Source organism: Oncorhynchus gorbuscha, linkage group LG04 (genome assembly GCF_021184085.1).
Source record: "Oncorhynchus gorbuscha isolate QuinsamMale2020 ecotype Even-year linkage group LG04, OgorEven_v1.0, whole genome shotgun sequence".
NCBI lineage: Eukaryota > Metazoa > Chordata > Actinopteri > Salmoniformes > Salmonidae > Oncorhynchus > Oncorhynchus gorbuscha.
The window spans coordinates 59,408,023-59,647,976 of NC_060176.1; the positions used below are offsets into that span (position 1 = coordinate 59,408,023).

A 239,954-nucleotide genomic window follows, 5' to 3' on the forward strand; every position below is an offset into this window, starting at 1 on the left:
TTAATGGAAGCCTCTCAAACATAATCCAGTTAGAATCAGAAATTCCCCAGGGTAGCTGTTTAGGCACCTTGCTTTTTACTAACGACATGACACTGACTTTGAGTAAATAATCTCTATGTATGCGGATGACTCAACATTATACACGTTAGCTACTACAGCGACTGAAATGACTGTAAAACTCAACAAAGAGCTGCAGTTAGTTTCAGAGTCGGTGGCAAGGAAGAAGTTAGCCCTAAATATTTATAAAACTAAAAGCATTGTATTTGGAACAAAAAACTCACTAAACCCTGAACCTCAACTAAATCTTGCAATAAATAATATGGAAATTGAGCAAGTTGAGATGACTAAACTGCTTGGAGTAACCCTAGACATGTAAACTGTCATGATCAAAACATATAGATGCAGTAGTAGCTGGGGAGAAGTCTGTCTATAATAAATCGATGCTCTGCCTTAACAACACTATCAACAAGGCAGGTCCAACAGGCCCTAGTTTTGTCGCACCTTGACTACTGTTCAGTCGTGTGGTCAAGTGCCACAAAAAAGGACTGAAGAAAATTGCAATTGGCTCAGAACAAGGCAGCATGGCTGGCCCCTGGATGTACACGGAAAGCTAATATTAATAATATGCATGTCAATCTCTCTTGGCTGAAAGTGGAGGAGAGATTGACTTAATTATGAGAGGTTGACATGTTGAATGCACCGAGCTGTCTGTCTAAACTACTGGCACACAGCTCGGACACCCATGCATACCCAACAAGACCATGCCACAAGAGGTCTCGTCACAGTCCCCAAGTCCAGAACAGACTATGGGAGGAACACAGTACTACATAGAGCCATGACTACATGGAACTCTATTTCACGTCAAGTAACTGACGCAAGCAGTAAAATTAGACTTCAAAAACAGATTTAAAAAACACCTTATGGAACAGTGGGGACTGTGACGCAGCACAAACATTGGCACAGACACATGCATACACACACAAACACACATACACACACACACACACACAATAACATACACACTATACATACACATGGATTTAGTGCTGTAGACGTTTGGTAGTGGTGGAGTAGGGGCCTGAGGGCACACAGTGTGTTGTGATATCTGTGAATCTATTGTAATGTTTTTAAAATGGAATAAACTGCCCTAATTTTGCTGGACCCCAGGATGAGTAGCTGCTGCTTTGGCAGCAGCTAACGGGGATCCATAATAAATACAAAATACAAATGCAAACTCACACTATTAAATTAATCAAAACAGGAACATTTTACATTTGGCTAGAAATTCAAAAGGAAATGATCTCAACAGAGAAAAATGTCCTGCTGTGTGCCACCTATATCCCCCACTAGAATCCCCATACTTTAATGAATACAGCTTCTTCATCCAGGAAGGGGAAATCAATCATTTCAAGGACCAGGGACATGTAGTAGCCTGTGGCAACATAAATAGTAGTAGCCTGTGGCGACAGACCACTCGTAACAACACCTGCACAGATTCAGTACATCCAAACATCACACCTGCGGGACAGGTACAGGATGGCAACAACAACTGCCTGAGTTACACCAGGAACGCACAATCCCTCCATCAATGCTCAGACTGTCCGCAATAGGCTGAGAGAGGCTGGACTGAGGGCTTGTAGGCTTGTTGTAAGGCAGGTCCTTACCAAACAACATCGGCAACAACGTCGCCTATGGGAACAAACGCACCATCGCTGGACCAGACAGGACTGGCAAAAAGTACTCTTCACTGACGGTTTTGTCTCTCCAGGGGTGATGTTTGTATTCACGTTTATCATCAAAGGAATGAGCGTTACACCGAGGCCTGTACTCTGGAGTGGGATCTATTTGGAGGTGGAGGGTCAGTCACAGTCTGGGACGGTGTGTCACAGCATCACCGGACTGAGCTTGTTGTCATTTCAGGCAATCTCAATGCTGTGCGTTACAGGGAAGACATCCTCCTCCCTCATGTGGTACCCTTCCTGCAGGCTCATCCTGACATGACCCTCCAGCATGAAAATGCCACCAGCCATACTGCTTGTTCTGTGCGTGATTTCCTGCAAGACAGGAATGTCAGTGTTCTGCCATGGCCAGCGAAGAGCCCGGATCTCAATCCCATTGAGCACGTCTGGGACCTGTTGGATCGGAGGGTGAGGGCTAGGGCCATTTCCGCCAGAAATGTCCGGGAACTTGCAGGTGCCTTGGTGGAAGAGTGGAGTAACATCTCACAGCAAAAACGGGCAAATCTGGTGCAGTCCAAGAGGAGGAGATGCACTGCAGTACTTAATGCAGCTGGTGGCCACACCAGATACTGACTGTTACTTTTGATTTAACCCCCCCCCCCCTTTGTTCAAGGACACATTATTCAATTTCTGTTAGTCACATGTCTGTGGAACTTGTTCAGTTTATGTCTCAGTTGTGAAACCTTGTTATAGTCATACAAATATTTACACATGTTATGTTTGCTGAAAATAAACGCAGTTGACAGTGAGAGGACGTTTCCTTTTTGACTGAGTTTACATAGTCAACGGTAAGCTTCGAGGGCACTCCTACTGTAGACTACTTTAGCACTGACCTCAACTGAGTCTCTTAGAGCATTCACAGTCAGCCCACTGACATCCCTATCAGATCACAGCAAAACCAGTCTACTTGAATACTCAAAGCCAAAGGATCTGAATAGTATTAAGAAATGCTATAGATGGAAGGAAAATAGTGTTGGAAACCTACCAAAAAAACAATTATGCAGCAAGAAATTAAACCCCTTTTAGAAAACTTCCTGGACAAAATTATTAACTTTTTTTAGTGAAGGTGTAAACTTGGCAGTAGAAAACCTAAACAGTATATTTGACCTCTCAGCTTTCCTATGAAATGTAAACATTTCAAGCAGAAAACCTAAGAAAATCAATAACGATGACAAATGATTTGATGAAGAATGCAAAAAATCTATCCAAGAAATGGAGAATCCTATCCAAACAAAAACATAGAGACGCATAAAACCTGAGCCTACACTTTTACTATAGTGAATCACTAACACAATAAAGAAATACACTACGGAAAAAGAAGGAACAGCACATCAGAAATACGCTCAATGTGATTGAAGAATCCATAGACTCTTACCATTTCTGGGAAAATTGGAAAACACTAAACAAACAACAACATGAAGAGTTATCTATCCAAAACTGAGATTTATGGATTAACCACTTCTCCAATCTTTTTGTCCATATATCAGAGAAGAAACAGAATAAACATATACATGATCAAATACAAATCTTAGAATCAAGTATTAAAGACTACGAGATCACACTGGATTCTCTGATTACTTTGAATGAACTACAGGACAAAATACAAACCCTCCAACCCAAAAAAAGCCTGTGGTGTTGATGGTATCCTACATGACATAAAATATACAGGCCACAAATTTCAATAGGCTACAGATAAACTCTTTAATATCATCCTTAGCTCTTGAATCTTCCACAATATTTGGAACCAAGGACTGATTTCCCCAATCCACAAAAGTGGAGACAAAATTGACCCCAATAACTACCTTAGGATACCGTCAACAGTAACCTTGGGGAAATGATCTTCATTAACAGCAGACTCGTACATTTCCTCAGTGAAAACAATGTACTGAACAAATGTCACATGACCTTTTTACCAAATTACCGTACAACAGACCACGTATTCAGCCTGCACACCTTAATTGACACAACAAACTAACAAACCAAAACAAAGTATTCTAATGCTTTGTTGATGCTTTGTTGATTTAAAAAAAATGTTTGACTCATTTTGGCATGAGGGTCTGCTTGTCACGCGGGACTAGGTGTGTGCAGGAATCAGACGCAGAGAGAGAATAACGGAGTAAAGTGCTTTACTATTGCACACCAAACTGATAAGCCCAATACAATACACTATACCAGACAACCCAAAACCACATGTTGTCCAGTATAGAAAATTAAATACACTACGCCTTAATAATATGAACACACGTAACAAAAGACAATCCCGCACAAAACAAGGGCGGGTCAAACTACTACATATAGGGAAGCTAATTAAACCAAAATACACACAGGTGAAACTAATAAGACAAAACCAACAGACAAATGAAAAAGGGATCGGTAGCGGCTAGTAGGACAGTGACCGCTGAGCACCGCCCGAACAGGCAGGGGAGCCAACTTTGGCGGAAGTCGTGACACTGCTATACAAATGAATGTAAAGTGATGTTGGGGAAAGAACATACGACATTATAAAATCTATTTACACAAACAAAAAGTGTGCGGTTAAAATTGGCAAAAAACACCACGTTTCTTTCCACAGTCCAGGGGGGTGAGATAGGGATGCAGCTAAAGCCCCACCCTCTTCAACATATTTATCAATGAATTGGCTGCACTACCTGGCCTCACCCTACTAGAATCTTAAGTCAAATGTCTACTGTTTGCTGATGATCTGGTGCTTCTGTCCCCAACCAAGGAGCACATACATCAGCACCTATATCTTCTGCACAGATTCTGTCAGACCTGGGCCCTGACAGTAAATCTCAGTTTTAAAAAATATGATATTCCAAAAAAGGTCCAGTTGCCAGGACCACAAATACAAATTCCATCTAGACACTATTGCCCTAGAGCACACAAACAACTATACATACCTCAGCCTAAACATCAACACCACAGGTAACTTCCACAAAGCTGTGAACGATCTGAGAGACAAGGCAAGATGGGCCTTCTATGCCATCAAAAGGAACATAAAATTTGACATACCAATTAGGATCTGGCAAAAAATACTTGAATCAGTTATAGAAACCATTGCCCTTTATGGTTATGAGGTCTGGGGTCCATGTAACAGTGTTGCTTCCGTCCCTCTCCTCACCCCAACCTGGGCTCGAGCCAGGGATCCTCTGAACACATCAACAACTGCCTCCCATGATGCATCGTTACCTATCGCTCCACAAAATCCACGGCCCTACTTCAAGGTCTCAGAGCGAGTGATGTCACCGATTGAAAAGGTATTAGTGCACACTGCTAACTAACTAGTAATTTCACACGGGTTACATCCGCTCACCCCCCTTTTGACCGATACCCGCTAATGATCAAAATTAAGAAAAGAGCCGTTAAGCTGGTCCTGGGGCTCTGTTCACAAACAGACCTCACATAGCCCCAGGACAGCAACACAATTAGACCCAACCAAATCATGAAAAAATATATATATAATTACTTGAGTCATTGGAGAGAATTAACAAAAAAACAGAGCAAACTATAATTCTATTTGGCCTTAAACAGAGAGTACATAGTGGCAGAATACCTGACCACTGTGACTGACACAAACCCGAAGGAAAATTTTGACTATCTACAGACTCAGTGAGCATAGCCTTGCTATTGAGAAAGGCCGCCTTAGGCAGAGCTGGCTCTCAAGAAAAGACAGGCAATGTGCACACTGCCCATAAAATGAAGTTAAAACTGAGCTGCACTTCTTAACCTCCTGCAAAATGTTTGACCATATTAGAGACACATATTTCACTCAGATTACACAGGCCCACAAAGAATTAGAAAACAAACCACATTTTGATGAACTCCCATATCTATTGGGTTAAATACCACAGTGTGTCATCACCGCAGCAAGATTTGTGATCTGTTGCCACAGAAAAGGGCAACAAGTGAAGAACAAACACCATTGTAAATACAAATCATATGTATGTTAATTTATTTTCCCTTTTGTACTTTAACTATTTGCACATAATATGACAATTGAAATGTCTTTATTCTTTTGGAACCTTTGTGAGTGTAATGTTTAGGCTACACGTTTTAATTCTTTATTTCACTTTTGTTTATCTATTTCACTTGATTATGCAATGTAAAAAATGTTTCCCATGTCAAAAAAGCCCCTTAAATTGAAATTGTGTGTGAGAGAGAGAGAGAGAGAGAGAGAGAGAGAGAGAGAGAGAGAGAGAGAGAGAGAGAGAGAGAGAGAGAGAGAGAGAGAGAGAGAGAGAGAGAGAGAAAAGAGAGACACAGGGGGAGAGGGGTTGTTTGCCCAGACACAGAGCAGAGGGACATGGTGAAAACATGCCCTGTCCTTTGTAGTGGAGGGTAGGGGACCACAGTGTCACTCGTCAGTTTGGAGGGGAGCAGCCAACAAAGCCGTGTCATCTCGCAGAGGAAACAAGGCTAGTGTTGTCATTCACTCCTCACTTCTGCCAGCCTGCTTGAACTGCAGTGGTCCACCCGTTGTCCCCTTGTGTAGAAGGCTAACAGTCTGCTCAAGCCATTCATATCCATTCATACCTGGACCATCAACAGCACTTGACACTGTTCAAAGGAGACAACAGAAGTTGTGTTTACTCCTTTTGGTCTTTCTCCATCCCCGGAAATAGAAAGCATAGATGTATTCAACATCTGTAGCAGAGATGAAACAGAAAAATAATTGGACGCAATCATGTGAAAGTCTGCAGTCCTTCTTGTGAGGCACATTCACACCTGAATGCAATTGTAGTTTGAAATAAAAACAAGATAAAGAATAAATAAAAGGCCAAATCAAATCAAAAACTGGTCACATACACATAGTTAGCAGATGTTATTGTAGGTGTAGCAAAATACTTGTGTCTCTAACTCCAACAGTTCAGTAGTATCTAACAATTCACAATAATACACACACGTCTAAAAGTCAAAGAATGAAATTAAGAAATATATAAATATTAGGACAAGCAATGTCTGAGTGGGATTGACTAAAATACAGTATATACATATGAAATGAGTAAAATAGTATGTAAACATTATTTAAGTGACTAGTGTTCCATTTAAAGTGACCAGTGATTCCATGTCTAGCCTCTAATGTGCAGCATTGAGAAACCGGGTGGTATCCGGCTAGTGATGGCTATTTAACAGTCTGATGGCCTGGAGATAGAAGCTGTTTTTCAGTCTCTCGGTCCCAGCTTTGATGCACCTGTACTGACCTCGCCTTCTGGATGATAGCGGGGTGAACAGGCAGTGGCTCGGGTGGTTGTTGTCCTTGATGATCTTTTTGACCTTCCTGTGACATCGGGTGCTGTAGGAGTCCTGGAGGGCAGACAGTGTGCCTCCGATGACATGTTGGACAGACCGCACCACCCTCTGGAGAGCCCTGAGGTTGTGGAATGTGCAGTTGCCGTACCAGGCGGTGATACAGCCCGACAGGATGCTCTCAATTTTATTGATATTTATTGAACCTTTATTTAACCAGGAAGCGCTCATTGAGATTTAAAGTACATTTTTCAAGAGCATCCTGGCCAAGACAGGCAGCACCAAACCATTACAAGAATTACAGACAAACAACATGAAAAACGACAAGAACTGTAGTAAAAACCATAGAATTCACAAGTGTATAACAAAAATCAAAAACAGCCAATTTAAATAAGATCATTCATCAGTAATTTAAAAATACCAATCAGGACAAGTTCTTCCAGTTTAAAAGTATTTTGTAAGGCGTTCCAAAACGATGGCGCAGACTACATAAAAGCCATTTTACGAAATTCAGGTAGCAGGATAAAGTCCAGCGAACGAAGAGAGTACCCACCACATTTCTGAACAATATAAAATGCCCAAATAAAAAGGTAGTAAGTCTAAAATGGCTTTGTAAACCAGTGCCTGAGCCTACGAGTGACTAGAGAAGGCCAGAAAAAAGAACATAGACAACCCACCCCACTCACGCCCTGACCATACCAAAACAAAGACACAATAAAAGAACTAAGGTCAGAACGTGACAGCGGAAGCATTCATATATAAAATATCCCCATAGTCTAGTAAAGGCCTAAATGTAGCTGATACTAGTTTCCTTCTGGCTTTAAAAGAAAATCAGGCCTTATTCCTAAAATAAAATCCCAATTTCAGCTTCCATTTTTTTGTAAGTTGTTGAATTTAAAAGATAGGCCGTCATCAATTAAAATTCCAAGATATTTATATGAGGTTACAACCTCAATCTCCTTGCTCTGACAGGTAGTAACAGGTGAAAGGTTCAGAGGTCTATTTCTTGCTTTAGAAAACACCATTAGTTTAGTTTTGTCAGTATTGAGGATAAGCTTCAATTGACACAATGTCACGCCTTGGTCATTGTATTTTGTGTTTTTGTTATATGTTTGGGTAGGCCAGGGTGTGACATGGGTTTATATGTTGTGTTTCTTATTGGGGTTTGTAGTATTTGGGATCGCGGCTAATTAGGGGTGTTGTATAGACTTGGCTGCCTGAGGCGATTCTCAATTGGAGTCAGGTGCTTATCGTTGTCTCTGATTGGGAACCGTATTTAGGCAGCCTGAGTTCGCTTTGTATTTCGTGGGTGTTTGTTCCTGTCTCTGTGTTGTAGTCACCAGATAGGCTGTAATTAGTTTCACATTCCGTTCTGTTGTTTTTGTATTTCAGTTATTTCATGTACCGCTATTCTGTTCATTAAAGTCATGAGTAACCTACACGCTGCATTTCGGTCAGACTTTCTTCATTCAACAGACGAACGACGTTACACACAAGGTATGTTGAACACTATAAAAAGCAGTTTGTAAGTTCTGGAAAGCTTTTGTAAGAGACGAAGCACAACAGTAAATAACAGTATCATCAGCATAAAAATGAAGTTGCGCATTTTGGACATTTTTGTCTAAATCATTTATATAAATAGTGAATAAGAGAGGACCAAGTACAGAGCCTTGGGGCACACCATTAAAGACAGACAATTTAACAGACATAAGCCCATCAAATTGAGTGTGCTGAGTTCTATCAGACAAATAGTTAGGAAACCATGCAACTGCATGCTCCGAAAGACCTACACTCGACAATCTCTGCCTCAGTATAACATGATCAACTGTATCAAAAGCGTTAGAGAGATCAATAAAAAGTGAGACACCGTGCTGTTTTTTTTGTCAAGGGCTTCAGTGATATAATTTAAAACCTTCATGGCTGCTGTAATTGTGCTATGCTTCTTCCTGAAGCCCGATTGGTACATTGATAAAATAGAGTTAGCAAATAAAAACTCTTTTAGCTGTTCACTCACAAGGGTTTCAAGTATTTTCACCAGGGGTGAGAGGTTTGAGATTGGCCTATAATTATTTAAAAGCGTTGATCTCCCCCTTTTAAAAGTGGTAGGACAAATGCTGATTTCCAGATGTCATTACATTCCAGGGTTAGATTGAACAGATATGTAAGTGGTTCAGCTATGAAATCAGCTGCCAGATTTAAAAAGCAGGGATCCAAATGATCAGGACCGGCAGGCTTTCTCTGATCTAAGGATTTCAGGGCTTTATGTACCACCTGCACTGAGAATGGAAAAAATCTAAAAGTTTGACCAGCTCTCACTGGTTCATCCACACCGGGTTGTACAGAGACAACGGACACTGAATCGAACAGCCTACCAGATGATACAAAGTGCTCATTGAAAAAATTCAGCATTTCAGTTTTGTCATATACAACAACAGAGTCCTTCAAAACACATGACAGTCATTCATTAACATTACTGTTACCAGACATAGACTTAATAATAGCCTTCCAAAACTTTCTAGGGTCATTCAGGTTATCAGTGGTAACAGACATAAAATATTCAGAATTGGCCTTCCTGAGAAGAAAATAACACTTGTTTTGTAACTGCCTAAAAATAAGCCAATCAGCATCAGAACATTATTTCCTTGCTTTAGCCCAGGCTAGATTACGGTCGTGAATAATACAAGACAGCTCAGAAGAAAGCCATGGATTATCCCGCCCTTTAACCCTGAACCTGCGGAATGGGGCATGTTTGTTTACTATTTGGAAAAAAACATAATGAAAGAATTTCCAGGCAGTTTCCACATCAGGGATAAACTCAATCTTACTCCAGTCAAAATAAAACAAATCATGAAAGAAAGCCTGCTCATTAAAACACTTCAAATTTCTCTTACGAATAAACATGGGTTTGTCCTAGGAACCTTAGTATTTCTAACAGCAACAACAGCACAATGGTCATTTAAATCAGTACAAAAAACACCAACCGCAGAATATTTATGTGGAACATTTGTCAAGAGGGGGGTCTATAACAGCCAATCACAGTTATAAAGAGACCCTTTGAAACCTCAATATTCAAAGCAAGAAATTCCAACTGTTTACAAATAGTTTCAGATTTTGCCACAATTACAGGGAATTTAGTTTCTACATTTGTACATCAATTGTACATCTGTAAAAGTTTGTGAGGGTCTCAGGGGCCCTCGCCTCCTCCCTGTAGGCTGTCTCGTCATTGTTGGTAATCAGGCCTACTACTGTTGTGTCGTCTGCAAAGTTGATGATTGAGTTGGAGGCGTGCGTGTGCACGCAGTCATGGGTGAACAGGGAGTACAGGGGGGGGGGGGGGGCTGAGTACTCACCTTTGTGGGCCCTTGTGTTGAGGATCAGCGTAGTGGAGGGTTCAGGGTTCAGACCCAGGTCCACGAGCTTGATGATGAGTTTGGAGGGTAAGCTGTAGTCAATAAACAGTGTTCTTACATAGGTATTCCTCTTGTCCAGATGGGATAGGGCAGTGTGCAGTGCAATGGCGATTGCATTTAAATGCCTTTGTTTAAATGCCTTTGTGTCTTGAGGTAGTATTGTTGCAGGGGGGGTATTTTCTCCCCTCAATAATGGACCACAAGCTCCATCACGCACTAAGTATGTTCTGGGAAGGAGAGCAACAGGTTAGTTATTTAACTCTGTTTTGATATTTGAGCTTGAGGAAATCCTAAAAGATACAGTAATCCTTCTGTGTAAGGAGGAAGCTTCATAGACGAGGTAAGACTGCTCACAGCTATGAAACAATAAGTGAAACAAATTGAAAGGAATTTTCCTCTGCTTGATTCTCACTGGGCAATTCAATGTCTATTCCAAGTTGGTTCAATGTTATTTCACTGAAATGCCTTGGAAACAACGTTGATTCGACCAGTGTGTGCCCAGCGGTTTTATACTCCTTTCAGCTTTCCCAGGTGCAATATCTTAAATGAGAAAGGGTGAGAGGTCAAGAGAGGGTGTGTGTGTGTGTGTGTGTGTGTGTGTGTGTGTGTGTGTGTGTGTGTGTGTGTGTGTGTGTGTGTGTGTGTGTGTGTGTGTGTGTGTGTGTGTGTGTGTGTGTGTGTGTGTGTGTGTGTGTGTGTGTGTGTGTGTGTGTGTGTGTGTGTGTGTGTGTGTGTGTGTGTGTGTGTGTGTGTGTGTGTGTGTGTGTGTGTGTGTGTGTGTGTGTGTGTGTGTGTGTGTGTGTGTGTGTGTGTGTGTGTGTGTGTGTGTGTGTGTGTGTGTGTGTGTGTGTGTGTTGTTGTGTATTCCTTCACACCGATTTGCTACAGGCTATGGTTAGCCTGCTGTTAACATGCTTCCCACATTTCCACCAATAAGAACGGTCCTTTCAGCTCTGTAAAGTTTTTTTTTTACTTTTCAAACATCAAGACATCCAATCAGTGTCTGTGGAAGGGCACAGCTTGAGGAAGGAGGATTCTGACAGAAACAGAGAGTTTGAGATGTTCTATGCTGATGATGATTAGAGTCCAGAAGCTGATTATTCTGGCTTGTATTTATACCTGTTCAGGTTTCACTGGAAGGCTTGTCAACCCCCCCCTAGACTTGACTTCAAACAAAGCCCAGATTACTTCACCTGCGCCATCACTCATCCCTTCCTCTAAACCTCGTCGGCAAGCTGCAGTGCGAAGCAACGCATAAAATTACCCAGAGTCACATTGAGTCGATCCTCACACATAACAAGGCGTTTTTGCTTGGTGTTGTGTTATTATTGGATCATCAAGTTCAAGTTAACTTCATTTTATTTAATTAAAAAGAGATATCTGCTACAGCACACCATTGGGAGGGTTTCATTCAAGCTGGGGTTTTTGTACCAAGGCACAGTTTAAGCAAATAACTACTGCCATGTAAAATGTCTGGGAAAAGTGCACTTCAATGTCCTCATAAATCTAAACAAACTTCAGAAAGAGAGGCTCTACATGTGCTTCCTTAAAATAGAGCACCATGCCTTGGGTGGAAAGAAAACATGAGAAAACAACTTTGTTCCCTTATTTCTTTACTTAACAAAGTCACAAATAATAACAGCAAAAAACAACATTATCCCAATGCTTTTTCTTGCCAGCTCATGTAGTGCCTTCAGAAAGTATTCATACCCCTTGACTTATTCCACATTTTGTTGTATTACAGCCTGAATTCAAAATGGATTAAATATAAAATAAACATCAGCAAACAATACCCCATAATGACAAAGTGAAAACATGTTTTTAGAAAATGAAGAAATATCTCATTTGCATAAGTAGTCATACCCCTGAGTCAATACTTTGTTGAAGCACCTTCAGCTTTGGCAGCGATTACAGCCGTAAGTCTTTCTGGGTAAGTCTCTAAAAGCTTTCCACACCTGGATTGTGCAACATTTTCCCATTATTCTACCAGTAGATGCCCTTCTTTGCGACACATTGGAAAACCTACTTGGTATTTGTGATTGAATCTGTGTTTGAAATTCACTGCTTGAATGAGGGATTGTATGTGTGGGCTATAGAGATGAGGTAGTCATTCAAAAATCATGTTAAACACTATTATTGCACATAATAGTGAGTCCATGTAATGTATTAGCATGTGACTTGTTAAGCACATTTTACTACGTAACAAAGGAATTGAATACTGACTCAAGACATTTCATCTTTTCATTTGTCATTAATTTGTCATGTCAAAAAACATAATTCCAATAGGACATTATGGGGTATTGTGTCTAGGCCAGTACTCAAAAATCTCAATATGATCCGTTTTAAATTCAGGCTGCAAGAACACAACAACATTTGGAAAAGTTCAACGTGTGTGAATACTTTCTGAAGACACTGTATAAACAGTTTACTTAAGTTATTCAAATCTCAACAGAAAACAATGAATCATCAACACGAAATATACAGTGAATCAGCAAACATGCACTGTCAACTGTGGGACCTTATATAGACAGGTGTGTGCCTTTCCAAATCATGTCCAATTGAATTTACCACAGGTCTACTCCAATCGATCATGTTGTAGAACATGCCAAGGAATCAATAGAAACAGGATGCACCTGAGCTCAATTTCGAGTCTTATAGAAAAGGGTCTGAATGAATATTTCTGTTTTTTTAATACATTTGCAAACGTTTCTAAAAAATCAGTTTTTGCGTTGACATTATGGGTTATTGTGTGTAGATTAATGAGGATTTAAAAAAAAAAACATTTTAGAAAAAGCTGTAACGTAACAAAATGTGGAAAAAGCAAAGGGGTCTGAATACTTTCTGAATGCACTGTACTGTATGTCCCTATGGTCAGTGATACCGCTGTGCCAAAGATCCAGGTATTCATTGATGTCAAAATGTTTTTCTTCTTCACTGCAGCTAAATGTAATCATATTAAGTAAGAAGCAGTAGTCTGAAAATGGCAATGTACAGTCAATTTGGTGTATAGACTGGTGTCAGAGCAAAAATCAAGCCATGATGTTGAAGGAATTGTTCAAAGAGCTCAAAGACAGGATTGTGTGTCGAGGTACAGATCTGGGGAAGGGTACCAAACATTTCTGCAGCATTGAAGGTCCCCAAGAACACATTGGCCTCCATTATTCTAAGAACTGTCTGCCCGGCCAAACTGAACGATCGGGGGAGAAGGGCCTCGGTCAGGGAGGTCAACCCGATGGTCAGCCTGACAGAGCTCTAGAATTCCTCTGTGGAGATGGTAGAAACCGTCCAGAAGGACAACCATCTTTGCAGCACTCCACTAATCAGGCCTTTATGATAGTGTGGCCAGACAGAAGCCACTCCTCAATAAAAGGCACATGACAGTCGCATGGAGTTTGCCAAAAGACACCTAAAGGATTCTCAGACCATGAGGAGCAAGATTCTCTGGTCTGAGAAAACAAGATTGAATTGTATGGCCTGAATGCCAAACGTCACGTATGGAGGAAACCGGGCACTATCCCTACAGCGAAGCATGGTGGTGACAGCATCATGCTGTGGGGATGTCTTTCAGCGACAGGGACTGGGAGACTAGTCAGGATCGAGGGAAAGATGAACAGAGCAAAGTACAGAAAGATCCTTGATGAAAACCTGCTCCAGAGCCCTCAGGATCTCAGACTGGGGCAAAGGTTCACCTTCCAACAGGACAACAACCCTAAGCACACAGCCAAGACAACGCATGTGTGGCTTCGGGACAAGTTTCTGAATGTCCTTCAGTGGCCTAGCCAGAGCCCAGACTTGAGCCCAATCAAACATATTTGGAGAGACCTGAAAATAGCTGTACAGCGATGCTCCGCATCCAACCTGACAGAGCTTGAGAGGTTCTGCAGAGAAGAATGGGAGAAACTCCCCAAATACAGGTCTGCCAAGCTTGTAACGTCATATCCAAGAAGACTCGAGGCTGTAATCGCTGCCAAAGGTGCTTCAACAAAGTACTTTGTTGAGTATTCAGACCCTTTACGAAGTACTTACGAAGTACTTAGTAAAGGGCCTGAATACTTATGTAAATTTGATATTTCATTTTTTTGAAAAAACCTGTTTTTGCTTTGGCATTATGGGGTATTGTGTGTAGATTGATGAAGGGAAAAAGCTATTTAATCCATTTTAGAACAAGGCACAGGTATCTCTATCACTCTGAGCATGATATATCTAGTCCTCATCATTATGGCTCTTTGTCTTTATCGATACACATTTCCTCTCTCTCTGCACCAGGCAGCACAGGAGCCTCCTAGCCCTGCACACAGCTAGCCCAGTCCGATGGAGTCCAGGCAAAGTAGGAAATCAGTAGCGAACATATTGCTACATGCTCACACATTTTTATCTGTTTTGAATGAGTCAGATTTAATTTAGCTTTGCTCTCCATTTGCTGCCTTCATGAGGCTTTTCCGATAAAATCATCTCTAAAACCCAAAAGTATATGTGTAACAGTATAATTTTAAACCGTCCCCTCACCCCATACCCGGGCGCGAACCAGGGACCTTCTGCACACATCAACAACAGTCACCCATGAAGCATCGTTACCCATCGCTCCACAAAAGCCACGGCCCTTGTAGAGCAGGGGGAACTACTACTTCAAGGTCTCAGAGCAAGTGACGTAACCGATTGAAATGCTATTTAGCGCACACCGCTAACTAAGCTAGCCGTTTCACATCCGTTACATATGTGACTTGTGCGAGTGTCCCAAACTGATGAACTAGAAAACAAACACATCACAGGCCGGGGGTGTATAAGCATTTCAGTGCACCTTTGATAATATCTGCAAATTTGCGTACACTACCAATAAACTTGGATTTAGTTTAATTATAGAGGTCCAGCAATCGCAAACAGCCCAGTTAACCGTTGATGATCTATTGTGGGCAGATTTGAAAGAATGAGCTGAAGTCTATTCATGGAAGGATTTAATGTAAGACAATGTGAGTACAGGGCTGGTATAAAGAGATCCTCAATGTTGCTGAAAGAAGGGGGCTTCCTGCTCCTGTGAAGTAACAGGAAGAGGAAGCTGGCCTTCTGTTCTGCTCTGCCAACCAGGCCTCCACCACACTCCCACATGCACATCACTAGAGCAGTGGAATGATTGGGGAGTGATTTTATGAAATCACGAAAGGTCGGTTAAAGATGGCTGCCCATCGTTCACCCATTTCTACACTAGTTTTTTGAGAATTTGTTTCTCTTTTTTGGAGAGAGCTACAAAGGTCTAGGCAGAGAAAAGACAAATGCCTTGATAGGGAGAAAGGGAAGGGTCTAATCTAATTTGGTTAGAGCAGGATGTGTGTGTGTGTGTGTGTGTGTGTGTGTGTGTGTGTGTGTGTGTGTGTGTGTGTGTGTGTGTGTGTGTGTGTGTGTGTGTGTGTGTGTGTGTGTGTGTGTGTGTGTGTGTGTGTGTGTGTGTGTGTGTGTGTGTGTGTGTGTGTGTGTGTGTGTGTGTGTGTGTGTGTGTGTGTGTGTGTGTGTGTGTGTGTGTGTGTGTGTGTGTGTGTGTGTGTGTGTGTGTGTGTGTGTGTGTGTGTGTGTGTGTGTGTGTGTGCTCGGCTGTGTTGCACAGTGTGAGGGGACTGTGGGAATGGTGCAGGAGGACTGTGGCTCTGAATGGAACCTCCAGAGCTAGAAGCAGTGGGGAGTCTCCCCAGGCGCACTGATTCCAGGATGGCCACTCAAAGAAGGATTAGAAAAGAGAAGGCCTTCCTCATTAGCAATTCACACTCAAGTGCCCCCACGAAGACTCTGGCTAATATTTCCATCAATTCTCCTCTCCAATGAGAACCTTTAGTTGTTTACACTTTTTTTTAAATCATCCTCGTTCGTTGCTCCTTCTAAACTGGAATGTTCGTTAAACCCTGTGTGTTCAGAGAAACTTCGTTAAACAGCAAACCAAGTCTTGCACCACAGATTCCCATCGCATCTAAAATTACTTTCCCAGCAAAAATGTGTTTTGCAAGCAGTTAACTGTAACTGTTTTGGTTCAGTGCTCAGTCTGGAGCTGGTGAGTAGACTCAGAGGGGACGCCTTCTCCTCCTCTTAGGGCTGTTAAACGACGACCACTTGAAAGGAGGATGAAGTAAGAACAAACTACTAAACTAATATTGCCCTTTTCAAAGGAGCCTCAGACATTATTGGATCTGATGCATAACAAAAATAATGAATTACAACACTGTGTTTATTGCAGGACTGTCACCATGCGGGTGAGAGTTTCCCCGGTTGTATGGATGCATTCGTCATCATCATCTCCCTACTACTCCACACTATAAACACTAGCAGCCTTTAATCCAGTGGTGTAAAGTACTTCAATCAAAATACTTTAAAGTACCACTTAAGTCATTTTTTAGGGTATCTGTACTTTAATTTGCGATTTGTAGTTTTGACAACTTTACCTTTTACTTCACTACATTCCTAAAGAGAATAATGTACTTTTTACTCCATACATTTTCCTGACACCCAAAAGTATTTTCACATTTGAATGCTTATAGCAGGACAGGAAATTGTCAAATTCACACACTTATCAAGATAACATACCTGGTCATCACTACCTCCTCTGATCTGGTGGACTCACTGAACACAAATGCTTCGTTTGGAAATTATGTCTGAGTTTTGTTGTGTGGCCCTGGCTATCTGTAAATTTTAAAAAACAAGAACATTGTGCCGTCTTGTCTGCTTAATATGAGGAATTTGAAATTATTTATACTTTTACTTGTGATACTTATGTATATTTAAAACCAAATACTTTTAGACTTTTACTCAAGAGTATTTTACTGGGTCACTTTCACTTTTACTTGAGTCATTTTCTATTAAGGTATCTTTACTTTTACTTAAGTATGACAATTGAGTAGTTTTTCCACCACCTCTTTAATCATCCACCAACACAGTGGATACATACCACCATTGGGTTGGTTTTCCACTATGGGCTGTTCGACTTGCTGCATCCACGACACCACTGCACCAGTAGACTATATTATATAAGGATGGCTGCTTGTGACTGAGATAAAGCAGCCTTTCATGGAGCTGAGTGAAGAGGAAGAGTGGAAAAATTTGCCCTCATTAATAAGTAATTTTTATTGAACCATTAAAACCATATGTGCAAAGAATCCTGGGGGCTTTGATGTTTTGCAGGGCTTTTAAATAATTAATTGCCGGATTCATATGCATTTCCTCAAAACGTCTGACCCTTTACTAAAACTGATGCTCTTATTAAAGTGCTTGCACTTCAAATGGGAAAGAAAAAGGTAAATTCTTGCAGACATTTATGGAATATTCTTAGTAAACTGGGCTACGGTTTCTCACTCTCTCACTGACACGAAGTAATAACGGCCATTTACATTACAAACACCTGAGCTTTATTTGTAAAATATCCCCTGTACTATCAAACAACATACAGTGGGGTCTGAATTTATTGACACTGTTGATAAAGATGAGAAACAGTTACTGTATGAAATACATCATTCAAATACTGAGCTTTATTGTATGCTAAAATAAATTGGGAAATTATATTATTTTATACTAATACAATTGTTCAAAGAGTTTTTTAAATAGTAAAAATAATTCTCAAAAAGGTATGAGTCAAAATTATTGACACCCCTGTTTTCAATACTTTTCAATACCTCACTATGCGAGGATAACGGCATTGAGCCTTTTTCTAAAATGTTTTATTAGTTGGAGAACACATTGGGAGGGATCTTAGACCATTCCTCCATACAGAATCCTGACAGATTCTTGATATCCTTCGTCTGTGCTCATGGACTGCAGTCTTCAATTCAAACCATAGGTTTTCAATGGGTTTCAAGTCTGGAGACTGAGATGGCCATTGTAAAATGTTGATTTTGTGGCCAATAAACCATTTCTTTGTGGATTTTGATGTGCGCTTGTGGTTGTTGTCTTGCTGGAAGATCCACTTGTGGCTATGTTTTAGGCTCTTGGCAACCAGGTTTTTGGCTAAAATATCCTAGTACTGGGTAAAGTTCATTATGCCGTTGACCTTAACAACGACTCCAGGGCAAGTGGAAGCAAAATAGCGCCATAACATCAAAGATCCACCACCCTATTTTACAGTAGGTACAGTATGGGGTGATTTTCTGCTACTCAAGTCTCATTTTGAACCCAAACCCTGGTGTGCATGGCCAATGAGCTCTATTTTCATTTCATCCAACAAATGTAAACGCCTGGAGGGTGCTAAACAGCATTGATACTTGGATTGGAAACAGAGCTTTGGCCACGCACATCGCTGGTGGGTTTGGCGTCGAAATGAGAATGCATGAGCAGAAAAGAACCCCAAACCTACTGTAAAATATGGTGGTGAATCTTTGATGAACCTGGTTACCTCTGCCAGGAGGGTGAAAATTGGCCGCAAGTGAATCTTCAAGCAAGACTACAACCCCAAGCACACATAAAATATCCCCTAATAAATGGTTTATTGGCCACAAAATCCACATTTTGCAATGACCATCTCAGTATCAACACTTGAAACGGATTGAAAGCCTGTGGTTTGAATTGAAGAGGGCAGTCCATAAGTACAAACAAAGGATATCAAGGATCTGGAAGGATTCTGTATGGAGGAACGGTCTCAGATCCCTCACAATGTGTCCTCCAACTCATAAAGCATTTTATAAAAATGCCGTTATCCTCGCCATGGTAGGTATTGAAAGGTATTAAAAACAGGGGTGTCAATCATTCTGACCCCTAACTTTTTGAGAAACATATATATGACTTATTAAACAAAATCTCTTTATCTGAGCAATTGTTTTAGTATATATATAATACAATTTCCCCCCAAAATGTGCATACAATATAGCTCAGTATTTTTTATTTTTTTTAATACAGAAATCTTGGCTCATTTATCAGGGTGTCAATAATACCCCACTGTATATAATTGGAGCAGAATGAACTAAAATCGACTGGTAAATAGATACATGTGATTGTGAGGGAGAACAGGAGCCCTGAACAATGCGTAGGGAATCTGGATAAATAGTGTCACCTCCAACAGAGAGGTTTGTTTCTTCTTATTGTGGGCCATGAATAAGGAGAAGAGGACCTTGGTTAAGAAGATTAAACCCCGACCCCACCCGTTCGTTTAATCAACATGCCCTTTCAGCTCTGCCAACAATACAAAACATGTCTAAAACGTCCCCCTCTCGCTCCCATGGCATACCTCTCTTATGTTGTAACAGACTGGGCTACAACTTAACCACAAGTAATTAAGGCAGATATTTTGCTTTGTATGATTTGGTTGGATTTGTGCCGTCGTACCAGACAGTTGTATGGAATTGAATATCAGAAGAATGTTGGTGTCCAATTCAAAAGTATCACTATCATTCTGCCATACTCTATGCTCATCTTCCTATTTGAGACTTCATTAACAAAAAGCATTAACTTAAATCATTTTATAAAATAGCTAATACGTTTTCCATTCATTTAAACTTATCAATATTCCCACAAGGACCCAAGGAGCTTTCTTTTTTCACCCTGTGCTTCTTTCATCCACAGTTAAATATGTAAATAAAATGTCTAAAGTCATTCTTCAAAAGGGAACAAAAGGAAAAAGGGAGCTGAGGGAAAAGACAGCCAGAAAATTCCTCCAATTCTCCATAACATTAGCCAGAGGGGGGCCAGCTTCTAGCCAGAGCCTAGCAGCAGGGGAGCCAGCTCCATAGAATCACACATCTTAAATCCCACACACAAAAAAATAAAATATCTTTTCAGCTCCAGCCATCAAAGGGCCCCTTTCACTTTATTAGTTACAGAATTATCTCACAGTTGCTGATTTCTCAGAGATGGAACTGCAATGCACTGCTTGCTTTATAGAGTTGTTGTGGTTGGAAAGATTGAGATCAAGTTGATTGTGTGTGCATGCGTGCGCGTGCATACTGGGGTGGGGGTGAATCTATGAAAAGGAGAAGGGGGAGGTAGACAGGAAAAAATACAGAAATCACACAGTAGTAGCTAGATAAAGATGATATAGATTGAACACTGATTCCTCCCCTTTGCTTCACATTTTCAAAGACATATCATCATGACCAGCAAAACAATCATGAGAAGAAAGAAGAGAGCAAGAACAAAGATGCCTGAATTACAATAAACCAGTAGACTGTGTATTCTTATTAGGCAAGGTGACAATGTTATCTTGTATGTTTCATTAAACAAGCCCAGATGGATAATAAGAATGGATGTCTGCTTTAAAAATATGTCCTAAACCCAGATGTTCAGTAAATGGAGATCACAATTGCTTTGGCCCTGTGAATACAATGCAATGCAATGCTATCTCTCCACATTAAAGTTCTCATCTTTTTAGACTATTAAGTATTGGTTACACAGTAAAAGTCCTTCTGAATGGGAGCAACTGATCAGGCATATCGGCTGATGTCCTTGAAGGAGTTATTGTGACTGAGGAGGTATAAAATAAAAAGTATTATAGATTCACATGTGTTAAGAAGAGGAGGACGTGTCCAGATCTGAGACACAGGCAAATGTAGTAACCGTAGTTAGACGAGTAGAAACAGCTAACCTGCAGGTGACACATAAGAAAGAGGGTATTGTGTGTCCATAATGAAATGTATTCATAACCTGTATTTATGTTCCTGCTCTGTCCAGACATTGCGCACCAACAGCTGAAATGCCACCAGTGAGATATGCAGTGCTAAACCATTTAGGCACGCTGGTGCCATGTTTCTCATCTCGCCCGAACACATTTTTTTAAAGCACTATTTACTTGTGATCTGGATTTCACCCTAGGTGGAAACCATGGACAGACGAGGGTATAAATCTCCCAACTAAAGACTTTCACAAGGTAATGTGAGTTGAGCTATGAGGGATCTGGTGTCACAGACACTCTGGAGGGGCCCTCCATATCCTTCTCTCTCTGTCATGCCACCCTGCTGCAGAGGCCCTCGCCTCAACCATGGATCCATGCTGCTAGACTACATGTGGTTCACTTTGAGGTCCATATCACCGCAGTAGTAACCACTCTCCCAAACTAGCAGCACTGTCATAGTAGAATAGTCATAATCAGCGAGAGAGACTAAGGAAATCTAAAATGTCTTCAAGGGCATATCCAACGGACATGGTTTCTCTATCATGTACAGTTACATGCCATAGGGGATTGCATGTAGTGATTGTAGTGGGTGTGAGAACAGGTGCTGAGATAATGCTAAGCTAATACTGTTCCATCCAGGCTCATAATAACCCCCCTTTATTACCACAGACAGAGATCAGTAGCCTACATTGACTTCATAATCAGTTAATTTAAAAAAAGAGACATCGGAACTGAACTGAACCCAACGAAATCTCTTCTGAGATAAGTTTAATGGGAGACATCATTAAAGCCTCACCAGACAGACTCTTCCCATCACTACCTGTCTGAAACTAAAACAGGCAAAGAGACAAATAACAGCCACCCTACGCTAATCATTGGCACTATGACACTACTAGAAGATGACTGCTGGGGTTAGGCCTGAACTGTGGTATGCACTGACAGCTCCTAGTGGTAACCCAGGCCTCTCCTCAGTGACAAGATCAGATGCAGATCAAATCAAATGTATTTATAAAGCCCTTCGTACATCAGCTGATATCTCAAAGTGCTGTACAGAAACCCAGCCTAAAACCCCAAACAGCAAGCAATGCAGGTGTTGAAGCACCTTGATGATGAATCAACTCCAACAAGACTGAAATGGCTTTGTATCAGTGTTTCTCCTTCAGGCGCTTTCCTTTCGTCATAATCCACCCATTTACAATTGAGAACTAAGATGTTCTCACAGGTCATTATAGAATGGTTATAACCGATTTTCAGACATCCTCTTTTATTGAAATAATAAACAGTATCATTTTGTGAAATAAATGTGCAAACAATCAGTTTTGTTATGATAGGATTTTCTAACGGAAAGAAGACTGATTTAAAATCAATCATGATGTAAAATCTCTAGGCCTATATATGGGGCAGCATGTAGCCTAGTGGTTAGATAGTTGGACTGGTAAACAAATGGTTGCAAGATTGAATCCATGAGCTGGTAAAAATCTGCCCTGCTGCCCTTGAACAAGGCAGTTAACCCACTGTTCCTAAGCTGTCATTGAAAATAAGAATTTGTTCTTAACTGACTTGCCTAGTTAAATAAAGTTAGGAAATGATGTTGATTATAAACACAGGAGAAAAGCTTGAAACATGCTAGCATTTGTGTAAAGAAAAATAAGTACAGGTCCAACTGTGTGATAATGGGTTTGAAAGTATCTTATAAAATGTTTTATGGTGGATTGTGAAAAGTGTCTGGTAAAATCTGTCTGGCAGGCATATCAGTGTGGATGACGGATCACCACCTCAAGCTGAACTTCGGCAAGACGGAGCTGCTCTTCCTCCCGGGGAAGGACTGCCCGTTCCATGATCTCGCCATCACGGTTGACAACTCCATTGTGTCCTCCTCCCAGAGCGCTAAGAACCTTGGCGTGATCCTGGACAACACCCTGTCGTTCTCAACTAACATCAAGGCGGTGGCCCGTTCCTGTAGGTTCATGCTCTACAACATCCGCAGAGTACGACCCTGCCTCACACAGGAAGCGGCACAGGTCCTAATCCAGGCACTTGTCATCTCCCGTCTGGATTACTGCAACTCGCTGTTGGCTGGGCTCCCTGCCTGTGCCATTAAACCCCTACAACTCATCCAGAACGCCGCAGCCCGTCTGGTGTTCAACCTTCCCAAGTTCTCTTCACCCCGCTCCTCCGCTCTCTCCACTGGCTTCCAGTTGAAGCTCGCATCCGCTACAAGACCATGGTGCTTGCCTACGGAGCTGTGAGGGGAACGGCACCTCAGTACCTCCAGGCTCTGATCAGGCCCTACACCCAAATAAGGGCACTGCGTTCATCCACCTCTGGCCTGCTCGCCTCCCTACCACTGAGGAAGTACAGTTCCCGCTCAGCCCAGTCAAAACTGTTCGCTGCTCTGGCTCCCCAATGGTGGAACAAACTCCCTCACGACGCCAGGACAGCGGAGTCAATCACCACCTTCCGGAGACACCTGAAACCCCACCTCTTTAAGGAATACCTAGGATAGGATAAAGTAATCCTTCTCACCCCCCTTAAAATATGTAGATGCACTATTGTAAAGTGGCTGTTCCACTGGATGTCATAAGGTGAATGCACCAATTTGTAAGTCGCTCTGGATAAGAGCGTCTGCTAAATGACTTAAATGTAATGTAAATGTAAAATGTATAAGAGCTGGAAATGAAGTGTTGTAAATGACTGAATAGTACATTGTGAAAAGGTTCCTACTTGGTTAGTAGGGAACAGGTGTGTTCAATGGAAGGTTGTAAGCAGCTTTTTGACTAGATTGGTCAAGTGGAAATATTACTGCACTTTGTGTGTATGTCTCTTTTAAATGGACATGTGCAGACATTAAAGGCAGCAAAGATCCCTGAGGACTAATGTGAATATTTACTTTACATGTATGCCTGAAGGTGGCTATATGGAGAAATTATAAACAGATGTCTGAGTCACTAAAAGCCTACTTAATGCTAAACATGGAGTTCATTCTAAGTACCTCCTGAGCATAAATCCCTTGTATACTGAATATGGATTTTACTGTAGTTCATTTCCACACAAAACAATGTAACCTATTCCTGAAACAATTATGAATGGGCTATTCGGTGATGAAATGGGGATCTCCATAGCCTACATCAGGTCACAGCCTATAATTATGTTGGAAATAGAAGGAAAACATGATTCACATTGTATAGGCTAGTGGTTGCTTTAGTGGTTTTTAACTTGTTGCTTGTTGTCAACACGTTAACGCACTATCCGACTCACAAAAGAGTTAAGGGGAATTGTGAGAGAAACTCTTCTCAGCCTCATTCTATTTTCCCACAATGCACGGACCGTGAAAATTGTCATTTGTGGCAAAGAAAAGAACACATCTATCTCGAGTGGAAAGATACAGAAAGCCAGTTGGTTTGTCTTTGGGTATGTTTTGTGTCTGCATATACCTGCGCTGGAACGTGTTAAATTCGGACACTTTTCTATCTAAAGTTTTAGTCGGAAATGGGGCAAATGGCCAATGAGTAGTTTGCTGCGAACAAGCTCTAAAATGCTGTGATGGTTGGTCTACTCTACAGGCTGTTCCGCACCATTTCAAAAAAATCACCGTGTCAGTTTCATCTTTCTTATGCAAAGTAGCTGTCTTTGAAGGCGGATCTTTTGGCAGGTTAGCCCAGGACAGTTGCAACGACAAGCTCAAACGAGAAATGCCACCAACCAGTCCAAACTGAATAGGTCTGTCTCTGGAGTGGTTAGTTAGGAATAGACCTCAACTCTGTTTTAGTTAATTAGGTTACTACACCGTTTGCGTGGATTTATCGTACGCACTTAGGCTACTCAAACGCGGTGCAAGAGGAAGAGCAATTTAGTTGAGTTGGTAAATGACAGACTGGTTCCATTCGCGCTGCAGGACCTCATTTTAATGTCTATGTGCAGGACAGAGACAGCAGGATTCCGACCTGACGTTTTTGAAACCGAGGAGTACTGTCCCTTAACGCACTTTTAGAAGCTCTGGAACGTTTGTTTGGATCGGAACACTTTTATCCAATTAGAAAAAGAACCAAGGCAGACAAAAAAATTGTGCAACGAACGAGACACAACTATACAGTAAATGCATTTAATCTCTTAACATGTTGGATTTTTCTGGGACAAATTGATACACTTCAAAGCATGGACATTATGGTAAGCGACCATTATTTTAAAAGAAAACGATGTACAATTTTTTTGTAATTGTCTTTGGAGTTAAATTGTAATCAGAGGAATTAGACGTACACGTAAAAAGGGGAAACAATGTTCTTTTCATAGACAATTGTGAGTTTTCATCCACAGTTTTGCACATTCATTAAAAAAACAAGCTACACAAATATGTTTAGTAGGCCTTTCCTGTATAGACGCAACTTCTGATTTATCGTAAGTGACATTTTATCTTACATTTTTTGCCACTAAAAGGTTCAAAGAGGAGAGACTATGCATTCCACTGCTAAACTGAGCCTTATCAATGTGCTACTGGTCTGTCTGAGTGGTGGCTGCTCAGCCATCAGCTCCATAGACCCAGACCGGCCGGGTGAGGGGAGATGTCAACAGATTGTCATCCCCCTATGTAAGGACATTGGCTACAACATGACAAGGATGCCCAATCTGATGGGCCACGAGGACCAGAATGAGGCAGCTATCAAGCTACATGAGTTTGCCCCTCTCATAGGGTTTGGATGCCACACTCACCTCAAGTTTTTTCTCTGTTCACTATATGCACCTATGTGCACGGAGCAGGTATCCACCCCAATCCCTGCCTGCAGAGTGATGTGTGAGCAGGCCAGGCAAAAGTGCTCCCCTATCATGGAGCAGTTCAACTTCCGCTGGCCTGACTCCCTGGACTGCTCCAGACTACCTACTAAAAATGACCCCAACAACCTCTGCATGGAGGCCCCCAACAACGGCTCAGATGAGCCACCCAAAGGCTCCCACACCCAGCGTCCTGACTTCAGACTTCAGCGGCCCATGAAGGAGACGGAGAGCAAGGAGACCTGCAGTAACCCAGGCAAGTTCCACTATGTGCAGAAGAGTGAGTCCTGCGCCCCCAAGTGCTACCCCAAAGTGGATGTGTACTGGAGTCAGGGAGATAAGCAGTTCTCTCTGGTGTGGATGGCTATCTGGTCCATCCTCTGCTTCATCTCCAGCTCATTCACTGTCCTCACCTTCCTCATCGACCCCCAGCGATTTAAATACCCCGAGAGGCCTATCATCTTCCTCTCCATGTCCTACTGTGTCTACTCTGTGGGCTACCTGGTCCGTCTGTTTGTGGGAGCAGACAGTATCGCCTGTGACCGGGACAGTGGGGTCCAGTACATCATCCAGGAGGGACTGGAAAGCACGGGCTGCACCATCGTCTTCCTCATCCTCTACTACTTCGGCATGGCCAGCTCCCTCTGGTGGGTCATCCTCACACTCACCTGGTTCCTGGCTGCAGGGAAGAAGTGGGGCCACGAGGCCATCGAGGCCAACAGCAGCTATTTCCACCTGGCGGCTTGGGCCATCCCAGCCATCAAGACCATCATGATCCTGGTGATGAGGAAGGTTGCCGGGGATGAGCTAACGGGAGTGTGCTACGTTGGCAGCATGGACGTGAAAGCTCTCACAGGCTTTGTGCTCATCCCACTCTCCTGCTACCTCATCATCGGCACCTCGTTCCTGCTGTCGGGCTTCGTGGCCCTGTTCCACATCCGCAAGATCATGAAGACGGAGGGGGAGAACACGGATAAACTGGAGAAGCTGATGGTACGGATTGGAGTGTTCTCCGTCCTCTACACTGTGCCTGCCACCTGCGTTATCGCCTGCTACTTCTACGAGAGGCTCAACATGGACTACTGGAGGAGCCTGGCCGTGGAGCAGAGGTGTGTTGACAGCAGCAGGAACAATGCCGAGTCTGAAGAGTGTGGTATGAAGAGCTCCATCCCGGCCGTGGAGATCTTCATGGTTAAGATCTTCATGCTGTTAGTGGTGGGCATCACGAGTGGCATGTGGATCTGGACCTCAAAAACACTGCAGTCATGGCAGAATGTGTTTAGCAGGAAGCTGAAGAAGAGGACTAGGAGGAAGGCTGCCAGTGTGTTTACAAGCAGTGGGCCTTACATCAAGCCTCACCCAGCACTGAAAGCGCACAACACAAAGTATGAGCCTACCAGGCCCCCTCCTACATGCGTATGAGCTGGCGCTCTCACAAACAGTCTGCGAAACCAAAATCCTTCTAAAGCCCTTACCTAAAACAGACTTATTTTGTTCATATTTATTTTAAGTATTTTTTTGTTATCTTGATCCATCTCAAGCTACAAGGACAGCCTTTGTTTCAAATATCTGCTACTCCTGGAACCACTTATCCATTTAAGAACATGATAGAGGAAAAACATGTTTTGTTTACAAGACAAAGAAATTGGAATAAACCATTTGGATGTGCAATAGATGTTTTCCTTGGTGGCAAAAAAAAAAACAGTACTGTAGAAACAGATGAAAGACAATGAAAAGACTCTGACAAAAGGGAGTGAATGGTCTGGAAGATGGAGACCCTTTAGTGTTGCGTTGTGTGGCTTTTTAATGGAAATCAAGGCAGTGTCACATGTTTGGACTGAAGTGAGAAAGCAGCTGTTGAAAGGGGCTCAGGATTGCATGGACTGCCTAATGTGACGCAAAATCACGGACTGCCTAATGTGACGCAAAATCAACAAGCACTGGACATCGCAAAAGTGACTATTTGTACAGACAGTTTTCCTGTTGTTGTATCTTTGCTGTTTTATAGCACAAGGGAGCATTTGTATATATTTCTTGAAGTTCATATTTTATTAAAAAAAATCATAATAAAACATTCCAGTTTTAAATGTCCAAAACTGGAACTGTATATTATAACTGTGTGGGTTTTATATGTCATGTGAATGAGTTCACAATGGGTTTTTACAAAAAGCACATTTCTCAATGACATTATTACATTGGACATTTGAAGATAGTCATCACTAACCATTGATGTGAAAGTATGGAATATTTCAATCATCCACTGTTGTGTGTGTGTGTGTGTGTGTGTGTGTGTGTGTGTGTGTGTGTGTGTGTGTGTGTGTGTGTGTGTGTGTGAGCGCATGTAGCATTGCACACACTTGACTTACGGTATCTCTCTTTTGAGAGGCTTATGCTTTTAATTACATAGACAAATTGGTGTTTGATGTTAGCCTTGTGAATACTCTGACTTCTGTTGATACCTGATAGAATGGAGTGCGCTCTCAATGAAGTACATACAGGATGAAGAAACAATGGCATCTGTACACGTCTGTTTTAATTGTTGAAAAGGAAAGCATCATGGGTAATCCAGAGCCCGCTCCCTCCATAGCGCATTTATTAGAGAGGACGAAAAAAGTTTGATGACATCAAAGAGATTATGAACAAAGCACTCTTATATTATTGTGGAGTCAACCATTTTTAAAGCAAGGCTTTCATATTCCATTCCTATTCAAATGTTCCTGTTCACGCCCATGTTTCATACATAAGCTATAAGGAAACAAAGGCTTTTAAGTTTGTTTTGTTTTTGGTTCACAGTTTTTCAGTTTGTTTGTAACATATGAAATCAGACAATATTTATCTAGAGCCTTCGATTTAGACTAGATTTAAAAAAGTGCCTGATTTCATGTTAGAAATAAATGGAAAAACTGTGAACCAAAAACAAAACAAACTTAAAAGCCTTTGTAAATAAGGGTCTGGAATGATCAGCTCACAAATAACCTCTCACTCAAAGAACTCACTCAAGTCAGGCTTTGATTATGTTTCTGAGATAATCAGTCCACTGCTTTTAATGTTTTTTCCCGAATTACAGTTCTGCTCTGACTTCTTTAGGCCTATAGATGAACGTCTATGCAGTTAAGTTCAGATAACACAGATAATGATTTTGTTTTTGTGCTTTTTTGTCAGGTCACTGATTTAGTCACGTGTGTTTTCATGCATGTGTGTTTTAGGGATGGGGATTATGCAATAATCCTACAGTCATTCAGGACAGGATTAGGCAGTTTGAAGGGTCTGGCTTTGAGAAGAGGATAACTGCAAACAAAATAAACAATATTACATTTACATATCTGTCATCTACCCTCCTTATCACCCAGGCATAGTGATATTTCTAAAGACACATCTGACCTGGATTTCAGGCTATCGTTTTGACTGAGACTAGTTTTCAATAGCATGGTAGGCTATTGACAAACTAATATATCTGTTAGCGTACTAATTTGGGTGGGGGTTAAATGCGCTCACACTGCAATCAATTATGTAAACAGGCTGTCATTGTAAATAGGAATTTGTTCTTAAATGACTTGCCTGGTTAAATAAAGGTTAAGTCAAATTCAGGCCACATCCCCTTCAAACTACAAGTCCATTTTGGAGCGGAAACCACACTAATATGAGCTCAGCTACCCTCTGGGTTTTGTCTTTAGGATTTAGAGAGGTTACAGCACAAGACCAAGTGTGTAAAATGTCATTCTAATGTGAGGGTACTTTTTAGCCTATTAGACTTGAATACTCAACTACCAGCACTGAATTGCCCATTTTCATTAGGTCATACCATAAGAGACCATTTCAGAAAACACCAAAAAACAAGGATCATTCTGCACCTTCATTTTAACTTTAAGGTTTTGTGGCTTTTAATATGCATGAGAAGATCTCCCAGAACCAGGTATAATAATGTTGCAGGTTGAGTGTAAATATGTGCTCTCCCCTGAGGGCATTCAAGTTCCAGCATCAGCCCAACCCGTTTTAACAGTGAAAAGCACATGACTCATTGGCTGAATCAAATTCAAGCAGTTGATACTCCGTGTTGTGAAAAAGGTGAGTGTTTTCGAGGGCTTCAACAGAGGCCACCTGGATAACAGCCCCCAAGGTGTCTGGGAAAGCTGTAAATATGACAGTTACCAACCTCTTCCTCTGGAGCGTATGCTTCTAAGTTACTTCAGTGTTTCCCTTTGAAAAGAAAATAGTATGTGAGCAAGGGCACAGTAGTGTCAGCCCAAAATGTTTTGGAATAAACTACACATGCTTCTGAATTTCTCTCCGGTAGAGTTCTTGTTTTCATGACACTGTATCACAGATTATTAGACCCGCTATTCCTCATTGCTGGCATTGTTTTCCCCTAACAGTGCAAAGGCTTTATAGGTCTGGAGCTATGATTGAATCAACCAAGTGGCTCATTAGATAGTGTGTGTGTCACATGGCCCCTCTCATAGCCCAGTTGTTGTCCCTAGTGATGGTGTGGTAGACAACATGTTTTGTTTGTCCCAGTGGGGAATCTGGCAGCCTGGGGATAAGGGTCTTTAGATCACCATATCTCAAAGAATCCCCCATAGCCCCTATCACACTCACTCTCTCATTCCCTCCCCCTTCGCTTCCTCGCAACTTTTCCTCTCAACAACTCTCCTGTTAATATGACACTCACATACTGTAGTTCTCTACAGCAGCAGTCTGTTGGGGGAAGTGTACAGTGTTTGACTTTAGAGACCGGAGCTTCTCCTTGTGATCAGCTTACCCACTGGGCACAAACTGTCTGAATCAACTTTGTTTCAACGTCATTTGTAAATTAATTGTGACTTTAAACCTGCGTGGAAAATACATTGGATTTGAAAAAGTAATCAATGTTGTTTTGAGGTTGAATTTTAAACCACAGGATTATGTCATCATGGTAACCAAATTTCAACATACACAAACCTTGTATAAAATCTGTTGAATTTGTACCTTTAAAACAACATCAAATCTTCAACATTATTAAGTTTACATGTACATTATAGTCCTTTAGCGACTTACAATGAGTACATTCATCTTAAGAGGCAACACATCACAATCACATCAAGTATCTTATGATCCAAAATGCAACATCATATGATCCAAAATGCATCATACTGGCTCTATTTCTGTATTTCAATGTCATATGTCTGTAAAAGTTGATTGCTGATATTCAAAACATTTTGGGACTCTGTCAACAATGGACTAATGAAACAAATACCAAAAGACTGCTTTTGGGTAGTTTTCCTTTAAAAATACTCTTCAAAGAGCACCTCTGGAAAATTGCTTTATCTACCCTTTGGTCTCCCATCCAGGGTTTTAATCAAGCCAAGCACTGCGTAGCTATGATATTTGTCACTGACTATTAACAATGTGCTATCATGAGAATGATTGTTGAGGGATCGCCACTTACAGTTGAAGTCGGAAGTTTACATACACCATAGACAAATACAAATCCTAGTAACAATTCCCCATCTTAGGTTCGTTAGGATCACCACTTTATTTTAAGAATGTGAAATGTCAGAATAATAGTAGAGAGAATGATTTATTTCAGCTTTTATTTCTTTCATCATATTCCCAGTGGGTCAGAAGTTTACATACACTCAATTAGTATTTGGTAGCGGTGCCTTTAAATTGTTTAACTTGGGTAAAACTTTTCTGGTAGCCTTCCACAAGCTTCCCACAATATGTTGGGTGAATTTTGGCCCATTCCTCCTGACAGAGCTGGAGTAACTGAGTCAGGTTTGTAGGCCTCCTTGCTTGCACATATGTTTTCAGTTCTGCCCATAAATTTTCTATAGGATTGAGTTCAGGGCTTTGTGATGGCCACTCAAATACCTTGACTTTGTTGCCCTTAAGCCATTTTGCCACAACTTTGGAAGTATGCTTGAGGTCATTGTCCATTTGGAAGACCCATTTGCGACCAAGCTTTAATTTCCTGACTGATGTCTTGAGATGTTGCTTCAATTATATCCACGTAATTTTTTCTTCATGATGCAATCTATTTTGTGAAGTCCACCAGTCCCCAAAGCACCCCAAAAACATGATGCTGACACCCCCGTGCTTCACAGTTGGGATGGTGTTCTTCGGCTTGCAAGCCTCCCCCTTTTCCCTCCAAACATAACAATGGTCAAAACAGTTCTGTTTTTGTTTCATCAGACCAGAGAACATTTCTCCAAAAAGTTTGTCCCCATGTGCAGTTGAAAACCGTAGTCAGACTTTTTTTTATAGAGGTTTTGGAGCAGTGGCTTCTTCCTTGCTGAGCGGCTTTTCAGGTTATGTCAATATAAGACTTGTTTTACTGTGGATATAGATACTTTTGTACCTGCTTCCTCCAGCATCTTCACAAGGTTCTTTGCTGTTGTTCTGGATTTGATTTGCACTTTCACACCAACGTACGTTCAACTCTGGGAGAGTCTTTTCTGAGGTCTTGGCTGATTTCTTTTGATTTTCCCGTGATGTCAAGTGAAGAGGCACTGAGTTTGAAGGTAGGGCCTTGAAATTCATCCACAGGTACACCTCCAAATGACTCAAATGATGTCAATTAGCCTATCAGAATCTTCTAAAGCCATGATATCATTTTCTGGAATTTTCCAAGCTGTTTAAAGGCTCAGTCAACTTAGTGTATGTAAACTTCTGACCCACTGGAATTGTGATACAGTGAATTATATGTGAAATAATCTGTCTGTAAACAATTATTGGAAAAATGACTTGTGTCATGCACAAAGTAGATGTCCTAACTGACTTGCCAAAACTATAGTTTGTTAACAAGAAACTCGTGGAGTTGTTGAATTTATATGACTCCAACTTCCGACTTCAACTGTAACTAAATACTGTTGCTATTGCAGTCATTACAAAGGGTAGGTTTAACAGAGCAAATAAAATATGATCATACCTTAGTCAGTCATCAACAGCTATAGTTTCAATTCAACAAAAATAAACAATACAATAGGCCTAGGGTTTGTTTTCAAATGTAATGATATTTAGATATATTGAATTGTGTTTAATTGCCATTGCAAGCAAATATCAACATTTGAAGAACATCTTCTGCTTGGATAGTTCCATCTGTGCCACTGACTTAGTCTAGCTTTATTTCCAATGTATTTACAAATTAATAATGTATATGTTTGATTCATGTCTCCATCTCCACAAATATCAAAGTTAAAGAATATGACTAAATCAAATCAAATCCATGTAAAATATGATTTAATTTAATCCTGTTCTTTAACTTAGATTTTTAGTTGAGATGGAGGGAGATGTGAATTCAACATATCAATTATACATTTGTTGACAAAATGGAGTTAAAGCCAGACTAAGTCAGTGGCACAGATGGAACTATATAAACTGAGGTAAATCTCCTTCGAATGTAGATTTTTGGTTGAGTTGAAAACCAAACACAATTCAATATCACTTTTGAAATACAATAAATAACTTGTCCGCAATAATAGGCTAACAAATGATGTTGGATTCAAGTATTGAACTCAGCCAAAAATAAAAGTTAAAGCATGGGATTAAACCAGTGGCTCAGATGGAACGATCCTAGCAGTAGATCCAGATCCTATATTTGTTTATATTTGGTTGGTTGTCAACAAACTAATGCAACATTCAACCTTTAAGTGAGTAACAAATCCATGGCCACATTTTGAGGTTACAGTAACTATAAATGTATTCTTATGTAATCATAAAGCATGCATGTTCAAGATAGCGTGCATAGGTCGTCGCAGGTATGTGGAGATCTTCACAATTGCTGTTATAATCCCAAATTTACATTTATTGTCATGAGTCGTGTTCTGGAGGCAGACCTGAGCATATTCCATTTAGATAGGCTAGCTGCAAAGTCATAATTGACTCTATATATAAAAATGAATGAAAACAGCATTTTCATTTAAGGTTGGGATTAGGCATTAGGGTTAGCCGTGTGGTTAAGGGTAGGGTTAGGTTAGGTTTAAAAACATATTTTATGATTTTGTGGCTGTGTCAGCTATTGACCACAGCTGCCTATAGAACAAGAATCATGACGAAAAACGCTAATTCTGCGTTATAATTTGCGCAGAATCTTGAGCGGCATTGATCACTTGCGTAATGTACATTTAATTTACATTTCGCTGCAATCTGGGTCATTTGCTTCTGCTATTGGATGAAGTACAGTGATACATTAATCTGTTTGTACATTAACAAAACATCACATTGTTTTTCCATTTGAACTTTCCTGTTTGTTGTAAAAGGTTGAAAGCACAGCAATAGACATTTGGGTGACAACTAAAACAAAATGAAGACATTGTTTTTTCATTGTAATTTGGTTTTGCTTTTAGATGGTTGAAAGCATAGTGATAACACATTGGAAATTCAACAAACTTTTGGTTTTCTTTTTGAGTGGGTGAAAATACTGTAGGTTGTAATCTCATTGATCAACATCTCAACCAAATATTACTCAACTATTCACATTGAAATGATGTGGTGTGCCCAGTGGGTAGTTGAAAGTATCACATCTTTGATACTAACTTGATTTAATTCAAACTGACTGGTTTTCCACAAGTTGGGATGGCAGATGGCAGTATTTTCACACTGTGTAATTGAGATGATGTTAAGCCTATTTGTGTGGCCGGGTGCTGTAAACATAAAGTTAATGTGACAGAACAGGCCTTCTGGAAGCAAGTCTCTGACAGTCTCTGACTCAAATTCAGGGATGGGAAAACAAGCAGGGTAATGTCATCACTTCAGTTGATCCCTTAATCTTCGGGATCGGTGTCCCGTCCACGGTACAGTTGAGCTAACGTAGGCTAATGTGATTAGCATGAGGTTGGAAGTAACAAAAACACATCCAAGGACATAGGCATATCTGATATTGACAGAACACTTAAATTCTTGTTAATCTAACTGCACTGTCCAATTTATAGTAGCTATTACAGTGAAATAATGCCATGCTATTGTTTGAGAAGAGCGCACAGTTTTGAAAATGGAAAGTTATTAATGAACAAATTAGGCACATTTGGGCAGTCTTGATACAACATTTTGAACAGAAATGCAATGGTTCATTAGCTCAGTCTAAAACGTTGCACATACAAACTCTAAATTGCAGCTGGGCTGGAATTATACATTACGACCTTTCTCTTGAATTTCAAAGAGGATGGTACAAAAAAAGACAAAAGCAAAGTTGTTTTTGATTTGTATTATCTTTTACCAGATCTATTGTGTTATATTCTCTTTCCTTCCTTTCACATTTCCACAAACGTCAAAGTGTTTCCTTTCAAGGGCCTGAGCTACAGGCAGTTAGATTTGGGTATGTCATTTTAGGCGAAAATGGAAAAAAACTCATACACCTATAAAAACGATTACCAAATTCCTATTCCCTTGCCCCAACGCTTATTGTGTAGCTTTCCTCCCATTATATATGAAGGTGTGGTGGAACCAGAATTCAGCCTCTCTACCTGTGCATTGGCTGCTGCTGCTAGCAGTCATAAAGTGCTCTGGCATGGTGACATAAATCAGGCTGTATGGTTGACTGGTTGACTGGCGGCCGAGACAGCTTTTATCAGGCTTTCTGAGGACGCCCCATGTCCTCATCCTCAGTTGCCCAAGCAGCACCTGTTTACCAGTCCAGGCCTGTCTGTTGGAAGTGCAGTACTCGGCTCTTCTCTCTTTCTCTGTCTTAGACCCATTACACACACACACAAAGGAATTTATCTCTAGCTAGGGGGGAGCTCTCCCAGCATGAACTCTCCCAACATGTAAGTTCCTGATGCACTAAAACAAATGTAAAGATTTCTTTGAGGAGTGAACCCTGGCACTTCTTCCACTTACTTAACAACATCAACAAATATACATAATTTGACACTTGTAGAGCTGACCTTCCATTGGCTTTGGAGGGAAAGAAAATGAACAGTGTACAGAATAAAAGTGATCTTGTAAAAACAAATTAGTCTTAATAAAGGTCCAGACATGGCTAGAAGTAGGATAATGATATTTTGCACAATGTCCTATTATCATTTTTCACATCCATAGGAAACACACACACACATACCTCTGTCTGCCTCTCCTACAGCCCAAATGCAATGTTCCCCTGACTATTGAAGGTGAGGGTAATTACATAAGAATATGGCAATAATGTGAGCCTTCCTTGTAAGCTGGGTGAAGTCACCTTTTTAAAATGCATAATGATGTGCCATTCAAGCCCTCTCCTGATCAAACAAGTGTTTGATGGTAGCTTTGTTTAGAAAGCGGTCTGAATATGTTTATTTGCATGTTTAGGAGTGAATGAGGTAGAGATCAGGTAGACACCATTATCCCAGAAACCCTAGAACCACTCCAATTTGCATACCACCCAAACAGATCCACAGATGATGCCATTTCTATTGCACTCCATACTGCTCTTTCCCACCTGGACAAAAGGAACACCTACCTGAGAATGCTGTTCATTGACTACAGCTCAGCGTTCAACACCATAGTACCCTCAAAGCTCATCACTAAGCTAAGGACCCTGGGACTAAACACCTCTCTCTGCAAATGGATCTTGGACTTCCTGACGGGGCGCCCCCAGGTGGTGAGGGTAGATAGCAACACATCTGCCACGCTGATCCTCAACACTGGAGCCCCTCAGGGGTGCGTGCTCAGTCCCCTCCTGTACTCCCTGTTCACCCAGGACTGCGTGGCCAGGCACAACTCCAACATCATCATTAAGTTTGCTGACAACACAACAGTGGTAGGCCTGATCACCGACATTGACGAGACAGCCTATAGGGAGGAGGTCAGAGACCTGGCCTGGTGGTGCCAGAATAACAACCTATCCCTCAACGTAACCAAGATTAAGGAGATGATTGTGGGCTACAGGAAAAGGAGGACCGAGCACGCCCCCATTCTCATCGACGGGGCTGTAGTGGAGCAGGTTGAGAGCTTCAAGTTCATTGGTCTCCACATGACCAACAAACTAGAATGGTCCAAGCACACCAAGACAGTCGTGAAGAGGGCACAACAAAGCCTATTCCCCCTCAGGAAGCTGAAAAGATGTGGCATGGGTCATCAGATCCTCAAAAGGTTCTACAGCTGCAACATCGAGAGCATCCAGACTGGTTGCCTCACTGCCTGGTATGGAAACTGCTAGGCCTCCGACAGCAAGGCATTACAGTGGGTAGTGCGTACGGCCCAGTACATCACTGGGGCTAAGCTGCCTGCCATCCAGGACCTCTACACCAGGCGGTGTCAGAGGAAGACCCTAAAAATTGTCAAAGACCCCAGCCACCCCAGTCATATACTGTCCTTTGTACTACCGCATGGCAAGCGGTTCCGGAGTGCCAAGTCAAGGACAAAAAGGCTTCTCAACAGTTTTTACCCCCAAGCCATAAGACTCCTGAACGGGTAATCAAATGGCTACCCGGACTATTTGCATTGTGGTCTACGCCTGTTGTATTCGGAGCACGTGACAAATAAACTTTGATTTGATTTGATTAGTGTTACCTGAGATGGACCTCTGTTGACAGCCTAGTCCCATAGACTAGACGTAACATAGTAAATGTAAATATGGAACACCCCAATTAAGGGAAAGTGAAAGGGGATACAAATGAGTATAATATGTTATGTTTGGTATGGTTCCATAAGACAGATGGATACTTAACCCTAACCATTTAACCTTACTCCTAAACTTAACCCCAACCTTAACCCCTAAACCTAGCCTAGCTAAATTCATAACATATTGTAAGTTTTGCAAATTCATAACATACAATACGGATTGTAATTCGTAACATATTATACGAAATGGGTACTGAAGATCCACAAAAGAATACGTAATATATCATACTAAATGGAGCATCTCGGATTTACGTACAGAATAATATGACCTTTTTTGAGGCCAGGCTGCTGTTGAAAGCAGACCCTGCAAAGTGCAAACAGACAGTCCTTCAGGGGTTTATTAGCAGTAACCTTCAACAAGGGATGAAAATAACATCATTCAGGGAAAGAGAACCCTTGTTACAAATTGATTTGTTTTCTGTTTTTTTGTTTGGTTTGTTATTAACAGAAGGGGCATGGACCTGAGCAAGAGCAAACTTCAGCAGAAAAAGTGACATCACATTTGTGAACAAGTACAACAGAAAATGATCACTCTACTCTAACACACAAATAGTGACATTTTTCATGCCTTCATATATTTTCCCTCTTGTTTTCATAACGTTATTCTGCAACCTCTGCATCATTTTCAAATTCCATCATATTTGGATTCCTGTCATAACAGACATCAGAACAGGGACTTAACTGTCATATACTGTAATACACAGTGACCGAAGCATATCAACATCCACCAGCCTGAACGGGAAGATCAATCCACATTATTGGGCTAACAGGCCTTGGCATGGCCTCAGCATGGCACCACACATGTTTTATATGATGACAAAGGCACAGGGATATTGAACATTAAACTGAAATATAGCGTCAAAAAATAAGGAAGAAGTATAACTAATACTTGTGGCACCCATAAGCTGAAACGGAGCTGAATCTACAAAGGCGGGTGAGTGGAGATTGTGCATGGGTGAAGGGGAGGAGGGGTGAATAGTCTGGTGTCAGCTGGAAGCAGCGTTTTCGCCATGGTGATTTAGCAGCGCCAGATTGTGACACTCTAATCTGCCACCTTCCTAATCTTCACAGCAAAGTGCTCAGATAATAAAACCCAGCAGAATTCCAGCACCCAGAACCCCATTGTTGCCCGGTGAAGGGGATGGGTTCCCTCTCTCTGAACGCATTCCCTCTCACACACACATACAGTTGAAGTCAAAAGTTTAAATACACTTAGATTGGAGTCATTTGAATTCTTTTTTAAACCACTCCACAAATTTCTTGTTAACAAACTATAGTTTTGGCAAGTCAGTTAGGACATCTACTTTGGCAATGACACAAGTAATCTTTACAACAATTGTTTATAGACAGATTATTTCACTTATAATTCCCTGTATACCAATTCCAGTGGGTCAGAAGTTTACATACACTAACTTGACCATAAAATGATGTCATGGCTTTAGAAGATTCTGATAGGCTAATTGACATCATTTGAGTCATTTGGAGGTGTACCTGTGGATGTATTTCAAGGCCTACCTTTAAACTCAGTGCCTCTTTCCTTGACATAATGGGAAAATCAAAAGAAATCAGCCAAGACCTCAGAAAAGGCTCTCCCAGCGTTGACCGTACTTTGCAAATCAAATCCAGAACAACAGCAAGGACCTTGTGAAGATGCTGGAGGAAGCAGGTACAAAAGTATCTATATCCACAGTAAAACGAGTCCTATATCGACATAACCTGAAAAGCCGCTCAGCAAGGAAGAAGCCACTGCTCCAAAACCTCCATAAAAAAGTCTGACTACGGTTTGCAACTGAACATGGGGACAAACTGCACATGGGGACAAAGTCAGTGCCTCTTTGCTTGACATCATGGGAAAATCCAAATAAACCAGCCAAGACCTCAGTAAAAAGAATTGTAGACCTCCACAAGTATGGTTCATCCTTGGGAGCAATTTCCAAATGCCTGAAGGTACCACGTTCATCTGTACACACAATAGTATGCAGTAGTACATTTGTACTTCCGGCGCCGACAGAGATGGCCGCCTCGCTTCACGTTCCTAGGAAACTTTACAGTATTTTGTTTTTTTACGTGTTATTTCTTACATTGTTACCCCAGGTAATCTTAGGTTTTATTACATACAGTCTGGAGAAACTATTGGATATAAGTGCAACGTCAACTCACCAACATTATGACCAGGAATACGACTTTCCCGAAGCTGATCCTCTGTCTGGACTACCACCCAGGACAATGGATCGGATCCCACCTGCCGACCCAAAACAACGGCGCCGTAGAAGGGGCAGACGGAGCGGTCTTCTGGTCAGGCTCCGTAGACAGGCACATCGCGCACCGCTCCCGAGCATACTACTCGCCGATGTCCAGTCTCTTGACAACAAGGTAGACAGAATCCGAGCAAGGGCAGCATTCCAGAGAGACATTCGAGACTGTAATGTTCTTTGTTACATGGAAACATGGCTCACCCGAGACACGCTATCTGAGTCGGTACAGCCACCTGGTTTCTTCACGCATCGCGCCGACAGAAACAAGCATCTCTCTGGTAAGAAGAAGGGCGGGTGTGTATGCCTTATGATTAACGAGACGTGGTGTGATCATAACAACATACAGGAACTCAAGTCCTTTTGTTCACCTGACTTAGAATTCCTCACAATCAAATGCCGACCGCATTATCTACCAAGAGAATTATCTTCGATCACAATCACATTCGTGTATATTCCCAAGCAGGCGCATCGACGGCCCTGAAAGAACTTCATTGGACTCTATGTAAATTGGAAACCACATATCCTAAGGCTGCATTTATTGTAGCCGGGGATTTTAACAAGGCTAATCTGAAAACAAGACTCCCCAAATTCTATCAGCATATCGATTGTGCTACCAGGGCTGGCAAAACCCTAGACCACTGCTATTCTAACTTCTGTGAAGCATGTAAGGCCCTCCCCCGCCCTCCCTTCGGAAAAGCTGACCACGACTCCATTTTGTTGCTCCTTGCCTATAGACAGAAACTAAAACAGGAAGAACCCGTGCTCAGGTCTGTTCAATGCTGGTCCGACCAATCGAATTCCACGCTTCAAGATTGCTTCGATCACGTGGACTGGGATATGTTCCGCATTGCGTTGACCAACAACATTGACGAATACGCTGATTCAGTGTGCGAGTTTATTAACAAGTGCATCAATGATGTTGTACCCACAGCGTCTATTAAAACATTCCCCAACCAGAAACCGTGGATTGATGACAGCATTCGCGCAAAACTGAACACGCGAACCACTGCTTTTAATCAGAGAAAGGTGACCGAAAACATGACCGAATACAAACAGTGTAGCTATTCCCTCCACAAGGCAATCAAACAAGCTAAGCGTTAGTACAGAGACAAAGTAGAGTCGCAATTCAACAGCTCAGACACGAGAGGTATGTGGCAGGGTCTACAGTCAATCACGGACTACAAAAGAAAAACCAGCCCCGTCGCGGATCACGATGCCTTGCTCCCAGACAGACTAAACAACTTTTTTTGCTCGCTTTGAGGACAATACAGTGCCGCTGACACGGCCCGCTACCAAAACCTGCGGGCTCTCCTTCACTGTAGCAAACGTGAGTAAAACATTTAAACGTGTCAACCCTCGCAAGGCTGCAGCCCCAGACGGCATCCCCAGAGCATGCGCAGACCAGCTGGCTGGTGTGTTTACAGACATATTCCATCAATCCTTATCCCAGTCTGCTGTCCCCACATGCTTCAAGAGGGCCACCATTGTTCCCGTTCCCAAGAAAACTAAGGTAACTTAGCTAAATGACTACTGCCCTGTAGCACTCACTTCCGTCATCATGGTGCTTTGGGAGACTAGTCAAGGACCATATCACCTCCACCCTACCTGACACCCTAGACCCACTCCAATTTCCTTATGGCCCCAATAGGTCCACAGATGACACAATTGTCATCACACTGCACACTGCATTAACCCATCTGGACAAGAGGAATACCTATGTAAGAATGCTGTTCATCGATTACAGCTCAGCATTTAACACCATAGTACCCTCCAAACTCGTCACTAAGCTCGAGACCCTGGGTCTCGAACCCACCCTATGCAACTGGGTCCTGGACTTCCTGACAGGCCGCCCCCAGGTGGTGAGGGTAGGTAACAACATCTCCACCCCGCTGATCCTCAACACTGGGTCCCCACAAGAGTGCGTTCTCAGCCCTCTCCTGTTGTCAGGATTTGGCCAGGGTTGTTCCGGTTTTTGGTCACTAGATGCCCCCATTGTGCTTTTTGACCTTTTGTTTTCCCTTGATCCCCATTATTATTTGCACCTGTGCCTCGTTTCCCATGATTGTATTTAAACCCTTAGTTTTCCTCAGTTATTTGCTCTGTGTTTGTATGTTAGCACCCAGCCCTAGTATTCTCTGTACTCTTGTTGATCCCGGTGGACTCTCTTGTGGAATTCTGTTTTTTGTTCTTGTTTATTTATTTTTGAGTATCTTTTGAGGCTTTTTATGCTATACCTACCACCTTGTGGATTTACCTTTTTGTCTTGGAGGATTACCTTTGTTCTTGTGGAATTCCTTTTGAGGTTGTGGAGTTACATGTTTTCCTGAAGGACTTCACTTTTTTACTTCATTAAATACACTGTCTCAAGTACTGCTGTGTCTGCCTCATCTTCTGGGTTCTGCCGACTATTCGTGGCTCAGTTGGCTAAGTGACTGTTTCTCACTCCGGAGACCCGGGTTCGTAACCGGGTCCTGACAGAAACACAGAGCAAAAATGAACCCAGAGGCAGCCAGTTCCCAGGACCTTGTTGCCATGCTGTCCCACCACCAGGAGACTGTCCAATGCCACGAAGCCGCCCTGGTTCAGCAGGCCTTAATGGCTAGACATTCTCATCTTCTGTCGGAGATGCTGACTTCCATAAAGCAGATATCTGATCGACTTACCCCGGCAACAGTTCCCGTCCCAGTACCTCAGATTCACGTACCCATGGAATTTAACCCCCTGGCTGAACCTCGTCTTCCACCTCCCCAACGGTTCTCAGGTGATCCAAGTGCTTGTAAAGGGTTTCTCACCCAATGTTCTCTCTCCTTCGAGCTGCAACCCTCGTCGTTCCCCACCGACCGATCTAAGATCGCATATATCATCACCCTGCTGTTGGAAAAAGCCCTGGCCTGGGCTACTGCTGTGTGGGATGCCCATAGTTCCTGCTGTTCCAGCTACTCTTCCTTTGCTGAGGAATTCAAACGAGTGTTTCAAGGCCCAAGCAGTGGTCCTGACTCAGCCAAACAGCTCCTGACTCTCCACCAAGGTCGGCGCAGCGTGACGGACTATGCCATCCAGTTCCGCACGGTGGCAGCAGCGAGTGGCTGGAACAATGAGGCGCTCACGGTGTGCTTTCTGAAAGGCCTTTCCGACACTATCCAAGATGAACTGGCCACTCGGGAACCACCGGACAATTTTGAGTCCCTGATCAAGTTGGCCTCACGCATTGACCAGCGTCTGAGAGAGAGAGAACTCAACTGTAGACCTCTAGCCCCTATCAGTCCCAGCTCCGAGTCCCCACCTTTATCCTCACTGGCTCCACCGGAACCCATGCAGATTGGACGCATCTCCCAGGCTGAGAGAGACCGCCGGATGAGGGAGCGACGCTGTCTATATTGCGGCAAACCGGGCCATTTCCATTCCACGTGTCCCGGGCTCCAGGGAACCGCTCTGTCCCGTACAGACTGGGGGGAACTGTAACGGGAAACATAACCTCCTCCCATCCGTCCAACTCCCGTCTGCTCATTCCAGTCACCCTTTCCTGGGATAACCACAAGCTTCACCTTCAAGCCTTGGTAGACTCTGGAGCCGCAGGTAACTTCATGGATGGTGTCTGGGCGAAGGAGAATGGCGTTCCCTCTGAACCTCTAAGTGACCCCATGAGGGTTACTACATTGGATGGAAGCCCTTTGGGATCTGGACTTGTCACTCATGTCACTACCTCCTTGCGACTTTCAGTTTCAGAACACCAGGAATTGATGAACTTTCATTTGATCTCCTGTTCCGAGTTCCCTCTCGTCCTTGGATACCCCTGGCTTCACAGCCATAACCCTCACATCGACTGGTCTGTGGGCACTATCAAGCAGTGGGGTCCTACGTGCCAAGCTACTTGTATTTTCCCGAATTCCCGAGTTCTACTCCCGAGTCTTTAGAATCCATCGACCTGACCCGAGTTCCCGAGTGTTACCATGACCTCAAACTGGTATTTAGCAAACAGAGGGCCACCATGCTACCACCCCATAGACCTTATGATTGCCCCATCGAACTGTTTCCGGGCACTTGCCCCCAGGGGTCGGATCTTTTCCCTATCTCCACCCGAACGAGCTGCTATGGATACCTACATCAAGGACGCTCTGGAAGCAGGCCTCATGCGTCCATCCACCTCCCCGGCGGGAGCAGGGTTTTTCTTTGTGGCCAAGAAAGACGGTGGATTACGTCCTTGCATCGACTACCGGGGACTCAATGCCATAACCGTCCGTAACCGTTACCCGCTACCCCTTATGGCCACAGCCTTCGAGCTTCTCCAGGAAGCAGTTGTTTTCACTAAGCTTGACCTGCGGAACACATACCATCTTGTGCGGATCAGACCTGGTGATGAGTGGAAGACCGCTTTCAACACGCCTACTGGTCACTATGAATACTTGGTGATGCCCTTCGGCCTGACCAACGCCCCAGCGGTGTTCCAAGCGCTCATAAACGATGTGCTTAGGGATATGCTTAACATATTTGTGTTCGTTTACTTGGATGACATCCTCATCTATTCGAGCTCTCTTCAAGAACACACAAAGCATGTCAGACAAGTACTCAAACGCCTCCTAGACAGCCATCTGTACGTTAAGCCGGAAAAATGTGAATTCCATTCATCCCGAGTACAATTCCTGGGATTTGTAGTGGAACCCGGTCGAGTCCAAATGGACCCCAGGAAGGTAGGGGCGGTAGCGGATTGGTCCACCCCCAAATCCGTTAAGGAAGTTCAGCGTTTCCTGGGCTTCACAAACTTTTACCGCAAGTTCATCAAGAACTTCAGCTTGGTGGCAGCCCCTCTCTCAGCTTTAACCAAGGGTGGCAATGCAAGGTTTTTGTGGGGAAGAGAAGCTGAGACGGCCTTCCAAGGACTCAAGCAGCGCGTCCTCTCTGCTCCCATCCTGATACTACCGACTACGGATGAACCGTTTGTGGTGGAGGTAGACTCCTCAGAGGTTGGTGTTGGAGCTGTCCTGTCTCAGAGGGGTGAAGACAAGAAGCTTCATCTGTGCGCTTTCTTCTCACACCTGCTTACCCCGGCTGAGAGGAACTACGATGTGGGGGATCGTGAACTCCTAGCGGTTAAGATGGCATTGAAGGAATGGAGACACTGGCTCGAGGGGGCTTCTCACCCGTTTCAAGTGCTTACGGACCACAAAAATCTGGAGTATATCCAGCAGGCGAAGTTGAACTCTAGACAAGCTAGATGGTCTCTTTTCTTCAATCAATTCCAGTTTATCCTCACCTATCGGCCCGGGTCGAAGAATCTCAAACCGGATGCCCTGTCCCGAGTCTACGCTCCTGCCATTCGAGATGACACGGACATGCCTGCCCTTCCTGCTGCTAAGATCGTGGCTCCGATCTCGTGGCAAGTTGAGGATACCGTGAGACGAGCTCAAGCTATCGATCCCGAAAGGATGTCCTGCCAATCGGTTGTTTGTCCCCAAGGCAGTGAGGACTCAGGTCCTTCTGTGGGGGCACTCCTCTCGCCTCACCTGTCACCCGGGCGTAGGTCGCACCTTGGAGTTCATCCAGCGTAAGTTCTGGTGGCCTACCATAAGAGAAGACGTTGCCACTTTCGTCAATGCCTGCCCCGTGTGCTGCCAGGGCAAATCTTCTCACCTCCGCCCTCAAGGACTCCTTCACCCTTTACCTGTTCCCCACAGACCCTGGTCCCATATCTCGTTGGACTTTATTACTAGCCTTCCTCCATCCCATGGCAATACTACTATCCTAGTCATAATCAACAGGTTTTCAAAGGCGGCCAGGTTCGTCCCTCTGACTAAGTTACCTTCTGCCAAGGAAACGGCTGAGTTGGTAATTAATCATGTGTTCCGAGTCTTCGGCATTCCTCAAGATATGGTTTCTGACAGAGGTCCCCAGTTCGCCTCAAGGTTTTGGAAGGCCTTCTGCCAACTCATGGGGGCTTCTGCCAGTCTATCTTCAGGGTTCCATCCGGAGTCCAACGGCCAAATAGAGAGGATGAATCAAGAGCTGGAAACCACCCTCCGATGTATGACTCGTAACAACCCTTCCACATGGTCGTCCTTCATTGTTTGGGCCGAATACGCGCACAACACCTTGCGCTCCTCCTCCACTGGTATGTCCCCGCACGAGTGTCAGTTTGGCTATGCCCCTCCATTGTTCCCGGACCAGGAGGCAGAAGTCAGAGTGCCTTCAGCCTTGAAGTTCGTCAGACGCTGTCGGCTTATGTGGAGGAAGACTCGTCTTAATCTTATGCGTTCCTCACAGAGGTACCAACAACAAGCCAACAGACGTCGCCGTCCCGGGCCTACCCTGCGCCCCGGCCAGAGAGTCTGACTCTCCACAAGAGACTTACCACTACGGGTGGAGTCTCGCAAGCTGTCCCAAAAATACATCGGTCCCTTTAAGGTTGCCAGGAGAGTTAACCCAGTTTCTTATCGCCTACACTTACCCAGATCCCTTAAGATTAATCCCACGTTTCACATTTCCTTATTAAAACCTGTTGTTTTTTTCTCCCCTTGTCCCGGCAGACAGACCTCCCCCACCGCCTCGTGTCATTGGAGGCCAGCCGGCTTATACCGTCCATCGGATACTGGATTCCCGCCGGGTGCAGCGGTCCTGGCAGTATCTGGTGGACTGGGAAGGCTACGGTCCCGAGGAGCGCTCCTGGGTTCCTGCCAAAGACATACTGGACCCTGACCTCATTCGTCAGTTCAGGGCCCTCCACCCCGAGAGACCTGGTAGGAACGTCAGGAGCCGTTCCTAGGAGGGGGATTCTGTCAGGATTTGGCCAGGGTTGTTCCGGTTTTTGGTCACTAGATGCCCCCATTGTGCTTTTTGACCTTTTGTTTTCCCTTGATCCCCATTATTATTTGCACCTGTGCCTCGTTTCCCCTGATTGTATTTAAACCCTTAGTTTTCCTCAGTTATTTGCTCTGTGTTTGTATGTTAGCACCCAGCCCTAGTATTCTCTGTACTCTTGTTGATCCCGGTGGACTCTCTTGTGGAATTCTGTTTTTTGTTCTTGTTTATTTATTTTTGAGTATCTTTTGAGGCTTTTTATGCTATACCTACCACCTTGTGGATTTACCTTTTTGTCTTGGAGGATTACCTTTGTTCTTGTGGAATTCATTTTGAGGTTGTGGAGTTACATGTTTTCCTGAAGGACTTCACTTTTTACTTCATTAAATACACTGTCTCAAGTACTGCTGTGTCTGCCTCATCTTCTGGGTTCTGCCGACTATTCGTGGCTCAGTTGGTTAAGTGACTGTTTCTCGCTCTGGAGACCCGGGTTCGTAACCGGATCCTGACACCTGTACTCCCTGTTCACCCACGACTGCGTGGCCATGCACGCCTCCAACTCAATCATCAAGTTTGCAGACGACACAGTGATTACCAACAACGACGAGACGGCCTACAGGGAGGAGGTGAGGGGCCTCAGAGTTTGGTGTCAGGAAAATAACCTCACACTCAATGTCAACAAAACAAAGGAGATGATCGTGTACTTCAGGAAACAGCTGAGGGAGTAGCCCCCTATCTACATTGACAGGACAGTATTGGAGAGGGTGGAGAGTTTTAAGTTCCTTGGCGTACACATCATGACAAACTGAAATGGTCCACCCACACAGGCAGTGTGGTGAAGAAGGCGCAGCAGCAACCTCAGGAGGCTGAAGAAATTTGGCTTGTCACCAAAAACACTCAAACTTTTGCACAATCGAGAGCATCCTGTCTGCTAACCATGTGTATGTGACAAATAAATGTGATTTGATTTGAAGTATAAACACCATAGGACCTCGTAGCCGCCATACCGCTCAGGAAAGGGACGCCTTCTGTCTCCTAGAGATGAACGTACTTTGGTGCAAAAAGTGAAAATCAATTCCAGAACAACTGCAAAGGACCTTGTGAAGATGCTGGAGGAAACAGGTACAAAAGTATCTATATCCACAGTAAAATGAGTCCTATATCGACATATCGCCATAAAAATAGCCAGACTACGGTTTGCAACTGCACATGGGAACAAAGATCGTACTTTTTGGAGAAATGTCCTCTGGTCTGATGAAACAAAAATACTACTGTTTGGCCATAATGCCCATCGTTATGTTTGGAGGAAAAAGAGGGAGGCTTGGAAGCCGAAGAACACCATCCCAACCGTGAAGCACGGGGTTGGCAGCATCATGTAGTGGGGTGCTTTGCTGCGGGAGGGACTGGAGCACATTACAAGGTAGATGGCATCATGAGGCAGGAAAATTATGTGGATATATTGAAGCAAGACATCAGTCAGGATGTTAAAGCTTGGTCGCAAATTGGTCATTCCAAATGGACAATGACCCCAAGCATACTTCAAAAGTTATGGCTAAGTTAAGGACAACAATGTCAAGGTATTGGGGTGGCCATCACAAATCCCTGAACTCAATCCTATAGACAATTTGTGGGCGGAACTAAAAAATGTGTGTGAGCAAGGAGGGCTACAAGCCTGACTCAGTTACACCAGCTCTGTCAGGAGGAATGGGCCAAAATTCACCGAACTTATTATGGGAAGCTTGTGGAAGGCTACCCGAAACGTTTGACCCAAGTTCAACAATGTAAAGGCAATGCTGCCAAATACTAATTGAGTGTATGTAAACTTCTGACCCACTGGGAATGTGATTAAATAAATTAAAGCTGAAAGAAATTATTTTCTCTACTATTATTCTGCCATTTCACATTCTTAAAATAAAGTGGTGATCCTAACTGACCAACGACAGGGAATTTTTACAAGGATTAAATGTCAGAAATGGTGAAATACTAGGTTTAAATGTGTTTGGCTAAGGTGTATGTAAACTTCCGACTTCAACTGTACACAAATACACACAAATGCACATAGACACATACAGGCATTTTGTCTTTAGTGCATTGGTGCATTGGAATGTCGTCACTGTATGATGCCTATTGTGATTACTGAACAAATCCTTCCCCATGCAAACAATCAAGGAATGTGTGTGTGTGTGTGTGTGTGTGTGTGTGTGTGTGTGTGTGTGTGTGTGTGTGTGTGTGTGTGTGTGTGTGTGTGTGTGTGTGTGTGTGTGTGTGTGTGTGTGTGTGTGTGTGTGTGTGTGTGTGTGTGTGTGTGTGTGTGTGTGTGTGTGTGTGTGTGTGTGTGTGTGTGTGTGTGTGTGTGTGTGTGTGTGTGTGTGTGTGTGTGTGTGTGTGTGTGCACGTACGTGTGTGTGATGTTGGCAAGGCAGTGAGAGGATTGATGGCAAAAGATGCAGAGGTGGAGAGAGCAAGCACACCAGGAGTCTGTCACTATGTTTGTGTTTGTTTTTGTGTGTACATTTGGGAGTGTTTGTGTGTGTGTGTGTACATTTGGGAGTGTCTGTGTGTGAGAAAGATATAGGGAGAGAATAGAGCGAGAGGGATGATGGTGGATCTGGCAGGGCTCAGGAACACCGCTGAGAGAGAATGCCTGTGGTTCAAAGACACTCTCAACAAACTTAACAAAGAAAGATGGCTCAGAGGGGGAGCATATGAAAGGAAACGACACAATCAACTGTCACATAAACTTGGGGAAAACATCTCGGCCTCACTACCAGAACATATCCAGACATTCTACAACATTTTGCAAACTAGATTCTGTACCAGTTCCAAAACAACATTATGTACAGCATATTACACATATAGGAATAAACGTGTTCTTGTCATTGTATATAACCATAAGTGTGTCAAATCCTGTTTACCGCCATATGAAGGATCTATATTTGTACTCCATGACAACAAATGTATAGTCTACTGTAATTGGTCTCTTCTCATTTTCACCTTCCAGGTCTGGTACATGCAACATATGTGTTTCTGTCCACAGGGATTGTATTAAGTGGTGCAATCAGAACCTGCCTGTATCCCTGGGGTGTTCCTTTTTTTCCGGGGAAAGTAGTTCATTCAAACTGGCATGTACAACACATAACATGTGTTTCCTCTCAGAGGTTCCGTAGTTTAATCTAGGCAGTGACAGGACTGGAAGAAATTTAGGCCAAACAGAACAACGACCAAGGAGTTGACAAATGACTTTCTTGTTTTGTTTCTTACTGTATCTGATACCAGATACATGTGTTCCTTTGAATAATCAAGCTAAAGCCTGGGAAGGGGATCTCAGTTTCCCAAACACCGAGGTTGGCCCAGATTGCATGGTCATGATAGTGGTAATGAGAGTGATGACAAGTGGGTAATCTGCAGAGAGAGGAGGTCAGGACCCACTTATCTGCCCAGAGTGGAAAATCCAGGCCCACTTAAAGTCTGTCTGGACGACAGCTGTCATAAGTGAGAGAGGCCCACAGGGGTACCCACTGCATTCTAGAACCCCCTCCATGAAAGCATGCAGCACACTCAACTTTAATCTCAATGTACACTTGTTTACAATACATACTATTTGCATATTAGTGTTTGTGGGTTGGCAAATACAAGCGACAATGGCCACCATTGAAGTGATGCACTGAACATAGCTCTCAGCATTTGATCGCTATATCAGGGTATGGGCAACATTTTCAAACAAGGCTAGACACAAAACAACATGACAAACAGCCTCTGATTTAGTTCTTCAAAGGATAGAATAGTGTGCAGAGAAACTAAATCAAACTCTCAATTGTTCTTCTGAAGGTGGCGATTGAAATGATGGAAGCAGAGATGGATGAGCTCTCATTAACTGTTGTTTTACTTAAGAATATAGGCCTTGGAGCTGAGTTAACTAAGTGGCTGGAGAAGGTCAGCAAAGGTCAGGGAGGACAGGGAAGGACTCCCGTGAGAGCCGGACACTTTTGAGGACTTCTACAAGGGGCACTGAATCAGTTCATTGATATTCAAGGATTTGACCCGGTGACAACAGGGATGTCACTAAGGTTAAGACAGCCTTGCCTCTCCTTATTGTAACTCTACCAAAAGCAGGGGGGTCTCCAAGCAGAGGGGTAGCCCCCCTTACCCTCCACAAGGTTGCCATGGTGAGCAAAGCAAGCCTGCAGCACTTTGTCACAGTCATGTGGGCACATTCTGCCTTTCTTCCTCTTTTTCTTCCTTCTCCCGCTGTCATTCTTTCCTGCTGCCTCCCCAAGGAGGTTTCTGTCCTCTGACAAATCTTACTGAGTCACAGACATCCATGTATGTACACAGACACACAGGCTGTAGAGTTCCTAGATTACCCTCTCTACCAAAAGAACCCAGTAACACAAAACCATTTCTCTGAAACACCAACTAACACATCATATATATTTCAGGAGAGAGGGACAGGATGTGTGTGGGTGAGATATCTAGGTGGTAGTCTCCAACAACAGCGGTTGCATGAGAAGACAAGTGATAGGGTGCCATGAAGTGCACACATATAGTATACCAGCCAATCAAATTCCTCATATTATTTGAGGAGGGGATATTATATCTGTGCTGATTATGTCCTGTGCCAAACAGACCTCGAGCAAATGTCAGGGAGATTAGGCTGAGGGGAAAATTGCAACAGTGCTATTTAAGCTGAGGAGGAGCAGGTGGGAGCAGCTCCTCTCTCTCAGGTTATGGGGCATGTCTGTGCCTCAACCTGGCTGAATCTGTAGCTGTACCTGACTGCTGCGGCTGCTGCCCTGTAATTACAGGATCAGAGAGGGAGCGAGGCATCGTGGCCCAGGGGGCCCAGAAGGACACCACTGACAGGAGTCAGTCACCATCAGAGAAAGAGACATGGTGCCCTCCTGCACTCACACCAAGCCAGCACTCTCTTCACTTCACAATCTCCCCTGACCATGGGAGCCGTACAGGTGCCTGGCCCGCACCGGTCCAACAAGTTCAGCTCTCTCTCTCACAGCCAGTGCATACCACATGTGCATCCTGCACTCCAACATTCTGAACACTTTAAAGGAGTTATAGCGCCAGCCAACAGGAAACAATGGTGAAATTGCTGATGTGAACCAACATCATTCTTCTCTGTTGGCTCACGGCCCTATGGAGGAAAAGCTCTAAAACACTTGGTATGGCCAACCTGACAGGAGAACCCATCAAATAGAATATAGAGGGGAGCAGCCCCAGCCAAGGACAAATTGGGGGTAAAAACACTATATACATTATACACATTATTCACTATAATCACACACACTATAGACACTATTCACATTAGACAGGATTCACACTATACACTATACACACTATACTATATAAACACTATACACTACACACACTATACAATATACACTATACACAATACACACTCTACATGCTGTACAGTGTAGAGTGTATAGTGTATACACTATACACTATATACACTGTACACTATATCCACACTATATACACTGTACACTATACATACTAAATGTCCTATGTGGCTCAGTTGATAGAGCATGGTGCTTGCAATGCCAAAGTTGCAGGATCGATTCCCATGGGGCACCGGTATGAATATGTATGTATGCATTCACTACTGTAAGTCGTTCTGGTATTAGTGTCTGCTAAATTATGTGAAATATACACACTATACTCTTGGAAGATTAGTCCAAATGAGAACTAAAAGACATCCTAGTTAAATCACACTATATCTGGTCCTGTATGGCTCAGTTGGTAGAGCAAGGCATTTGGAACACCAGGGTGGTGGGTTTGATTCCCAATGGGGACAAGTATGAAGAATGTATGCACTAAGTTGCTCTGGATAAGAATGTTTACTAAAATGTACAATATACTACACAGTATGCATGCTATACACACAAACTCCACGAAGGCAGAGTTTTTCTTTATTCCTTGGGCTAATGCGTAAAAATGGAGCAAACAGAGGGAAGCTAATGACAGTTCAAACAGGACATATGGAATGAATGAACATAACTGTAGCTGCCATAGCAGTTTCCATTTAAATGTCCTATTAAGACTGAAATAAAGTGGCAGTGCTCTCAAGGTCAACATCCCTCACTGTAAAGATGTGTGTGTGTGTGACTAAGACAATCAGCTCTTACGGTTGCATTTTGTCCGATTTCAAATGAGAACTACATAGGCTCCACTGAGCCATAAAATCATTGCAGAAGCTACAGAGGAGCTTTTAACAGGTTCCAAGGACCATGGCTGACTTTTTAAATAAAACATAAACAAGAGAAAATATCAAACCCATTAATCTTTCATTAAGCTAGCCAGATAAAAAAGAATCGCTTAAAGTATCACTGGTTACCATCATTGCGAGTGCAAAAGCCCCCCGCTAACATCAAAGGCTTCTCAAAGAAACAGAGAGGGAGAGAGCAAGTCAGTAAACTGAATTTGGCTGAGAACCAGATTGGGGTTCAATTTTAATTTTGTCTGACTTATACTGGCATCAAAGAGGAAATGCTGGGCTATGCTGTTTTTTAGGAGTGGCATCAAGGCAGCAGGCCTTTCCAAACAAACACAGACATAAGAAATTCACTGCTGCTCTGATGGTTAAGTGGTTATAGACTGGGAGTACTGACCAGGGATGAGTTCTAATACAGTAAGCCATCATTTTCAGCAAGCTTATAGGATCCCTGTGGCCAGAGACTGGCTGAACTGCCCTCTTCTGTCCTCCCTGGCCCTACACACACACAGGCATTCCTCACATGAGAGGAGAGGAGGGGTCGTGATGTTTGGTAGGGGTATGTAACAGGACATTGTAGGAACAAATGGATTTTGCCCTATATGGGTTGTGAGGGAGACATTTCAGTTTTGTGGTACAGCACTATGTTTCAACCACCGTGTGCTACTGGTTAGTTTATCAGAAAAATAAAATACAGTACCAGTCAAAAGTTTGGACACACCTACTCGTTCAGGGGTTTTTCTTTATTTTTACTATTTTCTACATTGTAGAATAAAAGTGAAGAAATCAAAGCTATGAAATAACACATATGGAATCATGTGGTAACCAAAAATATATATATATATATATATATATTTTATACTTGAGATTCTTCAAAGTAGCCACCCTTTGCCTTGATGACAGTTTTGCACACTATTGGCATTCTCTCAATCAGCTTCATGATGTAGTCACCTGGAATGCATTTCAATTAACAGGTGTGCCTTGTTAAAAGTTCATTTGTGGAATTTCTTTCATTCTTAATGCATTTGAGCCAATCAGTTGTGTTGTGACAAGCACTATGATGAAACTGGCTCTCATGAGGACCGCCACAAGAAAGGAAGACACAGAGTTACCTCTGCTGCAGAGGATAAGTTCATTAGAGTTACCAGCCTAAATAAAGGCTTCACAGAGTTCAAGTAACAGACACATTTCAACATCAGAGGAGACTGCGTGAATCAGGCCTTCATGCGCAAATTGCTGCAAAGAAACCACTATGAAAGGACGCCATTAAGAAGAATAGACTTGCATGGGCCAAGGAAAAGCAGCCAACAAGTGCTCAGCATATGTGGGAACTCCTTCAAGACTGTTGGAAAAACATTCCAGGTGAAGCTGGTTGAGAGAATGCCAAGAGTGTGCAAAACTGTCACCAAGGCAAAGGGTGGCTACTTTGAAGAATCTCAAATAAAAAATATATTTTGATTTGTTAAACACTTTTTTGGTTACTACATGATTCCATATGTTGTCTTTCATAGCTTTGATGTCTTCACTATTATTCTACAATGTGGAAAATAGTTCAAATAAAGAAAAGTCCTTGAATGAGTAGGTGTGTTCAAACTTTTGACTTGTACTGTAAATCTAATTGACAGAAGATAACAGCTTGAAGTGATACTGTAGGTTAAGAATGGTGAGGACCTCATCTCATCACACCTGAGTAGGGCAGATATGAAACTCTGCAAGTGTTCTTTTTGTTGCTGTGACATTAATAAGGTGTGCAGATGTAGGTAAATGCAGGCAGGTGGGCAGGCAGGCAAGCAGCATAGCGTCTGTGAAACTGTGGTAGTGCAATGATTCTGTCTGTAGTTTTCTTCTGAAGCTTGCTTTGACCTGGATCTATGTAGAGAAGCAACCACAGTGATGTCTTTTGGCTTAATCTCCTCCCTTTCTTGTCTTTTGAAAGAATTAAAACAGCTTGGCAGTGGTGTCAAGTAGGTTAATAACATGCAGTGGATTAAGGTTTCAGTATGGCTCTTCACACTGCTCAATTGGAGTGGAACTGATTTGCCAAGGGGTAAAATAACAACTAAAACCTATCCCAACACACATACCTCTCATATGGTGACCTGCATCTCAACAGTGGGATACCGAAGTCAGGAAAGTGGCTTCTAATATACTTCGCAGGTTCAGTGTGCTACATGGGTTAGTCATGCCTCTGACTGAATTGAACATGGCAAGATTAGTTTCTTTTTTATCTGCAGCCAAAGTACTAAATCGAATCGTCTATATCTTCTCAGATGGTATAAAATAAGATAATTTTAACATACTCTCTGATGAAAAATCTTGTGGAGTTTTGTGGAGTGAAAATATTTACATGCAACAGAAATACTTATGAAGGCGACTGAGAGCGCCAGAACTGTGCTCCCTACGTTTTCCCATCAAAATCAACACTATATCACAACGTGATATTATACAGCCCAAACTCTCAGAACAGGGATGATGGATATTGAAGTAAGACCATTTGTTTGAAATAAGGTTGGTCTAACAGGAATTGCTTGATCATTTGTTTCTTTGTTCACAACAGGAGTGGGAAGGAGCAGCTACTAGTTCTGATATTGATGATACTTTAATTGACTTAGAGATGTTACAACCAATAATGTGTTTTGGTAGTTTGTACTGTACAACTCCCCTTTGTCAATGTGGAGTAGATGTGATGTTTTGGGACAAACAGGGATGAAAGCCCAGGGTCCTGTGGCTAATGAGATACTGAGGCAGTAAGAATTATGCTTTTAATTACTACCCAGGCATTGTCTAAAGGGGGGATTGCTGAAGAGCATGCTGTGTGTCTTAGGTTGGGAGTTCAGACCCATGCCAGTCATGCTGTGGCTTCCCCCCTTTGATGCTCACTTCCCTGGGATTTTCTTCCCCCCTCCTGCTTATTAGCTTCTTGCAGCACGATGCTTCAGTGCACCTTTGTTCAAGCCCATGCTTTGGACAAAGACAGGCATAACGACTGAAATCTCAACTTCAAACCCCCAGACAGTTTCAGCAGTGCAGATAGCAACTTAATCTTTTGTGGAAATGAAATCAGTGGCTCTCCCATTGTGTGATGGCTCTTGGCCGACTCCCGAGGAGAGGAGATGAGATAAATTGTGTGTGTTTGGGTATAGGAGGAAATTCTCAAATCACTAGTGCTGGGTATTTGAAATGACAAAAATATGATTGCTTCCTAGTAATGTCAGCATGTAACATGCAATTAACAAAAAACAATATCACTAAAAATAACCCCAAAATCCAACTGGTTAGTAAGAACCTAGTGATAAGGTCCTTTATGAACAAAGAACCTAGTGAAGATCGACACCCCTGTTGAGACACCCCTGTAAGAGAGGAATATACTGTACATGCAAAGGCAGGCAGGCAGGCAGGCAGGCAGGCAGGCAGGCAGGCAGGCAGGCAGGCAGGCAGGCAGGCAGGCAGGCAGGCAGGCAGGCAGGCAGGCAGGCAGGCAGGCAGGCAGGCAGGCCATGTGAATCCACCAACCCTCTCCTCTTCCAGAGCCCAGCAGGAGGGTGTTGCTAAGCGTCTGCTCTCTGTTCCCCTGAAGCCCAGCTGTGGCCCAGCACTTTGTTGACTTTTGAAAGATCACATGTCTCTGAGGCTCGCTCCAAGGGGCTCCAAGGGGCACAACCTCTGTAGGACACTGCTCTGGTCAGCATGGGCTGGTCAGCATGTGCCCCCTCCTCCTACTGCCAAGCTGGCTAAAGTTTACACATGTGGAGTTAAGCCAAAAACACAAGGTTCACTACAGCATATAGCTCCTGTTACTATCTGTTGTTTGGTATCTATGAAATGAGTCAGATACTTCCTTGTCTTTGGTGTCTGACTAGTAGCATGACTGGTGGAACAAACTAACTTACAGAAGTGTGTGATGTTTACATTTCACATCTTCGCAGACAGATGACAATTATCTAATGATACAAATGTATTTCCATTCACTGAACTGAGGATCGCACTCTTTCTCCATCAACAAGCAACATTCAAAACATGTTGTTCAATCCTGAAAAGAGTCAAGCCTCTAGGCTGAATGAGATCTTTGTTATCAAACCCAGAGGAAACAACATTTGCCAAATAAGAAGGAATTTGAATTTGAAGGGGAGAGTTTCCTCGGTACTAATCTGGGTTAGGGGAAGTATGGGTAAGGGTCATTATTTCAACAAACAGAAGAGAAGGAATTATCAAGGCCATGGCGGGGGTTTTGTTAAGTGTCTTGCCATATATAATGTAAACACCCAATTTAAGTACTATACTTTCCTACAAATGTCTGTAGACAGTATGCTGCCCTTCCCATTTTAAGAATTACACCTATACCCCGTTTATGAATTACTTGTCCAGGTTAGTCCATTTCCAAGACCAATATGTCTCCAATAGTTGTAATCCCTATAATTTGTGCAATTCAAGTGTTTAACCTACATGCTTAACACACAATGATGTTCTGGAAGGGGAATATCCATTGAAGTCAAGTAGCAGACTCCTTCTCTCTGACCTGGCTCTCACACCAAGCTAGTGCACACATCTTATTAAAGGGTGGAGCTATAGTGTGTGTGCTTGCTGCAACCGGTTAACAACAAAAGACAGAGACACACAATTTCCCAGCCAATTAAACAGTCAAGGTCCATTAACTTCTATTTCCTCATTCCTGAATCATTTCGAAGTTATGGATAATATGAGGATGCATGTGAGCTCCAACCAACCTTTCTACTCAGGGCATAGCCAATCAGCATGTCACCCTGAGTGTGTGCTGAAAGCTGAATTCTGTCATGACAGTTGAGTGTCACCCTAGCCTTCCAACTTGCATGGTAAACACTGGACTCAATATCAACCCCTCATAAACTGCCCTGTTATTAGACATGAGTCTTGCCCTTGTGGCTCTTATGCCATGTTAAGTATGATTAACAGCAGCACCATGTCAAAACAGAAGAAATTGCCCCTATTTCCACATTCATTCAATCACTTCAAAGCCCCTCTTCATCTAGAAAATAGTTAATAGAATTTGACTCTTTGTAAGTGTGTCATCCTGTATTTAATGATTCAATTTAACTCTGGGCATTTCCATGGCCCTCAGTCATAATGATCGCATGCGTCAGAAACTGTATTCGAATTCATCTGTGATCCCTTTGAGTATATATATTGGTGAGAACAACTCAGAGATGTTTATCATCACAAGATGATGGATATGATAAGATTACAGCAAGTGGTAATAGTGGTGCTGCTTTTACTAATCTCTGACTGCTAGGGAAAAGACAGTCTGTTCTTTCCCATTTCTCTTTGACGCCCTCATGCTTGTCCTCTTTGTTTTACAGTTGATATATTTGCCTTTGATATTTTGATTTACTGTTCCATCGTTTGCGATGTGTGGCACGGTTTCTGAATGGGACAACTTCAAACTAAATGTGTTGAGGGGGAAATGTGGAAAGAATGTCCATCACAGTCATCATCCTCTAGGGGATCTCTATCTTACTCTCCATTTGTTTCCACTTACTGGAGTTCAAAGAATGTTCCTACTTTTTGGTCAAGGCTGCATTTAATGGAGATAATGGTATAGTTTAGTAAAATTAAAGATTAAAGGCAGAAACATTTCAATCTATCAGAGAGCAAGAACCCTTTCCATGGATTTAACTCTTTTGGGGGAAGAAACCATCTTTCAGCAGTCTTCTACATGATGACTCAGCTTGACTGTGGCTTTGTAGAAGAACAGAGATAAGGAAGGATGGAGGATTCAAGACATATGTAAAGCCTTATATTGAGCTGGTTATAGTACCTTTTGTGGTGCGGTATACATACTATATGGTGCTATTTGATTAATCCATTTGTTTAGAGGACATGGGTGTGTGGGTAAGGGAAGTGAGGTCAAGTCAGGTAAACAGTGTGTGTGTGTGTGTGTGTGTGTGTGTGTGTGTGTGTGTGTGTGTGTGTGTGTGTGTGTGTGTGTGTGTGTGTGTGTGTGTGTGTGTGTGTGTGTGTGTGTGTGTGTGTGTGTGTGTGTGTGTGTGTGTGTGTGTGTGTGTGTGTGTGTGTGCGTTCGTGCGTGCGTGTGTGCATGCGTATGTGAGTGCGTACCATTTTACCGAGGGATCGCATTGATGCTGAGCAGATTAAGTTCCACAGCAGGCAATAGAGTAATCTAATTTCCTAGCCCGCTTACTGATATCATGCCACTGTATCCTTATTATTCAGAATCCCCTCTTGTTCTACATTTCCAATCAAGTGTAGGAGCTCAATAGGTCCACTGCTATTGTGACCCTGCTTTGTTAGCATATTTTTGTCCAAATGGGGACAGTAAGTCAGGGAGAAATAGTGCTAGCCATGATGTTTGGACAGACACACAACTATTGCATGTTTCGAGTCAGAAACACCCAAAATAACTATCACAATGATGATGATGATCACTATGATCATTCATTTTCAAACAACAAAACCAATTTGGTATGCAGTCCTAATGTACTGTACATTCCGTGTTTCTCTTGGAGGAAGGCTCCTACTCATTTGTGTTGGTCCTGGATAGACTCTCAGTGGTTGATTAGTGTAAGTGTGGGATCCACACTGCTGGACCAGTTTGAAGCCTGAAGCACATTTATCATCGTCCCTGGCAGGGTGTACCTTTCTCTGCCTCGCACTGCTCATTTGCAGCTCGCTCTCTGCCTCGCACTGCTCATCTTGCAGCTCGCTCTCTGCCTCGCACTGCTCATCTTGCAGCTAGCTCTCTGCCTCGCACTGCTCATCTTGCAGCTAGCTCTCTGCCTCGCACTGCTCATCTTGCAGCTCGCTCTCAGCCTCGCACTGCTCATCTTGCAGCTCCCGCTCTGCCTCGCACTGCTCATCTTGCAGCTAGCTCTCTGCCTCGCACTGCTCATCTTGCAGCTCGCTCTCAGCCTCACACTGCTCATCTTGCAGCTCGCTCTCTGCCTCGCACTGCTCATCTTGCAACTCGCTCTCAGCCAGGCACTGCTCATCTTGTTGCTCTCTCTCAGCCAGGTACTGCTCATCTTGCAGCTCTCTCTCAACCAGGCACTGCTCATCTTGCAGCTCGCTCTCTGCCTCGCACTGCTCATCTTGCAGCTCGCTCTCAGCCTCGCACTGCTCATCTTGCAGCTCGCTCTCAGCCTCGCACTGCTCATCTTGCAGCTCGCTCTCTGCCTCGCACTGCTCATCTTGCAGCTCGCTCTCTGCCTCGCACGGCTCATCTTGCAGCTCGCTCTCTGCCTCGCACTGCTCATCTTGCAGCTCGCTCTCTGCCTCGCACTGCTCATCTTGCAGCTCGCTCTCTGCCTCGCACTGCTCATCTTGCAGCTCGCTCTCTGCCTCGCAATGCTCATCTTGCAGCTCGCTCTCAGCCTCGCACTGCTCATCTTGCAGCTCGCTCTCTGCCTCGCACTGCTCATCTTGCAGCTCGCTCTCTGCCTCGCACTGCTCATCTTGCAGCTCGCTCTCTGCCTCGCACTGCTCATCTTGCAGCTCGCTCTCTGCCTCGCACTGCTCATCTTGCAGCTCGCTCTCTGCCTCGCACTGCTCATCTTGCAGCTCGCTCTCTGCCTCGCACTGCTCATCTTGCAGCTCGCTCTCTGCCTCGCAATGCTCATCTTGCAGCTCGCTCTCAGCCTCGCACTGCTCATCTTGCAGCTCGCTCTCTGCATCGCACTGCTCATCTTGCAGCTCGCTCTCTGCCTCGCACGGCTCATCTTGCAGCTCGCTCTCTGCCTCGCACTGCTCATCTTGCAGCTCGCTCTCTGCCTCGCACTGCTCATCTTGCAGCTCGCTCTCTGCCTCGCACGGCTCATCTTGCAGCTCGCTCTCTGCCTCGCACTGCTCATCTTGCAGCTCGCTCTCTGCCTCGCACGGCTCATCTTGCAGCTCGCTCTCTACCTCGCACTGCTCATCTTGCAGCTCGCTCTCTGCCTTGCACTGCTCTCCTTGCTTTTCATTATTTACCTTTAATTTTCGTTTCCTTTTTGGCTTTGGCCTTTGTTGTTGTTGTTGTTGTTTAAGGGAAGGGGTGGTGTTTGAAGGAAACGTTTTCTTCCCAAAGAAGCCCTTAAAAGTATGTGTCTGATGTCTTATCATTGGAGTGAAAGGTGATATGATAGATACAAATATTTTCAGAAGCCACACCACTGTTTATCATTTGGAGCTACTGTTAAAATACATTCCAGCTTCAATTTGAAGTAGTTTTTTCCGTCTCATGGTTGGCCAATCTAGCTACCCCAAATACCAAGTAGAATTTGAGGGAAATGTGTATTTGCTTGTATAGGCTAATGCTCATTGAGAAGAAGGGCATTACTCCCTTCAGATGTAAGATGGGTGTGATTATGATCTTGTAATAATTTACTTTGTTACTCCAAGTGAAGAAGTTCTAAAGACAAAAAAACTGCCGAACTGTTCTATAAAAGAAAAGGGTCTTGTTGCTCAAAGGAGAAGGTAGTTTTATGACACCTTCCCAGAGGGGCCCGCTTTACGTTTCCAGATGTTCAATTAGCACTTTCTATGGAGCATTTACCTCTCATTTGCATTTAACTGGCCCATCATCAACGTTTTACACATTGTCTTTTAAAAGACAAACACTATACAGAGTTATGTTTGTGTGTTGTTTTTCCCTTGTTTGTTGTGTGTGTGTGTGTGTGTGTGTGTGTGTGTGTGTGTGTGTGTGTGTGTGTGTGTGTGTGTGTGTGTGTGTGTGTGTGTGTGTGTGTGTGTGTGTGTGTGTGTGTGTGTGTGTGTGTGTGTGTGTGTGTGTGTGTGTGTGTGTGTCCATTAAGTGGTCCAGTGGCTTTTTAATTTATTTATAATAAGGGATTGACGAAAATAAGTTATGATACTTACGTAGGATAAAGCACTAAATTAATGTTGATGACACTGACACCCCCTCTCCCTCTTCTGTCTATCCTCTCTCTCCATTCTCTCTCATTAGTGCTAGAGGCGTCACAACAGACCCTGGTTCGATCCCGGGCTGTATCACAACCGACCGTGATCGGGAGTACCATAGGGCGGCGCACAATTGGCCTAGTGTCGTCTAAGTTAGGGGAGGGTTTGGTCGGGGTAGGCCGTCATTGTAAATACGAATGAGATTTTAACTGACTTGCCTAGTTAAATAAAGTTTAATTAAAACAAATAAAGTCATCTCTCTCCCTTTTGTCAGGCAGGTAAACAGTGACTGGAGCAATTCCTCTCAGACTGGTCCCTCAGGTCTGAATCAGTTATCACTCTTAGATCTCAGACATGAAAGACTTGCGTACATCTTCCTCAAAATGGCAACTTATTTTCTAATGGATAAAGGGTGAGATGGGAAAGGGGAGGAAGGGTGAGAGAAGAAATGTTGACATTTATTTTAGCCCCCTTGAAAGAACGTGAAAGAGAAATAAAAGTGACTGTCACAGAATCATTAACATATTTTTTATCAATGTCACGAGGCGCTCTGAAAGAAGAAAAGGAATGGTCCATCCCAGTCTTTAGGCCGGTTCTGGCCTCCAGTAACTATGGGTGAGTACTTAGTACATGATGGTCTGTTTTCCCACTAGAGCATGTAAAAACCAATGTAAGAAGGAAGTCATTAAACAAATTATGCACAGTAATGTTTGATAGAAGCAAGAGAGATTGTTCCTATGAAAAGAACAATGGGCATACAGAATTAGGAGGGATGACAGTGGCAAAGTTGAGGTATCACAGCTAGATGATTGGAGGCTGGGCTGCAAGGAAAAAAACTTCAGGCTCTGTTAAAAGTTTCACTATCCATGCTTCCTCATTATTCTTTGCTTACGAAAACAGCTCATCAAAATCTGAGATGATGCAAGCACAACACTAACATCAGCAGCAATTTATCGGGAAATCGCACAACCCCTAGATCACTTTTCCTTTGAACATCCAGAGGAAATTAGATACATGTCCATCCAGAATCCATGTTGAGCAATGTGCTCCCCCCGAAAGAGGCATTTCCCATTGATCTAGTCAACATCAAAACAAATCATGGTGATGAAACAGACCAAAGTGGCACAGTAGGGGGACTTCTACCAAGTATAATCTCTGACAGTATCAAAACACATCTCTGAGTTTAAGGCTAGATTCTGATAAATAAATTAGGGATTAGCTATGGAATAAATTATAATTCCAGATTATTGGACTAAATTGGATACTTAATTCTGAATCGCACAACACATCCAAACACAAGACAATTCTTATGTTATTAATTATAGGGCATGAGTAGTGAGTAGGCCTGATATAATTTAAGATGATATGTGTTCCTTGTGTTTTTGAATGACACCATCATGTGTATTATGATGACAAAAATGTGTTTTATGATGTCAACAAGATAAGAGTTTATTTTCTAGAAATTATAAAATTATGTCTAGATTATAATCAGGTAGTCTACTAGGCCGATGTATAGACATGGGTTTATGTCGGTTTGTGTAGTTGCCAGGCCTGTACTTTATCTCCATCTGGTGGATATTTGTAAGATTGCAGCTGGCAGGTGCAAGAGGTATACTGAAAACGTTCAAGGTCGTGAAGATCACTCCGCTTATTATCTTTCTATTCCAAAAATAGATATCTTTCTCTCCTCCGTTTTGAACATATGTATAGTTAGAATTTTTTGATCCATTTTTTTCTTAAAAACAAACACATTTCATCCAATTAGTAAAATATGTATTAAAATAAGATGTTTCGCGTTGAACTGTTGCTCATTTCAGTCGCAAATTTGACGAGCGTAGTAATACTTTGAAGTGAGAAGACGTAGGTCTACATACTGCGTTCAAGCAAGACAAAAGTTTAATCGCAGCTGCTGATTCGTTCTTTGACTAGGTTGAGTTTGTAAGTAGGTAGAAATATTGATATCGTATTTACATAAATCACAAAATATTCTGATAGACATTAAGTGTATACATTAACTTCATGTGAATAATGGAATCTGTTAATTTACATTAATTGAATTTTGTACGTTAAATGCTGTCAACTTATGTTACTGCGCTTAACGTTCGTTAGCTAGAAAATGTTGGCTGGCTAGCTAAACAACATTCACGCTGGGCTTTTTTAGACATCACGAAAACTCATCGTGTTAGCTTGTTGAAAATAAGTTGTAATGGAACGTGTTTTTTTCCCGCAAGTTAATGTGCAAAGATAGTTAGCTGTCACTCCAATGCTAAGCTAGCTAAACGAGCTTTAAGGGGCCATGTGCCTGCCATGCATTTTTTTACTTCATTGTGGAAGTAGCTAGCCAGCCACTTCCCAGCGCGTGGTTTTAACTTTGTCAACCAATTTGTCTTTTCACTATTTGTGGTTGAAATCATTCTAAAAGTTGGCTACAGGTCCTGTTTTTGTTGGCCTAGCGAGGCTTTGGCAAGTAAAGTACTTGTGTTGCAAGTGACTTTAATGTATGTACTTAAACTTGGTTGACACTATTAGCGACCTAAACCAGCTATCTTACAAGCAACATAGTTAACAAAATATTTTAGTAAATGGGTAAATTCTTTGCAATAACACTGTCTTCTCCAGGTTTTAGAAACTGAAAATGACTGGCCGTGCACGAGCACGATCAAGGGGCCGAGCGCGCGGTCAAGAGACCGCGGCACCTGGCGTGGTTAGTCTGCATGAGCAACTAGTTAATATGCTATCTGTTAACTAGGGCCTGGAGTAGTCCATTTTAACACTTTCGTTTTGACGAAATAATTAAAGTACTTGAATCTTAAGGTGTTTGTTAATCTAATGTAAGAAATTACAGTTGTCTTATCTTATATAAGTCTGATCTTACCTGCAGACACCCTTTCAGGAGACAGCACGAGAAGCTCCCCCCTCTGAGGGTGAGCTTGTGGGTCGAGGAAGACAGAGAACTGCCCCAGGGGCTGTGTCCTCTGAAGGTGCTGTGCGCTTTCCCTCTGGATCATCTAATATGACATTAACTCTCAAAACAATTGACTATGGATAGCTGAATTTAATGAAAATGGAAAAAATGCTGTGCATACATTTGCAATGAACGCTGACTTAAATCATTTGTGTTTTTTTTCACAGCCGTTATTCAGATATCTGCAGGGTTTCAGCAGGTGAAGATCGGAGAGAGAGGTGGACGGCGTCGTGACTTTCATGATGCAGGAATCAACACCAGGCAGGCCATGGAGCATGTGAGAGAGTCCAAGTCTGGTGTGTAAATGGCTTATGACTACATGGTTTCAGGATTTGCCACGATACATCTTTATTTTTATTTTAAACAAAGTGTTACTGAGCTAAATCATTTAGTAAAGATTTAAAAAATCAAATTGCCCTGGCTGCAGTCAGGTTTAACGGTAACCTTTGGTATTTCCTCAGGTTTATCTGGTTCTCCCATTGAGCTGAAAGCCAACTTCTTCAAGATCCTGTCCCGCCCTCAGTGGGTGCTGTACCAGTACCATGTGGACTTCAAGCCCGTCATGGAGTCACGGCGCCTACGTTCTGCCCTCATGTATCAGCATGAGGAAACACTAGGCAAAGCTCGCACTTTTGATGGAGCCCTCCTCTTCCTGCCTCACAAACTGCACAACACGGTACAGTACACTGGAGGGCACTATTCTTCTGGTGGCTTTATATAGTTATGTAATTTAGTACTAACTTCTTATGTAACATGGGATTTACAGTTAAAGGTGCAATATGCAGAAATCGCTCTGCCATTTCCTGATTGCTAAAATTCTAATAGTTTTCTTAATTTCAGTTTGACAAAACAATAATCATTGTATCATCTAAACCACTGAAATATTTTAAAATACCAAAATATTATATTGTACAAAACCGAAACTAAGACTCAAACTTTCTATGTGAATTTGATTGGGGGTGCCCAAAAAGTTACATATTGCAGCTTTAAGTTTCTGTTAAAAAACAAAGGCTGTTTGGCACCTAGGTGCTTTTTAGACTTAAATTAATACATGATTATAAATCTTCTGGGTCTTTAGATACACATTTTTTGTTTATAGGAGACTGTGCTGTACAGTGAGACCAGAATGGGTGAGAAAGTCCAGATCACTGTCACTCTGACCAATGAGCTGCCCCCCACTTCTCCAGTGTGCCTGCAGTTCTACAACATCATCTTCAGAAGGTCAGAACACTCACTGAAGGGTCATTGTTGTGTTCACAGCTTTGCGTTTCAAAACTCTTAAAATAATATTCCATGTCTATAAAATAGGGGACAGTGACCCTAGCTGTGGCTCTACTCCATCATTGCCTAACAGTTGTCTGTTCTTGTTTTCAGAGTACTGAGGATGCTGAACATGCAGCAGATTGGACGCCATTACTACAACCCAACAGACCCACTCAACATCCCACAGCACAGGTCTGTATTTCACTAGCCTCAACAGTGGAATCTATGGAGACTAGAGAACCAGAATTAAGCAATATGATGTGTTTTGTTGTTTTTCACTGTGTGCTGTGCGTGTTCTTCAGGCTGACCATCTGGCCCGGCTTTACTTCCACCATCCTCCAGTACGAGTCCAGCATCATGCTGTGCACAGACGTGAGCCACAAGGTACTGCGCAGTGAGACGGTGCTCAGCTTCATGATGGGCCTCAGGCAGCAGAGTGGAGATCAGCGCTTCCCAGAGGCCTGCACCAAGGAGCTGGTAGGACTCATCGTCCTCACCAAGTAAGACCCATTACTATAGTGCCTTCAATACTTAACTACAGGAGTCTAATTGGATGAAATCCTAAATCTGTGAATCTTGGCATAGGGAACAACTGCTTGAAAAGTGTTATCCCTTTACACTTCTGGGAATTGGCCTATATGGATAGGGCTGAATTGAAAATTTTCTTACAGAATAAATATGGATAACATATGCATAGCCATGGTAGCAATTGAAAGGGAACAGTTTATAGATAATGGGGAAATTATTAGACCGAAGGTGAGTACACAACAGTTCAACTGGCACAAGACTAAATCCAAACATTACACTGTTGATTTGACAATTTCTGTACTTTTCACATTTGTTGATAACAATCTGAAAATCCTCTGGATACATTCAGTAACATAAGACTTCCTGGAAAATGTGGAGTAGGTGTGACATATGACCAACAAATTACAAGGGTTTGAGTGAGAGGACTAACTGGTGTCTCCAAGTAGCCACACACCTTTCCAAAGTGTGTACAGTTTCAATGCACTTTTAGGACTTAAAAGTGAACAGGGAGTACAGGAGGGTGTTGAGCATGTACCCTTGTGGGACCTTTGTGTTAAAGAGCAGGGTAGTGGAGATGTTGCCTACATTCAACAATAATGTACATTTTTGAACTCTCATAACTGTGCCGTTGACGAACTGGAGCATTCACATTTGTAGTTTACTTTGGAACACAACTCTGCATCCCCACCATCACACAGTTACTGTTTACGCAATCCAAAAACAGTGCATTATAAATTGCAATCTAGGTCAGGTGGGCATGATTTGAAAGTTTGTTCTATTGACAACATTACTAGCAAAGTTATAAAATAGGATCTTAGTGTTACTGTTTACGCAATCCAAAAACAGTGCATTATAAATTGCAATCTAGGTCAGGTGGGCATGATTTGAAAGTTTGTTCTATTGACAACATTACTAGCAAAGTTATAAAATAGGATCTTAGTGTTACGCTTTCGCAAGGCAATTCAAAAATAAAATATATTTTTTAATGTAAATTTTGAATCTACACACAATACCCCAACATGACAAAGGAAAACATTTTTTTTTTTTTTGTGCGCAAATGTATTAAGAATTTAACTCACATTTATATAAGTGTTCAGACCCTTTACTCAGTACTTTGTTGAAGCACCTTTGGCAGCGATTACAGCCTTGAGTCTTCTTGGGTAGGACGCTACAAGCTCGACACACCTGTATTTGGGGAGTTTGTTCCAATTCTTCTCTGCAGATCCTCTCACACGCTGTCAGGTTGAATGGGGAGCGTCACTGCACAGCTATTTTCAGGTCTCTCCAGAGATGTTAGATCAGGTTCAAGTCCGGCCTCTAGCTTGGCCATTCAATGACATTCAGAGACTTATTCCGAAGCCACTCCTGCATTGTCTTGGCTATGTGCTTAGTGTCGTTGTCCTGTTGGAAGGTAAACCTTCGCCCCAGTCTGAGGTCCTGAATACCCTGGAACAGGTTTTCATCAAGGGTTTCTCTGTACTTTTCTCCGTTCATCTTTCCCTTGATCTTGATTAGTCTCCTGGTCCCTGCTGCTGGAAAAACATCCCCACAGCATGATGCTGCCACCACCATGCTTCACCGTAAGGATGCTATTGGCTAGGTGATGAGCGGTGGCTGGTTTCTTCCAGACGTGACGCCAAAGAGTTCAATCTTGGTTTCATCAGACCAGAAAATTGTGTTTCTCATGGTCTGAATCCCGTTTAGGTGCCTTTTGGCAAACTCCAAGTGGGCTGTCATGTGCCTTTTACTAGTGCAGCCAGCTCTAGGAATAGTCTTGGTGGTTCCAAACTTATTCCATTTAAGCATTTTTTCAATTTTATTTATTTAACCTTTGTTTAACTAGGCAAGTCAGTTAAGAACATATTTGTATTTACAATGACAACCTAGGAACAGTGGGTTAACTGCCTTGTTCAGGGGCAGAATGACAGATTTTTACCTTGTCAGCTTGGGGATATGATCTCACAACCTTCAGGTTAATGGTGCAACGCTCTAACCACTAGGCTACCCGCCACCCCTGAATGATGGAGACCCTTGTGTTCTTGGGGACCTTCAATGTTGCTGACGTTTTTTGTACCCTTCCTCAGATCTGTCACTCGACACAATCTCAGAGCTCTATGGACAATTCCTTAGACCTCATTAATTAGTTTTTACTCTGACATGCACGGTCAGCTGTGGGACCTTCTATAGACAAGTGTGTGCCTTTCCAAATCATGTCCAATCAATTTAATTTACCACAGAAAGAGTCAAATTAAGTTGGAGAAATATATCAATGATGATCAATGGAAACACGATGCACCGAGCTCAGTTGAGTCTCATAGCAAAGGGTCTAAATACTTATGTACAGTTGAAGTCGTAAGTTCACATACACCTTAGCCAAATACATTTAAACTCAGTTTTTCACAATTCCTGACATTTAATACTAGTAAATATTCCCTGTTTTAGGTCAGTTAGGATCACCACTTTATTTTAAGAATGTGAAATGTGAGAATAATAGTTGAGTGAGTGATTTATTTCAGCTTTTATTTATTTCATCACATTCCCAGTGGGTCAGAAGTTTACATGCACTCAATTAGTATTTGGTTGTATTGCTTTTAAATTGTTGAACTTGGGTCAAGGTTTTCTGGTAGCCTTCCACTAGCTTCCCACAATAAGTTGGGTGAATTTTGGCCCATTCCTCCTGACAGAGCTGGTGTAACTGAGTCAGGTTTGTAGGCCTCCTTGCTCGCACAAGCTTTTTCTGTTCTGCCCACACATTTTCTATGGGATTGAGTTCAGGGCTTTGTGAGGGCCACTCCAATACCTTGACTTTGTTGTCCTTAAGGCATTTTGCCACAACTTAGGAAGTATGCTTTGGGTTTATTGTCCATTTCGAAGACCCATTTGTGACCAAGCTTTAACTTCTTGATTCACCCATCCCTTTAGCGGGATCATTTTCATCAACACCCGCTGAATTGTAGCACTTCAAATTAAATTACTAAAAATATTTAATTTTCATGAAATCACAAGTGCAATATAGCAAAACACAGCTTAGCTTGTTGTTAATCCACCTGGCGTGTCAGATTTCAATACAGCTTTTCGGCGAAAGCATAACAAGCGTTTATGTAAGAACATCTCTCAGTAGACAAAATATTACAAACACTAGCCGCCAAGTAGATTGGCCACGAAAGTCAGAAAATCAATAGATTAAATCGCTTACCTTAGATGATCTTCGGATGTTTGCACTCACGAAACTCCCAGTTACACAATAAATGTTCCTTTTGTTCCATAAAGATTATTTTAATATCCAAAATAGCTCCATTTGTTTGACGCGTTATGTTCAGAAATCCACAGGCTCGAGCGGTCACGACATCGCAGACAAATTCCAAATAGTATCCGTAATGTCCACAGAAACATGTCAAACATTTTTTATAATCAATCCTTAGGTTGTTTTTAAAATATATAATCGATAATATACCAACTGGGACTGTCGCTTTTTCAATAGAAGAGGGAGAGACGATGGCTGCCCCACTCTGTTGTGCAAGCAAAACTCTGCGAACACCCAGCTATCCACTCACGCGATGTTATCTTTCTCTCTCATTTTTCAAAATAAAAGGCTGAAACTATGTCTAAACACTGTTGACACCTTGAGGAAGCCATAGGAAAATGAATACTTTTTTCTATTTTGTGTTTTCTATCCTAATCTGACTATTATATGCATATTCTAGTTTCTGGGCCTGAGAAATAGGCAGTTTCAAATGGGTACGTTTTTTGTTTATGTTGCCAAAAACAAAAATCCTGCCCCCTACACTCAAGAAGTTAACCTCCTGACTGATGTCTTGAGATGTTGCTTCAATATATCAACTTAATTTTCCTACCTCATGGTGCTATCTATTTTGTGATGTGCACAAAAAAAAATTACTTGTGTTATTTATGCACAAAGTAGATGTCCTAACTGACTTGCCAAAACTATAGTTTGTTAACAAATTTTTTTTGGAGTGGTTGAAAAACGAGTTAATGTAAACTTCTGTTTTCGCGTCGTCTTTATGGGGTATTGCATGTAGATTGAGAGAACAATTATTGTATACATTTTAGAATACGGCTGTAACATAACAAAATGTAGATACAGTGCCATGCGAAAGTATTCGGGCCCCCTTGAACTTTGCGACCTTTTGCCACGTTTCAGGCTTCAAACATAAAGATATAAAACTGTATTTTTTTGTGAAGAATCAACAAGAAGTGGGACACAATCATGAAGTGAAACGACATTTATTGGATATTTCAAACTTTTTTAACAAATCAAAAACTGAAATTGGGCGTGCAAAATTATTCAGCCCCTTTACTTTCAGTGCAGCAAACTCTCTCCAGAAGTTCAGTGAGGATCTCTGAATGATCCAATGTTGACCTAAATGACTAATGATGATAAATACAATCCACCTGTGTGTAATGAAGTCTCCGTATAAATGCACCTGCACTGTGATAGTCTCAGAGGTCACAGTGATGTTGAACATTAACACTATATATGCACATTTGTTTGGCTGTGTTTTTATAATCCTCAACGTCTCATTTTTCAAAATACGTAGTCATCAATTTACAGCATTTCCCTCACTCAAACAAGAAAAACATGTTGGTCTGACGTCATGTATAGCATGTTAGTGGCTAACTCTGCCATTTTTCAACCACGAGTACGAGTGTAAAGGGCTATGGTCTTTGCTTCCATGTATTTCACTTTTGATAACATGTTAAGATTCTGCCATGGGTAACAATGACATGAATCAACAATGGAAAATTATCATGCATCATTTCCCTTAGGTACAACAACAAAACCTACAGGATTGATGACATTGCGTGGGACCATACTCCCAACAACACATTCAAGAGGGGAGACTCTGAGATTTCTTTCAAAGACTACTACAAGGCAGTAGGTTTTGTCCCACACACACGCGTATGAGCTGTTGTCACTTAATGGAACCTTGACTGAACTAATGGTGGTTTAATGTCTCTTCAGCAATATGGTCTGGACATCACTGACGGCAACCAGGTGCTTCTGATCAGCCATATGAAGAAGATTGGTCCTTCTGGAGGACCACCCCAAGGGCCAGCCATGCTTGTCCCAGAGTTCTGCTACCTCACAGGTACCACTGACTATAACAAAACACTGCAAATGTTTTTTAAGTGTTAAATGTACTGTCGTGCCAGGTATTACGTGATCAAACCACAACTTTTGGCTTTTGTGTGTCTTATTTAAAAGGCCTGACTGACAAGATGCGTGCTGACTTCAACATCATGAAGGACCTGTCCACCCACACCAGACTGACCCCAGAGCAGAGGGAGGGGCGGCTCAACCGCTTCGTTGGGAACATCCACCAGTAAGTTTAATGTCTGTGGTTTCTATTCCCTTTTTTGATTGATTACAATACTGATCATCTCTTTATTTTGCAGGAACACGGAGGCCCAGACAGAGCTGAATACCTGGGGACTCAACTTTGACAACAAACTCCTGAGCCTCACAGGCAGGGTCCTCCCTGCGGAAAGGATTGTGCAGGGATCCAGAACGGTATATAATCCAACACAAAATCAAAGTTTTAGTGTTGTTTATATCAGAATATGGGGGTGGGGCGTCTTCCTGCACTTTCCTGATTTAACAGGTTAACATTCAATGTTTAAAGTATGGTATTTTCAGCAGATGTAATATAACTGCTATTTCTTGTATTTTCTCCTAGTATGAGTACAACCCCTGGCAAGCAGACTGGTCCAAGGAAATGAGAGGCATCCCACTGATCAGTTGCCGACCACTGGAGAACTGGTTAATGTTCTTCACCCGCAGGAACAATGATGTGGCCCAGGCCCTCCTGCAGACCCTCAACAAGGTCTCCACACCCCTGGGCATCCGCATGCAGAGGGCCATCATGTGAGTACACACACACAGAGAGTAAGATACAGAGAACTGCACTACCCAGTTGTATGGAATACCAAGTGAAGCCTTTCTCACCGGAGAAATGACTTGATGTCCCAGAGTTGACATAACATTGCATTCTTCCAGGGTGGAGTACGAGGACCGTCAGGAGTCTCTGCTCAGGGCCCTGCAGCAGAATGTTAAGAAGGAAACCCAGATGGTCAGTAGTCACTCAGCTAAAGTCTGGCTAAACATGACTGTCATGGTGTTATTACAAACATTTTGCAGCTATATGTCAGGAATCTATGTCAGTTGTGTTGGGTTCCTTCCTAAGGTGGTGGTGGTCCTGCCCAGCAACAGAAAGGACAAGTACGACAGTGTGAAGAAGTATCTGTGTGTGGACTGCCCCACACCCAGCCAGTGTGTGGTGGCCCGCACCCTCGCTAAACAACAGGCCCTCATGACCGTGGCCACCAAGATCGCCCTGCAGATTAACTGCAAGATGGGAGGAGAGCTGTGGAGCGTGGAGATCCCAGTAAGACACACGCACAAATCAAATGCATCCCATGTATTTCAATGGAAGAATGTGCCTATGCTAAGGCGTTACACTTGAAAGACATAACCACCTTACCTCCCTGTTTTACAGCTGAAGCAGCTGATGATTGTGGGAATTGACTGCTACCATGACACGGCTGCTGGCAAGAGATCAATTGGAGCTCTGGTGGCCAGTCTTAACCAGGGCATGTCCAGGTATGTGTCCTTATGGCCAGGAGGCATGCATGGACACTTTCCCAGCAGGTTTTTTTGCCAAGCTAAGAGTGTGATGGCAGAAGCTGATATTATGATGAATGAGTTAACAATTAAACTAACGGGACATACCTCTGATTTCCCAGGTGGTTCTCAAAGTGTGTGCTGCAGAACCGTGGACAGGAGATCATGGACGGACTCAAGGTGGCGCTGCAAGGTATGTTCAGTCAAATCAAACACTTGTTACATAAAAGGAACTATTAAAAGCTCACTTCCAAGTGTTTTTCTATGATTCATTTGAGCCAATTTAGTGTGTCACATTTGTGACAGCTTTTTCAAAGTCTAGGGCTGAAAGGGTTTTTATCCCTATTGAAGTTTGTGACCATGATCCCCAGTATCCTGACAGGAGGCTCTTTTCCAGGTGCCCTGAAGGCGTGGCTGAAGCACAACAACTGCCTGCCGTCACGTATCATTGTGTACAGAGACGGAGTGGGAGACGGGATGCTGCAGAGTGTGGTCAACTACGAGGTGCCACAGATCATGGAGTCCATCAAGACCATGGGACACGACTATGCGTAAGAGACAATCTATTCTAGAAACTCGCCACTGTATTGACTCCATTTCAATCACCAGTCATTCTATTGCTGATATTGTTCTTTCCTGTGTTACCCCCTCCTAGACCCAAACTAACCTTGGTGGTTGTGAAGAAGCGCATCAGTTCCAGGTTCTTTGCCCGCATTGATGGCAAGCTGACCAACCCTCCCCCTGGAACATGCATCGATACTGAGGTCACCCGCCCAGAATGGTACGATCACTGACGATGACTGATTTTTCAACCATGGAAATGTAATCATGTGTGACTACGTATCCTTATTGTCTGTCTTTCCATTTCAGGTACGACTTCTTCATTGTCAGCCAGGCCGTCCGCATGGGCAGTGTCTCCCCAACCCACTACAATGTGGTGTACGACAGCAGTGGACTGAAGCCTGACCACATGCAGCGACTGACCTACAAACTCTGCCACATGTACTACAACTGGCAGGTAGGCTGGATTCTCGTAGCTAGTTGTATTGCAAACATTCCTAGCTGAAGACTACTGCTTTATCATATTGGTTATTGATTGCTATATTGTTGAGTATTGTTTATTTCGGACACGATAGTAAGTAGTATATTGTGGGTATGCATGTCATTGGTTTTCTGTGTGCTTATCTCCAGGGAATCATCCGAGTGCCTGCACCCTGTCAATACGCCCACAAATTGGCCTTCCTGGTGGGCCAGAGCATCCACAGAGAGCCCAACATGAACCTGGATGACTTCCTTTACTACCTGTAAGAGAGTACAAGCTAACTAAAGAGCACACTGTTTGATTTTTGTTCAGGAAATTGACTGAATTTACTTAGGGGGTAAAGTGGTTCGGATATTCCCCCATTTACAGGAGAGTGAAAACATTTTTTTTTTTTTATACTTCAGCAATTTGATTATCTTCTGTTTTATGCTGTTTTATTTGAAAAAATATTTGTAGATGGTCATTGCAAAGTGTTTTATTTGTGTGACATGGTATGAGACTGTTTTGAGAAGTTTGCTACCTCAGCTTTTATTTTGGCTGTACAGTGCATTTGGAAAGTATTCAGACCCCTTGACTTTCTCCACATTGTTACGTTACAGCCATATGCTAAAAATGGATTAAATTGCTGTTTTTCTCAACAATTTACACGCAATACCTAATAATGACCATGCAAAAATATGTAAGTATTCAGACTCTTCACGCAGTACTTTGTGGAAGCACCTTTGGCAGCGAGTACAACCTCAAGACATCTTGGGGTTGACGTTACAAGCTTGGCACACCTGTATTTGGGGAGTTTCTCCCAATCTCTGCAGATCCTCTCAAGCTCTGTCAGGTTGGATGGGGAGCGTTATTGCATAGCTATTTTCAGGTCTCCAGAGATGTTCAACCAGGTTCAAGTCTGGGCTCTGGCTGGGCCACTCAAAGACAGAGGTTCTTGTCCCGAAGCCACATGTGCATTGTCTTGGCTGTGTGCTTAGGGCTGTTGTCCATTTGGAAGATGAACCTTCGCCCTAGTCTGAGGTCCTGAGCACTCTGGAGCAAGTTTTTATTGAGGATCTCTGTGAATCTTTGCCTTGATCCTGACTAGTCTCCCAGGCCCTGCCTTTGAAAAACATCCCCACAGCACGATGCTGCCACCACCACCATGCTTCACCGTAGGGATGGTGCCAGGTTTCCTCCAGACGTGAAGCTTGGCATTCAGGCCAAATAGATAAATCTTGGTATCATCAGACCCGAGAATGTTATTTCTCATGGTCCCAGAGTCCTTTAGGTGTCTTTTGGCAAACTCCAAGCGGCTGCTGCCTTTTACTGAAGAGTGGCTTCCATCTGGCATAAAGACCTAATTGGTGGAGTGCTGCAGAGAGGGTTGTCCTTCTGGAAGGTTCTCCCATCTCCACAGGGGAACTCTGGTCGCTCTGACAGAGCTCCATCAGGTTCTTGGTCACCTCCGTGACCAAGGCCCTTCTCTCCTGATTGCTCAGTTTGGCCGGCCAGCTCTAGGAAGTGTCTTGGTGGTTCAAAACTATAAGGTCCCACACTGTCAACTGTGGGACTTTTTATAGAGACCGGTGTGTGCCTTTCCGAATCATGTCCAATCAATTGAATTTACTACAGGTAGACTCCAATCAAGTTGTAGAAACATCTGAAAAATGATCAATGGAAACAATGCACCTGAGCTCAATTTCGAGTTTCATAGCAAAGGGTCTGAAAACGTATGTAAAGAAGGTATTTCTGTTTTTTTTTTTTTTTATTTATACATTTGCAAAAATGTCTAAACCTGTTTTACTTTTGTCATCATGGGGTATTTTGTGTAGATTGAGAAAATATTTCATCCATTTTTGAATAAGGCTGTAACATAACACAAAATGTGGAAAAACATTTACTTTCCGAACACACCGTACCTCTTTGTTCAATATCACAGTGAACATTAAGGTTATTGCCTGGGTTGAAAAATTATTGTTCCAACTTTGGCACAAAGTTGCACTTAAGACATGTAAAAAAAAAATGCAGTTAAATCAATTGATTAAAATAATTGTGGATCAAGATTTGTGTAATTTGATTACCCTTCAGTAAAAGTTAACTTTGTAGTACTGTTATTGTGTTACTGTCTAGCATGCTCAAACTCAACTCTGGACCTCAAAGCCAGTTTCACTGTGTTCTTTTCATTGTTCCTCTTTAATCAGGGACTGATTTAGACCTGTTACACCAGGTGGGTGCAATTAATTATCAGGTATTACAGAAAACCAGCAGGCTCTGCAACTCGTAGGGCAAGAGTTGAATACCCCTGGTCTAGCAATTAGTATTTGAAGTTGTGATAATTACACTTCCCGTTCCTTTTTCAAGCCTATGCCCTTTTGGAGAAATTCAATTCTGTCAATACTCAGGACTTGATATTAACGTTTATGGCTTGATTTAATCTGTAGTGCTGTAGACCTCCACTACATACAGCTCAATAGAAATTAAGGCAATGTCGCTGAGACCGCATTCACAGTAAAAGACTGTCCGCTCAATCAGAAATTACCTTTACATTTCAAATTGTGGTACAGCGCTGAACTATTTGGATTGAATCGAGTCCTTAATCCTTTGACTGCTGTTGCACCATGGCATTTAGTGAATAAAACACAGTGCAAACAGCATTACAAAATATGAAATTTATTTGATAAAATTTTTGCACATGCACACCCACACAATATTTTGTAACCACCAATATAGGCTGATATTTTTTGTCAAAGCTAGCACACAATTGCAGACTTAAAACATTATGGTTTTGAAGACACCATGGGGAAAGCTTTGCACTGTTTGATTATAAATTTTAATGTACAAAAAAGGCAGTCTGAAAATCAAGTATAAACATTTAAAAACAATTTACAAATGGACAAAGTACAAAAAGAGCAACAGTCAAAACAATATATATAGAAGCAATGACCGACAATTGTACAGAAAGTTGTACAGAATGCTTTTCGTACATTCTTTTTTTGGCAGTCTCAGTTCAAATCTCATGAAAGTAGTGTAGTCCAGAAAAAGCTGTGATATAAAGTGAATGGAAGGATGAAATGATTAACAAAATAGTGTAAGGAGTTAACAGATGGAAGGTTTCATTTCACATACAAACTGGACCAGAGAACGCTGGACATCTGCATACTCCTAATGGATAGTTTTGATAAATAAAATACATTGGCTTTCAATTAATCATACATTCACTACTCTGCTAGTTGGGTGCTGACACAAATACAGTACTTCTACCCTTTGCAAATATATGAAATGGAGAGTTGACTTCTGTGAACCTGTAGTCAAATTAGTTGAACTTATAGGGGTCATTATGGAGGTAGACTTGTCTTGTTTAAATCACAATTTCTATGTAACAACTTGATATATATATATATATTATATATATATATATATAGGGCTTTTATCTGATGGTTATTCAATCAAACCTAGTCTCTGTCATAAGTCAAACATTTTCCTGCTTCCAAGAATTGCAAGTTTGGAGTGTACTTTACAAAACTTAGTTTGAAACAAAAATAATACCAACTGCTGATTGCAACTTATCTTGGAAACAGTTAATTAAACTGGGCTTCAATTGAATTTCTTTCACATCCATTGTCTTGTACACAAATGTGTCAAAATGGGATTGTGAATGCAGTAAATACATTGCATGTATAACATGAAGAACAAAATAAAGTGCCTTATTTTTTTCATTACTCTTTTTGTGCAAAAATAGTGTGAAACATTAAAACGTAAATACACATTTACATTTCCCCCTTACTTTTTTGTATTGAATTTAGTTTGAATGTCATTTTAATGCGCAGGTCCTCCAAAAAACATTCCTACAAGTAATAAACTGCACATCACTAGTCTTGATCAACATAATTTACAAATACATTTCAAAAGTAATGCAATGACTTGAATGCATACAGGACATAACACTCCACTCACTGGACAAGATACTAACCATTGTGCATTTTATAAGGCAAATACATGGGAGGTTGGTTTCAACTAGGCATTTCATGACAATTCAACAACAAAAATATACTGAATCTTGAAACCCTGTCCTATCTAATGTCCTTGTCCAGAGTTATTTCAGTGTACCTGAAGAACTGACACTTGCTGTTAAGAATTGATACTTGCTTATCAAATTCTCTCCTGACAAGTCTTTCTGGAGATTTTTCATATTTTACCACTGCACATATCGTGACTTCAGGTGCTAAGGTGGTGACTAGTCAAATGTGTACCTGGGCTTGAATTGAACTGAATACGAATGTGACAATTAGGTTTGTATTGAATATTCTGTTTTAAGTTAATATTTGTTTTTACTATTCATTTAGCAAATATTGCTCATACACGATATCATAAAAATGCACTGACTAAGCATGCAAATTGAGCCTTGAGTTCTGATAGAAAAGGCCATTAGTTAGCATGTGCTTTCAAAGGTTGGATGGGAATTATTATTCTGGATGTGGTTTAGGTAAAACATGCAAACCTATACAGTTCAAATGACCTCAGCTGCCTGATCCTAAAACGGCTCTTTTCCTTGCATCAATATGGGTACTACAATGTGAAGGTTTGGTTAAGGTGAGCCACCAGCAGTATTATCAAGTATGATGTTGACTGGCCATTCTGAGCCCGATCCTTTGATCTCAGCCCTAAAGAGACTCTGGTATAAACCCCTCTTACTCTGAGGAACTTTGTGGTCTACAGCGTCAAACACACCTACATACCTATTGGCCTTCAAAATTGAGAATAATTCAAATCATCCATCGTGTTGCAGTCTTCTGCTTCAGATAGCAAAACATAAATGACCAGAGGTTGGCTTATGACACTAAATGTCAAACTATGAGGTCCCTGAACCATATTCAAAATACATACTGCAATTTAAATAAGAAAATATGGTTTCTAGAATACAACATTTGTACATTTTGACCACTTTTTTTCTTCTCACAGGACTGAATTTACAGTAATGGAAGTGTTGGAGATGAATTATGTGATTGATAATATACTTCAAGTATTTGAAGGGGTTATTTTACAGCGCCAAGTCTTTTCAATAGTTTCTTCCCTTTGGAGAGCAGTCCCTTTTTCTTTTTGGAGGACAAGTCGCAGGGGCCCCTGATGGGACTGCCAGGCCCCACTGTAGCAGGGCCAGAGCCAGGGATGTGTTGGCGCACTGTGGGGGAGGCGGCTCTTCTGGGTGGACCCGATTTTTCCAATGGAACCTAATGGGAGACCCGTAAGGGACAGTTCAGCGGGGTTAAAAAGCCAACCCTCTTGCACCCCAGTCACTACTCCCTTCCACTTAGTCCTTTCTGTCTCAGCAGGGCCACCATACTCTTGGCTTCATCAGTCTATCTCCCTCATAGCGTAGCCCAGTTCAACATGTAAATGTTAGGATATTGTATCTTGAGTGTACTGAGGTGCTGTATACCCCCCTCCCCCACTGCCATTTAGGTAGTCTTTCATCAAGCTGGTTTAAATAAGACTTCAATGTCAAAGAATGTCCACATACTCTTTACCAATCACATTTCTATGCTGAGATTCTCCAGAATGGCTATCAATGGCATAAGCCATGTCTTTCACACACACAAAACAAGAGATACAATATTGTATTAACACTATGGGACAACATATGACAGCAGATTTTCTTTTTAAATATAAAGGGCATTCATATACAACTGGGTTACAGTAAACATCTAATATCTAAATATTCCTTCATTGTAATCATGAGCTAAAAGGCTTCTTTTCAATTGCACTTAGGAAAGATGTATCCTTAAGATCCTATTAACATGAGACTAGTCTCTAGCACTAGTCTCTACTGTAGATATTGTATAGTCTCTGGCACTAGTCTCTACAGTAGATTTAGTATAGTCTCTGGCACTAGTCTCTACAGTAGATTTAGCATAGTCTCTACAGTAGATATAGTCTAGCATTAGTCTCTACAGTAGATATAGTATAGTCTCTGGCACTAGTCTCTACGGTAGATATAGTATAGTCTCTGGCACTAGTCTCTACAGTAGATATAGTCTAGTCTCTGGCACTAGTCTCTACAGTAGATATAGTCTAGTCTCTGGCACTAGTCTCTACAGTAGATATAGTATAGTCTCTGGCACTAGTCTCTACGGTAGATATAGTATAGTCTCTGGCACTAGTCTCTACGGTAGATATAGTATAGTCTCTGGCACTAGTCTCTACGGTAGATATAGTATAGTCTCTGGCACTAGTCTCTACAGTAGATATAGTATAGTCTCTGGCACTAGTCTCTACGGTAGATATAGTATAGTCTCTGGCACTAGTCTCTACGGTAGATATAGTATAGTCTCTGGCACTAGTCTCTACAGTAGATATAGTATAGTCTCTGGCACTAGTCTCTACGGTAGATATAGTATAGTCTCTGGCACTAGTCTCTACAGTAGATATAGTATAGTCTCTGGCACTAGTCTCTACAGTAGATATAGTATAGTCTCTGGCACTAGTCTCTATGGTAGATATAGTATAGTCTCTGGCACTAGTCTCTACAGTAGATATAGTATAGTCTCTGGCACTAGTCTCTACAGTAGATATAGTATAGTCTCTGGCACTAGTCTCTACAGTAGATATAGTATAGTCTCTGGCACTAGTCTCTACAGTAGATATAGTATAGTCTCTGGCACTAGTCTCTACAGTAGATATAGTATAGTCTCTGGCACTAGTCTCTACAGTAGATATAGTATAGTCTCTGGCACTAGTCTCTACGGTAGATATAGTATAGTCTCTGGCACTAGTCTCTACAGTAGATATAGTATAGTCTCTGGCACTAGTCTCTACAGTAGATATAGTATAGTCTCTGGCACTAGTCTCTACGGTAGATATAGTATAGTCTCTGGCACTAGTCTCTACAGTAGATATAGTATAGTCTCTACAGTAGATAGTCTAGCATTAGATGTAGATATAGTATAGTCTAGCACTAGTCTCTACGGTAGATATAGTATAGTCTCTGGCACTAGTCTCTACGGTAGATATAGTATAGTCTCTGGCACTAGTCTCTACAGTAGATATAGTATAGTCTCTGGCACTAGTCTCTACGGTAGATATAGTAGTCTCTGGCACTAGTCTCTACAGTAGATATAGTATAGTCTCTGGCACTAGTCTCTACGGTAGATATAGTATAGTCTCTGGCACTAGTCTCTACGGTAGATATAGTATAGTCTCTGGCACTAGTCTCTACAGTAGATATAGTATAGTCTCTACAGTAGATATAGTCTAGCATTAGTCTCTACAGTAGATGTAGATATAGTATAGTCTAGCACTAGTCTCTACAGTAGATATAGTATAGTCTCTGGCACTAGTCTCTACAGTAGATATAGTCTAGTCTAGCACTAGTCTCTACAGTAGATATAGTATAGTCTCTGGCACTAGTCTCTACGGTAGATATAGTATAGTCTCGGGCACTAGTCTCTACGGTAGATATAGTATAGTCTCTAGCACTAGTCTCTACAGTAGATATACTATAGTCTCTACAGTAGATGTAGATATTGTATAGTCTAGCACTAGTCTCTACAGTAGATATAGTATAGTCTCTAGCACTAGTCTCTACAGTAGATATAGTATATAGCTACATATAGACACATCCAGATCAATAAGAGTGTCATATTATTCTGCACATTGAACGTTCATAATTTATCATACGTCGAGAGGGGATAAGCGTTTCAATTTACCAGTTTTTGAAGCAATTAATCACTTTTCATCAAGGTAACTTCATCAAGGTTGTTGGAACCAATTTAACCTGCTTTAAAAAAAGTTGTATTTACAAATCTGATCACAAGCAACTTAAATATTTATACAAACTAAATAAAAAAGTGATTTTCCATTTCTCATGTTAATTAAAATAACTTTTAGAAATCGAATTGATGACACTTTCTATGAGGAAAAAATGTTAGTAGCTATTTTTGCCATTTTGCATCATTCCTTATGTGAGAGAAAAAGTGCACCCCACTAACAACTTAAAGGCATGTGGAGCAGACCACTATCTTGGGTATCTATGGGTAAAGTAATGCCAATGAAATGTTTATCTGATTGATTGGAAACCTCAACAAGAGGGAGTTGCCTGTCTGGCAGACAGTTCATTGTTTATAGCGGAGTTATATTCGATTAAGCGTGGCAGGGTGCACTACTTCAAAGAGAGGGGAGGTTCTATCAGAATATTAGCTATAGAGTCTGAATGTTACCACTAGTACTACGGGGAGGCAACCTAGGCGTGCAACAATGGCCTTTTAGCTTACCATGAGTTACAGCAGGAGACTTATCTTGAGAGAAGGACATTGGAATGTACAACACCCAGAGAAACAACTGAAGATACCATGCTTCTTGTCTAATGCATTGGCTAGAGTGGTCGTCCTTAAGTTAACACAACCTGAATGCTTTTACAATAAACTCACGTCAAATAAAAGCATGTACACTGGGATCATCCTGGTGTGTACCACAGTATCCGAGAAATATTTACATCCACTGAAAAGGGAATTAACTGAAATTTAAACTGGCAAAATAATGGTCATATAAACAGAGTGTGTGTTGCGTACTGGAAACTAAGGGGAACCCATGTCATCTGCATTAGACGAGGGCTGCGTTACCTTGGTATCCTCAGTTGCTCACTTACGTGATGGAAACAGCCTTTAAGGTGTGAAATGAACACTCTTCTTCTGTTTGCCAAGCGGGTGAGGAAAAGAAATCAAATAAAAAATGCAGTGATGGCGTTTCAATAGTCTGCACTATGAGAATGACAAATTATAAAACCAACCAAGAAACTTGAGATGAACTCTGCTCATATTCAAACATTAACTTGCAATTATTTGTTAAATACAGAATTATTGTAACATTATTTTACAACTAGTTATAATTATTATGACATTTGAAATTATACTCTCAAAGAGCAACATAAGCTTCTTGGTGCTATTATACAAGTAAGCAATATACAAAAACAAGGTTTTCAGGAGCAAATACAAAAGTTCTACTGTATTAGACTTATTGTTCACTATAAAAAGGTTCAAAGGGAAATCATGCATCTTAAAGAGAGAACATGCAGTGCTACAGTCTAGATATTTCATCTTCCAGTACATAAACTATTTCCTCTATTAGAAACACAGGTAATATTCATAAAGCATTTATTACAATGCTAAATATGCATGTGCAAAAAAAACATTGCATGTTGTTGACTGCTATTTTTCAAGACATTACATGACAATTCTGCTTTTCTTTTATTATTTCAGTCTATTCTCTTTGAGAACGCTTTATGAATATGTCCACATATTTTACAATGCATGTCCCCCCCCACCCCCACCCCCACGGCAGTCAACATTGAAAATAAAAGTTCCTATGTCAAGTATTAATAGTTTTCTTTATATTTCTGAGTCATCAACAACGTTTACAGCATAATGCTCCAAAGTCTGAATTCCCATCACACGTTCAGGAAGGAAACACAAGCACAGACGGGAAACTAAAGGAGTAAGGAGGTTAAGGGAACGGAAAGGAGCGAATGGATGACAGAGGGCTAGTACTGCGAGAGAGCATGTACCCTTTTGGTCTTTATCCGCGCTGCAGCGTCCTGCGGGTATCGAGAATCTCCAGACTGAGTGTCAGTGAGAAAAACCTCAACATCATCAGGCACTTCTTCTAGAAAGTTGGAGGGAACAAGACCTTTGTGTCCATTGAGCTCGCCCTGAGGGATCACAAACACACAGGGTGACTGGCATAGAATGTACATTGGACTCCGCAATATAGGAAACTAGACGAAAGGGATATATAAATGATCATTTTAAATTGTTTATCTTACGGCTACTATTACTATCACTGTCATTTCCACTGTGTTTATTTGCACTAAGCTGGTTGAAGAAATATTTATATCAAGTGTAAGTCACATCTCACATACTTACATAATGAAACCCATCTTCATCAATTTCACCAAATACTGTTATGACGTCACCAGCACAGAATGTCAGTTCAGCCTGTCAAAACAGGTTTGAGTTCAGTTTGACCTGCTTTCTCTACATCAAAGCAGCTTGCATCTGTTGACGATTCTCTATAACCCAACCACGTGGGATACTGTTCGGGTTTAATTTGTGTGAAATGCTGTACATCCTATTCCAATCACTGCGATGCATTGTGAATCTAGAAGTGTCGGTACAATCTTGGCAGACTGCTGCAGCTATCAAATGCATCAAGTGTTGGATATTTGAAGACAGGATTGCAACCAGTGATGTATATAAACCCTGGATGACTGACCGGGGGCGCTGTAATGAAGCCACCATCCAGCCATCTTGGCACTCATCCTCCATTGTAAAAAAAGATTTTGGAGGCAATAGAAATGCATTTATTCACAGTTTTATTATATCACAACCACCTTAATACATACTTTTAAATTATATTATGTGAACTAAACATACATATAAAACATGAAAAAATATATAAACATTTTCCTTTTTTTGTACTAATGTTATTGTCCCTACTACAACAAAAAAATACTTAAATACATGTAATTTTGTCCTTGAAACATTTCATTGAGATACTGTAGAATTCCATTAATTCCTATGGAGGACTGCTCCTTCTGGGGAGTGCCAATATGGCTGACCGGTGGCTTCAAAGCCTCTCAATGGCCAACACATAGCATCAGCAATCCAAGGTTTGTATACATCATTGATTGCAGCACAGACAATAGGCATACCGTACTACTATCTACTATCCACTTTTTCAGGCCTCTCCAAAACACACAAACCAAACGTAGGAGATGGCTCAACACACAGACCAAACTGAGGAAGGATGCCAGTGCAGGCAATGGGTGAGGGGCTGTGTTCATGAGAGGGGTATACTGTAGCCCCCTCTACCATGTGTCCACCTCTGAACACTCCAACAACAGTCAGGGAGAAAAACACACAGAGAGCGGACGCTCCTCTCACTCACCTCATTCAGCCTGTCTCTCCCATACTGTGTCTGGGGCCGTGCCAATAGAAAGGTGAGAGTGAGTGAAACCAGGGGGGAAGGGCCATAAGAACAACAGGAAAAGGTTAAGCTACTAATGGGGACCAGGTAATGGTAAAGATGGGGAGTAAGACTGGCTGGTGTATTGCTGCAATGTTGGCAAGGCAATCAGGTACATCGTTAGTAGTAACAGGGTAGAACTACCTCTACACCTGACTCTAGCAGTACCTCCACATCCACGTTGGGGGAGCTCTCCCTGGGGTCGTAGTCATACAGGGCCACCATTCTACGTGTGGACGAGGGGTGCTGACGCCCACTCCGCCTGTTCCTCTCTGGACAGAGACACAGACAGTCATCAATCAATAAGAATGACAAGTAACACACTAAACGAGATAATCACCGTACTAATCTCAGTTGTAAAATCACACACTAAAGTGACAGTATGCAATGCCTTATGATCTCTCATGAATGACCGTCTATACCAGGCAAAGGCTGAATGAACATGGTACATGAAGGTGAAAGCCATAATGAACACCCCCATGGATTTACTGAAGATGAGCATGTTAGTGACAATTCTGACAGAAAAACAAAATCCCAACTAAACGCATAAGAAAAGTAAAGAAATGGTGGAAGAAGCAAAGCGTGAAGATGAAAACATAGTGCAGAAAGAGTGCATCTAAAGAGAACACAGACCTCGCTTGGATTTTCGGGACCTGCGGTTTATTGAGCGACCATCTTTGAAGCGGTTGCAGATCACTTCACGGGAAAGTAGAGAGAAAAGAAAAAGAACGAGGGAAACGATTGTAGAGACAGAGAAATGAGAGTATCATCAGCATTAGACATCAGGGTGTAATGAAAGCAAGCGAGACAGGAAAAGAGGAAGGGAAGAGAAAATCAGGCCCGAATTAGAGTAAGAAAGAGTAGTGGAGAAAAGACAGAGAGCAAGTTGGAGTCCAGGTGCTGCCCTACCTAATTTCTCTACAGGAGTGTTGAGTGGGAGGAAGCCCTGTTTGAGTAGCTGGTCCATCATCCCATCATCCTCAGTCTGGATCTCTGACACCATGTTACAGGGGATCAGACCCGGGCGGTCACGGATCTCTGCCCTGTAGAACCCATCCGTGTCCTTATTTCCAAACACCTGACCAGCACAGAGAACAATGTTAGCAGGAGGGAGAAAGAGAGACAGCCACCACCACTACAGTTGTTTAATAGCAGCTTCACATACACAACTACATCTAACCCACGAATGCAAGTCAACACGAGGCCCTTTTGTTGTTAGGATGAGGAAAGCAGATTGGACTACAGCACTGTGTGGATCAGGCTCCCACCTTGATGATCTGGCCCTCTTTGAAGGGCAGCTCCTCGTCAGCAGCATCAGGGTTGGGGGACATGGACAGGGGGTCGTAGTCAAACAGGGCCACAAATATACGCGCCAGGTCCTCTGGCTCCGACTCCTCGTAGTACACTGGCGACCGCCGCCCTCGGCCATGTCCGCGGCCTTGCCCACCGTACTCATCTGAAACACAGAAGGCACTGCTGCAACTGCCAGCCTTGCTACTGCCAGCCCCCAGCACAGGATAGGCTGGGGTGCAGAGTGGAGTAGAGGGCAGCGGAACGAGAAGATGTCACTTTGTCAGAGCTGACAGACAGGGGAGATGAAACACATGTGTGAAAAAGAGCCCAAGATTTCAAGGGGGATTTAAAGAGGTTTTAAGATAGAATGGTCAGTCTGTACTATTGTGTCCATCATCCTAGCCACCGTGCTTCTACACCTGCAATGCTTGGGGATTTAGTCTGGGTTTCTGTACAGCACTTTGATACATCAGCTGATGTAAGAAGGGCTATATAAATACATTTGATTTGATCCTCTCAAAGGGCACGCCTCTAAAAATGTCGATAAGACCCTACTGTAATTACATACTGTAGTAACATTTATGATTCACAATTTATTAGAACATGTAAGCAGGATACTGTTTTTAGAGTTTTAAAAAAGTCTAAGCTATCTATAATTGACAGATAGGACAGATTGGATGTTTTTTCACACATCTCTGAATGCTGGTAGGACAGACACCAAAAGGACAAACAGAGTACCTTTATAACACTCATAGATACAGTTAGACAGAGGTCAAGTAGGACAGACAGCAGCACATGTCAAGCCAGACAATGGGATGCAGGTGGAACTACACGACCATGCACATAACAAAGAAAGAATGGAAACAGACTCAGACTGTTCATTGCTGTTTTACTTCACTGTCTCACGGAGCGTAAACAGGCATTCATGCGTTCCACTCTTCAAAATGAGGAAGTATGCTTCAATATCAATACAAGAGGGGTAAAACCATGCTCACATTAGAAATACAGCATTAAGCTAAAAGGGCAAATGAATATTCCTGCAAGAAATGATAACATCAAATGCCATAGCAGAAATCTGACTCATCGGGGGCGTCAGGGACAGTGAGGGAAAAGGAATCCACCTTATATTCATTCACTAGTGGATTTCCTGGAACTCCATGTCCAAACAAACCACGTTTCAATATCACAATTCAGGGAAAATGTCTGTTCAATTATGTTTTAATGAGACAATACTAATGTTCGGTTTAGATGACAGCAGTTTCATCAAGGTGCAATGGAGTGATACCTACAAGACTTGAGTGCACTTACTCATCCAATGATTTTCCTTGTCACTGGACTGTAAACAATCAGTCATGCAAAATCAACAGTCAACAGGGGGACTATATGCCCTGGGAGGAGAAGAGGAAGGGTGAAAAGAAGGGATGGGTGAGAGGGGAAGGAAGGAAGGAAGGAAGGAAGGAAGGAAGGAAGGAAGGAAGGAAGGAAGGAAGGAAGGAAGGAAGGAAGGAAGGAAGGGGGGTCTCCAAGGGAGGCCTGGGATTAAGGCTGCAGAGAGCTATACAGGGAGGGGAGGAGACACTCATTCTTCAGCTACAGAAAAAGTGGCCATCTTGTCTTTCCCGGCAGCCGAGTGTATAATTCACACTTAAGCTTGAGACTACTATTCCTTTCTAATATCAAGTAAGGTTCTTAACACGGTCTTCTATGTACTTTTCATGGTTTATTCATGTTGTTCTAGAGAGAAGCTGGGCCACATACCATCGTCATGCCATATCCTCCGCCGAGCTACACTGCCATGATAGTAAACATCCTCCTTGCCAGGTGAGAGGTTTCCCTCACTTCCCTCACTGTTACTCTCCATCATGGTGATCTCTACAGAAGACACCAATCAGATCACAGCGTTACTGTCAGGGACCCCCCCCCCCCACACTGCTCTACTTCACAGACCAGCCAATGCCTGGCTGGACATGCTGCTGGAGGGGAAGGGGCTGGGGGGATCAGGGGTCATGGGGAACAGGGGGTGGGATAAGGCAACAGGTTGTAATCTGGAGTTCTTCAATGTAAAACAGCAATGCTTTGCACTGTGTGAGACAGAGGGAAGGGTAAGAGCAGGTGAGCCCTTTATGCACACAGTATATAAAGTCGATAGTAAACAGTAGCAGCCCCTCCCCCTTAACTGCTTTGGCACATTTAAAAAGCCAAGTTAGAGACACCGTAAAGAGGTATGAGGTTGGTCAGAACTACAGGTGTAGGAGCACACCACAACTACAGAGAACTACATGGTTGTTTAAGGTCATGTGTCTATGGGAGAGATGTTCAGCTCAGGGGAGGACGGGGCATTCCATCATGTATTGACCACACTAACCAATGGAAGGAACCATCATGGGTCGTCGCTGTGGGGGGTTGCCGCCATGGACAGGCCTCCTTCCTGAATGGTCCAGCCGGTCGCCATGGGAGCATCCATGGGAAGGGGAGTTCCCTATAATCTTTAGAGGGCGAGAAAAACACAGCGCAAGTTAAAACAAGCTGCCTTTTACACTGCCTCTCTCACATAACAAACCAGCCATTCAAAACGATCACAAAACCATAGGAGCAAATGATATCACTTCCATTTGTCCTTAAGGAGGCAAAATAAGGGTAATAAATAAACACATAAAATAAAGACACCAAACAAACCAAAAAACCATCAACAGAACCAAAGTAAATCAACTCCAGACACCACAACAGGATCAGATGTTTAGCTAAAGACCATTTGTTTTTTGTTCTGCTCATGTCAGCTCCTTGATGAGAAGAGTGAGTGAGCGAGTAGAGGAAAGAGAATAGAATGGAGAAAGGCATAGTTAGCTGAGCACAACCATGATGGCTTCAGCCTGGGGCCCAAACCAGAGAGAGAGAAACTGAGGCCCAAAGGCTTCTCATCCGGTTAGTCATACAGGATATATGGGACAGAGATGGGGGAGGGGGATCGAGCAATAAGATGACCACTGCTGTGTGTAGTATAGGAGGAGGAGAGGAGATTCTGTTGAAAAGATTATGGAAGAGCATGAAGTGGGGAGAGCATATTGTCTCCAGAACACTAACATAATGCAGATGGACTGAAGGCTAAATCAGCTATAAGACTATGAGAGACTATCCTCCATGTGGTCCTACTAGAAAAGGCTTTATCTGTCAAGGACTACAGCCTTTACGCGCAATGAGAAGCAGGACATGCTGGAATAGAGGTCCCCCTGTGGAAGGCAGTGTAATCAGGGTAAAGTCAGAGGTGGGATAGGATGGGCAAGACGTCTGTCATAGCTGCATTTCAAACCCATTGGCTGGTAGAGAGAGGGGGAAGGCGGAGCAGAATAGGGATAGCGCATCCCCATGCAAGCTATAATGGTTGAGCTGCCATTTTGTTTAAAAAAGGAATCTTTCTCCTCAGACACATCAGAAACAAAAACTTTCTGAAATGGCCTTTAGATAATCAAAAAAGCTTCACTTAAAAACTCACTGGACGTTCTAAGAACGAGCAAACTACACACATGAAAAACTACAAATAAGAATCACCATGAACATGTACTAATAACTTGCCAGAATATTGGACAAAACAAAAATAAATCAATGTAAAGGTGGAAGACCCATAGAGAGAAAAAACACCAAGAAAAAAGGTATGGTTTTACTGCTTGCTGATGGAATGTACAGCAGGTAAGAGTCTGAGTCACACACACCGGCGGCTGGTCCGAGACCCTGTTGAGCTTGTTCACATAGCTGGCCCTAAGGTCCCTTTGATGAGGCCTGTCCAGCTGGTGGAGCCTGCCCTCGCTCAGGGCTCCATCCCTGGGGTAGCGTCTGGGGCTGTGCCCTGGTTCCCTCTCCCACTCCCGGCCTGGCCCGTAGTGCACCTCCCTGTACCTCAGGTCAGACATGTGGCCCGTCTTAGGGCTGTCACAGTGGTCCTCATCCATGCTGCACTGCCGTGTCAGCTGCCTCTTCCTGCCTGCAGCCAGGGCCCGTCGCTCTACCGGCCCCTCACAGTGGATGTAGTGGACAGGACCCCGCATGGGGCTGCCGTGGGAGTAACCCCGGTACCCCAAAGAGCCCTCCTCCTCACTGCCACAGTCCAGGCCACTGTCAGGGCTCTTGGTGGTCTGGCGGCTGGGCCGGTTCAGGCTGCGCTCCTCGAAATTACAGCCATAGCGGGGAGAGGAATGCTGGCGCTGCAGCAGGCGACGGTGGTTTTTGCTGGGGGAGAGGTGGTTGTGCTGGTGGGGGTCCTGCTGGTAGATACGGGGGCTCCTGCGGTGCATGCAGGGTGTACCAGGCCTGCCTTCGTCGTCAAAGCGCAGGCGCTGATGATGATGACCCATCCCATCCACTCCGTCCGGCTCGTCCTCGGCAACCTCAGGGATGCTGTGGAGGCGTTTACTACGCAGGGACTTCTGTCTCACCACCTCCCTCTGTAGGTCCCAGCAGTCCCTCTCCTCCCCCAGGTCCTGACGCCTGTAATACGCCTGGAAGACCAGGATGGGACAGCCACGGTGCAGAGAGCAGGGTGGATTGGTTTGGCATTTCAATTAAGAGTTTTGTTTAAAATGTAGTTTTTGAAGGTGTTAGAACAGGCAGGAAACAACAACACAGTGTGTGAATAAAAAAATAAATGGGAAAAAGACAAAATAAGAACAGAATTAGTTATTTGTGGCAGAATGGCCAGATGTAAGGCATGCAGTGTCATTCCGTGAGCTGGGGGAAATAGCATGCTCTGAACGGGAATACGTGGGACGAAAGCAAAGGGAGTAATAGACAGTAACACTGAGGATGGGTCTGGGACAGATTAGAAAAGGGTGCAACAAATCTGCCAAGGGAGAAATACTCACAGATAAATGACACAGGTGACAAACTCACCAAACATATAAGTGAATTAACTATGCCAAGAAAAGACTTCAAACACATTGCACCAAGCACAGCCTGGGCAAGTGAATGAGACCTACAGTATACACATTAACCAAGAGGAATGTGGCAGCAAACTAAGCAAAGCACTTGCATAAGCATAATAAGACATTTAAAAAGTGTCTCAGTCTGTTCTAACATTTTCAGACATGACCCGAGGGCTGTTCTTATGACAGATTTAGAGTTTCCATCAATAATGACTATAGACTGAATCTCAGCTGTGTGGCTTCTGATGTTTGACCCTGATTGCACTACTGCATAGGACACTTTCCAGAGCATAGTAAAAAGACACAAATACATACAGAACATGAATGAGACATACTGATTGGTGACATGATGAGGTACTATGGAAAACGTAGGCAAATGCAGCAGATCAATACACCTAAAAAAGACAGTTCTGTTGAGTACCGTACAGTGTGAGGGATCACATCTGGCTGTACTCTTATCACCTTGATAAGTTCAACGTTTCACACGTATTCCCACAGCATTGCATGACTGTAAACATGTTTCTTTGGAAATGACCTGGGGACCTTTCATATAAACACTCCCAGTGAATACAGAAGACCATTTAACTTGTTGTTTATCATCAACACAGTAAATATAACCTATGTTTCACTGCTAATAATAATGTCACTCAGGAGACCTTGTTGCATAATGATTATTGACCACACATCCACATACTCAATGGAGACATCATCAACGTCCAGAAAATAACTCAAACACAAAAAGGTACAGCATGAGACGGACACAACCCAAAGTGAATTATTCCATTTAAGTAGCCTAAACTCACTTAAATGAGATTCCCATATGCATTCGATATGCCATGACCCTTCTAGATGATGATACAGTACATTTTAAAATATCAATGTTTGGTCATTGACATATTCCTTTACAACACATTTTTAACAGATTATTCATGAACAGTAAGTCTACTAATTATCCCGTTTTTACAAAATATGGACAGTCTTAATTAAACTGTATATTAAAATGCATATTGAGACAAAACAACATTCCATGTTTCTATCGATACCAAGCTCATTTTAAACATAATTGTTCACCTCTCCTTTTACAGTCCATGCTGGGTGTGTATAGTACAGCCATTCAGATGGGTTAGTTAAGACTTGGATGATGAAGCTGATATGCAGTGTGTTGTTCAGCTCAGAACAGGATGGAGCGCTCAGCAGGCAAAGCCACAGTGGGCCTGCATGTAGAGCCAGACAGTGAGAGAAGGCAGCCGGGGCCACAGTAGATAGGAGGGCCCTCCCTCCCTCCCCAACCCCCCCTACCCGCCTCCCAACCCCCCTCCCAACCTCCCCTACCCCCCTCCCTACCCGCCTCCCCTGGACCCCCACTAGATGAGGTATATGTGTGCTGTACCTTGAGAGTGTTGTGAGAGTTGATGCTGCGCCGACGGCCCTCCTCCAGCTGCATCTCAGAGTACAGGTCATCCTCGTCCTCCTCCATGATGTCAGACAGGTCTGAGCCGCGACTGCTCTCTGTCTGGTACTCCTCACTGTGGCTGTAGTGGTGCTGGGAGACAGGGGAGAGGACCAGCTTTAACATGGAACCACAGGAACAACAAGCGGCCTCTGACCGCAATGTGCTACAGAGGGTTGTGCGTACGGCCCAGTACATCACTGTGGCCAACCTTCCTGCCATCCACAACACCTATACCAGTTGGTGTCAGAGAAAGGCATTTCATATTGCCAAAGACTCCAACCACCCTAGTCATGTTCTCTCTGCTACCGCATGGCAAGTGGTACCGGAGCGCCAAGTCTAGGTCCAAAAGGCTTCTTATCAGCTTCTACCTCCAAACCATAAGACTGCTGAAAAGCTAAGCAAATTGCTACCCGGACAATTTGCATTGACCCCCCCCCCCCCCTCTCTCTTTTATGCTGCTGCTACTCGCTGTTTATTATCTATGCATAGTCACTTTAACTACCTACATGCACATATTACCTCAATTACCTCGACTAACCTGTTACCCTGCACATTGACTCGGTACCGGTACCCCCTGTATATTACCTCGTTATTGTCATTTTTTAATGTTTTACTTTAGTTTATTTAGTAAATATTTTCTTAAAACTGCATTGTTGGTTAAGGGCTTGTAAGTAAGCATTTCACGGTAAGGTCTACACCTGTTGTATTCGGCACATGTGACAAATAAAATGTGATTTGATTCGATTTAACATGCAGTTACAGGTTACAATCATATCTTTTTCTTCATTTTCCCAGAGCGATGATTGGAACAGAAACAAACTGTATTATTCTGTATTTAAGCTGACAGAGTTGTTGTTTTACCCGTACATGTCTCCCCAGTTCAGAGCCTCTGAGGAATTCGTCCACAGAAGCCCCTCTCCTCCTGGTGTGGGGAGAGACATAACCATCCTCCTCCTCATCAGAGTTCACGCTCCGCTCACTGAAGATGTTCCTCTTCTCCATCTGACACAGGAAAACACAGACAAGCAAACTTTATACATGTATATAGCTGCAGATGCATCACACTATATCACAATGATACATGATATTAGTTCTCTATAGTATTGACTCAATAGTACCCTGAGAGTCTATGAGGCACTTGGTACACAAACCAAACTCTGTTTGTGCTGTACTGTGTGTCGTCATGTCATAGGCAAACCTGAAGTGGCTGCTTACCCGGTTGTTCTCAGCGAACACTCTCTGTGCAGCTTCCCTGGCCATGGCCTTGGCGATGGTGTTGGGGATGGGGGCTCCCTGAGGCTGGGGCAGGATTCTCTGAGGAGAGGGTGAACGACGCCCCTGGACGTGGGGCGGCTCCAAAGTGTGTCCACGCATGGTAGGAGGGAGGGGCGAAGGGGAGCGCTCCCAGGGCGGACCAGGCCGCAGGCCCGCCTCATACTCTTTGGTTTCTGACTCTCTAGCACTTACTAAATTGGGCTTAGACATGGGGTAGGGCTGGTGCTGGGGCTGGGGGTGAGGGGGTGGGTGGCGCAGAGGCTGACCATGAGGCAGGGTGTGGGGCTGGGATCGAGGCAGAGGGTGGACCTGAGGTTGGGGGTGGGATGGGGGGTAGGTCTGGGGGTATGGCGGGTGTGTTTGTGTGTGTGGCTGATGATGCTGGGGTTGAGGCATAGGATGGGGGTGTGCAGGGGAGCGGTGGTGGGGTGAGTGATGGGGAGGCCTCAGGATATTGTGCGGTATGGTGGCCACGGGGGAGTCCTGAGACTCTCCTTGTGCTGATAACGTCCTGACAATGACCTCCCTGGCCTCCAGACACTGGATCCTATTCAGCTCCACTGTCACATAGTCAGCTGTTGGGTACATCACCTCCGCTATCTGGACACACACAGGGACAGGGACAAGACACTTCAATTCACATGTCTTAAGTAACAAACCCAATATATTATTTCTGAATTTCACGCAAAATGGGGCCTGGTAAACCTGTGTTTTCAAACCACTGCATTACATAAGGCCTACAGAAACCATGGACTGAACGTCACCGTTACACCACCACTCTCCAGCAGACGGCAGTAGAGTGTTACACACAAATCACAGCATTGAGGGTTAGCTGTTACACCACACACTCACTTTCACAGCATTAAACATCAGGTTCTGCATAATACATCATTCTAATGCACCTTTTGTCCCTTTGTGCACACGGCATAGCCAATCACGTTGGCTCCGTTGGAGGTTCCAGTGGGGGTGAGGATGGGGGGTTTCCATCGCACCTGCAGAACCCCGGGGTTCTGGCCCAACTGGACCTGCACCTCCTGGGGAGGAAAGGGAGGACCTACGGAGGACAGCAGACACAAAGGGGTGTAAGGATATCAACAAAATACACTACAACATTTAGAAAACTATACACTATCAGCTGAACAGTTTGTATGTTCCTTCATAAGGAAAATAATGTCTTGACCTGATTCCATACAATACCAGAGAGGCACTCAGTTCATGTTGCATTAGATGTTTTTATGCAATCAAAAATGTGTGTAATGAGGTAATAAGAAAACAGTATGATTTGTACTGTATGTATGTCAGTGGAGGCTCCTCAGAGGAGGAAGGGGAGGACCATCCTCCTGAGTGAATTTCATCAAAATAAAAATAGTGAAACATTCAAAAGTTACCCTTTTTAGATAAAACTATACTAAATACAGAGCATTCGGAAAGTACTGAAAGCATAAGCTAGCACCACAGAGCATAAAATGTTGTGAGTAGCTGACAGAGAGAAAGACCATAGTTGAATAGTTTTGAACAAATGAATTACTTCAAAAATGAAGGAGAAGCAAGAGAGAGAAGGAGAGAGACAGCTATATTTTGTTGTATTTTCTTTTCACTTACTTAGCGAGCGAATGCAGCTAGCTAGTTTAGCCTAGTCAAACACCTGGCTCAAACAGAGAGGGATGCTGTGTTATTTAGCTGACTATCCAACACAAACTCTTTTAAGTCGAGGTACTGTAAACGGCGTTCGTCTGTTGGAAGAGAAGCGGACCAAAATGTGGCGTGGTGGTTACTCATGTTCTTTAATGATAATTTGAACGATACATGAAATAACAAAATATATACAAAAACAACAAACGAAACGCGAAAACCTATTACAGCCTATCTTGTGACTACAAACACAGAGACAGGAACAATCACCCACGAAAACACTCACAGAATATGGCTGCCTAAATATGGTTCCCAATCAGAGACAACGATAATCACCTGACTCTGATTGAGAACCGCCTCAGGCAGCCATAGACTACGTAACACCCCACAAAACTCCTAAGACAAAAACACACCACAATAACCCATGTCACACCCTGGCCTGACCAAATAAATAAAGAAAACACAAAATACTAAGACCAAGGTGTGACAGGTACGCTTTTGGTTTAATTTATTTATTGCCACCGGGGCCCGCCGGTGTAACTGCTAAACTGCTTGCTAACTGTACCCTGTACAACATGATTGTAGCGGGTTTACTAATATGTCAGTTCTAGTAGCTATGTTGACTATGACTTTAGCTAATATGGTGACAACAATGTAGACTGTGTATAGCAGTTAGCAGGTATGATATGAAGGTTTTTGCTTGGAAAGGTGTTTTCGCCAGGCCACAGACAGCTGATGTGTTGTACACTGAAGTCCACAAGTGAAGGGAAAAGGTGAGAGGAGGAGAGTGCGTAGATGCAAGGAATTATACAACGATCAAAGGGATCATGCTGTTTGTATGTGGATGCAATGAAAGTTAACCGTGTTTGCGTGGGATCAGGTGTGTATACATTCTGAAGATTCTGTTGAAAAATGTTTCTTTAATGGAAGTAAATGGAACGAAACGGTACTAAACGATATCATAACCGCCGTCGATAAAAGGCTTTCGACTCGGTCAATCACCACATTCTTATCGGCAGACTGAACAGCCTTGGTTTCTCAAATGACTGCCTCGCCTGGTTCACCAACTACCTCTCAGACATAGTTCAGTGTGTCAAATCAGACGGCCTGTTGTCCAGACCTCTGTCAGTCTCTATGGTGATACCACAGGTTTAATTCTCGGCCCGACTCTTTTTTCTGTATATATCAACGGTGTCGCTCTTGCTGCAGGTGATTCCTTGATCCACCTCTACACAGACAACACCATTCTGTAAACTTCTGGCCTTTCACGGTGTTAACTAACCTCCAAACGAGTTCAATACCATACAACACCACAAACTAAATGCATGCTCTTCAACCGATCGCAGGCCACACCCGCCCGCCCGACTAGCATCACTACTCTGGACGGTTCTGACTTAGAATATGTGGACAACTACAAATACCTAGGTGTCTGGCTAGACTGGAAACTCTCCTTCCAGACTCACATTAAACATCTCCGATCCAAAATGAAATCTAGAATTGGCTTCCTATTTTGCAACAAAGCCTCCTTCACTCACGCTGCCAAACATACCCTCGTAAAACTGACTATCCTACCAATCCTCAACTTTGGCGATGTCATTTACAAAATAGCCTCCAACACTCTACTCAGCAAACTGGATGCAGTCTATCACAGTGCCATCTGTTTTGTCACCAAAGCCCCATATACCACCCACCACTGCGGCCTGTATTTTCTCGTCGGCTGGCCCTCGCTACATATTCGCAGCCAGACCCACTGGCTCCATGTCATCTATAAGTCTCTGCTAGGTAAAGCTCCGCCTTATCTCAGCTCACTGGTCACCATAACAACACCCATGCGTAGCAGGCGCTCCAGCAGGTATATCTCACTGGTCATCCTCAAAGCCAACACCTCCTTTGGCCGCCTTTCCTTCCAGCTCTCTACTGCCAATGACTGGAAAGAATTGCAAAAATCACTGACGTTGGAGACTTATATCTCCCTCACTAACTTTAAGCGTCAGCAATCTGTGCAGTTTACCGATCGCTGCAGCTGTACACAGCCCATCTGTAATTAGCCCATCCAACTACCTACCTCATCCCCATATTGTTTTATTTACTTTTTTGCTTTTTGCACACCAGTATTTCTACTTGCACATCATCATCTGCACATCTATCACTCCAGTGTTAACTTGCTAAATTGTAATTACTTCTCTACTCTGGCTTATTTATTGCCTTACCTCCTTATGCCATTTGCACACACTGTATATAGAATTTTCTATTGTGTTATTGACTGTACATTTGTTTATGTGTTGTTGTATTGTGTCACACTGCTTTGCTTTATCTTGGCCAGGTTGCAGTTGTAAATGAGAACTGGCCTACCTGGTTAAATAAAGGTGAAATATATATATATATTTTAAATGCATGTATGTATGTATGTATATAAGTAATGCTTCAGGTGTGGGTACCGTATGTACCATAGCCCGTGGTGTGTATGTTTGTGTACACTACAGCATGTCTACATATGTATGTCTATGGGTGTAACATTATCATGCTGTCAGGATTTCTGTCCAAATATTCCTCAGAACAGCCAGAGACAGTCAGGTTGGTTTTCACAGTCCCTCTACCTCTGCTCTGCTGCATGCTAAATCAACAGGGCCCATCTGTGCTGAGCTGCCAGTGTCCCGCAGAGAGGCACACGCACACGCACACACACTCACACTCACACTCACACTCACACTCACACTCTCACACTCTCACACTCTCACACTCTCACACTCTCACACACTCACACTCTCACACACTCACACTCTCACACTCAGCATTATCTCTGAGCAGAGCAGTAAAGAGTGGAGTAGAGCAGAGTAGAGAACAGAGCAGAGTTGAGCAGAGTAGAGGGCACATCAGAGTAGAGCGGAGCAGAGCAGTAAAGAGCAGTGAAAATCAGAGCAGAGCAGTGTAGAGAAGATCAGAGTAAAGCAGTGAAAGTCAGAGCAGAGCAGTGAAGTGCAGAACAGAGAAGATCAGAGCAGAGCGGTGAAGATCAGAGCAGAGCAGTGAAAGTCAAAGCAGAACAGTGGAGATCAGAGCAGTGAAATTCAAAGCAGAGCAGTGAAGTTCAGAGCAGAGCAGTGAAAGTCAAAGCAGAACAGTGGAGATCAGAGCAGTGAAATTCAAAGCAGAGCAGTGAAGTTCAGAGCAGAGCAGTGGAGATCAGAGCAGAGCAGTGAAAGTCAAAGCAGAACAGTGGAGATCAGAGCAGAGCAGTGGAGATCAGAGCAGTGAAATTCAAAGCAGAGCAGTGAAGTTCAGAGCAGAAGGCACCCAGAGCAGAGCAGTCTGAGAATGTGCATCAATACATCTTAAATCACATTTCACCACGAGATGAGTGTCAGCAGAGATATAGCTACTCCTTTCTGAAGAGGAGGATTCAGCAGTAGACATTCTGAGCACTCAGCTGTTTTAGTAATTCAACTATGAATATTATAAAGCATGAGTGTCAGTGAGGGCTCAAATGTGCATTTAAATCATCTCAGTGAAACCCTTCCATCTATTAAAATTCAATGCAGAGAAAAACCAGTAGGAGTAACCCTTGTATGATACGTCCAGTTATTTCTAACCATCTTTGTTCTCAACATGAGCAAAATATTCCAGTCAACTCTCTCTCTCTCTCTCTCTGTAGAGCTGTATGGGGTCTCAGGGGAGACCAGTCACACAGAGCTACAGAACATACACTATTTACACACATTAGGCATCTAGAGTTTCTCTCTTTCTCCCCTACCGACTCGGTTTTCACTCTCGTCCTCTGATAATATGCAGCCTTCTGCAGCAAACGCTCCCTGGATGTCTATTCATCACACTTCTTTTCCCCCTCCATCTTCAGCGTGCGCCTCTCTTATCAAAGCCAGCACACACATATCCTTGAACGCAATCAAAAAAAAGTGACTGAGAAATATGAAAACGAGCCTTTAGATGTCTGTCAGGTACAAGGTTGTAAATATAATAGGCTCAAAGCTTGTCAGAGTTAAAGTAAATAGATTGCTGTGTTTACGCCAAATTGCCAAAGGCTTTTTAGCCAGAAATGGTTTTGAAAGCAGGAGAACACAGTGAAAGTATACGGCTGTGCAGGCTGGATATACAAGAGGCAGCAGAAGCAGCAGGAACTAACTGCAATTGCACTGCATGCTCAATGCACCCTGAAGAGACAAACAACCAGGCCAGTTATGCTGAGTACACCTCTTTGGGAGACCGGAAAGCATTTACAATTTTGCAAAATGCCACCTGATGACTAAGTGTGTGTTTTAACCAGTGGAGGCTGCTGAGAGGAGTAATAGTAATGGCTGGAACGGCATAAATGGAATGATATCAAACACATCGAACATGTGAGCCGTCCTCCCCTCAGCAGCCTCCAATGGTTTTATTGAAGGGAGAAAGGGAGAGATAGTAGGTGGGCTGACCTGCAGGCTGGGTGCAGAACTCCACAGAGATCTCCCTCTTGTCCCTGTATCTGGTGTGTCCGCGCCACGGCCTTCACCTTGTAAACAGTCATGGGCTTCAGTTGGAAGAACTGGTACTTGTAGGCCCCTGCCTTCACCATGTCATACTCAGCCTCGTTCAGGAAGATGGTGTGGCTGTAGTTGCTGTTGCTAGGCTGCCAGGAGAGCTCAGCAGAGACCTGTGTGATGTTGTCTACCCTCAGATAGTAAGGAGCCACCACCACATCCTTCCCCACTAGTAGAGTGCAGCGCAGCTCATCAGACGGGCCACGCTCTGTGATGCTCTGTACCGAGATGCGGTAGGTATTGGTGGCCAGGTTAAGTTTCTCGATAAGCGACTTTGTCTTGCCCCCAAAGGGCACGCTCATCCTCACCTCCTTGTCCACCAGGACGTTGTAGCCACTGATGGAGCCCCAGCCGGGCGGCACCACCGGAGGGTCCCAGCACACGATCACACTCTTGGCCAGCTGTTTGATCAGATTGATACGGCGAGGGTAAGGCACAATATTTTCACCAATCTCGTCAATGCTGACATCCAGGGTCCCTGTCCCATTGCTGCAGGAACCCATGGAGCCCAGGAAGTCCATGCCCAGACTGCTGCTGCCCAGGCTGGTCAGAGTGCTGCTCAGACTAGAACCCAGTCCAGTGGAACCGTGACTGGAACCGTGAGTGGAACCCAGAGTGGAACCCATGTGGCTGCCCAGAGTGGAACCGTGAGTGGAACCCAGAGTGGAACTGAGGTTGCTCCCCAGGTTTCTCTCAAGATTTCTCTCCAGGTTTCTATCAAGGCTAGGGCCCAGGTCCAGTTTACTGTCAGACAGCAGGCTGCTGATGCTGCTCAGGCCCATGCTGCCCAGCCCTGTGGAGCCCAGGCTGCTGTGGTTACTACTAAGGTAGCCTGACTCTTTGGCCCCGTCCCTGTGCTGAGCAGAGGGCATCTTCTCATCCTTAACAAAGTCCACAAAGTTGGAAGGGACAAGTCCCTGCTGTCCATCCAGCAGCTCTCCTGAGGAACAGAGAGAAAGCAGTAAGTATTACTATTAACAACAACTCTCACAGTGACGAGCAGTAAGTATTACTATTAACAACAACTCTCACAGTGACGAGCAGTAAGTATTACTATTAACAACAACTCTCACAGTGACGAGCAGTAAGTATTACTATTAACAACAACTCTCACAGTGACGAGCAGTAAGTATTACTATTAACAACAACTCTCACAGTGAAAAGCAGCAAGTAGTATAAACAACTCTCACAGTGAAGAGCAGTAAGTAGTATTAACAACTCTCACAGTGACGAGCAGTAAGTAGTATTAACAACTCTCACAGTGACGAGCAGTAAGTAGTATAAACAACTCTCACAGTGACGAGCAGTAAGTAGTATAAACAACTCTCACAGTGAAGAGCAGTAAGTAGTATTAACAACTCTCACAGTGACGAGCAGTAAGTAGTATAAACAACTCTCACAGTGACGAGCAGTAAGTAGTATAAACAACTCTCACAGTGAAGAGCAGTAAGTAGTATTAACAACTCTCACAGTGACGAGCAGTAAGTATTACTATTAACAACTCTCACAGTGAAAAGCAGCAAGTAGTATAAACAACTCTCACAGTGACGAGCAGTAAGTATTACTATTAACAACTCTCACAGTGAAAAGCAGCAAGTAGTATAAACAACTCACAGTGACGAGCAGTAAGTATTACTATTAACAACTCTCACAGTGAAAAGCAGCAAGTAGTATAAACAACTCTCACAGTGACGAGCAGTAAGTATTACTATTAACAACTCTCACAGTGAAAAGCAGCAAGTAGTATAAACAACTCTCACAGTGACGAGCAGTAAGTATTACTATTAACAACTCTCACAGTGAAAAGCAGCAAGTAGTATAAACAACTCTCACAGTGACGAGCAGTAAGTATTACTATTAACAACTCTCACAGTGAAAAGCAGCAAGTAGTATAAACAACTCTCACAGTGACGAGCAGTAAGTATTACTATTAACAACTCTCACAGTGAAAAGCAGCAAGTAGTATAAACAACTCTCACAGTGACGAGCAGTAAGTAGTATTAACAACTCTCACAGTGACGAGCAGTAAGTAGTATTAACAACTCTCACAGTGAAGAGCAGTAAGTAGTATTAACAACTCACAGTGAAGAGCAGTAAGTAGTATAAACAACAACTCTCACAGTGAAGAGCAGTAAGTAGTATAAACAACAACTCTCACAGTGAAGAGCAGTAAGTAGTATAAACAACAACTCTCACAGTGAAGAGCAGTAAGTAGTATTAACAACTCTCACAGTGACGAGCAGTAAGTATTACTATTAACAACTCTCACAGTGAAAAGCAGCAAGTAGTATAAACAACTCTCACAGTGACGAGCAGTAAGTATTACTATTAACAACAACTCTCACAGTGACGAGCAGTAAGTATTACTATTAACAACAACTCTCACAGTGAAAAGCAGCAAGTAGTATAAACAACTCTCACAGTGAAGAGCAGTAAGTAGTATTAACAACTCTCACAGTGACGAGCAGTAAGTAGTATAAACAACTCTCACAGTGACGAGCAGTAAGTAGTATAAACAACTCTCACAGTGAAGAGCAGTAAGTAGTATTAACAACTCTCACAGTGACGAGCAGTAAGTATTACTATTAACAACTCTCACAGTGAAAAGCAGCAAGTAGTATAAACAACTCTCACAGTGACGAGCAGTAAGTATTACTATTAACAACTCTCACAGTGAAAAGCAGCAAGTAGTATAAACAACTCTCACAGTGACGAGCAGTAAGTATTACTATTAACAACTCTCACAGTGAAAAGCAGCAAGTAGTATAAACAACTCTCACAGTGACGAGCAGTAAGTATTACTATTAACAACTCTCACAGTGAAAAGCAGCAAGTAGTATAAACAACTCTCACAGTGACGAGCAGTAAGTATTACTATTAACAACTCTCACAGTGAAAAGCAGCAAGTAGTATAAACAACTCTCACAGTGACGAGCAGTAAGTATTACTATTAACAACTCTCACAGTGAAAAGCAGCAAGTAGTATAAACAACTCTCACAGTGACGAGCAGTAAGTATTACTATTAACAACTCTCACAGTGAAAAGCAGCAAGTAGTATAAACAACTCTCACAGTGACGAGCAGTAAGTAGTATTAACAACTCTCACAGTGACGAGCACAGTAGTATTAACAACTCTCACAGTGAAGAGCAGTAAGTAGTATTAACAACTCACAGTGAAGAGCAGTAAGTAGTATTAACAACTCTCACAGTGAAGAGCAGTAAGTAGTATAAACAACAACTCTCACAGTGAAGAGCAGTAAGTAGTATAAACAACAACTCTCACAGTGAAGAGCAGTAAGTAGTATAATTAACAACTCTCACAGTGAAGAGCAGTAAGTAGTATTAACAACTCTCACAGTGACGAGCAGTAAGTATTACTATTAACAACTCTCACAGTGAAAAGCAGCAAGTAGTATAAACAACTCTCACAGTGACGAGCAGTAAGTATTAGTATTAACAACTCTCACAGTGACGAGCAGTAAGTAGTATTAACAACTCTCACAGTGAAGAGCAGTAAGTAGTATTAACAACTCACAGTGAAGAGCAGTAAGTAGTATAAACAACAACTCTCACAGTGAAGAGCAGTAAGTAGTATAATTAACAACTCTCACAGTGAAGAGCAGTAAGTAGTATAAACAACAACTCTCACAGTGAAGAGCAGTAAGTAGTATAAACAACAACTCTCACAGTGAAGAGCAGTAAGTAGTATTAACAACAACTCTCACAGTGACGAGCAGTAAGTAGTATTAACATCTCTCACAGTGACGAGCAGTAAGTAGTATTAACAACTCTCACAGTGACGAGCAGTAAGTAGTATTAACAACTCTCACAGTGAAGAACAGTAAGTAGTATTAACAACAACTCTCACAGTGACGAGCAGTAAGTATTACTAACAACAACTCTCACAGTGACGAGCAGTAAGTAGTATTAACAACACTCACAGTGAAGAGTAGTAAGAAGTATAAACAACAACTCTCACAGTGAAAAGGTAAGTAGTATTAACAACTCTCATAGTGACGAGCAGTAAGTAGTATTAACAACTCTCACAGTGACGAGCAGTAAGTAGTATTAACAACTCTCACAGTGACGAGCAGTAAGTAGTATTAACAACTCTCACAGTGAAAAACAGTAAGTAGTATTAACAACAACTCACAGTGACGAGCAGTAAGTAGTATTAACAACAACTCTCACAGTGACGAGCAGTAAGTAGTATTAACAACAACTCTCACAGTGACGAGCAGTAAGTAGTATTAACAACTCTCACAGTGAAGAGCAGTAAGTAGTATAAACAACAACTCTCACAGTGACGAGCAGTAAGTAGTATAAACAACAACTCTCACAGTGACGAGCAGTAAGTAGTATTAACAACTCTCACAGTGAAGAGCAGTAAGTAGTATTAACAACTCTCACAGTGACGAGCAGTAAGTAGTATTAACAACTCTCACAGTGAAGAGCAGTAAGTAGTATTAACAACTCTCACAGTGAAGAGCAGCAAGTAGTATTAACAACTCTCACAGTGATGAGCAGTAAGTAATATTAACAACTCTCACAGTGAAAAGCAGCAAGTAGTATAAACAACTCTCACAGTGACGAGCAGCAAGTAGTATAAACAGCTCGCACAGTGACGAGCAGTAAGTAGTATTAACAACTCTCACAGTGAAGAGCAGTAAGTAGTATTAACAACTCACAGTGAAGAGCAGTAAGTAGTATAAACAACAACTCTCACAGTGAAGAGCAGTAAGTAGTATAAACAACAACTCTCACAGTGAAGAGCAGTAAGTAGTATAAACAACAACTCTCACAGTGAAGAGCAGTAAGTAGTATAAACAACAACTCTCACAGTGAAGAGCAGTAAGTAGTATTAACAACAACTCTCACAGTGACGAGCAGTAAGTAGTATTAACATCTCTCACAGTGACGAGCAGTAAGTAGTATTAACAACTCTCACAGTGACGAGCAGTAAGTAGTATTAACAACTCTCACAGTGAAGAACAGTAAGTAGTATTAACAACAACTCTCACAGTGACGAGCAGTAAGTAGTATTAACAACAACTCTCACAGTGACGAGCAGTAAGTAGTATTAACAACACTCACAGTGAAGAGTAGTAAGAAGTATAAACAACAACTCTCACAGTGACGAGCGGTAAGTAGTATTAACAACTCTCATAGTGACGAGCAGTAAGTAGTATTAACAACTCTCACAGTGACGAGCAGTAAGTAGTATTAACAACTCTCACAGTGACGAGCAGTAAGTAGTATTAACAACTCTCACAGTGAAAAACAGTAAGTAGTATTAACAACAACTCACAGTGACGAGCAGTAAGTAGTATTAACAACAACTCTCACAGTGACGAGCAGTAAGTAGTATTAACAACAACTCTCACAGTGACGAGCAGTAAGTAGTATTAACAACTCTCACAGTGAAGAGCAGTAAGTAGTATAAACAACAACTCTCACAGTGACGAGCAGTAAGTAGTATAAACAACAACTCTCACAGTGACGAGCAGTAAGTAGTATTAACAACTCTCACAGTGAAGAGCAGTAAGTAGTATTAACAACTCTCACAGTGACGAGCAGTAAGTAGTATTAACAACTCTCACAGTGAAGAGCAGTAAGTAGTATTAACAACTCTCACAGTGAAGAGCAGCAAGTAGTATAAACAACTCTCACAGTGAAGAGCAGTAAGTAATATTAACAACTCTCACAGTGAAAAGCAGCAAGTAGTATAAACAACTCTCACAGTGACGAGCAGCAAGTAGTATAAACAGCTCGCACAGTGACGAGCAGTAAGTAGTATTAACAACTCTCACAGTGACAAGCAGTAAGTAGTATTAACAACTCTCACAGTGAAGAGCAGAAAGTAGTATTAACAACTCTCACAGTGAAGAGCAGAAAGTAGTATTAACAACTCACAGTGACGAGCAGTAAGTAGTATAAACAACAACTCTCACAGTGACGAGCAGTAAGTAGTATTAACAACTCTCACAGTGAAGAGCAGTAAGTAGTATTAACAACTCTCACAGTGAAGAGCAGTAAGTAGTATTAACAACTCTCACAGTGAAGAGCAGTAAGTAGTATTAACAACTCTCACAGTGAAGAGCAGTAAGTAGTATTAACAACTCTCACAGTGAAAAGCAGCAAGTAGTATTAACAACTCTCACAGTGACGAGCAGTAAGTAGTATTAACAACAACTCACAGTGACGAGCAGTAAGTAGTATTAACAACTCTCACAGTGACGAGCAGTAAGTAGTATTAACAACTCTCACAGTGACGAGCAGTAAGTAGTATTAACAACTCTCACAGTGAAGAGCAGTAAGTAGTATTAACAACTCTCACAGTGACGAGCAGTAAGTAGTATTAACAACTCTCACAGTGACGAGCAGTAAGTAGTATTAACAACTCTCACAGTGAAGAGCAGTAAGTAGTATTAACAACTCTCACAGTGAAGAGCAGTAAGTAGTATTAACAACTCTCACAGTGAAAAGCAGCAAGTAGTATTAACAACTCTCACAGTGACGAGCAGTAAGTAGTATTAACAACAACTCACAGTGACGAGCAGTAAGTAGTATTAACAACTCTCACAGTGACGAGCAGTAAGTAGTATTAACAACTCTCACAGTGACGAGCAGTAAGTAGTATTAACAACTCTCACAGTGAAGAGCAGTAAGTAGTATTAACAACTCTCACAGTGACGAGCAGTAAGTAGTATTAACAACTCTCACAGTGACGAGCAGTAAGTAGTATTAACAACAACTCACAGTGACGAGCAGTAAGTAGTATTAACAACTCTCACAGTGAAGAGCAGTAAGTAGTATTAACAACTCTCACAGTGACGAGCAGTAAGTAGTATTAACAACAACTCACAGTGACGAGCAGTAAGTAGTATTAACAACTCTCACAGTGAAGAGCAGTAAGTAGTACAAACAACAACTTTCACAGTGATGAGCAGTAAGTAGTATTAACAACTCTTACAGTGACGAGCTGTAAGTAGTATTAACAACTCTCACAGTGAAGAGCAGTAAGTAGTATTAACAACTCTCACAGTGACGAGCAGTAAGTAGTATTAACAACTCTCACACTGAAGAGCAGTAAGTAGTATTAACAACTCTCACACTGAAGAGCAGTAAGTAGTATTAACAACTCTCACAGTGACGAGCAGTAAGTGGTAATAACAACTCTCACAGTGACGAGCAGTAAGTAGTATTAACAACTCTCACACTGAAGAGCAGTAAGTAGTGTTAACAACTCACACTGAAGAGAAGTAAGTAGTATTAACAACTCTCACAGTGACGAGCAGTAAGTGGTAATAACAACTCTCACAGTGACGAGCAGTAAGTAGTATTAACAACTCTCACAGTGAAAAACAGTAAGTAGTATTAACAACAACTCACAGTGACGAGCAGTAAGTAGTATAAACAACAACTCTCACAGTGACGAGCAGTAAGTAGTATTAACAACAACTCACAGTGACGAGCAGTAAGTAGTATAAACAACAACTCTCACAGTGACGAGCAGTAAGTAGTATAAACAACAACTCTCACAGTGACGAGCAGTAAGTAGTATTAACAACTCTCCCAGTGACGAGCAGTAAGTAGTATTAACAACTCTCCCAGTGACGAGCAGTAAGTAGTATTAACAACTCTCCCAGTGACGAGCAGTAAGTAGTATTAACAACTCTCACAGTGAAGAGCAGTAAGTAGTATAAACAACTCTCACAGTGACGAGCAGTAAGTAGTATAAACAACTCTCACAGTGAAGAGCAGTAAGTAGTATAAACAACTCTCACAGTGACGAGCAGTAAGTATTACTATTAACAACAACTCTCACAGTGACGAGCAGTAAGTATTACTATTAACAACAACTCTCACAGTGAAAAGCAGTAAGTAGTATAAACAACTCTCACAGTGACGAGCAGTAAGTAGTATAAACAACTCTCACAGTGAAGAGCAGTAAGTAGTATTAACAACTCTCACAGTGACGAGCAGTAAGTATTACTATTAACAACTCTCACAGTGAAAAGCAGCAAGTAGTATAAACAACTCTCACAGTGACGAGCAGTAAGTAGTATAAACAACTCTCACAGTGAAGAGCAGTAAGTAGTATTAACAACTCTCACAGTGACGAGCAGTAAGTATTACTATTAACAACTCTCACAGTGAAAAGCAGCAAGTAGTATAAACAACTCTCACAGTGACGAGCAGTAAGTATTACTATTAACAACTCTCACAGTGAAAAGCAGCAAGTAGTATAAACAACTCTCACAGTGACGAGCAGTAAGTATTACTATTAACAACTCTCACAGTGAAAAGCAGCAAGTAGTATAAACAACTCTCACAGTGACGAGCAGTAAGTATTACTATTAACAACTCTCACAGTGAAAAGCAGCAAGTAGTATAAACAACTCTCACAGTGACGAGCAGTAAGTATTACTATTAACAACTCTCACAGTGAAAAGCAGCAAGTAGTATAAACAACTCTCACAGTGACGAGCAGTAAGTATTACTATTAACAACTCTCACAGTGAAAAGCAGCAAGTAGTATAAACAACTCTCACAGTGACGAGCAGTAAGTATTACTATTAACAACTCTCACAGTGAAAAGCAGCAAGTAGTATAAACAACTCTCACAGTGACGAGCAGTAAGTATTACTATTAACAACTCTCACAGTGAAAAGCAGCAAGTAGTATAAACAACTCTCACAGTGACGAGCAGTAAGTAGTATTAACAACTCTCACAGTGACGAGCAGTAAGTAGTATTAACAACTCACAGTGAAGAGCAGTAAGTAGTATTAACAACTCACAGTGAAGAGCAGTAAATAGTATAAACAACAACTCTCACAGTGAAGAGCAGTAAGTAGTATAAACAACAACTCTCACAGTGAAGAGCAGTAAGTAGTATAAACAACAACTCTCACAGTGAAGAGCAGTAAGTAGTATTAACAACTCTCACAGTGACGAGCAGTAAGTATTACTATTAACAACTCTCACAGTGAAAAGCAGCAAGTAGTATAAACAACTCTCACAGTGACGAGCAGTAAGTATTACTATTAACAACAACTCTCACAGTGAAAAGCAGCAAGTAGTATAAACAACTCTCACAGTGAAGAGCAGTAAGTAGTATTAACAACTCTCACAGTGACGAGCAGTAAGTAGTATAAACAACTCTCACAGTGACGAGCAGTAAGTAGTATAAACAACTCTCACAGTGAAGAGCAGTAAGTAGTATTAACAACTCTCACAGTGACGAGCAGTAAGTATTACTATTAACAACTCTCACAGTGAAAAGCAGCAAGTAGTATAAACAACTCTCACAGTGACGAGCAGTAAGTATTACTATTAACAACTCTCACAGTGAAAAGCAGCAAGTAGTATAAACAACTCTCACAGTGACGAGCAGTAAGTATTACTATTAACAACTCTCACAGTGAAAAGCAGCAAGTAGTATAAACAACTCTCACAGTGACGAGCAGTAAGTATTACTATTAACAACTCTCACAGTGAAAAGCAGCAAGTAGTATAAACAACTCTCACAGTGACGAGCAGTAAGTATTACTATTAACAACTCTCACAGTGAAAAGCAGCAAGTAGTATAAACAACTCTCACAGTGACGAGCAGTAAGTATTACTATTAACAACTCTCACAGTGAAAAGCAGCAAGTAGTATAAACAACTCTCACAGTGACGAGCAGTAAGTATTACTATTAACAACTCTCACAGTGAAAAGCAGCAAGTAGTATAAACAACTCTCACAGTGACGAGCAGTAAGTAGTATTAACAACTCTCACAGTGACGAGCAGTAAGTAGTATTAACAACTCTCACAGTGAAGAGCAGTAAGTAGTATTAACAACTCACAGTGAAGAGCAGTAAGTAGTATAAACAACAACTCTCACAGTGAAGAGCAGTAAGTAGTATAAACAACAACTCTCACAGTGAAGAGCAGTAAGTAGTATAAACAACAACTCTCACAGTGAAGAGCAGTAAGTAGTATTAACAACTCTCACAGTGACGAGCAGTAAGTATTACTATTAACAACTCTCACAGTGAAAAGCAGCAAGTAGTATAAACAACTCTCACAGTGACGAGCAGTAAGTAGTATTAACAACTCTCACAGTGACGAGCAGTAAGTAGTATTAACAACTCTCACAGTGAAGAGCAGTAAGTAGTATAAACAACAACTCTCACAGTGAAGAGCAGTAAGTAGTATAAACAACAACTCTCACAGTGAAGAGCAGTAAGTAGTATTAACAACAACTCTCACAGTGACGAGCAGTAAGTAGTATTAACATCTCTCACAGTGACGAGCAGTAAGTAGTATTAACAACTCTCACAGTGACGAGCAGTAAGTAGTATTAACAACTCTCACAGTGAAGAACAGTAAGTAGTATTAACAACAACTCTCACAGTGACGAGCAGTAAGTAGTATTAACAACAACTCTCACAGTGACGAGCAGTAAGTAGTATTAACAACACTCACAGTGAAGAGTAGTAAGAAGTATAAACAACAACTCTCACAGTGACGAGCGGTAAGTAGTATTAACAACTCTCATAGTGACGAGCAGTAAGTAGTATTAACAACTCTCACAGTGACGAGCAGTAAGTAGTATTAACAACTCTCACAGTGACGAGCAGTAAGTAGTATTAACAACTCTCACAGTGAAAAACAGTAAGTAGTATTAACAACAACTCACAGTGACGAGCAGTAAGTAGTATTAACAACAACTCTCACAGTGACGAGCAGTAAGTAGTATTAACAACAACTCTCACAGTGACGAGCAGTAAGTAGTATTAACAACTCTCACAGTGAAGAGCAGTAAGTAGTATAAACAACAACTCTCACAGTGACGAGCAGTAAGTAGTATAAACAACAACTCTCACAGTGACGAGCAGTAAGTAGTATTAACAACTCTCACAGTGAAGAGCAGTAAGTAGTATTAACAACTCTCACAGTGACGAGCAGTAAGTAGTATTAACAACTCTCACAGTGAAGAGCAGTAAGTAGTATTAACAACTCTCACAGTGAAGAGCAGCAAGTAGTATTAACAACTCTCACAGTGATGAGCAGTAAGTAATATTAACAACTCTCACAGTGAAAAGCAGCAAGTAGTATAAACAACTCTCACAGTGACGAGCAGCAAGTAGTATAAACAGCTCGCACAGTGACGAGCAGTAAGTAGTATTAACAACTCTCACAGTGACAAGCAGTAAGTAGTATTAACAACTCTCACAGTGAAGAGCAGAAAGTAGTATTAACAACTCTCACAGTGAAGAGCAGAAAGTAGTATTAACAACTCACAGTGACGAGCAGTAAGTAGTATAAACAACAACTCTCACAGTGACGAGCAGTAAGTAGTATTAACAACTCTCACAGTGAAGAGCAGTAAGTAGTATTAACAACTCTCACAGTGAAGAGCAGTAAGTAGTATTAACAACTCTCACAGTGAAGAGCAGTAAGTAGTATTAACAACTCTCACAGTGAAGAGCAGTAAGTAGTATTAACAACTCTCACAGTGAAAAGCAGCAAGTAGTATTAACAACTCTCACAGTGACGAGCAGTAAGTAATATTAACAACTCTCACAGTGAAGAGCAGTAAGTAGTATTAACAACTCTCACAGTGAAGAGCAGTAAGTGGTATTAACAACTCTCACAGTGACGAGCAGTAAGTAGTATTAACAACTCTCACAGTGAAGAGCAGTAAGTAGTATTAACAACTCTCACAGTGAAGAGCAGTAAGTATTATTAACAACTCTCACAGTGAAGAGCAGTAAGTAGTATTAACAACTCTCACAGTGACGAGCAGTAAGTAGTATTAACAACTCTCACAGTGAAGAGCAGTAAGTAGTATTAACAACTCTCACAGTGACGAGCAGTAAGTAGTATTAACAACTCTCACAGTGACGAGCAGTAAGTAGTATTAACAACAACTCACAGTGACGAGCAGTAAGTAGTATTAACAACTCTCACAGTGAAGAGCAGTAAGTAGTATTAACAACTCTCACAGTGACGAGCAGTAAGTAGTATTAACAACAACTCACAGTGACGAGCAGTAAGTAGTATTAACAACTCTCACAGTGAAGAGCAGTAAGTAGTACAAACAACAACTTTCACAGTGATGAGCAGTAAGTAGTATTAACAACTCTTACAGTGACGAGCTGTAAGTAGTATTAACAACTCTCACAGTGAAGAGCAGTAAGTAGTATTAACAACTCTCACAGTGACGAGCAGTAAGTAGTATTAACAACTCTCACACTGAAGAGCAGTAAGTAGTATTAACAACTCTCACACTGAAGAGCAGTAAGTAGTATTAACAACTCTCACAGTGACGAGCAGTAAGTGGTAATAACAACTCTCACAGTGACGAGCAGTAAGTAGTATTAACAACTCTCACACTGAAGAGCAGTAAGTAGTGTTAACAACTCACACTGAAGAGAAGTAAGTAGTATTAACAACTCTCACAGTGACGAGCAGTAAGTGGTAATAACAACTCTCACAGTGACGAGCAGTAAGTAGTATTAACAACTCTCACAGTGAAAAACAGTAAGTAGTATTAACAACAACTCACAGTGACGAGCAGTAAGTAGTATAAACAACAACTCTCACAGTGACGAGCAGTAAGTAGTATTAACAACAACTCACAGTGACGAGCAGTAAGTAGTATAAACAACAACTCTCACAGTGACGAGCAGTAAGTAGTATAAACAACAACTCTCACAGTGACGAGCAGTAAGTAGTATTAACAACTCTCCCAGTGACGAGCAGTAAGTAGTATTAACAACTCTCCCAGTGACGAGCAGTAAGTAGTATTAACAACTCTCCCAGTGACGAGCAGTAAGTAGTATTAACAACTCTCACAGTGAAGAGCAGTAAGTAGTATTAACAACTCTCACAGTGAAGAGCAGCAAGTAGTATTAACAACGCTCACAGTGACGAGCAGTAAGTAATATTAACAACTCTCACAGTGATGAGCAGTAAGTAATATTAACAACTCTCACAGTGAAAAGCAGCAAGTAGTATAAACAACTCTCACAGTGACAAGCAGCAAGTAGTATAAACAGCTCTCACAGTGACGAGCAGTAAGTAGTATTAACAACTCTCACAGTGACGAGCAGTAAGTAGTATTAACAACTCTCACAGTGAAGAGCAGTAAGTGGTACTAACAACTCTCACAGTGACGAGCAGTAAGTGGTATTAACAACTCTCACAGTGACGAGCAGTAAGTAGTATTAACAACTCTCACAGTGACGAGCAGTAAGTAGTATTAACAACTCTCACAGTGAAGAGCAGTAAGTAGTATTAACAACTCTCACAGTGACGAGCAGTAAGTAGTATTAACAACTCTCACAGTGACGAGCAGTAAGTGGTATTAACAACTCTCACAGTGACGAGCAGTAAGTAGTATTAACAACTCTCACAGTGAAGAGCAGTAAGTAGTATTAACAACTCTCACAGTGACGAGCAGTAAGTAGTATTAACAACAACTCTCACAGTGACGAGCAGTAAGTGGTATTAACAACTCTCACAGTGACGAGCAGTAAGTAGTATTAACAACTCTCACAGTGAAGAGCAGTAAGTATTATTAACAACTCTCACAGTGAAGAGCAGTAAGTAGTATTAACAACTCTCACAGTGACGAGCAGTAAGTGGTAATAACAACTCTCACAGTGACGAGCAGTAAGTAGTATTAACAACAACTCTCACAGTGACAAGCAGTAGGTAGTATTAACAACTCTCACAGTGAAGAGCAGTAAGTGGTATTAACAACAACTCTCACAGTGACGAGCAGTAAGTATAATTAACAACTCTCACAGTGAAGGGTAGTAAGTAGTATTAACAACTCTCAAAGTGATGAGCAGTAAGTAGTATTAACAACAACTCTCACAGTGACGAGCAGTAAGTAGTATTAACAACTCTTACAGTGACGAGCTGTAAGTAGTATTAACAACTCTCACAGTGACGAGCAGTAAGTAGTATTAACAACTCTCACAGTGACGAGCAGTAAGTAGTATTAACACCTCTCACAGTGAAGAGCAGTAAGTAGTATTAACAACTCTCACACTGAAGAGCAGTAAGTAATAATAATAATATATGCCATTTAGCAGACGCTTTTATCCAAAGCGACTTACAGTCATGTGTGCATACATTCTACGTATGGGTGGTCCCGGGGATCGAACCCACTACCCTGGCGTTACAAGCGCCATGCTCTACCAACTGAGTAGTATTAACAACTCTCACACTGAAGAGCAGTAAGTAGTATTAACAACTCTCACAGTGACGAGCAGTAAGTGGTAATAACAACTCTCACAGTGACGAGCAGTAAGTAGTATTAACAACTCTCACAGTGAAGAGCAGTAAGTAGTATTAACAACTCTCACACTGAAGAGCAGTAAGTAGTATAAACAACAACTCTCACAGTGACGAGCAGTAAGTAGTATTAACAACTCTCACAGTGAAGAACAGTAAGTAGTATTAACAACAACTCTCACATTGGCGAGCAGTAAGTAGTATGAACAACTCTCACAGTGACGAGCAGTAAGTAGTATTAACAACTCTCACAGTGACGAGCAGTAAGTAGTATTAACAACAACTCACAGTGACGAGCAGTAAGTAGTATAAACAACAACTCTCACAGTGACGAGCAGTAAGTAGTATAAACAACAACTCTCACAGTGACGAGCAGTAAGTAGTATTAACAACTCTCCCAGTGACGAGCAGTAAGTAGTATTAACAACTCTCCCAGTGACGAGCAGTAAGTAGTATTAACAACTCTCCCAGTGACGAGCAGTAAGTAGTATTAACAACTCTCACAGTGAAGAGCAGTAAGTAGTATTAACAACTCTCACAGTGAAGAGCAGCAAGTAGTATTAACAACGCTCACAGTGACGAGCAGTAAGTAATATTAACAACTCTCACAGTGATGAGCAGTAAGTAATATTAACAACTCTCACAGTGAAAAGCAGCAAGTAGTATAAACAACTCTCACAGTGACAAGCAGCAAGTAGTATAAACAGCTCTCACAGTGACGAGCAGTAAGTAGTATTAACAACTCTCACAGTGACGAGCAGTAAGTAGTATTAACAACTCTCACAGTGAAGAGCAGAAAGTAGTATTAACAACTCTCACAGTGAAGAGCAGAAAGTAGTATTAACAACTCTCACAGTGAAGAGCAGTAAGTAGTATTAACAACTCTCACAGTGAAGAGCAGTAAGTAGTATTAACAACTCTCACAGTGAAGAGCAGTAAGTGGTACTAACAACTCTCACAGTGACGAGCAGTAAGTGGTATTAACAACTCTCACAGTGACGAGCAGTAAGTAGTATTAACAACTCTCACAGTGACGAGCAGTAAGTAGTATTAACAACTCTCACAGTGAAGAGCAGTAAGTAGTATTAACAACTCTCACAGTGACGAGCAGTAAGTAGTATTAACAACTCTCACAGTGACGAGCAGTAAGTGGTATTAACAACTCTCACAGTGACGAGCAGTAAGTAGTATTAACAACTCTCACAGTGAAGAGCAGTAAGTAGTATTAACAACTCTCACAGTGACGAGCAGTAAGTAGTATTAACAACAACTCTCACAGTGACGAGCAGTAAGTGGTATTAACAACTCTCACAGTGACGAGCAGTAAGTAGTATTAACAACTCTCACAGTGAAGAGCAGTAAGTATTATTAACAACTCTCACAGTGAAGAGCAGTAAGTAGTATTAACAACTCTCACAGTGACGAGCAGTAAGTGGTAATAACAACTCTCACAGTGACGAGCAGTAAGTAGTATTAACAACAACTCTCACAGTGACAAGCAGTAGGTAGTATTAACAACTCTCACAGTGAAGAGCAGTAAGTGGTATTAACAACAACTCTCACAGTGACGAGCAGTAAGTATAATTAACAACTCTCACAGTGAAGGGTAGTAAGTAGTATTAACAACTCTCAAAGTGATGAGCAGTAAGTAGTATTAACAACAACTCTCACAGTGACGAGCAGTAAGTAGTATTAACAACTCTTACAGTGACGAGCTGTAAGTAGTATTAACAACTCTCACAGTGACGAGCAGTAAGTAGTATTAACAACTCTCACAGTGACGAGCAGTAAGTAGTATTAACACCTCTCACAGTGAAGAGCAGTAAGTAGTATTAACAACTCTCACACTGAAGAGCAGTAAGTAATAATAATAATATATGCCATTTAGCAGACGCTTTTATCCAAAGCGACTTACAGTCGTGTGCATACATTCTACGTATGGGTGGTCCCGGGGATCGAACCCACTACCCTGGCGTTACAAGCGCCATGCTCTACCAACTGAGTAGTATTAACAACTCTCACACTGAAGAGCAGTAAGTAGTATTAACAACTCTCACAGTGACGAGCAGTAAGTGGTAATAACAACTCTCACAGTGACGAGCAGTAAGTAGTATTAACAACTCTCACAGTGAAGAACAGTAAGTAGTATTAACAACAACTCTCACATTGACGAGCAGTAAGTAGTATGAACAACTCTCACAGTGACGAGCAGTAAGTAGTATTAACAACTCTCACAGTGACGAGCAGTAAGTAGTATTAACAACTCTCACAGTGAAGAGCAGTAAGTAGTATTAACAACTCTCACACTGAAGAGCAGTAAGTAGTATTAACAACTCTCACAGTGACGAGCAGTAAGTGGTAATAACAACTCTCAGTGACGAGCAGTAAGTAATATTAACAACTCACAGTGAAGAGCAGTAAGTAGTATTAACAACTCTCACAGTGAAGAGCAGTAAGTAGTATTAACAACTCTCACAGTGAAGAGCAGTAAGTAGTATTAACAACTCTCACAGTGAAGAGCAGTAAGTGGTATTAACAACTCTCACAGTGACGAGCAGTAAGTGGTATTAACAACTCTCACAGTGACGAGCAGTAAGTAGTATTAACAACTCTCACAGTGACGAGCAGTAAGTAGTATTAACAACTCTCACAGTGAAGAGCAGTAAGTAGTATTAACAACTCTCACAGTGACGAGCAGTAAGTAGTATTAACAACTCTCACAGTGACGAGCAGTAAGTGGTATTAACAACTCTCACAGTGACGAGCAGTAAGTAGTATTAACAACTCTCACAGTGAAGAGCAGTAAGTATTATTAACAACTCTCACAGTGAAGAGCAGTAAGTAGTATTAACAACTCTCACAGTGACGAGCAGTAAGTAGTATTAACAACAACTCTCACAGTGACGAGCAGTAAGTAGTATTAACAACTCTCACAGTGAAGCGCAGTAAGTAGTATAAACAACAACTCTCACAGTGACGAGCAGTAAGTAGTATTAACAAGTCTCACAGTGACGAGCAGTAAGTGGTATTAACAACTCTCACAGTGACGAGCAGTAAGTAGTATTAACAACTCTCACAGTGAAGAACAGTAAGTAGTATTAACAACTCTCACAGTGACGAGCAGTAAGTAGTATTAACAACAACTCTCACAGTGACAAGCAGTAGGTAGTATTAACAACTCTCACAGTGAAGAGCAGTAAGTGGTATTAACAACAACTCACAGTGACGAGCAGTAAGTATAATTAACAACTCTCACAGTGAAGGGTAGTAAGTAGTATTAACAACTCTCAAAGTGATGAGCAGTAAGTAGTATTAACAACAACTCTCACAGTGACGAGCAGTAAGTAGTATTAACAACTCTTACAGTGATGAGCTGTAAGTAGTATTAACAACTCTCACAGTGACGAGCAGTAAGTAGTATTAACAACTCTCACAGTGACGAGCAGTAAGTAGTATTAACACCTCTCACAGTGAAGAGCAGTAAGTAGTATTAACAACTCTCACACTGAAGAGCAGTAAGTAATAATAATAATATATGCCATTTAGCAGACGCTTTTATCCAAAGCGACTTACAGTCATGTGTGCATACATTCTACGTATGGGTGGTCCCGGGGATCGAACCCACTACCCTGGCGTTACAAGCGCCATGCTCTACCAACTGAGTAGTATTAACAACTCTCACACTGAAGAGCAGTAAGTAGTATTAACAACTCTCACAGTGACGAGCAGTAAGTGGTAATAACAACTCTCACAGTGACGAGCAGTAAGTAGTATTAACAACTCTCACAGTGAAGAGCAGTAAGTAGTATTAACAACTCTCACAGTGACGAGCAGTAAGTAGTATTAACAACTCTCACAGTGACGAGCAGTAAGTAGTATTAACAACTCTCACAGTGAAGAGCAGTAAGTAGTATTAACAACTCTCACAGTGACGAGCAGTAAGTAGTATTAACAACTCTCACAGTGACGAGCAGTAAGTAGTATTAACAACTCTCACAGTGACGAGCAGTAAGTGGTAATAACAACTCTCACAGTGACGAGCAGTAAGTAGTATTAACAACTCTCACAGTGAAGAGCAGTAAGTAGTATTAACAACTCTCACAGTGACGAGCAGTAAGTAGTATTAACAACTCTCACAGTGAAGAGCAGTAAGTAGTATTAACAACTCTCACAGTGAAGAGCAGTAAGTAGTATTAACAACTCTCACAGTGATGAGCAGTATGTAGTATTAACAACTCTCACAGTGACGAGCAGTAAGTAGTATTAACAACTCTCACAGTGAAGAGCAGTAAGTAGTATAAACAACAACTCTCACAGTGACGAGTAGTAAGTAGTATTAACAACTCTCAAAGTGACGAGTAGTAAGTAGTATAAACAACAACTCTCACAGTGACGAGTAGTAAGTAGTATTAACAACTCTCAAAGTGACGAGCAGTAAGTAGTATTAACAACTCTCACAGTGACGAGTAGTAAGTAGTATTAACAACTCTCAAAGTGACGAGCAGTAAGTAGTATTAACAACAACTCTCACAGTGACGAGCAGTAAGTAGTATTAACAACTCTCACAGTGACGAGCAGTAAGTAGTATTAACAACAACTCTCACAGTGACGAGCAGTAAGTAGTATTAACAACTCTCACAGTGACGAGCAGTAAGTAGTATTAACAACTCTCACAGTGACGAGCAGTAAGTGGTAATAACAACTCTCACAGTGACGAGCAGTAAGTAGTATTAACAACTCTCACAGTGAAGAGCAGTAAGTAGTATTAACAACTCTCACAGTGACGAGCAGTAAGTAGTATTAACAACTCTCACAGTGAAGAGCAGTAAGTAGTATTAACAACTCTCACAGTGAAGAGCAGTAAGTAGTATTAACAACTCTCACAGTGACGAGCAGTAAGTAGTATTAACAACTCTCACAGTGAAGAGCAGTAAGTAGTATTAACAACTCTCACAGTGAAGAACAGTAAGTAGTATTAACAACAACTCTCACATTGACGAGCAGTAAGTAGTATGAACAACTCTCACAGTGACGAGCAGTAAGTAGTATTAACAACTCTCACAGTGACGAGCAGTAAGTAGTATTAACAACTCTCACAGTGAAGAGCAGTAAGTAGTATTAACAACTCTCACACTGAAGAGCAATAAGTAGTATTAACAACTCTCACAGTGACGAGCAGTAAGTAGTATTAACAACTCTCACAGTGACGAGCAGTAAGTAGTATTAACAACTCTCACAGTGACGAGCAGTAAGTAGTATTAACACCTCTCACAGTGAAGAGCAGTAAGTAGTATAAACAACAACTCTCACACTGAAGAGCAGTAAGTAATAATAATAATATAATATATGCCATTTAGCAGACGCTTTTATCCAAAGCGACTTACAGTCATGTGTGCATACATTCTATGTATGGGTGGTCCCGGGGATCGAACCCACTACCCTGGCGTTACAAGCGCCATGCTCTACCAACTGAGTAGTATTAACAACTCTCACACTGAAGAGCAGTAAGTAGTATTAACAACTCTCACAGTGACGAGCAGTAAGTGGTAATAACAACTCTCACAGTGACGAGCAGTAAGTAGTATTAACAACTCTCACAGTGAAGAGCAGTAAGTAGTATTAACAACTCTCACACTGAAGAGCAGTAAGTAGTATAAACAACAACTCTCACAGTGACGAGCAGTAAGTAGTATTAACAACTCTCACAGTGAAGAACAGTAAGTAGTATTAACAACAACTCTCACATTGGCGAGCAGTAAGTAGTATGAACAACTCTCACAGTGACGAGCAGTAAGTAGTATTAACAACTCTCACAGTGACGAGCAGTAAGTAGTATGAACAACTCTCACAGTGACGAGCAGTAAGTAGTATTAACAACTCTCACAGTGACGAGCAGTAAGTAGTATTAACAACTCTCACAGTGAAGAGCAGTAAGTAGTATTAACAACTCTCACACTGAAGAGCAATAAGTAGTATTAACAACTCTCACACTGAAGAGCAGTAAGTAGTATTAACAACTCTCACAGTGACGAGCAGTAAGTGGTAATAACAACTCTCACAGTGACGAGCAGTAAGTAATATTAACAACTCACAGTGAAGAGCAGTAAGTAGTATTAACAACTCTCACAGTGAAGAACAGTAAGTAGTATTAACAACAACTCTCACAGTGACGAGCAGTAAGTAGTATTAACAACTCTCACAGTGAAGAGCAGTAAGTAGTATTAACAACAACTCTCACAGTGACAAGCAGTAGGTAGTATTAACAACTCTCACAGTGAAGAGCAGTAAGTAGTATAAACAACAACTCTGACAGTGACGAGCAGTAAGTAGTATAAACAACAACTCACAGTGACGAGCAGTAAGTAGTATAAACAACAACTCACAGTGACGAGCAGTAAGTAGTATAAACAACAACTCTCACAGTGACGAGCAGTAAGTAGCATAAACAACAACTCTCACAGTGACGAGCAGTAAGTAGTACAAACAACAACTCTCACAGTGACGAGCAGTAAGTAGTACAAACAACAACTTTCACAGTGACGAGCAGTAAGTAGTATAAACAACAACTTTCACAGTGACGAGCAGTAAGTAGTATAAACAACAACTCTCACAGTGACGAGCAGTAAGTAGTATAAACAACAACTCTCACAGTGACGAGCAGTAAGTAGTATAAACAACAACTCTCACAGTGACGAGTAGTAAGTAGTATAAACAACAACTCTCACAGTGACGAGTAGTAAGTAGTATAAACAACAACTCTCACAGTGATGAGTAGTAAGTAGTATAAACAACAACTCTCACAGTGACGAGTAGTAAGTAGTATAAACAACAACTCTCACAGTGACGAGCAGTAAGTAGTATATACAACAACTCACAGTGACGAGCAGTAAGTAGTATAAACAACAACTCACAGTGACGAGCAGTAAGTAGTATAAACAACAACTCACAGTGACGAGCAGTAGGTAGTATAAACAACAACTCACAGTGACGAGCTGTAAGTAGTATAAACAACAACTCACAGTGACGAGCAGTAAGTAGTATAAACAACAACTCACAGTGACGAGCAGTAGGTAGTATAAACAACAACTCACAGTGACGAGCTGTAAGTAGTATAAACAACAACTCACAGTGACGAGCAATAAGTAGTATAAACAACAACTCACAGTGACGAGCAGTAAGTAGTATAAACAACAACTCTCACAGTGACGAGTAGTTAGTAGCATAAACAACAACTCTCACGGTGACGAGCAGTAAGTAGTATAAACAACAACTCTCACAGTGACGAGCAGTAAGTAGTATTAACACCTCTCACAGTGAAGAGCAGTAAGTAGTATTAACAACTCTCACAGTGACGAGCAGTAAGTGGTAATAACAACTCTCACAGTGACGAGCAGTAAGTAATATTAACAACTCACAGTGAAGAGCAGTAAGTAGTATTAACAACTCTCACAGTGAAGAACAGTAAGTAGTATTAACAACTCTCACAGTGACGAGCAGTAAGTAGTATTAACAACTCTCACAGTGAAGAGCAGTAAGTAGTATTAACAACAACTCTCACAGTGACAAGCAGTAGGTAGTATTAACAACTCTCACAGTGAAGAGCAGTAAGTAGTATAAACAACAACTCTGACAGTGACGAGCAGTAAGTAGTATAAACAACAACTCACAGTGACGAGCAGTAAGTAGTATAAACAACAACTTTCACAGTGACGAGCAGTAAGTAGTATAAACAACAACTCTCACAGTGACGAGCAGTAAGTAGTATAAACAACAACTCTCACAGTGACGAGCAGTAAGTAGTATAAACAACAACTCTCACAGTGACGAGCAGTAAGTAGTATAAACAACAACTCTCACAGTGACGAGTAGTAAGTAGTATAAACAACAACTCTCACAGTGACGAGTAGTAAGTAGTATAAACAACAACTCTCACAGTGACGAGTAGTAAGTAGTATAAACAACAACTCTCACAGTGACGAGCAGTAAGTAGTATAAACAACAACTCACAGTGACGAGCAGTAAGTAGTATAAACAACAACTCACAGTGACGAGCAGTAAGTAGTATAAACAACAACTCACAGTGACGAGCAGTAGGTAGTATAAACAACAACTCACAGTGACGAGCTGTAAGTAGTATAAACAACAACTCTCACAGTGACGAGCAATAAGTAGTATAAACAACAACTCTCACAGTGACGAGTAGTTAGTAGCATAAACAACAACTCTCACGGTGACGAGCAGTAAGTAGTATAAACAACAACTCTCACAGTGACGAGCAGTAAGTAGTATTAACACCTCTCACAGTGAAGAGCAGTAAGTAGTATTAACAACTCTCACAGTGACGAGCAGTAAGTGGTAATAACAACTCTCACAGTGACGAGCAGTAAGTAGTATTAACAACAACTCTCACAGTGACGAGCAGTAAGTAGTATAAACAACAACTCTCACAGTGACGAGCAGTAAGTAGTATAAACAACAACTCTCACAGTGACGAGCAGTAAGTAGTATAAACAACAACTCTCACAGTGACGAGCAGTAAGTAGTATAAACAACAACTCTCACAGTGACGAGCAGTAAGTAGCATAAACAACAACTCTCACAGTGACGAGCAGTAAGTAGCATAAACAACAACTCTCACAGTGACGAGCAGTAAGTAGTATAAACAACAACTCTCACAGTGACGAGCAGTAAGTAGTATAAACAACAACTCTCACAGTGACGAGCAGTAAGTAGTATAAACAACAACTCTCACAGTGACGAGCAGTAAGTAGTATAAACAACAACTCTCACAGTGACGAGCAGTAGGTAGTATAAACAACAACTCACAGTGACGAGCTGTAAGTAGTATAAACAACAACTCTCACAGTGACGAGCAGTAAGTAGTATAAACAACAACTCTCACAGTGACGAGTAGTTAGTAGCATAAACAACAACTCTCACGGTGACGAGCAGTAAGTAGTATAAACAACAACTCTCACAGTGATGAGTAGTAAGTAGTATAAACAACAACTCTCACAGTGATGAGTAGTAAGTAGTATAAACAACAACTCTCACAGTGATGAGTAGTAAGTAGTATAAACAATAACTCTCACAGTGACGAGCAGTAGGTAGTATAAACAACAACTCTCACAGTGACGAGCAGTAGGTAGTATAAACAACAACTCACAGTGACGAGCTGTAAGTAGTATAAACAACAACTCACAGTGACGAGCTGTAAGTAGTATAAACAACAACTCTCACAGTGACGAGCAGTAAGTAGTATAAACAACAACTCTCACAGTGACGAGTAGTTAGTAGCATAAACAACAACTCTCACGGTGACGAGCAGTAAGTAGTATAAACAACAACTCTCACAGTGATGAGTAGTAAGTAGTATAAACAACAACTCTCACAGTGATGAGTAGTAAGTAGTATAAACAATAACTCTCACAGTGACGAGCAGTAAGTAGTATTAACAACAACTCTCACAGTGACGAGTAGTAAGTAGTATAAACAACAACTCTCCAAGTACAGTGAAGACTAGAGAGGACAATCGTAAAAGCCACATTAGCACTGATTGATCCACAACTGCCTAATCCTCGTCTCATCGAATGCCCATATAGTAAATACATCCCATAATCCATGCTGTCTCTTAGCAGCAACAATCATTCTGCTCTGAAATAATTATTTTTAAATCATGTGAATTGGTTTTTAAGAGGGAGAGGGTAAAACAGTGAGATATCAGACCTTCATAGAAGCCGTCATCATCCATGGTCCCATACACGTAGAGGTACTTCCCTGCCACCAGGGGGAGCTCTGCCTCAGGATGCTCATTGGGCCCATTACAGGGGTTATAACTGGGGGAAAGAAAGAGTAGAGTACAATAGCATCAAGCTGATGAACTTGCTGCGTTGCTCCTCTGAACGAAACACAAGTGGATATGTGTCCAATTATCTCAGGCTAGATGATGAATTCAGGTTCAAAAAGGTTCCAAACCTAGGATCAAAATGAGACAATTATTAAACACAATATTAGGAACTGTGTATGGACAATTAGCTTCTGTCAAAACTTGATGACATTGTGATGGAAAAGCACAGTAGCCTAACTAAATAGTATCTGAGCAATTCCAAACAAATCCAAGCACAGTTACATTTTTGCCACAAACACTGCAGTAGCAGTACCCTTGTGTAACTCTGTGATAGGGGAATTGCTGAGTGCTGCAATAAAAAACTCATATAAAATATAACATTTTCCAACAGACTAAATTTTCCAACAGGCTAAATGAGACAGTGGGGGTGGACAGCACTGGGTTCCATTCATGTATTTGCCGTTGTTCTAGGGGATTCCAATGATTTCAGCTGACAGTTCATTTTATTTGGTGAGAGCATAGCACTGCATCATTATTAAGAGGTGAGTTCAAACCTCAGTGGGACAATGTGGGTGGAAAACACTGTGCTGTGCAGGGATGCATTTTTAATATAACACTGTAGTGTAAGGCATCTCAAAGCTGCTCACTCCTCTCACCTGTACCGGGCGACGCACAGACGGACCTTGCCTGTGAACCTCTTCTTGGTCCTAGTCGTTGAGCTTAGTTCTTTGTCCATCTGATAAGAGAGAACCAACCTTGAGAGATGCAACAGCCAAATTACATGTATTTTTGTTTTCATGGTGGACATTTCTATGGTGGAAATCAGTGGGATGATAGCAGAGCCTATTAACATATCCTATACACACTTGGTGAACCTGCCAAACCTCCCAGCAGAGGAGAGTAGAAGGAAACAGATAGGATGGGGTGTGAAAAGGCCTTTCTGCATCACTGTGTTTCCTCAGTCCTACATCTCTACCTGAGTGGGACTTCAGCTTAGACTTTCAAAACAGGAAGCAATTTTGCAATCATGTAATAAATGCTGTAATTATGTAACAGTGTAATTAATGCTTTACCATCTTCTGAGGAGTTTTTTGAAAGGGCAATCGAGCTATTTAGGTCCATCTTCATTAGGCTTATATAATCAGGGCTAGAGGGGAGGGAGGGAGGAACCTTGTAGGACTCACCTCAGTGAGGAGGGCCCGTTGAGAGCTGCCAGTCCGGCTGCTGCTGCGGGTGAGGAATGTTGGCTTTACAGACACGAGCTCCGGCTTGTCCCCACAGATCTGGAGCGGTCGGATGAACTCAGAGATCACAGATCTGCTCAGCGGACTCTCATTGCCTGCGGGCAAAACAAAGGAAGAGCTAAGATCTGAAATATGACTGCGCCTGCTGAAATCATATTTATATCTGTGCGTAGCACTAATGTCCAAAATGGAGTGCAATATATCACATACAATTATTTATCCATTTCATCATGTGATCGTCATTCATCGTTATTATCACTATTCATCATCATCATCATCTTCATCATCCTCCATACCTCATTTGATTAGATACCATTAAAAGTAATAGATAACATTGTAAGAACCAACAGCACAAACAACAGATGGATACAACCCATTAACAATTAGGAAAATAATCATCCTAATTGCATTAGTGTTAAAAACATACAGATCCTCATGTAATCAGAGGGAGAGTTAGATTCCAGGCACAGGCCCAATGTAAACATCAGTATTATTGTTTAAGTCAACAACAACAATGTGCCAAGCAGTGGTAAAGGCTATGTCATCCAGTACCCTGATTGATTATTCCATTAGGCTACTTGCTCTATGTTGAGCCACGTACGTCACAAGCACTGCCTCCCAGACCTCCAATTTCAGGAGCAGCTGCACGTTTGTCTTTCCATCCTCATAATACTGAATTGTTTGTTTAAAATGTATTTTGGCGTCATTTCGCGAGACTAAAGCTTTCCACCGCTTCCACTGTCTAACAGTTCAAACGTCCACATACAGCTCACAGATGACTGAAATCACATTATTATGAATATTCTTGTCTGAGCTGTGGTCTATGGCGTACATAATGTACACAGACAAGCTAAAACAAAGCTCTCCTGCGATTCCTCTCACCTTTCCCTGTGGGGGCGGCCAGCCCGTTGAAGAGCTGGGAGAGGGATTTGTTTGGCGATCCAGGGGATTCACACACAGTTAAGGGATCGGTTCCACTGCCAAGGGTATCAAACTTTCCAGTCTGTAGCCGGAACTTCTCCAGCTCTTTGGACAGGAGGTTGAACTGCTCACTTTGTGTCCGACATTTCTCCTCCAGCTCTCGGACTTTGGCCTGGCGACAGATAGCGAGTGAGAGAGAAAGACAGAGAGGGGGAGAAAAGAGAGGGGAGAAGTAGAGAGACAAAAGAGAAGAAAGTAACAGAAGGAAATAAAGTGAAAGAAAGAGAAAATCTGAAACCCAAAACTGTATATTTGTATAAATACACACACAGAATTAGGTAGGATGAGATATTGGACTTTAAATTACAGAGAAAAGGGAGTTGACACCTTAAATTTCCTATCAGGTAAAATACAGTCCAGTCATAAACACCTAAACTAGTCACAGTACGCAGATCACATGCAGGACTACAGTTAATGCACATTATTCTATAGAGCAGCCTCTTGTCAAGAGGAAGTATGCATACCAAAAACTGCACTGTGTTCAAAGCGCGGGGAATGCTCCTCAACTTCATTGCACAGAGATAGTAAAATAAAGGCAAGAGTCATCATCATGAGTTACGAAGCCGACAAAAGAGGGGCAACAGCAATTAAAACATCATAGAACCATGCAATCCAATTCTTGGCTTTCTACAGTGAAATACTGTCTGTTCTCCACACTGGCCCGGAGACTACGGTACAGTGGGAGAATAGGCAGGCCTAGCAGAAACCCCAGGGGTATCCAGCTCAAGATCTTCCCTTGGGCAGGAGTAAGTGTTGAGTGGTAAGCATCAAATGGAGACAGACAAACCCCTCTTCACATAAACCCAAATCAGCCCCTTCATCAGACCACCCTGAGAGCATTGCTGAAGCTACCATGTCATTTGCTGCACACTTTCCCCAAAGCAGTGATGCCTAATGTCTGTGGCGTTTTATTCAGCTGAATGACTTTCATGCAGACACGTTATAGTTTGTCAGCACGTGAACATGCCGTTAGAGGAGGATTAGCATTCACAATCACTGCATATGATTCAATGGGTTGATGCATTAACACAGAGGGTGGTTAGCCTTTCACCATCTTAAAGCCCTCCCCTGGGTGTAAGACCAGTCCTGTAGTATCCTTGTGAAACATGCTGCCCTGCATGCAACTCCAACCAGAATGAACGGTTACAATGTCCTCATAACATCAATTGTTTCCATTATGCCAGCATCGAAACACAATTCCTCAGACATTAGAATGATGCCATAACTAAAATGGAGGCATAACTCAAATTAGTGATGATGAGAGCGATTGTCTGATGGCCTCTCCTATGTCCCAGTCAGGCCTTCTGTCTTGTTGTGTCCTGTGACAACCCCTTCCCCAGTGAAGCAGAGCAGGCTCTGAGCCTAGTGGAGTGTGGTCGGGTGCCTACACATGCATTGATGACAAGCTGAATGGAGGATGCGAGTGTGAACCATCATTGTGTGGATAGGACAGCCTTGCTTTTGGAAAGCAAACATTCAACAACTGAAACATGTTTCTGTCTGCACAGATACAACAATACAACAATGCATCTTTTTGTAAATAATCATTTGTTCTTAATTGACTTGACGGGTTAAATAAACGTAAAAAAATAAAATCATGAACAGCAGCTAGCTACAACAACAAAATCTTAGCTATGAATTAATGAGTAGCCATTGTTTCACCTCAGTATATGACATTGTTCAGCTCTTGAATCTTGTTTAAAAATTTAAATACAGGGCATTTGAAAAGTAATCAGACCAGGTCATAATTTCCAAATGTTGTTATGTCACAACCTTATTCTAAAATGGATTAAATCGTTTTCCCCCTCATCAATCTACACACATACCCCAGAACGACGAAGCAAAAACAGGCTTTTAGAAATGTTTGCAAGTTTATTTAAAAAAATATTACATTTACATAAGTATTCACACCTCTTCTTGGGTATGACGCTACAAGCTTGGCACACATGTATTTGGGGAGTTTCTCCCATTCTTCTCTGCAGATCCTCTCAAGCTCTGTCAGGTTGGATGGGGAGCATTACTGCACATCTATTTTCAGGTCTCTTCAGGGATGTTCGGGCCACTCAAGGACATTCAGAGACTTGTCCCGAAGCCACTCCTGGGTTGTCTTGGCTGTGTGCTTTGGGTCGTTGTCCTGTTGGAAGGTGAACCTTCGCCCCAGTCTGAGGTCCTGAGCGCTCTGGAGCAGGTTTTCATCAATTATCTCTCTGTACTTTGCTCCGTTCATCTGTCCCTCGATCCTGACTAGTATCCCAGTCCCTGCCGCTGAAAAACATCCCCACAGCATGATTCTGCCACCACCATGCTTCACCGTAGGGATGGTGCAAGGTTTCCTCCAGATGTGACGCTTGGCATTCAGGCCAAAGAGTTCAATCTGGGTTTCATCAGACCAGAGAATCTTTTTCTCATGTTCTGAGAGTCCTTTAGGTGCCTTTTGGCAAAATCCAAGTGGGCTGTCATGTGCCTTTTACTGAGGAGTGGCTAGCGTCTGGCCACTCTACCATAAAGGCCTGATTGGTGGAGTGCTGCAGAGATGGTTGTCCTACTGGAAGGTTCTCCCATCTCCACATTGGAACTCTGGAGCTCTGTCAGACTGACCATCGGGTTCTTGGTTACCTCCCTGACCAAGGCTCTTCTCCCCCGATTGCGCAGTCTGGCCGGGCGGCCAGATCTAGGAAGAGTCTTGGTGGTTCCAAACTTCTTCCATTTAAGAATGATGGAGTGTGTGTTCTTGGGGACCTTCAATGCTGCTGACATTTTTAGGTACCCTTCCCCAGATCTGTGCCTCGACACAATCCTGCCTCTGAGCTCTACGGACAATTCCTTCAACCTCATAGCTTGGTCAACTGTAGGACCTTATACAGACAGGTGTGTGACTTTCCAAATCATGTCCAATCAATTGAATTTACCACAGGTGGACTCCAATCAAGTTGAAGAAACATCTCAAGGATGATCAATGGAAACAGACGCACCTGAGCTCAATTTCGAGTCTCATAGCAAAGGGACTGAATACTTGTAAATAAGCTCTTTATGTATTTTATTTTTTACAAATTTGCTAAAATTGTGTAGATTCATGAGGAAGTTTTTAATTTAATACATTTCAGAATAAGGCTGTAATCTAACAAAATGTGGAAAAAGTCAAGGGGTCTGAATACTTTCCGAATGCACCGTAAATCTAACGCAATATCTCCCGCCAAAATCTGATTATGAAAATGACCTCTTGATGGACTGCCACTTTGGTGTGGTGTATGCTTAAAATGTGACGATCAATTGAATCCCCAAAACATTGCCCTTCCAATTCTGAAATGTCATTCCATCATGATTTACTTTGAAAGAGCCAAAAACTAGGGGGATATATGCCTGATGTATATTGTATTGTACAGGCAGAGATGGAAATATCAAGTAAACAAAAACAATTCTGAAATACCTGCATGCTGTCCAAGTGGTTCTGTATATGCATAAAACACACACCAATAACACAGTGAAAAAAAGACATAGGAAAGAAATTAAGCACAATTACACATATGAACACTCATACACACCTTCAAATCAAAACAGAAGATTTTCTGTGGCACTCATGCAAAATGACTTGTTAATAATTATAATAATAAACAACCACACATTTTAAATAATATAATGATCAATAGCGATGTATGTCGATATAATACTGTTTGTATATACTGAATACACATTTACAAAAACACAATAGCTAATGTGTCATATCAAAAGCACTCTTCCATTCTTATTTCTGCACTGCTAGTTACAGTTTAGACTTTAAAAATCATCAAAATCAAGTCATCATGGGCAAGAATCTATTATTCCATTTGTCCTTAGTCTTTATGCCACATTCACAACCTTCAACAGAGTGTACAGGGTCTCACAGACAGATCCAGTAGAAAATGACCCTGGGCTCACACATGTCCGACTGGCAGGCTGAGCTGTACACAAACACACACTCCAAAAGCAGACACACACGCAGACACACACAAGCAAACACACACACACACAACATGGCAGGCCAACCTCCTGTCACCCCCCCAGTGCCCAGACACTCACCTCTAACAGATGGACAGCTCCCTCATGCTCCTTCTTAGCCTCAACCTGAGCCTGTAAAACATAACATCTGTGTTACATTCAAAACACATACAACCCAACCCCTCAACAACTGGAGCGTTGGGAACTGGCTGGACAGCATGCAAAAAAACACTCAACAAAATGCTGTTTGGGCTGTTATGAAGGCCATCTATGAAAACAATGGAGACCTTCTCCCTTACCTCACCTCGCTCATCAACTTATCCCTGACCGCTGGCTACGTCCCTTCCGTCTTCAAGAGAGCGAGAGTTGCACCCCTTCTGAAAAAACCTACACTCGATCCCTCCGATGTTAACAACTACAGACCAGTATCCCTTCTTTCTTTTCTCTCCAAAACTCTTGAACGTGCCGTCCTTGGTCAGCTCTCCCGCTATCTCTCTCAGAATGACCTGCTTGATCCAAATCAGTCAGGTTTCAAGACTAGTCATTCAACTGAGACTGCTCTTCTCTGTATCACGGAGGCGCTCCGCACCGCTAAAGCTAACTCTCTCTCCTCTGCTCTCATCCTTCTAGACCTATCGGCTGCCTTCGATACTGTGAACCATCAGATCCTCCTCTCCACCCTCTCCGAGTTGGGCATCTCTGGCGCGGCCCACGCTTGGATTGCGTCCTACCTGACAGGTCGCTCCTACCAGGTGGCGTGGCGAGAATCTGTCTCCTCACCACGCGCTCTCACCACTGGTGTCCCCCAGGGCTCTGTTCTAGGCCCTCTCCTATTCTCGCTATACACCAAGTCACTTGGCTCTGTCATAACCTCACATGGTCTCTCCTATCATTGCTATGCAGACGACACACAATTAATCTTCTCCTTTCCCCTTCTGATGACCAGGTGGCGAATCGCATCTCTGCATGTCTGGCAGACATATCAGTGTGGATGACGGATCACCACCTCAAGCTGAACTTCGGCAAGACGGAGCTGCTCTTCCTCCCGGGGAAGGACTGCCCGTTCCATGATCTCGCCATCACGGTTGACAACTCCATTGTGTCCTCCTCCCAGAGCGCTAAGAACCTTGGTGTGATCCTGGACAACACCCTGTCGTTCTCAACTAACATCAAGACGGTGGCACGTTCCTGTAGGTTCATGCTCTACAACATCCGCAGAGTACGACCCTGCCTCACACAGGAAGCGGCGCAGGTCCTAATCCAGGCACTTGTCATCTCCCGTCTGGATTACTGCAACTCGCTGTTGGCTGGGCTCCCTGCCTGTGCCATTAAACCCCTACAACTCATCCAGAACGCCGCAGCCCGTCTAGTGTTCAACCTTCCCAAGTTCTCTCACGTCACCCCGCTCCTCCGCTCTCTCCACTGGCTTCCAGTTGAAGCTCGCATCCGCTACAAGACCATGGTGCTTGCCTACGGAGCTGTGAGGGGAACGGCACCTCAGTACCTCCAGGCTCTGATCAGGCCCTACACCCAAATAAGGGCACTGCGTTCATCCACCTCTGGCCTGCTCGTCTCCCTACCACTGAGGAAGTACAGTTCCCGCTCAGCCCAGTCAAAACTGTTCGCTGCTCTGGCTCCCCAATGGTGGAACAAACTCCCTCACGACGCCAGGACAGCGGAGTCAATCACCACCTTCCGGAGACACCTGAAACCCCACCTCTTTAAGGAATACTTAGGATAGGATAAAGTAATCCTTCTCACCCCCCCCCCTTAAAATATTTAGATGCACTATTGTAAAGTGGCTGTTCCACTGGATGTCATAAGGTGAATGCACCAATTTGTAAGTCGCTCTGGATAAGAGCGTCTGCTAAATGACTTAAATGTAAATGTAAATGTAAACAAACAATTAATAATGTATCTTCATATACTTCTGTAGTGCTCTCTTGAAACTAGAATAAGGGTCTCTTCTAGAAGATTCATCTTTGTTTGATATAAACCCACTGTAGTGTATAATAAACATAAAATAATGCATGCTAGTTTACTTCATGTGACTGGGAACATCTGTTGAGAAAACTAACGTTCCACATGAATAGGAAAACATCTGCAGACTTTCCAATTTCATGAATCCACTTCGGAGGCAATTAATTGTAGAGAACGCAGAAAGCAGCCAGGGTCTCTATAGAACGATAACGCTGTAATGAGCTCCTTTTGCTAATGAGAGAAAACAGAGCGTATTTATGGCCAACTCTAAAAGAAGTAGCACAGGCAATGAGAGAGAGTTAAACAGAGAGAGACAGAGAGAAAGAGAGAGTGTGAGAGAGAGAGAGTGTGAGAGAGCGAGAGAGAGCGAGAGAGAGAGAGAGAGAGAGAGAGAGTGAGAGTGTGAGAGAGAGAGAGAGCGCGAGAGCAAGAGAGAGAGAGAGCAAGAGAGAGTGTGTGAGAGAGAGAGTGTGAGAGAGAGAGCAAGAGAGCACGAGAGAGAGAGCAAGAGAGCACGAGAGAGAGCGAGAAAGCGCAAGAGAGAGAGAGAGCGCAAGAGAGAGAGCGAGAGAGAGAGAGAGAGAGAGAGAGAGAGAGAGAGAGAGAGAGAGAGAGAGAGAGAGAGAGAGAGAGAGAGAGAGTGTGTGTGAGCGAGAGAGCGCGAGGGAGAGAGAGAGCGCAACGGAGAGAGCGAGAGCGACAGAGACAGAGAGAAAGAGCGAGAGAGAGAGAGAGAGAGAGAGAGAGAGAGAGAGAGAGAGAGAGAGAGAGAGAGACAGAGAGAGAGAGACAGAGAGACAGAGAGAGAGACAGAGAGACAGAGAGAGAGACAGAGCGAGAGAGTGTGTGAGCGAGAGAGCGCGAGAGAGAGAGCGCGAGAGAGCGCGAGAGAGAGAGCGACAGAGAGACAGAGAGACAGAGAGACAGAGAGACAGAGAGACAGAGCGAGAGAGAGACAGAGAGACAGAGAGACAGAGAGAGAGAGAGACAGAGAGAGAGAGAGAGAGAGACAGAGAGACAGAGAGACAGAGAGACAGAGAGACAGAGAGACAGAGAGAGAGAGAGAGAGAGAGAGAAAGAGAGAGAGAGAGAGAGAGAGAGAGAGGCTGATGATTCCAGATGAGGTGTTGCTTGACATCAGCTTCTCTCCTCAGAGGAGGCAGGGACTATGTCAAATCATCCGGACCAGCCTTTTAGCAAGCCAACAAAAACATCAAGTCTGATCCAACTTTAAAGTTTTTTTTGTGCTAAACTGCTCCCTGTAGCAGGGTAAGAGCTTGTTACTGAGTTACTGAGTTACTTGGTTCCAGCACTCTCTCTCTCGCCCCACAGCCTGGGGGGCTGGCAGACAGACAGACAGACAGACAGCTGAAGGATTTAAGAGGATACGGCGAAGCTGTAGCAGTGCTCAACACAAAGCTCTTTGACCTCTGACCCAGCACTGGTCTGGGCTAACAAGAGTGGCAGCCCTCCCTGTGCAGCTAGCGCTGACATGGTGACCTTACCTGCTGCAGAAGGTCAATCTCCTGCTGCTTTGCATTGAGTACAGCCAAGGCTTGTTCATGCTCCAACTCTAGCTGCTGCCTCCGCTCTGCAGCCTCACGCATATGCTGTCCTCAGAGGGCGGGGGGAGGTGGGAGACAGAAGGAAGGTGGTTTGGGGCATAGAGAGGGCTGCTGTTAGTAGAAGTAAAAACTCATGACATCAGGCTACCACAAGTCTCCAGTCATCTGTCCTCAACAAACTCCTGGCTTATATGTTACAAATACTGAGCTTGATCACAGTTATTGGACCGCCAAGTCTTCCAAACTTTAGGCAGAAGTTATGTCAAAACACCCATGTGACCAATGTCAACGACCAATGTCAATTTACAGTTTGTATCAGATGATCTAAATGAGAGAGATCCCCCCCCCCCCCAAAGCCTGGATCTTAACGTCAGAATCCATACTAGAAGGAATGTTTAAACATGTTTGGATGAGAGCTGGAGAAGCTTTGCTGTGCATGATCAACCAATCATCAATCAACTGTTCTCAGTTTGCTGCACCCTTTGGGAAACAATACCTGTGCGTGATGTCACTACAGAAGAGCTGTCCTAAGCAATGATGTATTTGCATGATCAATACAGGGTTTTAAGTTACATGAAAAGGGTGCGCAAACTCCAAGGCGTGCTCACTTGTCCGTGGTCATCATTAACAAAAGAAGCCATACTAAATAAAGGCTAAATGCACGGCCTTCCTCAACCATTATGTCAAAGTGCCATCTAGTCATCTTATTGCTTTCGTTTAAATGGTAACAATCAGAAAACATATTCATTACATTTTCATGCCGTCCAATACACATCTATCCCCTGGGTTATTTCATGTCATCAAGCCTGTGTGTGATATTGTCATCATGAACAGTGATCCCCAGCTCTCCCCTCTCCCACCCCTTCCACATATTCACTGAACTCATAGACGCCTCATCATGCACAATCACATTCCACAGCGTGCTGGATTGGTCCAAGCCAGGTGCCCATTCGTACAGGATGGTCCATGCCAGGTGCCCATTCCTCCTGGACTGATCCAAGCCAGGTGCCCATTCCTCCTGGACTGGTCTTAGCCAGGTGCCCATTCGTACAGGATGGTCCTAGCCAGGTGCTCATTCGTACAGGATGGTCCTAGCCAGGTGCCCATTCGTACAGGATGGTCCTAGCCAGGTGCCCATTCGTACTGGACTGGTCCTAGCCAGGTGCCCACTCCTCCTGGACTAGTACTAGCCAGGTGCCCATTCGTACAGGATGGTCCTAGCCAGGTGTCCATTCGTACAGGATGGTCCAAGCCAGGTGACCATTCGTACAGGATGGTCCTAGCCAGGTGCCCATTCGTACAGGATGGTCCAAGCCAGGTGCCCATTCGTACTGGACTGGTCCTAGCCAGGTACCCATTCGTACAGGATGGTCCTAGCCAGGTGCCCATTCGTACAGGATGGTCCTAGCCAGGTGTCCATTCGTACTGGACTGGTCTTAGCCAGGTGCCCATTCGTACTGGACTGGTCCTAGCCAGGTACCCATTCGTACAGGATGGTCCTAGCCAGGTGTCCATTCGTACTGGACTGGTCTTAGACAGGTGCCCATTCGTACAGGATGGTCCTAGACAGGTGTCCATTCGTACTGGACTGGTCTTAGACAGGTGCCCATTCGTACAGGATGGTCCTAGCCAGGTGTCCATTCGTACTGGACTGGTCTTAGCCAGGTGCCCATTCGTACTGGACTGGTCTTAGCCAGGTGCCCATTCGTACAGGATGGTCCTAGCCAGATGCCCATTCGTACTGGACTGGTCTTAGCCAGGTGCCCATTCGTACAGGATGGTCCTAGCCAGGTGTCCATTCGTACTGGACTGGTCTTAGCCAGGTGCCCATTCGTACTGGACTGGTCTTAGCCAGCTGTCCATTCGTACTGGACTGGTCTTAGCCAGGTGCCCATTCGTACAGGATGGTCCTAGCCAGATGCCCATTCGTACTGGACTGGTCTTAGCCAGGTGCCCATTCGTACAGGATGGTCCTAGCCAGGTGTCCATTTGTACTGGACTGGTCTTAGCCAGGTGCCCATTCGTACTGGACTGGTCTTAGCCAGGTGCCCATTCGTACAGGATGGTCCTAGCCAGGTGTCCATTTGTACTGGACTGGTCTTAGCCAGGTGCCCATTCGTACTGGACTGGTCTTAGCCAGGTGTCCATTCGTACTGGACTGGTCTTAGCCAGGTGCCCATTCGTACAGGATGGTCCTAGCCAGGTGTCCATTCATACTGGACTGGTCTTAGCCATGTGCCCATTCGTACTGGGCTGGTTCGAGCCAGGTGCCCATTCGTACTGGGCTGGTCCGAGCCAGGTGCCCATTCATACTGGACTGGTTCGAGCCAGGTGCCCATTCATACTGGACTGGTCTTAGCCAGGTGGCCATTCATACTGGACTGGTCCTAGCCAGGTGCCCATTCATACTGGACTGGTTCGAGCCAGGTGCTCATTCATACTGGACTGGTCCTAGCCAGGTGGCCTTTCGTGTCATAGGAAAGCAGCCCAGACAAATAGGGAGAGCTAGCATGGCCAGTGGGGTGAAGAAAAGCATTCAAAATGGGGCTAGAGTGGCCTGCTCCCCATACAAAGGCACATAGCAGTGATACCTAATCAATCTAGCGGGAGAGGGGGGGTGGAGGGGAAGGAGATGGAGTGGTAGGGAATTGATGGGTAGGTGGTAGGGGTGAGGGGATGGAGGGGTAGGGGATGGAGGGGTAGGTGGTAGGATGGGGAAGGGGATGGAGGGGTAGGGGATAGAGGGGTAGGGGTGAGGGGTAGGGGGTGAGGGGTGAGGGGTAGGGGATGGAGGGGTAGGTGGTAGGATGGGGAAGGGGATGGAGGGGTAGGGGATGGAGGGGTAGGTGGTAGGGGTGAGGGGTAGGGGATAGAGGGGTAGGTGGTAGGATGGGGAAGGGGATGGAGGGGTAGGGGATGGAGGGGTAGGTGGTAGGGGTGAGGGGTAGGGGATGGAGGGGTAGGTGGTAGGGGTGGGGAAGGGGATGGAGGGGTAGGGGATAGAGGGGTAGGGGATGGAGGGGTAGGTGGTAGGGGTGAGGGGTAGGGGATGGAGGGGTAGGTGGTAGGATGGGGAAGGGGATGGAGGGGTAGGGGATGGAGGGGTAGGTGGTAGGGGTGAGGGGTAGGGGATGGAGGGGAAGGGGATAGAGGGGTAGGGGATGGAGGGGTAGGTGGTAGGGGTGAGGGGTAGGGGATGGAGGGGTAGGGGATAGAGGGGTAGGGGATGGAGGGGTAGGTGGTAGGGGTGAGGGGTAGGGGATGGAGGGGTAGGTGGTGGGGGTGAGGGGTAGGGGATGGAGGGATAGGTGGTAGGGGTGAGGGGTAGGTGGTTGGGGTGAGGGGTAGGGGATGGAGGGGTAGGTGGTAGGGGATGGAGGGATGGAGGGATAGGTGGTAGGGGTGAGGGGTAGGTGGTAGGGGTGAGGGGTAGGGGATGGAGGGGTAGGTGGTAGGGGTGAGGGGTAGGTGGTAGGGCTGAGGGGTAGCGGATGGAGGTATAGGTGGTAGGGGTGAGTGGTAGGTGTTAGGGGTGAGGGGTAGGTGGTAGGGGTGAGGGGTAGGTGGTAGGGGTGAGGGGTAGGTGGTAGGGGTGAGGGGTAGGTGGTAGGGGTGAGGGGTAGGTGGTAGGGGATGGAGGGATAGGTGGTAGGGGTGAGTGGTAGGTATTAGGGGTGAGGGGTAGGTGGTAGGGGATGGAGGGGTAGGTGGTAGGGGATGGAGGGGTAGGGGATGGAGGGGTAAGCGTGGGGAGGACAGACTGCTCCAAGCTTCCTAGTCTTTCACAGCTTCTGGTCAAGCTTCTCCCCACATCGGCACTGGAAGGCAACAGACAGGTCAGGGATATTATATATGAGAGAGAGAGAGGAGAGGGAGAGAGAGAAAGATAGAGAAGGGGTGAGGGAAGGGTAGAGGCTGGCATAGGGTCAGGCTGTGTTAAACAACCTGAGCTAGGGCTATGATTCTTATTAATCACAGACATACAGTAGAGATGCAGTAGAGATGCAGTAGAGATGCAGTAGAGATGCAGTAGAGATACAGTAGAGATACAGTAGAGATAAAATAAGGTTATCTACAGTGTGTCTCCAGACTCTCACCTTTAGCACCTGCTCTAGGTTCTCCAGTTTGCCTTGGAGCTGGGTCTTCTCCCGCAGGGCTGAATCTCTCTCCTGAGTCACAGCACCGAGGGTCTCTTTGAGCTGCTCATACTCTGACTTCACCTGCACACACAGAGCACAACACAACACAGGTGTTTAACAAAAACGACTGATTTCAGCACTCAAAGAATAGCCCGCAATTACACAGAACATTTTTCTGAATGGCTGGCTGGCTGACTGACTGGCTGACTGACTGGATAATGACAGCTACAGTATAATAATGGTGGAGTAATGGAACTGGGTCTGGGATCAACTACTGTATACATTTGTAATTTTTCGTTCTTATTCAAAAAGGAAACCTGAACAGAGTTAAGTGAATGAAGTTGTATTTTGTAATGCACTACTATAGCTACTGCTACTGTAAAATACAATTAGAAATAGGATGGCTGCCATGTAATCACATCATTTATACTATGAATCACACAGAGAGGAAGGAGGCTGTAACACCAACAACAACACACAGAACTACTTCAGAGTCATTGGTCCATCTCCACACAGTGGTGGGGGATGGGGGTTGTGTCTGTAGAAGGATGAAAGGCATTGTTGTGTCTCAGCTAAGTTGGCCAGATAGGACTGAACCGTATAGTGGGATAGCAGATCGGAGGTGCCATTATATTACCATGCTCCGCCCCTTCTCAGTAGAGATGATGATAAGGAACACAAAGGTGCAGGTGAGGCGATGGAAGGTCTAATATCCGCCCATGCACCCTGCAGAGTGCTCCCCTCATATCCGCCTCAGTGATAACTCTGACGGATGGCTGTCTTGTCAGGACAGCCTAGTGTCCTGATAAGACATTAATAACCAGCATCTCCCTCCACAACTCCCTCCGCACCCAACAGCTACCCGACAATCAACTCCTCCAGGAAATTGCCTTAGTGTCGATACAGAGGACTTACGATGATTGATACAGAGGACCCCTGTCTTGGTGTTATCAGCTGGGCAGGAAGGAAGGTCTGAGGTGTGAGGAGCTCACAGGAAGTGCTCTAATACTATCAGAGGCTCAGGGTTCTAGCCATGTTACAGATAAGACTGGAGACACTAGCAGCTTCAACATCAGCACTACGCTTATGGAAAATAAACACATTCATTTATAAACAGGAGAGCGAGAGAGGCCAGGGCAGTTCTGGCAGCATGCCACTGTGATGCAAACAGCCCTCTGATAAGACAGGAAGTGTAAAGACAGAGCCCAAGCCCACCGCCTTTTATTATGAAAACCCCTGATCATTTAGTCCAGGGATCATCAACTTTGTCTAGAGCGGATGGTCATGGGACCAGAACATACAGTGAGGAGAACAAGTATTTGATACACTGCCGATTTTGCAGGTTTTCCTACTTAAAGCATGTAGAGGTCTGTCATTTTTATCATAGGTACACTTCAACTGTGAGAGACGGAATCTAAAACAAAAATCAAAAAAAAAAATCACATTGTATGATTTTTAAGTAATTAATTTGCATTTTATTGCATGACATAAGTATTTGATACATCAGAAAAGCAGAACTTTATATTTGGTACAGAAACCTTTGTTTGCAATTACAGAGGTCATACGTTTCCTGTAGTTCTTGACCAGGTTTGCACACACTGCAGCAGGGACTTTGGCCCACTCCTCCACACAGACCTTCTCCAGATCCTTCAGGTTTCGGGGCTGTCGCTGGTCAATACGGACATTCAGCTACCTCCAAAGATGTTCTATTGGGTTCAAGTCTGGAGACTGGCTAGGCCACTCCAGGACCTTGAGATGCTTCTTACAGAGCCACTCCTTAGTTGTCCTGGCTGTGTGTTTCAGGTCGTTGTCATGCTGGAAGACCCAGCCACGACCCATCTTCAATGCTCTTACTGAGGGAAGGAGGTTGTTGGCCAGGATCTCGCGATACATGGCCCAATCCATCCTCCCCTCAATACGGTGCAGTCGTCCTGTCCCCTTTGCAGAAAAGCCTTCCTAAAGAATGATATTTTCACCTCCATGCTTCACGGTTGGGATGGTGTTCTTGGGGTTGTACTTATCCTTCTTCTTCCTTCAAACACGGCAAGTGGAGTTTAGACCAAAAAGCTCTATTTTTGTCTCATCAGATCACATGACCTTCTCCCATTCCTCCTCTGGATCATTCAGATGGTTAATGGCAAAAATACATTTAAACTCAGGTTTTCACAATTCCTGACATTTAATCCTAGTAAAAATTCCCTGTTTTAGGTCAGTTAGTATCACCACTTTATTTTAAGAATGTGAAATGTCAGAATAATCGTAGAGAGAATGATTTATTTCAGTTTTATTTCTTTCATCACATTCCCAGTGGGTCAAAAGTTTACATACACTCAATTAGTACTTGGTAGCATTGCCTTTAAATTGTTTAACTTGGGTCAAACGTTTCGGATAGCCTTCCACAAGCTTCCCACAATAGGTTGGGTGGATTTCGGCCCATTGGTTGGGTGGATTTCGGCCCATTACTCCTTACAGAGCTGGTGTAACTGAGTCAGGTTTGTAGGCCTCCTTGCTCGCACACGCTTTTTCAGTTCTACCCACACATTTTCTATAGAATTGAGGTCAGGGCTTTGTGATGGCCACCCCAATACCTTGACTTTGTTGTCATTAAACCATTTTGCCACAACTTTGGAAGTATGCTTGGGGTCATTGCCCATTTGGAAGACATTGAGATGACGTTGAGATGTTGCTTCAATATATCCACATAATTTTCCTCCCTCAAGAAACCATCTATTTTGTGAAGTGCACCAGTGCCTCCTGCAGCAAAGCACCCCCACAACATGATGCTGCCACCCCCATGCTTCATGGTTGGGATGGTGTTCTTTGCCTTGCAGGCCACCCCCTTTTTCCTCCAAACATAACGATGGTCATTATGGCCAAACAGTTCTATTTTTGTTTCATCAGACCAGAGGACATTTCTTCAAAAAGTATGATCTTTGTCCCCATGTTTAGTTTTAAACCGTAGTCTGTTTTTTTATGGCAATTTTGGAGCAGTGGCTTCTTCCTTGCTGAGCGGCCTTTCAGGTTATGTCGATATAGGACTCGTTTTACTGATGATATAGATACTTTTGTACCTGTTTCCTCCAGCATCTTTACAAGGTCATTTGCTATTGTTCTGGGATTGAGTTGCACTTTTCGCAGTACATTCATCTCTAGGAGACAGAAAGCATCTCCTTCCTGAGTGGTATGATGGCTGCGTGGTCCCATGGTGTTTATACTTGTGTACTATTGTTTGTACAGATGAACGTGGTACCTTCAGGTGTTTGGAAATTGCTCCCAAGGATGAACCAGACTTGTGGTTGTCTACAATTTATTTTCTGAGGTCATGGCTGATTTCTTTAGATTTTCCTATGATGTCAAGCAGAGGCATGGACTTTGAAGGTAGGGCTTGATATACATCCACAGCTACACCTCCAATTGACCCAAATGATGTCAATTAGCCTATCAGAAGCTTCTAAAGCCATGACATCATTTTCTGTGATTTTCCAATCTGTTTAAAGGCTCAGTCAACTTAGTGTATGTAAACTTCTCACCCACTATAATTGTGATACAGTGAACTATAAGTTAAATAATCTGTCTGTAAACAATTGTTGGAAAAATTACTTGTGTCATGCACCAAGTAAATGTACTAACCGACTTGCCAAAACTATAGTTTGTTAAGAAGAAATTTGTGGAGTGGTTGAAAAACAAGTTTTAATGACTCCAACCTAAGTGTATGTAAACTTCCAACTTCAACTGTATATATGATCACGTCATGTCTCTCTACTTGTGAATAGATTTCTTAAATTAAAAGGACTTGGAGCTGATTTCCTGGTCTTTCCATTAATGAAAGAAAAGAACAGACAAATAAATAAATGGGGGGGGCTACAGAAAACTTGGGGGCCAAATAAAAGCACCCGCGGGGGTCGCCAGCTGGGGAACCCTGATTTAGTCCCAGTCCCAGAGAGTGGAATGGAGTGAACCACTGAGACGGTGTGCGGAGGTTTCATTGTGTAGTCATAAATCATAGCAGCACATTGTAGTCACAGATAGAACAAAGAGACAGATATTTCACTGAATGTATAAATCTAAAGCATCCGGTTGGCATTTCCCCTCACTACCAAATATGGTGATGAGAGGAAGACGAGTGGCCGGCAGTGAAAGAAGATTCAACATTTGACCTCAATATAGTTTTCTGTTCCCAAAACTAGAATGTTAAGAACAGAGTGGACTAAGTTTTGTAGACTTTACCCTTCGCTAAAGTAAAAAAAATGGTGTTGTTTGGAAGGAGTGCAAGGGCGGATTGAGTTATTGCACATGCGCAAGTCACAGAGTAAGTGTTCCCTAATGGAAATATACAAATATATGCAGAACACAGTAAATATGATCTCACTAGCTCATGCTGTGCTCTGCCCACTAGGATTAATTTGCTCCATTGGAAACGACAGGCTGTGGTTTATATTGGGTTAGTTATTGTCTTTTTATTATTAGTTAGACTGTCTTGTACACATTCACAGCTAAAAGCAGAATTGCAGTAAACAGACAAAAAGAAAAAAGGTGAAAAAAGTGTAGATTGAAGTCTAGTCTTGACAGGTTCAGATGGTGCCTGCTCTTGGTGAGGTCTCTACTCTTGACAGGTTCAGATGGTGCCTGCTCTTGGTGAGGTCTCTACTCTTGACAGGTTCAGATGGTGCCTGCTCTTGGTGAGGTCTCTACTCTTGACAGGTTCAGATGGTGCCTGCTCTTGGTGATATCTCTACTCTTGACAGGTTCAGGTGATGCCTGCTCTTGGTGATGTCTCTACTCTTGACAGGTTCAGGTGATGCCTGCTCTTGGTGATGTCTCTACTCTTGACAGGTGCAGGTGATGCCTGCTCTTGGTGATGTCTCTACTCTTGACAGTTTCAAATGGTGCCTGCTCTTGGTGATGTCTCTAGTCTTGACAGGTTCAGATGGTGCCTGCTCTTGGTTAAGGTCTTTCTGCTGGCAGCCCAGTTGGATGGTACAAAGGAAGGACAGGTTTGATGATGATGGTGGTGCTTGAGTTAAGCTTGCTGGTCCTGATGTTGTTTGCAGTCCTCAGCGCTCTGTAGCAACTGTACGACTCCTCTACTAGCAATGTGTAGCACCAACTTGGGTGATGATTCTTCTTCTGATGCTGATGCTAATGCGCTGGACCCCGCCTTGTGCAACTGGGTACGGGACTTCCTGACGGGCCGCCCCCAGGTGGTGAGGGTAGGCAACAACATTTCCACCCCGCTGATCCTCAACACTGGGGCCCCACAAGGGTGCGTTCTGAGCCCTCCCCTGTACTCCCTGTTCACCCACGACTGTGTGGCCATGCACGCCTCCAACTCAATCATCAAGTTTGCGGACGACACAACAGTGGTAGGCTTGATTACCAACATCGACGAGATGGCCTACAGGGAGGAGGTGAGGGCCCTCGGAGTGTGGTGTCAGGAAAAATAACCTCACACTCAACGTCAACAAAACTAAGGAGATGATTGTGGACTTCAGGAAACAGCAGAGGGAACACCCCCCTATCCACATTGATGGGACAGTAGTGGAGAGGGTAGTAAGTTTTACGTTCCTCGGCGTACACATCACAGACAAACTGAATTGGTCCACCCACACAGACAGCATCGTGAAGAAGGCGCAGCAGCGCCTCTTCAACCTCAGGAGGCTGAAGAAATTCGGCTTGTCACCAAAAGCACTCACAAACTTCTACAGATGCACAATCGAGAGCATCCTGTCGGGCTGTATCACCGCCTGGTACGGCAACTGCTCCGCCCACAACCGTAAGGCTCTCCAGATGGTAGTGAGGTCTGCACAACGCATCACCGGAGGCAAACTACCTGCCCTCCAGGACACCTACACCACCCGATGTCACAGGAAGGCCATAAAGATCATCAAGGACAACAACCACCCGAGCCACTGCCTGTTCACCCCGCTATCATCCAGAAGGTGAGGTCAGTACAGGTGCATCAAAGCTGGGACCGAGAGACTGAAAAACAGCTTCTATCTCAAGGCCATCAGACTGTTAAACAGCCACCACTAACATTGAGTGGGAGCTTCCAACACACTGACTCAACTCCAGCCACTTTAATAATGGGAATTGATGGGAAATGTAAAATATATCACTAGCCACTTTAAACAATGCTACCTAATATAATGTTTACATACCCTACATTATTCATCTCATATGTATATGTATATACTGTACTCTATATCATCTACTGCAACTTTATGTAATACATGTATCACTAGCCACTTTAACTATGCCACTTTGTTTACATACTCATCTCATATGTATATACTGCACTCAATACCATCTACTGTATTTTGCCTATGCCGCTCTGTACCATCACTCACTCATATATCTTTATGTACATATTCTTATCCCCTTACACTTGTGTCTATAAGGTAGTAGTTTTGGAATTGTTAGCTAGATTACTTGTTGGTTATTACTGCATTGTCGGAACTAGAAGCACAAGCATTTCGCTACACTCACATTAACATCTGCTAACCATGTGTATGTGACAAATAAAATTAGATTTGATTTGATTAAAAGCTCACCAAACATCAGTCCAGTATATAAATGCACCCTCATACTATGAGGTGGTGCTGTGCATCACTTGAATGCAGTGGACAGTTAGCTATAGAGCTAGTTTAGCAAACCAAACAAATCCATCTGCCATAAATTCTGCTACTCTGTTGGTCAAGGCAACTAAATATATTAAATCAAAATTCAATGAGTTATCAAACAAATAATTAAATAAATCATTTCAAAACACTTAAATCAGCTAAATATGTACAATGTTTACAGGAGCTCTCAAACTACGCTGCCATTACAGCACCATGGCAACCATCTGTGGTGTGGCTTTCTCTCCTACAGTACCTACCTGCTCATTCTGGACTGCTTTTTTGCTATTGTTGAACAAGTGGTGACTCAAGTGCTTTTTCTCCTTGAGAACATCTTGAAGCTCATGCTCCTGGACAGAGAGGGAAGAGAGAGCAGATAGAGAACAGTGTTTAGACCTCAGAGGAAAGGAGCTCCTGATTATGCCAGTAGAGTAAGCTGCTGCTGTACTCAACAGAGCAGACGTGTTTCAGCCATAGGTTCTGCATTATTCATCCACTGGTGGTTTGCTCATCTGTCCTAGGAAGCATCCCACTGGGCACGCACTGGTTGAATCAACGTTGCGTCCACATTATTGAAATGAAATGACGTAGAACCAATGTGGAATAGACATTGATCTGATGCCTGTGCCCAGTGGGATGACTAAAGGAACAACATGCCAACATAAACCAACATTTCCATGGCAGTTTACATAAAAACACAAATGCCAGATCTTACTGCAATGCATTAGATGTAGTTGGTGGGAAGAGAAACAGATGGAAAAAATAGCATATTTAACCAAGTAATGTTTCCACTGACACCGAATGCAAATAAGATTAGCATTTGTATTCCCACTCTAGACACTCATGGCATCCCCCCCGCCCTTCTTCCCACTAAGTGTGTCAGGGGGAGATTAAAAACATTCATTCATTGCAGAGGAGGAAAACGTAATTAGATTCAATCAACAGCCATGAGGGTGCCGCAGATGCAATTTGGAGTGTCAACTGAAGAACTTCTCTCTTTTGTGATGTGCAGTTCACTTTAACTGCAGCGGCAGGCAAAGCAAAGGCAGTGTTGTTTTGCAAGGATCTAAGAATCCTTCGCCGCTCATGCACGACAGATGAACTTTAAGTACAGTGTGTCTTTAAATGGCTATTGACAGTGCACGGTGTTGTCCTGGAATCTTCTGGTGTTTTACTTATGAAGGTCAGACATGTTGGTATAGAGGACACATGTGAACTGTAAAGACACTCACATACCAGCACAGAGGCACAAACGCGTACACACACACACACAAACAGAGAGATATCACACCCTAGAGCTCTCAAACTAAACTCTGGACCTCGAAGCCAGTTCCGCAATGTTTTTTAATTCTACCCCTCTAACCAGGGACTGATTTAGACCTGGGACACCAGGTGGGTGCAATTCATTATCAAGTAGAACAGAAAACCAGCAGGCTTCGGACCTCGTAAGGTAAGAATTGAATACCCCTGCCCTAGATCATAACACATAAGACAGGAGAAATGGCCATCTGAGTGCAGAGAGGGCACACTTTAAAGAGACATGTGACACCACTGTGTTCTGCAGAAGTCCGGTTGTACTTCCATTCATTTCAATTCTCTCTCATCAAAAAACATTGGTGTTTCAAACTGCATCAATTCAATCAAGTCAATTCCAATCTTTCCTGTACAAGCACGTTTGCATTGGTATTTCAATACACGTATATCGATCCCTTCAACTCAGAGCTGGTGTAGGTTGGCTTTCTGAAGGACACAGGTCCAAGTGTACATGTATATGAAGTGAGACCAACTGAAAACCAAACAGAGGTGCTGCTGCATCGTTAATGCTGAGTGATAATCATAACAATAAGAGACACTGTATGCTCTGAATGCACAACATCCACTAGCTCCATCTCTGCCAAGCTGAGGCTAGCAACACCAGAGAGATTGGCAGAGTGAGATGTTCTAGCTACACCCAATACTCTGATTATTCATTTCACTGAATGATTTGTAATGCTTGTAGATTGTCTGAAAAACACCATAGTGAACAGGCAAACCAGACAATAGCTGGAATTCCCAGTCTTCTCACAATGTTTGGATGTAATTTGCAATGGGCAGGCCGACTAGTTATCAATCTTCCATAAACTTTGGCTTGACTAATAACTATATAAAATGACAAAGAGCAAATGAAGACAATGACGCCGGGTATATCTGTGCCACAAAATAAATTGTGTATTTGAAGCTTTGCAAATGGGGAGGTCATAAAAATGTATTATATTAATTCTTCAGGGTGGATTCAAGGAAGCCTTGTGAATAATGTATTTAGACTAAGGCTCAGAGGGTAATTAGGCACATGTGCGGAATAACTGAATCTGCCCTACTGTTAAAAGACTATCAGAGAGGAGCCAGCCATCCAGCCGACCATTTGTGTAACCAGACAAAGACAGTGGCTGGATCTGGGCTGAGGCTGGATCGAGGCTGGGTGGACACTGTTCTGGGTGGCTAATTAGACCAGGGCTGAGGAATGGATTCTCTTTCTCTGTCTCTCCACCAAGCAGCAAACACTGACCTTTCAAAGAGGGGCACCGTCCTGCTCCTGTGTTCTTAGTCAGATGACTGTTCATGGGAAATTCCATGGTAACGGAATTAGCTGCGACCAACTTTCCCTCTAAACTGCAGGCGGAGGCGCAGATTACCGCGCAGCTCCCCAAACAGCCGCACAGAAGACATAACAGCCCACATAAATAATCACAAGTTTGAACATCAGTCAATCGCGATCAACTGGTCGATCTCCAAGGCATTTCTCGTCGATCGACAAACATTTCAGTTTAAAAAAAACATAAATAAAACCTTAGGTGCACCCGATTAAGCTGCCCTGTCCACCAGGGCAGGCAAACTGTTGCCATTTCTAACTATTTCATGTGTCTGAAGGTAAACTCTACCTTCCCGGCAGGCGCAGAGAGCATATCAAGTGCACTTTAGGCCTACTGCTGGCCAATCGGATGGCTCAGATTACGGTGTCGGCAGTAATGTATCAGGCATAAAAGAAAGCAAAGAGCTGCTGTTTTTATGAGTAAACTCATGTTTAACTTCTTACTCAGCACTGTCAACACTTTGTATTCAACACTTTTATAAGCCATAAAATTCCTGTTCTTCCTATTTTCTGTCAGCACTGCAGCAGTGAAAGGCGCTGCCTGGTCACTCTGACGTCTGCCTTTATCCGTGCAGCATATATGATGATACGGCCTCTGCAGACGTCAGGGCATTCATACTTCTAGCACTTCACCGAGCAGCGCAGAGCTGTTGTCAAGGAAGTGAGTTTATACAGGACTTCCCGCCCTCACCTACCGTCAACCAATCATGACAACGCGGAGCTACAGTGGGAAGAAAACATATGTGAACCCCTTCGAATTACCTGAAGTTCTGCATAAATTGGTCATAAAACTTTATCTGATCTTCATCTAAGTGACAACAATAGACAAACAGTCTGCTTAAAGTAATAACACACAATTATAAAGGTTCATGTATTTAATGAACACACTGTGTAAACAGTGCAGGATGGGAAAAATATTTATTAACAGGTTGACCCTCCTTTGGCAGCAATAACCTCAACCAAACGTTTTCTGTAGTTGCGGATCAGACCTGCACAACGGTCAGGAGGAATTTTGGACCATTCCTCTTTATAAAACCGTTTCAGTTACACAATATTCTTGGGATGTCTGGTGTGAACCACTCTCTTGAGGTCCTGCCACAGCATCTCAATCGTGTTGAGGTCAGGACTGACTGGGCCACTCCAGAAGGCGTATTTTCTTCTCTTCAAGCCATTCTGATGATTTACTTCTGTCATTTGGGTCGTTGTCCTGTTGCATCACCTAACTTCTGTTGAGCTTCAATTGGCTAACAAATAGCCTTACATTCTTCTGCAAAATGTCTTGATAATCTTGGGAATTAATTTTCCCACCGATGATAGCAAGCTGTCCAGGCCCCGAGGCAGCAAAGCAGTACCAAACCATGACGCTCCCTCCACCATACTTTACAGTTGGGATGAGGTTTTGATGTTGGTGTGCTGTGCCTTTTTTCTCCTCACATAGTGTTGTGTGTTCCTTCCAAACAACACAACTTTAGTTTAATCTGTCCACGTAATATTTTGCCAGTAGCGCTGTGGAACATCCAGGTGCTCTTTTGCAAACTTCAGATGTGCAGCAATGTTTTTTTGGACAGCAGTGGCTTCTTCCATGTTGTCCTCCAATGATCACCATTCTTGTTTAGTGTTTTACGTATCGTAGACTCGTCAGCAGAGATATTAGCATCTTCCAGAGATTTCTGTAAGTCTTTAGCTGACACTCTAGGATTCATCTTAAACTCATTGAGCATTCTGCACTGTGCTCTTGCAGTCATCTTTGCAGGACGGATACTCCTAGGGAGAGTAGCAACAGTGCTGAAATTTGACAATTTATAGACAATTTGTCTTACCGTGGACTGACTTTAAGAGATATTTTTGTAACCCTTTCTAGCTTTATGCAAGGCAGCAATTAATCGTATGTCTTCTGAGATCTATTTTGTTTGAGGCATGGTTCAGATCAGACAATGCTTCTTGTGAATAGCAAACTCATATTTTGTGAGTGTTTTTTAAGGGGCAGTGCAGCTGTAACCAAAAACTCCAATCTCGTCTCATTGATTCGACTCCAGGTTAGTTGACTGCTGACTTCAATTAGCTTTTGAAGAAGTCATTAGCCCAGGGGTTCACATGCCTTTTCCAACCACACTGTGAATGTTTAAATGATGCATTCAATATAGACAAGAAAAATACAATTATTTGTGTTATTAGTTTAAGCAAACTATGTTTGTCTATTGTTGTGACTTAGATAAAGATCAGATCAAATTCTATGTCACACTTATGCAGAAATCCAGGTAATTCCAAAGGGTTCACATACTTGTTCTTGCCCCTGTATATGGAGCACTCTGCATTGTTACAACAACTGAGAGCCGCACAGCGACACGGTACAGAGCTCAAATTGTTCTCTGCGTGCCTCCGGAGGCTATTGCGTCACACCATCCATACGGCGCCTCCGAACACAGTCGGATCAAGCATACAGGTAATTGGCTGTTATGAATGAACAGGAAAGTGTATCTATTGGCTTGCGTTGTTGTTATTATTAGTGGCTTGGGTGTTTTTAACATCGAGGAATATTTCACTTTCTCTGTTCATAGGAGTAACCAAATTAATGTGTTTATGAGACAGAAATAATGCAGTGCGACGTGAGTTTTGTCATCAGGTGGAAGACCGTGTCCCTTTTTGGTCAGTGTCAGTGGAGGAAAGGGAGAACGGAGGGATGTTGAGAGGCGGACCCTCAGTCTGCTGCTCTCTCCCTCCGCTGAGACTGACCATCAGATGCAGGCTCCATCAGCCCAGTAAAATACAAATAAAAAGCAGATTATTTAAATGTATGCTCACTCAGCTGTGCCTCACAAGTAAAACAACAATGGATGTATTACCAGTGTGATCATATAGCCTACCTCAAATTGTGAAAAAAAAAAAATTTATGGCCCAAACAGCAATGCATTGACAGGGCAATTGTTCTTCTGCACAAACATTGTTCTTTGTGTTTGTAAACAATTCCTGAATAGTGAAGTGTTCAGATGTAAAATAGCCTTCATGACCACAGAAACATGCTGCATTTCACATGTCAAAATATCAGTTCATCTGTGAGAGAGAAATACACACATCAACATATCAGCTCATCTGTGAGGGAGAAATACACACATCAACATATCAGCTCATCTGTGAGGGAGAAATACACACATCAAAATATCAGCTCATCTGTGAGGGAGAAATACACACATCAACATATCAGCTCATCTGTGAAGGAGAAATACACACATCGACATATCAGCTCATCTGTGAGAGAGAAATACACACATCAACATATCAGCTCACCTGTGAGAGAGAAATACACACATCAACATATCAGCTCATCTGTGAGGGAGAAATACACACATCAAAATATCAGCTCATCTGTGAGGGAGAAATACACACATCAACATATCAGCTCATCTGTGAGAGAGAAATACACACATCAACATATCAGCTCATCTGTGAGGGAGAAATACACACATCAAAATATCAGCTCATCTGTGAGGGAGAAATACACACATCAACATATCAGCTCATCTGTGAGGGAGAAATACACACATCAAAATATCAGCTCATCTGTGAGAGAGAAATACACACATCAAAATATCAGCTCATCTGTGAGGGAGAAATACACACATCAAAATATCAGCTCATCTGTGAGGGAGAAATACACACATCAACATATCAGCTCATCTGTGAGGGAGAAATACACACATCAACATATCAGCTCATCTGTGAGAGAGAAATACACACATCAACATATCAGCTCATCTGTGAGAGAGAAATACACACATCAACATATCAGCTCATCTGTGAGAGAGAAATACACACATCAACATATCAGCTCATCTGTGAGGGAGAAATACACACATCAACATATCAGCTCATCTGTGAGAGAGAAATACACACATCAACATATCAGCTCATCTGTGAGAGAGAAATACACACATCAACATATCAGCTCATCTGTGAGAGAGAAATACACACATCAACATATCAGCTCATCTGTGAGAGAGAAATACACACATCAACATATCAGCTCATCTGTGAGGGAGAAATACACACATCAACATATCAGCTCATCTGTGAGAGAGAAATACACACATCAACATATCAGCTCATCTGTGAGAGAGAAATACACACATCAACATATCAGCTCATCTGTGAGAGAGAAATACACACATCAACATATCAGCTCATCTGTGAGAGAGAAATACACACATCAACATATCAGTTCATTTGTGAGAGAGAAATACGCACATCAAAATATCAGTTCATCTGTGAGAGAGAAATACACACATCAACATATCAGTTCATCTGTGAGAGAGAAATACACATCAAAATATCAGCTCATCTGTGAGAGAGAAATACACACATCAAAATTTCAGCTCATCTGTGAGAGAGAAATACACACATCAACATATCAGCTCATCTGTGAAAGACAAATACACACACCAACATATCAGTTTATCTGTGAGAGAGAAATAAACACACACCCGTGGGAGAAACCATATCAACAACCATGCTGCTAACAAATTCCTCTGTTTCCCATCTGTATGCTGTATGCCAAACCATGGTGACATTACAAACCCTTACCAAGAAGATTACTATGAGGCCAATAGCTAGATTAAGTCAAATGATCAACTTGTATTAGTCACATACACATGGTTAGCGGATGTTATTGCGAGTGTAGCGAAATGCTTGTGCTTCTAATTCTGATAGTGCAGCAATATCTAACAAGTACTTTAACAATTACACAACAAATACATAATACACACACATCTAAGTAAAGGAATGGAATAAGAATATATACATATAAATATATTAATGAGCAATGACTGTGAGACAGGCAAGATGGAATAGATGGTATAAAATACAGTATATACATAAGAGATGAGTAATGCAAGATATGTAAACATTAAAGTGATATTATTCAAGTGGTATTATTAAATCAAATCAAATTGTATTGGTCACATACACGTGTTTAGTAGATTTTATTATAGTTGATAAGACAAGCTGCCTCAGATCATGTTGTTTTAACAGCCTTCTGTACTGTGTGTGCAGAGATTAATATTTACATTTACATTTAAGTCATTTAGCAGACGCTCTTATCCAGAGCGACGTACAAATTGGTGCATTCACCTTATGACATCCAGTGGAACAGTCACTTTACAATAGTGCATCTAAATCTTAAAGGGGGGGGGGGGGGGTGAGAGGGATTACTTATCCTATCCTAGGTATTCCTTAAAGAGGGGTGGTGTTAGTATGGCTAATGACCATTACCAAGGTGACTGTCCTTATTGGCTGTGACATGCTTTATTCCACATCAGTGAACAGGGCAGCAGTAAAATACTCTGTCCCTGGGTACTACTGGGTAGGATGAGGTGCCAGATGGCCCTGCCACTAAACACTGTTACTCACAATACTACACATTCTAATACACACTCCAACATCGAGTGGTTAATTTTTACTCAAATGTGTGTTATGTTAATAGCAAAATATAGTTTAGGCAGTCTTTAATTTCATACTGGGATATGCTACCATCCCAGTAAAAAACCACCAGAGAGATACAGTATCTTATCAAACTGATACTCAGCAATACAAAAAAACATTTCTCAGATCCCAGATAAAGCGAAGCGAGGCTGGCATGGTCTGACGAGTGCACTGAAGAACACAGAGAGGTTGGCCAGCATAGACCAAACAGACTGACACTAATGCCTGCTCCTCTATCTCCTCTACTCTCACATGGACTGCTTGCCTCTGGTCGTGTCTCTGTGTCTGCCCAGCTGCCTGGCTGTGTTTCTGTTAAACTTAGTCTATGAGGAGATAAGAGCAGCTCTGAAGTCTCTGAAAAGGCTAGCCTGCCTTCCATTTATGTACGTCATTTGGGGACAGTTTCTCCACTGGGTAATTCCCGGGGACTGAGGAGGTTGACATTGGGGGCAGACAGGACAGGAAAGGGGAGCAGTGTGGTGGAGTAGAGTGCTGCTGTGCTGTGGGGATGGAACATACTGTAAGTAGGAGCACGCAGAGCACACAGCCTTAATGGAGTGTTTATTTGGGGCAGAGCACCACACACAAAGTCAGGCCCACTAAAGAGGAGGGCCTTGGGGCAGCGAGCAGTGAATTCTAATGGTCCAGCTGCAAACAGGCAGCACCATTTAGCTTACTGATGGAACTTTACCCTGCAGCACTCTGCAGACCTCCACGCGAAAATAATGCACACAAAGTGTTGCTTAAATCAGTCCATCTACATTATTCTGGGCTTACCTTCTAAACAGGTTGGCATGAATAATACATCCGGCAATGACAAAAACTATAGAATAATATGAATAACAAACACAACGACAGTACAAATGTCATGCTTAAACCAGTCTCCTGTGACAGACTTAACAGAAATGTAAACAAATGTCATCATTTACATTTACATTTAAGTCATTTAGCAGACGCTCTTATCCAGAGCGACTTACAAATTGGTGCATTCACCTTATGACATCCAGTGGGACAGTCACTTAACAATAGTGCATCTAAAACTTAGGGGGGGTGGGGTGAGAGGGATTACTTAACCTATCCTAGGTATTCCTTAAAGAGGTGGGGTTTCAGGTGTCTCCGGAAGGTGGTGATTGACTCCGCTGTCCTGGCGTCGTGAGGGAGTTTGTTCCACCATTGGGGGGGCCAGGACAGCGAACAGTTTTGACTGGGCTGAGCGGGAGCTGTACTTCCTCAGTGGTAGGGAGGCGAGCAGGCCAGAGGTGGATGAACGCAGTGCCCTTGTTTGGGTGTAGGGCCTGATCAGAGCCTGGAGGTACTGAGGTGCCGTTCCCCTCACAGCTCCGTAGGCAAGCACCATGGTCTTGTAGCGGATGCGAGCTTCAACTGGAAGCCAGTGGAGAGAACGGAGGAGCGGGGTGACGTGAGAGAACTTGGGAAGGTTGAACACCAGACGGGCTGCGGCGTTCTGGATGAGTTGAAGGGGTTTAATGGCACAGGCAGGGAGCCCAGCCAACAGCGAGTTGCAGTAATCCAGACGGGAGATGACAAGTGCCTGGATTAGGACCTGCGCCGCTTCCTGTGTGAGGCAGGGTCGTACTCTGCGGATGTTGTAGAGCATGAACCTACAGGAACGGGCCACCGCCTTGATGTTAGTTGAGAACGACAGGGTGTTGTCCAGGATCACGCCAAGGTTCTTGGCGCTCTGGGAGGAGGACACAATGGAGTTGTCGACCGTGATGGCGAGATCATGGAACGGGCAGTCCTTCCCCGGGAGGAAGAGCAGCTCCGTCTTGCCGAGGTTCAGCTTGAGGTGGTGATCCGTCATCCACACTGATATGTCTGCCAGACATGCAGAGATGCGATTCGCCACCTGGTCATCAGAAGGGGGAAAGGAGAAGATTAATTGTGTGTCGTCTGCATAGCAATGATAAGAGAGACCATGTGAGGTTATGACAGAGCCAAGTGACTTGGTGTATAGCGAGAATAGGAGAGGGCCAAGAACAGAGCCCTGGGGGACACCAGTGGTGAGAGCGCGTGGTGAGGAGACAGATTCTCGCCACGCCACCTGGTAGGAGCGACCTGTCAGGTAGGACGCCAGCGTGGGCCGCGCCGGAGATGCCCAACTCGGAGAGGGTGGAGAGGAGGATCTGATGGTTCACAGTATCGAAGGCAGCCGATAGATCTAGAAGGATGAGAGCAGAGGAGAGAGAGTTAGCTTTAGCAGTGCGGAGCGCCTCCGTGATACAGAGGAGAGCAGTCTCAGTTGAATGACTAGTCTTGAAACCTGACTGATTTGGATCAAGAAGGTCATTCAGAGAGAGATAGCGGGGAGAGCTGGCCAAGGACGGCACGTTCAAGAGTTTTGGAGAGAAAAGAAAGAAGGGATACTGGTCTGTAATTGTTGACATCGGAGGGATCGAGTGTAGGTTTTTTCAGAAGGGGTGCAACTCTCGCTCTCTTGAAGACGGAAGGGACGTAGCCAACGGTCAGGGATGAGTTGATGAGCGAGGTGAGGTAAGGGAGAAGGTCTCCGGAAATGGTCTGGAGAAGAGAGGAGGGGATAGGGTCAAGCGGGCAGGTTGTTGGGCGGCCGGCCGTCACAAGAAGATTTCATCTGGAGAGAGAGGGGAGAAAGAGGTCAGAGCACAGGGTGGGGCAGTGTGAGCAGAACCAGCGGTGTCGTTTGACTTAGCAAACGAGGATCGGATGTCGTCGACCTTCTTTTCAAAATGGTTGACGAAGTCATCTGCAGAGAGGGAGGAGGGGGGAGGGGCGGAGGATTCAGGAGGGAGGAGAAGGTGGCAAAGAGCTTCCTAGGGTTAGAGGCAGATGCTTGGAATTTAGCGTGGTAGAAAGTGGCTTTAGCAGCAGAGACAGAGGAGGAAGATGTAGAGAGGAGGGAGTGAAAGGATGCCAGGTCCGCAGGGAGGCGAGTTTTCCTCCATTTCCGCTCGGCTGCCCGGAGCCCTGTTCTGTGAGCTCGCAATGAGTCATCGAGCCACGGAGCGGGAGGGGAGGACCGAGCCGGCCTGGAGGATAGGGGACATAGAGAGTCAAGGGATGCAGAGAGGGAGGAGAGGAGGGTTGAGGAGGCAGAATCAGGAGATAGGTGGGAGAAGGTTTGAGCGGAGGGAAGAGATGATAGGATGGAAGAGGAGAGAGTAGCGGGGGGAGAGAGAGCGAAGGTTGGGACGGCGCGATACCATCCGAGTAGGGGCAGTGTGGGAGGTGTTGGATGAGAGCGAGAGGGAAAAGGATACAAGGCAGTGGTCGGAGACTTGGAGGGGAGTTGCAGTGAGGTTAGTGGAAGAACAGCATCTAGTAAAGATGAGGTCGAGCGTAAGTAGGGGGGAAGGTGAGAGGGTGAGGTCAAAAGAGGAGAGGAGTGGAAAGAAGGAGGCAGAGAGGAAAGAGTCAAAGGTAGACGTGGGGAGGTTAAAGTCGCCCAGAACTGTGAGAGGTGAGCCGTCCTCAGGAAAGGAGCTTATCAAGGCATCAAGCTCATTGATGAACTCTCCGAGGGAACCTGGAGGGCGATAAATGATAAGGATGTTAAGCTTGAAAGGGCTAGTAACTGTGACAGCATGGAATTCAAAGGAGGCGATAGACAGATGGGTAAGGGGAGAAAGAGAGAATGACCACTTGGGAGAGATGAGGATCCCGGTGCCACCACCCCGCTGACCAGACGCTCATCAAATGGAATAGCTTGCTAGCGCACACAACAGTTGGTTCTGGGTTAAGAAATGATGCTTAAACCAATATGATGAGACATGAGCTGTAGTCAGACATGCACCCAGTTGCACCTGACAACAGCTGAAATAAGTATTTCTATATACAGTATGTTCTCTATTGAAAGAGAATATTCAACACTCAAGCTTCCCTCCTCGTAACAGGCCATTTAAAACTGGCAGATTGCTAATTTCAATTCCACTATGTTGGATATTGGGGCTGAAAGGGGACTCGGCTCAGTTGGAGTGATTACCTACTGTAGATCCATCTAGGCTCCCCTGTAGTTCTGATGGGGAAACCCCACCACCACACACATACCAATAGCTGTGCTGTGACGCACTGTTCTCCTGCAGTGAAGGGCAGAATGGGTCGGGGACATACTGACTGCTCCTCATGGCTTCCTTCATATCTGAGATATGTGTTAGACTCAAGCAATTTCAAACAATACAACAAAGACACATAGATACATCTCTAGAAAATGTTAATGCACTATATCTAGGTTTCACAGCTTATTCTAAAGCACAAAAACCTACTATGTTATTACGTGTGAAATATGCAGAAGGAACTGTTCCATGAATTATATGAGAGAGCGAGAGAAAGAAAAAGAGAGAAAGAGAAATAAAGAGAGAGAGAGAGAGCGAAAGTGAGAAAGAAAGAGAAAGATAAATAAAGAGAGAGAGAGAGCGAAAGTGAGAAAGAAAGAGAGAAAGATAAATAAAAGAGAGAGAGAGCAAGAGAGAAAGAGAAATAAAGAGAGAGAGCAAAAGAGACAGAGAAAGAAAAATAAAGAGAGAGAAATAAAAGAGAGAGAGCGAAAGAAAAATAAAGAGAGAGAGAGAGAGCAGCAAAAGAGAGAGAAAGAAAGGAAGAGAGAGAAACCGTTTTAAATAGCCCCAGCAAAAGACCCCACTATCCATCCTGATGAAATACTGTATATGTTTTAAAATGTCAAGGGTAGGGAGAAAGGCTCCTCTTTAAATGCCTTCCAGAGTAGTCAGAGTGGATTACTCTCTCAGCACTGGCTGCTTTCTGCCTTGTCCTTTCTTCCCTCCCTGACCCTTTGTATAGAGTCAAGGCCAGCCCAGAAGGCACACTGACATTTCTGCTACTTTCTGAGAAACGTTCCTGGGGGTGCAGGGCAGCAGAGAGGCAGCAGAGAGGCAGCAGAGAGGCAGCAGAGGAGAAAGGCAGAGAGCAGCACATAGGAGCAGAGGGCTTGTGTAACACACCACTGACCTCCTCCTGTGAACAACCATGACATCTACACAGCATGAACTATACTGTATACATCCGTGCCAACATATCCAGGGCCCATCTTACTAGCTAAGTGTACAGTATATCTCTATAATGTATTATAGTTAGTACAATATATAAACAGTGTGGAAATTGTCATCTGTGCAAAGAGCAGAATAAACACGAATGCATAGCGTACATCCTCGCATAGTCAGAACAGTGTTCATTTTTTTATGCTACACATGCAAATCCCATTAATGTGAGCCTATTTTTTCATTTCTATAATCACCGCTAGAATGCCAGCAGTGTGACACACACCACAGTACAGCACAGCTCATCTTCTCTGGGGAGCTCTGTGTGTACGTGATGACATGGGGCAAAGCTGTCTCGCGCTCCCTCTCTCAGGTACAAATCAATTGGACTGAGACTCTTGGCATTTCAGCGAGTGAGAGCCAGAGGTATTTTTAGAGCACTTACCAAAGCCTGACATGTTTGATTCTGTTTCTTCACCCCCTCAGAGCTTCACACTCCTCCCTTTTCCTGCTGATCTCAGTCTCCCGAGAAGAATAAAATACTTGCTGTGTGTGGCTTCTCTGTTTTGTCAGGGACAATGACTTTAATTTAGTCATGCCACGGTATGACAACAGTGTCCTGAGAGAAAACCGACTGACAGTGAGACTAGTCAGTGGAGGACAGAGCCTTTCATTTATTCAGTGCCGTCTCAGAGTGTGTGTGTGCATGTGAGAGGGGGGGTAAGAGAGATAGAGGGAGGAAGAGTCCATTCAACTCCTTTCTTCTTCATCCACATGCCATCATAAAGGTGTCAACCACCTGCCTCTCAAGTCTTGTGAGACTCAACCTTTACACCGAATGTCCAACATAAGCAAGGAAAGACATGAATTAGCTTGGCCCTTCAGAGAGGTCTGGGTTATAATACCATGCTCTCTGCAGAGTCCCTTCATTGAAACACAGTGAGATACAAGCTCAGACAAAGCCTCCATTTCCAGCAGCCCCTCTTCCACCAGGCCAGGCAGCATCCACCTGATAGCTGCTGATACTCCTTCCCCACATGAGGTGTGTTTCCCAGTCAAGCCCCTGAGGTGTTTCAAAGCTGGTTTTCACACCACCCATATATCGATTAGCTGTATAATTGAGTTGTCAATTGAATGACAGCACGTAGTTACAGAAAACAACAACACATAGTTACAGAGAACAACAATACGTAGTTACAGAGAACAAAACACGTAGTTACAGAGAACAACAATACGTAGTTACAGAGAACAACAACACGTAGTTACAGAAAACAACAACACGTAGTTACAGAGAACAACAACACGTAGTTACAGAGAACAACAACACGTAGTTACAGAGAACAACAATACGTAGTTACAGAGAACAACAATACGTAGTTACAGAGAACAACAATACGTAGTTACAGAAAACAACAATACGTAGTTACAGAAAACAACAATACGTAGTTACAGAGAACAAAAATACGTAGTTACAGAGAACAACAATACGTAGTTACAGAGAACAAAAACACGTAGTTACAGAAAACAACAATACGTAGTTACAGAGAACAACAATACGTAGTTACAGAGAACAACAATACGTAGTTACAGAAAACAACAATACGTAGTTACAGAAAACAACAATCCGTAGTTACAGAGAACAACAATCCGTAGTTACAGAGAACAACAATCCGTAGTTACAGAAAACAACAATACGTAGTTACAGAAAACAACAATACGTAGTTACAGAGAACAACAATCCGTAGTTACAGAGAACAACAATCCGTAGTTACAGAGAACAAAAACACGTAGTTACAGAAAACAACAACACGTAGTTACAGAGAACAACAACACGTAGTTACAGAGAACAACAATACGTAGTTACAGAAAACAACAATACGTAGTTACAGAGAACAACAATACGTAGTTACAGAGAACAACAATACGTAGTTACAGAGAACAACAATACGTAGTTACAGAGAACAACAATACGTAGTTACAGAGAACAACAATACGTAGTTACAGAGAACAACAATACGTAGTTACAGAGAACAACAACACGTAGTTACAGAGAACAACAATACGTAGTTACAGAGAACAACAACACGTAGTTACAGAGAACAACAATAAGTAGTTACAGAGAACAACAATCCGTAGTTACAGAGAACAATACGTAGTTACAGAGAACAACAATACGTAGTTACAGAGAACAACAATATGTAGTTACAGAAAACAACAACGCGTAGTTACAGAGAACAACAATATGTAGTTACAGAGAACAACAACACATAGTTACAGAGAACAACAACACTTAGTTACAGAGAACAACAATATGTAGTTACAGAAAACGGGTGGCGTGAAAGCCAGCCTCCCATAAGTGGTCCCATGATTCACAGTGTGAAAATATGCTGCAATGTTGCATACAGTTCATTCTGAAAGTATTCAGACCCATTGACCTTTTCCACATTTTGTTACGTTACAGCGTTCCCTCATCAATCTACACGCAAACCCCATAATGACAAAGCGAAAATAGTTTTTTTGGACTAAAAAATAAATAAAACAGAAATATCTTATTTACATAAGTATTCAGACCCTTTGTTATGAGACTCGAAATTGAGCTCAGGTGCATCCTGTTTTCATTTATCATCCTTGAGATGTTTCTACATCTTGATTGGAATCCACCTGTGGTAAATTCAATTGATTGGAAATTATTTGGAAATGCACACACCTGTCTATATAAGGTCCCACAGTTGACAGTGCATGTCAGAGCAAAAACCAAGCCGTGAGGTCTAAGGAATTGTCCGTAGAGCTCAGAGGCAGGATTGTGTCGAGGCACAGATCTGGGGAAGGGTACTAAAACATTCTGCAGCATTGAAGGTCCCCAAGAACACAGTGGCCTCCATCATTCTTAAATGGAAGAAGTTTAGAACCACCAAGACTCTTTCTAGAGCTGGCCGGCCAAACTGAGCAATCGGGAGAGAAGGGCCTTGGTCAGGGAGATGACCAAGAACCTGATGGTCACTCTGACAGAGCTCCAGAGTCCTCTGCGGAGATGGGAGAACCTTCCAGAAGGACAACCATGTCTGCAGCACTCCATCAATCAGGCCTTTATGGTAGAGTGGCCAGAAAAAGCCACTCCTCAGTAAAAGGCAAATGACAGGCTGCTAGGAGTTTGCCAAAAGGCATGTAAAGGACTCTCAGACCATGAGAAACAAGATTCTCTGGTCTGTTGAAACGAAGATTGAACTCTTTGGCCTGAATGCCAAGCGTCACATCTGGACAAAACCTGGCACCATCTTTACGGTGATGCATGGTGGTGGTGGCATCATAATGGGGGAATGTTTTTCAGCGGCAGGGACTGGGAGACTGGTCAGGATCAAGGGATGAACGGAGCAAAGTACAGAGAGACCTTCTTCAGAGCGCTCAAGACCTCAGACTGGGGTGAAGGTTCATCTTCCAACAGGACAATGACACTAAGTACACAGCCAAGACAATGCAGGAGTGGCTTCGGGACAAGTCTCTGAATGTCATTGAGTGGCCAAGCCAGAGGCCGGACATGAATCCAATTGTATATCTCTAGAGAGATGTGAAAATAGCTGTGCAGCGACGCTCCCCATCCAATCTGACAGAACTTGAGAGGATCTGCAGAGAAAAATGGGAGAAACTCCCCAAATACAGGTGTGCCAAGCTTGTAGCGTCATACCTACAAGACTCGAGGCTGTAATCGCTGCTAAAGGTGCTTCAACAAAGTACTGAGTAAAGGGTCTAAATACTTATGTAAATGTGATATTTCAGTTATGTTTTTTTTATACATTTGCAAAAATGTATAAAAAACTATTTTTGCTTTGTCATTATGGGGTATTGTGTGTAGATGGATGGGGGGACGATGACATTTTCTTCCATTTTAGAATAAGGCTGTAACGTAACAAAATGTGGTAAAAGTCAAGGGGTCTGAATACTTTCCCAATGCACTGTACATACGTGTGCCATTCAGAAGGTGAATGGGCAAGACAAAATATTGAAGTGAGAATGAATCCATTGCTTCTCCCTGGCACCTTCTAGGGTATGGTGGTAGGTGCCAGGCAGAAGCAACGGATTCATTCTCAGGTGGACTGCCTGGTACAATATAACGTCTTTATATCAGCATTGACCTTTTACTAGGTCCAGGTGTCACCTTAAAATAAGTCCCCATCAAACAAATAAGGGCAAATTGAAAGCCCTAGTGTTGTTATTTCTGGGGGCAACGTTAACACAATTCAGAGCTTCCTTTTCAATGTGTCGACACATTTGACAGGCTTGAACACATCAAAACTCATGTCCTAACTGTGAACAGCTGATGGCCTACATCAATACTGTTTCCTTCTGGTCTTCAGTAGATTGAGCTCCAGCTAACTGATTGCTGTGAAGTGTTAATGAGGAATGTGCTTGTTACTGTAGGCATGCTGGGATTGAGAGGGTGCAGAGGAAGTGCAGCTGGATATTCTAAGATTAGAGTGTAGAACTAAAATGGATTTGAACTGTGTCAATGTGTTCCACTACTGTACACTCCCTGGTGGAATGGAGCGAGATCCCTAGACAGGACTACAATAAACATGAGTATAGCCCCCAGAAGATCACAGCACATGAAGCATATGAAAACCCATTCATTTGCACATCATTCATTTCAACCTGAGATTTCCCTATATTTCAGAAAAATGCATATACTGTCACTTTGTAATAGAAAGTTACTTGTTTAATCTACCTGGTTTGTATGAATGGTTATCTAAAATGGTTGTTGTTGGTTGTGCTTCTGAGTTTGTCCAGAGCTTCTGTAGCAACATGTCTGAGGCAGAGAGGAAGGGTTCCAAAAAGGAGTGACTATAATATTTGTCTCAAACACCGATTTTTCAGTGGCAGTTGATGAGCCTATAATTGACTAAATACACCCAGAATTTTTTTACATTTATTTTTCATTTCATTTTACTTAAATGAGACGAGACACAATCTGACTACTAAATGGACTGGAAAATAGTTTTGGGAGAGATTGAGAGTTTTTCAGTGATAAACCCATTAATATTTGCAGCGCCGTTCTGTGTAGCAGTGGAAAGGTGGCACCAGACCCGGCACTCATCAGCTGCGTGGGAGCAAGTGATGTGTGGGCAGACAGGTGTCCTGCTTCGCCTCCCATTATACACATCGTGCGGGCAACTCTCATGCTTCTCCGTAGCTAACCAGTCACCCCCAGCCTTCTAGTTAGCTACCCGTTGCCTGGTTAAGAAACACAAGCTGGTCGATTAAATTAAAAACAATAGCTGCATTGAGTTTAATAGTAAAGCAGAACAGTAGCCCGTCTTTGAATTTGTAGTCTCACTCAACCCTCCCACTTTCCCCACTGCAATTCATAGCCAGGTTCTGTATCCAATTCTCCATCTTTTCCTCTGAGAAAATGGCTTGAGAGATTACTGTTCAAAAGATATGACCCATAGAGCATGGCGCTTGTAACGCCAGGGTAGTGGGTTCGATTCCCGGGACCACCCATACGTAGAATGTATGCACACATACAGTCGCTTTGGATAAAAGCGTCTGCTAAATGGCATATATTATTATATTATTATTATATTATAATTTATTTCTATTGCGCATTGCCGGGAGGCATTTTTCATTCATCAAGCATATCGCGGGCCGTTCTAAAACTAGGATACTAGCTAACAACCAAGGGCACGTTCGGCAGGACGCAACATTTTTTAACTTTCAGATAGAAATATGCTATATAGAACAAAAATGCCTCTGACATGTTCAATTAAGCATAAGGCATAAGGGGGTGTGGTATATGGCCAATATACCATGGTTCTTATGCACAACGCATCGGCGGAGTGCCTGGACACAGCCCATTAGTCGTGGTATATTGGCCATATACCACAAACCCACGAGCTGCCTTATTGCTATTATAAACTGGTTACGTAATTAGAGCAGTAAAAATAAACGTTTAGTCATACCCTTGATATATAGAGTCTGATATACCACGGCTGTCAACCAATCAACATTCAGGGCTCAAACCACCCAGTTTATAATATGGAATAACATTGTCTCTATTCATGGAATTTTCTATCTGCAACATTCAAGAACGTTTTGCAACTGAACGTGGCCCTGGTAACATTACCAGTAGCATACAGCCAAAGAAACGCTGGAATTGCTTCAGAACAAGAATGTGAAAGTCCTTGAGTGGCCCAGACTTGAATCCCATTGAAAATCTGTGGAAAGACTTGAAGATTGCTGTTCACCACTGCTCCCCATTTAACTTAACAGAGCTTGGGAAAATCTGCAAGGAAGAATGGGTGAAATGCCGACTCAAAGCTGTAACCACCACCAAAGGTGCTTCTACAAAGTATTGACTCAGGGGTGTGAATACTTATGTAAATGAGATATTTCTGTTCATTTTTAATACATTTGCAAAAATGTGTAAAAACATGCTTTCACTTTGTCATTATGGGGTAATTAAATTTGAATTCACGCTGTAACACAACCAAATGTAGAATAAGGCAAGGGGTATGAATACTTTCTGAAGGCACTGCAGCTTAATGAGGCAATACAAATGTGATGTGACTAAAATTAAAGGGCATTTAGTTGACTAAAGTGGCCCGCTCTTTTTGTCATTTTGACAATAATTTGACTAAATCATTAAATCATCACTAAATCATTAATCATTAAAAGGACAAAAATGTGACTAAGACTTAATGATATTTTAGTCTAGACCAAAACATTTTTATAGAGTGCCACTGCTTTGACCCATACATGCTCTTTAACCTTGTGTTGCTTACCCCAGGCAACTGAGAGTTGCTATGACTGCATCCTTAACCACCCCTATCCGGCACAACCAGTCTACCAAGTTTAATTATGCATGTGTGCATGCATGCATGAGTGTGTATGTGTGTACGTAAGTGTGTGTCTGTGTGTGTATGTGTATGTGTGTGCATACTGTGTGTGGTTATGAGTAGAGAGGGTTGCATTCTTTAATTTCTGTCATTTCCATCTACATTATTAACTATGAGTGAATCACACACGCCCACCACAATCAGCTCTGTCTCTGTGTCCCTGGACTGCCACTATAATGTGTGCAGTTTTTATAACCAGACGGGCTAAGCGCTAGGAATATTTCACACACACACACGCAGCTCAGGCCCATTTGTTTGGAACACACCAGCCAATGTTCAATTAAACATCCCTCCAATAAAAGACTCAAATGGCTGCCGTTCTGAGTAATGAGCTCCAAGATAAAGTGTATAGGCGTTTACTGCACATTAAATGAAGACAGATGAGGGAGACGGACCCCCTTAAGCTGGATCTATTGTTGAGGCCACAATGACATTAATATAAATACATACACAACAGAGGATAAACAGTATAGTGAAATGTTTCCTCCGTGTCCGCCCACATGTACTATGTGTTTTCCAGACTGTGTGACCGTGTGTGACCGTTTGTTAGTGTGTGACTGTGTGTGTAGGTTACTATGTGAGCCAGGGAAAAAATAGACATGGATGGGTTCCCGGTATGTGAGTCTCCTGTTGTAATCAGGCACCATATGTCTTAATTGTGCAAGATATGGTAGTACTCCAGCACTGAGTGACAAGGGGGAGGAGAGAGAGGCACTGTGATCTCTATATAAACACAATACAGTACAGGCAAGCAAAATAACAACAGCACTAGTAGACTGGTTTTAGCAGGGGTCAACTTGAATCATATTGTATAGGACGTTCCTACACAGTATGAAGAGCATTGTGGCAAGTAGGGTTGTATCAGAGCAGAGCACTCATAACACCAGTGCATGATGCCACAACAGTGACCTGTCGTAACGATCTGTAGTTCAGCACACATGGAGAGCACTCATGTTGACAGATCAGAGATAGTCACTGAATTGACAAAACATTAAGAACACCTTCCTAATATTGAGCTGCCCATTCACCCTCTGAATGGCATAAATACACAATACATGTCTCAACTGTCTCAAGGCTGTCTCTTCCCCCATTCACATCAATAAGGGATCATAAGGGATAATAGCTTTCACCTGAGGGATCATACGGGATCAAAGCTTTCACCTGATTATTGCATTGTTGGGTTTTGAGTTTGCAAGAAAGCCATTTCATTTTACTTCTGCATGTGACATAGAAACTTTAAATTTGACACTTGATTCACCTGATCGATGTCATGGAAAGAGCAGGTGTTCATAATGTTTTGTACACAGTGTAGAGATTTGCCATCTATCCAGTGGTGGTTTCCTCAGGCTCTCCTCTGGTTGGGCTGCTGTGGCCTCAAAGCATCTTACAGAGGATGTCCCTCCTGGGTGGCTGGGACCTCTCACCCCTGTGCCCTTGTCCTCTACCAGTCCTCTTAGCATAATCAACGGCACAGTTCAGACACTGATTTAGTGAATCTCTTCCCTTCCATTCTCAGCCCTTTTATCTGCTGCTATCTTGCCATGTAAATGAGAAAAGCCTATGTTTATTTTCTGTGTGAGAGTGCAGGGGTACGTTTCCTTTCTATCTCACCCTCACAATCTCTCTATGCATCATGCATAATAATGGCTCCTAATCCTGAGAGAGAGAAGAGAGCGAGAGCGAGCGCAAGAGAGAGAGCGTTATCTGTTTTCTCAGCCTTGTCTCGAGGAGTACTGTGGCACATTTAGGGATGAAAGATGCTTGGATAATATTAGTCTGATCCATTAAACATTATTCATTTTGTCTCCTGTGCTCAATGTGATATGGGCATGGTTAACCTTGTCTCTAATTATGCCATTGAATTTTAATCACATAAACAAATATGCTGTCAAAATACTGGAACCATTCAGCGGTAGTCATTCAAATGTACTGAGGCAGGTAGTCACACACAGTGCCAGAACATTTGACCTTTACTGAAGGAGTAACACACAGAATCACACGGTACTTCATCTATGACAGGAGAGAACAGATTTTCAGCTAATTTGTTGCCTCTCAAAATGCCAATGCTACAGCCGAAGATAAATTGTACACACACAACGGAAGTGGCTAGGAGACACACTCTCCTTGTTGTTCTTTGTATCCCTGCCTTCACTCTGCAGCTGGTAGAGGAGGGTTCGGGAAGCTCTGTATGTGCTAACTTCACAGCGAAGATGGAAGACACAGTTGGCTCTGATGGGAGGCAGTAGCTTGCAACTGCGCTGCACTGCGCTCTAAACCACTTCAAAGAGGATCCCCCTGTTACCTAACACCACAGCCCAGGCAGCTCCACTCAGGATCCACACAGCAGCACTGACTACAGGTTTCATACCCCCAGCCCAAACAGACAGTAATCCAGCACAGCCCAGCGAGCAGTAATGATCAGAAATCATTTGAAATGGCAGAGTAAGTTACATAACTGCACAGCTTAAGTCTGCGTGCGTGGGCGCAGATGCCTGCTCTGTTAATACTCTGACTGGTGTGTGTTGTGTATGTGTCCCTCAACCCCTCCCTGCTTCTATCTGCTCCCCTGTGAGTCCTGTAGGAACCTCAGCTGCACAAAGACACACACACACTGTGATACTCACACAGACTGGAGCATCGAGAGAGAAAGAAAGAAAAAGAAGAAGAAAAAAAGGGGAAAAAAACGTTATTGAAAAATCAACATCCCAATTAGAATTTGGACCAAAATATTTGACAGTGTAATCCTACCAATAGCTCTTTGCGGAAGTGGACCTTAAAATGTGGGACAAACATCCAATTGAAGACCTACATGCAGAATTATGTTGGAAAAGTCTACATATCCAAAGAAATGCATCCCCTAATGCATGTAGGGCCGCTTTCCATCGGTAATGAAAATACAAAATATATCGTAACAATTTTGGCCACACCTAAATTCAAGTCCAAATTCAAGTCTCCAATTTAAAGAACAAACCCAAGAGCCGAGCCCAGAAACGAGCCCTCTCAGTCAACTGGTGTTGGACCTAACCAACCAAGCTGATACCAGCACTGCTTCAAAAGAAAGAATTCAAACAAACAAAATCTCAAAGCCGACTAAATTGCTATCTGGCCCTATACAGGGAATATGATTGGCTGATTATCTCTACTCTGTCAGAGATGCGAAGCAGCAGTGGCGACCAGTCATTCAGGGCAAAAGCGCCAACTGTTTTGAGCGCCACATTTTTAGGAACAAGAAAACCATTTGTTTGGTATGTTATTTTGGCATTAATACGAGTCACTTATCAGTTTGCCAACAAATGTAAAAAAATATATATAGTTGAGTTAATAAAGCCGCATACAAACCATGAGCTGTGTTCGAATACTCATACTAACCGCAATAACCATACTATTTGTACTGTAAATTGAGTATGTATTATGCTTACTGTTCATACTATGGATAGCGTTAGTATGCCAAAAGTTTCCGGATGTTTTACTACATTCGCCAAAATACAAAATATACAAGCAGTGGACACTATTTCTGTGCTTTTATGGCCCATAATGCAATTCTTCCAAAATGGGTGTGGTTTCACAACGTTTTCAGATTTTTTTTTTTAACCAGGCAAGTCAGAAGAGTTGGTCACATGACCAGTTGTGGGCTAATGGCTGTGCTTTATAGTCATTTTTATTTTACCTTTATTTAACTAGGCAAGTCAGTTAAGAACAAATTCTTATTTAAAATGACGGCTTAGGAACAGTGGGTTAACTGCCATGTTCAGGGACAGAACGACAGACATTTACCTTGTCAGCTCGGGGATTCGATCTAACAACCTTTCAATTACTGGGCTAACGCTCACTAACCACTAGGCTACCTGCCGCCCCGATTTGAAGAAAATGGCGGAAAATATGCAGCCGAAGTCTGACGAAAGCCGATACAAATTCATTGCTTTAACTAATTATGACAACTGTTAAGAAAAAGTTGATCAATGTAATAAAGTAATGACTTTTCTAATAAGTTACGCTACACGTTATGTTGGCTACGCTATCCTTACAAATCTCATTGCATATCATTACAGCAGTAGGTACCGGTATTTTAGCTAGTTACCTAAAGTGAGCCAGAGCGCAGAATAACTGATGAAATTACGAATATGGCCGATGTCAGTAAACGTCGGCAAAAAAACGTAATTAAATTGTTGCTAGCAGCACAGGTACAGTCACCAACACTCTTGATAACATGAAAACAGTCCAACCAGCTCTGCTAGGGCGAGTAAAATGGTCAGTGTGAGGTATTCTCTTAGTTGTGTCTGGAAGTAGCTAGCCAGTCAGCTTGTGTGCTTCACTGCCGTTATGGTTGGCAGAACGCTCGGATCAACCCCTAGTCCTCGGCCAGAACATCCAGTGTGCTCTCTGAACGCTCCTAGATGGAAACGCTCTGAATTTACAAAAAGGACAATCTGGCAACGCTCTGAATTTACAAAAGCGCACTCTGGCACTCCATGTTGAATTTAAGAACACACTCGAAGTGTCTTGCAAGTAATTTGTTATGCTAGCAAGAGATTGCATAGCAACAGCATGAACATCTGGTAGACAGGCATACTATGCTGAAAGGATACCGTTCGTTTACAGTGTACTAAAATAAACTAATAGTATGTAGTATATATGTAGTATACCGTATGTTAGTATGGGTACTCGAACACAGCTATGGTCTCTTTTTTGTTTTCTTGAGTAAGGCAGCTCCAAAATGCAGGCGTTTCAGCCTAGCTCAAATGCTTCCTGTAGTGGTGGGGCAAGCCAGCAGAAAATAGGAGCGTTGTGCAGTGATTGGCTCAGTGATCTGTCACCACCAAGTCTAAGTCCTTAGTAGGGGTAGACATCGAAAATTCAAGGCCTTTGGGCCCTAACAGAGTTAGTAGTGCCCTTCCAAGAAGGCTCAAGGTCACTGGCCACGGATAAAATGACATCAAATCTATTTATATGCACATTAGCTTTGATTGATGTCAACATCTTACTTTCAAAATCTTAGCTAGCAGTCATCATCATGAATCAAGTCAACAATCTACTGACAAATCATTTTTAATCCTTGTTATATGAAGAGAAATTATAGGTAAAACGTGTCGGTGCTCATCGGCCATTGGGCATAAACATTGCACAACAAGTTGGAAATTGCAAATTCAGCAATGAGTGGTTGGAAGGAATAGGTGACAGTGGCTAACTGCAAGCATTGCAAATGTGAAGTCTGGAATAAATGAGCTCACACTGGGAAAATGCATTTGGATTGATTTTCTTCCAATTCAGAATTGTAAATCCGGCCTCTCTCTCTTTGTTAACAAAATTTGCCCACAAAGGACAGCCGTGCCACCTTCCTGTTCAAGTGGGTGAGTCTAAAAATGTGTTATATGCTGCTGCATAAATTATGTTATATACCAGGGAGATATGTACACTGTAGCTAAGAAAGAAATACTAAGTGTATGTTGTGTAGGAAGCTGTTAGTAGCCCACCCTTATAATTCTATTTTCACCTCTTAATTTCGCCTAAAGTTACGGTTCTGACTCAGTGTAGCCTATAACCTGTTTTTGAGAAATGTAATCATCGAATATTGTAAGAGCTTTCCTTGTCTGCTTATATGCCCCCTTTATTTATCCTACAATTCTGACTTGGTATACAGGGAGAACACTGTAATAACGGCCCATGTTCTGAATTCTGTCCCTGAACATTTTAAAAGTGCTGAACAAATAGTTATATTGGCTATGTCCGTCCTAGCTCGCTCATTAATGTCTTAAATCAAAATTACGGATTGCCTCATACGCTTATCGTCCCCTTATGCCATAGTTTGTACATCTCAATTGTCATTAAAAACCACCTTTGTTTAAGCAAGTCAGCCATATCAGCTATGTTTTTTTAAAGGCAGTAAATTAGTCTGAATGAACTGTTTCGCTGCCAGACAAGGTTCCACTGATAGTGGTAAGGTGTTGGGACTGCTGATGGGACTCTGCTGTTGGGACAGCATTAAGTAGGCCCAAACAGTTTGTGGGCACCATTTGTTACCGTTATAGTACAATTAATGTATTGTTTAGTATTGTGTTGTGTAGTGCATTTTTTTTGCCCCACCAATATTTACATGATAAATTCGCCATTGCGAAGCAGAGACAGATGCTTACCAAGTACAGGCTGAGTGACCACCAATTGAAAATATAAACTGGCAGACATAAAAATACATTTTGAGACTGAGATGGACTTTCAGCTTTACTGTGAGAAATATTCCTCACCAAGAGAGTCATTATTCGCAGAAATTACTACGTTATCTTATTAAACCCTGAGGAAAAACAAAAAATACTAATGGATGAAGGAGCAACGGTCTTGCAACCAAATACTGTGTGTATTTGTCTGCCATAGCCTGAGGGACACTGAATCATAATAACAATAGTAGCATGCCTATTTTCCATGTTTAGCCTTTTATTGTCCATATTATTTATTATATATTTCTACTATTGACCGTTACCATTTTGTTGTTATTTCTATTATTTCTATTTTAATTATTATTTACTACCATTTATATTATTATTATTCATTATTTTATTACAATGTACAGTATATTGTATACATTGTTGCTTTGGCAATATTGATGCAATGTTTTTCTTACCATTAAAGTAGCCATTGAATTTGAGAGAGAGATGGACAGAGAGAGAGATGGACTGAGATAGTGAAAGAGGGACAGAAAGTGTGTGTGTGTGTGTGTGTGTGTGTGTGTGTGTGTGTGTGTGTGTGTGTGTGTGTGTGTGTGTGTGTGTGTGTGTGTGTGTGTGTGTGTGTGTGTGTGTGTGTGTGTGTGTGTGTGTGTGTGTGTGTGTGTGTGTGTGTGTGTGTGTGTGTGTGTGTGTGTGTAAGAAAGGACGAGAGAGTGAGAGAAAGATAGCAAACAGGGTAAAGCATAAAAGGGAGAGAAAGAGAGATGGGAGACATAGACACATGGAAGGAGGCACGATTTACAGTATAAGCCCTTCAACTCTGCAGCATTTTAGCCTGGGTATCAGTATGGCTTTAGCTCTTATCGAGGACGTACAGTATTAAGCGTTATGTAGTAGCAGTAGTAGTAGTAGCAGTAGCAGCAGCAGTAGTAGTAGTGGTAGCAGCAATAGTAGTAGTAGCAGTAGTAGCAGTAGCAGCAGTAGTAGCAGCAGTAGTAGCAGTAGCAGCAGCAGCAGTAGTAGTAGCAGTAGTAGTAGCACCAGTAGTAGCAGCAGCAGTAGCAGCAGTTGTAGAGATAGTAGCAGTAGCAGAGGCAGTAACATTAGTAGCAGCAGTAGCAGCAGTGGTATTAGCAGCAGTAGCAGAAGCATTACTTGTAGTAGCAGTAGTAGTAACAGTAGTAGTAGTGGTAGTAGCATAAGCAGTAGTAACAGTAGTGGTAGTAGCAGAAGCAGTAGTAGTAACAGCAGAAGCAGTAGTAACAGTAGTAGTATTGGTAGTAGTAGCAGAAGCAGTAGTAATATATGCCATTTTAGCAGACGCTTTTATCCAAAGCGACTTACAGTCATGTGTGCATACATTCTACGTATGGGTGGTCCCGGGGATCGAACCCACTACCCTGGCGTTACAAGCGCCATGCTCTACCAACTGAGCTACAGAAGGACCAGTAGTAGTAACAGTAGTAGTAGTAGTAGTAGCAGAAGCAGTAGTGGTAGTAGTAGTGGTAGTAGTAGCAGAAGCAGTAGTAGTAACAGTAGTAGTAGCAGAAGCAGTAGTAGTAGCAGAAGCAGTAGTGGTAGTAGTAGTAGCAGAAGCAGTAGTGGTAACAGTAGTAGTAGCATAAGTAGTAGTAGCAGCAGAAGTGGTAACAGTAGTAGTAGTGGTAGTAGCATAAGCAGTAGTGGTAGTAGTAGTAGCAGAAGCAGTAGTGGTAACAGTAGTAGTAGCATAAGCAGTAGTAGTAGCAGCAGAAGTTGTAACAGTAGTAGTAGTGGTAGTAGCATAAGCAGTAGTAACAGTAGTGGTAGTAGCAGAGGCAGTAGTAGTAACAGTAGTAGTAGCAGAAGCAGTAGTGGTAGTAGTAGTAGCAGAAGCAGTAGTGGTAACAGTAGCAGAAGCAGTAGTAGTAGCAGCAGAAGTGGTAACAGTAGTAGTAGTGGTAGTAGCATAAGCAGTAGTATCAGTAGTGGTAGTAGCAGAGGCAGTAGTAGTAACAGTAGTAGTAGCAGAAGCAGTAGTGGTGGTAGTAGTAGTAGCAGAAGCAGTAGTGGTAGTAGCAGAAGCAGTAGTAGTAACAGTATTAGTAGCAGAAGCGGTAGTAGTAGCAGAAGAAGTGGTAACAGTAGTAGTAGCATAAGCAGTAGTAACAGTAGTGGTAGTAGCATAAGCAGTAGTAGTAACAGTAGTAGTAGCAGAAGCAGTAGTAACAGTAGTAGTAGTGGTAGTAGCATAAGCAGTAGTAGTAACAGTAGTAGTAGCATAAGCAGTAGTAACAGTAGTGGTAGTAGCAGAAGCAGTAGTAGTAACAGTAGTAGTAGCATAAGCAGTAGTAACAGTAGTGGTAGTAGCAGAAGCAGTAGTAGTAACAGTAGTAGTAGCAGAAGCAGTAGTAACAGTAGTGGTAGTAGCAGAAGCAGTAGTAGTAACAGTAGTAGTAGCAGAAGCAGTAGTAACAGTAGTAGTAGTGGTAGTAGCATAAGCAGTAGTAACACGTAGTGGTAGTAGCAGAAGCAGTAGTAGTAACAGTAGTAGTAGCAGAAGCAGTAGTAGTAGCAGCAGAAGTGGTAACAGTAGTAGTAGCATAAGCAGTAGTAACAGTAGTGGTAGTAGCAGAAGCAGTAATAGTAGCAGAAGCAGTAGTAGTAGCAGCAGAAGCAGTAGTAACAGTAGTAGTAGTGGTAGTAGCATAAGCAGTAGTAACAGTAGTAGTAGCAGTAACAGTAGTAGTAGCAGAAGCAGTAGTGGTAGTAGTAGTAGCAGCAGTAGAAGTGGTAGTAGTAGTGGTAGTAGTAGTGGTAGTAGCAGTAGTAGTAACACTAGTAGTAGCAGAAGCAGTAGTGGTAGTAGTAGTAGCAGCAGCAGAAGTGGTAACAGTAGTTGTAGTGGTAGCAGAAGCAGTAGTGGTAGTGGTAGTAGTAGTGGTAGTAGTAGCAGAAGCAGTAGTGGTAGTAGTAGTAGCAGCAGCAGAAGTGGTAACAGTAGTTGTAGTGGTAGCAGAAGCAGTAGTGGTAGTAGTAGTGGTAGTAGTAGCAGAAGCAGTAGTGGTAGTAGTAGTGGTAGTAGCAGTAGTAGTAACAGTAGTAGTAGCAGAAGCAGTAGTGGTAGTAGTAGTGGTAGTAGCAGTAGTAGTAACAGTGCACACATGACTGTAAGTCGCTTTGGATAAAAGCGTCTGCTAAATGGCATATATTATTATTATTATTAGTAGTAGTAGCAGAAGCAGTAGTGGTAGTAGTAGTAGCAGCAGCAGAAGTGGTAACAGTAGTTGTAGTGGTAGCAGAAGCAGTAGTGGTAGTAGTAGTGGTAGCAGAAGCAGTAGTGGTAGTAGTAGTGATAGTAGTAGTGGTAGTAGCAGTAGTAATAACAGTAGTAGTAGCAGAAGCAGTAGTGGTAGTAGTAGTAGCAGCAGCAGAAGTGGTAACAGTAGTTGTAGTGGTAGCAGAAGCAGTAGTGGTAGTAGTAGTGGTAGTAGTAGCAGAAGCAGTAGTGGTAGTAGTAGTGGTAGTGGTAGTAGTAGTGGTAGTAGCAGTAGTAGTGGTAGTAGCAGTAGTAGTAACAGTAGTAGTAGCAGAAGTGGTAACAGTAGTTGTAGTGGTAGCAGAAGCAGTAGTGGTAGTAGTAGTGGTAGTAGTAGCAGAAGCAGTAGTGGTAGTAGTAGTGGTAGTAGTAGCAGAAGCAGTAGTGGTAGTAGTAGTGGTAGTAGTAGCAGAAGCAGTAGTAGTAGTAGTAGCATAAGCAGTAGTGGTAGTAGTAGTGGTAGTAGTAGTAGCAGAAGCAGTAGTGGTAGTAGTAGTGGTAGTAGTAGCAGAAGCAGTAGTGGTAGTAGTAGTGGTAGTAGTAGCAGAAGCAGCAGCATTAGCAGAAGTAGCAGCAGTACCATTAGCAGTAAGTAGCAGAAGCAGTAGTAGCAGTAGCAGTACCATTAGCAGAAGCATTAGCAGCAGTAGCAGTAGCAGCAGTTTTACAGCAACACTAGAAACCAACAGTCCCAGCATACTGCAGTCAGAATCCAAATGAAGCCACTTTTACCACTTTTATCTCTCCTCTCCAAGCCACTGAGTGAACACTACCTGCCTGCAGATGGGTTCACAGACACCACAGCAAGAGAGGAGAGAGGAAAATAACACACTGTAAGTGAAGGGAGGAGCAATGACGAGCAACTGGGTGGGGAGAAAGGTGAGAAAATGATCTGGGGACAGATATAAACAGACACAGTATTGGAAAAGAGGAGAGAAGGGGAGATGAGTAGGGCATTAGAGGAGAACAGAAAGGAAATAATACAATATAAATTGCTAGGAGGGAGTATAAGACCAATAGCCAAAGCTCAATGGTGTAAAACACTTAATAATACTTTTTGGGTTATATGTACTTTACCATTTATATAACTTTTACTTCACTATTTTCCTGAAGAAAATCATGTACTTTTTACTCAATACAATTTTCCTGACACCCAAAAGTACTCGTTACATTTTGAATGCTTAGCAGGACAGGAAAATGGTCCAGTTCACACACTTCTCAAGAGAACACCCCTGGTCATCCCTACTGCCTGGCTGACTGCCTCTGATCTGGCAGACTCACTAAACACACATGCTTCGTTTGTAAATTATGTCTGATTGTTGGAGTGTGCCCCTGACTATCCGGAAAAATTCAAATAGAAAATGATGCCATCTGTTTTGCTTAATATGAGGATATTGAATTGATTTATACTTTTACTTTTGATACTTAAGTATATTTAAAATCAAAAACATTCAGACTTTTACTCTAGTAGTATATTACTGGGTGAATTTTACTTATGGCATTTTCTATTGAAGGTATCTTTAGTTTTACTCAAGTATGACAGTTGGGTACTTTTTCCACCACTGCCAAAGCTATAGTAGGGCTGGTCGGCTGGCTGGGAGGAATAGGAGGTCAATTATGGTGACAGAGGACTGAACGCCATTTACCTGTGGCTGCCTCTGGGGAGAACGCTCAAATTCAGATAATCCCAGGACATGACCACTAAGCATTCAGATGAGACTTTGACCTTATATTGGAAAGCAAACAATGAGTCACAAAGCCACCAGAGACTACTGAAGAGCAGACAGGCAGAGGGAGAATGTACAACTACAACATGTACAGTTCGCTGTTCATCACAACTGAGGTCAAATGACTAGGATATGCTGCTACAAGACAAAACAGCTCTTTAAGAGAGCAAGATGTGATTAGGTTCAGGTTGGTAGCATGGTCAACTGAGAATGTGTGAGTGTTTTTACATGGGAACATGTTTTGTCGATTAAGGCTCACACAGAGAACATCTGATGACTAGCTTCATTATAGCCTTGTTCCCACTCCCTCCCAACACTACAACCTACTCAGACACTCAGAGGCTTACTCACCATCACACCATGATAATTCAAACCTCTGCAGACGCACAGTCTGTTCACAAGGTAAACACACACGTTCAACAACAGCTCATCATTTCTCTGTGCACAGTAACATCTCCGGTAATCACATAACCAATCCACAGCACTGATCTATCTCCATTCTCCAGTGTTCACAGCTCCCCAGCTGAGGCTGACTCAGTTATTGTGCCAGTGGGGCAGTGCATTAGAGTGGGCAGTAGCGAGCCAGCCAGGTAGATGAGTTAGCTGCTGAGGGGAGGTTGGTAGGTATTGACTCACTGTTCTCTCGCTGAGTAGGAAGGACACTGTGTTCATCACATCAGCCCAGCCCCAGGAGAGGAGAGGAGAGGAGAGGAGAGGAGAGGAGAGGAGAGGAGAGGAGAGGAGAGGAGAGGAGAGGAGAGGAGAGGAGAGGAGAGGAGAGGAGAGGAGGAATAGTTTTTTTTTAATATTTAAAAAAAAATAAGAGTACATAAAGTAAGTGGCAGTAGAATATAATACATTTTTAGCATCAGTATAATACAGGAAGGAACTATTTATAGTCCAACATTTACACGTGTATTGGGGGAAGGGGGGAATGGGGGGGTAAATGCATAAATTGAGAAGTTGGTAGCAGCCGTTGTGATGTGTGCTAAGGTGTGGATATTCAGAGCAGGTGGTCAGTCCAAGTGTTCAGCAGTCTGATGGCTTGTAGATAGAAACTGTTTCTGAGCCTGTTGGTATTAGACTCACTGCTCTGATACTGTCTGCCTGGCGGTAAGGGAGAGAACAGCTCATAGCTGGGGTGTGTGGGGTCAGCGATGATGCTGCAGGCCTTTCTAAAGCACCGTCTTCACAATCCGCTGGAGGGCCTTGTGGACGGAGTAATTACTGTACCAGGACTTGATGCCACCGGTCAGGACCCTCTCGATGGCTCAGCGGTAGTATTTGGAGCCACTTTAGGAAGTAGAGACACTGTTGCGCCCTCCTGACAAGAGTGGTGGTGGTGTTGGTCCATGACAAGTCCTCTGTGATGTGGACGCCGAGGGACTTTAAACTGCTGACTCTCTCTACTACAGTCCTCCTCTGCTTCCTGAAGTAGACAATCAACTCCTTTGTTTCACTGACGTTGAGGGAGAGGTTGTTGTCATGACACCACAGTGCCAGTTCACTTACCTCCTCCCTATTGGCTGACTTGTCGTTGTTGTTTATCAGGCCGTGGGGTCATCAGCAAACTTGATGATGGAGTTGGTGTCGTGCAAACCCACGCAGTTGTGGGTGAACAGGGAGCACAGCAGAGGAAGACACACCCCTGCGGGGGCCTCTGTGTTAAGAGTCCGTGTGGAGGAGGATTTGTTGCCTGTGGTCTGACTGTCAGGAAGTCCAGGATCCAGTTGCAGAGGGTGGTGTCCAGACCCAGGGCTCTGAGCTTGGTGTTGAACTTGCAGGGAACAATGGTGTTGAATGCTGAACTGTAGTCAATGAACAGCATTCTCACATAGGTGTTCCTCTTGCCCAGATATTTTACAGCTGTTTGAATAGCGATGGAAATGGCATCTTCAGTGAATCTGTTGAAGCGGTAGGCAAATTAGAGTGGGTCCAGTGTACCTGCCATGCTGGCCTTGCTGTGTGCCATGACCAGCCTCTCAAAGCACTTCATGATGACCGAGGTATATAATGCACGTGTGGATGATGTGTGAGTGAGGGGACAGAAGGAGCCTAAGGCTGCATCTCAACACAGAGGAATGCAAGTGACCTAGACAGTGACGTCACTGAATCATTCCCAGGCTGCCACTACATCCAGATAACACATCCACATTCTAAATACATTGAATAAGACCAAATGGCACACTATCACTCACATAACAGTGTCCATGTTCTCCGTTATTGGCAGCCTCCTTCATTCTGTTCTGCAGACAGGGAATGTGTGTGGTCTGTCTCTACATCTGAGTCCCTCTCTCTCATCACAGGCCCGTGGAGAGACTCAGAGAGAGGAAACATTACAAGCCCTGCCACGAACACATTCATTCACATCCAGGCCTGTTGGTCTGGCTAGACACTTGGGCCCTGCCCAGAGAAGCTGATTGTGACACAAAATATTACATGCTGTCCTATTTGTTCTGATCCAGTGTTATCACAATGTCTCTTGTAATGTAAAATCATTGACCCATGAAACTAGGAAGATGAGACAGAGTCTTAATTAACCTCAACTTTATTGCGCTAGCTAACACTAATTCACAATTAATAAAAATTGAACTATTACACTTTTCAACCACCTCACTATGTGATTCGACCTGTGATAGAATATTCTGTAGTATTGAAATTCACACCAGGAGAGTGGCAGCTATAGCCTTTGATGTGGAGTCTGCTCTAACTAGCACGCCTCTCTGCTGGTGCTTCCTCTGCGTCAAATCAAGGTCCGCTCCTCAGGACAAAACACTTAACTGCTAGCAAAAGGCTAATTGACTGCGGTCTCTTCCCAGACAGGCATTGAGAAGGTCCCGGGACTCTTCTAAGCGGAGCGGAGGTACTCTGACTGCATGGCGGAGGTGGAGGAGGCAGGCAGTGAGAAGGTCCCGGGACTCTTCCAAGCGGAGCGGAGGTACTCTGACTGCATGGCGGAGGTGGAGGAGGCAGGCAGTGAGAAGGTCCCGGGGACTCTTCCAAGCGGAGCGGAGGTACTCTGACTGCATGGCGGAGGTGGAGGAGGCAGGCAGTGAGAAGGTCCCGGGACTCTTCCAAGCGGAGCGGAGGTACTCTGACTGCATGGCGGAGGTGGAGGAGGCAGGCAGTGAGAAGGTCCCGGGACTCTTCCAAGCGGAGCGGAGGTACTCTGACTGCATGGCGGAGGTGGAGGAGGCAGGCAGTGAGAAGGTCCCGGGACTCTTCCAAGCGGAGCGGAGGTACTCTGACTGCATGGCGGAGGTGGAGGAGGCAGGCAGTGAGAAGGTCCCGGGACTCTTCCAAGCGGAGCGGAGGTACTCTGACTGCATGGCGGAGGTGGAGGAGGCAGGCAGTGAGACAGACAGACAGACAGACAGACAGACAGACAGACAGACAGACAGACAGACAGACAGACAGACAGACAGACAGACAGACAGACAGACAGACAGACAGACAGACAGACAGACAGACAGACAGACAGACAGACAGTGAGAAGGTCCCGGGACTCTTCCAAGCGGAGCGGAGGTACTCTGACTGCATGGCGGAGGTGGAGGAGGCAGGCAGTGAGACAGAGACAGACAAACAGGCAGTGAGAAGGTCCCGGGACTCTTCCAAGCGGAGCGGAGGTACTCTGACTGCATGGCAGAGGTGGAGGAGGCAGGCAGTGAGAAGGTCCCGGGACTCTTCCAAGCGGAGCGGAGGTACTCTGACTGCATGGCAGAGGTGGAGGAGGCAGGCAGTGAGAAGGTCCCGGGACTCTTCCAAGCGGAGCGGAGGTACTCTGACTGCATGGCAGAGGTGGAGGAGGCAGGCAGTGTCTCCCTTTGATCCTGAGTCAGTTAGATGTACAGTCTGTCTGCTGTTCAACTCTACAGGGAGGAGACAGAGATGTGTAGAATAATATCTTATTTGAATATACCCATTTATACCCAATACACTATTTCTTTATGGCGTATTTGAAAGACACTCTCTGGAGAATGCTGAACAAACATCACATAGGCCTACAGAACAGTACATTAAGCCTTCCGTCTTTAAAACCCATCACCTGTACAGACGTGCAGTGCCAGCTCTCGGTGTTTTCACATGGGAATTGTCATGAATTAGTACAAAAACTACAGTGCCAAAGCTGCAAGTCAAATGGTACATTTTTAGCAGCTTATCAACTTGCAGCTTTGGGCATACTGAATCATATTTTGTGACTCGTCAATTTCCACTAAAGACTGGAGTGAATAGGCAGAGGAAAACCCATTCTCATCCCTGCCTCAACCCTCAACCCAATCTGCAGCTTGCCTGGCCCCACATACTGTCCTCAATTAGTGGACCCATCAACAATGACACACCAGAGAGAGAGATAAAGAGAGAGTGGGAGGGGGGGTGGAGAGTAAGAGATGAAGAGAGTGTGACCTGGTAAAACACCAGGCCCTACCTATAGTAAGTATAATATCAGAGAAGATGGTGCACAGTAAAACTGCAAGAGTTCATTTAGGTCCTATGATGTTAAATGTAAATTTAATTTAACACAATTTTGTGGTTTATATGGTCCCAACCCAATTTTGTGTTAAAACTACTTATGGTATTGATTTCTTTGGAGTTAAAATTACACTAAATGGGTGTAGATATCCAACTCTCAAAGAGTTGCTTAAATTGATCTCCAATTGCCATTTGACACTTTTCTGTGTTGTTTTGAATTAACAATCCACTACAGCAGAGTACATTTGTCTTTCCGTTTACTTCCTTTGAATTATAGGGGTTAAAGCCTTACTTGATTATTTCTTCATGTTTCATATTATGGTGGTTTGTCATTTGATATCCAATATTTGTTGGATTAGTTTAGAAAAATGTATGTTTCTTATATTTGTGTAGACAGATATTGTCGCATGTACATTTACAGTTAAAGTCGGAAGATTACATACACTTAGGTTGGAGTCATTAAAACTAGTTTTTCAACTACTCGACAGATTTCTTGTGAACAAACTATAGTTTTGACAAGTCGGTTAGGACATCTACTTCGTGCACGACACAAGTAATTTTTCCAACAATTGTGTACAGACAGATTATTTAACTTATAATTAACTGTATCACAATTCCAGTAGGTCAGAAGTGTGCATACACTAAGTTGACTGTGTCTTTAAATAGCTTGGAAAATTACAGAAAATTATGTCATGGCTTTAGAAGCTTCTGATAGGCTAATTGACATCATTTGAGTCAATTATTTCAAGGCCGACCTTCAAACTCAGTGCCTCTTTATTTGACATCATGGGAAGATCAAAATAAATCAACCAAGACTTCAGAAAAAAAATTGTAGACCTCCACAAGTCTGGTTCATCCTTGGGAGCAATTTCCAAATGCCTGAAGGTACCACGTTCATATGTACAAACAATAGTACGCAAGTATAAACACCATGGGACCACGTAGCCATCATACCGCCCAGGAAGGAGACGCGTTCTGTCTCCTAGAGATGAACGTACCTTCGTGCGAAAAGTGCAAATCAATCCCAGAACAACAGCAAAGGACCTTGTGAAGATGCTGGAGGAAACCGGTACAAAAGTATCTATATCCACAGTAAAATGAGTCCTATATCGATATAACCTTAAAGGCCGCTCCGCAAGTAAGAAGCCACTGCTACAAAACCATGAATAAAAAAGCCAGACTACGGTTTGCAACTGCACATGGCGACAAAGATGGTACTTTTTGGAGAAATGTCCTCTGGTCTGATGAAACAAAAATAGAACTGTTTGGCCATAATGACCATCGTTGTGTTTGGAGGAAAAAGGCGGAGGCTTGCAAGCCGAAGAACACCATCCCAACTGTGAAGCACGGGGGTGGCAGCATCATGCTGTGGGGGTGCTTTGCTGCAGGAGGAACTGGTGCACTTCACAAAATAGATGGCAAAATAGATGGCATTATGGGGAAGGAATGTTATGTGGATATATTGAAGCAACATCTCAAGACATCAGTCAGGAAGTTAAAGCATGGTCGCAAATGGGTCTTCCAAATGGATAATGACCACAAGCATACTTCCAAAGTTGTGGCAAAATGGCTTAAGGACAACAAAGTCAAGGTATCGGAGTGGCCATCACAAAGCCCTGGCCTCAATCGTATAGGACATTTGTGGGCAGAACTGAAAAAGCGTGTGCGAGCAAGGAGGCCTACAAACTTCACTAATTTACACCAACTTATTGTGGGAAGATTGTGGAAGGCTACCTGAAACATTTGACCCAAGTTAAACACTTTAATGGCAATGCTACCAGATATTAATTGAGTGTATGTAAACGTCTGACCCACTGGGAATGTGATGAAAGAAATAAAAGCTGAAATAAATATTTCTCTCTACTATTATTCTGACATTTCACATTCTTAAAATAAAGTAGTGATCCTAACTGACCTAAGACATGGAATTTTTACTAGGATTAATTGTCAGGAATTGTAAAAAACTGAGTTTAAATGTATTTGGCTAAGGTGTATGTAAACTTCCAACTTCAACTGTATATTGATATTGAAACAAACCATTTTGGAAATCAACCTGCAACAGAGCATGCTGGGAAATATGACAATGGGTCCCTCCTGCATCTGTGGATAACTCCATAGATTGAACTTCCTGTCTCTGATTACTCTTAATGGAGTTAAAGGTAATGAACTCCAGTTATCAACCCTAACTCCAGGGAACGTATCACTCTAAGTTTTAAGATAAACTGACTCTGGTAGTGGTAGTTAACTGATTTCAACTATCCTTTATTTACTGTGTTGCTAGAAGCAGGCTGTTAATGGGCACTGGGTGAGTGGTCTGGGAGGAGAACAGTCCCTGTAGTAGTGACCTGTAATGGGAACCAGGTGGTGTCCAGGAGGAGATAAAGAGCCATGCTTTCACCCCTCTGGAGTCTGGCACAGGCTGGCACAGAAGCAGGAGAAACAGACGCCACCCCCCTTCCCCCTCTGCCCGCCCGCCCATCTGGGTCTGGACAGACTGAGATGCTCCCTAACCCTCCCTCTCTCTCTCCACTCCCTCATTGCCAATTTATAACAGGACACTCCTTTACTGGACAGACATTACACTGCTTCCTCTGAGCCAAACCACATAGACAGACAAACTCAAGAGTTGGCTACTCAGGCAGCAGATACAGACTTAATTACAATTTCAAATACTTCATCTGAGAGAGTCAGTCAGTCTGAGAGGGGACTGTATGCAATAGAACAACTATCACAATCACAATATGCATAATACTGTATGTACATATGGCGTGATTCATCATCAAAAACATTAAGTTAATGGAGCGAAACATACAAAAATGTAAGGGGCAATACACACACACACTGGAACAACTAGGGAGGCGTCCCCGCTGAGGCGTCCCCGCTGAGGCTCAATTGAAAACAAATTACTTTGTTTTCTACAACACAGAGCCCTGTGACTCCAGGGTGGTTGAGGATTGAAATCGGAATCGGTTTTTCTCTCGGCCTGTGTGTTTTCTCTGTAAGCCACAGGGAACCAACATTTGCAATCAAAAGACCTCGACTGGCAACTCAATTTAGCAGGTATTGGAACAAGTCTTCATGATCTCACAACATATAAAAGAGACTATGATTGTCATGAGACATTTTTTTCTGTCCGGCACAGATAGGATCCTGATTTGAGATTTACATAAAGAGGCAATGCTTTGTATGCTAGACCAATAGGAGAGCAAAAGCAGAGTCAGTCACGCAGGCATGTCACATTCCGGAATTAGCATATAAACTACAGGCCTTAGTGGATGGCTGGAGCTGAGGACTCAATTGTCATTTTGCTCACTGGTCCTTATCCAAAGGTCAGAGAGGGGCTGACAGAACTTTGATTTCTGCACACTGGGGCGGGGATAAACAATAGAAAAACATGACCAGCGCCTCGCCTGCCATTCACTCAGCTACGGACTCCATTCACAAACCTATTCACATGTCACATCCAGTTTCAAAAACAGAAGTAGATTTAGAAGAGAGGGCTGAGAGAGAAAATGAGAAGTGAGAAACAGAATGGGAAATAGAGAGGGGGGGGTGGGGGGAGAGGGAGAGAGAGGGGGGAGAGAGAGAGGGAGGAGAGGAGAAGAGAGCAGGGTGCAGATAACTGTGGGCAGCAGGTGAGCGACAGTGTTAACCTTTACTAGATAAGGCTTTGAGCCCTGCCTCGTCGGCCCTCTTAACTTGATTGGATCCAAACAGGCAGCAAAACTAACAATATTGCCATTATGTCCTTGTTTTTTCTTTTCAGGAATGAGGGGAGAAAAAAACAATAACAACAGATCTGAGATAGATTTCCCACTCTGATTTTCGCACACTTTGTGCATTGGTCTTTGTTTTAATGTTGACGGTAACAAGAGGAGACAGCATATGCTTGGAGACCCAACAGATCTGGTTGATAGCAGGGGAGCGTGCCTCATTGTATCATGCAGAGGACATTAGAGGATTACACATCAGCTTGTGTGTGTGTGTGTGTGTGTGTGTGTGTGTGTGTGTGTGTGTGTGTGTGTGTGTGTGTGTGTGTGTGTGTGTGTGTGTGTGTGTGTGTGTGTGTGTGTGTGTGTGTGTGTGTGTGTGTGTGTGTGTGTGTGTGTGTGTGTGTGTGTGTGTGTGTGTGTGTGTGTGTGTGTGTGTGTTTTCAGTCGGTGGGGAGCCAGACCCACACTGACCAATATAGAGCTTCCAACATCATCTTAAGCAATGCTCTCGCACAAGAAAAAGCACAAACTCTGTTAGTACCAATCCTTAGATTGTAAAGGCAGAGTCTCTGTGGGTGAAGTCAGAGTCCAGAGCCACAGGATCTCATTTAGCCTCACAGAGAGGAGTATTCTCAAAGTTGGTCCACAATGTGATGTGACTGTGTGACCGGAACACAACCCTCATCCTTTGATCTGTCTGACTTTCCCAAGAGCAGACACTGTACCAGAGAAGCTGAATGTGCATGGGAGTGTGTATGTCTCCCACTGCCTGTACTCTGAAGCCCTTCACTTGGAATCGTCCTACCTCTGGAAGTATCGATAGTGGAAGAGATATTAAATCCTTTCCCTCTAAAAAGGCTAAATAATCGCGTGCTGAGCTCTGAGGTAGTGTGAGATGTCAAAAGAGGAATCTTCTGCACAATAACGGACTGTCATTGTGAGTAGAATGAACTGAGAGAAGTACCAAACCAAGCCTCCCTCTGCACTGTACCATCCTCTCTCTCACATTCAGGGTCATCAATCCTCCCACTAAAGACCTGAACTAATTGTGAACAGCCACCAAAATAGTGTTAGGCTAGTAAAAACTACTCAATTGGATGCATAAATTGAATTGATATCCAAACCATTTTTGATATCCAAACCATTTTTGATATCCAAACCATTTTTGATATCCAAACCATTTCCTCTAAACCTGATAATCTAACTTGATGTCATTATGATACCCAATAGACAGCACATTATAATTTGTATGATACATGTATTTAGTTTTAACCAAATAATTGCTGGCTGTGCCATGGCAGATGATGGGATTAGCTGAGGAGAGCCCGTTATGGCCGAAATGCAGAGATCTGACTGGAGGTCCATAATGCTGCTAGACACTGGACCTGCCCAGTCCTCACTGGGAGGAGGAAGTACATATAATTTACAGAACAGAGAAATGCATTTCTCAAAACAAACTTTAGTTGCAACATTCGCCGAATACAACAAGTGTAGACTTTACCGTGAAATGCTTACTTACAAGCCCTTAACCAACAGTGCAAATCAAGCAGAATAACATATTTACCAAGTAGGCTAAAATAAAAAGTAATAATAAAAAGTAACACAATAAGAATATCAATAGCGAGGTTAAATACAGGGGGCACCGGTACCGAGTCAGTGTGCAGGGGTACAGGCTAGTTGAGGTAATCTGTACATGTAGGTGGGGAGAAGTGATTTTTATGAATTGTTCAGCAGTCTAATGGCTTGGGGGTAGAAGCTGTTGAGGAGCCTTTTGGTCCTAGACTTGGCGCTCCGGTACCGTTTGCCGTGCAGTATCAGAGTAAACAGTCTATAAAAACAGGTGACTGGAGTCTCTGACAATGTTATAGGCTTTCCTCTGACACCAACTATTATATAGGTCCTGGATGGCAAGAAGCTTGGCCCCAGTGATGTACTGGGCCATTCGCACTATCCTCTGCAGCGCCTTAAGGTCAGATGCCAAGCAGTTGCCATACCAGACGGTGATGCAACCGGTCAGGATGCTCTCGATGGTACAGATGTAGAACCTTTTGAGGATCTGGGGACCCATGCCAAATCTTTTCAGTCTCCTGGGGGGAAAAGGTTTTGTCGTGCCCACTTCACAACTGTTTTGGTATGTTTGGACCATGATAGTTCGTTGGTGATGTGGACACCAAGGAACTTGAAACTCTCGACCCGCTCCACTACAGGCCCGTCGATGTTAATGGGGGCCTGTTCGGCCCGCCTTTTCCTGTAGTCCACGATCAGCTCCTTTGTCTTGCTCACATTGAGGGAGAGGTTGTTGTCCTGGCACCACACTGCCAGTTCTCTAACCTCCTCCCTATAGGCCGTCTCATCGTTGTGGGTGATCAGGCCTACCACTGTTGTGTCATCAGCAAACTTAATGATGGTGTTGGAGTCGTGTTTGGCCACGGAGTCGAGGGTGAACAGGGAATACAGGAGGGGAATAAGTACACACCCCTGAAGGGCCCCAGTGTTAAGGATCAGCGTGGCAGATGTGTTGTTGCCTACTCTTACCACCTGGGGGCGGCCCGTCAGGAAGTCCAGGATCCAGTTGCAGAGGGATGTGATTAGTCCTAGCTTAGTGATGAGCTTCGTAGGCACTATGGTGTTGAACGCTGAGCTGTAGTCGATGAATACCATTCTCACATAGGTGTTCCTTTTGTCCAGGTGAGAAAGGGCGGTGTGGAGTGCGATTGAGATTGCGTCATCTGTGGATCTGTTGGGGCGGTATACGAATTGGAGTGGGTCTAGGGTGTCTGGGAGGATGCTGTTGATGTGAGCCATGACCAGCCTTTCGAAGCACTTCATGGCTACCGATGTGATCATTTAGGCAGGTTACCTTCACTTCCTTGGGCACAGGGACTATGGTGGTCTGCTTGAAACATGTAGGTATTACAGACTCGGTCAGGGAGAGGTTGAAAATGTCAGTGAAGACACTTGACAGTTGGTCCGCACATGAGTACACGTTATGGTAATCCGTCTGTCCCAGCGGCTTTGTGAATGTTGACCTGTTTAATGGATTTGTTCACATCGGCTACCGAGAGCGTTATCACACAGTCATCCAGAACAGAGGGTGCTCTCGTGCATGCTTCAGTGTTGCTTGCCTTGAAGCGAGCATAAAAGGCATGTAGCTCGTTTGGTAGGCTCGCGTCACTGGGCAGCTCGTGTCTGGGTTTCCCTTTGTAGTCCGTAATAGTTTTCAAGCCCTGCCGTATCCGACGTGCGTCAGAGCCAGTGTAGTAGGATTCAATCTTAATCCTGTATTGACGCTTTGCTTGTTTGATGGTTCGTCTGAGGGCAAGCATGATTTCTTATAAGCATCCAGATTAGCCTCCTGCTCCTTGAAAGCGGCCTTTAGCTCAATGCGGATGTTTCCTGTAATCCATGGCTTCTGGTTGAGCTATGTACATATTAGAGGTCGACCGACTTTGATTTTTCAAAGCCGATACCGATTATTGGAGGACCAAAAAAGCAATTTTTTCTGTGTGTTTTTTTGTTGTTGTAATAATGACAATTACAACAATACTGAATGAACACTTATTTTAACTTTATATAATACATCAATAAAATCCATTTAGCCTCAAGTAAATAATTAAGCATGTTCAATTTGGTTTAAATAATGCAAAAACAAAGTGTTGGAGAAGAAAGTAAAAATGCAAAATATGTGCTATGTAAGAAAGCTAACGTTTAAGTTCCTTGCTCAGAACATGAGAACATATGAAAGCTGGTGGTTCCTTTTAACATGAGTCTTAAATATTCCCAGGTAAGAAGTTTTAGGTTGTAGTTATTATAGGACTATTTCCCTCTATACCATTTGTATTTCATTAACCTTTCACTATTGGATGTTCTTATAGGCACTTTAGTATTGCCAGTGTAACAGTATAGCTTCCGTCCCTCGCCTCGCTCCTCCCTGGGCTCGAACCAGCAACACAACAACAACAGCCACCATCAAAGCAGCGTTACCCATGCAGAGCAAGGGAAACAACCACTCCAAGGCTCAGAACGAATGACGTTTGAAACTCTATTAGCGCGCGCTAACTAGCTATCCATTTCACTTCGGTTACACCAGCCTCATCTCGGGAGTTGATAGGCTTGAAGTCATAAACAGCGCAATGCTTGACGCACAATGAAGAGCTGCTGGTAAAACGCACTAAAGTGCTGTTTGAATGAATGTTTATGCGCCTGCTTCTGCCTACCACCGCTCAGTCAGATACTTAGAAACTTGTGTGCTTGTATGCTCAGTCAGACTTTATGCAACGCAGGACACGCTAGATAATATCTAGTAATATCATCAACCATGTGTAGTTAACTAGTGATTATGATTGATTGTTTTTTATAAGTTTAATGCTAGCTAGCAACTTACCTTGGCTTACTGCATTCGCGTAACAGGCAGTCTCCTTGTGGAGTGCAACGAGAGAGAGGCAGGTCGTTATTGCGTTGGACTAGTTAACTGTAAGGTTGCAAGATTGGATCCCCCAAGCTGACATGGTGAAAATCTGTCGTTCTGCCCCTAAACAAGGCAGTTAACCCACCATTCCTAGGCCGTCATTGAAAATAAAAAATGTGTTCTTAACTGACTTGCCTAGTTAAATAAAGGTATAAAAAAAGTTTTTTTAATTACATCGGCGCCCAAAAATACCGATTGCAGATTGTTATGAAAACTTGAAATCGGCCCTAATTAATCGTCCATTTCGATTAATCGGGTGACCTCTAGTACGTACAGTCTCTGTGGGGACGACGTCATCGATGCACTTATTGATGAAGCCGATGACTGAGGTGGTGCATTCCTCAATGCCATTGGATGAATCCCGGAACATATTGCAGTCTGTGCTAGCAAAACAGTCCTGTAGTGTAGCATCCGCGTCATCTGACCACTTCCGTATTGAGCGAATCACTGGTACTTCCTGCTTTAGTTTTTGCTTGTAAGCAGGAATCCCCTTCCATCATGAAAATATTTTTTTTTACATTTTCGTCATTCATCAGACACTCTTATCCAGAGTGACTGACAGTTAGTTAGTGCATTCATCTTAAGGTAGCTAGGTGAGAAACACATATCACTGTCATAGTGAATACATGTTTCCTCAGTAAAGTAGCTATTAGCAAAGTCAGTGCGAGTAAGAAAAGAGACACTTGACTGTCATTATCATCTGCTGGCCCCAATGACCCAGATCTGTACTGGATGTAGTCAGAGTACTGCTGCAGCCACAGAACAGATCCCACAGGAACCCACAACTAAAAGAATCAACATCATGTGGTAAATGCAGGATCGTTCCTTCAGCCCTCTGGTTGAATCACCAGTCCTCGTGCCATTTGTATGGTAGTCAAGTGTGTTTTCCCAATCAACACAATATGGCATTGGAAAAAACAAATACTACGTGATTTATCACCACAATACAATCCAAAAGACTAGCTGCATATACCTAACACCATGCACCCTCAAATGCTGTGAGTCCTCACGTCCCCTAATACCTTGCTGCATTTTTCAAAGCAACACATAAATCAATGTACCATGCTCTCCCTCTATCTCCTGCTAAATCTACATAACTGAGCAGTGTTGGGGGAGGGGAGAGGAGAGGGAGAGAGAGGAGATGGGGATTGAAATGGGAAGAGGAGCAGGGGAGAGGAGAGGGAGAGAGAGGAACTGGGGATTGGAAGGTGGAGGGAACAGAAAGACAAAGAGAATGTGTAAGAGAGTGCTGGAGATATATACACTATGTATACAAAGGTATGTGAACACCTCTTCAAATGAGTGGATTTGGCTATTTCAGCCACAGCCGCTGCTGACAGGTGTATAAAATTGAGCACACAGCCATGCAATCTCCATAGACAAACATTGGCAGTGGAATGGCCTTACCGTCATAGGATGCCACCTTTCCAACAAGTCAGTTCATCAAATGTGTGCCCTGCTAGAGCTGCCATGGTCAACTGTAAGTGCTGTTATTGTGAAGTGGAAACGTTTAGGAGCAACAACAGCTCAGACGAGAAGTGGTAGGCCACACAAGCTCACAGAACGGGACCGCTGAGTGCTGAAGCGCGTAGCGTGTAAAAATTGTCTATCCTCAGTTGCAACACTCACTACCGAGTTCCAACCTGCCTCTGGAAACAATTCAGCACAAACCGTTAGTTGGGAGCTTCATGAAATGGGTTTTCATGGCCGAGCAGCCGCACACAAGCCTAAGATCACCATGCGCAATGCCAAGCATCAGCTGGAGTGGTGTAAAGCTCATTGCCATTGGACTCTAGAGCAGTGGAAACACGTTCTCTGGAATGATGAATCACGCTTCACCAACTGGCAGACCAACGGATGAATCTGGGTTTGGCGGATGCCAGGAGAACGCTACCTGCCTGAATGCATAGTGCCAACTGTAAACTTTGGTGGAAGAGGAATAATGGTCTGGGGCTGTATTTCATGGTTCGGGCTAGGCCCCTTAGTTCCAGTGAAGGGACATCTTAACGCTACAGCATACAATGACATTCTAGACGATTCTGTGCTTCCAACTTCATGGCAACAGTTTGGGGAAGGCCCTTTCCTGTTTCAGCATGACAATGCCCCAGTGCAGAAAGCGAGGTCGATTAACAAATGGTTTATCGAGATCAGTGTGGAAGAACTTGACTGGCCTGCACAGAGCTCTGATCTCAACCCCATCAAACACCTTTGGGATGAATTGGAACGCCGACTGCGAGCCAGGCCTAATCGCCCAAACTCAGTGCCCAACCTCACTAATGCTCTTGTGGCTGAATGGAAGCAAGTCCCTGCAGCAATGTTCCAACATCTAGTGGAAAGCCTTCCCAGAAGAGTGGAGGCTGTTATAGCAGCAAAGGGGGGACCAACTCCATATTAATGCCTGTGATTTTGGAATGAGATGTTCGACGAGCAGCTATCCACATATGGGGGAAAGAAATTAATTGAAGCGGTTCGGAATCAGGATGAGTTAAGGTCGATACTGTATATTATATTTTATGTAATGTAATGTGGAGCCTGTTGGGTCTGACTACGTTGTGTGGTAGGGTAGGGGAAATGGCTGCCTGGCCAGACATGGTGGTGTATTTTCTACTGCACATACATGACCATTAATCGCTCTCAGACACTGCTCTTTTTCTCTTTCCAGAGAGAGAGGCAGTGCAGTGGCAGGAGGGCTGACAATCCACACAGCAGCACTACTCTAGGGCAGTAGAGCACTGACAATCCACACAGCAGCACTACTCTAGGGCAGTAGAGCACTGACAATCCACACAGCAGCACTACTCTAGGGCAGTAGAGCACTGACAATCCACACAGCAGCACTACTCTAGGGCAGTAGAGCACTGACAATCCACACAGCAGCACTACTCTAGGGCGGTAGAGCACTGACAATCCACACAGCAGCACTACTCTAGGGCAGTAGAGCACTGACAATCCACACAGCAGCACTACTCTAGGGCACTAGGGCACGTCAGGACCGTGTGGCTGGCTGTGGCAGCTAGCAGTCACTGTGAATGTCACTGTGTTAGGTTAACTAGCTAGTCCAATGGAGGGTGGGGAGGGGACCCTACGGTCTTTATATATCGCACTGGTCATCCCCAAAGCCAACACTTACTTTGGCCGCCTTTTCTTCCAGTTCTATGCTGCCATTACATTTACATTTACATTTAAGTCATTTAGCAGACGCTCTTATCCAGAGCGACTTACAAATTGGTGCATTCACCATTGACTGGAACAAATTGCAAGAGTCTTATCTCCCTCTCTAACTTTAACCATCAGCTGTCAGAGCAGCTTACAGATCACTGTACCTGTACACAACCGATCGGTAAATAGCACACCCATCCCCATCCCCAATACCTCATCCCCATATTATTACTTACCCTCTTGCTCCTTTGCACCCCAGTATATCTAGTTGCACATCATCATCTGCACATCTATCACTCCAGTGTTAATGCTAGATTGTAATTATTTTGCCTCTATGGCCTATTTATTGCCTTACCTCCCTACTCTTCTACATTTGCACACACTGTACATAGATTTTTCTATTGTTTTATTGACTGTATGTTTGTTTATGTGTAATTATGTGTTGTTGCTTTTGTCGCACTGCTTTGCTTTATCTTGGCCAGGTCGCAGTTGTAAATGAGAAGTTGTTCTCAACTGGCCTACCTGGTTAAATAAAGGTGAAATAAATAAATAAAACAAAATGTGGATGTGGAATGGTTTCAGTGTAATCGCATCCCACTCTCTAAATGTATGTGATGCTGATTAATTCTTTCAAATTACACATCATTTTCTAAGGCAGAGAATTAGCCTCATGCGTTAATTGCTGTTCTGCACTTAACTCTTCCTCCTCATAAGCACCAAATGTACCTGATGAATGTTAATGCCCTTGTAAGGTGCTCCACTGCAGATAAGAGCATCTGCTCCCATGTGTGTGTGTGGTTTGCTATCTAAGGTCTAAGGCGTCACTACAGACCCGGGTTCGATCCCAGGCTGTTTTGCAGCCGGCCGTGACCAGGAGACCCATGAGGCGCCACACAATTGGCCCAGCGTCGTCCGTGTTAGGAGTGGGTTTGGCCGGCCAGGATGTCCATGTCCCATCGCACTCTAGCGACTCCTTGTGGCGGGCCGGGCACATGCATGCTGACCTCGTCGTCGCCAGTTGTACAGTGTTTCCTCCGACACATTGGTGTGGCTAGCTTCCGGGTTAAGCGAGAAGTGTGGCTTGGCAGGGTCGTGTTTCGGAGGATGCATGGCTCTCGTCCTTCGCCTCTCCCGAGTCATTACAGAAGTTGCAGCGATGGGACAAGACTGTAAATACCAGATACCACAAAATTGGGGAGGAAAAGGGGTAAAAAGTACAACAAAAAATGTGTTAGAAGAGCAGCAGAAAACATGTTTCTCTTTCTCCCCTCTTTCTCTGGCGCGCTGGAAGAGAGATTTCTGCAGGGGTGTGTAGAGTGTGAGTCATCAGCAGTGCAGAGGGAGTAGAGGGAGAAAGAGAGAAAAAGAAAGAGAGAAAGAGCAAGAGAGAGAGGGAGATGTATTCTTCCAAGAGGGAGCTCAGAGCAGCAATGCAGCAAGGAAACACCCAAAATCCCAATCTTAAAGACAAAAAAAGGAGCGAAGCCTTCCTTATTAAACGACTGTTGCCAGGTACAGTAATAACGGAGCCCTTCCAGATGAGAATATGTGCAAGCTGAGAGTTATGGAACAGCTCAGGGCCGGCACCAGAGCTGTATGGATTGGGTGATCAGAGCATCATTAGACACCAGGGCAGGGCTGAGCTGAATGAGAACGCGATGTGACTTTCCACTGACGCCCATGCTCAGATGACTGTAATGAAGACAGCCCTGGTAAGAGATTGCGATCTGAGGCAGTCACCACCACCGCACAGGTTCACTGGGTACACACTGTTTAGGGTACAAGTACTGTAATACTAAGTAGCCCTTTAAGTGTTATGATGATTTCCCTGTGAGCACAATTAATTTATAAAGCGATCATAGTACAGTATACAAACAATCACAATGCGTTACTTGCAATATTGTGCAGAATGGATTGGCAACCATTTTGTAATCAAAATGGAATGACTCCTGTGAAAGGGATTGTGAAGTTTAGTTTCAAACTACATTTAAGATCATGACTGCTAGACACCTCCATTCTCCTTCTAACTCTCCTCCATTTACATGATATCCATATCCCTCCTACATCTCCTTATCCAGTACATTGCTACAAATCAGCAGAACTAGACAATCTGGACCCTCTCTTTCTAAAATGACCAGCCAAAATTGTTGCAACCCCTATTACTAGCCTGTTCAACCTCTCTTTCGTATTGTCTGAGATCCCCAAAGATTGGAAAGCTTTTACTAGTCCAACGCAATAACGACCTGCCTCTCTCTGGTTGCACTCCACAAGGAGACTGCCTGTTACGCGAATGCAGTAAGCCAAGGTAAGTTGCTAGCTAGCATTAAACTTATAAAAAACAATCAATCATAATCACTAGTTAACTACACATGGTTGATGATATTACTAGATATTATCTAGCGTGTCCTGCGTTGCATATAATCTGACTGAGCATACAAGCATACAAGTATCTAAGTACCTGACTGAGTGGTGGTAGGCAGAACAGGCGCATAAACATTAATTTAAACAATACTTTGGTGCGTTTTGCCAGCAGCTCTTCATGGTGCGTAAAGCATTGCGCTGTTTATGACTTCAAGCCTATCAACTCCCGAGATGATGCTGGTGTAACCGAAGTGAAATGGCTAGCTAAAAGTGTTTCAAACGTCACTCGCTCTGAGCCTTGGGGTGATTGTTTCCCTTGCTCTGCATGGGTAACGCTGCTTCGATGGTGGCTGTTGTCGTTGTGTTGCTGGTTCGAGCCCAGGGAGGAGCGAGGAGAGGGATGGAAGCTATACTGTTACACTGGCAATACTAAAGTGCCTATAAGAACATCCAATAGTCAAAAGTTAATGAAATACAAATGGTATAGAGGGAAATTGTCATGTTTTGTCTTATTTTGTCTTGTCATTTTGCTTTTCCCTCTGTTCGTTTTCCCCCTGCTGGTCTTTTTAGGTTCGTTCCCCTCTTTCTCTCTTCCTCCCTCTCTCTCTTCTCTCTATCGCTCCGTTCCTGCTCCCAGCTGTTCCTATTCCCCTAATCAATCATTTAGTCTTCCCACACCTGTTCCCTATCTTTCCCCCTGATTAGAGTCCCTATTTCTCCCCTTGTTTTCCGTTTCTGCCCTGTCGGATCCTTGTCTATTGTTCACCGTGCTGTGTCTGTGTATCGCCCTGTCGTGTCGTGTTTCCCTCAGATGCTGCGTGGTGAGCAGGTGTCTGAGTCTGCTACGTTCAAGTGCCTTCCCGAGGCAACCTGCAGTTATGATCGAGTCTCCAGTCGGTTCTCGTCATTACGAGTGGAATTATGCTTTATGATTGTAGATTTACTTTACTGGATTAAAGACTCTGTTTTCGCCAAGTCGCTTTTGGGTCCTCATTCACCTGCATAACAGAAGGATCCGACCAAGAATGGACCCAGCGACTATGGATTCTCTCTACTCTACTCTCGAGTTCCAGGGAGCGATGCTCGGCAGACACGAGCAGGAATTGTCTGCTGCTCGGCATGCCGTTGAGACCCTGGCCGCTCAGGTCTCCGACCTCTCAGGACAGTATCAGAGTCTTCGTCTCGTGTCACCAGCTACTTCCGGTTCTTCCGAGCCTCCGGAACCTAGGGTTAATAACCCACCATGTTATTCTGGGCAGCCCACTGAGTGCCGCTCCTTTCTCACCCAGTGTGATATAGTGTTCTCTCTCCAACCCAACACATACTCAATAGAGAGAGCTCGGATTCGCCTACGTCATATCACTCCTTACTGGTCGGGCTCGGCAGTGGGGCACAGCTATCTGGGAGGCAAGCGCTGAGTGTACTAACAATTATCTGAACTTTAAAGAGGAGATGATAAGGGTTTTTGATCGCTCAGTTTTTGGGAAAGAAGCTTCCTGGTCCCTGTCTTCCCTATGTCAAGGTAATCGATCCATAACGGATTACTCTATAGAGTTTCGCACTCTTGCTGCCTCCAGTAACTGGAACGAGCAGGCGTTGCTCGCTCGTTTTCTGGAGGGACTCCACGCTAAGGTTAAGGATGAGATTCTCTCTCAGGAGGTTCCATCCAGTGTGGATTCTTTGATTGAACTCGCTATTCGCATTGAACGACGGGTAGATCTTCGTCACCGAGCTCATAGAAGAGAGCTCGCGTTAACTGTGTCTCCCCTCTCTCCGACACTACCGTCTTTCCCCACTGACTCAGGTGTTGAGCCCATGCAGCTGGGGGGTATTCGCATCTCGACTAAGGAGAGGGAACGGAGAATCACCAACCGCCTCTGTCTCTATTGCGGTTCCGCTGGTCATTTTGTCATTTCATGTCCAGTTAAAGGCCAGAGCTCATCAGTAAGCGGAGGGCGACTGATAAGCGCTACTAGACGGTCCTCTCCGTCAAGTACCTGTACTACCTTACCGGTCCATCTACGCTGGACCGGATCGGCAGCTTCCTGCAGTGCATTAATAGACTCTGGGGCAGAGGGCTGTTTTATGGACGAAGCCTGGGCGCGGGAACATGACATTCCTCTCAGACAGTTAGGGAGCCCACGGTCATGTTTGCCTTGGATGGTAGTCCTCTCCCCAGTATATTATATGAAACACTACCTTTAACCCTCACTGTATCTGGTAACCATAGTGAGACCATTTCTTTTTTGATTTTTTGTTCACCTTTTACACCTGTTGTTTTGGGTCATCCCTGGCTAGTGTGTCATAATCCTTCTTTTGATTGGTCTAGTAATTCTATCCTTTCCTGGAACGTTTCTTGTCATGTGACGTGTTTAATGTCTGCTATTTCTCCTGTTTGTTCTGTCCCCTCTTCTCAGGAGGAACCTGGTGATTTGACAGGAGTGCCGGAGGAATATCATGGTCTGCGCACGGTCTTCAGTCGGTCCAGAACCAACTCCCTTCCTCCTCACCGGTCGTATGATTGTTGTTCTGATCTCTTCAAGAAGCGTTTTGCATCCGCTCCTATCCTTGTTGCACCTGACGTCACTAAACAGTTTATTGTTGAGGTTGACGCGTCGGGGTGGGCGTGGGAGCCATTCTGTCCCAGCGCTCCGATACTGATGATGGGGTCCACCCTTGTGCGTATTTTTCTCATCGCCTGTCACCGTCGGAACGTAACTATGATGTGGCTAACCGCGAACTGCTCGCCATCCGTTTAGCCCTAGGCAAATGGCGACAGTGGTTGGAGGGGGCGACCGTTCCTTTTGTCGTTTGGACTGACCAAAAGAACCTTGAGTACATCCGTTATGCCAAACGACTGAATGCGCGTCATGCTCGTTGGGCGTTGTTTTTCGCTCGTTTCGAGTTCGTTATTTCTTATCGTCCGGGTACTAAGAACACCAAGCCTCATGCTTTATCCCGTCTCTTTAGTTCTTCTGTGGCTTCTACCGATCCCGAGGGGATCCTTCCTGTTGGGCGTGTTGTCGGGTTGACTGTCTGGGGAATTGAGAGACAGGTTAAGCAAGCACTCACGCACACTGCGTCGCTGCGCGCTTGTCCTAGTAACCTTCTTTTCGTTCCTGTTTCTACTCGTCTGGCTGTTCTTCAGTGGGCTCACTCTGCCAAGTTAGCTGGCCATCCCGGCGTTCGGGGTACGCTTGCTTCTATTCGCCAGCGGTTTTGGTGGCCTACTCAGGAGCGTGACACGCGCCGTTTCGTGGCTGCGTGTTCAGACTGCGCGCAGAAGAAGTCTGGTAATTTTTTTTCTGCTTCTGCTCCTGGTCTTGCTGGGTCTCAGTCTGTTCCCTGCCATCGCATCTCTCCTGTTCTTGTTCCTGCCCTTGCTGTGTCTCAGTCTGTCCCTAGTTGTTACTCTCCTGGCCTGTTTGGTCCTGTTTGCTCTAAAGCTTTCAGTTCTCTACCCGTGTCTCATTTTTTTTTAGAGTAGTACCCTAGTTTCCCTTTTTATCGTTTTTCGTTACGGTCCTGAGGAGAGGAGTTGGGTTCTTTCTCGGGACGTGCTGGACCATTTGTGATCTATGATTTCCTCCGTTGCCGCCAGTGTTCCTCCTCGAGAGCGCCAGGAGGCGCTCGGTGAGTGGGGGGGTACTGTCATGTTTTGTCTTATTTTGTCTTGTCATTTTGCTTTTCCCTCTGTTCGTTTTCCCCCTGCTGGTCTTTTTAGGTTCGTTCCCCTCTTTCTCTCTTCCTCCCTCTCTCTCTTCTCTCTATCGCTCCGTTCCTGCTCCCAGCTGTTCCTATTCCCCTAATCAATCATTTAGTCTTCCCACACCTGTTCCCTATCTTTCCCCCTGATTAGAGTCCCTATTTCTCCCCTTGTTTTCCGTTTCTGCCCTGTCGGATCCTTGTCTATTGTTCACCGTGCTGTGTCTGTGTATCGCCCTGTCGTGTCGTGTTTCCCTCAGATGCTGCGTGGTGAGCAGGTGTCTGAGTCTGCTACGTTCAAGTGCCTTCCCGAGGCAACCTGCAGTTATGATCGAGTCTCCAGTCGGTTCTCGTCATTACGAGTGGAATTATGCTTTATGATTGTAGATTTACTTTACTGGATTAAAGACTCTGTTTTCGCCAAGTCGCTTTTGGGTCCTCATTCACCTGCATAACAGGAAATAGTCCTATAATAACTACAACCTAAAACTTCTTACCTGGGAATATTTAAGACTCATGTTAAAAGGAACCACCAGCTTTCATATGTTCTCATGTTCTGAGCAAGGAACTGAAACATTAGCTTTCTTACATAGCACATATTTGCATTTTTACTTTCTTCTCCAACACTTTGTTTTTGCATTATTTAAACCAAATTGAACATGCTTAATTATTTACTTGAGGCTAAATGGATTTTATTGATGTATTATATTAAGTTAAAATAAGTGTTCATTCAGTATTGTTGTAATTGTCATTATTACAAATAAATAAATAAAAATCGTCCGAATAATCGGTATCAGCTTTTTTGGTCCTCCAATAATCGGTATCAGTATCGGCGTTGAAAAATCATAATCGGTCGACCTTTAATCATAACTTCCATCGATAAGAGGCAATACTATGCAGCTGTATTCATAAACCTGGCCAAGGCTTTCGACTCTGTCAATCACCACATTCTTATTGGCAGACTCAACGGCATTGGTTTCTCAAATGACTGCCTCGCCTGGTTCACCAACTACTTCTCAGACTGTTCAGTGTGTCAAATCGGAGGGCCTGTTGTTCGGACCTTTGGCATTCTCTACGGGGGTGCCACAGAGTTCAATTCCCTCACCAACTCTTTTCTCTGTATACATCAATGATGTCGCTCTTACTGCTGGTGATTCTCTGATTCACCTCTACGCAGACGATACCATTCTGTATACTTCTGGTCCTTCTTTGGACACTGTGTTAACAAACCTCCAGACGAGTTCAATACCATATAACTCTCCTTCCGTGGTCTCCAACTGCTCTTAAATGCAAGTAAAACTAAATGCATGCTCTTCAACCGATCACTACTAGAACCTGCCTGCCCGTGCAGCATCACTACTCTGGACGGTTCTGACTTAGAATATGTGAACAACTACAAATACCGAGGTATCTGGTTAGACTGTAAACTCTCCTTCCAGACTCACATTAAGCATCTGAAATACAAAATTAAATCTAGAATTGGCCTCCTATTTCGCAACAAAGCATCCTTCACTCATACTGCCAAACATACCCTCGTAAAACTGACCATCCTACCAATCCTTGACTTTGGCGATGTCATTTACAAATTAGCCTCCAACACTCTACTCAGCAAACTGGATGCAGTCTATCACAGTGCCATGCGTTTTGACACCAAAGCCCCATATACTACCCACTACTGCGACCTGTATGCTCGTTGGCTGGCCCTCGCTTCATATTCGTCGCCAAACCCACTGGCTCCAGGTCATCTATAAGTCTTTGCTAGGTGAAGCCCTGCCTTATCTCAGCTCACTGGTCACCATAGCAGCACCCACTCGTAGCACGCGCTCCAGCAGGTATATTTCACAGGTCACCCCCAAAGCCAATTCCTCCTTTGGTCGCCTTTCCTTCCAGTTCTCTGCTGCCAATGACTGAAACGAACTGCAAAAATCACTGAAGATGGAAAAACATATCTCCCTCACTAACTTTAAGCACCAGCTGTCAGCGCAGCTCACAGATCACTGCACCTGCACACAGCCCATCTGTAAATAGCCCATCCAACTACCTCATTCCCACACTGTTATTTTTTTTCTTCTCCTTTGCACCCCCGTATCTCTACCTGCACATTCATCTTCTGCACATCTATCACTCCAGTCTCTATCACTCCAGTGTTTAATTGCTAAATTGTCATTATTTCGCCACTATGGCCTATTTATTGCCTTACCTCCCTTACCTCATTTTCACACACATATGCATTTTATCTATTGTGTTATTGACTGTATGTTTTGCTTATTCCATGTGCAACTCTGTGTTGTTGTTTGTGTCGCACTGCTTTGCTTAATCTTGTCCAGGTCGCAGTTGTAAATGAGAACTTGTTCTCAACTAGCCTACCTGGTTAAATAAAGGTGAAATAAAATAAATAAAAACATTCACTCACTGAACACTCTACCTATGTTTTCTTCCAAACGAACCCTTTCCCCTTCCCCTCAGCAGTACATAGACAGTGCAGGACTGGAAGACAAGTTCCCTCATGTCCTACTCAGACAGACATGGCATGCCAGCTAGCTACAGTACAACAGAGCTCAGTCTCCTAAGGGCAGTCTCTCAGTGGCCAGAGCATAGAGAAGTTATAGATGCTACTGCACCCCCCTGTTCATGTCAGCTTGAAACCCCCACGGAGGACTGGAGTTCAGATGAAGTCTGCCAATGCTGCCATCTAAACCCATGGATTAAATTACTGCATGATGCCTGCTGTCCAGACATCCCATAATACGCCAGCACCCCAACGGTGGACATGCATTACCAGACGAAGACTGTATTTGACACAGCTAAGTCTGAGTTGGGAAGTGCACTCTTTCCAAGGGGATGTATTCAAATCTATAAAGTTACTTTCAGAGCGGTACGTACTAATCGAATCAAATCAAATCAAATTTATTTATATAGCCCTTCGTACATCAGCTGATATCTCAAAGTGCTGTACAGAAACCCAGCCTAAAACCCCAAACAGCAAACAATGCAGGTGTAAAAGCACGGTGGCTAGGAAAAACTCCCTAGAAAGGCCAAAACCTAGGAAGAAACCTAGAGAGGAACCGGGCTATGTGGGGTGGCCAGTCCTCTTCTGGCTGTGCCGGGTAGAGATTATAACAGAACATGACCAAGATGTTCAAATGTTCATAAATGACCAGCATGGTCAAATAATAATAAGGCAGAACAGTTGAAACTGGAGCAGCAGCACAGTCAGGTGGACTGGGGACAGCAAGGAGCCATCATGTCAGGTAGTCCTGGGGCACGGTCCTAGGGCTCAGGTCCTCCGAGAGAGAGAAAGAAAGAGAGAATTAGAGAGAGCATATGTGGGGTGGCCAGTCCTCTTCTGGCTGTGCCGGGTGGAGATTATAACAGAACGTGGCCAAGATGTTCAAATGTTCATAAATGACCAGCATGGTTGAATAATAGTAAGGCAGAACAGTTGAAACTGGAGCAGGAGCATGGCCAGGTGGACTGGGGACAGCAAGGAGTCCTCATGTCAGGTAGTCCTGGGACATGGTCCTAGGGCCCAGGCCAGTTGAAACTGGAGCAGCAGCATGGCCAGGTGGACTGGGGACAGCAAGGAGTCATCATGTCAGGTAGTCCTGGGGCATGGTTCTAGGGCTCAGGTCCTCCGAGAGAGAGAAAGAAAGAGAGAAGGAGAGAATTAGAGAACGCACACTTAGATTTACACAGGACACCGAATAGGACAGGAGAAGTACTCCAGATAAACAAACTGACCCTAGCCCCCCGACACATAAACTACTGCAGCATAAATACTGGAGGCTGAGACAGGAGGGGTCAGGAGACACTGTGGCCCCATCCGAGGACACCCCCGGACAGGGCCAAACAGGAAGGATATAACCCCACCCACTTTGCCAAAGCACAGCCCCCACACCACTAGAGGGAAATCTTCAACCACCAACTTACCATCCTGAGACAAGGCCGAGTATAGCCCACAAAGATCTCCGACACGGTACAACCCAAGGGGGGAAACCCAGACAGGCCGACCACAACAGTGAATCAACCCACCCAGGTGACGCACCCCCCCCAGGGACGGCACGAGAGAGCCCCAGCAAGCCAGGCCACAAATAGCTTGCCTCCTCCTCTAATATGAAATGCCTTCAATGATGAGTGCATACATTCGTCCTATTTCATACATGTACAAGAGTGTATTATGCACATGTGTGAATTGGAAATGTCTTTTTGTCTTTGTTGGTGTAATCAATCCCCCCCCCCCCCCTCTCAAAACAAAAATGTTTCTGGTGAATTCCTGGAACTAAAAGACACGTCAGGACTCTGAGTCACCACTCGGTCCTCACTCTCTTCCTCAGCCGTTTCCAAATACCAAAATGCCACAAAAGAAAATGTGCAGAACCCACTGACTTCTAAAGACTACAGAAGGAGCAGCCTCACAGTCACAACTTCAAGAGCTTGGGAAGGAAGAAAATTGGGCCAGCTCTCCACAACCCCTGAAACAACAGGGCTATAAACAACTAGAGCAGTGTGATTGGTAACAGTCATCAAAACGGCTCTGAGTGAATGGCTTGGTGAGTCACACACTGGAACAATAGTCAACTCTGCAACCTTTCACACAGACTGTGAGCAGAGTGTCAGTCAGCACAACAACACCTCTGATACCTGGAGTGACGCTTCTAATAGTCAGATCCTCTCTCTGCCTTGGAGAAACGCTAGCGGCCATCTTCCTCCTTTCCCTCCACCCAGACAGCAATCTAATTAAGGAACGCTCGATTGAACCCATCCCACCTTCTGATGGCGTTAAATTAGATGTTACAAATTTGGAAATGCAATCTAGCTGTGACGTCGTGCTCTGTCTGCTGGCGATAGAGAATTGTGTAGGGTGTCTGGAGTAGGGGAGGGGTGTATGTGTATGTATGACTTGACCTGACAAAGGAGAACATATCAAAGTCATCACTCGCCATCAATCCAGCTTGGGGACCACAATAAAACCCACTGTAACTAGCCGCCACTTAATGTGAATGACCTATTTTGCTGCTACTGCTATAGAAGCACATTTAGGTTACCAACAGGCTTCTCATTTAGTACCAGTAGTTGTTTAGGTGCCTACTGTGGTTACATTATTTTGTGTCTTAAGAAACTGCACACATTGCCTCCCGAATGGTGCAGTGGTCTAAGACACTGCCTCGCAGTGCTAGCTGTGCTAGAGATTCTGGGTTCAAGTCCAGGCTCTGTCACAGCCGGCCGCGACCGGGAGACCCATGGGGCGGCGCACAATTGGCCCAGTGTCGTCCGGGTTAGGGGAGGGTTTGGCCGGCAGGTTTGTGCTTGTCCCATTGCGCACTAGCGACTCCTGTGGTGGGCTGGGTGCAGTGTCGCCAGGTGTTTCCTCCGACACATTTGTGCGGTTGGCTTCTGGGTTAAGTGGGCATTGTGTCAAGAAGCAGTGCGGCTTGGTTGGGTTGTGTTTCGGAGGACGCACGGCTCTCAACATTCACCTCTCCCGGGTCCATACGGGAGTTGTAGTGATGAGACAAGATTGGATACCATAAAATTGGGGGGGGATTATAAATAAAATAACTGCCCACACACACAATCACACACACAATCAGTTACACAGTGTCAGATCTTCTTTGAGAGAGCAAGTATCAATATTTATGTACTGGCTGAGTCCATAAATCTTAGTGACTGGTCCAAAAATCAATGCATGCCTGCTACATATTTTAATCTCATTATGAAGGTCACATTACTCCTGCAGAGGCTGGGACAGAGGCTGGGGATGAGGCTGGGAGGATGAGATGGGAGGATGAAGCTGGGACAGAGGCTGGGACAGAGGCTGGGAGGATGAGGCATGCACTAGGCTAAATCCCCCAGGAGCTTTTCATTCAACCTGCTCCCTTAGTGGCCCAGCACCAGATCCATTCAACCCAGACTGATACTGATGTTCTATCACCATTCCAAACTTGAGCAAAAACATTGTTTACCTAACATGACAGGCCCTCTTGCCATGCTAAGACTTTTCAGAGTTGATCCCTGTGCAACGCGTGTATTATAGATGAGGCAGAGGAGAGGGGGACTGTTCAGTGGAATGCTATCAATTACCACTAGACTTCTCTCTGCATCTCTGTCTCTCTCTCTGTCCTTCTCTCTCTCTCTCTCTCTGCCCCCCTCTCTCTCTCTGTCTCTCTCCCTCTCTCTCTCTCTGTCGTTCTCTCTCTCTCTCTCTGTCCTCGCTCTCTCTTTCTCTCTGCCCTCCTCTCTCTCTCTGTCCTCTCTCTCTCTTTATCTGTCCTCTCTCTCTGTCCTTCTCTCTCTGCCCCCCTCTCTCTCTCTGACTCTCTTTCTCTCTGTCTCTCTCTCTGTCCTTCTCTCTCTCTCTCTGCCCCCCTCTCTCTCTCTGACTCTCTCTCTCTCTCTGTCCTCGCTCTCTCTTTCTCTCTGCCCTCCTCTCTCTCTGTCCTCTCTCTCTTTCTCTGTCCTCTCTCTCTCTGTCCTTCTCTCTCTCTCTCCCTCTCCCTGCCTCTCTCTCTCTCTCTCCCTCTCCCTGCCTCTCTCTCTCTCTCTCCCTCTCCCTGCCTCTCTCTCTCTCTCTCTCTCTCTCTCTCTCTCTCTCTGTCCTCGCTCTCTCTTTCTCTCTGCCCTCCTCTCTCTCTCTGTCCTCTCTCTCTTTCTCTGTCCTCTCTCTCTCTGTCCTTCTCTCTCTCTCTGTCCTTCTCTCTCTCTCTGTCCTCTCTCTCTCTCCCTCTCCCTGCCTCTCTCTCTCTCTCTCTCTCTCTCTCTCTCTTCGCTCTCTCTCTCTCTGCCCTCCTCTCTCTCTCTGTCCTCTCTCTCTCTGCCCTCCTCTCTCTCTCTGTCCTCTCTCTCTCTCTCTCTCTCTCTCTCTCTCTGTCCTCTCTCTCTCTCTCTCTCTGTCCTCTCTCTCTCTCTCTCTCTCTCTCTCTCTCTCTCCCTCTCCCTATCCCTGCCTCTCTCTCTCTCACACTGCAGGCTAAACTTACAGTGCAACTTTCCAACCTCCATAGGGGTTTCACACTGTTCATCATTTCTGTTCTCTGTCGAAGTGTCGTACTGTAGGAGCCACAGATTCCATGGCATGAATTTGTCACTGGGCTAACAGGCTTATGAAAGTTAGATGAACGTTTTACGATCTTGTTAAAACCAGTTACATTATTAAAAGGGCACATTCATTCTGAACGGCGAGAAAGGGAGCCTCCAGCAGATTGGAATTTTAGTAACCTTAAATACAGTGATTGAGAAACTTTGCAGACCTTTAACTGTACCACCCAGTTATATGTGTACAGTGGTGACTGTCTGATCCCTCTACAACACATACACCTCACTACGGATATAAAACCCACAGATATCTACATGAACCTTACACACATCCACTGGCTATACCATAGATTCTGGTGTGTGTTGTATCAGAAGGCTAATGATTAAGGTGTATGGTCATGACGGGCTAAGTGTTGTAGTGTCAGCATGCTGGAAGTAACTGACCCTGGGGGAGATGGGAGAGGACTCTCCCTCTCTCTGATAAGTGTTATCTCATCATCCTCACTGTAATTTGGTAAAGGCTCTCCCACTGACTATGTACTGTGTGTGTGTGTGTGTGTGTGTGTGTGTGTGTGTGTGTGTGTGTGTGTGTGTGTGTGTGTGTGTGTGTGTGTGTGTGTGTGTGTGTGTGTGTGTGTGTGTGTGTGTGTGTGTGTGTGTGTGTGTGTGTGTGTGTGTGTGTGTGTGTGTGTGTGTGTGTGTGTGTGTGCGCTCTTTATCTAGGTCAACACCAACTTCTCCATGTATCTCCCTGTATAGTATAAGTATGGCAGACATGTTAACTCCTGCACTGCACTTAATCTGTAAAATAAATGCAAGAATGTGCCTTGTTCCAACCAAAGTCATACTACGATAGCTATACTGCACAGTGGAGTGTAAAAAGCATTACGTTCCAGTGCTTTCTGAATGCAAAGCAGTCAGGATTGTGAACATTCTAGATTGAGAAGACCCTGGAATGTAAAGATTGGGTTGTGGTGTCAGAGCGGTGAGGGGTACTAAGGAGTGAATGGTGTGTCCATCTTCAGACTCAGAGCAGCACAGTCCTGGGTACCGGGCCGGCTGCTCCAGAGCGGTAATAAGAAGGATAATTGAATTATGGCAGTGGTGGAGGCTTGTAATGTGGGAGCCACACCGCTCTGATTGAATTACTACTCATGTAAACATGGGGAGGCAGCCCCCCAGTACAGCAGCCTGCCCTGCTGCATCACACACACACACACATGTTTGTTTTACTATCCTTGTGGTGATCAAACAATTGATTCCCATTCAAAATCCTATTTTCCCTAACCCCTAAAGGTAAAGCTACCCCTAACCCTTAATCTCACCTTAACTCTAACTCCTAATTCTAACTCCTAACCCTAATTCTAACTCCTAACCCTAATTCTAACTCCTAACCCGAATTCTAACCCTAATTTAAACCCCAACCGTAAGTCTAACCCCCAAGCATAAAATAGCCTTTTTCCTTGTGGGGACCGGTGAAATGTCCCCACTTGTCCGAAATGTCCTTGTTTTATTACCCACCACTGCGACCTTTATGCTCTAGTCGGCTGGCCGCCACTACATATTCGTCGCCAGACCCACTGGCTCCAGGTCATCTATAAGTCCATGCTAGGTAAAAGCTCTGCCTTATCTCAGTTGACTGGTCACGATAACAACAGTAGCACACAATCCAGCAGGTATATCTCACTGATCATCCCCAAAGCCAACACCTCATTTGGCCGTCTTTCCTTCCAGTTCTCTGCTGGCAGTGACTGGAACGAATTGCAAAAATCGCTGAAGCTGGAGACTTATATTTCCCTCACCAACTTTAAACATCCGCTATCTGAGCAGCTAACTGATCACTGCAGCTGTACATAGTCCATCTGTAAATAGCCCACCCAATCTACTTACCTCATCCCCATACTGGTTTTATTGACTTTTCCTACCTCCTCATGCCTTTTGCACACACTGTATATAGACTTTATTTTTTCTACTGTGTCACTGAATTGTTTATTGTGTTATTGACTTGTTTATTGTTTATTCCATGTTATTCCATGTGCAACTCTGTGTTGTTGTCTGTGTCACACTGCTTTGCTTTATCTTGGCCAGGTCGCAGTTGTAAATGAGAACTTGTTCTCCTTGTTCTTGTTCTACCTTGTTAAATAAAGGTGAAATAAAAATAATTAAAAAATCCTTGTGAGGGTTTCTGGTCCCGACAAGGATAGTAAAACAAAAAACTCACACACACACACACACACACACACACACACACACACACACACACACACACACACACACACACACACACACACACACACACACACACACACACACACACACACACACACACACACACACACACACACACACACACACACACACACACACACACACACACACAGGTAGGTGTCTGTTTTTGTGAGGATTGTGCAGAATCATCATCGCCTCACCCCCATCGGAATATGCTTGTTTTCTGCAGGTTTCCTCCTGTGTGTGTTTGTGTAAGTTCTGATGCAGCAATAAAACAAGATCAGAGGGAATAAATGCAGAGCAGCATGGCACAGGAAGAGCAGAAACACACACACACACACACACCTACCTTCAGGCTGTGTCACTGCCTGAGCAGAGCAGTTGTGCCAGCACTTTCACCATCCTCTGTTCCCGTATTCTACAGCTTTGCAACTCTACTGCAAACGACAGAATTCCCTTTAGACAGGAGTCATATATTGTTGTTGCGTTCCTAACTGTTGTTTTATCATGGGGAGTTATTCAGAGGTTGATGATGAACGTGACTGTGAGCAGTAGTGGTGCTATCAGAGTGAGACTGAGAAAGAGACAGTCTTGGGCTATGGATCAGAACGCTGTGGAATAGATGACCGACCAATCCGAGAGGAGGAAGTAACCACAGGGACATAGACACAGAGCCTAGCAGTCGTATCATACAGCCACAGCAGACAAGGGGAACAGTGGGAAGGGGACTCACAACGACCGTCTTTACTGTAAAAAGGAGACCACTGTCAGCAGGCAGAGTTCAGAAACACCAGTGGTTTCAAGAGAAAACGTACTCCTTCCTTATCGAGCTTTCATTTAGCAAGACAGGAATGTTTTGTGGTAAGACAGCCATGTACATGAAGAGTGATCGTGGTACCTTGGCTTACATGACGTCTGCGGCTTTGCTGATTGTAGGCCATCAGAAGATAACAGAGTTTAGGGCTAATGGGGCTTGCTACGGAGGTACCTCAGGCTCTGTCAGTTTTTCATTACCAATTCACTCAGTCTTCCATGGGAGCATCATATATCAGTAATTACCGATGCCAAGACAATCATTTCAGAACCCATAATCTGCGTATTTTTTCCACTTCAGGGGACTAACATCCCTCCCCGTCACCTTCCGTTCCTCCCATCCCATTTCTCTGTTGACTGAGCAATGCAAAACAACAACTTAATGGCATGATAGGACGTAAGTTGACTTTAGAAGCACACATTTCCAAGCAACTGCCAGGTACAGGGGGCAGGGGTTTGTGTGACCAGAGCTCGTCTGACCACATCTCCATGACAGGACATAAGACAACAGCTGGCAGCTAATAGCCTGCTGGTCATTCTTCCCCAATCTAGCAGTAGCCTATATATTGTGGGTAAAGGTTGTGTTTAGCATCACACCTTTTATATAATATTGGCCAAAAATCTACATTGTTAGACCCAGCTAGCATTCTGATAATCATATGTTTCTTAGAGCATGGTTGTCCTATGGTTATTTTGCATACAACCTTCTCACAACATTCTGAGAATGGTGCAGGACACCCAGCTAGCACATAATGTTCTGAGAACCATATGTTTTTTAAGTGGGAGTTTCAGTGCTTCAGCATAAGGTTTCCTACAGGTTTCCTCATGGTTCTATTTAAAGTAATGTTCTCAAATTGTTCTGAGAACATTAAGAAACAACTTTCTTCTGTGGGAATTTCAGTACTTCATCATAAAAGCCATGTTCTCAGAACATGAAGAAACATTTACATCAAAACCACAAGAAAACCATAGTAACGTTCAAAGTACGTTCTAAAAATGTTATTTAAAAACATATACATTCCGTTCCAATGGAACCAATGGGAACCAAAAACGTAAGTTTCCACAACTTCTAAGGAACCAAATGTGTTAGCTGGGGAGGCGCTAGGATGAAAATAAGTTTTCAAGTGAACATACATTATTCTTGGGCCAAGAATGAGTTCAAACTAATTCAGGTTAGGCCTAAGTGATTCAGCAGTGGGACTAGATAGCTGACAGCAGAATGGTGGAAAGGCCTGGCAGACTCTTCATTTGAAAGGCTAAGTATCAGATATAACCCAGTGACGAACTAGCTGAGAGTTACAATAATACATACAATTCACGCCTTCCTGTCTTTGCAAACAAACACTTACAGAAACCTCGACCTCACACCCTTAGCCTGAAGCTTTCCGACTGCAAGCCATGAGGATATCATTCAATGTGTGATACAAACACTATTACATTCACCATCCATGATTGTAAATAACCTTGAAAGCTGCGCAGACCTTTTATCTATTCCCATTCAGGACATCCAAGTGGTGGAATATTACAACCAGAGAAATCCGACTGATAGTACTACGCTTGCAAAGTTACCAGAATATGATCTACTTTTATGTAACTGGAATACTATTGCAATCTATGGTAACTTTGGTAGTTTATACTTTAATAACATGACTTATATAGTATTCATTGTTTATATCTGTGTCCATATTTTCCATCATTTTCTTGTGGTTAGACCATATGGTTCAAGAGACAATTGCCTAATTAATGAAAAAATAATATGGCATTATTTTCAATTAACTCTGCAGCTCTTCCAACTATTGAAACTGCCACCAGTTTGGCACCAAGTCATTTAAAACAAAGACATTTTGACAAGTAAAACATTTTCTCATTTTATGCTGAAAGCCTCATATTAAACGCTAAAGGTCTTCACTATAAGTTGATGGTTTATATTTAGGATGTTTTACAGCTTTGTCATTCTATTTTTTATTTTAAAATCATCTTATTTGATTATTTTATATATTTTACATGTGATAAGGCCGCACAGAGGGCCAGAGATAATTACAGACACCTGTGATAATCTGAATTACCCAAAAGGGCCAATAGATCTCTTGTGATACATAATATAAATTCCTTGAAAGTTACCAAATTTATGGTAGTTTGTTGGTAAACTTAGAAAGTTTCCAGTAATATACCAAACCCCTTTGCAACCCTAGATAGTACAAACATCCAAACATCCTGCTTTGGGAGTAATTTGGTTGATGTTAATAACTGTTGCTGTACTGTTTCTTTGAAATAATCAGGCTGTCGTTCAATCCAGCTGTCGTTCAATATTTCAAAGAAACAGTACAGCAACAGTTGTTAACATCAACCAGATTACTCCCAAAGCAGGCCATGCAGCTTGTTGAGTTCAGCGTGAGGTTACTTTCCATCCTGTCTTCCTCCTGTCTTCCGCTCAGATTCTAGGAGAGACAGCCCCCTACACACATAGCACATCTCATCCCAAACTCCCTACACACACATGTGCACGCACACACACACACACACAAACGGCTCATCCCGATCCACTCAACACAAGCAGCGCCCTGAGAGCTAATCGATGCAGCTCACTCATATTGGACCCCGGGAGGACATCAGGGGAAGCCTGGGGAATTACAAGCAGTCTCCACTGTGAAGACACAGCCTAGGATCAGCTTGATGCCTGGAGGAGACCTAACATGCCTGCCCCCCTTCCCTAACAACCGGTTTAGTCCTCATGGCTCGGCTGCATACCAGGCCAGTAGCATGGCTAGTGTAGTTGGCTACTGCAGCTTCCACTTGAAGAAGAACCTGTGTTTGACTGCTATGGGCCACTTCCTTGCCTTGCCAAGACAGCAGCCTCTTGCCACTCTCAAAATAATGCTCCACCACTGCAGCCTCAGATAGATAGAGATAGAGAGTCAGTGACTCACCAGGAGTTTGTGTTGTAGCCTGTGTTGGCTGAAGGTCCCAGGCTTGAGTTTCAGGGCTCGGTTGTTGTCCTCTAGAAGATGTAGTCTGTCCACACACTGACACTGGGGTGGTACATCTGGGAAGTGGAGGGGCACAACTTCATTTCTGAGCTGTGGAGGAAAACAATAAATAAGTTGAAAACATTGTCATGGTCATCTGAACTATTCCAGCTAGTCAGATCACAGTCATCATGTACCTATTTTAAATGGCCAGAAACGGCTATGATCTGCCTATAAATAGGCATATACTGTATAACCTTGACAAATCCTTACTAATGTTAAAGTTGAGTGTCGCTGACATATAGCTAGAATAGTCTCCACGTTAGTTTCCACGTCAGCCCAGTGGGCTATAGAGTAACCCAGGTCAGGACTATATAGCAGGTGGTCAGGGTTGAAAAACAACCTGTCCTGCTGCTGATGCTAGGCTAATGATGAGCCTGACGCTCCAGTAAGGCTCCAGTTACAGCATCAACAGGATGGCGTATAGACTGGCCCACCTGCACATCTGCTGCGGCTACCTTGTGTAAACATACAGCTCTACAGAGATCTGATTAGACATGCAAATACACACACATGGCGAGAGAGCACAAAGTACAAACACACATGAGCACACAGACACACAAGCAAAAGCAAAGGTTCACTGAAGGAGAAATCAAAACAAAAGTGAGTCAATGAAGACCTACTGTAGGCTAAGTACAAATCTTATTTGTTTATCATGAATAGTCCTAGGTCATGCCTGTACCATGCTTTCTATGTCATGCAGATATTGTCCGTAAAACATGAACTTCAACATACTGTATAATACAGAGTGTATGGGCAGAGATATGAAATTAGGAAAGCGAACTACAAATACACACAGATGGTCCAAGTCATGTTTACATGCAGTTCCCTCCATTCCAACACAAGGCAAAGGAAACGTCCACATACATCTAGGTAACACCGCAACACTCACTCAACCTAATACTTACAAACCCACACAAGTATAAGTTGCCAACGTGGTAAAATAACATCCTCTCTCCATGTTGGACCACTTAGCAGGCGATGCTGTAGCTAAACTGCTTGTTATTGCCAAGCCAGTTGCGCTAGCTCGAAATAATAATGCCCGCTTTAATTATTCATGACTTCAGTCAGGTGGAACCAGATGCTGCTACTGTGTCATAGACTAGAGGAAGAGCTGTAACTCGACTCAGCCAGGGCCAATGATGTATACATAAATCCTGGATTGCTGATGCTATGTATTGGTCAATTAGAGCCTTTGAAGCCACTGGTCGGCCATATTGGTACTCCCCAGGAATAGGAATGAATAGAATTCTAAAGAATTTCAATAAAACATGTAAGGACAAAATAACATGTTTTTTAGTATTTGGTTGAAGTGGGGACAGCGCTACAATACTTCCTTCAGCAGAGAGACTCTACCCTTGCTCCATCCAAAGATTGCATCTTACAACTTACTGAACTGGTATTATCCCATAACTACTTTGTCTTTTAGTCAGACTTTTTCCTTCAAATTCGGGGTGTAGCCATGAGCTCCCCTTTTTCCCCCAACTATGCACACCTGTATGTGGGACAATGTGAAGAAGAATTCCTTTTTAAAACAGAGACACACCCCTTACTTTCTAAAATCCTCCTATGGAAGAGATACATAGAGGATGTCTTTATGCTCTGGGAAGGAAGTCAGCAGGAACTAAATGAATTCCAAACTCTACTAAATGAGAGATCTGAATACCTCAAATTCACCATGCAGACTGATGAGAGAAAAATAAACTACCTGGACTTATGCATTATCAAAGAGAATGATGATGAACACACACACTTATACACAAAGCCCACAGATCTCAATACCTTGCTATGTGCGGATAGTATGCATCCCCTTCCCCTCCAGAATGGTCTACCATATAGCCAGTTATGCAGGGTTAAACGAATCTGTGGCCACCAGTCAGATTTTGACAGCAATGCTAAAAAATGACAGATAAATTCAAAATGAGAGGCTACAAGGACAAAACTCTTGATGCTGCAATTATGAAAATATCTCAAAAACCAAGAGGGGAATTACTAAAAACAACGCAACCGTATTTTGCACTAAGTACACCAAGGGTTCGGAGAAAATGAAAGCAATCCTAAAAAAGCACAGGCATATTCTGCAATCAGACAACAAAAAATTGCACATCTCTTCAAGGAACCCCCACTGGTGGTCTAGAAGCATGGTCGCAATATTGGAGATAGTTTGGTGAGATTTGACCTGCCCCCTGAGCCCACTCAGACACTCTTGGAGATAGTTTGGTGAGATTTGACCTGCCCCCTGAGCCCACTCAGACACTCTTGGAGATAGTTTGGTGAGATTTGACCTGCCCCCTGAGCCCACTCAGACACTCTTGGAGATAGTTTGGTGAGATTTGACCTGCCCCCTGAGCCCACTCAGACACTCTTGGAGATAGTTTGGTGAGATTTGACCTGCCCCCTGAGCCCACTCAGACACTCTTGGAGATAGTTTGGTGAGATCTGACCTGCCCCCTGAGCCCACTCAGACACTCTAGACACCTAACCCAAATGGGAACTACAAATGTGGCTCATGGCACAGTGCAGTAGCACGATAAAAAAAACTTTCTTCAGACACCCACATACAGATTGAAAGATCCCTGTTAGGGGGATCATCTTATTCAAGACCACAGGAGTAATCTATCTCAGCACCTGTTCATGTGGACAAGCCTACGTAGGACAAACGAAAAGACAGTTAAAACAACACATAGCTGAATACCGCAGCGCAATCAGGTGTAAGAACACTGACTATCCAGTATCAGCTCACTTTGTTGAAGCTAACCATCCCATCTCCTCCTTCAAATACACAGGCATTGAGCATGTTGCTCTACCAAGGAGAGGAGGTAACATCAAGATCCTACTACTACAAAGGGAGGTTAACTGGATATCCTGTCTAAAAACATTGACCCCTAGTGGTCTGAATACTGACTTTGATCTCAGGCCCTTCATATGAACAACATTTTCCTCTATGAACAAGTCTTATAAATGTAAAAAATATTTGTACAGCTCATTAGCGTACACCTAATGTGTTCCCTCTGTTGTTGATGCTCATTATATATTAAGATTAAACCAATATTACATGTAACAAAAATTAAATACAAAATTATTATGTGAAATTGAATGAAACAATAATGTATGTTGATGCTAATATGATGTACAATATTCCATTATGCTTCTATATGATAATAGCATAATATATTTAATATGCCATATACTATTTTTTAACAGCTTCACTCATTTTAATGAACTTAATCATTATGACACACCCCTCACCACTGTCATTGGTTACACTAATTGCACTGTGCGTCTACATAACCTGGTTCAAGTATTCATGCCATTACCCTGTGGAAGACACAGTGATGCCGAAACGTTGGTAAAAACCCATTAAATTGCTGGGAGTTTACACATGGAGTGTGCGACTTCCTTTATTTTGATAGTTTATAGTTTATTCGCCGTTAGTCAGCACCTCCATACACAACTAATTTTCTGGGTGTGCGCCAGCTCATGTTTTTTACCTGAAATGGGGACAGTAACATAACATACTCTCTAAAAAAAGTACTTTAAGGAATCACATAATACAGTTCACATAATATAATTTATAAGTATGCATTAAGGTGTCTGTAATAGAATAATCTTGTCAAAAGCAATAAATTAAGTTCATTTATACAGCTTCCAAAATCTTTATAATGAAGGAGGAGGACCAAAATGGCTGCCCAGTGGCTTCAATACAGCCCCCCAGTCAGTCATCCAGGGTGCATACATCACTGGCCAGAGCAGGCCAGCGGGGAAAGGCCATCTATGCATGGGAGAGGGTGACTTGCCAACATTAAGGGAACACAGCCTGGCTTTAGCTAGCTGGGGACAGAAACACAGCACAACCGTGACATGACAACAGCAGCTTTGGTGTTTATATGTGACATTCGCTCCCAGTGTTCAGAGCAGAGGACACGGTGGTTCTGTAGGTTTCAAGGGTCAGGTTTTATTCGTTGTGTGTACAGGATACACATGGTAAATAACACTGTACAACAAAATGCTTACTTGCAGGTTCTTTCTCGACAATGCAATAACAATAAGGAATAAGATAAGGTAAGAATTACGAACTTAAAGTAAATGGCTCAGTAGAATAGAATAAACATTTTACCACACAGTGAGTATAATACAGGAAGGCACAATTTATGGTCCAATATTTACACGTGTTTTGGGGAAGGGGGATTGGGGGCAAGTGGTTAAATTGTGTAATATTTTGCAATAATAATAAGAGTCTGGTAGCAGCAGTTATGATGTGTGTGTAGCATGTGTGTGTGTGTGTGTGTGTGTGTGTGTGTGTGTGTGTGTGTGTGTGTGTGTGTGTGTGTGTGTGTGTGTGTGTGTGTGTGTGTGTGTGTGTGTGTGTGTGTGTGTGTGTGTGTGTGTGTGTGTGTGTGTGTGTGTGTGTGTGTGGAACATTTTGAATTAGAATTGGGTTTACTTTCTGAATTGAGTGGAATTAAAATGGAATTGAGCCCAACCCTGCAGTCCATATGTAATCTCTGTAACACAGGAGTAAAATCTTGCGTAATTTGGTCAGCTACATGCAGAATCTGCCCACGGGAGATTAGTCCATGTGGAGCAGCTCACCCTAAGGTGCTACTGGCAGTTCACCTTCCCCAGTGTTGGTGTCACTCCATCCCCCGCCCTGACGTTTGTAAAAATGGCCGGAAGATGTCCATGTCGGTGCCATCCTCTGGCAGTTCATACTAATTCCATGTTGCTGTGTGCCTGTATGTCTGCCTGCTTGTCTGTCTGCTTGCCTTCTGCTCATGGGAACAGGCAGGGATATTTTTAGCTGCTCGTCCCCAGCTGCACATCTCCAACCCAAAGCCAACGGGCAATTAGTGTTTATTTCTCCTGACAGGAGGCAGCTTGCCTACCTCCGCAACACAAACAGACATCTTCACCCAGGCTTTTCTTACCCTGCCCCTTGCCCCCTGTCCGATAGGCCACACAGGCCTTACTCAACCACCATAGGGACTGGTGCTCAACATCCCCCCTCCCCCTCAGTCTCACGTCTTTACAGTGTGTATCAGTCATGTACAGTTTTAGCCCACGGCTGCTCATTTTCTGGTTTTACCTCTGCAATAGCCTCGGGAATAAATCGTTCTGCTCTATAAATGCTCCATAAATTTGAGCAACGCTGACTTCAATGACTGAGAGTCAAAGTTGGTTCTTCATCATCAGATACGTATGCTTGTCAGTGGCCACATTCACAGTAAACATGAAATGTGGTTTAGAACATTATATGTTCATGAATGATTCATGAGTGCAATTTTGTTGCAAGGTAGAATAGCACTGACTCACTGTAAGTAGCAAGGCATGTAGGCAAAGGATGTGAGAGTATAGTATTTCTGGAACATAAGGACAAATTATTCTATCAACTGTGATTGCCAGGACTGAAGAGTAGGTCTCCCTATATACCTTCATTAGAATGAATAAAGACATAGACTCGCTATATCAAGACCTATTTTATATGAATCTCTGGCTCAGGCAGGCTCCAGTGGAGGACCATTTGTACTCAGTCATCCTGGACTGTGGCCCATGGTTAGTAAATATTTACTTACTGAAATAAGTACACGTCATATTTAGCTCGAGTCCAGCAGTTGTAATGACTCAATTTAGGAGTCGATGTCATGTCTGCCTCTTTAATTCATTTTAGCCAAGGGCAAAGCTAATTCAATCCAGCTTATTGAAGCTTCTTTATGCTATTACCCAGTGCCCCTGCTCATTGTGACTTGTCCATGGACAGTGGAGACTGTAGAGAGGAGAGAAGGATTATACCTAACCCATAGACTTCACCTTACAGACACTGCAGCCGTGAACACAGCCTACCAACCAAAGTGTTAGGATGAACCGCTGAGAAATGAGAACGATTGAAATTCCACTTGATCGGTGCCTGCAAATCAACGAATCCCTCCACACAAACACAAAGCATTTAACACCACATCACATTAGCAGGCAATTATCATAGTCAGAATTAAAAGTGCTGTGGAACCGACCGCGTGTCACAAACAGCAAACTGGCAGAGCGTGTGTCTGCTCCTCTCCCTGCCAATACCACGCTGTAATCAACGGCCAGTTAGTCCCATTCACCTCACACGGACAGAGCAACGCTGCAGCTCATCGCCATGGACAGACAGAGGAACAATAACATACACTGGATCCTGTGTCTCTCACACCACACACGTCCTGCTCTAGTCTAAAGTAGCATGTCCTTCTGGGTTGCCAATGGAAGCAAGGAGTAGTCTATCAATCAATTACGCTAGCCAATATTGAAATGATATCTGTCTCATACCTCACAACAAGAATCTCAGAGAGTCTTTCTGACCCAAATTTGAACAGCAACTAAAATACCTGCGTGGTAGATATGTTTGGAAATTCCACTTGGAGCAAATGTAAGTATATGAGAGAAACATCTAACAAGGACATTGTTATAGGCTACATTACACATATCAAAATGGCCTAACAAAACATGCCAAGCTAACTTGACAATGAGAGGGATGCGTATGTGCTTCATTCATAGTTGGAGTAACACAGCACACTCTAGCAGAGAGTGGTCAGATCAGGCAGAAAATAAACTAAACTGAGCCGGCCGGGGACAGGCAGACATAGAGATTGAACCTGCAGAGATAAGCTTTTTCATTACAATGCAAATCCTGCCTCTAATCGCCGCTGCCTCAGCTAGACTCTGGCCAGACCCCAGAGACCACCATAATCATGCACCTCCACTGGCTTGGTGTGACGTGCCACCTCTAGGGGACACTAACAGACTGTTCAAACTAAAGCTATCCCCCTCATCTCTCTGTTGTGACTGGAGCCTCAGGAAAGACATGCAATACCTTTGGACCAAATCAAGAATCAGATCAAATAAAATGTTATTGGTCGCATACACATATTTTGTAGATGTTATCGCAGGTACAGAGAAAGCATTGCTTTTGTTTCTAGCTCCAACAGTGCAGTAATAACTAACAATACACACAAAATATTTCAAATAATTAACAGAACGAGCAATATCAGAGTCCGGGATATATACAGTACCAGTCAAAAGTTTGGACACACCTACTCATTCAAGGGTTTTTCTTTATTTGTACTATTTTCTACATTGTAGAATAATAGTGGAATACATCAAAACTAATAACACATATAGAGTCATGTAGTAACCAAAAAAGTGTTAAACAAATTAAAATATATTTTAGATTTTTGATTCTTCAAAGTAGCCACCCTTTGCCTTGATGACAGCTTTGCACACTCTTGGCATTCTCTCAACCAGTTTCATGAGGCAGTCACCTGGAATTAATTTCAATTAACAGGTGTGCCTTGTTAAAAGTTCATTTATGGAATTTCTTTCCTTCGTAATGCGTTTGAGCCAATCAGTTGTGTTGTGACAAGGTAGGGGTGGTACACAGAAGATAGCCCTATTTGGTAAAAGACCAAGTCCATATTAAGGCAAGAACATCTGAAATAAGCAAAGAGAAATAACAGTCCATCAAAGGGTGGCTACAACATGGTTACTACATGATTCCAAATGTGTTATTTCATAGATTTGATGTCTTCACTTTTATTCTACAATGTATAAAATAGTCAAAATAAAGAAAGAAAAACCATTGAATAAGTAGATGTGTCCAAACTTTTGACTGGTACTGTATATACAGTTGAGGTCAGAAGTTTACATACACTTAGGTTGGAGTCATTAAAACTCCTTTTTCAACCACTCAAAAAATGTCGTGTTAACAAACAACTTCGAAAGTTGTGGAAAAATGGCTTAAGGACAACAAAGTCAAGGCATTGGAGTGGCCATCACAAAGCCCTGACCTCAAGCCTATAGAACATTTGTGGGTAGAGCAAGGAGGCCTTACACCAGCTCTGTCAGGAGGAATGGGCCAAAATTCACCCAATTTATTGTGGGAAGCTTGTGGAAGGCTAACCGAAATGTTTGACCCAAGTTAAACCATATAAAGGCAATGCTACTAATTGAGTGTATGTAAACCTCTGACCCACTGGGAATGTGATGAAGGAAATAAAAACTGAAATAAATCATTCTCTCTACTATTATTCTGACATTTCACATTCTTAAAATAAAGTGGTGATCCTAACTTACCTAAGACAGGGAATTTCTACTAGGATTCAATGTCAGGAATTGTGAAAAACTGAGTTTAAATGTATTTGGCTAAGGTGTATGTAAACTTCCGACTTGGGGGAAAAAAGTATTTAGTCAGCCACCAATTGTGCAAGTTCTGCAACTTAAAAAGATGAGAGAGGCCTGTAATTTTCATCATACGTAGACTTCAACTATGACAGACAAAATGAGAAAATAAATCAAGAAAATCACATTGTAGGATTTTTAATGAATTTATTTGCAAATTATGGTGGAAAATAAGTATTTGGTCAATAACAAAAGTTTCTCAATACTTTGTTTTATACCTTTTGTTGGCAATGACAGAGGTCAAACATTTTCTGTAAGTCCTCACAAGGTTTTCACACACTGTTGATGGTATTTTGGCCCATTCCTCCATGCAGATCTGCTCTAGAGCAGTGATGTTTTGGGGCTGTTGCTGGGCAACACAGACTTTCAACTCCCTTCAAAGATTTTCTATGGGGTTGAGATCTGAAGACTGGCTAGGCCACTCCAGGACCTTGAAATGCTTCTTACGAAGAAACTCCTTCATTGCCCGGGCGGTATGTTTGGTATCATTGTCATGCTGAAAGACCCAGCCACGTTTCATCTTCAATGCCCTTGCTGATGGAAGGAGGTTTTCACTCAAAATCTCATGATACATGGCCCCATTCTTTCCTTTACACGGATCAGTCATCCTGGTCCCTTTGCAGAAAAACAGCCCAAAAGCATGATGTTTCCACCCCCATGCTTCACGGTAGGTATGGTGTTCTTTGGATGCAACTCGGCATTCTTTGTCCTTTAAACACGACGAGTTGAGTTTTTACCAAAAAGTTATATTTTGGTTTCATCTGACCATATGACATTCTCCCAATCTTCTTCTGGATCATCCAAATGCTCTCTAGCAAACTTCAGACGGGCCTGGACATGTACTGGCTTAAGCAGGGGGACACGTCTGGCACTGCAGGATTTGAGTCCCTGGCGGCGTAGTGTGTTACTGATGGTAGGCTTTATTACTTTGGTCCCAGCTCTCTGTAGGTCATTCACTAGGTCCCCCCGTGTGGTTCTGGGATTTTTTCTCACTGTTATTGTGATCATTTTGACCCTACGGGATGAGATCTTGTGTGGAGCCCCAGATCGAGGGAGATTATCAGTGGTCTTGTATGTCTTCCATTTCCTAATAATTGCTCCCACAGTTGATTTCTTTAAACCAAGCTGCTTACCTATTGCAGATTCTCTTCCCAGAATGGTGCAGGTCTACAATTTTGTTTCTGGTGTCCTTTGACAGCTCTTTGGTCTTGGCCATAGTGGAGTTTGGAGTGTGACTGTTTAAGGTTGTGGACAGGTGTCTTTTATACTGATAAGTTCAAACAGGTGCCATTAATACAGGTAACGAGTGGAGGACAGAGGAGCCTCTTAAAGAAGAAGTTACATGTCTGTGAGAGCCAGACATCTTGCTTGTTTGTAGGTGACCAAATACTTACTTTCCACCATAATTTGCAAATAAATTCATTAAAAACCCTACAATGTGATTTTCTGGAGAGTAAAATTCTCTCATTTTGTCTGTCATAGTTGAAGTTTACCTATGATGAAAAGTACAGGTCTCTCTCATCTTTTTAAGTGGGAGAACTTTCACAATTGGTGGCTGACTAAATACTTTTTTGCCCCACTGTGTATATATATATATATATATATCAGACTGAATAAAATAAAATAAAAACATTTTAAATGTCTCCCACACTTCTAAAAACCAAAGTTGTGTTGGTAAGCAACTCCAGTGTATATGTGGCCTTCTTTTTTAGGCTATTGTCCTGCTGAAAGGTGAATTTGTCACCCAGTGTCTGATGGAAAGCCCCAAACATAACACTTTGTATTCAGGGCAAAAAGTACAATTATTTGCAGTATTACTTTAGTGCCTTATTGCAAACAGGGTGCATGTTTTGGAATTTTGGAATTCTGTACAGGCTTCCTTCTTTTCACTCTGTCATTTAGGTTAATATTGTGGAGTAACTACAATACATCTTGAGTTTTCTCCTATCACAGCTATTAAACTCTGTAACTGTTTTAAAGTCACCACTGGCCTCACTTTAATGGTTGGTTTCCTTCCTCTCCAGCATCTGAGTTAGGAAGGACTCCTGTATCTTTGTAGTGACTGGGTCTATTGATACACCATCCAAGGTTGACTTAATAACTTCACCATGCTCAAAGGGATATTTTCTTAGCCCATCTTCCAATAGGTGCCCTTCTTTTTTCCTTTTTTTTAACCTTTATTTAACTAGGCAAGTCAGAACAAATTCTTATTTTCAATGACGGCCTAGGAACAGTGGGTTAACTGCCTTGTTCAGGGGCAGAACGACATATTTTCACCTTGTCAGCTCGGGGAGTCAATCTTGCAACCTTTCGGTTACTAGTCCAACGCTCTAACCACTAGGCTACCTGTTGCAAGATCGACTCCTCGAGCTGGGGAGTGAGGGACAGTACAGATAATTGTATGTGTGGGGTACAGAAGTGAGGTAGTCATTAAAACATAATGTTAAACACCATTATTACACACAGAGAGAGTCCATGCAACGTATTATGTGACTTCTTAAGCACATTTTTACTCCTGAATTACTTAGGCTTGCCATAACAAAGAGTTTGAATATTTAAGACATTTCAGCTTTTTCATTTTTTATTAATTTGTAAATATTTCAAAAAACATAATTCCACTTTGACATTATGGGGTATTGTGTGTAGGCCAGTGACACAACATCTAAATGTAATCCATTTTAAATTCAGGCTGTAACACAACAAAATGTTGGAAAAGTCAAGGGGTGTGAATACTTTCTGAAGGCACTAGACATGTGAAGTGGATAAAACAGTGTGTAAAAATACTTAGTGACCAGTGTTCAATGACAATGTACATAGAGCAACAGACAGAAGACCCAGACTTCTCCAACCCAGTGACAATCTGCTGACTGAGAAAAGCTCTATGGAACTGAACCCCAACCTTTTTACAAAGCTGTTGCTATTACTAAATTGCTAGTTCGAGTCCCTATCTTAGGTTTAAATGTGATTTTCTCCTTTGATCTTACTGTTGCACTTATGAATTTGGGTGCTGCCTGTACTTTCCCTCTCAGAGTGAACCCGTGTTCACCCCACTGGTCCCTTGCAGCTATCACACATACAGCCTTGCCTCAGGAGTCCCCTCTTCCTCCTCCCTAGGCAGTCTCCTCTCCTCTTCTCTCCTCCCCAGTCAGAGTCTCCTCTTCTCGACCCTCCTCCCAAGGGAGAGTCACCTTTCCTTTCCTCTCCTCCCTAGGCAGACTCCTCTCCTCTCCTCCCATCCCCTCCCCTCTCCTCTCTTCCTCAGTCAGTCTTCTCCCCAGCCAGCACTACATTCTCATTAAGACAATCAATGGCCTAACTACGACAGTGACACTGATAGAGCAGTAGCATCAGAAGAAGCCTATGCATGCAGTCTCACCACAGCACACCACAGACAAGTCCAAACAATTCAACCCAAAACCTTTGTAGCAGACGAGTGATATGCATTTGAGTGTATTTTTCTATCACGCTGTTTTGTTTACCTTTTTTCTATATCCATATAAAACATTCTAGCAACACAATAATTATCATATTTGACTTATTCAGGACACCAGGTTTGATTGAATAGGACCCCTGATTTCTGGGTAACAACGTTTAGAGAGCGTCCATCAGATGTTCTGTCCCAACAGCACAATCAGTCAAGCCCTCTGAGTGGATACCCCCAGTTCGACTCCAAATGAATCAATTATGAATTGGTTCAGGCCCGATCCCTGAGGTGATTTACTAGCGGCTCTTCTCTGCTCTGGCCTACAGCACACATACACCGGCCAGCTAGCGGATACCACGACCTACTCACAGCTAAACTACTGCGTAACATAACGACAGCTGGCACAACATATGGACATTTTCATGTAAAAAGCCCCATGAGCACTAACATGTCAAGTTCATAGAAGCACATGAAATTTGGTGTCAAATGAAAGCTAAGAGTCTATATTTTTGAAAGATTAAGGCATATATACTTGTTTCAACCATTCTCCATCCCAAAAATGGGGAATACGCAAAGACGTATTGGAAAAAGGGTCTTAGAAAATATCTAGCAGAAAAAGTCTTAAAACGTATTAGAAATACATAAAAACATAATAATTTTAAAGTAACAAACGCTGACAACTAATATCAACATTTATATGATGTTTTATTTGGTTTATGTGAAAGTCTGGACAATATCTCTCCTCTCCATCTCCCTCACCGTCTCCGTCTCTCCCTCCCCCTCTCTCGCTCTCCCTCTTTCTCTCTCTCTCCCTCCCCCTCTCTCTGTCTCTCCCTCCCTCTCTCTCTGTCTCTCCCTGAATCTCTCTCTGTCTCTCCATCTCTGTCTCTCTCTCCCTTCCTTCCTCCCTCGCTCTGTTTTTGTCTCTCCCTCCCTCTCTGACTCTCTCTCCCTCCCTCTGTCTCTCCCTCGCTCCCTGTGTCTCCGTCACTCTCTCTGTATCTCGCTCTCTCTCTATATCTCACTCTCTCTCTGTATCTCACTCTCTCTCTGTATCTCGCTCTCTCTCTGTATCTCGCTCTCTCTCTCCAATTTGCTTTATTGGCATGATGTAATGTACATATTGCCAAAGTTTACATTGGACATTTACAATATGAAAATAATAAGAATCAAAATTGTCAATGGGACAACAGTAACAACAATAGCCAAGGGTCAAAATAACCAGACATTGAACAATAACAATAAGCATACAGTAGAGGACATGTGCAGGTTGATTGGTCTGTCAGACACTGTCCCTCAACCCTTGGCAGGCAGCAATGTAGTGCGCTGCCAACCCACAGCTCTCTGTGTCCTCCCACAACAGGACGGGTAGCCTACTCTCATCAGAGAGGTATTTGAAACCTTGAACAAGGGTTTCAAATTTGGGGAAATGATCTAATTGTTTTATATATTTCACATTTTGTCAGGAAATGTAGCTCCGACTCAGGTTCTGCTGCTGTGCAGTGGTTGCACAGCCTTTCCTCTACAGGGAGCCAAGTTTTCCTGTGTCGACCCTTTTCAATGGCAAGGCTGTGCTCACTGAGCCTGTACTTTGTCAAGGTTTTGATCAGTAATCATGGTCAAATAGTTAGCCAAGGTGTACTGTCAATTTAGGGCCAGATAGCACTGCATAGTGCTTTGTGCTTGTGCTTCCCAATAGTAGAACAAGTTTGTGAACTCAGCCCCAGGAACATCTCTCTCTCTCTCTCCCTCTCCCTCTCCCTCTCTCTCTCTCTCTCTCTCGGTAGTGTAACTTCTCCCCCGTAACACCTACCCATGAGCCCCCTCTGTTTCCACCATCCGACAACGGACATCCATAGACTTTGAAACGTAGTTGAAATTTAGTCAGTCCAAATCTGAACCAATCATAGACGTCTGTTTCACAAGTTTGGACAGCGCAGTACAGCATAATAAAGAAAAGTAGAGTATAGGTCAGTACAGCACAGCACTATAAAGAAAAGTAGAGTATAGGTCAGTACAGTACATTAGAGTAGAGTTTAGTACAGTAGAGAACAGTACAGTAGCGCACACAGTACAGTATAATGTACTGTACTTAACTCTACTCTATTGTACTTTACTATACTGTATTGAACTTTAATGTAGTACTGTACTCTACTGTGCTGTACTGTACTTTTATGTCCAAAGTTGTGAAACATAGATGTCTATGATTTGTTCAGATTTAGTCTGGTCCAAGGCAACAAAATGTGTTCTTGTTTAGTGGCAGAGCTCATTAAATAACAGACAAATATGCAAAAGAGGATATTGCATTTTTATACCTTTGTGTACCTACTTAAGATACATCACCATTAACAGAATGAAAATCATAATTATGCATTTCTGTATAGTACAGATCAGGGACCGTGATATAATTACGTTACCGGGTGTTAATCCACTTCACTTACTGTACAATAACTAAAATACATTTTTCCAAAGTCAAAGCCATTCTTTCTGCAGACATCTTTGAATCTTCATTCTGAGTAGATATTTAAGAGACCTTTTGGAAAAGGTGGTCACAGGGGGAGATTTTACCGTCATTCTGTTACCAAACTTTACATCTGCACTGTTCTTCCATTGAATGTGTTTTTGTCAAATTTTCTGTGGAAATTGTTCAAAGTAGTACCTGTGCACAGAGTTGTATGGTTTGTTGAACTTCGCAATGGTTTTTGTTTGGCGTACTTCTAAAGTGAAGAATCAACGTCTCGACGTCATTCTGATTCCATGGAATTGCCCATATCCACTTACATCTCATTTACATTGCATTTACATGTTATGTGCTCAGGGGAGCATAACGCAAACATGTGCACATATGGTTTTGTGTGTGTACACGGATATGTTGTGTAAATGTACACACACACACAAACAGACCCACATACACACACTTGTGTATCCAGTAGCTTAGGATCGAGTGTGTAGAGATAGGAATTACAAATCATGGATGAACCGGGTTTGCAAATCTATGGTCCAATTAAATCTGCTCGCATACGTAGGAAAAGCCCTGCCGCTTTTCAGCAGCTGGGGGAAAAAAGAGGACAAAAATCACTTGCTTGCCTTATCATGCACCGGACAGGTTCACAGCAACAATGACGGGGGTGATGATGATGCACTTTCACTGACTGGGCTGTCTACTGCCGTCATCTTTACAGAGCTGCTTTCCCAGGCAGATAAAATGCTGTTGCGTAATCCTGGACACGGACCCTTCTGTTCATATCACTAATACCTCCCACCAAGGCAGCCAGGGCCAGTCACGTGCTGCCGCCAGGCCAACCCACAACAGCAGCAGTAATACAGGGCTCCAGTTGTTACTACAGCCTATGCTCAGTCATCAGAGAAAGCAGTGAGCGCACAGGGCCACGCTCCTCTCCTCCCGCCTCCACTGAGGGGCCAGCCTTGACCTACGTCTCTGCATCAGTCTCAGCGTCATTCAGCACTGTTCCAGCTGCTCCCACTGTACGGTCCACCACACCACCACAGCATCCTCGCGAGCACAGGAGGAGCACTGACCCTCGCACGCTTAGCTTACATAACGCTTCTATCGTTAAGATGCAAGCAGGACAAAACCTTGACACGTAGAGTGCTGTACTGCTGCTGTACTGCTGCTGGCTTCACTGCCTGCATTAGGCTCCATGATATACTGTAGGACTGACACAGTCAACCATTTTATTTCACTCAGCTTGGAAGCACCACAGTGCCTCTCTCAATACAGTTGTTTCATCACTGAAAGAGGGGCACATGGAGCATTTTAATAGGATTGTAGCTCGACAAACCCTTCCCCTAAAATTATCATTGAGTCATGTAATTTTGTTGGCATGAAATGGCATACAAATTATCATTTCTTCCACTGAACAGGAAACTTCTATTTGAGTCATTTGATTTTCAAGCTTGGTGATTACAAGTCCTTTCTGTTAAATGGCTACCAGTGTTTTACAGTACATAGTAAAGAGGAAGGCAGCTTGATGTCTGATCAGGGATAGTAACTGGAATGATAAATTACCATGTTTCCTTGTCAAGGTGGGCAGGTGGAGCTGTGAATGGGGAATGTTTCCTTGTCAAGGTGGGCAGGTGGAGCTGTGAATGGGGAATGTTTCCTTGTCAAGGTGGGCAGGTGGACTGTGAATGGGGAATGTTTCCTTGTCTAGGTGGGCAGGTGGAGCTGTTAATGGGGAATGTTTCCTTGTCAAAGTGGGCAGGTGGAGTTGTGAATGGGGAATGTTTCCTTGTCAAGGTGGGCAGGTGGAGCTGTGAATGGGGAATGTTTCCTTGTCTTGGTGGGCAGGTGGACTGTGAATGGGGAATGTTTCCTTGTCTAGGTGGACAGGTGGAGCTGTGAATGGGGAATGTTTCCTTGTCAAGGTGGGCAGGTGGAGCTGTGAATGGGGAATGTTTCCTTGTCTAGGTGGGCAGGTGGAGCTGTGGAGCTGTGTATGGGGAATGTTTCCTTGTCTAGGTGCGCAGGTGGAGCTGTGAATGGGGAATGTTTCCTTGTCAAGGTGGGCAGGTGGAGCTGTGAATGGTGAATGTTTCCTTGTCTAGGTGGGCAGGTGGAGCTGTTAATGGGGAATGTTTCCTTGTCAAAGTGGGCAGGTGGAGCTGTGAATGGGGAATGTTTCCTTGTCAAGGTGGGCAGGTGGAGCTGTGAATGGGGAATGTTTCCTTGTCTAGGTGGGCAGGTGGACTGTGAATGGGGAATGTTTCCTTGTCTAGGTGGACAGGTGGAGCTGTGAATGGGGAATGTTTCCTTGTCAAGGTGGGCAGGTGGAGCTGTGAATGGGGAATGTTTCCTTGTCTGGGTGGGCAGGTGGAGCTGTGAATGGGGAATGTTTCCTTGTCAAGGTGGGCAGGTGGAGCTGTGAATGGGGAATGTTTCCTTGTCAAGGTGGGCAGGTGGAGCTGTGAATGGTGAATGTTTCCTTGTCTAGGTGGGCAGGTGGAGCTGTGAATGGGGAATGTTTCCTTGTCAATGTGGGAAGGTGGAACTGTGAATGGGGAATGTTTCCTTGTCTATGTGGGCAGGTGGAGCTGTGAATAGGGAATGTTTCCTTGTCTAGGTGGGCAAGTGGAGCTGTGAATGGGGAATGTTTCCTTGTCTAGGTGGGCAGGTGGAGCTGTGAATGGGGAATGTTTCCTTGTCTAGGTGGGCAAGTGGAGCTGTGAATGGGGAATGTTTCCTTGTCTAGGTGGGCAGGTGGAGCTGTGAATGGGGATAGGCGGTGGAGGGCTACTCTCTCACGCACAGGTGATTGGTGGAGGGTGACAGCCCTAATTATGGGACTTCTGAGAAGCGACCTTGGGAGGCAGAGAGAACTAATTCACACACATAAAAGCATACGCACACACATTCTCTGTCTCACACACACACTAAAATATAGTTATTCTTTCCTTCATCTCATCTCTGCTATTACTTAGTGTTGCTCAATGCTGAATGAATCCCTGAGAAGACACACCAATGCCAGCCCCTGGGACATCCCAGTTAAACTATGTCCTCTAACCATCAACTTACCAACCACACTCGGTTGTGCCCTAATTCAGCAAGTCATTGCAAATGAAACACTGACCTCCCTAAATGATTCAACCCCCTTAACACAAACTGTAATACCAAGAGTCGTCTAATTTCTCAAGTGTACACTAACACATTGACCACTAATAAAACACTCAGTTCCCAAATTATCCATTAAAACTGACCAATAGGCTTTCCCCTAATTACCATATCCCATATTAATTCCCCTAACGATAACGATCAATTTCCCCAGCACACCAACACAATGTGTCTTCACTAGCATACAGTATTAGCATGAAACTTTACTAGCACAAATACCATAGTTTGGCTTCTTATTGACATTTCCCCAAACACACTACAGTCCCTAAAGTCTTCACTACCACACTACACAAATACTAATGTCCTCCAATAATTTCAACTCCAGAGCACAGGATTCCTATACAACATACTTCCAGATCCTCTCATTCATGCTAAAGCTATTCTACAGTAGGTCCTCTGGCTGCTGGCATTCTCTGTCGGTTCCTGCTGGAATATTCTGTATCTTTCTCCTTCTCTGCTCCATGTACATTAGAGAGAGATCCATGCAGAGAACTGCAGAGCGGCTGAGCCGTGACACAGAGGCATGTTATGATCATCATTCCCCCAGCAGCACAGTGCTTCTGCAGCAGCAGCAGCGGCAGTAGAAACAAGCCAGTCCAGTGCAGCCTGTAGAGAAAAACAGAGGGGGTTTGACAGTACCTCACAAGCAGCAGTCCTGTCTCTGTATTTCCCTGTTGTAGGAGCGGTGCAGAGGCAGCAGTGTCCTACTGTGTCAGACCATCAGCTGGCAGTAGAACCAGGATGATGGCCGTTGCAGGGAAGCGGTTGTTCGGGGCTGTGTGTGTCCGCTGCAGCTTAAAATGGTTCATCAGCGCGCGGCGGCAGAAAGCAGGAACAGCCAGGCAGCGCGGAGAGAGACAGCCAGAGAGCATCATTCAGCTCACACTACCATGGCTGTGTAGCAAGCACACACACACATCTACACGCCCCCCTCTCCCCCCTCTTTTTTGCTCTCTCTCTCACACGCTTACTCACACAGACACAGGCACGCAGGGGTGCAGAGGCCGTGAGTGCAGCACTGAAGCAGCCGCTCTCTCCAGGACTTCTCCTTCAGTCTCTGCCTTAAATCACTGTTGCTATTTTTCTCGCTTCGTCTTCACTCTCTCCAATTACAGAGAATGGATATGTCCATGTGCCCTAGTACCTTCTCCCACCACACCGCCACCCCACCTCCCCACAGCTGATGAGAAGCCATGATTAGAGCTGACAAGGTCAAATTTGGTTATGTTTGGCTGTGGCCTCCCCTTCTCCTTCCTCCTTGCTCTGTAGCAGTGTTTCTTGGTCTAATCGGGTAGCTCAGCCTCCTCATGGGTCATTATGCTAAAGAGGATCCCCCTAGGCCCAGCCCAACAAACCCTCTTCCATTGCACAGTGGGCACGACCAATCAGCTACGCCAAACACTGGCAAGAACATTGCTCATCCAATCCTAGATCGGGAAATCAAAAGCAGATGGGTATTAAAGGGGATTATTTGTGTCATCCTGGGTTTTTCCCTATTGGGAGTTAGAGGAAAGGGGGGGGACACATGCAGAGGCTGCTCTCTCTGGATGGCTGTGGTAGTGCACTCTGGCGAGGGAGGGAGAGAATAAACAGAGCCCAAAACAGATATGCTCTCCTCTGCTTGGCTGCCTAGCAACCACAGCAGCTCTTTTTCTCTCTCTCTCTGTTTTGTGCCCTCCCTCCCCCTCCAGCAGGACCCTCTTTGCAATCCCAATTGAGAGCCTCCATTGCACAACTGCTGCTTAACACTTTGGCACTAGATCACACACGATTGATGTCAAATGCTCCCCGCCCATGTCCTCTACTCTCAGTGCAAACACGCAAGGAGGAGCTCAGCACTGGCTGGCTGCAGGCAGACACACACTTGATCATTAATATACACATTACAGGCTAGGCCACCTCCAATCCAAAATGTGTCTCTATCTTGGCAAATTAATGAGCTTTGTTTCTCCTCTTTGACCCTTTATTCTGACGTTGGGGTCTAAAGTGGGCTTTTAGCCCCCAGGTCGCTCTCAGGGCTGACATGCTTGGCAAAAATAAAATACAAATTGTTCCTGTTTGATAAATTACAGACACATTCACAAGCAATGACTGTGTAATATCTCCTGATTAAAACAACAGCTCTGATTGGATCCCGACGCCACCATACCCTAACACATGAGCACAAATATGAGATAATAGACAGTTATGAGAGAGAGAGGACCTTTATAGAATAGAAGTCCACTGTGTGGCTTGGATTTGAGACGTAGTGTGGATGTGTGCCTTGATGCTGCAGATCAAAGCCATGTGGGTCAAACTGCTTCTTGCTTTTAAAGTTTATGTCAGCCCTGAGAGCGACCTGGGGGCTAAAAGCCCACTTTAGACCCCAACGTTGGAATAAAGGGTCAAAGAGGAGAAACAAAGCTCATTTCTCTGAGAATGTCTTTGAGTGCTCCAAAGTGGGACCTTGGACAAGGCCCTTTCTATTGATCTGTTCAGCCACTTTAGCTGCTAAGGAAGACTGCTAAATATGTTTCACCCTGTGGGTTCTGTAAGGAAAGCTATAATGTTTTTTTAAGAAAATGCATATACAAATAGATACTTATATAATTATAGTACTACACTTTCAAAGTACATAATATCAAGCTAGTTATTTTAATTTGTTGAACCATTATTTTAATATAATATACTATACCGTATAGAACTAAGGTTTGCAGCTGTAAATGAATACAATTAAACCCATCTTGGTTGATTCATAAACTGAAAGTTTCACATGGTGTTATGGATAGTAATGACCCTGCACTGTTAAGCTTTGGGAGTGAATGGTGAGCGCTTTGGGAGAGCTTTGGGACTGAATGGTGCAGGGTGAGGTCAAATCCTAATCGTAGCATCATCAACTACTAATCCTTTAAAGACATACTACAACTTCCCACTTGATAAAACCAATGCTTTTTGCAGCATGCTCCATTTTCTAAGCTACCAGACTGCAACAATAACCATAGTGTCTGTGTAATATCCCCACATAAAGATATGGGCAAACCTTACAACCTGGGGAAATACACCACCTCAGTCAGTGGTTGGTTGCCAGAGAAGGATCCACTCACCTTGTCCTTGTCCCTCATGTGGGTGGAGTTGTTCTTAGCTGTGTCTGACCACTGTCTCTGGCTCCACATCACTTCCCTCTGGGACTGGGACACTCTCGGTAGTTTCTCCACTTCACAACAAGCCTTCTGCTCTTTCTGACCACCCATTGTCTCCTGTGTAACACAAACACACACACACGCAAACGCACACAGACACAGACACACACACACAGACACACACACACAGACACACACACACACACACACACACACACACACACACACACACACACACACACACACACACACACACACACACACACACACACACACACACACACACACACACACACACACACACACACACACACACACACACACACACACACACACACACACACACACACACACACACACACACACTACAATCAAATACAACCACAGGGACACTCAAAACTGCTCTTACAACCCAATTGTGTGTCCTCTCAGACTGCAGTAAGTCCATGTAATCAATGTAACATTGCATATGAATTAGGAATCCCCAGTGATCTTCGCAATGACCTACCATGGCAGTGCCGTCCGCATGTTTTCCCAAACGCTCTGGGCTCTGGCCATGGTCAGAAGCCACTGATGATGTCACTATAGCATGCTGAGATTATTCATAACTGTTTTCCGGGGAGTTACATAATGGTGGATGTTGGATTATTTGTTAGTGCATAGAAAACCCTGCAGACACAACCCTGCTGCCTCACGGACATAAGCCTTTAAAAATACAACAGAAATAAACATGTAAGAGGCCATTTCTACAGCTTTAAATATGGATTTCTGGATGGTTGAGGCTATTCATTGGCAAATCAAACATACTGGTAGGCTTGTTTTAGCTTGAAAAACAATCATGAATGTTTTAGTCAGTGAGAATGTAAATATACTTAAAACTGATACCAGTGCATAAAACACAACCCATGCTAAACATAATAGTCAACAGCTACTGTATCTAACACTAATATGGTACCATCCTTACAATATCACACAAATTAATCATAGGACTCTCATTGTATGCCAATGACTTTAGAATAATTGAAAAGGATTTGAAGATAAAGAATAATTACACATTTGATTTGCATGGAGGAAATCTGAAAAAACAAGACATTGTGCATCTGGTATAATAAGGTCATGTGTCAAGTGGTCCAGTGCTCGATTCTGGACACTAGATGTCAGCAGGTATGAGGACTCATTCATTTTGGACTCTGCAGCTTTGATTTCATTTTGATTTACCATGGTTATTACTATTAGGATATTACCAGAACGATGAGGACATTTTTTATTCAATTCAATTCCAGCCAAAGCATTTCCAAAGATTGTATTGAAACTACTGACACAATGAATAGGCCCACCACTTAGACAGACGTTTAAAATGTGTATCTTGAAGCCTCATGATGCTACGACAAGGCTGCGGTTCAGCAGAACATTCATGGTCATGGCGCGAAGACAAACATAGCTTGCAGTTAGAGCACTGAATAGCCTACCAAACCAGGCCGTTCCAGCCTAGGTAGCCTACCGCATGTAGGCCTATCGCTCGCCATTCTCTCAGTTCGGGACCCACCGGCACCATATCACTAGGACTGACAGTTCATTCCTCTTTATAGTTATGCCCAGTGCAGAGAAAGCAGCCACCAGCCTGAAGGGGCTTTTTACGGGAGGGAGGCAGGAGCCGCTCAGGTAGGCTTGGTAGCCTGTATAGGCATAGTCCAAATCTTTACCGCGGGAACAAGTATCCTAAAACTAACAACTCATATAAAAACGGACATATAATTGTACTATGTATATATAATTCTCAAAAAAGTGAGAAAAATACAAATGAGTATAAAATCAAGGTCACGAACGGCGAACAATAATTTTTATTTGATTTGATTTCACCTTTATTTAACCAGGTAGGCCAGTTGAGAACAAGTTCTCATTTACAATTGTGACCTGGCCAAGATAAAGCAAAGCAGTTCGACACACAAAGACACAGAGTTACACATGGAGTAAAACAAACATACAGTCAATAATACAGTATAAACAAGTCTATATACGATGTGAGCAAATGAGATGTGATAAGTGAGGTAAAGACAAAAAAAGGCCATGGTGGCAAAGTAAATACAATATAGCAAGTAAAACACTGGAATGGTAGATTTGCAATGGAAGAATGTGCAAAATAGAAATAAAAATAATGGGGTGCAAAGGAGCAAAATAAATAAATAAATTAAATACAGTAGGGAAAGGGGTAGTTGTTTGGGCTAAATTATAGGTGGGCTATGTACAGGTGCAGTAATCTGTGAGCTGCTCTGACAGTTGGTGCTTAAAGCTAGTGAGGGAGATAAGTGTTTCCAGTTTCCGAGATTTTTGTAGTTCGTTCCAGGCATTGGCAGCAGAGAACTGGAAGTCGGCCAAAGAAATAATTGGTTTTGGCGGTGACTAGAGAGATATACCTGCTGGAGCGTGTGCTACAGGTGGGAGATGCTATGGTGACCAGCGAGCTGAGATAAGGGGGGACTTTACCTAGCAGGGTCTTGTAGATGACATGGAGCCAGTGGGTTTGGCGACGAGTATGAAGCGAGGGCCAGCCAACGAGAGCGTACAGGTCGCAATGGTGGGTAGTGTATGGGGCTTTGGTGACAAAACGGATTGCACTGTGATAGACTGCATCCAATTTGTTGAGTAGGGTATTGGAGGCTATTTTGTAAATGACATCGCCAAAGTCGAGGATTGGTAGGATGGTCAGTTTTACAAGGGTATGTTTGGCAGCATGAGTGAAGGATGCTTTGTTGCGAAATAGGAAGCCAATTCTAGATTTAACTTTGGATTGGAGATGTTTGATATGGGTCTGGAAGGAGAGTTAAAGTCTAACCAGACAACTAAGTATTTGTAGTCGTCCACGTATTCTAAGTCAGAGCCGTCCAGAGTAGTGATGTTGGACAGGCGGGTAGGTGCAGGTAGCGATCGGTTGAAGAGCATGAATTTAGTTTTACTTGTATTTAAGAGCAATTGGAGGCCATGGAAGGAGAGTTGTATGGCATTGAAGCTTGCCTGGAGGGTTGTTAACACAGTGTCCAAAGAAGGGCCAGAAGTATACAGAATGGTGTCGTCTGCGTAGAGGTGGATCAGAGACTCACCAGCAGCAAGAGCGACCTCATTGATGTATACAGAGAAGAGAGTCGGTCCAAGAATTGAACCCTGTGGCACCCCCATAGAGACTGCCAGAGGTCCGGACAGCAGACCCTCCGATTTGACACACTGAACTCTATCAGAGGAGTAGTTGGTGAACCAGGCGAGGCAATCATTTGAGAAGCCAAGGCTGTCGAGTCTGCCGATGAAGATGTGGTGATTGACAGAGTCGAAAGCCTTGGCCAGATCAATGAATACGGCTGCACAGTAATGATTCTTATCGATGGCGGTTAAGATATCGTTTAGGACCTTGAGCGTGGCTGAGGTGCACCCATGACCAGCTCTGAAACCAGATTGCATAGCAGAGAATGTATGGTGAGATTCGAAATGGTCGGTAATCTGTTTGTTGACTTGGCTTTCGAAGACCTTAGAAAGGCATGGTAGGATAGATATAGGTCTGTAGCAGTTTGGGTCAAGAGTGTTCCCCCCTTTGAAGAGGGGGATGATCGCAGCTGCTTTCCAATCTTTGGGAATCTCAGACGACACGAAAGAGAGGTTGAACAGGCTAGTAATAGGGGTGGCAACAATTTCGGCAGATAATTTTAGAAAGAAAGGGTCCATATTGTCTAGCCCGGCTGATTTGTAGGGGTCCAGATTTTGCAGCTCTTTCAGAACATCAGCTGAACGGATTTGGGAGAAGGAGAAATGGAGAAGGCTTGGGCGAGTTGCTGTGGAGGGTGCAGTGCTGTTGACCGGGGTAGGAGTAGCCAGGTGGAAAGCATGGCCAGCCGTAGAAAAATGCTTATTGACATTCTCAATTATGGTGGATTTATCAGTGGTGACAGCGTTTCCTATCTTCAGTGCAGTGGGCAGCTGGGAGGAGGTGTTCTTATTCTCCATGGACTTTACAGTGTCCCAGAACATTTTTGAGTTAGTGTTGCAGGAAGCAAATTTCTGCTTGAAAAAGCTAGCCTTGGCTTTCCTAACTGCCTGTGTATAATGGTTTCTAGCTTCCCTGAACAGCTGCATATCATGGGGGCTGTTCGATGCTAATGCAGAACGCCATAGGATGTTTTTGTGTTGGTTAAGGGCAGTCAGGTCTGGGGAGAACCAAGGGCTATATCTGTTCCTGGTTCTAAATTTCTTGAATGGGGCATGTTTATTTAAGATGGTTAGGAAGGCATTTTTTTTAAAATATCCAGGCATCCTCTACTGACGGGATGAGATCAATATCCTTCCAGGATACCCCGGCCAGGTCGATTAGAAAGGCCTGCTCGCTGAAGTGTTTCAGAGAGCGTTTTACAGTGATGAGTGGAGGCCGTTTGACCGCTGACCCATTACGGATGCAGGCAATGAGGCAGTGATCGCTGAGATCTTGGTTGAAGACAGCAGAGGTGTATTTAGAGGGCAAGTTGGTTAGGATGATATCTATGAGGGTGCCCGTGTTTAAGGCTTTGGGGAGGTACCTGGTAGGTTCATTGATAATTTCTGTGAGATTGAGGGCATCAAGTTTAGATTGTAGGATGGCTGGGGTGTTAAGCATGTTCCAGTTTAGGTCGCCTAGCAGCACGAGCTCTGAAGATAGATGGGGGGCAATCAGTTCACATATGGTGTCCAGAGCACAGCTGGGGGCAGAGGGTGGTCTATAGCAGGCGGCAACGGTGAGAGATTTGTTTTTAGAGAGGTGGATTTTTAAAAGTAGAAGTTCAAATTGTTTGGGTACAGACCTGGATAGTAGGACAGAACTCTGCAGGCTATCTTTGCAGTAGATTTCAACACCGCCCCCTTTGGCAGTTCTATCTTGTCTGAAAATGTTGTAGTTTGGAATTAAAATGTCAGAATTTTTGGTGGTCTTCCAAGTCTTTCAAGTCAGGCGCAGCCACAAATGTAGGCAGATAGATCAGGACGTGTGAACAAAGATAAATTCAAATCCATCTTTATTGGTCACGTACATTTTTTAAAATTTTTATTTCACCTTTATTTAACCAGGTAAGCTAGTTGAGAACAAGTTCTCATTTGCAACTGCGACCTGGCCAAGATAAAGCATAGCAGTTCGACACATACAACAACACAGAGTTACACATGGAATGAACAAAACATACAGTCAATAATACAGTAGGAAAAACAAGTCTATATACATAGATTTGCAAATGTTATCACTGGTGCAGCAAAATGCTTGTGTTTCTAGCTCCAACAGTGCAGCAATACCTAGCAATAAATACACACGTAATCCAGAATGATTTTTATTTAAAAATCTGAAATATCAGAACGGGCAATGTCAGAGACCGGAATATAAATATATATACATAATGTATATAAATGTATATATGGAGAGAATGCATTTGGAAAGTATTCAGACGCCTTGACCATCCCCTCTCCATTTTTATATGTTACAGCCTTATTCTAAAATTGATTAAATAAATAAAACTTCCTCATCAATTTACACACAATACCCCATAATGAGAAAGTGAAAACAGGTTTTCAGAAATGTTTGCAAATGTATTAAAAATAAAAAACACAAATACCTTATTTACATAAGTGTTCAGACCCTTTGTTAGACCCACAGTTTCTCTCTGAAGATGGGAGAACCTTGCAGAAGGACAATCATCTCTTTAGCACTCCACCAATCAGGCCTTTATGGTAGAGTGGCCAGAAGGAAGCCACTCCTCAGTAAAAGGCTCATGACAGCTCACTTGGAGTTTGCCAAAAGGCACCTAAAGGACTCTCAGACCATGAGAAACAAGATTTTCTGGTCGGATGAAACCAATATTGAACTCTTTGTGTCACATCTGGAAGACACCAGGCACCGCTCATCACTTGGCTAATACCATCCCTACGGCGACGCATGGTGGTAGCAGCATCATGCGGTGGGGATGTTTTACAGTGGCAGGGACTGGGAGACAGGGTCGAGGGAAAGATGAATGGAGCAAAGTACAGAGAGCTCCTTGATAAAAACCTCCTCCAGAGCATTCAGAACCTCAGACTGGGGCAAAGGTTCACCTTCCACCAGGACAATGACCCGAAGCACACAGCTAAGACAACACAGGAGTGCCTTCAGTACAAGTCTCTGAATATCCTTGAGTGGCCCAGCCAGAGCCCGGACTTGAACCCACTCGAGCATCTCTGGAGAGACCTGAAAATAGCTGTGCAGCGACGCTCCCCATCCAACCTGACAGCTTGAGAGGAACTGCAGAGAAGAATGGGAGAAACTCCCCAAGTACAGATGTGCCAAGTTTGTAGAGTTATATCCAAGAAGAATCTAGGCTGGAATCGCTGCCAGCGGTGCTTCAAAAAAGTACAGAAAATAGTGTCTGAACACTTATGTAAAAAGTGATATTTCATTTTGTTTATATGTAAATTTGCAAAAATGTAAATAAAATACTGTTTTTTATTTGTCATTATGGAATATTGTGTGTAGAGGGGGGAAAACGATGTAATCCATTTTAGAATACGGCTGTAATGTAACAATGTGGAAAAAGTGAAGGGGTCTGAACACCTTCTGAATGTACCATATATACATATAGTGTGTAAAGACAGTATGGACAGTATATAAATAGAAAAAGTGTGTACAGCAGTAGTTTACATAGGATGAGCCATGACTAGAATACAGTATATACATATAAAGTGGGTAGACATTATTAAAGTGACCAGTGTTGACCAATGACTATGTTCATAGGGCATCAGTCTCTAAGGTGCAGGGTAGAGTATCAGAATATGTGGTATGTTACCTGTAGAAAATGTAAGGACATGTTTGACTCCCTTTCAAACTGTTATTTGCAGGTCTATAAATATCAGTTGTTGACTGGCAAATTGGGGGGAGAGGGTATTGAACATGGAAGTGTTAATGAATTTACCTGCGAAAAAGCAGAGAACAATTCACACAGACCCGATACCTGTATTTTGGTTACAGGGTCTGTGAAAATTCAGTAATCATGATTAGATCTTTAGGTGGCTTTTATTTTTCCATGTTTTTTTTAACCCTCTACCCCTTTCAGATATAGGAAAAACCTGGTATAAAAATGCAGGCATGGACAATTTGTGGAATTTTGGTCTGTATATGAAAGGTATATATGGTTCGGCGCAGGGTAAAAGCTATTCTAAAACTTTAAAAAGGGGTCAATCTGCAGGACTATTCAATATCCATGATCCAGACTTACTATCTCATCATTTTGACACAGTATCTCATAATTATGACGTGTTTCTGAATATGCATACTACCGTGCTCCACACTCTCACGCTCAGAGTGCATTCTCCGGCATTCTCTTGAGTTCGTTCTTGTGAGGATGAGAGTGTGGAGAACGCATAAAACATTACATTTGAGAAGCACACGCACTCCCCCTGTTGTATTACCTCATGCTCTACCTCCCCGTTCACTGACCATTCCAGCCAGGACAATGGCAACAATACACAAAACAAGATAAACACAAAGCAAATGTTTTACTTCAGAATTATCAGCTAGATATATGTGAATTTTAATAATCTAGCTAGCCAGCCAATTAAACAGGCAAAAATGACCTAAAACAAATGTTATGCAAAAGGTAGATTGCATTTTTTTTGTTGGTAGCTAGCCAGTAAGCACTATTGACTGACAGTTCTTCCAGCCAGGACAATGGCAATAGAGACGAAACAAGATATACACAAAGCAAACGTTTTACTTCATTACTATCAGCTAGCTACAGTGCCTTCAGAAAGTATCCTCGACTTTTCCCACATTTTTTAAAACGTTATTCTGAAATTGATTTTTTTAAATTCCCCCTTCAATCTAAACACAATACCCTATAAGGACAAAGCAAAAACAGTTTTTAGAAATGTTTGCTAATTTATTACAAATAAAAAACTGAAATATCACATTTACATAAGTATTCAGACCCTTTACTTAGTATTTTGTTGAAGCACCTTTGGCAGCGATTATAGCCTCGAGTCTTCTTGGGTATGACGCTACAAGCTTGGCAGACCTGTATTTGGGGAGTTTCTCCCATTCTTCTCTGCAGATCCTCTCAAGCTCGGTCAGGTTGGATGGGGAGCGTTGCTCCACAGCTATTTTCAGGTCTCTCCAGAGATGTTCAATCGGGTTCAAGTCCAATCTGGTTGGGCCACTCAGGGACGTTCAGAGACTTGTTCCGAAGCCACTCCTGCGTTGTCTTGGCTGTGTGCTTAGGGTCGTTTTCCTGTTGGAAGGTGAACTCTGGAGCAGGTTTTCATCAAGGACCTCTCTGTACTTTGCTCTAGGAAGTGTCTTGGTGTTTCCAAATATCTTCCATTTAAGAATGATAGAGGCTACTGTGTTCTTGGGGACCTTCAATGCTGCAGACATTTTTTTTCCAGATCTGTGCCTCGACACAATCCTGTATCAAAGCTCTACGGACAATTCCTTCGACCTCATGGCTTAGTTTTTGCTCTGACATGCACTGTCAACTGCGGGACCTTAAATAGACAGGTGTGTGCCTTTCCAAATCATGTGCACTCAATTGAATTTGCCACAGAAAGACTCAAATCAAGTTGTATAAACATCTTAAGGATGATCAATGGAAACAGGATGCACCTGAGCTCAATTTCGAGTCTCATAGCTAAGGGGCTGAATAATTGTAAATAAGGTATTTCTGTTTTTGTAATACATTTTAAAAATGTCTATAAACCTGTTTTCACTTTGTCATTATGGGATATTGTGTGGG

At 43.3% G+C, this 239,954-nt stretch overlaps 3 protein-coding genes across 7 annotated transcripts; 2 read left to right on the plus strand and 1 right to left on the minus strand.

The window, feature by feature from the left end:
• Positions 1-24,543: 24,543 nt before the first annotated feature.
• Positions 24,544-27,845, plus strand: LOC124034370 (frizzled-10-like). Its single transcript, XM_046347477.1, has 2 exons — positions 24,544-25,133; positions 25,401-27,845. The coding sequence occupies exons 1-2, from the start codon at positions 25,122-25,124 to the stop codon at positions 27,153-27,155; spliced, it is 1,767 nt and encodes a 588-aa protein (XP_046203433.1). The 5' UTR covers positions 24,544-25,121; the 3' UTR covers positions 27,156-27,845.
• A 35,427-nt stretch (positions 27,846-63,272) lies between these two features.
• piwil1 (piwi-like RNA-mediated gene silencing 1) lies at positions 63,273-74,797 on the plus strand. 5 transcript variants are annotated; one of them, XM_046345339.1, is made up of 21 exons: positions 63,273-63,410; positions 64,092-64,176; positions 64,366-64,453; positions 64,605-64,733; positions 64,899-65,113; positions 65,537-65,658; positions 65,812-65,892; positions 66,003-66,200; positions 71,017-71,125; positions 71,213-71,339; positions 71,456-71,573; positions 71,647-71,761; positions 71,928-72,115; positions 72,248-72,320; positions 72,435-72,635; positions 72,747-72,850; positions 72,994-73,064; positions 73,269-73,422; positions 73,527-73,652; positions 73,742-73,889; positions 74,063-74,797. In XM_046345339.1, exons 2-21 carry the CDS (start codon positions 64,108-64,110, stop codon positions 74,177-74,179), a joined length of 2,553 nt encoding a protein of 850 aa, XP_046201295.1. In that variant the 5' UTR covers positions 63,273-63,410; positions 64,092-64,107; the 3' UTR covers positions 74,180-74,797. The 5 variants fall into 5 exon arrangements, with proteins under 5 accessions (XP_046201295.1, XP_046201292.1, XP_046201293.1 ...); XM_046345336.1 differs by having other exon boundaries at positions 63,274-63,410; positions 64,354-64,453; XM_046345337.1 differs by having other exon boundaries at positions 63,291-63,414; positions 64,354-64,453.
• Positions 74,798-76,555: 1,758 nt separating this feature from the next.
• Positions 76,556-231,288, minus strand: rimbp2b (RIMS binding protein 2b). The gene is given in 28 exon segments (XM_046347478.1): positions 76,556-79,123; positions 83,452-83,595; positions 83,810-83,881; positions 84,834-84,863; positions 85,080-85,183; positions 85,545-85,607; positions 85,821-85,989; positions 86,180-86,367; positions 87,963-88,076; positions 88,570-88,690; positions 92,508-92,660; positions 93,432-93,572; positions 93,786-94,445; positions 94,748-94,899; positions 99,905-99,951; positions 99,953-100,949; positions 124,038-124,147; positions 124,815-124,894; positions 125,343-125,497; positions 126,285-126,495; positions 126,848-126,889; positions 129,811-129,831; positions 130,440-130,490; positions 133,844-133,948; positions 138,001-138,123; positions 144,920-145,009; positions 210,708-210,857; positions 231,157-231,288. Coding segments are annotated over 28 exon segments (4,557 nt in total). The 5' UTR covers positions 231,226-231,288; the 3' UTR covers positions 76,556-78,928.
• Positions 231,289-239,954: the final 8,666 nt, after the last annotated feature.

Bases quoted from the DNA above. Each gene is read 5' to 3' on its own strand.
- piwil1 (XM_046345336.1), top strand. From the start codon at position 64,108: ATGACTGGCCGTGCACGAGCACGATCAAGGGGCCGAGCGCGCGGTCAA. The intron at 64,454-64,604 runs GTGCTGTGCGCT...TTTTTTTCACAG, and splicing joins AGGGGCTGTGTCCTCTGAAG to CCGTTATTCAGATATCTGCA. The intron at 64,734-64,898 runs GTGTGTAAATGG...GTATTTCCTCAG, and splicing joins TGTGAGAGAGTCCAAGTCTG to GTTTATCTGGTTCTCCCATT.